The sequence below is a fragment of the Podarcis gaigeae genome, assembly GCF_964106915.1.
Source record: "Podarcis gaigeae genome assembly, chromosome: Z".
NCBI lineage: Eukaryota > Metazoa > Chordata > Lepidosauria > Squamata > Lacertidae > Podarcis > Podarcis gaigeae.
This window is the reverse complement of record NC_139691.1, coordinates 19,411,201-19,694,726: the sequence shown is the minus strand read 5'-3', so window position 1 is coordinate 19,694,726 and position 283,526 is coordinate 19,411,201. Positions and strand designations below refer to the sequence as shown.

Below are 283,526 nucleotides of genomic sequence, written 5' to 3'. Positions count from 1 at the left end.
AACTGGGATGGTTTTAAAAGACGAATGCACAAATTCATGGAGAAGACTATCAACGGCTACTAGCCAGAATGGCTATGCTCTGCCTCCAGTTGGAGGCACCTTCTGGGTATCAGCTGGTGGAAACTGCAGGAGGAAAGAGGACTCTTGTTGCCCAGGTCCTGCTTGCTGGTTTTCTGCAAGAGACATCTGATTGGCCATTGTGTGGACAGGATGCTGGAATGGAAGGATGAAACCTTATCCAGCAGGTTCTTCCGACGTCCTTATGACTTCTCCACAAAATTTCACCCCTTGGCTCCGAGATGTTACCCCGTTACCCCGAATCGAGCAACCCCGGACGTCTGGCATTGCAGAAAAAAGGATGACTGAAATCACCCAAGCAAGGCCATTGTTCTCCTTTCCCCGGAAAGATATTTGCTACGCAGACTTCCCCCTTCAGGCACGAGGGGATAAAATTAAAACCAGACCAGCGTCTGTCTGTCTGTCTGTCTGACACACTCACAGACACGCGCATATATACAGGGACTTTTCCTGGAAGGAAAATTCCAACAGACGATCAAGAATCAATAGCAAATTTGAAACGCAGAACGAATCGTAAGCATTTCACGAATTATTCGAGACATCTTCGCCCTGCAACTACAAAGAAATAAATGTTTAAATATTATGAAAAGGTAGAGAACTCCGATTCCATTATCTCTACCAAAATACAAAACAAATGATTGCCTCCTTACCTAGAAGCAATGCTAGATGTCCCCTTCCAACTCTACAATTCTATAAAATTGAAGATTTAAAACAGGTAGTAAAATCTGGTAAAGCGGTGTTTGTTCCTTCCTTCAGATATTTAACTCAAGAATGTTAACCAAAGGGATGTTTTAAGAAAAGCTAAAAGTTTCCCCACAATCCTGGCTTGGGTGGCATTCAGATAGTTATAAACTACTGTTTTAGAGTAGCAGAAGTTATGTCGGAGCGAGGAAAAGAAAACCGGAGGCAGGAGTAGAGCACAGAAATTTGAAACGATTTCATTTTTTAAAATGATTTTTATTACAGTTTTCACAATACAATAAAATACTATTTGGAACACACAGAATCAAAAAGACAAGAAAGAGGATAGAGAAAGGGAACAAGACAGGAACAAGAACGGAAAAGAAGAAAAGAACAGAGAGATAAGAAACATTAAAGATAAAGGAAGAAAACCTCTGGTTTTCCGTCTGCTGGTTACAATAGAAATAGATTATTTAAGGTGTTAGTATCCATCTTTTCTACATTCTGTTAAATCATATGAAATTTTGAACCATTTCAAGTCATTTTCTCAACACCGCAAAGTGCAACACCATTTCTACCAGGTTGAAAAACTCCACAGTTCTTGTTTTTCTTTTTAAAGGATATAGGCAATTTGTTCTGAAAACAAATATTAAATCACAGCACTTGTGGAGGCTAGTTAGGTGGGGGCAGAGAAGGCAGAACCACCATTATGTGCTCCAGAGAATCTCCTGAAATGAAGCACAGAATCAAAGGGTTGGAAGGGACACCCCCCCCCCCCCGAGGATAATATAGTGCAACCCTGGCAATGCACAAATTGCACAGCTAAAGAATCTCCTACAGGCGACCATCCAAACTCTGCTTAAAAACCGCCAATGAAAGCAAGTTAGTACAAGGTTTTTTGGAATTTGATTTTGACAGAAGTGATCAATATTACTAAAGAAGCTGCTATTTCTTGTCCAGAATGAATGCTACTGATTATTTCCGATGATACTAGTATCAACAGAACAGCTTTTATATATGATCTTGGCAACTCAAACGGTCATTACAATTCTATGGAAAGCAGCCCAAAATCTTAACACTGGACGCTTAGTAGCTAGCACTTGCTCTGTAATAGAGCTATAGTGGAGAAAAATGCACATAATTTGATATTTCAACAAGGGCTAGAACCTCCAGGCTTTTTTTGTATGATTTGGCATTTCTATATGACATATACAACAGAAGCATCATTTCCTGAACAACCCTTGTCACAAGCCTGGCAAAACTGGAATAATCAAATAAAGGGGATATTCTTTAACTGGACATTGTTATTTTCACCCAAGCGCATCCAGTCTCGTTCTATGTGCCTATTTTATAGCTTCACTTTCTGTCTGTCAATCTTTACCTGTTGTTATAACTGTTCTCTGTTTTATAGAATAAAACGGAAAGCTTTACAATAAACAAACCTCCATAGAATTGTAGAATTGCAGAGTTCGAAGGGACCCCCAAGGGTCATCTAGCCCAACCCCCCATGTTTTCATGACGGTCTTCTCAAGTCATCTGGGAAGGGGGGTGGAATCCAAACTCCAGGCATATCCACACTTCCTTTCCCCCATGCTTTCCACGCATAGTCCACACTTTAATGCTTTTTGTTTTCTCCAGAGCTCTCGCTGTGAAAACCCGCTCTTTGAAAGCTCAATCAGAGCAAACAGCAATCCACAGAAAACCCAAATTGCTGTTTGCTCCAATTCAGCTTCAAACAGTGGGTTTTCACAGAGGAAGCTCCAGAACAAACAAACAAAAAGAGTGGGGGGAAAGAGAGAGACTGAGCTTTACAGCGCAGTAAGTGTGGAAAAGCTGGTCTTTAAAACGTAAGCAGTTTGCTTGCACACTTCCTCAGTTGAAGTCTCTGACCGTATTATTTTGCTGGGAACTTAACAAGATCTCCAGCTACACGGAAGGGTAGGATGTTCCCCTGTGCAAGGTATTCTCTGCCTTGCCGACCTGCCCTGCAAGACAACCCCGGACTGCTCCTGCCACATCCTTCAGCCACCCCAAATCCAAAAGTGGGAAAGCATGGTGAATGCAACGTGCCACTGATTACAGTTCCAGCACCTCACCTCTAAAAGTATACTGCAGAGTTGGGAAAGGTTCAGAGAAGGGGAAACCGAAATGACCGTAGGGATGCAGCTGCTCCCCTACGAAGAGAAGTTGCAGAATTCTGGATTTTTTAAGCGTAGAGGGAAAAAGGCGACATGACTGTAATTTAAAGAATTATGCCTGGCTAGAGGAAAGTTTTCCTTCCTCGGTCCTAACACTGTAGCTCATGGGCATCCAACAAAACTGAATGCTGAAAAATTCAGCAGACGAAAAAGAAAGTGCTTCTTTTAAGTACATAGTTAAACTATGGGACAGGAGGCAGTGATGGCCACCAACCTAAATGATCATGGCAAAAAGTTCTCCATCTGTTGGGAGACCCTAAATGCAGGCTTGCTTTGAGAACCAGATCTCGCAACTCTGGGACTTCATATTAACTGGACAAACTGACAACCCAACGTCCCGAGAGAGTTGAACAGCCTCGAAAACCCCGACTTTTCAATCAACCTGGTCTTGTTTTATTACATATGCAATATCGACAGAACACAGAATACTAGAATTGCATCGGAAGGGGTTCAAGGGCAATCTAGTCCAATAGCATTCAAAAGTCACAGGCTTCTAAATACATTTACCAAATTATACCTTTGTTTTTAAAAAGGACTTAAAATCAAATGCAATTAAATAGGCATTTGGTGCTCCAGGTTGGGGGGGGGCACATTGTTGAATACTGATGGAAGTTTATAAAATTATGCATGATCTGAAGAAAGTGCAAATAACACCTGGAACTCATGGATGCCCAGTGAAGCTGAATGCAGGAAGATTCAGGATAGATAAAAGAAAGAACTTCTTAGTTAAATTGTGGGACTCGCTTGGCAGGAGGCAGTGATGGTCACGAACCTAGATGGTTTTGAAAAAAGGGTGAGACAAATTCATACAGGAGGACACAGCTATCAATGGCTACTAGCCACGATGGCTAAGCTGTGCCTCCATGGTCGGGGGGGGGGGGGCAGCGACAATTCTGAATCCCAGTTGCTGGAAACCACAGGAGGGGAGAGTTGCTCCTGTGTTCGAATTCTGCTTGCAAGCTTCTCATAATGGAAATCTGGCGAGCGACACGGATAACAGCAAGCTCTTCTTATGCTCTTATGTTGTATGAATAAGTAAAGAAAAGAAAATATTTGGCAGAGAAGGTCTCCTATCACAGAGACACTTTCTAGCTGTTATTTGGCATGCTATCCCTTTTTTATTTGGAAGCGATGACCAATCATCCCATAAAGGGTCTCGAAACTTCAAGACCCACAGCGGTCCAGTTGTACAGTGGTACCTCGGGTTACAGACGCTTCAGGTTACAGACTCCGCTAACCCAGAAATAGTACCTCGGGTTAAGAACTTTGCTTCAGGATGAGAACAGAAATCGTTTGGCGGTGGCGCAGCCGCAGGTCCTATTAGCTAAAGTGGTACCTCACATTAAGAACAGTTTCAGGTTAAGAATGGACCTCCAGAACGAATTAAGTTCTTAACCCGAGGTACCACTGAATATACAGATGCACACCTACCCCAAAGAAAAGAAACCCCCCACTCCCCAAAAGAGACACACACCCCCCACGAGAAAGCGTGAAGATTTCAGGCTCTTCCAGAATCCTGCTCCCGAACTCCTTAAAAACTGATCTGCTGGATCACTTGAGGGGGGTCTTCAATTTCATCAAAAAGTTTCCTCTTTTCAGGGATATCTAAATATGTCTTCCAACAAACTGATGCAGAATAATTCTTTTTGTCGCGCTCAGAGAAAAGTAGCAGTTAATAAATTTAATACATGCTCATGATGATTTTGAAGGCTGGAGAAAAGGGGTCCTTTCCCAACTATGTGACTTGAAAAGAATATGACACCCACCCACCCACCTCTCCTTCCCTCCACCTTCCGGGCTTTATTCCCTGATGGACAAAGTGGGGGTGCCCTCCAGAGGGTTAGTTCACCCTTGATTTTTTCCCCCACCCTAAAAGAGATAAACAGACTTATAAGATAAAGGATAGCCGCTCCCAAAACATCCTGATGAAATCAGTCTCCAAACGTCTCTGGATAATTAGCACTCCAACCGGGAATCTAAACATCTCTCAGAGGACTTTTTTTTTTACTCTCGCAGTTGAGAGGACTGTTTGGAAAGAAACATCTGCCATTGTTAACATTTCTTTTGCACAAACCAAGTACAGAGGCAGGCCTGGAATTGCACTGCAATTATTTTAATAAAAAGGAAAAATGTGAGGTCCCAACAGTGGACTTACAGGAACCCAGAAACAATGTTATTTATTTATTTAATACGGCTACATTATCAAAGCTATTGACAACAATATAAAGATAAGCAACAGCACAGCTTTTTTAAGCGCTCCCAAGTTGCTGGGCCAACCCCCCCTCCCCACTTAACTTTGATTAGCGTGGGTGCAAAAAGATGCACTTCCTATCATTATCACTTAGTTTTTAATTTTTTGTACGTCTTGCATTGTTGTTGGTAATTTTTCTTAGTGATCATTTTAGGAAACCACTTTGCTTTTTGGAAATCAAGCCGCCTGACCACATATATTATTATTTACATTATTAGATTTAATGTGGCAGCACCTACACTTCGGAACTCCCTGCCTATCCTCCGCTGTCCTGTTTTCGGTGCCTGTCGAAAGCATTACTGTATAGACAAGCCTCTCGAGATGTTTAGAAAGTTGATGGGAATTTTAATCTGTTTTATTGTTATTTCAACTTTTCATCAGTCTTAAACTATCGTCCTCCTTTTTACTCAGAGATCATTTTGTTATCTTTTTCGTAAGCCATTTTGAGGATTTTTATTTCTTTTACAATCGAGCAGTGTGTAATTTTTATGAAATAAATAAAAAATAAATATCACATGGAGGGAGGACCCACACACTTTTCTCTACATCCAAGGATGCTTCTTGCCACTATTAAAGTATTTTTTTCATTATGCTGCCATGTGCAGGGCACTCCATGGAACATTGTATTATGGGGACAGACAAGTCTCTGCCTCAGGGAGGTTCCAATTTGCATTTTGATGAGGGAGAAGTGGAAGGGCTGAATCCAAAACCTGTCCTCCTTGCCCAGCACAAGCTAGTACAATAGGTATCTCAGGTTAAAATTAATGGGGAAAAGGAGAACCGGGAAGACTGGAAACCAGGCACTTAGTGAGACTTTCTGCAAAGTCAAACTCAGGAAACCCCACAGCCCAGTAAAGAGAAGTGGGTGATGCTTTGTGTCTGCAAACGCCTGGCAAACATTTCTGCAGCTGGGTCTGACAGATAGAGGCCTGCCAAGGCGGCATGCAGAAGGCCTGCTGGACAAATCAACACTATGCTGGCACCAATGTTTACCATCTATTCCTGGGTGTCTCAGTGGTTTTTCCAGGGCGCAGCTTCGACTCACTAAAAACTCAAAGTCTGGGTTTTGGGGTTCAGCTACTCTTGACAAGCCAGGTTTAGGGGTAGCCCCACAAACCACAGATGGGCAGGGGATAAACCTGACCCCAGGGGTCGCTTGGTGCCAGACGAGGAGAGGAAGAAATATTCCATTTGCAGTGGGTCAATTTCCATTATAAGAGTGGGTCAATTTTGGGCGCCCTATTCAACAGCATTCACCAGGAACAACTACCTTCCCAGCCACACCCAAGAGTGGGCGCCAGCATCCAGTTTGGGTGCAACCTGAGATGACACTCCCCCCAGGTGAAGTGCTCAGGGCCCAAACAGAAGACAAGGAAGGAAGCAGGTCCCTTACGAAAACCTTCAAACACCTTAATAGTGTGGCACTTAGGCCCCCCACCTTTAACTCAGCTCTCTGCCCGATTCCAACTCAGCTCCCTGCATGCACACATACGCCAAGCCAAAATCCACTTTCCTGCAACAAAAGAACCCGTCACCCAATTTGACCCCTGCATCACAGGGGGTTGGACTGGGTGACCCTTGGGGGTACCATTCAACTCAAGAAGCCTAGTTTTAAAGCGGAGAGGAATGGGTGAAGAAGGGGTTCCCTGAGTGTAGCATTTAACAGGGGTGAAAGTTAGACAAGTCCTTGGAGGGGAAAGAATTAATCCGTTGCCTATTAAGAGAAAGAAACTCCCGACTGGCAGAGAAAAAATAGATGGAAAAGAGGAGGCGCCCCCCCCCTTCCAACACACACCAGGAGACTCCTTTGTCTTCCACAATCTGGACAGTGCTGCCTTGATATTTCCTGTTTGCTCATTACGCGATTGAAAATCAATTAAAAATACATTTTTAAAGAACACACAGGCAATTCGGACTCACTTGGTTTTCTATTTCAGCAACAAAGAAGTGCCATTCTCCCCCAAAGACAATAAATGGGTTAAAAAATTAAGAGAGAAATGCAACCGCCCACTCAGGTGCCCTTTCTCCTCCCCGGGGAAAAAACCCGAAACCGGACTCGGGACACGCCGGCGCCTTTCAGACGAGCGGGAGCGCCCGCTTCGCCCTCCGAGGCCGGTCAAGGGCGAAGGAACAACGCGGGGAGGGGAGAAGGGGACTCCAGCGCCCGCCCTGTCTATCCCAGCCCCGGCAGAAGGGATTCCTGGACAGAAGAGCCCGGCGGAGCCGCTCCCGAGTTGGGACTGAAGATGCAGCCGGTGCTCCCCGCTGCGGCCTCGGCCGGCAGCCTCCCCAGCCCGCCCTCCGTCCCCGTCGAGGCTGCACGTACTTTGGGTTGGCGGCGCTCCAGGCGACGGGCTCGAGGCTCTTGGCCAGCAGTGGCGGCGCCAGGCGGCACAGGGCGAGCAGCAGTCCCAGCAGCAGCCGACGGCAGAGGAGGCGGCGGCCGTCGTGGGTCCCCTCCGGGCGGCCCATCCTCCTCCTCCGCCGCCTCCGCCGCCGGCTTTCCGGCGCCTGCGCTTCCGACTCCCCCTGTTAAATCCACACCACGAGCGAAAAGTAAATCCCCGATCCTCCACGGCGCCTCCTGCGGCGGCTTCAGGCAGCTCCTATAGCCGGCTGCGATCCCTCTTCCTCCGGCCAGGCTAAGCAATCCCTCCCGGGCTGCTCCTCCTGCTCGCTGCGCTCCAACGCCGCTCACTCTCCGGCCGCCAAACCCCGACTGGCGCGCCGCGCACCCCTTGCCGCGCTCTACACCCGCGAGCAGGCGGTCATCGAGGACAGCCCCCGTGCGTCGGCCAATGGCGACGCGGCGGAGAACGGGTCCTGCCGTGAGTGACGGCTGCTGGAGAAGGCGGGAGGAGCTGGAGGCCACGCCCAGCTCGGGGAGGCGCGGCCGCGGCAGACGCTCCCGGGGACCGATCCCGCGCCTGCTGTTGATGCTACCGCTTCTGCCGCGACGGCGCTGACTCGCGCGCTGCACGGGCCGGCTCACGAGGAGACCTATTCCTACTCCGAGTCCTGACAGCTGCTGCTGCTGCTCTCACAGGAGCTTGACTAGCGAGGGATAACGGGAAGGGAGGCAGCCGAGCTTTAACATCATTATTACTGTTAATAATTTATTAGTGGTATTGTGTCATTGGGATTAATATAATAATACTAATTAATTTTTATATCTATTGTTTTATTATAGATTATATTATTGGTGTTAATATATTGCTATTTATTAAGCAATAATAGTGTCTATACTAAGCATTTGTGAATATATTAATATTGATAAAATGTTTAAAAGATTTCGTATAGTATTGATGTATTGTTAATTTATTTACTGCCCACCCTTCACTGTCATGGTCCCAGTTGTAAAGTTACCCCTGCCCGTACGGGCCAGTTGTGTCTGACTCTAGGGTTGCACGCCCATCTCACTTAAGAGGCCGGGGGCCAGCGCTGTCCGGAGACACTTCCGGGTCACGTGCCCAGCGTGACGAAGCTGCTCTGGCGAGCCGGCACCAGCGCAGCACATGGAAACGCAGTTTACCTTCCCGCTAGAAAGCGGTACCTATTTATCTACTTGCACTTAGGGGTGCTTTCAAACTGCTAGGTTGGCAGGAGCTGGGACCGAGCAACGGGAGCTCACCCCGCCGCGGGGATTCGGACCACCGACCATGAGACTGGCAAGTCCTAGGCACTGAGGTTTTACCCACAACGCCACCTGCATCCCTTGGTCCCAGAGGAGACTGCAGCATTAAAACACAATATTTTTTTAAAAAAAATAAAACAACTTCCAACCATAAAGGAGGAAACATTTCCTCGGCTTCCCTCACACTTGCCCTGCAAGGTAGGCATGGAGCACCAAGATGCTTCGACAGATGTAGCAGCCTGCCAGGCCAGAGTGGAGACTTTTCTGCTTTAGGGAAGGGGGGGCTCATACTCCCTGCTTCTTTCTTTTCCCCTCCCTTGAGTAGCCTTTGCTACCTGGGGGCTCTCCAAGGCATCAGAGGTAGGGGGCGCAGGCCCAGGCCCACCTGAAGATGGTGCTGTGGGGGGGGGAGAGATTGAGCTCAGGGCCTCCTGAAAAAGGTGGTCTGTCTGTCTGCCTCTTCCAAATGGGCCTAGAGTCATAGAATGGTACGCTTGAGAGGGACCCCCACAGGTGTCACGTAACCCATCCCTCTGTAATGCAGGAATCACAGCTCACCTGGTTCCTTTCAGGAAGCTTTCCTGAAGAGACAAGAAGCCTGCTCTGCTCCCACCTGGCTAGAACGCACTGCCTCCACTTTATTCATAATCACGTTTTTAGGGGTGAGCTGGGGTTTTCTCAATGGGTGCAGGGGCTAAGTCCCAGTTCAGATGCAGCCCTCTGCCCACCTGGCCAGGTCTCTTGGTACAACATGTCCCTCCCTCCTCTACATTCCCACCACCACCACCCCTTGGATGTCCCAAGTTTGCCAGTCCAGATCACACAGCATAGAATCATAAACTTGTCAGCTTGGGAGGGACCCACAAGGGTCATCTGATACAACCCCTTCAATGCAGGAATCACAACTAAAGACTCCCTGACAGGTGTCCACCCAACCAGATGACGTGACCTGTAGTCCACAGAGGCCTCTGCTTGGACAAAACCTGAGCTGCCTTTTTTCTCTTTGCAAGGAGACTCCCAATGAGGGGAAAAGCCTGGAAAAAAAATATTTTCCATGCCTGGAACAACCTGGATTATACATACACAGTACTGATCAAATTCAGTGGTGAATTTTTTTTGGGGGGGGGCTGTTCCAGACCCACATTCCCTTAAATTTTGGATTTTGCCTCTTTCCAAGCAAGCTTGCTTGTTTATTGCATTTCCATCCTGCCTTCATTTAGCACCTTTATAATAGCACCTCTTTACTCTGGTTTTTTACATTTGAGGTTTGTATTCTTATTTATTTTATTTCATTGCATTTATTTTGCGCTATTTCTGTGAAAGGGTATATGTGGTCTTTTCCCTCCTCATTCAATCCCCACAACAATCCTGTGAGGTAGGAGAGGCTGAGAGTGAGTACCTGGCCCAAGGTCGCCCAGTGAGCTTCATTGCCAAGTGACAATTTGAACCCCGGTCTCTCCCAGGTCCTAGTCCGACACTCTAACCACTGCACCACACTGTCGTCCTACAGAATGGCTTCTCCCCTGCAGAACTACACTACTCTGAAGCCCTGAATTGTGTTTTTCTTCAGTGAATAACTTTTTTGAGGGCAATTTTAACATGTAAAAGTGAAAATTTTCAGTGCCTTGTTGCTTACATTTGTATCAGGGATGTCCCATTTAAAGGGGGTCTAGAAATTCATCCCCCTCCCCCAAAAAATTATTGTTAGTGGGATTATCAAAAGGGAAGCCAATGGCACTCCTCAAAAATGAACCAATACCTCCCTCTCGTGGCCAGGAACAGCCACTACTGGCTTCACTCCTGCTCCCCCTTCAGGTGAGTCATTCATAAAAACCGTGGAAAGAATCAAAATATAAAACAAAAATACTTGTCAAATTACCTTCTTGATGTCTATTGATTGCTCCAAAGAATATAGGGGAAATCATGACATGAAAAGCTTGCTTGGTACACTCATTTTTTGAAAGAAAAAACAAAGGCAGCCACTTTTTTCTCCCTTTGTTTGTTTGTATCTATTTCTTGTAATGGTAAAAAGATACAAGTTTGTAACATCTTATAAAAACTACAGTTTAAAAGCGCCAGGGTAATACACACCCTGCCCCAATTCCCTCCCATATAGCAAAATAAGTGAATTATTGAATACATTAGAAAAAGAATATTGGCATATGTCTCTTCCGCAAACTTCTTGAAAAATTAGTGATAAGCAACATCTAAAAATTGGTTGACAATGTTTCTTGATGTAGAATCATAGAATTGTTGAAAGGCACCCCAAGAACCATCTAGCCCATGCAGGAATCTATGTAATACAGTCTTTTTTATTCTTGGTGCTGTTTGTGTCTATGATGATTTCAGGTATAGGTTTCTGTTTCTGTATATCTTTTAAGTTGTGTGCATCACACCTCTTGCTCTCTCATTTCTGTCTGCATCTCATCACAAATATCCAGATAACCTGCTTTACCATTTATTCTGGTGAATGCAACGTCCCATGCTAGCCTTGTACTTAGTAAATCAATAGTAAGTAAGTAAATAAGTAATCGTAAGTAAATAGCAAGTAAATAAATAGCAATGCTTCCTTAATATTTACTTCCTTACTATTTATTTACTTCCTTACTATTTATTTATTTACTTGCTTACTTACCGGTACTTACTATTGACTTACGATTACTTATTTACTTACTTATTTACTAGTAAGTTAATAGTATGTAAACAATAAATAAGAAAAATAACTAAATAATACATAACCAAATAATTAAATAACAGTCAAAGGGGATGTGTCCAATGCTAATCCTACTCAGAGTAGAAACATTGAAGTCAATGGATGGGACTGAGCTGCCAGGAGTTGAGATGGAGGTGATAAAATGGATGAAAAGCTGACTGGGTAATTCTATATATATATATATATCCCTCATTTGGATAAGAGTAAAATCGCCAGATTCTGTGACCTCAGAAGAGCCTCCTGGAACAGGGCAATGGCCCATCTCGTCCAGCATCTTGATCTCACAGGGGTCAACCAGATGCTCCAGTGGGAAACACACAAGCAGGATCTGAGCATAAGAGCCTTCTCCCATCCAGTGGCTTCCAGCAACTGGTGTTGAGATGCATGGCTGTCTGGCTCCCAGAGGAGGCCATGTCTACTCCTCAATATCAAGCAGGTGCCTTACCTGTACTCTTTTTGGTGCAGGCTAAAAACATTCCCAGATGCTTAGGAAGTTGAAGCAATTTTAACCTGTTTTAGTATTTTAACTTTTGTATGTTTTAAAGTAGGGTTGTGGATCTTTCTGGATTTTATTTGTCTTATCTTTTGTAACCTGCTCTGAGGGTTGTTCTTGTTGCTGTTGCAATCAAGGAGCATATAACAAATAAACAAACAAGGATGGAGCAAGTTTATTTTCTCCTGCTCCGGGGGCTAGGATTCAAGTTACAAGAAGGGAGATTCCAACTAAATATCGGGAAGAATTGGCAGTAAAATCTATCTGAGAGTAAGACATACATCTTTGGAAAGTGGTGGGCTTTCCTTCCTTGGAGGTTTTGAAACAGAGGCCAGATAGACACCTGTCAGGTGTTCTTCAGCTGTGATGCCTGGATTTCAGGGGTTGTGCTGGATTTCAGGGGTTGTGCTAGGGGGATCCTTCCAACTCCACAATACTTTGATTCTATCTCTTTGTGCACACAGCCTAGGAGGACTCAAAGGCACCTCACTGGCCCCCCATCCATCCATTAGCCAATCTGTCCGCCCGCCCCCCGCCCCACTCTGGGATCCTGGCTCAGAGCGACCCAGACAGGCCCAGCCTTGCCAACGTCAAACATTTCGGGAAGCAAGTCATAAAACCCAGCCAGGCTTCGCAACAAGTTCAAACAGACCAGGCAAGGTCTGGCCACCTCATAAAAATCCAAGATAAAAAAAAGGGGGAGGGGGAAACACCTAAGTTCCTTCAATGCTGGTCTGATCTTCTCCCTCCCCAATAAACATCTGTGGGGGCTGCATTTGCAGAAACCTCATATGCGCTAGGATTCCCACAACCCTGTCACGGGGCCGATATGTAGCAGCTGAGTCTGGAGGACCAGAGAAGGCAGCAGGATTATGTAATGCCCCCCCCCCCCATAGTAGTCATAGAATCCTAAAATTGTAGGGTTGAGAGGTAGCCCCAAGGGCTAACAGGCCAACACCCTGCAATGAAGAAATCACAGCGAATGAATCTCTGGTGAATGGCCATCCAACCTTAGCTTAAAAACCTACAATGAATCATAGAATCACAGAATTGTAGGGTTGGAAGGAACCTCAAGGGTCCTCCAGTCCAGCCTTTTCCAATGCAGGAATCACCACCCACCTCTGTAGTGCAGCAGCATTTTGGCCAAGCAGGGTCAGGGCTATACAGGGTTTAGGAAAGGAAGGTTCTCAGTGAGGGGAGGCCTGGCCTGAAAGCTCCACCATGGCCCCTTTGGGATCTACGGCATCTCTGTGTAACAATATGAAAACATAAGAAGAGCCCTGCTGGATCAGGGCCAATGGCCCATCGAGACCAGTACAGTGTACCTCAGGTTACATATGCTTCAGGTTACCAACCCAGAAATAGTACCTCGGGTTAAGAACTTTGCTTCAGAATGAGAACAGAAATCGCGTGGTGGCAGCGGGAGGCTCCATTAGCTAAAGTGGTACCTCAGGTTAAGAACAGTTTCAGGTTAAGAACGGACCTCCAGAACGAATTAAGTTCTTAACCAGAAGTACCACTGTATCCAGTTCTCACAGTGGCCAGCCAAAGAGAAACCCACTATCAGGAACTGAGCAAAAAAGCACTCTTCCCTCCTGTGGTACTCTAACCGCTATGTCCTGCCAGTTGCCCCTGTGGGAAATTGAGGGTTCTAGTACAAGAGCAACACACACACCCCTTTGCAGTTTCTGATATTCTTGCTGTCACAAGAATGTAATAATAACATGAGGATCAGGTGGATCAGGCCAAGGGCCCATCTACCCCAACATCCTGATTATAGATTCATGGGATTCATAGATTCATAGAATTGTAGAGCGGGAAGGGACTAGGAGGGACGTCTAGTCCAATATTCTGTAAGGCAGGAAGGTGGGACTCAAACCCCAAAACCCTGAGATTAAGAGTCATGCTCTATTGATGGAGCTATCCCAGTCTTTCTCACAGGGGCCAACCAGATACCCCAGTGGGAAACCGGCAAGCAGGATCCGGCAAGCACAATAAAAGCTCTCCCTACCTGTGGCTTCCAGCAGCTGGTACTCCAAAGCATTGCTGCCTCCAACCATGGAGGCCGAGCATAGCCATGTGCTGTGTTACTTTACATGCTCAATTGTTTTTTCTTTCTTTCTTTCACACTGTGAATTGCTGGGATATTTGGCTAGTCTTGTTTGTTCTTCATTAAATTATATATGTATATATATATATATACACACACACTTTCTGGTTGCGAAGAGAGACCACAGGCTGCCTTGCCCGGCCAGTCACTCCCATGCAAGACAGAGTTCTCTTTTGTTCTTTTTTCCTGGGCAGGTCCCAACACCCGTAATGATAAGGTTGGGGCAGGCGAAGGAACAACAGAGGCAGAACTGGCAGCAGACCCAGATCCAGGCAGGAAGCTGGAAGGGGAAAGACTCCCCTCCTAAAGGATACGGAAGAGTTGGGGATAAAAGAACCAGTTCAGAAAAGGGCAACCAGAAAGTTCAGGAGGCTGGAGCAATTTTCCATACAAGGAAGCATGTGAAGAAAGGCTGCAGCGTTTGAGACGTTTGAGTTTAGAGAAAAGGTGGGTGGGAGGGGCCATGATAGAAGCTTATGAAATGAGAAAGGGGTCAGTTTTCCTCCCTCTTTCCCAACAGAAAATACTTCTTCCCACATCGTATAAGTTACCGTATTTTTCACTCTATAAGATGTACCTGACCATAAGACGCACCTATTTTTTAGAGGGGGAATGCAAGAAAAAAAAATTCTTTAAAGAGAGCACTGAGCAGAGTCTGTATGCATCCCAGGCTCTGCTCAGCGCTCCCTTTCGCAAGCCACGTGGAGCATGTGTGCGGTGCTTGTGGGCTTTTCCCCAAGGAGGGAGGAGGGCAGCCCCTTCTCCCTCCTCAGGGAAAAGCCCCCAAGAGCCACAAACACACTCCGTGCAGCTCTTTAAAGGGAGTGCGGCTCTTGGGGGCTTTTCCGGGAGGTGGGGGAAGGGCGAAGCCAGAAGCCAGAACAGCAAGAGGAAGCGCTGTGCAGCGATCTCTCTCGCTGTTCTGGCTTCTGGGATAGCAGCACAACCTGCATTCGTTCCATAAGATGCACACACATTTCCCCTTACTTTTTAGGAGGGGAAAAGTGCATCTTATAGAGCAAAAAATACAATAGTCTATGGAATTCCCTTCCATAGGAAGCAGTGGTGGCCACCAACTTAGATGGCTTTAAAAGAGGATTGGACCAATTCATGGACCCAGACCTCATGGAGGAGGAGAGGGCTATTGCTTGCTACTAGCCAGGATGGATCTTGTCTGCCTCCATGGTCTGAATATCAGTTGCTGGAAACATACTCTCCAGCATTCCTCAGGTGAAAATAAGGACATTTCTCACTCTCCCAACAACTGTCCCTCCTCGACCCCCATTTTTTTTGCCTCCCCTCACCCTGATAGAGCATTTTGCATCAGAAGAAGGGCGACAACACCAATGGGAAACAACACACACGAGAGAGAATTCCACAAGCACAGAGCCACCTCTAGACCGTTCCAGAGGTATTGTGGTCCTGAGCCATTTAAGGCTTTATAGGTCAAAACCAACACTTGAAACTAATTGGCACCCAGTACAGTCATGCCAGAATCAGTATAATATGTTCAAACCATCTTGCCCCGGTGAGCAACCTGGCACCAGCTAATTTAGAAAAAGAAAAAGAAAAGAAAACACTCTAATTGAAAATGACACACAAGTTCCCCCCTCCCACCCACATGTCTTTGGGTCCTGAGCCAAACGGGAGCACATCAGAAGAAGATTTAACCTGATATGAACCCTCTAGGCTGACAGTCAAAGGGACGCCCAGGCAGTTTCCCCTCCAACCTCTTCTGACAGAGCATAATTGGCAACGCAGGAGTCACAGCTAAAGAATTCCTGACAGGTTTTCCTTTCATGTGGCAGCCCTTCAGATATCTGAAGATCGCTATCATGTCACCTCTCAGTCTCCTCTTCTCCAGGCTAAACATCCCCGACTACCTCAACTGTTCATTTGGTGAGTTTGGGCGCGGTCCTCCATTCTAGTAAGGTCAAATTGAATCCCAATTCTGTCTTCAGGCTCATTAGCTCCCCCTCCCAGTTTGGTGCCATCTGCAGATTTGTTGAGCATCCCCCTCAGTTCCTTCAATCACGTCATTTATAGAGATGTTGAACAACATTGTGCCAGGATAGAACCCTGCAGCTTAGGAAACAACATAAGAAGAACATTGCTGGATCAGACCAGTGCCCCATGTAATCCAACATCTTGTTCTCACAGTGGCCAAGCAGATGCCCCAAAGGGAAACCCATGATCAGGATTGGTGCACAAAAGCATTTTCCAGCTGCTGGTGTTCAGAAGCATTCACTGCTTCCAACCGTGAAGGCAGAGCTTAGCTGTCCAGCCATCAACAGCCCTCTCCTCCATCAATTTTCCTTTCTGGATGATCCCATACTCAGTCATGGGCATAGCCAGGATTTTGTTTTTGGGGGGAGGCTTTATGATGGGGGGGCAGAACCAAGTTATCTGTGATGCAATTGGTCAGTTAGTTAAGTGTTTTTATTTATTTACTTGATTTACACCCCCTGGCTACACCCATGTGCTCAGTCCTAACAGATTGTGTGAGTGGAGGGAGTCAGGTGCGTGCATGCAACTGCTGCATACAGAAACTCATGGGGGGGGGGTCTGTCCCAGCAAGCAACCTGCCATGCCAAGCCCTCCCCTCCGGGCCCAGGGACTGCCACTCCAGGTGCCTGGGAACAGGATCCAAGCCTGGGAGCTGGAAACGCTTCAAAGCTGCCTGTAGGGTGGAGCAAGGAGGGGGGGCCCTCCTGGCGACCGCAGGCAGGAAGACAGGAATGTTGTGGGGTGTTGCTGTGAGAAAGGGTGTTGGCATCAGGACGGGCCTGTCACTCAGGGAACAAAGAGCGGAGGCTTCCTTTCCAACTCCCAGGCCTGTGGTAAAAAGGGCAGCGGCAGCCCTGGGAGAGGTGGGGCTCTCAGAACATAGGAGCCCTACTGGATCAGGCCAAGGGCCCATCCAATCCAGCACCCTGTTCTCACATGGCTTTGAGAACCTAGGAATTGAGATAGACTTCCTCTGGGCCTGGAGGTTCCACAAGAACATCAAAAGAGCTTGCTCCCCACCCTCTGTGCTTTTAAGATTCCCCAACAAAAGTCCTTCCACCTTAAGGATTGTTTGTGGAGCTGGCCACCCTTCTGGGGACTTTTCCTGTGAACAATTCCCAGTCGTGTCCCATCCACTGCTCAGCGGGGCTTGGGATGTCACTTGACAATTGCTTGCAAAAGAGAGAGAGAGGAGGAGCTGCATGTCGCAGCAGCAGACTTTCTGAAGCGGTGCCTCAGCCAGAAGAAACTTTCTTCATGGTCTGGGCCAGGAATGAGCAGGTGGTGTCTAGGCAGACATGTGAGGAAGAACCGAAGGTCTTCATCTCGTCTCCCTGCAATTGCACTGAGGAGCTGGATGTGCACAGCAAACCAACTCTCTTCTCACTCATCTTTGTTGATGCATGAGCACCAGGATGGGCATGTCTCTGGAGGTTGGATATTGTCCCCATTTACATCTGAGGAATGTTGGAGAGTATGCAAATGGCACTGGTTAAATGGCACTGGTTAATTTTTTAAAAAAGAAATAAATCCTGCTGTCAAAACTCAGCCAAGTAGTCTATAAACAAGGCTGGTTTACTGGGTCAAACAGGACATGGCTGGCTGCTTTGGCTATTGGATCTTTTCTTTCTCCTCCCAGCCTCTCACCCTGGGAGACCAACTTTTCCCTACTCCCCACCAAGATCCCTCCATCAATCATATCATCATCATCAGTTTATTGTTTGAATAACGCCCATCTGACTGAGTTGCCCCAGCCACTCTGGGTGGCTCCCAACAGAATATTAAAAACACAATAAAACATCAAACATTAAAGGCTTCCCTAAACAGAGCTGCCTTCAGATGTCTTCTAAAAGTCAGACAGATGTTTATTTCCTCGACATCTGACAGGATGGGCACCACTTCCAAGAAGGCCTACTGCCTGGTTTCCTGTAACTTTACCTCTTACAATGAGGGAACCGCCAGAAGGCCCTTGGAGCTAGATCTCAGTGTCCAGGCTGAATGATGGAGGTATACAGGGCCGAGGCTGTTTGGGGCTTTAAAGGTCAGTACCAACACTTTGAATTGCACTCAGAAACGTACAAACAGCTAGTGTACATCCTTTAGAACCAGTGTTACATGGTCCTGGTGGCTGCTCTCAGTCACCAGCCCAATAGTGTACAATCTCTGGAACCTAATAAAGAAAAAGAATAAAATGAAGAGGAGAGAAAAAGAAAAAAGAAGAGAAAGAGAAAGAAACAGGCAGAAGAAAGGAAAGAAAGATGTGTCCATAAGACCACCCAGCAAGCAATGCTGAGCAGGAGTTTAATTTGGCAGGTCTGTCCCCAAAATGCTTGCCTCACCCCAGACCTCCTTGTCCACCTGGGAGGCTTCTTGGCGCAGCCACCTCCTCAGCTGTGCAAACAGAAGACTGTGTCTTCAGGCTTCCAGCCTGCAAGATGGGACACTTGTTTTACCAATTCTCTGTCACCAACGGCCTACCTGCTAAGAGCAGCAGAATGTAAAAAGAGCCCAGCTGGATCAGGGCAAGGACATCCCGTTGGCTAACCAGGTGCCTTATAGAGAATCCAGCAAACAGGACCCAAGCACAAGAGCCTTTTGCCTTCTGACGGTTCCCAGCAATTGGTATTCAGCAATGTTGCTGCCTGCAAGCAGGGAGGCAGAGCATAATCATCATTTATTGATGGTCCTCTTGTCCTCCCATCACTGCCTCCTGCGGCAGTGAGTTCTACAGTTTAACTGTGTGCTGTGTGAAGAAGTACTTCATTTTATCTGTCCTGATTCTTCCAACATTCAGTTTAATTGGATGCCCACCAGGTCTAGTGTTAGAAGGGACCCATTTCAGCGTCCTGCCTGCAGAGTTGGTGTTTTCCATGGAATCCCAAGAGTGGCCTTGCACAGTGCTGGTGCCCTAGAGGTGGGATGCTCTCCCTCCGTATGTTTGACTAGAGCTACACAGGTGGCCTTTGACATCAGCATAAAACATGATGCTATAGAATGAAGGGGGACTCTCCCCTAAACCCTAGAAATTAATAAATGGTAAGTTTTAGATTATTTGGATTATTTGAAGGGAAAACGACAGGCCAAGCCAGGGCCTCACCTGGAACAGAGGTGTTAAAAGGCGTTGATGGTCTATCATAGCAGATTCTTGGGCCTGGGCAGACTGAGGTTGCCATGGTGATGGGGTATGTTTTTGAGGCGACAGAAAAAGAGAGTCTTTGGGGCAAGGTGTGCTGGGAAGAAGAAGGGACAGAAGAAAGACTGGGATCCATCTTGGGCAGGCTGGCTGAAGGCTGGCTGGGAAGGATGCTTTGGACTTCAGGGCTGCACTGCTGTGGGGAACAAGCTCTGCTTGAGATGACCATGCCGTAAGATCTGGACGCCCTCCATTCAGACTGAAGGTGTGACTAGGTGAATAAATCATATTTCTCAGAGTTATGACAGTCTCTGTTGTGTCTCAATTCTCCAAAGGAAACAGAGACCCTGGGTGAGTGCCTGGAACCTCCTGGAATCTTGCTACCACTCTGCAGAGACTGGGGGTGGCACCCAACTTCTGTAGTACTATTTATTTTTCCAAGCTCTTAAGCACTTTATTGGGTATTGAGATTATCTCTAACTTCTGGCATTAGTATACTGATATGCATTGTCATTCTTGACCTGGGGTCAAGAATGACAGAGGGCAGGATCAACATTTCCTTAACAAATAAGGCAGGGGATTGGAGGAAATTGGACACAGAGCTGGGGAGTGCTAACCCCTTCCCCGACCTCCTTATCCTCCCTGAACCCCCCAGGCTGAACAATGATTGCATAGATGATTTGGGGGGGGGGGGATAGCCAAGTAGGGTTCTCCACAATAAAAGAAAATGTGGGTGTGAGTGAAGTTTGCACTCAGGTCCTGCTTATTGGATTCTGATTGAGGCATCTAGTGGACAACTGAGAGAACAGGATGCTGAGCAAGATTCTGACCCAGCAAGAATCTTATTAGTTTATTGTTTCTTCATGTACCTGTCTGGAAAGGGGAATGACCGAGTCAAGGAGCACTAGGTGCTGTTCTGCTTGGGGTCAAGGCCCTGGGGAATCCTAACAGAGAGGCTGGATTTAAAATAATCAAGAGATAAGGTGACCTCTGACCTCATATGCAAACTCACCAAGGTCCTACCAACCCAGGTACTGATAACCTAGAGAAGATGCCATCATTGCAGTCTGGGCAAGAATGCAGAGAATCAGAATCTAAACTAAAGCTGCAGCATTGCCTCTTCCCTTAGAAACCTACTGGGGAGCAGTTTTGGGTGGAGTCATTTTTTAAAATAAAAAAATACAACTAATAAAAAATGACTCCACCCAAAACTGCTCCCCAGTAGGTTTCTAAGGGAAGAGACAACCCTGCAGCTTTAGTTTAGATTCTGATTCTCTGCATTCTTGCCCAGAATTTATTAATTTGAGACATAGTTTAGAAAAAAAATAAAAGAAACAATAGGGAAGAAATGGTGAATCACATTTTGGTGGACAGATGATATAAAGAATAATAGAATCATAGACTGGTAGAGCTGGGAGGAACCCCAAGTCCTAACTTATACAGTGCAGGAAAATATAAAAAGTAAAAATGACTGGTGTACCTTCACAAAAGGAATGCAACGACAGCAAATGAGCTGAAAGAAAGGAAAAACTGGGGTGCATGAAAAATGTCACCATAACTCTGCAAAAATTGTACTGTTTTCACACATTGCATATATCTGCCAAGACTCGCATCCAGAAGTGTTAATTTTGATTTGGTTTGATTTGATTTTGATTTGTGTTCTGCATTTCCAACAGCAAATGTTGAGCTCGATACAGCTCACAGCAATCCTGATAACACTGAAGGAGGGAACACATACGTTGTGTCTCTGCCACAATATAAAACACAATGATAGATAAATGCAGCAAAGAATGTTAGAATAATTAATGCAACTCAGTCCACTCATGACTCAGTTCAATGCTGAACCAATGATTCAAGTTGCAAGGAAGGAGGTTCTGACTAAACATTAGGAACAACTTCCTGAGCCATTCAGCTGGAAGGTGGCAGACTCAGTTTTCTTTTCTTCGAAACAGAAATCTGATGACCATCATCTGTCGGGGATTATTTTGCTGTGATTCCTGCATTGCAGGGGGTTGAGCTAGATGATCCTTGGGGGGCCCTTCCGACTGTATGATTCTATAAAATACCTAGAGGGCTGCTACAGGGAAGTTGAGTGAGCTTGTTTTCTGTTGCTCCAGAGGGGAGGGCATGAACCAATAGACTGAAAAGACAAGAAAGGAGATTCCCACTAAGCATTAGGAAGAGCTTTCTGACAGTGGAAGGGACTCCCTTGGAAGGTGGTCATTTTGGTTGCCCTTTTGTGAACCCTTTCCAACTCTGCAACCTCTTTTTTTCAGGTGAGGTGAGCAGAACTGTACGTAGTATATTCCAAATGCAGCCATGCCATAGATTTCTATAACTGTGTGATGATATTGGAAGATTTATTCTAAATCCCTTTCCTAACAACACCTTCTGCATCCAACCAGCGTTCTTGCAAGGTAGTGATGCCGGTGTGAAGGAGACAAGCTAGTTGTGATTCCTGAATCTAGTTGTGATTCGTGTATTGCAAGGGGTTGGGCTAGATGACCCCTGATGTCCCTCCCAGCTCTGCAATTCTTTAAGGCCCAGTTTGGTGCCTTCCTGGCTATGACTGCAGGATTTTTGTGTGTGCGTCTCATTGTTGTTTCTCTGAGAGTGGGGAGGGCCTTCCTGTAAATCTTCTCCCGTGGCCCATCCTGCCTAATTTATGCTCTCCATGGGGCCCTTTGCACTCTTTCATCCTTCCTCCTTAATACAAACCAGAAATTTTCTTTGGCTCAGAAAATCCTGCTGCATTTCCTCCCACTGGTTCTCCCTTCCCCACCCTCGTTCCCATTTTTTTTTCTTTGCAGGGTGCGATAAGGACAAGATTTATATGGCAGAGGAAGGAGGCAGCGGGCAGGGGGTTAAAGACCCACATTTTTTTGAGATGCAGGTCAGGGAGGGGGATCTTTGAAGATAAATTTAACTGCCTCTTATCTTTTTGCTGGGGAGGCATCAGGAAAAGGTTCACAGTGAGGGAAGGGAAAGGAGATGTGAGACAGGCTGCAAAAGTGGGGACTGTTTTTGATAGAATCAGAGAACTGTAGGTAAGGAAGGGACCCGGAAGGATCATGTAGCCCTATCCCCTAGTCTGTGCCAGTTTGGGGTTCATTATAACAGCTTAATAGCCCATGCACAGGTTAATAACTCTTCCAATGGATTCAGATGGCAAGAAAGGAGATTCTGACTAAACATCTGGAAGAGTTTTCTGTTGGTAAGAGCTGTTCAACAGTGGAACAGACAGTCACAGACTCTCCTGCATTGGACGTTTTTGAACAGAGGTTGGATGGTCATCTGTCAGGGATTCTTTAGCTGTGATTCCTGCATTGAAGGTGGTTGGGCTAGATGACCCTTGAGGATCCCTTCCAAGTCTTCAATTCTCTGATTCCATGATTCCACTCTGCTGTGGCCTCAGGCTAAATAAACACAACTCTCATGGCTTGTAAGGAGCTGGGGAATTTGAAACCTAATACCAGATAAAATGTGGGAGAGGGGCACATGGAAGCATTTCTGACAATTCTCCAGTGTTTAATTGTCGGGGGGGCGGGTAGGATTGTGTTACCACAGGTGCTAGAGGCAGATGCCCATGACCTTACTCTTTTCCAAATACAGTGGTACCTCGGGTTACAGACGCTTCAGGTTACAGACTCTGCTAACCCAGAAATAGTGCCTCGAGTTAAGAACTTTGCTTCAGCGTGAGAACAGAAATCGTGCTCTGGCGGTGCGGCAGCAGCGGGAGGCCCCATTAGCTAAATTGGTGCTTCAGGTTAAGAACAGTTTCAGGTTAAGAACGGACCTCGAGAACGAATTAAGTTCTTAACCCAATGTACCATTGTAATTCTACAGCTGGAAGGAACCCTGAGGGTCATCTAGTCCAACCCCCTGCAATGCAGGAACCACAGCTAAAGAATCCCTGACAGGTAGCCACCCGACCTCTGTTTAATTATCTTCAGTGGCAGCCAGGTTCTGACTTGATGGACAAACATCCCCCAAACTTTTGGAAGCTCAGAGGTTGCATCCTGCATCACTGCAAAGGTCATTTCCCTCAGAGGTTTGAGGTTCAATCCCCTGACCTCTGTTTCAGCAGATATTAGTGATCTGCTCATGTGTTTCCTTTGTGCTGACAAAGACAGCGACCTTTTTTTCTTTTTTGGAAGTCTGCATCCCCCCTCGACAAACTCCTAACAATATTCAATTAACATTCATTTTGGACAGCAAATAATAGTTTATATAGCAATTGTCTTCACCCAAAAGGAAAGCATTGTCCAACCTGGTCATCACAGAATAAACAATGCCAGGATGGAGCTGCAGCCTCAGATAGGAAAAGAGGTGGTAAAGGAACAGCTAGCTACTTTAAATGGATTAAAATCTGATGAGGGCCTGAGGAGCTGCACCCAAGGGTATTAAAGGAGCTTGCGGATGTAATCTCAGAGCCTCTGTATATAATCTTCGAGAATTCTTGGAGAACAGATGAGGTCCCTGCAGACTGGAGGCAGGCAAATGTTGTCCCCATCTTCAAAAAGGGGTGGGACAAGAAGACTCAAGTAACAACCAGTTGGTGAGCTTGACATTTATACAGTCAATCTTTGAGTATTTAGAAAAGGATGCTGTGATTACTAAGACCCAACATGGGTTTCTCAAAAACAAGTCATTCCTGGTGAATCTCATTTCTTTTTCTGATAGAGTTACTAACTTGCTATGGACATAGTGTAACTTGATTTCAGTAAGGCTTTTGACAAAGTCTCCCATGATATTTTTTCCAGAGAAGCTGAATATGGTAATTGTTGGGTGAATTTGTAGCAAGTTGACAGACCAAACCTAAAGAAGGCTCACTAATGGTTCCTCGTTATCTTGGGGGAAAGGGGACAAGTGTGGTGCTGCAGGGTGTAGTTCTGGCCTGTAGTTGTTCAACATCTTTATGAACAACTTGGATGAATGAATTGAGGGGATAATAATAAAATTTGCAGATGACACCAAACTGGAAGGGCTACCTAATGCCGCAGAAGACAGAATTGTGATTTAAAATGACTTTAACAAATTGGAAAACTGGGCCCAAACTAAGAAAATTAACTTCAAGTGGGACAAATGTAAAGTTCTGCACTTAGGCAGGAAGAACCAGCTGCAGAAATATAACATGGGGGATACCTAGCTTGCTTATAGTACATGTGAAAAGGATCTAGGGGTCTTGGTGGAACACAAGCTGAACATGAGTCAGCAGTGTGATGCAGCAGAAAAAAGGGAAAAAAGCAAAGCTAATGCTATTTTAGGCTGCACCAACAGAAGTCTAGTGTCCCAGTCAAAGGAAGTCATAGTACTACTCTATTTTGCCTTGGTCAGACCACACCTGGAATACTGGGTCCAGTTCTTATATATGTGTGTGTGTGTATGTGTAGATATAGATATAGATATACTGTAGATATCGATATAGATATAATTATTGGTTTTACATATAATCACATTACGGAACACCATACCCTCTTGTTTTATCTCTTTGGCTCGACTGAGCCTAACGATTTCCCGCCCTCCCATCTGATAGTTTACAAAATTAAACTTTACATCTTTACATTTCTCTTCGTTTCCTATCCTTGTTATATCATTACCTAGAATATTATATTACTCAACCTGAATACGTAGCAATTTCACCTTACAGATCTTCAGATAACCCTGCTAATGATGTTAATTGCTTACAGTTGTCTTTCAAATATAATATAAATTTGTTCCAGTCCTTTTGGAATGTTTAATCTCGTTGGTTCCGGAATCTTCCCGTAGGTGTCGCCAGTTCTGCAAAGTCCACCATTTTCATCTGCCACTCCTGTTGTTTCCATCTTTGGGCTAACAAAATTTTTGGTGCAGTTGTTGCATATAAGAACAATTTTTTATCTTGCCTCGGTATCTCTCTACCCAGTATACCTAATAAAAACGCTTCTGGTTTTTTAACAAAGTTGTTTTCAAACATTTTCTTTAACTCATTATATATCATTTCCCAGAAAGCTTTTACCTCTTTACATGTCTACCACATATGGTAAAGAGTACCTTCCTTTTCCTTACATTTCCAACACCCATTTTTTGTTCTATACATTTTGGCCAGTTTAACTGGTGTTAAATACCACCTATACATCATTTTCATAACATTTTCTTTAAGTGTACTGCATGCTGTGAAGTTAAAACCTTCATTCCATAACCTCTCCTAATCTTCTAACTGTATATTACTTTGGTCCAGTTCTGGGCAGCACAATTTAAGAAGGATATTGACAAGCTGAAGCATGTGCAGAGGAGGGTGACCAAGATGATTAAGGGTGTGGAAATGGAGTCTGACTGAGGGAGTTGTGTATGTTTAGGCTGCCGAAGAAGAGACTGAGAGATGCAATGGCCACCTTCAAATATCCGAAGGAAGGGCTGTCTCATGGAAAACAGAGCAAGCTTATTTTCACCTGCTCTGGAGGATAGGACCTTAACCAAGGGATTCAAGTTGCAAGTAGATTCTGACTAAACACCAGGAAGACCTTTCTAATGGCAAGAGCTGATTGACAGTAGAATTGGCTCCCTTTTAAGGTAGCGGAATTTCCTTCCTTTGAGGTTTTTAAGCAGAGGTTGGATGGCCATCTGTCCTGGATGTGTTAGTTTTGATTCCTGCATCGCAGGGGGTTGGACTAGATGACCCTCAGGGTCCTTCCAACTCTACAATTTTATGCTTCTATAATATTTATAATTTCTATCAAATCTTGCAGCAACTTAAATTCCCTCCATCCATGATAAGACATTCCAAGTTTATCGCAGCCCCTCCAACAATTAGCTGATATGGGGGGGGATTACATTGACAAAAGAATGTAATGATATCTGCGTAGTAATTCCAAGGAGTTTTTCCGAAGAATACTGGAAAGAGATTTTAAGATTTCAAAATTTTATTCCAATTCTAGGGAATATTTCGTTTGCCAGTATGAAGATCCCATGTCTTTTTAAGGGGTTCCGCGGTCAAAGCAGCTGATGTTTTTTCAACTAAATTTACGTTAGCAAACTCTTTCTCCCCCCCCTCCCCACCCACCCCCACCCCCGCATCCTGTGACATTCAACTCTGTGGGGATTCGGTCGAACTGTGCTCCGGTCAAAAGTACACTCCCTTCAACCCCAACCTACCCCATGATCAAAACAGATGTCCTCCCAGGCACTCCAAACTGTGTACTCTCACCATGTTATAGAAGCTTTTGGTTTGGTTTAGTTTTCATGTGTATGTCTCATGAAGTTCTATGTTGTTGTTTGCCTTATATGGCTAAAATTCAATAAAAATACTTTTTAAAAAATACAGTGGTACCTCGGGTTAAGTACTTAATTCGTTCCAGAGGCCCATAATTAAACCGAAACTGTTCTTAACCTGAAGCACCAGTTTAGCTAATGGGGCCTCATGCTTCTCTCATGCCACCAGAGCATGTTTTCTGTTCTCATCCTGAAGCAAAGTTCTTAACCTGAAGCACTATTTCTGGGTTAGCAGAGTCTATAACCTGAAGCGTATGTAACCTGAAGCGTATATAACCTGAGGTACCACTGTACTATGGAAAAGAAAAAAAGGAGATTATTCGTAAAACCGAATGAAAGATCTGCTATTTATTTTTATTATTATTAAATTTATGTATCACCTTTCATTCCCTGTTTAGAGAAGTTTTTAATATTTAATGCTGTATTGTTTTTAACACTCGACTGGAAGCCGCCCAGAGTGGCTGGGGAAACTCAGCCAGATGGGCGGGGTATAAATAATATATTATTATTATTATTATTATTATTATTATTATCATTATTCAAGCAAAGGCAAAAGGACATAACAACATACAAAACAATAGCCCAGGTCCCAGACTGACACCCTTAATCCCTACACCACACTAGCGTATCCCACCTCACAGGGTTGTTGTGGGGATTAAATGAGGAGGGGGGCATCACATACATCACCTCAAAATCCTTGGAAGGAAAAAAACAAAGGTGGGATACAAATGCAACAAACGGACAAAATAAAGAAAAACTGAGCCATGGGGTTAGGAGAGACTTTTGAGTCTGACTTGTGAATTTACACCCAGCTGGCTTTTCTCTGTCTCAATTGGCTCTAGGACAGGAGGCTATATATCTGCCAGAGAGTTATCTAGGGATTTGAGCCCTGCCTCCCTTATCTCCATGATATAATCCCCTGGTCCTTTCTAGGTATCTTGCCCTCTGTTGAACCAGGCCCCAGTCTTATCAGTGGGGCCAAATCCAGGATCTGCCGTCCACCACCCTCCTTGGTCTCCGCAAGACTGATGGGCCATACCTTTGATGAGGCAGGGGTGTTTCTGCCATAGGCTTGCAGAGTTGGAAAGGATCCCAAAGGGTCAGCTAGTCCAACCCCGTGCAATTCAGGAACCCAGCCTAAGAATCCCCAACAGGTGGCTGTGCAACCTCTGTATAAAAACTTATAATGAATCATAGTGTTGGCAGGGACACCAAGGGTCATGTAGTCCTTACAATGCAGGAACTGGAGCTAAAGAATTAAGGTAGGCAGAAAGGATCACTGGAATACCTAGGAGACATAAAGTTCCAGCACCCAGCCATGCTTTCGCTGGACTCATATTTTGATCATATCCTGTACTGATTAATTCCACAGGCCTGATAACTTTTCTCATTGTTAAGAACATATGAAGAGGCTGCTGGATTAGGCCAGTGGCCCGTCTAGTACAGCATCCTGTTCTCACTCGCCTAATTACCCTAACAGCCTAGGAATCAAGATAGATTGCCCCTAAGCCTGGAAGTTCCACAGGAGCACCACAAGTGGCCTGCTGGAACAGGCCAATGGCCCACTTAATCCATAGTCTCTATCTGCCCCCAAAATGCCAGGACCATCACAAAAACCCTATCACTAGGGCTGGGCAATACCTGTTCTTCAACATTGTGATATATTACCAGCTAACCATTGTGATATAGTGAAATATCACTACATCTGAAATAAGGAGGGGCGACTGGGCTGGAGAGGGAGGGAGCAGGAGGAGCAACCAGGAGGAACAAGGCAACACACCTTCTTGGGCTGCTGAGGCTGTGGGAGGGAGGGAGGGAGTGGGAGAGCATCAAGTGGCCTTACAGGGCACAAGCGTCACTCAGGAGTGAAATCTACTGTGCTGGCAGTGGCTGGGGAGCCAACCGGGATTCACGATATATTGCCAGCTCAAAATTCTGAAGCCGTTACCACAATCTGAACTTCAAACCAGTTTCAGACAATGGATTGATATAACGCCCGGCTCTAGCCTTGATAGATCATAGAATTAAAGATTTGGAAGGGACCCTGAGGATCATCCAGTCCCACCCCCTGCAGTGCAGGAATATGCAGCTGTCCCATATGGGGATCAAACCTGCAACCTTGGTGTTATCAGCACCATGCTCTAACCTACTGACACAGCTTCTCTCTTTGTTACACAGTCCTGAATTCCCAAGTCGGAGTGGTCCAACACCCAGCCTGCAAGGCCTTTTTGCTGGTCCTCAAAGAAGTGTCATTAGCACCAGCAGTCATTGTCATTCTCTTTCCTTTTTACCTCTATATTCGTTCTGGTGTGAAGAGGGGACAAGCTGCAATTGGCTAAGACCTGAAGTGTGGGGCAAACTCTCAGCAAAAGGGATCTCCAATCCGAGGGCTTTGCAGCTGAAGGAGGGAGTTGTTGGCATCCTGCTCCATGGCACTCCTAACTGAACTCTTGGAACCAGAGCAAAAAAGCACATGGAAGGCCACAGGGAGCCCTTCTTGGCTTCCTGCCAGCTGAAACGGGATCCTTGCTTGTTTCCCTGTCCTTGTGCACCCTCTAGTGGCCACTGGTTCAATTGCAGTGGCTGAACTCTGCACCAGAGAACCAGGGAATTCCCCGATTGGAAAGAACATAATAAAGCAGAGTCAATATGCCCATGAGGTGGACTGAACAGTGCCAGATTCATGTATAGGCAAAGTAGGCTGAGGGACGCGGGTGGCACTCTGGGTTCCTGTTTACCTAAGTAGGCTGAAGCCTAGTGCCTCTAAAACTAGGGGGCCTCCCCAGCCTGCCCGCCCGCCCCCCAGCAGGCAGTTTCCCCTCTCCCAAAATTGCAAACCCAAGACTTCATGTGAGGGTAGGGCAACTTGGGCCCAGCAACTATGAGACTCAGGGCCAGGCAGTGGGGCCTTATTTGAAACTCTAGGGCCCAACTTGAATTCTTTTGTGGGGCTCCAGTTCACAGCCAAAGTCTGCAGAATCTTAGGTAAAGGTAAAGGGACCCCCCTGACCATTAGGTCCAGTCGCGGACAATTTTGGGGTTGCGGCGCTCCTCTCGCTTTGGTGGCCGAGGGAGCTGGCATACAGCTTCTGGGACATGTGACCAGCATGACTAAGCCACTTCTGGTGAACCAGAGCAGCACATGGAAACGCCGTTAACCTTCCCGCCGGAGCGGTACCTATTTATCTACTTGCACTTTGATGTGCTTTCAAACAGCTAGGTTGGCTCCCCCGTCACAGGGATTCAAACCGCCGACCTTCTGATCAGCAAGTCCTAGGCTCTGTGGTTTAGACCACAGCGCCACCCGCGTCTTAGTGATATAAATAAAATTCATCTAGATTGCCCTAGTGCACAGGGGCCAATTTGGCCCAATTGCTCCAATTGCCTAAGGGCAGCCCTGATGAGACTGTGCAGGGGCTGGACTGACAATACCTGCCCCTTCTAGGTCCCTGGGGCCACTATTCAGAGTACAGACTCCAGAGCCAGCAGGCTCAGAGTCAATAACCAGCTGCACAGCCTTTCCCAGCTCAAGGGTCAGTGGTATGTGCTGCACTTTAATCAGTGGGAGAGTGTGAGTAGGGGGCCGGCTGGGGGAGATAGACCAGGCAAGCAAGCCTTCCCAAGTCCCTTCCATTCCTTCCCTCCTCCTTGGCTTGAACACAGCAGGGCAAGCACATGTGACTGGCACTGGCCTCACCCCTCCCAGGCAGCGAAGTCTATCTTTCACACTTCACAGAGACCTGTTGGTGCCTGCAGCATGCGCTGCAGATTGCCCACAGGCAGTGCCGGATTTATGTATAAGCTAAACAAGCTGTAGCTTAGGGGCCCACTCTCTTGGGGGCCCCCAAAAAATTAAAGGGGAAAAAATCTGATGTACTTTTCCAAAATATAAGATAAAAAACAAATAAAACCACCTCCATACAGCAACAGTGTTTTGTGTTGTGTAGGCTCCTATGATGTAAGTAATGGGCCCCGCCTGCTGGCTTGCTCCCTAAAATATCACTGGCTTTAGATACTATTAGGTCCATAAATTACCATATAGCATATATTCAACACAAAAAGTAGTGACATATTTTTGTTGACAAAGGACAACTGGACATATAAAGCACCCCATTACCTTCAGGACTCGGATGCGGGTGGTGCTGTGGGTTAAACCACTGAGCCTAGGGCTTGCCGATCAGAAGGTCAGCGGTTCGAATCACCGCGACAGGGTGAGCTCCCATTGCTCAGTCCCTGCTCCTGCCCACCTAGCAGTTCAAAAGCACGTCAAGTGCAAGTAGATAAATAGGTACCACTCCAGCGGGAAGGTAAACGGCATTTCTGTGTGCTGCTCTGGTTTGGCAGAAGCGGCTTAGTCATGCTGGCCACATGACCCAGAAGCTGTACACCGGCTCCCTCGGCCAATAAAGTGAGATGAGCACTGCAACCCCAGAGTTGGTCACGAGTGGACCTAATGTTCAGGGGGCCCTTTACCTTTACCTACCTTCAGTAGCTTCAGGCAGAGAGAGGCCTTGGGGATCAGGGAAGACAGCAGTGGGAATGGATCCTCAGAGGGATCCAGAGCTACCTGTGGAAGGTAGGCCAGGCTGCAGGTTGGTAACTGGACCTCATCCCAAGGGAAAATAAATATAGGGATCTGTTCAGGGACAGAGGAACTGCGTTGTGTCTTATTTAATTTGTGCCCGGTGGCGTTTTCCTTTCTGTGTTTGATTTAAAGTGCCTTTTTGTGTTTAAAACCCTGTTACTTGTAAATAGTCAATAAAATCTTTGTTCTTTGTTTAAAAGCCCAATCCGGTGTTCTGACCATGAAGTCTCCCCCGCTCTGCCCACTATTGTTCAGCTGTGGATTGCTGCCTTGATGCAATGAACTGTTTTGGCATTATCAATGAAATTTATACCTTCTTTTCACCTGATTCAAAAGTGCCTAAATATTTGTCAGACACTAGGTGGGATGCACAGGCAAAAGCTACAGAAGCTGTTTCGGAAAGTTACAGTGCTATCACTGGTGCCCTCAGTCATTTCTACTTTGACATTAATGGGAAGGGGGAGACCAGACTTCAAGCTAACAATCTTTTGCAGAAAATGGAAGAACTGGAATTTGTGTTTATGGTGCATTTTTGGACCTATGTGCTAGGCCATTTTCACAGGTCAGCAAAGCCCTTCAGAAATCAGACCTGTTATTGAGTTCTTGTGCAAGTTTGTACAGTTCACTTCCAGATTATTTAAGGAAAATTAGAGAAGATTTTGATGAGCTTGAGAAACAAGAAAAAGCCACCTTGGCAAATGTTAACTACAAAACAAGGAGACAAAGAGTGAGGGAACAGCAGATAAATGACAGAAGTGCACCTGATGCCTCAGATGTACTTTCTTCAAGAGATACTGGTAAGTTTAGGATAAAATCCTTTATTCCTTTATACTTTTTTCTCTTTGGTGATCACTCGTAGCTGAGTAAGATTTTCTTCCATAAACATGGTTTTAACAATGAGTCCATAAGTGACTGTGGAGGCCAATTCTGGACCCACACATCCTTCCACAGTGGGGACACTGGTTCCACTGGTGGATAAAAAAGGCTTAAGAGATCCAGGACATATCCGACACTCATGATGCACAGAGTTTCTTTAAAGCCACAAAGACCATCTATGGGCCAATAAATCATGGCATATGCTCCCTACACTCAGCAGACAGTACCACACTTCTAAAAGATAAAGAAGCTATTGCACTGTGCTGGAAAGAACACTACCAACATCTCCTTAACCACAACTCCCCCGGAGCTGCTGAGGTCCTCTCACAAATTGTGCAAAAACAAGTTCGAGATGAGCTTGCAGTATCTCCAAATCTAGAGAGTTGTGTACAACTATTAACCAAACGAAAAACAACAAAACCAGTGGACCTGATGGGATACCTGCTGAAATCTTCAAAGTGGGTGGAATTGAAGTTACACAACTTCACATGCTCATCGAAAAAATCTGGGAAAGAGAAGTGATCCCAGACTTTAGGGATGCCAAAATTATCAATCTCTTTTTTTTAAAAAAAGGTGACAGAACTGATTGCGGAAACTATCAAGGCATCTCTCTATTAGCTGTGGCCGGCAAAATTCTTGGAAAGATCTTAGCAAACCATCTCTTAACAATATCCGAGGTGACCCTTCCTGAATCCCAAAATGGTTTTTGGCCTTCTAGGGGGACAGTGCACATGATTTTCACTGCTCGACAGCTTCAGAAAAATGCAGAGAGCAAATCCAACTCCTGTATATGACGTTTATTGACCTGACTAAGGCTTTCGACACTGTAAATTGTAACGCCCTGTGGACTGTCCTTCTGAAAACTGGCTGCCCAGATAAATTTGTAAACATCATTCAGCTCCTCCATGATAATATAACAGCAACAATCGCAGATAACAATGGCTCTCAAAGTGAACCATTCACAGTAGGATCAGGTGTTAAACAGGGTTGTGCTATTGCCCCAGCTCTATTCATTATTTTCATTGCCATGATCCACCAGAGGTCAGCAAACGTTTTCAGCAGGGGGCCGGTCCACTGTCCCTCAGACCTTGTGGGCGGCCAGACTATATTTTTTTTGGGGGGGGGGGGGAATGAATGAATTCCTATGCCCCACAATAACCCAGAGATGCATTTTCAATAAAAGGACACATTCTACTCACGTAAAAACACCAGGCAGGCCCCACAAATAACTCAGAGATGCATTTTCAATAAAAGGACACATTCTACTCGCGTAAAAACACCAGACAGGCCCCACAAATAACCCAGAGATGCATTTTAAATAAAAGGACACATTCTACTCACGTAAAAACACCAGGCAGGCCCCACAAATAACTCAGAGATGCATTTTCAATAAAAGGACACATTCTACTCATGTAAAAACACACTGATTCCCGGACCGTCCACAAGCCAGATTAAGAAGGCGATTGGGCTGGATCCAGCCTCCGGGCCTTAGTTTGCCTACTCATGTCCCCACTGGGGTATAAATCATATATCAAACAGAAGGAAAGTTCTTAAATCTGATTCCTTTATTAGATGCACTTGAAGCCAATTTAAAAAGAAGTACTGTGTACAGTGATGTTTCACAATTGTTTTCCATTTTTGCTAATCTGACAGTATCTAAGCAAGAAATTCAGCAAGGTGTTGAACTGTTGATGGAAACATACCCAGAAGATATTGACCTGAAACTTCTTGATGAACTTTTGCACTTTCACCTGTACGTGAGACAAAGCCATAGGCTTACAGCAGAGCACTCTCTGTCTCATACAGAACTTTATCAAATTGTATACAGTCATACCTCGGGTTAAAGACGCTTCGGGTTAAATCTTTTCAGATTGCGTCCCGCGGTGACCCGGAAGTAACAGAATGGGTTACTTCCAGGTTTCGCTGCTCACACATGCACAGATGCTCAGAATGATGTCATGCACATGCGCAGACGCAGTGAATCGCGACGCACAGACACGGATTGCGCTCTGCTCATGATGTGAATGAGGCTCTGGAACGGATCCCGTTCGCATCCAGAAGTACCACTGTACAAGGAAAAAATTCAGCTGGCCTTTCCTTGCAGCTATTTCTTAGCTTTATGGTCACCAACTGCTTAGGAGAGAGGAGTTTTTCAAGACTCAAAAGAATTAGAAATGAATTAAGGGCCATGATGTCTCAAGAGAGGTTGTCTGCACTGAGCATTTTGTGCACTGAAAGTGACAAACTTAGACAAACGTATTTTAATGAAGTTTTGGATTATTTTGTTATGAGAAAGGCTAGGGGGGGAAAACATTTTTAGTCTTACTGTATTTGATGGTTGTAATTTACTTCTTAATATGTATTTTAAAACTGACTGTTTAATGACACCATAAAGTAGATTCTAAAAGTGTCACACTGTTAGGTAATCATGATCATATTATTTACACTTCCCAGGCAATATAATTTGTAAATTCAATGTGTTTTTGAAGAAGAAGAAGAAGAAGAAGAAGAAGAAGAAGAAGAATTTATTTATTTTTACCCCACTCATCTGGCTGGGTTTCCCCAGTCACTCTGGGCAGCTTCCAACAAAAATGAAAAATACATTAAAACATCAGTCATTTAAAACTTCCCTAAAAAGGGCTGCCTTCAGATGTCTTCTAAACGTCAGGTAGTTGTTTATCTCTTTGACATCTGATAGGAGGGTGTTCCACAGGGCAGGCGCCATTACTGAGAAGGCCTTCTGCCTGGTTCTCAGTGTCTGGGCAGAACGATGGAGGTGGAGACGCTCCTTCAGGTATACTGTGCTGAGGCCATTTACGGTTTTAAAGGTTAAACACCAACACTTTGAATTGTGCTCAGAAATGTAGTGGGAGCCAATGTAGGTCTTTCAAGAATCTGAGCGACTTTATCTGTAAAAAACTTTGCAAAGTCATTGCAAGAGATCTTGGGGTCTTTACCAGGCCCTGATGGCAAAGGTGGTTCCATTAAATTGTGAACCACCTAAAAGAGTCTCCTGCTACTATTTTCTGCAGATGCAATAGAGGCAGTGAAGAAAGTCCTCTTTGCCATCGCTATTGCCACTTGGTAGGCTTGACGTTGAGCTCTAGCCCGTGTCCAGTCAGATTCAAAATGAGAGTTTTTTCTCTAGCTGTCTCAGCGATTTTTTCTTCGCCCTCAGATCCGTAGAAAACCACAGGGCTGTCTGGGCTCCATGCAATTGGAGAGGGCGCTTTGGAGCCACACAGTTGATAGCCCTGGTTAACTCCACATTCCAGCAGGCCACCAGGGAATCAGCTGAAAGGCCATCAACATGGGATAAAGCATACCCTACCACTCTCTGGAAACCATTTGGATCCATTAAGTGGCGGGGGCAAACCATCCAAATCGGTCCCACCTCCTTGCAGAGGGGAAGGGTCACGGAGAAGTCCAGTTGCACCAGGAAGTGATCTGACCATGGCACTTCTTTTGTTTCACTTTTACTTAATGTCAGATCACCCACGCCAATAAGGTGATCTCCGTTTTCCTAAAAAATAATGCTTATTCCACAATAGGTTTACAAAGTTCAGTTATTGCAAAAGTTTTTCAGTGTTAATTTTAACATTTAAGCATTTTTTTAAATCACCATGGTATTTACGGTAACAATAATATCTTATGTCCTTTAGAGGAGAAATTGTGAATTGCAGAATTTTAAATACCCGTCATCATCCTTGGCTTCACTCAATTTTGTTTATAACACTCTTCCATTTTCTTCTAGTTGTGAGGGTGAGGGATTGGGAGGGGCCTCACAAGTGGAGTAGCCTAGGCAGTGACGGAGCTTCATGCTCTGGCATGGGGGGGACGGAGAGCAGGTGGGGGGCGGGGCTGGTGCACGTCCTGGGGACACCGCACACTGCCTGCAGGGGCGTGGCACCCAGCGTGGGTGGGGAGGCAGCCACGATGGCACCCCACTGGGATCGCGCTGCCAGGTGCGGTGCGCTCCCCCTGCATTCCTCTTCCTCCGCCAGTGAGCCTAGGGCCTCTCTTCATCTAAATCCAGCCCTGGGGCTGAAGAAGCTCTGTGTAGTTGTGGAACCCCAAGAGGTAGGACCCCATGGGCACCCCACCTGCTCAACCTCTGGTGAAGAGGTGGCAGCAGCAGCAACTTCCAGCGAGTTCTTGGAATGCCTCTACGAAATCTCATTAGTCAGTGCCAGAACCTGCATCCACCACTTCGCAGGAGCCTCTGTGCAAACTGGAGAAGGGAAGCTTCACAGGGCAGGGGACAACCCTAACAATGGGGCAGCAACTTCCCATTTTGGCTCAGGTGATGAAGCAGGATATTCTGCCCCTGCAATGCAGGAATCACTGACAAATGGCCCCTTTCTGCCCCCTGCCCTCTTCAATGATATAAAGGTAAAGGGACCCCTGACCATTAGGTCCAGTCACGGACAACTCTGGGGTTGTGGCGCTCATCTCACTTTACTGGCCAAGGGAGCCAGCATACAGCTTCTGGGTCATGTGGCCAGCATGACTAAGCCGCTTCTGGCGAACCAGTGCAGCGCATGGAGACCTTCCTACTAGAGCGGTACCTATTTATCTATTTGCACTTTGACGTACTTTCAAACTGCTAGCTTGGCAGGAGTTTTTATGATACAGTGGTACCTTGGGTTAAGTACTTAATTCGTTGGGGACCCTTCCAACTTTATAAGGCAATCCTCTGCCTCTGGGAAACGGATGAAGCTGTGGGGGACTGCTATGTGCTGCTGTCCTGACACCACAACATGGATACTTGGGATGAAATGGTTCAGGAAGAAGACATTCCCCCAAAACTAAGTCAGTGCCCCCTCCCTGACATCAGCGAGGTGTAGTGGTTAGAGTGTCGGACTAAGGACCAGGGAGGGACGGGGGTTCAAATTTTCTTCCAGCCATGAAGCCCACTGGGAGTGACCTTGGGAGCCAGCCACTGCCTTTTGGCATGACTTACCAAACAGGGTGAGGGACGCGGGTGGCACTGTGGGTTAAACCACAGAGCCTAGGACTTGCCGTTCAGAAGGTAGGCGGTTCGAATCCCTGCGACGGGGTGAGCTCCTGTTGCTCGGACCCTGCTCCTGCCAACCTAGCAGTTCGAAAGCACGTCAAAGTGCAAGTAGATAAATAGGTACCACTCCGGCAGGAAGGTAAACGGCGGTCCGTGCGCTGCTCTGGTTCGCCAGAAGCAGCTTAGTCATGCTGGCCACCTGACCCGGAAGCTGTACACTGGCTCACTCGACCAATAAAGCAAGATGAGCACCGCAACCCCAGAGTCGGTCACGACTGGACCTAATGGTCAGGGATACCTTTACCTTTACCTTACATAACAGGGTTGTTGTGGGGATTAAATGAGGCCTAGGACCTGGAGACCAGGGTTCAAATTCACACTTGGCCACAAAGTTTGCAACTCATCTCACTCACCTCCCACTTGGCTACAAAGTTTGCTGGGTGTGACCTTAGGGGCCTGTCGCCACCTTCCACCAGCCTAACTCACCTCACTCACTTCACTCACCTCACAGTCGTGTTGTTAAGGATTAAATGAGGAGGAGGAGAACAATTAAAGCACCACCCCCAGCTCTTTGGAGGAAAGCTGGGGTGTAAATGCCGTGAGTAAATAAGCTCAATCATGGTAAGATGTAATCTGCACTTCTGGAGGCTGGAAGCCTAGGAGAGTGGTGGGGCTCCTGTCCCTTCAAAAGGAAAATGAGGCTAGGGTTGCCACTCATAAGAACATAAGAAGAGCCAGTGTCCCATCTAGTCCAACATCCTTCTTACACAGGAGCCAACCAGATGGGAAACCCACAAGTAGGATCCCAGCACAAGAGCGATTCTTTCCACTTGTAGTTCCCAGCAGCTGGTATTCAGAAGCATTGGTACCTCCAGCTGTGGAAGCACAGCAGAGCCATTGTGGCTAGTAACCATTGAGAGCCCTCTCCACTATGGTGGGCATCAATGCCGTCTGTGGGAATTTCTTTCATCTTTCACAAATCTCCCGACTGCCATGACCGCGCAACCAACGGAATGACGAGCTAGAGAGGAGTGCTTTTTTCAATCCACTTTCTCCATGCCATGCATCATTTTATAAATTTCTACCATGTCATATCGTCCTCACCTTTTCTCCAAATTGTCCCAAATTGCTGCAACCTTTTCTCCTTGGGGAGCCACTCCAATTGCCTTGACTGCTTTGCTTGCCCTTTTCTGAACCTATCCCAACTCCACAATATCCTTCCTGAGGTGAGGCGGCCAGAACTCTACACAAATGTACTGTAGATTTGCATAACGGGGCATTATGATACCTGCAGTTTTCAATTTTCAGTTCCTTTCCTTATGACCCTTAGCATTGAGCTTGCCTTTTTCACAGCCACCAAATACTAGGCCACCTCATTTGGATGAAGAATTTGCAAGAACCCGTCCCACAAAGATCTTTCAGATACCACCACAAAAATGGGCTACCTTGTCCTTGGTACTTCAAAGGTACTTCAAAGGTTTTGGCCTAAAAAGCCTTATGTGTCTTAGGATCCCAATACATCCCAATTGGAACCGCCCCAGACCCTACGACCATCAATTGAAGCCCTTTTCTGTGCTCCCATTCCATGGGAGGTCTGCAGGTTGGCCATGCGTGAATAGGGCCTTTTCAGTAGTGGCTCCCACCTTGTGAAATGCTCTCCCCAATGAGAGCTCTCCTGGCACCATCATTACATAACTTTAAGTGCTAGGCAAAAACATTTCTTTTCTGCCAGGCCTTTTTGGCTTTTAATTAATAATAGAATTGTAGGGTCTGAAGTGTTCCAGGGCTCATCTAATCCAACCCTTGCAATGCAGGAATCTCAGCTAAAACACCCCTAACAAGTGGCCATCCAACCTCTGTTTGGAAACCTGCAATTGAGCCACCTTAGTTAACATCAATAGTAATTTTATGATACTATATCTTTAACTCCCAGGCAAAAATAAATAAATAAAATCCTCTTTTGCCAGGTCTTTAGCTTTTAACTATGACCCTTTTTTGCACACATAAGTTTTAATCTAGTTTGTGTGTATATAGATATACAGTGTTTGGGGGGGAGTATTTGATCCCCTGCTAAATTTGCCCATTTGCCCTCTGATGAAGAAATGACCAGTCCATAATTTTAATGGTAATTTTTTTTGTAGCTGTGAGAGACAGAATAACAACAGGAAAACCCCCAGAAACTCATAAGACAAAAGTCAGAGATTGATGTGTATTATAATGAGTGAAATAAGTATTTGATCCCCTATCAACCAGCCAGATGTCAGGCTACCTGGTATCTTCACTGTATGTAATGAGCTAAGATTAGAAGTGCCTGCTGTCGAGGTCTTACCTATAATCCCAGCTCGTTATAGTACAGTGGTACCTCTGGTTATGTACTTAATTTGTTCCGGAGGTCCGTTCTTAACCTGAAACTGTTCTTAACCTGCAGCACCACTTTAGCTAATGGGGCCTCCCGCTGCTGCTGTGCCGCCGGAGCACGATTTCTGTTCTCAACCTGAAGTGTATGTAACCTGAAGCGTATGTAACCCAAGGTACCACTGTACACCAGTATACTAATATCTTTACAAATAAAATAAATTACCCTCTAAGAGACCAAAGGAGCAAGCATACCAGCCATGTTCTTCTCTGGATTAGTTAATTATACTGGAATTGGAAACCTGTTCATAGAATTATTGGGTTGCAGAGTTGGAAGGAAGCCAAAGGGTTATCTAGTCCAACCCCGTGCAATGCAGCAACTTTCCCATCCAAGCTACTATGTGTTTCCTACAATAAATAACTTTATCATTTGCTTACCAACAGGCGTGTATTTGCAGCAAGCCAAGCCGACTTTCTAACAAAGATTCACTAGTTCATTCTGCATATCAAAAAGGCTTCCAATAGGTAATCAACCCTGTAATCCCATTGCAATGTATTTATGAATTGCATTTCTATCCCGTCTTTTTCTTGTAAGAGCTCAAGGTGGCATACATGGCTTTTCTGCTCATTTAACCTCCACAATAACCCTGCAAGAGAGGTTAGGCTGACAGGCAGTGACCAGCCCCCTAAGTCATGCCCAGAGGCTCTCTTGCCCGGGCAGAGGTCTCCAGAAAAACACCAAGCAGGGGGAGTAATAGTGGTAATAATTATTATGGTCAAAGACCAATTCAAGACCAAGCAGGGGGAGATATATCTGGGCTCTGAGGCTCCCTCCTATGTCTCACCTGCTGCTCCCCACCTTGAATGGCCTTCTGCAGGATGAAGCTGTTTTAATGCTGTGATGCAATTGCTGTTGATGGGCACTTGGATTAAGGAAAAAATCATACCATTTTGGTGTTTTACAACTGCTTAATGGATTTTAAAAATGTCAAAGTGATTATTTTGAGTTTGTTGCGCATTTTGAAGAAAGTATTGGTATGAAAAATGCCAAAGCTTTGGGGGAACTGATCATTATTGGGGAGGTTTTTTTTAAGGAAAAGAGGTTTTGAATAGTGCTGTTGTTACTATCTGTATTTCAACCACACTGTTTTAATCATAAGCAGCCTTGAGTCCCAGTCTGGGGGAAAAGTGGACTAGGAGAAGGAGAAGGAGGAGAAGTCTAGACAAACCAAAAAGCCAGTGGTGACATAGTGGTTAGAGTGGTTAGCTAGAACCTGAGAGAGCCCAGGATGTGAATCTGCACTCAGCCATGAAGGTCACTTGATGTGACCTTGGGCCAGTCACTCACTCTGACCCACCTCACAGGGTTATGGAATCATTGAATCTTCTCTGGATTAAACACCCCCAACTCCCTTAACCGTTCGTCATCTGGCTTGGTTTCCACACACACAGCTTTATTGTAGTTCATAGACCCAAAATGCACAGTAAAACAAATGGCATATATCAACAGTTATTAAGGCGTAAGAGTGGCTTTGCTAGCCAACAGAGGAGCTCTAGCCCATAGATACTGATTTCTGATTCTTCCTGCCTCTGAGAGAAATTGTGCTGCAGCCAGTGTAATAGAATCAGTCTTATCCTCAAAGAGAACTTTAACATAAAAGGAGTCAGCAAATCCAGGTTGTTCTGTTAATATTGGTTTGATTAGAAGCTGTCTAACATGGTTATACAGACTACAGTATAATAAAATGTGTTTCATACATTCAACATCCTGGGAACATGGGCACAGCCAGCCACTGCGTCTTAGCCTGTCCTACCTTACATGATTGATGTGAGGTTTAAAAGAGGGAAAGAACCATTATTCCAGCTTGAGATCCTTGGGGGGGGGGGGAAATGTGGGGTATGTCATTATTATTACATTTAAATTCTCTTCACTATTAATTACAATTCAAATTATTATTATTAAATAATTGTTACAAAAGGAGCAAGTGCATTGATTAAAATCTACATTAAAAATAAAAAATGAAAACTTTTAAAAATCATTCTTTTCTTTTTTAAAAAACTGCATTAAAACATCCGACCCATGAGCAAAAGGCCACAGAAAGCTAAGAATCAATGGCATAGAGAAAAAGGAACAGTTTTTGTTTTGCTTGGCACTTAAAGATGGTGCCAGGTGAGCCTCCCAGGGAAGAACCTTCCACAGGTGGGGAGCCACTACTGAAAAGGCCTTGTTCTACTGTCACAAATGAAAAATAATAACTTTTATTATCCCCCATCAGAGTGCAAAGTTCAAACAAGCAGGAGTGACTGTCTCAGCTACTTCAGACTCTCAGATGGGGGAGGCACAGGATGTGATAGAGACCAAACAGAGGGGGACCCACAATTGTCATGACCCCCCCCCCTCAACCACCTGGCAGGGGAAATGGGCCTCTACAGGTTCTGGGAGGCAGACGAACTGAAGGCGCCCTCCTTTGTAAGGAGGATGCCTTTGAGGGGTGTGGAGGTGCTTCATAGAATACTAGAGTTGGAAGGCACCCCAAGGTTCCTCTCATCCAACCCCATGCAATGCAGGAATCACAGTTAAAGGATCCCTGACGGGTAACCGTCCAAACTCTGCTTTAAAACCTCCAACAAAGGAGAGCTCGCCACCTTCCCAGGGAGTCCCTTCCACAGTCGAGAGAGTGGGCGTCCAGGAAATGTAGGAGCGGCGGCGGCGGCGGCGGCGGCGGCGCGTGCTTCTTGGCCGAAGGCTGGCCGGAGCTGTCCTTTCAGAACCACAGCGCCGGCGGAGAGAGGCTGTCGCGACAATGGAGATGCTCGGGAACCGTCGACGGAAGCCCGAGGCCCTTTCTCCGTCCCTCCCGGGGAAAAAGTTGCCCGGAGAGGGTGCCTGGAAGGGGTAACGGAGGGGGGGTTAATTGAGGGGAGCCAGATTGGAGGGGGACCCCAGAAGGAGTCTCTGCCCGCTGCCCCACTAGCTGTCCGGCCAAGGGAAGGAGGAAGCGCGCGGCCGGCTCGAGGGGTGTTGGGGCCGGTAGCAAGCAGCGCGCACGCGCCCTCGCGCAGCAGCAGCAGCAGCCCACTCCCCACCCCATTCCTCAAGGTGTTCACGGAAGATGGCGACGGCTTGAAGGCGAGCGATGGGCAGGCGGAGTTCCCCCCGGCGCCAGGCTCCTGCTCCGCGACGCGGCTGTCCGGAGGAGAAGCGGGCGAAGGCGGAGCGGGCGCGCGGCGAGCGATCGGGAGCGAGCCGGCCGGCCAGGCCCCGTCGGAGCTGAGCGGGGATGGGGGGGAGGGGGAGAAGGAGGAGGGCCGAGCGGTGACGGACGGACGGAGCCGGAGCCGGGGGATGCCGACGCGCCGGGGCCGGCCATGGTGAGGGGCCTCCCGTCGGCGGCGACGCAGCACCATGCCCTGCCCGGCGGGAGCCCTTAGCAGCAGCAGCAGCCCCGCGGCGGCAGCGGCAGGAAGAGGCTGGGGGCGCCCTCGGGGCGGGGATCGGCGGCGGAGGGCGCGGCGGCGGACGGGGGGCGCCGCTGCCGCGCGTCGCCTCGTGGCCGGGGATGCTTCTGCCGCCGCCGCCCGTCGTCGCCGAGCCACCATGCCGCGGAGGAGGAGGAGGAGGAGGCCGGTGACATTACCGGGGAGGGGGTGCGGAGAGGAGCCCCGAGAAGGAAGAGGAGCCGGAGCCCCCCCGCCGCCGCCCCCTCCAAAAATATGACCGGCGGCGCCGCCTCCCAGAACCGCCGCCGTTGCATCCGAACCCCGCCGAACCCCCCCGAGAAACCGTGCGCCGACTCGGAGCGGGCCCAGAAATGGCGCCTGTCGCTGGCCTCTCTCCTCTTCTTCACCGTCCTTCTCTCCGACCGGCTCTGGCTTTGCGCCGCCGCCGGGGCCCAGCTCAGAGCCCAGGATAGGAGCGTCGCCCAACCGGAGGCCGCGGTGAGGAGCGGTGGAGGCGCAGCCCCGACAGCGGAGGTGCGGCTCTGCCCCAACCAGGACTTGAGCTCAGCTTGTGGCCAACCGGCCGCGCCTCCCAGACCAGAAGCCGCGGCGGCGAGCAGCCCCGACGGCGCGGCCCCGACGGCGCAGCCCTGCCTGGACTTAAGCTCTGCCTGCAGCCACCGCCGCCTCTTGCAAGGGCCGCCCGGGTCCGCCTTCCCGGCCGCCGCGCCTGCTGAGGCGTCCCCGCCGCAGCTAGCCTTCCTGGAGCGGCACTTCCGCGGCTTGCGGCTCCCTTTCTGCCAAGCCTACACCGTCTGGGACCTGCTGCTGGGCATGGCCGCCGCGGAGAGCCTGGACTGCAGCCTCCGGAGCCTGTTGGCCGACGTGGCAGCGGCGGCAGGCGGGGCGCAGCGCGGGGAGGCCTGCAGCAGCTGTCTCGAGGCCTACCAGAGGCTGGACCAACACGCTCAGGAAAAGTACGAGGAGTTCGAGGAGCTGCTGGAGAAGTACCTGCAGGCCGAGGACTATTCCGTGCGCTCCTGCCTGAGAGACTGCAAGGTAGGGTTGTCGTCGTCATCGTTGCTTCTGTTGTTGTTGTTAATTACATTTATAGACTGCCCTGTTTTCTCTAAGGAGCTCAGTGTGGCGCACATACCATATTTCTCCCTGTTTTATCCCCACAAGAACCCTGCAAGGTAGGCTGAGAGGCAAAGACTGGCTCCCAAGGTCACACCCAATGAGATTCATGGCCACGTGGGGATTTGAACCCTGGTATCACCCAGCTCATAATTCAGCCCTTTAACCTCTACACTATTATCCAACCCCGAGCGAAAGCTTTTAATGTTTAACAGACTATTGTATTTTAATATTTTGTTCGAAACTGCTCAGAGTGGCTGGGAAAACCCAGCCAGATGGGTGGGGTATAAATAATAAATTATTATTATAGTATCATTATACACCACACTTGCTCTCACTTGTGAGAATTTGTAGAATGGGGGGTCACCCCAGGAGCTGAGACTGCCTTCTAGGCTCCTTCCTCTCCCATGGAAGGAATCTGGGCTTTCTCTTATTTCATTACATTTATTCATTGCACTTATTTCCACTTTAGGGGCCAGCCCCTCCTCATTTAATCCCTGCAACAACCCCGCAAGATAGGTTAGCTTCAGAATAGACAGTGTCTGGACCCCAAGGTTGCACCCAGTGAGCTGTAGGGCTGAGCAGTGATTTGAACCCTGGTTCCTCAGGTCCTCATCCTCATTGATCCCCACAACAACCCTGAGAGGTAGGTTAGACTGACAAGTAGATACTGTGTTCCCCGCCTCCCGTGAGTTTCCTGGAGTCTGAGAGGGGGTTTGAACCCTGAGCTCTCACAGGTCCATAGTCCAACCTTCTAACCATTATACCACACTGGCTCTCTGGGAGTAAGTTACTTGTTTTGCTTCAGGGATGGCTAGCAGACCCTGTTTTGAGCTCAAGGGTGACTAATATAACCCCATTTGCCTGCCTACCTTACTCATTTGAAGTACCATGTGAGGCCCCTGTGTGGGAAGAAATGGAGGGGCTGCTGGTCTTGTATCCCTGCTTGAGGGATGAGTCCAGGTTGTGCGGGAGGTAGCATGGCTCGGATCTAGGTGCAGAATCATGGAATTGTAGTAAAAGCACAGGAAAACAGTAAAAGCAGGGGAAACAGAGGGTCAGTGAATTGGGAGAGGTTTGGCATCAGTGGCTGCTAGCCATGATGGCTATGCTCTGCCTCCACCGTGAGAGACAGGAATGCTTCTGAATACCAGTTGCTGGAAACCAACTCTCAGAAGTTCATGTGTCTTCCATAGCACCCAGTTACATTATGGGACTCAGGCAGGAGGCAGTGGTGAGTGGCTGTAAAAGAGGACTGAACAGATTTTTGAAAAGGAGAAAGCTATTGATGGCTGCTGGCCAGAATGGCTGTGCTCTGCCTCTAGCATCTGAGGCATCAATGCTTCTGAGTACCAGTTGCTGGAAGCCACTGAAGGGGAGAGTTGCTCTTGTGCTTAGGTCCTCCTTGCAGATCTCCCTTTGGGGTATCCAGTTGGTCACTATGAGAATTCTGGACTAGATGGGCCTTTGGCCTGACCTAGCAGGCTTTTGTTCTGCTCTTCTGCTCATGTTCCGCATGCTGGTTTCCCGCAGGCATATGTGCCCCTGTTGCAAGATACTGCTGGACTCCAACTCCCATCAGCCCCAGTTGTCATCATGTCTAGAGGTCAGGAAGGAGGGTGGGAGTTGTAGTCCAGCAGCAAGTGAACAGCTCTGTTCTGTGGCAACGTTATTAATGCTATCATTATTAATTAAATATACCGTACTAGTCTCAAAGTGACATATAATATTTTAAAGGAATGAACAAACATAAATACATGAAACCATTTTTTTAATTAAAAAAAAATCAGCTCTGTATGAACCTCGGCTTATTGCTGATATATACAGTGGTACCTCGGGTTACATACGCTTCAGGTTACAGACTCCGCTAACCCAGAAATAGTACCTCGGGTTAAGAACTTTGCTTCAGGATGAGAACAGAAATTGTGCTCCGGCGGCGCGGCGGCAGCAGCAGGCCCCATTAGCTAAAGTGGTGCTTCAGGTTAAGAACTGTTTCAGGTTAAGAATGGACCTCCAGAATGAATTAAGTACTTAACCCGAGGTCCCACTGTACTGCAAATAAAAGCAATCATATACAGTGAGGGGGGAAAGTATTTGATCCCCTGCTAAATTTGCCCATTTGCCCTCTGACGAAGAAATGACCAGTCCATAATTTTAATGGTAGGTTTATTGGAGCTGTGAGAGACAGAATAACAACAGGAAAACCCCCAGAAACCCAGAAGACAAAAGTCAGAGACTGATGTGCATTATAATGAGTGATATAAGTATTTGATCCCTTTGCAAAAGATGACTTAGTACTTGGTGGCAAAACCCTTGCTGGCAATTACAGAGGTCAGACGTTTCTTGTAGGTGGCCGCCAGGTTTGCACACATCCTGGGAGTTATTTTGTCCCACTGCTCTTTGCAGATACTCTCCAAGTCAGTAAGATTTCGAGGCTGATGAGTAGCTACTCAAACCTTCAGCTCCCTCCACAGATTTTTGATGGGATTAAGGTCTGGAGACTGGCTAGGCCACTCCAGGACCTTAATGTGCTTCTTCTTGAGCCACTCCTTTGTTGCCTTGGCCATGTGTTTTGGGTCATTGTCATGCCAGAATACCCATCCTCGACCCATTTTCAATGCCCTGGCTAAGGGAAGGAGGTGCTCACCCAAGATATGACGAAACATGGTCCCGTCTATCGTTCCTTCAATGCAGTGAAGGTGTCCTGTCCCCCTAGCAGAAAAACACCCCCAAAGCATAATATGTCCCCCTCCATGTTTGACGGTGGGGATGGTGTTCTTGGGGTCGTAGGCAGCATTTCTTCTCTTCCAAACACAGCGAGTTGCATTGATGCCAAAGAGCTCAATTTTGGTCTCATCTGACCACAACACTTTTACCCAGTTCTTCTCTGGGTCATTCAGATGTGCATTGACAAACTGCACACAGGCCTGTACATGTGTTGTCTTGAGCAAGGGGACCTTGCGCGCTCTGTAAGATCTCAGTCCTTCACGGCGTAGTGTGTTACCAACTGTTTTCATGGTCCCAGCAGCCGTGAGATCATTGACAAGTTCTCCCTGTGTAGTTCTGGGCTGCTTCATCACTGTTCTCATGATCACTGCAACTCCACAAGATGAGATCTTGCATGGAGCCCCAGACTGAGGGAGGTTGACAGTTATTTTGTGTGTCTTCCATTTGCAAATTATTGCACCAACTGTTGTCACCTTCTCACCAAACTACTTGGCAATAGTCTTGTAGCCCAGTCCAGTCCTGTGCAGGTCTACAATCTTGTCCCTTACATCCTTGAGCAGCTCTTTGGTCTTGGTCATGGTGGCTACTTTGGAATCTGCTGGGTTGATTGCTTCTGTCGACAGGTGTCTTTTGTACAGGTACAGTGGTACCTCGGGTTACATACGCTTCAGGTTACATACACTTCAGGTTACAGACTCCGCTAACCCAGAAATAGTGCCTCGGGTTAAGAACTTTGCTTCAGGATGAGAACAGAAATCACGTGGCAGCGGCGCAGCAGCAGCGGGAGGCCCCATTAGCTAAAGTGGTGCTGCAGGTTAAGAACAGTTTCAGGTTAAGAACGGACCTCCGGAACAAATTACCGTAAGTACGTAACCAGAGGTACCACTGTACTATAACGAGCTGGGATTATAGGTAAGACCTTGACAGCAGGCACTTCTAATCTCAGCTCGTTACATACAGTGAAGATACCAGGTAGTATCTCAGCCTAACCTCTCTTGCAGGGTTATTGTGGAGGTTAAATGAGCAGAAAAGCCATGTATGCCACCTTGAGCTCTTACAAGAAAAAGACGGGATAGAAATGCAATTCATAAATACATTGCAATGGGATTACAGGGTTGATTACCTATTGGAAGCCTTTTTGGTATGCAGAATGAACTAGTGAATCTTTGTTAGAAAGTCGGCTATGGCTTGCTGCAAATACACGCCTGTTGGTAAGCAAATGATAAAGTTATTTATTGTAGGAAACACATAGTAGCTTGGATGGGAAAGTTGCTGCATTGCACGGGGTTGGACTAGATAACCCTTTGGCTTCCTTCCAACTCGGCAATCCAATAATTCTATGAACAGGTTTCCAATTCCAGTATAATTAACTAATCCAGAGAAGAACATGGCTGGTATGCTTGCTGCTTTGGTCTCTTAGAGGGTAATTTATTTTATTTGTAAAGATATTAGTATACTGGTGTACAGTGGTACCTTGGGTTACATACGCTTCAGGTTACATACGCTTCAGGTTGAGAACAGAAATCGTGCTCCGGCGGCACAGCAGCAGCGGGAGGCCCCATTAGCTAAAGTGGTGCTGCAGGTTAAGAACAGTTTCAGGTTAAGAACGGACCTCCGGAACAAATTAAGTACGTAACCAGAGGTACCACTGTACTGTAACGAGCTGGGATTATAGGTAAGACCTCGACAGCAGGCACTTCTAATCTTAGCTCATTACATACAGTGAAGATACCAGGTAGCCTGACATCTGGCTGGTTAATAGGGGATCAAATACTTATTTCACTCATTATAATACACATCAATCTCTGACCTTTGTCTTCTGGGGGTTTTCCTGTTGTTATTCTGTCTCTCACAGCTACAAAAAAACCTACCATTAAAATTATGGACTGGTCATTTCTTCATCAGAGGGCAAATGGGCAAATTTAGCAGGGGATCAAATACTCCCCCCCAAACACTGTATATCTATATACACACAAACTAGATTAAAACTTATCATATGTGCAAAAAAAGGTCGTAGTTAAAAGCCAAAGACCTGGCAAAATAGGATTTTATTTATTTATATTTGCCTGGGAGTTAAAGATATAGTATCATAAAATTACTATTGATGTTAACTAAGGTGGCTCAATTGCAGGTTTCCAAACAGAGGTTGGATGGCCACTTGTTAGGGGTGTTTTAGCTGAGATTCCTGCATTGCAAGGGTTGGATTAGATGAGCCCTAGAACGCTTCAGACCCTACAATTCTATTATTAATTAAAAGCCAAAAAGGCTTGGCAGAAAAGAAATGTTTTTGCCTAGCACTTAAAGTTATGTAATGATGGTGCCAGGAGAGCTCTCATTGGGGAGAGCATTCAACTAGGTGGGAGCCACTACTGAAAAGGCCCTATTCACACATGGCCAACCTGCAGGCCTCCCATGGAATGGGAGCACAGAAAAGGGCTTCAAATGATGGTCGTAGGGTCTGGGGCGGTTCCAATTGGGTTGTATTGGGATCCTAAGGCACATAAGGCTTTTTAGGCCAAAACCTTTGAAGTACCTTTGAAGTACCAATAACTAGGTAGCCCATTTTTGTGGTGGTATCTGAAAGATCTTTGTGGGTCGGGTTCTTGCAAATTCTTCATCCAAATGAGGTGGCCTAGTATTTGGTGGCTGTGAAAAAGGCAAGCTCAATGCTAAGGGTCATAAGGAAAGGAACTGAAAATTCAAAACTGCAGGTATCATAATGCCCCGTTATGCAAATCTACAGTACATTTGTGTAGAGTTCTGGCCGCCTCACCTCAGGAAGGATATTGTGGAGTTGGGATAGGTTCAGAAAAGGGCAAGCAAAGCAGTCAAGGCAATTGGAGTGGCTCCCCAAGGAGAAAAGGTTGCAGCAATTTGGGACAATTTGGAGAAAAGGTGAGGACGATATGACATGGTAGAAATTTATAAAATGATGCATGGCATGGAGAAAGTGGATTGAAAAAAGCTCTCCTCTCTCACTCGTCATTCCGTTGGTTGCACGGTCATGGCAGTCAGGAGATTTGTGAAAGATGAAAGAAATTCCCACAGACGGCATTGATGCCCACCATAGTGGAGAGGGCTCTCAATGGTTACTAGCCACAATGGCTCTGCTGTGCTTCCACAGCTGGAGGTACCAATGCTTCTGAATACCAGCTGCTGGGAACCACAAGTGGAAAGAATCGCTCTTGTGCTGGGATCCTACTTGTGGGTTTCCCATCTGGTTGGCTCCTGTGTAAGAAGGATGTTGGACTAGATGGGACACTGGCTCTTCTTATGTTCTTATGAGTGGCAACCCTAGCCTCATTTTCCTTTTGAAGGGACAGGAGCCCCACCACTCTCCTTGGCTTCCAGCCTCCAGAAGTGCAGATTACATCTTACCATGATTGAGCTTATTTACTCACGGCATTTACACCCCAGCTTTCCTCCAAAGAGCTGGGGGTGGTGCTTTAATTGTTCTCCCCCTCCTCATTTAATCCTTAACAACACGACTGTGAGGTGAGTGAAGTGAGTGAGGTGAGTTAGGCTGGTGGAAGGTGGCGACAGGCCCCTAAGGTCACACCCGGCAAACTTCATCGCCAAGTGGAAGGTGAGTGAGATGAGTTGCATACTTCATGGCCAAGTGGGAATTTGAACCCTGGTTTCCAGGTCCTAGGCTTCATTTAATCCCCACAACAACCCCCTCCTCATTTAATCCTTAACAACACCACTGTGAGGTGAGTGAGATGAGTTGCAAACTTTGTGGCCAAGTGGGAATTTGAACCCTGGTCTCCAGGTCCTAGGCCACATTTAATCCCCACAACAACCCTGTTATGTAAGGTAAAGGTAAAGGTATCCCTGACCATTAGGTCCAGTCGTGACCGACTCTGGGGTTGCGGCGCTCATCTCGCTTTATTGGTCGAGTGAGCCAGCTTACAGCATCCGGGTCATGTGGCCAGCATGACTAAGACTCTTCCGACGAACCAGAGCAGCGCACGGAAATGCCGTTTAACCCACAGCGCCACCCGCATCCCTCACCCTGTTAGGTAGGTCATGCCAAAAGGCAGTGGCTGGCTCCCAAGGTCACTCCCAGTGGGCTTCATGGCTGGAAGAAAATTTGAACCCCCGTCTCTCCCTGGTCCTTAGTCCGACACTCTAACCACTACACCTCACTGATGCCAGGGAGGGGGCACTGACTTAGTTTTGGGGGAATGTCTTCTTCCTGAACCAGTTCATCCCAAGTATCCATGTTGTGGTATCAGGACAGCAGCACATAGCAGTCCCCCACAGCTTCATCCGTTTCCCAGAGGCAGAGGTTTGCCTTATAAAGTTGGAAGGGACCCCAACAGCCATCTAGCCCTGCAGTGCAGGAATCACAGCTTTCTTGTATGTTAAAAATGGGTGGGGACCACATATCTCTCTATCCCCATTGTCTGATCCTTTGCAAGGATGTGATTCAGAGAGAAGGAAGTCCTTCATGCAGCACAGAGTTAAGCTGTGGAACTCCCTCCTACAGGATGGTTTTAAAAGAGGATTAGGGAAATCCTCTTATGATTCCTCAGTGCTGCTCTCGCTGCCTGCTCCTCCCTTGAAAAGCAGAGCGGCCTCCTTCATTTCTTCCGCACATATTTGCATTGCAGCATTTCAGTTTATTCGATGCTTGCTCTTCAAATACTCCTGAGTATAGAAACGTAACTATAAAATATACATGGATTAAAATGGAACAATAAAAACAATATAATTCTGAGAAGCAAAGCAAACCCCCCCACCACCACCACCTGCAAAAAAGAAAAAGAAAATTATCCTTTAAAGACAGCAGTTATTGGGAATTGCAATTTTATTGCGGTCAGAGCATCTGGATTGGGTCTGTCTCATAAATCATGAATGCAGGGAAATGAGCACTGCTAATGAGATGTTTGAGCATCTGTGCAAGCTCGGCACACACAGTAGCCCTTCAAGGCAGGCTAGAGAAGAGTTCGCTCTCTTAGGTAGCACAACCTGTGGGTGGGGCAGGTCCACACCTCACATTTCCATGAGTTTTATAGCATCTTCCAGGGATGCTTTAGTTGTGATTCCTGCATTACGGGGGGGGGGGGGGGTTGGACTGGATGACTGTTGGGGCACCTTCCTTACAACTCTACATTGATTGTTCTCAAGCAGAGTTTGAATGGCCACCTGTCAGGGATTCTTTAGTGGTGATTCCTGCATTTCAAGGGGTTGGTCCCAATTACCCTTCTGGGGGTCCCTTCCAGCTCTACAATTCTATGAATTGCATAGGAAGCAGGATTGTCCGTCATTTCCCTTCGAAAGCCGCCAGTTTCCTTCTCCTGCTGGGAAATCCTGGTCCAGCCGCAACACTCAGCTCATGGCTGCCATGGCAACCACATCTGCTTCCCAGAGAAATGTGCAGGATGCATGTGGGAGTGGGCACGTCAGGGCAGCGCAACCAAGTTTGGGGGAGTGAGCGAGCGAGTGGTAGCCACAAGCAAAGGACGGGAAGGGAGGAAACAGCCCCTCTCAAAACTTCTCCTTCTCTAGCGTCATCGAAAAAGAGGCAAGAAGGATATCCCCACCACCACAAACATTTGGAGCCTGACGCTCCTTATTGATGGTGTCGTTGCTAAATGAAGCCCTTTATTGATGGTGGTGTTAGCATTAATTTTTAGTGCATTTATTCACTGGTTTACATAATGTAGAATCATAGAATCATAATGTAGAATTATGCCTGGTTGGAAGGAGACCCTGAGGGCCATCTAGTCCAACCCCCTTCAGTGCACAAATTGCAGCGAAGGAATCCCTGACAGATGGCCATCCAGCCCCTAGTTAGAAATCTCCAGTGAGGAGATTTCTCCAAGGAGAGTTGGTGTTCTTAGATCATAGAACTGGAAAAGGACAGTGAGGGTCATCTAGTCTAAACTTGCAACGCAGGAATTTCCCTTACAACGCAGGAATCATAGCTGTGCTGTATTACTGTGCTACTCCGTTATAACATGACTCCATTTCTTGATGAAGACGTTATCTTGCTGTCCACCAACTCTGGTTCTCACAATATATGGAAGCTTAACCATGCATGACTACATCCCAGATTTTAGTTATCCATTCTCTCCTGAATGGAGTTATCACACACCCACACCCATTTTGACAGATAATGAAATCAAACATGAAACGAAGCAGGATGATGGTGCAGAAAGGAGTGTAGACAAAGCTAGACAAAGGAGAAGGGGGGGGGAGAGAGAAAGGCTGCCGGCAGTGGGGAGGGTAGCATTTGGAAGCAAATAACTGTAGTAGAACATCATTATTTGTAAAGCCAGGGGCAATATTTTGAGAGAGAAAGGAAATGCTCTGGTGCCAACTTGAACTGTGTCATGCAGAGGAAAGTTTATAAGATAGATTTTATTTACCCTCTGTGGGACCTGTGCACATTGACTAACTACTAAGAGGAGATACCGCGGAGCTTTATTTCTTATTCCTAACCTCTGTGCTTATACTTTGAATTGGTGGCAAAAATGAGTGCGTTCCGGTTAGGTTTCAACTGCTCAGCCTAGTGTTCAAACGTAGGAGCAAGAGGCAGCAGCGTCACCCGCTAGACCCTGGACCCCCACAATCAGCGAAGGCTGAAATATTACAGGAAAAAGTCCAGCAGGAGAAGCTCTCATGACCATAACTTGTAAACAGGGCATTTAGCAGAAGAGTTTGAGGGGGATGCCTGGAATGCTGTCTCACAGGGTCCGTGGGACCAAGAGACATGGATGGTGAGGGAGCTGCTGCAGTGATCTGCAGCACCTGTTCTGTTTGTCTGCCTGACTGAGAACGTGCAAAAGTCCAGGTCCAGAGGCATTCCTTTATTCCTCAATGGTTAGGGGCATTTGAACACTGTGAGAACAAGATGCTAGACCAGCCGGGCCATTAGCCTGATGCACCAGAGATTCTCTTACGCTTATTCCAAATCCAGTTGCAAGGGTGCTGGGTTTACATTCTTTCTGTACAGTGTTTCTCTTTATTCCTACCTTCAGAGCATGCAAGGCTGCTCCCTGTTGCGTCCACACCTGTGTCAACCTTGTGGATTCCATTTTTCTAAAGCCCCTTTCTCCTTCCGCCCTTCCTGCAGGCTGTCTACAAGGCATGGCTGTGCTCTGAGTACTTCAATGTGACCCAACTGCAGTGCCAACACCGGATCCCATGCAAGCAATACTGCCTGGAGGTGCAAACAAGATGTCCCTTCGTCTTGCCCGACAATGACGAGCTGATCTATGGAGGGTTGCCTGGCTTCATCTGCACAGGTGAGGCTTAGAATCTATGTTATAGAATCAGAGAACTGTAGAGTGAGGCAGTGCCCCCAGGTGTCATCTAGTCTAACCTCCTTCAATGCAGAAATCTCAGCTCAGAAATCCCTGACAGATAGGCATCCAACTTCTGCTTATGAACCTCTACTGATGGAGAGCCCACCATCTTCATCATAGAATTGTAGAATTGGAACCTGAGAGTCATCTATTCCAACCCCTTGTAATGCAGGAGTTGCAGCTGGATAATCCTTGGCAGACACCATCCAACCTCTGCTTAAGAACTTCCAATGAAGGACAGCACACCACCTTCCGAGGGAGTCTGTCCTACTGTCAAACAGCTTGTATTCCCTGATCATTGGGATTGTTGGATTTGTATATTTGGACAAATAATATATTCTGCTTGTCCAAGATACTATCCACAGGGAGTTAGCCTTGGACTTGTCCAAAGCCTGCCTAGTGTTGTTTTTTTTTAAAATAAAGATATTAACACAATTACCAACACAAAAGTGAAGTAGCAGGGTATTGCATCAATCCATATCCAAAGCAAGCAAGCAAACAAACAATAAATAAAAAGAGAAAGAAATGGTGAGACACACTGATAAAAATTGATACATTCCTACTTCCCAAGTTGGCATGGATGGTAAATGTTGAGCATCTGTGTCCAAAGCACTGGAAATGAAAGTCCCACCAGGTGGCATAGAAGCCTCCTGGATCCCCCAGCCTGGAAACACATAGCTTATGTGTCATTTTTTCCACAAAAGCCAAAGTCCTTAAGTTCTTATACCACCCAGCCAAATGCATATTTTTCAAGCTTTTCCACTGCTGGCCCATTGAAACCCTAGTACTACAGGGGGTTGCAGCAGATGACCATTGGGGTCATAGCTTTCAAGGGACAGCTTATTTAGAGGAACAGTCCCTTATTCCAGCACCATGCCCCGCTGCTGTCCCTTATTGATGGATGTCCCTTAAATTTCCCGGGTTTCAAAGGAAGCAGCTCCTCTCCCTCCCTCCCTGCCAGACAGGGAGGAGGGAGGCTCCAACTGTGTTGCTTGGCTGTCCGGCCCACCCCCCTCCGGCCTCCTCTCACCAGCCTCAGCCCCTGGGAGCCCCTCCCCGCCGGGACTGATGGGAGCCTCGGGCCCTTCTGCCGCCATCCTCCTTGCAGCCGCCAAACAGAGCGTCTCTGCCTGGGGCCTCCCCTCTGCCCGTCGCTCCCGCTCCCGCTCAGCCGTACTGCGGCTGTGCCACCGAAGGACCCGGATGAGATGGGCAGCCTGGCATGGCCTATGAATTGCTGAAGAGCCTTGAAAGGAGAGCGAGGGCAACCATAGAGAAAGCAGTTCAGAGAGAGGAGGAAGTGGAGGCGGAGGCGCAGGCAGGTGTTCCAAGGGCTACAAGGGAAGGACCACAAGCACTTCTCCCATAGATTTGTAGTGGTAGACTAGCATAGAGGGTCTGATCTGCGGGTTTACTTCGGGTATCCCCCCCCCTCTTCCCACCCCACCTGATGGAATTGAGAGCTGCAGATGGAGCACGAGAGAAAAGATACAGAACTGCAGCAGCATCTTCGTAGCTTAGATTTCGTTTTGCGCGAGAAGTGGTTGCTGCTTGTAGTTACAGTGGTGCCCCGCAAGACGAATGCCTCGCAAGACGAAAAACTCGCTAGACGAAAGAGTTTTCGTTTTTGAGGTGCTTCACAAGACGAATTTCCCTATGGGCTTGCTTCGCACAACGAAAACGTCTTGCGAGTTCTTGCGAGTTTTTTCCCTTCCCCCCTTTTTCTAAGCCGCTAATAGCGCTAATCTGCTAAGCCACTAATGGCCGTGCTTCACAAGACGAAAAAACCGCTAGACGAAGAGACTCGCGGAACGAATTATTTTCGTCTAGCGAGGCACCACTGTATTTAATTGCAGTGTTTCATCTGCTGGTGTCTTGAGCAGCAACCTCTGGAAACGAAGGGCAAAAAACTGGCGCTGCTCTCCAAAATTATCTGGTCCCTTTTAACTTCGTATTTCAGTTGGTTTACTAAAATCCCTTATTTTGGCTGCTGGTCCCTTATTTTCAAATCTGTAAGTTGACAGCTATGATTGGGATCCCTTCCAACTCTTCAGTTCTATGATTAAGGGCTTAAATTCACCTTGTTGATTTCCCATGCCTTGTGCATTAGTATAGAAAGGAAGCCACATTCCCTCCAAATGCTTGTTTCTTGCTTTTTTTACTGCCTATTTGAGGGTTCCTATAGTGCAACCCTGGTTTCCTGTACACCAGTGAGATCTCCTGAAGGTAGCGTTTGCCAGACCTGTGCCATTTCTGATGCCACCTCTTCCTTCTCCTCCTTTGTTTCTGTTCTCATTCTGCCAGGGTTGCTAGAGAGGGAGCTGCCTGACCAGGAAGCCAAGTGCTGTGATGTGCGGTGGGACTCCTGCGACCGGCACCTGGAAGGCTATCGCAATGCATCTGCCAAATCAGAGCCATTCCACGACCAACACCACAACACCCCCCATCACCACCAGCAACGGCAGCAGCAGCACTACAACCTCTACTATCACCACACCCAGTACCACCACCACCACCCGTCCCTGCTGCCAGTGTCTGCAGGGTCCCGCCTCAGCAACAGCAAGATCCGGTTCTGCGTCCTGGTCCTGATGCTCCTCCACACCATGGTGTCCTTCTCGAGCGTGCACAGCAGCGGGGGACTAAGCTTGGGGGCCTACCCCACCATGGATGAGACCCTCGCAAGGGACGAGTGAACCTCCTTTGCAAGGCAGGGAAAAAGGAAACCTCCAGCTCTTTTCTCACCTGGAGGAAAGAAGGGGTTTGGGTGGGCACAATGAAGCTCTCCCTACAGTGGCGGGGGCGGTGGCACAGGACTGGGGGTGACACAGACAAAGCCACCCCAATGCAGAGCCCCCTCCCACCCCCCAGAGCAGGTCATCGCAGGCCCCGCCCTGCAGTGGGTGAGTCTCTGAAGCGTTTGGGGGGCTGTGGGAACAAGCGATTGTTCAACAGCAGGCTTCAGACTGGGCCTCTTGGGGGGAAATGGCTCAGTGAGCAGCAGGCCTTAGGCTGGGCCTCTGGAGAACAGAGTTATGTCAGCAGGAGGCCTCAGGCACGGCCTCTGGAGAAAAGGGTTTGATCGGCTGCAGACCTCAGGCTGGGTCTCTGCAGGGAAAAATGGTTCTGTCGGCAGCAGGCCTCAAGCTGTCGGCCTTCAGCCTCATAGAGGCTCAGAGGCCGAGGAAAGGCCCACAGTGGGGCTTGGAAAGAACTGCCTTCTTAGGAAAGGCAACCCCCCCCCCCCGGCCCACCAAGGGCCACTTCTCTGGCCGCCACCACACATAACATGTCTCGTTTATGGGGCCACAGTGATCTCTTCCCCATACTGGGTAACTTGCCCTAGGGGCAAAAGAAACGGCTTGGCAGAGATCCGTTTTTTTTTTTTTTTCCTCCTCCATCATCCTCTAAGCCCAATCCAAACTATAATTGTGATGGTGCACTGCCCTGCTGCCCCCTGCCCCCACCTGTAGGACCCTCCATCAGTCACTAATAATTCCCAAGCAACCTTTTCAGTGCTCTTGGTCAAGCCATGTTATGTGATGGGTTGGCTCTTCAGCATTGCAATGGGTTGGACTAGATGGCGCTTGGGTTCCTTCCAGCTCTACTATGATACGGTTTTTCAAGTGTGATTCTCTTGCTCCTTAAAGAGCTTAAATTGAGTCCATGCGTGCATCACCCTTGTCCTCCAGGAGATGTCCTAGGACATGCCACCAACAGCAGGTCCACTCCTGCTCCTCCTCCCACCCCCACTGGTGTGGTCCAATTTTTCCATTTTTGGAACTGGTTTGGCAATCACTGGGAGTTCCCTCATATTTGAAGTAAGAGTTTATTGGCAGAACTGCAGCTTGGAAGGGAAAGGGTTAAATTTATAGAATGGTATAATTGGAAAGGGTCCCAAGGGTCTTCTAGTAAAATCCCTGCAATGCAGGAATCCAATACAGTAAATCACTCCTGCCTTCCCACTTTCTGTGATCCTGATATTGATTTAAAAAAAAAAAAACCCACACCCTTTCCATTGCTGCTAGCCAGGCTTTTTAAAGAAACCATTTTTTAAATGAAGTCTTTAAAGTTAGGTCTCGTTTGGCCCAGAACGGTCAAGAGACAGATTCCCCTTTTGAATGTTGAGTTTCTCCTTGTTATTTGAACTGTCCCTGCTCTGCTAAAGAGAATTTTCCCCAAAGTTCATCCAGTAATCATAGTATCATCATCATCATCATCATCATCATTATAAAGAATCCCCAACAGATAGCCATCTATCTCATGTTTAGAAAGGAGAGTCCATCTACCACCTTCTAACAGTTCTTACCCATTGAAAGTTCTTCCTAATGTTTAGTTGGAACCTTCTTTCTTGAAATTTAAATCCTTTGGTTTGGATCCTCACCTCTGGAGCAGCAGAAAACAAGCTGGCTCCATCTTCCCTGTGACAGCCCTTCAGATATTTGAAGGGCTCTTATGTGGCCTCTCAGTCTCCCCTTCTCCAACTCCCTCAGCTGTTCCTCACAAGGTTTGGTTTCAAGACCCTTAATCATCTTGGTCACTCTCCTCTGCAAACCTTACAGCTTGCCAAATTCCTTAAACCTGGGTGCCCAGAACCAGACACAGGATTCCAGGTGGGGTCTGATCAAGGCAGAATAGAATGGTGCTATTCTTTCCCTTGTTCTGGACTCCATAGATTTCTGTTGATGCAGCCTAGAATTGCATTAGCTGTTTTTGCTGCTGCATCACACTGTTGATTCATGTTAAGTTTGTGGCCTGTTAAGACCCCATTTTTTTACATGTACAGTGGTACTTCAGTTTAAGAACAGTCTAAGAACGATTCGGTTTACAAACTCCGCAAAACTGGAAGTAGTGTCCTGGTTTGCGAACTTTACCTCGCTCTAAGAACGGAATCCAAACGGTGGAAGGGCACCGGTGGCGGGAGGCCTTATCAGGGAAAGCGCACCTCAGTTTAAGAATGGTTTTGGTTTAAGAACAGATTTCCAGAACAGATTAAGTTCATAAACTGAGGTACCACTGTATATGCACAGTTTTGTGTTTCTTTTAAAGTTATTTTGGGTATTTTTTGTCTTTCACATCAAGGCGAGAGGTTGGGGGGCAATGGGTCATCTGTCAGGGCTTTAGCTAAGATTCCTGCATTGCAATGGGTTGGATGAGATGGCCCTTGGAGGATACCTTCCAACTCTATGATTCTATGAAATCCGACTTTCTCCCATCATTTGTGATGCAGAGAAAATGCTTCTGCCTCTATTTTCCAGTTCTTTGGAACTGTTTACTACAGCCCGAATGAGACAAGGCAGGATGCACAGGGCCCTGACTCCAAGGTCTTGATTCTGCTGTTACTGCCACCTCACCTCCTGGCTGGTGGTGTTTGCATTTTTGTTTAAAACCTGCCTTTTCAGTGCAAAAATGTGTTTAGAGCCCTATCATTTTCTGCCCCGAGTTGTGTCTGTTCATTTGATGGTTGGCAATACAAATAATGTCACCTTCTGAGAAGGACATGGCTTTACCGTGATACTCTCCAGTCCAAGAATGCAGCAGTACCCACCCACCCATCCCCAATTTTTAGTCACCCTAAAAAGGCACTTCTAACTTTTCCTCCATGTCCAAGAGGACATTTCTGGAGAAGCATCCCCCAGGAAGCATTGCAGTGGGTTGGACTGGATGACCCTTGGGGCACCTTCCAGCTCTACAATTCTATGATTTAAAGTTCTAGTCCTTAAACCAAACAAGCTGGAGGTGGGAGGTGGCCAGGCAGCCAATGGAACTGGCAAGGGCAATTGGGTGGGGGGGTGCTCTGATCTAGTATTCAAAATGTGTTGTGTGGGTTCATTTTAAATGTTGCTTTACAATGCTTGTTTTATATATTTTTATTTTAATGATCTCATTTGAAAATACTTCAAGGGCCTTTGTGGTGGACTAAAGCCCCAGCACATTGAAACAATGCTTGCCTCTTCTTGTCACTCCACTGAGTGAGATCTGGTGAGCTAAGAGAGGTTGGGGGGATGTCATTCAGAGACCCGGGGCCTGGTTGCTGCTGAACCCTTCTCAAGTGCTTGTAGGCACCAAGGCCAGGCCTGCCATGGGGGAAAACAAGTCATTTTTTACAGTACATAGTGGTGAGGTTTAAAAGATTAAAGTCATGTTGCTGAAGTCAACATTTTAAAACCTCCTTTCTACTCTCTCCCTGCCTTGTTTCTGTCCTACTTTCTCCTTTCTGGGCTCATCCACACTTTTGCTTACCCCATGTTTTGATTGTGTCATGTGCCAATTAATTTCCTCCAGGTCCGAGAGCTTTTCTCATTCTTTCCACTGCCGTGCCTTGCAAAAAGTCTGATCTTAACTGCTGAATTGGATCTCACCAGATGTGTGGAAGTGTTGCTTAACAGAGGGCTTGTCTACCCTTTTGCTTGCCCCATATTTCAGTCATATCATGCTGCTATTCGTTCCCATGATTCTGAGACTTCTTGTTGTTGATCCACCGCTGTGCCTTGTGAAAATCTGATCTTATCCACTGAATTAAAGATCATAGAACAAAATTATAGAATTGTATGGTTGGAAGGGATTCCAGGGGTCATCTAGTCCTATCCCTTGCAATGCAGGAATCACAACTAAAGCATCCCTGACAGATGGCCATTCAACCTCTGATTAAAAACCTCCAATGAAGGAGAGTCCACCACCTTCCGGGGGAGTCTGTTCTATTGTCAAACAGCTCTTACCCTCAAAGTTATTTGCTCAGTTAAGCAAAATCTCTGGATTTTCTACATGTCTGATAAAGATCTGATTCAGAGGTAAGATTGGATTTATGCAAGGTGTGGCCACAGAACAAGAAACTAGGAATTAATTGATACACAATACAATCCAAATATGGGTCGAGTGGAAGTGTGGAGGAGCCCTTAAGCAAAATCTCTCTTTGGACTTTCTGCATAGCTGGCAAAATGTCATTTGGTAAGTGGTACTGGATTTTCGCAAGGAACAACCGTGGAAGAATGAGAAAAGCTCTAGGACCCAGAGGAATTAATTGGGGCACAATATAATCCAAATAAGGGTCTAGTGAAAGTGCAGACGAGCCAACTGTCATAATAAAGCGACTGTGTCTTTGGAAGGGGGTGGGACAGTTTTCTTACGCCACTTGACACACTGTGCTTCATCTTTAGAACTTTTTTGCACTAGTTCCTATTACATTTATTTTCCAAAAACAGTTTGGGAGTTGAGGGAGGGGGGAAGGGGGATAAACCAACCCAAACAACAAAACCATGCTATAATTCAGTTGTATTAAAACTATTATCCTACTCTGTGTTTTCAGTAGTCTCTGTACCTGTAACGCTTTCAGTTCCATTGTATTTTGGATCAGGGGTTTTCTCTGCTCCTTGTTTAACCCAGTAAAGAAATAAAATGTTAAGAATTGATGATAACTTTCCCTCCTGGTGCATTATTTCAGCTTTGCAAGTTGAGTTTCCACTTCCACATAGTAAAATATCAACCATTAAAACCTTCCCTAGACAAAGCTGCCTTCAGAGTCTTCTAAAAGTTGTGTAGTTCTTTATCTCCTTGACATCTGTTGGGAGGGCGTTCCACAGGGAAGGTGCCACCACCAAGAAGACCCTCTGCCTGGTTCCTGTAACCTCCCTTCTCACAATGAGGGATTTGCCAGAAGGCCCTTGGAGCTGGACCTTAGTGTCTAGGCTGAACAATGGGGTAGAGATGCTCCTTCAGGTATACAGGGCTGAAGCCATTTAGGGCTTTAGGTCAGCACCAACACTTTGAATTGCACTTGGAAACATACAATAAAAACAAAGGCATACAATAAAAACCATATAAAAATGTTAAAACAGGTATCAATTAATCATTGTGGAAGGATATCTTCTTCCTCGCGTGGCAGAATAGAAAATATTTCAGCAGCAGTTTAGAAGTTGTCATAAAAGGCAACTGCTGAATCTCCAGTGGCAGGGAGTTCTATGTGCAGAGGCTTTGTTTCTTGTTATCAGATGAACCTTACCAATTGGGGAAATGTCCAATAATGCTCCTGCAGATGATCTCATTGATCATGCTTCCTTGGAGGTTTTGAAATACGGGTTGGATGGCCATCTGTCGGGGATTATTTAACTGTGAATCCTGAATTAAATGGCCCTTGGGGTTCCCTTGCAATGCTACAAAACTATCATAAAGGCAACCCAGGCTGGCAGGCTGAGCCAGGTGTATGATGCTTCATTTCCCCCGAAAGCTGGGCGCCTGCCAATCAGCTGCTTTACCGGAGAGGGGTGGGGCCAGGGTTTGCGGAGGAAGGCCCCAGCATGCCTCCTGGCGGGCTCCTGGCCAACTCCATACACAGACATGCACCCGCCCTCACCTGATCCATATCATCTGTCACCTGCTCGATGTTTTGTCCCCTGGGGGGACGTCCTCCGCTGCTTTGCCGCTGATGCATGCTCACACACACACACACACCACCTTCTTTCAAAAGAAGCCAATTTGTCTTAATATCAGCTGTCTGGGTGCACCTCCTTTGCAGAAGCATGAAGAGTCGAGGGGGGGCACATGGAGAGGCAGGCTGTGTTATGCTTTAATTGCCACCTGTTGAGGTTTACACAAGGCCAAGTTGTCTCGGAGAAATGGGGGCTGTAAGGGCTGATCATAAAAAGGTAGAGTTGGAGGGCACCCCAGGGGTCATCTAGCCCATCCCACTCTGCAATGCAGGAATATCAGCTAAAGAGCCCTTGGCACATGGCCATCTGACCTTTGTTAAGACTTCTCCAGGAGAGTCCGCCACCTTCCAACCACCATTCAGCTTTGGTTCATTTATTTATTGTATTTATAGTCTGCCTTTTTATCCAAAGACCTCAAGGTAGCATGTGATTCTCTCCTTCCTCACGTGATAATCTCCACAACAACCCTCTTGAGTGACGCTAGATGTCAGTTCTGATTGGAGATGAGCCACCAGATCAGCAGTTTACTGCACCTCCGAAATCACATCAGAAGCACGTAAAAAATACTTCGGTTTTGGGGAGCAAGATACCCAAGTGACACTTAAAACGACCAGTCCCAAATTGAGAGCCAGTGTGGTTTAGAGGTCAGACCACGGTTCAAATCCCCACTGAGCCATAAAGCTCACAGTTAGTGACCTTGGGAGCCGGTTACTGCCTCTCAACCTGACCTACCTCACAGGGTTGTTGTGGGGATTAAATGTGGAGGTAGAGAACCATGCAAGCCACCTTGAGATTCTTGGAGGAAAAGATTTATTGCTGCAAATGCAATGAATAAATCAATAAAATAAGTTTCCATTGAAAAAGGCTATGCTGTGGGATTAAAATTTCCCCCCCAAAGAGAGGAGAAAATAAGTTTCTAGACAAGGGCTAGGTAGAATCTGGCCATAATAATAAGTTCTAGTTCCAATTTAGGAATCTTGTTGTGGACTAAGTAGAAAAGTCTATGACCAGTGCAGAGTATCCTAGAATTACAGGGTTGGAAGGGTCCTCTACTTCAATCCCCTGCAATGCAAGATTTGTGGCTCAAGAATCCCTGGCAACAATGCCCCTTTATAGGAAAGAACAATAAATTAGCAATGTTTTGTTTTGTTTGAGGCTTCTGTTTATGTTTTCCCTCTGAATGAGCCCGGAGGAACATTGTAAAATCCTAATTACTTAATTAATTAGGGAGGATGATGGAAGGAGCTGCGCCCAGTCTGACTGGAGCCTTAATTGTGTAGCCTTTCATGGAGCTTGTTAAGAAAGGAAGAGCACCTGAGCAAGACCAGGCAGGACCTTTTTGGAATTTCACTGGGAACAGGTACATCCTGGTGAGGAGCAGCAGCAGGAGGAGATGGGCGGAAAGAGCTCAGCAAAAGGATGCTGATGAAATCTGGCCTGCCTCTGTCTCTCTCTTTCTCTCTTAGCAAAGAAACTGGTCTGGTAGTGGTGCTAAGCACCTCCATTTTGTTTCACATTTGATTTGTACCGGCAACTCCCAATTTACGCACTTTCAAGGCACATGCGAATGTGTACTGCTGCAAACCCGGATGTGGCACAAAAGGGGCAAAAACAGCCCTAAAAGAGTGCGAAAATACCAGCTGGCAATACCATCACAAGCCTTTGCTAGTGTAATCCCAGGAGCCTTTGCACAGACCTTTCAGTTCTTTGGAGAGTTGAAATTTGAGCAAGGAAGTTTGGAGGAAACAATTGTGGTGGAGTTTGGTGGATTTTTGGTTTTTTAAAGGGTTTTTCCATGGTTTCCAAAAGTTTAGAGGGTGTTTGCAAGCTTTTTCAGTGGTGTTCCCAATATACGCAATTTACTTAAATGTGTGATGCCTTGGAACACAACCCCCACGTTGCCTGTATAACAGAAGGCCTCTAGAACAGAAGACAGAATTCATGACTCTGCTGGATCAGACCAAAGGGGGCTCACCTAGCCCAGCATTCTGTTCTCACAGTAGCCAAATGCTCCCAAGAGCCTAGGAAACTAGATAGACTGCATTTGGGCCTAGAGGTTCCATAAGAGCATCAGAAGGTGCTTGATCTAGTCCGGCATCCTCTTTTCACAGTGGCCACCCTGATGCCTCAATGTGAAACTGGCATGCAGGATTTGAGCAGAAGAGCCCTCTGCCCTCCTGTGGTCTCCAGTGACTGCTCTTCAGAAGCTTTCTTGTAGAGGCAGAGCATAGCCATAATAGCTAGTAGCCCCCAGGCATGCATATTTGTGGTATGACAAGGTTAAAGTGCACAAATTGTTTAAAAACCACATTGTCAGGAGAGGAATTTTAATGGTCTGGACAAAATATAAAGACTTATTGGAGAGTAAGACTCCGAGGTGGCTCTCACCGGTGGAGGCCAAGGCATGTAAGAGACCTAATATGGAAGCCAATTGGCCTAAATATGGGGAAATTATTGAAAAGATTGGAGACAATTGGAGGCTGCAGAGCTTGGAAAAACTAAAAAACAAGGTGCGAGATTGGTTGCATTATGCACAAATTCAAGAGGTTTTTAAAGTAGACAAGAAGGTTGGATTCCAGGTGGAAAAATCGAAACTAGAGACAGAATTGTTAGAACCAAAAAGTAAATTACTTTCGAGAATGTATAACCTGCTGCTTAAATGGAATACTCAGGACGAGACAGTCAAATCCGCCATGATAAAGTGGGCGCAGGATTTGGGGCATAACATCATGTTCGAAGACTGGGAAAGGTTATGGAACACCGGAATGAAATTTACGGCATGTAGTGCCTTGAAGGAAAACATTATGAAAATGATATACCGGTGGTACATGACCCCAGTCAAGCTTGCTAAGATATATCACCTGTCTGATAATAAATGCTGGAAATGTAAAGAGGCGGAAGGGACATTCTTTCACCTCTGGTGGACCTGCCCGAAAGTGAAGGCCTTCTGGGAAATGATTCATAATGAATTAAAAAAGGTACTGAGATTTACCTTACCTAAGAAACCAGAGGCCTTCCTTCTGGGCATGGTGGACTGGAGAGTGTTTAAGAAGGACAGAACTTTTTTTATGTATGCCACCACAGCAGCAAGGATTCTGATTGCAAAATACTGAAAGACACAAGATTTACCCACACTGGAGGAATGGCACACGCAGTTGATGGATTATATGGAACTGGCCGAAATGACTGGCAGAATCCGAGACTTGGGAGAAGAAACATTTGAGGACGATTGGAGAAAATTTAAAGACTATTTGGAAAAACATTATAAGTTGTATGAATGTTAAAAAATGCACCTTTTAGGAAATTCTAGCTTCAGTAATGTTAAATTCAAGAAATGGAAATTAAGGCACAAGGAGCCAGAGATAGAATAATGAAACAACTTTATTGTGTTAAAATGAAAATGTACATGATTTGGGTTATAATGCATTTGAAATTGGGTAACATGATAAAAAGGAAGATACAATAAGTATTGAAATAAGTTAACAAATTGCAGACGTTATGTATCACAGAGAATGCAGGGTTGGGAGGATGTGGGGAAGTCCAACAGATTTGGAAAAAAGGGTAAGAAAAATTTGTAACTTTTCTTTTTGGCTTTTATAACACGTTCTTTATTCTTTTTTCTGTACTATATAAAACTAATAAAAAATATTATTAAAAAAAAATAGCTAGTAGCCCCCAATAGTCCTCTCCACCTCCTCTAAAAATATCTCAGTCCATTTCTAGGCTTCTTTTGGTCTCCAGGCAAATCTTATGGATTTGATACATATCCAAAGAGGGCTGATTTAGAGCTCTCCAACTTTCCGTGGAAAAACTCAATTTGCCACTGAGTTAAGACTTTTCTTGTAAGGCTCACAAATGAAGTAGGCTTCTGCCAAAGAGAAAACAGTGTGATCTGAGAGCTGCCTCAAAGAGGAAAAAAGAAATTGAAATATGTCCTAGGCTTCCCTTGCTGTCCTTCCAGCTATGAGTCCCAAGTCCCCCCTACACACACCCTCAGAGGGACAGGAATGGGACCCCTTCTGATTCTCTTTGCGCCTGCCATTTCTTCTCACAGTAAAGGTGAAATGTTTTGTAGGATTTAATAGAATCACAGAATGGTAGGATTGGAAGGGACCCAAAGGGCCATGTAACCCAACCCCCTGCAATGAAGGATTCACAGGTAAAAGCTATTGTCATCTCATCGGCTTCTGAGACCGCCACAGGTAGGCAATGGACAGGGGCCTGTGACCTTGATCATGCTAAGGCCCACTTCCTTCATTTGCAGAAAAGGGGCTTGTGCTCACTTCAGGGCAAAGTAAGAAGTCATTGAATCATATATTTAAAGAGTCTGAAGGGATCCCAAGAGTCATCTAGCCCAACTCCTTGCAATGCAATCCAAAGAGCATCAGAAAAGCCTGCTAGATCAGGCCAATGGCCTATCTAGTTCAACATCCATAGTGACTGCCGATCAGTTGCCTGTGGGAAACCAGCAAGCAGGATTTGGGCACAAGAGCCTTCTCCCCTCCTGCAGTTTCCAACAACTGCTATTCAAAAGCATTGCTACCTCCAACTGTGGTGACAGAACACAGCCATCCTGGCTAGTAGCCATTGGTAGCCCCCTCTTCCATGGAGAGGAGGAGTTCCTGGCTGTCAGGGATCATTGGGACTTGACCTGGATATTCTGCCAAGGTGAAACACAGGCTGGGCCAATTACTTGACATTCAAACTTCTTCCATCTGGAAGCCTCCCTAGTTGTTGGTCTCACCACAATCCACTGGGTGGCACTGATGTCTCTCCCATTCTTTTGAGAAACACATTTAACCAAGCAAACATTTCACTCTACAACTGTTAAGAACAACCCTAGTCATGCTGAATATGTGAAACTGTTCTGATCTCCTGCAGTTAAGAAAATGACTGGGAATCTTATTCTTAGATGGGGAAAATTTTCATTTTAAAATTAAACTATGACAAGTCATCTAATGCACCATAAATCATGTAAATCATAAATTATCAGTGTTTAGTAACACATATTCTTATCAATTAAGTTGGGGGTGTTTAGACTTAAGAAAAGAATATGGAGAGGGAGTATCAGACCCATTGCCAAATATCTGCTCATATGGAAGATGGAGCAAGCTCGTTTTCTGCCGCTCCAGAGTGGAGGGCTTGAACCATCAGATTCCAGGAAATCTGATTCCAACTAAACATTAGGAAGAACTTTCTGAGGATAAGAGCTGTTTTACAGTGGAACAGAAGACTTCAGAAGGTGGTGGACTCTCCTTCCTTGGAGGTTTTAAAACAGGTGGGATAACCATATGTCAGGGATTCTTCAGCTGTGACTCTTGCAGGGGGCTGAACTAGACAACCCTGTGCTGGAATCACAGCTCAAGAATACCTGCCAGGTGGGCCATTGGTTTAGGTACTCCCTTTGGAGCGGCAGAAAACAACCTTCCTCCTTCCTCCATGTGACAACCCTTTATATGAGGCTGCTCCTGCCACCACCATCACTGCAGTCATATGCATCGAGTGGTACTGGCTGGTGAAGGAGCACAGTGGCAGCTGCTCATCACTTTCCCCTCCCCGTGGGTCTCACTGTGCCACCATGAGAGGCCGGGCCTCCTCCTCCCCCACCGACCACGCTCTTCCCCACTCCCTTTCCCTGCTTGCAGAATTCAGGTCTCTGCATGACACAGTGAGAAGCCATGACACCTTAAGGGTTTCCATGACAGCCCTGACATTTTCAGGGCCGCTGGAGACTATGCCATTGGGGTGTCCAGAACTGGACACATCACTCCAGGTAGAGCCTGACCAAGACAGACTTGACTTCCCTTGAGCTCAACACTTGACGTCCTTTGATGCAATCTGGAATTGCATTAGCCTTTTTTGCAGACACATCACACTTTTAACTCACATTAAGTTTGTGGCCTACAAAGACTCACAGTTCTTTTTCACATGTACTACTGGCAAGCCAGGTGTCCCAGATCCTATACTTGTGCATCTAGTTATTCCTGTCTAAGTGCAGAAACTGAATTTTGTCTCTACTGTAATTCATGTTTTTAATTTGGGCCCAATTCTCCAATTCATTAAGGCCATATTGAATCCTGGTTCTAGCCTAGAACTTACTCTGAGCTGTTAATGGCTCAAGCCAGCCAGTTGCACTCCCTTAGCCTGCCCCTCCCGAAACAGTATAATAAACTGTTTGGTAACTGAGAAAGGGCCAGGCTGGAATCACAGCCTCCTTTCCAGTAAAGCTTTTTTTCAACCCCCCCCCCCCCAATCAAGGAAAAGTGATGACATTATATTGCACTGACTCACCCTGGCAAGGAAGAGCTTGGGAAGGGAATCTTGTTTGCTTTCACAATACGTTAGCGCCACAGAACTGATTTGATTAAAGCAGAAATGTCAAGTTTGTGTCCATGAATAAAAGCAATGAGATCCAAGAGGGTTGTTTTCTTTTGCAAAATGTTCCCAGAGCATTCCTGCCTGGGGCCTGCTTCAGAAGAGTGGTGTGCTGGATGAGGCCAGACTTGAGCCATTTGTGCTTGAAACTGTCATATGGCTTGGAGGCACACACTGCAAAAAACACTGATGAGCCCTGATCATATCAGAAAGGGCAAATGGTTATCTACAATGAGACTTCCTTGATGGCACTTTAAAATTTTCTTTCAGTTTCACTGAAACCTCCTTTTGAATAGCGGTTGGATGGCCAGCTGTCAGGGATTCTTTACCTGTGTCCCTGCATTGCAGAGGGTTGGACTAGATGATCCTTGGGGTCATTTCTAACCCAACAGTTCTATGATTCGTTCCCCAAGCTTTCACCAGGAGGATGGATATGTCTGATGCTTTTGAGAACGGCTGCTATGGGGTTTTGTAATGTTTTAGCGGTTTATAAATATTCCAAATAACCGATTTCGAAACCGGAACTTGCTTCCAAGGAATGTGCCTTGGATCCTGCAATCAGCTTGCAAGCCTAGACACAGTTCCTTGGAAGGTAGTTCCAGATAAATAAACAGGAACTGCCTGGTAAATAAGGGTTTGTGGTGTCAGCCAGATTCAGCTTTAAGTAAATGATCTTGTATTCTCATTCATTCATCCGTCTTCCTTCGGGCTGTTTTTCCTTCTCACTCTTTCACATTTGACCACTGCCCAGGTCTATCTTAGGAGTCCCTGCTAATTTCCAGCTATGCTGGTCCACTTACAGAGGCTGGCAAGACTGATTATTTGCCAGTGTTCCAGATCAATCAAAGGGGCCCTGCTCTGTAGCCCTCACAGTACTAGCATCTCCACATCACATAGATCAGGGGTCAGCAAACTTTTCCAGCAGGGGGCCGGTCCACTGTCCCTCAAACCTTGTGGCAGGCCGGACTATATTTTATTTTTTTTGGGGGGGGGAGAATGAATTCCTATGCCCCACAAATAACCCAGAGATGCATTTTAAATAAAAGCACACATTCTTCTCATGTAAAAACACCAGGCAGGCCCCACAAACAACCCAGAGATGCATTTTAAATAAAAGAACACATTCTACTCATGTAAAAACACGCAGATTCCTGGACTGTCCGCGGGGCGGATTGAGAAGGCAATTGGGCCGGATTTGGCCCCCGGGCCTTAGTTTGCCTACCCATTACATAGATCCTGTGAAATGCAAAATCTTCACTTTGCACCCAGAGAGCCAGTGTGGTGTAGTGGTTAGGAGCGGTAGTCTCGTAATCTGGGGAACCGGGTTCGCGTCTCCGCTTCTCCACATGCAGCTGCTGGGTGACCTTGGGCCAGTCACACTTCTCTGAAGTCTCTCAGCCCCACTCACCTCACAGAGTGTTTGTTGTGGGGGAGGAAGGGAAAGGAGAATGTTAGCTGCTTTCAGACTCCTTAAAGGGAGTGAAAGGCGGGATATCAAATCCAAACTCTTCTTCTTCTTCTTCTTCACCCAGGTGCCTCATACTGTGTTGGTCTGCCTTGGTCAGGCTGCACCTGGAGCTCTGCATCCAGGATTTAATAGGACCTTAATAGATTGGGCCAAAACTAGCCAGAGGAATTTCAATAGGGTCAAATGTCAGTTCTGCACAGGCAGGAATAAATCAGATGCACAACTCTGGGATGGGGGATAACTGGCTTGACAGCAGGACATGTGAAAACAGATCTAGGAGGTCTTAGTAGACCACAAGTTTATCATGAGTCAACAGTGTGATGCAGCAGCAAAAATAGCTAATGCAATTCTAGGCTGCATCAAGAGAAGTGGAATGTCCAGATAAGGGGAAGTCATAGTATCACTCTTATTTTGCATTGGTCAGACCACACCAAGACAGGGAATCTAGCCTCCAGTTCTGGGCACATCAATTGAAGGAGTATATTGACAAGCTGGAAAGTGGGCAGAGGAGAAAAACCAGGATGGCGAAGGATCTGGAAACCAAGCATTGTGTGAAACAGTTGAGGGAGTTGGTGATGCTCAGCCTGAATATGAGGAGACTGAGAAGCGACATGAGAGTAATCTTCAAATATCTAAAGGACTGCCACATGTCACATGGAAGATAGAACAAACTTGTATTTTGCTGCTCCAGCGGGGACGATCCAAACCAATGGATTCAAATGACAAGGAATGAGATTCCAACTGAACATTAGGAAGAATTTTCTGATAATAAGACCTGTTCAACTGTGGAATGGGCTCTGTCAGTAGTGGTGGACTCTCCTTCGTTTTTAGGTGGTCACCTGTCGGGAATTCTTTAGCTGTGATTCCTGCACTGCAGGGATTTGGACTAGATGACCCTTGGGGATCCCTTCCAACTCTAGAGTTCTATGATCACAAGCTTGGAAGGGATCCAGGGGTATCAACCAAACTGAGGCCCTCAAACTCATCACAATATTCTTAAGCTGAGCCGGAATGAGACATAACTCAACCAGACCATTGCCCAGGTAATAAACCTCATGCTTGAAAGGCCAGTGGAAGAAAGATGGGTTTTGGGGGCCTTCCAAAAGCCTTTATCACTGGAAGACTGGCATAGGTCCAGTGGAGAAGAATGTGATATTTATTCATTATCCACAGTGAGATATGAAAATGAAATTATGAGATGATATGTTTGCTGCCTGTAGGGTATTGCTTTTTCAAGCCACACTGGTGCTCTTTAAAGGTGAAGGAAGCCCTCTGCCACATGGTAGTGACAAAGTCCTGAGTGGCTCATGGCCCTCAACTTGAATTAGCTCCCAAATTGGAAGATTGCTCTATTTGCAGGGGGTTGAATTAGATAACTCTTGTGGTCCCTTCCAGCCCTACAATTCTGTGATTCTATTGTTATTTCACAGCACAAATACATTATGTGAGGGGCCCTGTTTAATGCTCCCTCAGCCGTATAGGTAAAATGCACAAGGGCACATATCATTTGTTGTGGCAATGTAAATTGATTTAAGGTTTTGGGGTTTAAATTTTGTCAGAAATGACAAACATTACTAAAGAACCCTTTTTGCTGTTCAAGATTAACGTTACTGAATATTTTTGATGATACCAGTAAATATATACGATAAAAAGAATTGGTCTTATATAATCCTGGCGACTCAAATAGTTATTGCAACAGTATGGAAAACAGCCCAAAATCTTACACTGGATGGTACCACTCACTCTGGAACAGAGCTATAAAGGAGAAAATTTGCACATATTTTGAGATTTCAAAAAGGACTAGAACCTCTAGATGTTTTTTATATGATTTGGCTTTCCCTTATTACAACAGAACCATCATTTTCAAGACAAGCCTAATCACAATCCTCGCAAATCTAGAACTACATTTGATAGATAATGCTGATGTTCTTTACTCAGACTTTGTTATTTTAACCCCTGTGCAAGTGAACTCATTCTATGTGTCTCTTTATAGGTTTTTCATCTTTTGATTTTCATCTGTTGTTAGAACTGTTTCCTCTGTTTTACATACATTGTAAAATGAATTTAAAACAACAACCAAAACTTTACAAAAATAAATCTACAAGGGCATAACAAAGGACATGTTCCCAGAAACTGTGGGATCCCCAGAAAATGCCTTTGATGATGTCCCTTTATAGCTTTACGGAGGGCAGTAAATTCCAAGCAATTCCACAAGACATTTGGCAACATTTCATTGGTCCTCGGACAGGTGCTACTTTCTTTTCAATTGCTGTTTTATTGTAAAGGTTTTTTTCTGTTTTTTTCTGTTTTAAAAGCATACTTAAAGGCTGGGTTCCCAGACTTGTGGATAATTCTGGTGGCCATAAGATCAGAGGAAGAGGCCTGCAGCAACATGATCAGACCAAAGGGCTTTCTAAGAACATAAGACCAGGCCAATGGCCCATCTAGTCCGGCATCCTTGAGATCAGTAGCAGGAGACTAACAGAACACCTGCATGTACTCAGCCCAAGATTGCAGGATACCTCTCCCAGCAGTTTCATGCACATGTTGAAAAGAATGGGAGATGAATAAAACCGTGAGGTAACAGCCAAATGAACTGGCTGTCCATAGAGACATCACCTTGCCAAGAAAGGTCCGTATAGTTAAAGCTATGGTATAGTTAAAGCTATGACGTATGGAAGTGAGAGCTGGACCATAAAGAAGGCTGATCGCCAAAGAATTGATGCTTTTGAATTATGGTGCTGGAGGAGACTCTTGAGAGTCCCATGGACTGCAAGAAGATCAAGCCTATCCATTCTGAAGGAAATCAGCCCTGAGTGCTCACTGGAAGGACAGATCCTGAAGCTGAGGCTCCAATACTTTGGCCACCTCAGAAGAAGAAAAGACTCCCTGGAAAAGACCCTGATGTTGGGAAAGATGGAGGGCACAAGGAGAAGGGGACGACAGAGGATGAGATGGTTGGACAGTGTTCTCGAAGCTACCAGCATGAGTTTGACTAAACTGCGGGAGGCAGTGGAAGACAGGAGTGCCTGGCATGCTCTGGTCCACCGGGTCACAAAGGGTAGGACACGACTAAACGACTAAACAAGAACAACAACAACAACACAACAAATTCCTGCACTGCAGAGATTTGGACCAGTCCCTACCAACTCCACAGGTCTATGAGTCTACTTTTCACAGCCTGGACACTGTAGTGCTGTTGATGCAACCTAGAACCACATTTGTCTTTTTAGCGTTGCTGATTCATGTTTTGCGCGCAATCTAGTAAACCCCCTAGAATCTTCTTTTTTTAAAAAAAAACAACAACACATACCACTGGCTCAATTACTAGTTTTCTGTGAGGTGCTCTCAAATGCATACTTCATTCCCCACAGCATTTTGCATGCTTTCTTGGGGGGGGGGGGAATTGGCAGGCCTTGTTAGGAAGGGTTTGCAGAGTTTGACTTTTCGTAGAGGAGTGATTTAATTCTGAACTAACTGATTTTTTTGTTTTTTGTTTTTTTATTTGCCCAAAAGCAAGGGTTAGAAAGCCTGTGGGTTTCCATTGCAACATCTGGGCTATTTATGTAACTGGGGGCTTGGGGCGCAGAAGCAGCTACCAGACAGGATGCCTCCAGGCTGCCTAACCCCAGGAACATGTGTCAATACAAGTCACAGGTGGGGCAAGTCAAAACAGGTGTACGAGACTGAGTAAGGGCAGGGTGTGAGCAAAGGAGGGGCAAGCAGAATGGGATCTATTGGAAGCATTTTATTCTACTCCTGTGCTCTAAAAAAAAAAAAGGAGGCAATGACACTAGATCTAGAAAGTTCTGAGCTGATTCAAAAATTAAAAGGGAAGGTGGATGCATGGAATAGCTGAATGCTAAATAGACTGCAATCCTATACATATTTACCCACAGACTCAATGAGACTTACCAAGCGGCTAGTAGCCACTGAAGTCTTCCCTCCTCCATTAATTTGTTGAATCTTCATTCAAGTTAGTGGCCATCACTGCCTTCTGCAGCAGCGAGTTCCATAGGTGCACTATGCACTATGGGGGAACAAGTGAATCATGAGAACTGGTATTTCTAAAAAGAGACATACAGTGGTACCTCGGGTTACATACGCTTCAGGTTACAGACTCCGCTAACCCAGAAATAGTACCTTGGGTTAAGAACTTTGCTTCAGGATGAGAACAGAAATCGTGCTCCAGCGGTGCAGCAGCAGCAGGAAGCCCTATTAGCTAAAGTGGTATTTCAGGTTAAGAACAGTTTCAGCTTAAGAACGGACCTCCGGAACAAATTAAGTACTTAACCCGAGGTACCACTGTATCATCTATCATCAGGCCCAGACAGAGGGGGGGCCATATGGGCCACTTGGCCCAGGCCTCCGATTCCAAAGGGGGCCTCGGTCAGCATATTGTATATCTATATTTTCCATTTTGTCTTTATATGCAGATATGGTTCAAGCCTTGAAATAAAATTATTTGTCATAACTTTTGTGAAAATTATTTATATACTTACTGATTTATAAGACTTCAGTTATCCCCAGGGTAAAAAAAAAGTGGGGGCACATTATCTACCTGGCCCGGGCCTCTGCCTGGCTCTGCAAGACCCAGTCTATCATATAAATGTTTTTTTTAAAAAAATCCTGAAGAAGCAAGAAAAAAACCACAATTGTTTCCCACCTTGTTTTGCTATTTATTAACTTTTTCATTTACACTTCCTACTTTTAAAACAAAATAAGAGCACTTTCCCTTCCTGCAGTTTCCAGCAATTGGTATTAAGCAGCATTGCTGCCTTGTAAAACCACATGCGACATAAATGTTAGAACAGCTGAACAAACATGCTAATAAGCAACCAAAGATTTAAAACAGGGCCACAAAAAGATGAATAAAAAGTGAAGAAGGAATAAAGAAGGCTAGAAATAAAGAAGGCTAGAGGAATAAATAAGTCCCCATGTAAAAGCCAGAAGAGAAGCGTGAAGGGCGGTTCTCAGGGAACAGAATTCCACAACTGTGGAGCCATTCCTTAAAAGGCCCTGTCCCCCCGCCTGATTGGCCTCAGCGGTGGGCCAGAGAACAGATTTCCCAGGGGCCTATACAGGTTTGCATCGTTGTAGGTAGTCCCAATCCATGCGGCACTTTAAGTGTCAGTACCAACACATTAAGTTGAGCCCAGACAAGAATGGGTAACCAGTTCAACTGACACAAAGCCAGTGTGGTATGTATCAAAGCACCTACCCCACCCCACTGCATTCAGGAAGCTGAATGTTGCAACAGCTGAAATTTCTGGTCTGCCTTTAAAGGCAACCTGATATAGACAGACACCAGTGCTGTCTAGTATTGACAGAATCATGGATGTGTAGCATTGGAAGGATCATCTAGTCCAACCCCCTTGCAATGTAAGAATTGCAACTCAAGAATCCTTGACAGATGACTATCTGACCTGTATTTAAAAACTTCCAGTGAAGAAGAGCCCACCACCTTCCAAGGGGGTCTGTTCCACAGTCAAACAGCTCTTACCAATAGAAAGTTCTTCCTAATGCTTCATTGGAAGCGCCTTGTCATTTGAATCCATTGGTTTGCATTCTCCCCTTCAGAGCAGGAGACAACAAGCTTGCTCCATCTTCCATGTGACAGCCCTTTAGATATTTGAAGATGGCTATCCTATCACCTCTCCGTCTCCTCCTTTCCAAGATAAACATACCCTAAAGGTAAAGGTACCCCCTGACTGTTAGGTCCAGTTGCGGACAACTCTGGGGTTGCGTGCTCATCTCTCTCTATAGGCCGAGGGAGCCAGTGTACAGCTTCCGGGTCATGTGGCCAGCATGACTAAGCCACTTCTGGTGAACCAGAGCAGCCGCTGGAAATGCTGTTTACCTTCCCGCTGGAGCGGTACCTATTTATCTACTTGCAATTTGACGTGCTTTCGAACTGCTAGGTTGGCAGGAGCAGGAATCGAACAACAGGAGCTTACGCCGTCATGGGGATTCGAGCTGCCTACCTTCTGATAGGTTCAGTGGTTTAGACCACAGCGCTACCCGCGTCCCACATACCCTAAACATGATAGTAAATCAGTGCAGATCTGCTTTCTCCTTTTTGGGTTGCAGTTGGGGAAGCTGTCACAGCTGCTAAATTCATCCCTACCTCTGAATGATGTTAATCACAGGTGGACTCCCCAAATGGTGGACCTGATGCGTTAGGCTGCAAATCTCTAAGTAGGTTAGAGCTCTGGCCAAACAACAGGTCTTCACCCTGATCCATTTTAGAACTCCTTCGGGTTGCCTCTTTAAGACTTCCACTGCCTCCCTGAGTAGCAGAAGACGAGAGGAAGACCTGTGTGTACTGGTGACAACTCAGCCCAAGGACCCAGGTGACCTCTCTCAGCAGTTTCATGCAGACATTGAAAATAATGGGAGGCCAATGGAACTCCGAGGCAACTGCTAAACAAATTGGTTGTCTATACATCAAAATTCCTGCATTTCAGGTGTTTGAACTAGATGGCCCTTGGTGTTCTCTTCCAATCCTAAAGTTCTATGAAACCTTTGCCTGCAGGTGCCTGGTGTAATTCCAATGAAGACCTTGTTTCGGTTGGTGTTGGGACCAGTCCAATTCAGGGGTCTCTGCAGAACAGATCTCAATTTCCAGGATATATAACATTCCCTGCATTTTTAAAGGTAGGGGGACGTTTAGGTGTGTGGGTTATTTGTTAAATGATCCCAATTTTCTTCAAGTGGTTGGGAAGGTGGTGGACTTTCCTTTATTGGAGCTTTTAAGCAGAGGTTGGTTCTCCACCCACCAGGGATTCTTTAGCCACAATTCCTGCATTGCAGGGGATAGAACTAGATGACTATTTGGGTCCCTTCCAACACCACAATTATAAGATTCTATTCTTCTGCAGTATTCTTCCTTTCCACCTACAGCTATCTGCCTCAGTGCAGCACTATGTTGTCAAAGCCTTTCCACTTTGATTATGCGACATCCTTAGCCTGGAACCAGGCAGAAAGGCCTCCCCAAAAGGCCTTAGCCTGAGCTCCTCCAGATTAGAAACCTAAGCACTGGTGGCCAGCAAGAAACAGAACTAGCCAAGCTGTCGGGGCAAGCCAGCAATTGGCAGTGGATGAATGATGACAATCTCCATCAGAGATGCCTTCAAAGAGCGTAGAGAGACCATCTTAAATTGATTTTCTCGTTGAAGAAGCCAGCAGTGTCCCGCTCAAAGATGCAAGAGAATGCAAGAAGAGGAATCATGTGGCAAGCAGGCGGCTGGAATTTCAGGCGTATGACTCAACAGGTGTTGACGTGGAGTTTCTTGGCTTCGGAGAAGGACAGAGCTGCAATCCCTCAAATGTGGGAGTTGGCAAGCCCAGCTGTGGCAGGTGCCAAATTGCATTTTAATTAGGTGCTGAAAGTCGGCTGAGTAATTGTAATATTTATGAAACCTTCTTCCCTCGAGTTTAATTTTTTTTGCTTGAAAACCCTGTACCGAATTTGACTCTGGGATTATGTTGGAGGTGAATCCTCTCATTCTCCTACCACGTGCATGGATGTGCATTTGAATGAGTGATCAGATTTTTTGATATCTGGATCACGACAGTCTGAGTGCTCTTCTGAGGCTACATTACTATCAAAGAAAAAAGAGAGGGGGGAAAGGAAAATTCCATACTAGGGATTAGGAAAGGGATTGAAAATAAAGTATCATAATGCCGTTATACAAACATATGGTGTGGTTGTGTTTGGAATTCTGTGGACAGTTCTGGTCATCTCAAAAAGCACATTACAGCAGCACCTCGGCTTACGTTACCCTTGGTTTGCGAAAGCGGCAAACCTGGAAGTGTTTCGCCGTGCACATGCGCAGAAGCCGTCACTCCTGTTGCAGAAACCTCGGGATCCGACCGGAACTCCAGAACAGATCCTGTCAGCAACCAGAGGTACCACTGTACAGGGTTGGAAATAATTAAAAAAAGGGCAGCTACAATGATCCAGAGGGTGGAATGGCTCCCCTATGAAGAAAGGCTGCAGCATTTGGGACTTTTTAGTTCGGAGAAAATAAGGGACGCAGGTGGCGCTGTGAGTTAAACCACAGAGCCTAGGACTTGCTGATCAGAAGGTCGGCGGTTCGAATCCCAGCAACGGGGTGAGCTCCCATTGCTCAGTCCCTGCTCCTGCCAACCTAGCAGTTCGAAAGCACATCAAAGTGCAAGTAGATAAATAGGTACCACTCCAGCGGGAAGGTAAACAGCATTTCCGTGTGCTGCTCTGGTTCACCAGAAGCGGCTTAGTCATGCTGACCACATGACCCGGAAGCTGTCTGCGGACAAACGCTGGCTCCCTTGGCGAATAAAGCAAGATGAGTGCCCCCAGAGTCGGTGACGACTGGACCTAATGGTCAGGGGTCTTTACCCTTTACCTAGTTCAGAGAAAAAGCAAGTACAGTAATAGATGATATGAAAGAAGTGTGGAAAATTATGCATGGCACAGAGAAGGTAGAGACAGAAAAGCTCCCCCCCTCCAATCTCATAACAGAAGAACCTATGGGCATCCCGTGAAGTTGTATGTTGGGAGATTCAGGGCACAAAAATGGAAATCCTTCCTGACGCAGTGGAAAGTTAACCTATGGAACTCCCTACCACAGGAGGCAATGATGGCCACCAACTTAGATGACTTTAACAGAGGATGAGACAAGTTTGTGGAAGAGGAGACGGCCATCAATGGCTGCTCCCCACAATTGCTATTGTTACAAAAGTTGGGTGCCTCCCCTCGCCTCTCTGCCAAGTGGTGGCAAAAACCTGTGATGTTCCAGGCACCCACCCAGGGTCTTTGGTCCTTTGGATAATTGAGGAAACAGTGGAGACTGTCGTCAGTGTAAGAAATATGTTTTATTCACCTATTTACACCTTCAGTCTGCAGGGAGGGAGTCCAGATCTCCCACGGCACGGTCATTGTAGAAGGGGCTTGTCCCCCACAGCAGTGAAGCTATGGAGGCCAAGGCATCTATCCCAGTCAGTTCTGCAGCCAGGCTGCCCAAAGATGGATCTCAGTCTCTCTTCCTTCTTCTTTTTCCCAGAACCCCTTGCTTCCAGACTCCCTTTTCAAAGACACAGTTACCCTGGCAACCTTCCAAATCCCTGTCTCTGTTCACACCTCAGGGCAGGGGGTAAGGACAATACTCTAGCATTGCCAATGGCCCTCAAAGGCCCTCTATTGTTTCTTAATGGCCCTAGCTTGGCCAGGTCATTTTGCGTAGGTTAGCCCAGGAATTCCTTTGCAGTTTGCATTTCTTCCTCCACATCCCAAATCATCAAAATCCTACCATTTATTATTTTAAACCCAAATCTATAACGCTATGCTTTGCCTACATGGTCAGATGCAACAATGCTCTGAATCCCAATTGCTGGAAACTGCACGAGGAGGTTAAAGTGCTCACGTGCTGGAATTGTGCTTGCTGGTTTCCCATAAAGGGCACTGGGAGGACAAGGATGCTGGGCTAGCCGGTCCCCTTTGGCCTGATGCAGCAGGCTCTACTTATGTTCCTAAGCCGGAAAAACGGGAGAGGCTGCACCTCCGCTCTTATTCTGCCCGAGGAGATGATTCTATTCTGCTCTCCCATTGTTGGAAGAGTTCGTCTCTGTCTCACTCCTGAAGAGGGCATCGGATCAGAGGAGTCGACTTTCCCCTTAACGTAAGGGAGGAGGGGATGAGCCCCAAGGAGGCGCTGCCGTCCCTCAAAAGGCGCCTGGGTTCACCCCAGCATCGCAACTTCCCCGCACGCCTAGCAGCAAGAGGTGCGGGAGCGAAGGGGGTTCGGGGGCGGTCTGGCGGCAGCCCTCCAACCGCTGAGGGGGCGGCCCTTGCGGCTGAGCAGCCGCCTCGTAAGGAGGTTTCACTAGGGCTTAGTACGCGAAAGCAGCTGCAGGCAAGAGCTGGAGGAGTCCTCTCGCCTGGAAAGCCGGAGCGCCGCTGCTGCCAGCCAGTGTAGGCAGCAGTAGGCAGGGCCATCTGGCTGCAGCGCCCCCAGCAGACTGCCCGCTCAGAAGGCTCCGGCGAAGGGGAGCCCAGCGGGAGCTGCGACCCCTGGGCCCCTCACAAAGCGGCCCCTCGGGCCCCCCTCCGGCGCAGAGGAGGCTCCACCCCGGCTCCGCCCCCGCTCCCGCCTCCGGAGCCCGGACGCCCCGAGCGGCCGTCGAGGGAGGCGGAGACAGCCGCGCTCAGCCCCGGCCGGCCGCTCAGCCAGGCACCCAGCCACGGAGGAGCAGGAGGGCCGCAGCCGGGATGGGCAGGCCGCAGTAGCGCCCCCAGGGGCCGGCGCCATGGGCTCAGAGCCGCAAGCCGGAGGAGGAGGAGGCCGAGGTGGCGGCGGGAGCGGCTGCGGCTCCTGCGGCGGGGCCCGGAGGGGCGTGGGGCGGGCGCTGTCGGGCTTCTTCGCGCTCTCGCTGGCGCTGCACCTCCTCACGCTCGGCTGCTATCTTGAGCTGCGCTCCGAGCTGCGCCGCCGGGAGGCGGAGGCCGCCTGGCCGCCAAGGCAGAGCAGCGCCGCGCGGACCGCAGACGACGAGGACGGGGGGGCGGCGGGCGAGGTCTCCGGTCCCGGCCGGCCCAAGCACCGCTTCGCTCAGGAGTCCGGCAGGCAGCGGCAGCAGCAGCAGCAGGTGGGTCCGGCGGTTGGTCGGTGGGGCGCAGGTGGCGCTGGAGGGGCTGCACGGGGGCCCTGCGGCGCGCTCTCGCCCGCTGCAAATGGGCTGCCAGACTCCAGCTCCCAGCGTCCCTGGGCCCTGGCCGCTACGGCGGGGACTGACGGGAGTTGGAGTCCGAGGGCGGGAGGGTCGCAGGTCCAGAGCTGAAGAGGGATGGGGAAGCGGGAGGCCGCTGTTGGCCCCAACAACCCTCAGGGAGATCGTGGTTTGGCAGCCCGCCTTGTGGCGGCGGCGATGGCGGGGCGGCGGCTTCGTAGAGCAGGCAGTAACTTTTGTGGAGTTGCAGGGAGCCCCGCAGGATCATCTAGTCCAGCACCCTTGCAATCCAGGACTCACAACTAAAAGATCCCGGACAGACGCTGTCCGATCTCTGTTTAAAAGCCTCCAGTGAAGGAGAAGACGATGCCACCTTCTCCCGAGGAGAGCGCTCGTTTACTGAGTTTGGCACATAAGCAAGTGAGTGTCTGTGATTCATTGCATTGAGATTACAAGAAAGGAAATTCCGACTAAACACTACTTTCTGACAAAGGAGCCAACTCCTAGGGGCCAGGGTCAATTTGCTCCCCCCATAAAATATTTGAGAGGGTCTAGCCCTTTGCCCCCAAGTTGTAGGGCACTGCCATTCAAATGATGTGATCAATTATTTGGGAAGGGGCTTATCTGTCCCCCAGATTTTATTCAAATTGACACCCCTGCCATCTGATAGTAAGAACCATCAATAGTGGAACAGAGACTCCCTCTGAAGAAGTTGGCAGACTCTTTTGCTGGAGGTTTTTAAGCAGAAGTCAGATGGACATAGGTCATAGGTCATGGATGCTTCACTTGAGATTCCTGCACTGTAGTGGATTGTACTAGATGACCCTTTTGGTCACTTCCAACTCTACAATTCTGAGGTTCCACAAGTAATTGTGTCACCCATGCGAATGTGAACATTGTGGTGGTGGTGGTGGTGAGGCGTTCTCTCCACACCACCCCCAATAATTATACCAATATGAGACATTGCAATTTATGGTTTCCAGTTGCAAAACACCACCAACTTCCAGGCTGTGCTAATTAATTGTGTGCTTGACAAAGACTGGCCATAAAATAGATGCCTATTTTCTGCTTTTAAGGAGGATCCTGCTCTGTATGCCCAAATGAACTGACTGGGTCAGTTTCTTTCTTCTGTATTCCATGAACTTTTCGTTGTTGTTCTTTAAAAATGCCTTAAATCTGCCCAAATGTGAGCAGTAATTTTGGGTTCCTGGTAAAGACCAAATGAATAGTTATGGGCAGCTGCTGTTATTTCAGGCTGTTGCTCTGATTTCTTCTGATCTGATCGGGAGAAGTTGTTGCATTTCAAGACAAGAAGCCCCATCTAACACTTATTTTTAAAAGGATCATTGTTCCTGTTCTGGAATCCTGCTTGTGGATTTCCCATTGAGGTGTCTGTTTGGACACTGTGAGAACAGGATGCTGGACCGGAAGGGTCCCCTTCGGTCTCATCCAGGAGGGCTCTGCTAATGCTTTTATGGAAACTTCAGGTTCAGAGACAGTCTATTTAGATCCCTAGGTTCTTCTGGGCATTTTGCCACTGTGAGAACAGGATGCTGGACTAGATGGGCCACTGGCCTAATCAAACAGCCAGGTTCTTCTAATGCTCTTATACAGTGGTACCTCGGGTTACGTGCTTAATTTGTTCCGGAGGTCCATTCTTAACCTGAAACTGTTCTTAACTTGAAGCACCACTTTAGTTAATGGGGCCTGCCGCTGCACCGCCGGAGCACGATTTCTGTTCTCATCCTGAAGCAAAGTTCTTAACCCAAGGTAGTATTTCTGGGTTAGCAGAGTCTGTAACCTGAAGCGTATGTAACCTGAGGTACCACTGTATTATCTATCTAATCTCTCGTTGCCCCCCATTTAAAGTAACATGTTTTAGCCTACATTTGAAGGGGGCTTCTTTGTTTGTTGTAATAAACTGTAACTGTAGGTATGATTTGATACTTAAAAAGAGCTATCCGTCTTTTAAAAATGGGTGAACAAATTTACCACTATGGTCAGCAGAGTTGTATGCAGTCATTTGGCAGTATCTTCAACCTTTTCAAAACCAGGACCCACTTTTAATCCAAACATGCATTTCTGGACCTTCTTTTTACTCTATGTCTGCAAGGTGGTAGGCCTCCTGTTGCGAATTATCAGGCCACAAACTGCAAGTGTCTCCTAACCTCTCAGCTGAAGACCGATGCTTTAGAACAAAAGTTTTCAACCTTTTTGAGTTCATGGCTCCCTTAACCAACTGCATTCTTTCTGCAGCTCCCATGTGGGGCTCAGAAGCCCAGTTATGTCACCCTTTGCCTGCAGAGTTGGCAACCTCTCACCCTTTTTTGAACACCCTCCCTTGTGGAGTGTTCTCTTAGCCTCCTCTCCTCTCTCCTCTCCTTGGGAGTCCTCAGGGCAGCCACTGCTGCTGCCCCTGATCTCTGAGCTGCCCCCCTGCCCCAAAGAGAGCTCACACTGTGTCCCCCAGGGGCCTGGGAAGAGGATGCCTCCAGACTTAGCTGCCCAGCAGAGACTGGCCAAAGGTGAACATGAGGCCTGCACCTCACCTTGGGTGCCACCGGGCCTGCATGGCAGAAGGTCTCCCCTTGGGTGCTGGGTGCCCCTTGCCTGTAGAGTGGGCAGCCCCATACCCTTTAAAATATCCTCCCTTGCGGAGCATTCCCTCAGCCTCCACTCCTCTCTCATTGGGCAGCAGCACCCCCCCAAAAGATGTGCATCCTCATGTCGCCCCATAGGGGCCTGGAAAGAGGATGCCCCCAGACTTAGTGGCCTGACAGAGACTGGCCAAAGGTGAACATGAGACTTGCACCTTATTCACCTTGGGAGGCAACAGGGATCGCTGCTGGGCCTGCATGCTGGAAGGACTTCCTTTGAGCACTGGGCACTCAGCTCTGAGGCAGGCATTGCATACAGCCAGCACAAGGAAAGCCAGTGCGCTGCTTGCTTGCCTGCCTGCCCAGCCTCCCACTTGTCCGCCCATTCCCAACAGCCAGGGCTGACAGACTGGTTGGTTGGGCTCCTTCACCCACTTGCTTCTTAGAGGGAAAGAGGGACAGAGGGGCCAGTGTTGCCCACGACACCCCTGACCATCATTCAAGGAACTCCAGGGTGCTACAACACACTGGTTGAAAACCACTGCTCTGGAATAACAAGAAGCTGTGTTTTTTTAATGGCAAGATTTATTTGTTGCATTTATATCACGACTTTTTCTCCAAGGGGCTCAAGGTGGCAAACATGGTTCTCCCCATCTCATTTAATCTCCACAACAACTTTGTGAGGTAGGTTATGCTGAGAGAGTCAATGACTGGCCCCCAAAGTTACTCCCAGTGAGCTTCATGGTTGCGTGCAGATCTGAACTCTGGTCTTTCCTAGGTTCTTGTCTGACACTCTAACCATCATGCCACACTAGCTCTAACCCAGTGGTTCCCAACTTTTTTTGACCATGCCCCATGTAAGCATCACTAAAATCCTGGTGTCTCCCCTCTGTGACATATAATACTTATTATTCAAAAAATGAACTCCTATTCATGTAGAGGAAGCCTAAAAGGTCATTCACTGTTAATAACTCATTCTCAAATTGCCCCCCCTTAAAAATCAAATTGCCCGCCTTAAAAATTAAATTGTCCCCCCGTGGGGTGTGTTGGGGACTACAGCTCTTTCCCCTTGTTCATAATTTGACGTAAGCACAGCAATTCATATAGAAGCTGAAATGACAAGGAGTCTCATGGTAAGGCTGACCGGCCCTTGACAAATTGTCCTGGTCCTGCCCTGATCCATGAAATAAGTTTGCATTCTGCATATCACTCTGCAGGTAGACAATGGATATATAAGCACTGCTTTATTTTGGAAACTGAAGCTCCCTGTGTCTGTGTTCCCTTGGCTTCCACTCATAATCTATTATCTTATTTTATTTATTTGCATTTACGTACCTTTTTTCTCTAAGGAGCTCAAGGTAGTGAGCATTATTCTCTCCTCCCCATCCAATCCTCAAAACAAACCTGTGAGGTAGGTTAGGCTCAACTATGAAGCCTACTAGTTGAGCTTGGGGGTAGTCACTGCCTCTCAGCCTAACCTACCTCACAGCCAGTGTTTGAAATTTGCCAGGCAAATTATGCACCTGGTTTTCAACCATTTGCAACCATGTGAAGTTGCCTGGGTGCCAGGATGGTGCCTGACATCTTCACCCTCTGGGAATCATTGGATCTTGTGTTTTCACACACTAATACCCCATCCTGTAGAACGCTTATCAGTTATATTGCATCTGCACAATCAGAATGAATTCCAAAGTATATGTGGACTATCCCTGGTTCAAATGACTTTTCTTGTTTAAGTTCTCAAAGCTCTTCACCTAGCTCTTCTGAACTAGCCAGATATTTAACTGAGAATCAATCACAGTCATTATTCGAAAAATAAGACCTTAGAGCTGTCATTCCTACAAATGGCAACTAGACATTCCATTTTGGCGACTGCAACCTTGGTTTAACGAGACATTTGGCGCCTTGCTTCTCTATCTGAGTTTCTAACACCTGTCACAGCATGGTTGTTGTGGGGATCAAATGAGGAGGAAGAGAGAACCCTGGATGCCACCTTGGGCTCTTTGGAGATGAAAGGATGGAATAGAAATGCAAATAAATAAACAAATAAACGCCAAGCAAATTTCAAGCTAATAAGAGCTTGTGGGTTTATCATGCAGGGATATAATGTTCTTAAGCACCTTCATAAGCAAAAGGATAAAACCCATCCAATTTGCCACTTAAGAGCTTCTCCTGGTGTTTTCCTCTGTTTGCTTATAGTATATGGATCATTGCCAAGTTTTGTAAGAAATACCCACAGGCTAAGTTGCATATATCATGTCTATTAAAACTGACAGTAAATCTGTAAACAGTTCTTCCAGAGCACCTCTTGCATCTTTTCAGAGAGCAGAGCACCCCGTGCATCTTTCAGAATTGTACACTACCTAATTGTAAAAAGCTCTAAGCATAAAATAATCAATAAAAAAGAAGTAAAAGCAAGTATTCCTAAAAAATCAAAATGTGAATAAAAGCAGCAGTTTAAAATATATATTATTTTAAAAATTATATTAGCATGTCTGCTTTACATAACTTGGTGCGTCAGGAGTGGTTCAGGACTCCTGCTATGGCAACCATGGGTCTGTCCCAAATAATTTCTGGCCCGGTCCATGCTGCAGGGCACAGTCTGGATTTGGTTTTCTGTCCTGAATTGGTTGATGGTAACCTTAAGAGTAGAGGAACTTTCTATAGTGCCACTGTCTTGGTCAGATCACTACCTGGTGGAGTGTAGACTCACTGGAACTCAGAACCTCTGCAGTGGTGGGGGACCAACTACGATAGTGGCTCTTGGGGAGTTTCCTATTTCCTTGGCAGGCATTTTTTTTTTGAAGTAGGGTTGCCATATTTTGACAAGCAAAAAAAGAGGACACATTTGCCTTATGACCATGCACTCTGGCACACATCACGATGCCCTGTTGTGCCAGAAGCAGTTTAGTCATACTGGCCACATTACTGTACCTGGAAAGCTGTCTGTGGACACACACTAGCTCCCTTGGCCTAAAGTGAGATGAGCACCACACCCCTTGGTCAGCTTACCAGTGGTGTCCAAACTTTTATCAAAGAGAGCCAGATTTGGTGAAGTGAAGGGCCGAAAGGGCCGACCCAAGTTTTTTAGGATTGAAGCTGTTGAGCTTTTTTATTATTTTTACCCAAAAGTTGTTAAGTTCCTTTTTAGGATTTTACCCCAGGAAATAAACTGCCACAGGGGCCGGATTAAACTAGATTAGGTCTCCAAAACAGACTTTGGACACGTCTGCCTTAGACCATCTAGGGGTTGTTTACCTTTACTGGGGAATAAGCTCTCAACATATTAATAACCCCTGCGAGGCCAACCAGCCCGCAAAACAAGCACTGCAGTGATTAAGAATCACTAATGTAGCCCACTCAGTTCAGTGGCAGCCATTAATATGTTAAGTCTGCCTATAAAAAATAATGTTCAGGCAGGTTTTAATCAGTTCTCAGAAACAGAAAAAAGCATTACAAACAAATTACATGACAAATATTTTTAAAGCCGAAAGCTCATTAAGGGGGATGTGCACATTAAATGTGCCAACTCAGCTCAACCATTCTTCCGATGGGATCGAGACCTCTTCCTCCTCCAGCTAGCAGGTAGCAAAAGAAATATATGAGCTTGTGGGGTAAGGGGTAGGGGGCTGGCGAACAGAAGAGAAGGGCAGGCAGGGCAGAGGGGGCAGCAGCCACAAGCTGACATTGGTGGGACACAGTTTCCGATCCCCATGTTTACAGGCGGTTGTCAGGTTTGCAGATGCAGGTGGGGGGAAGCAGGGAGTGCCTGCCATTAAGCCACTGCGCAAGGAGAGAGGCACTTGAGGAGAACAGAGCCAAGGAGACCTGGAGCCGCTGCAGGAGAGGGCGAGTGGCGGACTTGTCTCACATGCCACATTTGGCTGGGTTAGGCAGGGTGGGGGGAGAGAAGACGTGATGATTATTTTTTTTTTTTAAGAAAGGAAAGCAAAATTTGGCAAGAGCCTGATTAAAACAAAGGCACATTTGCACTGGGGCCTAGAGCGGGGCAAGGACTCTTCTGAAACGCACCACCTTCCTCCCCCATCACTGCACGGCTGCATGATGCACCACCTGGCCAAGGCAGGCATTTGGGGCCTTACCTTTCCGCCTATTTGCATACACCATGCTCTCCTCAGCCCCCCCGCTGTCGCCCAGCCACCTTCCATTCTCTCCCTGCCTCTCTCTCCCCCCCCCCCGACAAATAAACATTAGACAGTTTTACCCAACAGCAGCCAACCTACATTTTAAATCCTCTTTGGCCAATTTGAAAGGTATAGCTTTGTTTTGGTACACACACCCTGCCACGCACTCCAAATATGCCGGGCTTTCCTGCCAACTTTCGACTGGGGTTACATCTAAACCTCCCCACCTTAGTTTTCCAGCCAACCACCACACCATTTCAAAAGTGAGACTATTTGGGGAAAGGAAGTAGCGTGGGGAAACCACTGATTAACATTCACGATCCAATCAGTGTTGTAACGGCAGGGGTGCTTTTCGTGCCTGTGTGTGGCATTGGGTGCAGCGAGGTTAGCAAGACTTACTCACTTCAGCTCTGCTGGAAAAACCCAATTTCCTGAGCACACCCACGGGAAAGTGGGGGCATGCGGTGGTGGCACCCTCCCCTCCCTTCTTCTTTTCTTTTCCCTCAATAAAGGTAGTTCCACCCATGCCCAGCGCGGGCGTCTTTCCCAGCAAGCAAGGCCTTGGATGTCTCACGCTCGATTTTGAAAACCCCATCCCACCATGCTTGCTTGCTCTCTACTGCTGCTGCTTGCAAGCCGCTCCCTCGGCTGCCAGAGTTTCTTCTGCGACTTCGGCACCTGCCTATGATAAAGCTGCAGAGCTCTCCAAAGCAGCAGTAGCACCGCCACCACTGGACACTGCACACCCATTCTTCGTCCTAGAGCAGCCGCCATCAGCGGCCTCCTGGACAGCATAGACCAGATGTACGCAGGCAGCAGGAAAAAAATCTGGGCATTTTGCATTATTTTAAAAATCCACCTGGGCAGAAATTTTAAAGTTTAAAAAGAGGACGTATCTGGAAAAATCCAGACATATGCTCACCCTATTTCAAGCTCTGGTAGACCTTTGGGATGGAGAAATTACCTGGGTGGCAACCAGGCCCATGGTTCTCTAGGGAGCTGGTGATCATGCATTATGTGAGATAGGGACTAGAGTGATTTTGGTGGGAACTCTGAATGAGTCCGAAGAAACACAGGTGATTTGAAGGCCTATTTTGTATGGCATTGTGGCAGCAAATAAATCTTTTTCTCTGCCACCATTGCATCAGCGAGGAGCCATCCAGTAAAACTGTTTTGGATGGTCAGGGGTATTTTACACTCTGGCCCACATGAGGAGAATTTAGACCACTCGATGGCTCGCTGTGAACAATTTGCTCAGCAGTTCACTGAGAAGATTGCTTGGCTCTGTCCTGACATGGATGATAGAGTAGATATGCATGTAACCTTGGCCCCTGCTTGTCCAGTGTTAATAGATACTTTTCGATTTGTGGATGTGGGCAGGATCCTGGAAGCGTGAGAGCAAACACATCTGTGTCAGCCTTGCCTTTCCTGGCCCATCAAAAGTGGGTGAGCGGAGTGGTCACAGCCTCCTTACAACTAGGCAAGGTTGCAGTGTTCCTAAAGGAGGCAGCTATAAGACCTCTATTGAAAAAGCCCTCCCTGAATCCCACTGCATTGGAAAAATATTGGCCAGTCTCCAATATCCCACTTCTGGGCAACTTACTGGATCATATAATCTCAACTCCAGGGGTTTCTGGAGGAGACGGATTATCTAGATCCATTTCAATTTGGTTTCAGACCTGGTTATGGGACAGATGGCTTTGGTCATCTTGAGAACTGGACATGGGAAGTGTGTCCCTGTTGGTTCTGCTGGACCTCTTGGTAGCTTTCAATACCAACAACCATGGTATCCTGCTGGGCCACCTTTCTGGGATAGGACTTGGAAGCACTATAAATTGTATGAAATCTGGCTTGGTGGCAAATCACAGCCAGTTAGGCCTCTAAGCAGAGGGTATGCTCTATTGATAGTATCAGTCTTCAGCATTCCAGGCAAAGCGGAAGGGAATAATTCCTGGCTTCATAGTCTCCAGTAGCTGGACCACTGCAGCCAAGCTCTCCTGATCCAGGTGTGGCTGCCACTGTCTTGCCAGCCATCACAGGTGAAAGGCACTCATCCAATGATGTGACAGAAGTATATAACATAAGATGTGCCCGCTGGATCAGGCCAATGGACCATCTACATCATCCTGTTCTCACAGTGGCCAACCAGATGCCTCAGTTAGAAACCCACAGGTAGGATTTGAGCACAAGAGCAGCACTTTCCCCTCCTGTGGTTATCTGCAGCTGGTATTCAGAAGCACAGCTACCTCCAACTGTGAAAGCTGGTAGCCATGGGTAGCCCTCCATGAATTTGCCTATTTCTCTTTTAAAGCCATCTTGGTTGGCTGCCCTCACTGCCTCCTTTGATCGTGAGTTCCATAGTTCTTAGAATCATAGAGGAGTTGAAGTGGCCCTAAGGGTTGTCTAGTCCAACCCTCTGCAATGCAGAAATCTCTACTAGATCATATGCGGCCGGTGGCTATCCAGCCTATGCTTAAAATTCAAGGAGGGAGAATCTACCATCTTCCGAGTTTGTCCCACAGTTCTTATCATCAGAAAGCTCTTCCTGACGTTTACTCAGAATCTCCTTTCTTGTAACTGGAAGCCATTGTTTCAGGTCCTACCTTTTGGAGCAGGAGAAAACAAGCTTGCTCTGCCTTCGGTTTGAAAGCCCTTTAGGTATAATATCTCCTCTCAGAGTCCTCTTACCCAGGCTAAGCATACCCAAATCCCCCCACTGTTCCTCCTAAGGCTTGAAAAAGAAGAATCTGTATCATGGTCATAGGCCGGCATAAGGTAAAAGCACCTACATACATAAGTAAGGTAAAGGGAGCCCTGACCATTAGGTTCAGTCATGCCTGAATCTGGGGTTGCGGCACTCATCTCACTTTATTGGCCAAGGGAGCTGGCGTACAGCTTCCGGGTCATGTGGCCAGCATGACTAAGCCGCTTCTAGTGAACCAGAGCAGCGCACGGAAACGCCATTTACCTTCCCGCTGGAGCAGTACCTATTTATCTACTTGCACTTTGATGTGAGCATGCTAAATAGGCAATAGGGCAACTATAGAAGTAAGGGGTACACATACTCATTCTCTCAGTTACGACAAACCAGCAAAAGATAAAAACAGGCTTTGTTTCCTTTATCATCTTGGTTACTCTAGTCCGCACACATTATAAAGACGATGTTGAACAACATTGGGCCCAGGACAGAACCCTGCAACACCCTACATGGGACTTTTTTTCCAGAATGAGGAACCATTAGTAAGCACTCTTTGGGTTTGGTCAATTAACCAGTTACAAATCCACCTAACAGTTACCAGCTTCTCTGCAAGAATGTCATGGGGAACTTGGTCAAAAGCGGTACTGAAATCAAGATACACTATGTCCAGAGCCTTCCCCTAAATGTCTGGAGGTTCTAGTCCTTGTCAAAATAACAAATTATATGTAATTTTCTCCACTAGAGTTTATTTCAGAGTGAGTGGTACCATGCATCCAGTGTAAGGTTTTGTGATGTTTTCCATTGTGTTGCAATGACTACTTGTGCTCTCAAGAGCAAATATACAATCAATTCTTTTGACATAAAACATATTTAGTAGCATTAATTTTGGACAAGAAACAAGGGTTTCTTTAGTATTATTTATCATTTCTGTCAAAATTAAATCCCCTCCAAATCTTGCACCTACTTACATTCCCACCATAAATGATAATCACAGGGAATATTGGTAGTTTATTAATTATGGCAAATGTGCTTGAGATACCTGAAAACTGTTTCTAAGAATTGGATGATCCAGACCTGGGCTACGGTCCCTCTGCATCAATTCTCCCTGGACCTTTGCTTTGACAGCCCCTCGAGACATAACCCAAAAGGCACAATAGTGACCCGCATTGCAAGATCGATGCAGTCCTAGTTTGTGTGCAAAATGCAACACAATTCTTCCAACAGAAAGTGCTGTAGAGGCGTCACATACTGAGTTACTAAACGTATAAAAGTTATTCTGATTTTTGGCAAACTCTCCTGCCTTTGGGCTTCATGGATCTAATCCAGGAGATGAATTCTGGAATCAACAGTGTCTCCAACTCAAGGGGCTCTGCTGAGAGCTTGCCAGCTATTACTATTTCCAAGGAGAGTCTAAACTATTCTTTCAGAAAAAAATATCTGAGCTAAACCTGTCAAACACCAGTGCATGTTTTTCCATAACAAGTGACTCAAGGAGCCTTGTCTCAGCCCCATTACAAAAGAGTATTTATCTGGCGCCGATGGCAACTTGCTCGAAACAGACATAATGCTCATACAGGCATAGGATTGTAGGGTTGGTTGGAAAGGACCCACAGGGTTCATTTAGTCCAACCCCCTGCAATGCAGGAATCACAGCCTAAGATTCCCTGACAGGTAGTCATCCAACCTATGTTTAAAAACTTCCAATGAATCATAGAATTGTAGGGCTAGAAGGGACCTCAGGGGCCACCCTGTCCAATCCCGTGTCATGCAGGAATTGCAAACTAAACTTTTAGCAAGGAACATTTGTGCAAGACTTGACAGAATAGGATTTTTTTCTCCACTCAGTAGATTTTGGTCACATCTCAATTCCAGGGTTTTGCTGCCTCTGTCCTGTGGTCCATTCAGGTTATGGGAAGGAGATGGGCTTGGCAACCCCAATGGATGACCTAACACCACAAACTAGGTGGAGGGGAAAGTGTGTTTCTGATGGTTATGGTGAACCTCCTTCTGTATTCCTTCTTTATATTACTAATTGGCTGTCATGAGCCAGAGTCAAGAGTAGGTCAGTAATAAAATACCTGGTGTCAGTGAAGTTAACTCTTAATTCAAATAAATAGTGCAGGCCTAGTGATCGCAGCAACTCCTCCCAGTAGGTCTTGCCTCAATGAGGCAGTTGCAAAGGCTGCCCCACATTCCCACGATGTCTAAGGCTCCTCCCCCAGCAACCCAAGGCTTTGTCTTCTTGCTCCACCCTCTTCATTTCTTTGCATGTTCTGGGAGAACAGGAGGAAGGGGGACCACGTTGCAGCAGGAGGGGGAGACGCCCTGGCTTCTTCAGCAGCCTGCCTCATCTTTATCTCCTGGCTCCCCTTCTCTCCTTTCTATGCCTCTGGACTGCTCTCTGCCACAGCCTCTTCCTGCTCACGAAACCCTGTTACCCCTTCAGCTTCCAACACCTTCTCCTCCCAGTCTACCCCCTCTTTTCCCTCCCAGCTGCCCACCAGGTCAGAGTGCACCATACACCACTGATTATAGGAGCGCATGCTAATTCTTATCCAGGAGCCCATCCTTACAGTTGCCTGCTGTCGCCCCATCTTCTTACTCCAGCAACTGTCTACTGTACAATTTAATGCCCACCTCCTTCCCTTGCAGCAAGACTGCTCCTTGCTCCTCCCAGGTCCACCTTGTGCTTTTAAAGGGACCAGTGTACCTGCCTGATCACCTTATACCATATAGGCCCACTCAGCCGCTTCAACCAGCAGCAGTGACATTGTTATAGGTGCCACGTAATACCCGTCATTTAGTGTGGCAGCACCTGCACTTTGGAGCTCCCTGCGTTTGACATCAATCAGGGAGCCTTCACTCTATTCTTTTTGGTGCCTGCTAAAAACATGATTCTATGAAAAATCATTACCTGTAAGTCCTGCATTACAATGGGGTTGGGCTAGATGGACCTCTGGGGGTCCCTTCCAGCCCTAAAATTCTATGCATGTTCTGGAGAACTGAATGCTACTTGCCAGCTGCACCTATCAGCCTTTGCAATCTGACTGCTTGCATCAATCGAGAGGCGAAACCTCAGCCGTAATTTGAAGCAGCGTTCCAGTGGGGCTCATTATGAGTGGCAGGCACGGTGCAAAGTTTGCTGAGCTCAGGCCCCTTTGAGGTTTAGGCTGCAAAAAACTCCAGTGAAACCACAAGAAAGGCCGAGGGTGCATAATTGAGCAGGTGGAACAAATTTGTTAAATCTGTTATTAAGGGAGGGGGGTACAGCAACTTGCTTTCAAGCAGTAAATCAATCCATGGCTCGTTGTTCCTTCAGTTGCAGGAGGACTGCGAGGAGTCTAAAAATATCAACAAATGGCAAGCAAAAATCCCTAAAGAACTGCTTCGAATTAGCGCCCCAAGGTTGCCAGGGCTGGTGACGCGGCACAGTTCAAAGCGTATTGAGACATCTCTCACGACACAGATGTTGATGGTGAGAGTCGATGTGCAGAATTAGCTTGGGCTTTAGATAAATGAAATGTAACTGCAGCTTGTGGACCCAGCCAGGAGTCATAGGTCTCATTTATGCTGTATCTGCACCAGAAACTGATAACGTGTTCAGTAACTGTTTCATTACCATTAGCGCTTAGTTAAACTATGGAACTATCTCCTGCAGGAGGCAGTGATGGCCACAAACCTAGAGGGCTTTAAAAGAGGACTGGACAAATTCATGGAGGGCTCGGCTATTGATGGCTATTAGCCATGGTGGCTATGCTCCTCCTCCATGGTCAGACGCAGCAATGCTTCTGAATACCACTTGCTGGATACAGCAGGAGGAGAGAGTTCCCCTTGTCCTTGAATCCTGCTTGTGGGTTTTCCCTAATAGGCATCTGGTCAGTCACTCTGAGAAGAGGATACTGGATTGGATGGTTCCCCATACCTGAACCTGCAGGCTGTTCTTATGATCTTATGAAATACTTGCTATCCTGCTGGAAGAATGCCCTGCGTTACGTTAGTGACTTCTGCAGGATGAGCATCTCCTCAGTTCATTCATCCAAGTCGTTCCCTCACTGCAAGAAGTGAAGTTACAGGGAACCAGGCAGAAGGCCTTCTCAGTAGTCATGCCTTCTCCGTGGAATGCCCTCTCATCAGATGTCAAACAATAATATGACTTTTAGAAGACATCTGAAGGTAGCCCTGTACAGGGAAGGTTTTAATATTTGAGATTTTATTGTGTTTAATTTTCTGTTGGGAGCCTGCCCAGAGTGACTGAGGCAACCCAGTCAGATGAATGGCATATAAATAATAAAGTAATAATTATCATTATCATCATTATCATCATCTTCATCATCATCAAGATCAAGACGTTTAGCAACAACAGGCCCAGGACAGAACCTTAAAGCACCCCTCTTGTCACTTTTTTGCAGGATGATAAGTAATCACAGCATCCTTTTCTAAGAGCTCACAGACCAACTGCTTAATTACCTGTTTGAGGACCTTTTCTGAAATCAGTGTCAACCTCACCTGGGTCTTCTTTCCCCCTCTTTCTGAAGATGGAGACAACATTTGCCTGCAGGGACCTCACCTATTCTCCATGAATTATCAAAGATTGTAGACAGAGGCTCTGATATGATATCCGCAAACTCCTTTAGTACCCTTGGGTGCAACTCATCAGGGCCTGGAGATCTGAATTCATTTAAAGTAGCTCACCTCTTTTCCTATCTTGGGCTACAGCTCCCTCCTTAGATAATTTATTCTGTTATCACTAGGTTGGGTACCGCTTTCTTTTTGGGTGAAGACAGACACAAAGTAGGGATTGAGCAGTTCCACCTTTTCTGTGTCATCCAATAGCATTTCTCTTCTCCATGCACAGGACCTGTTACTTGCTTGTTCTTCTTCTTGCCTTGAATGATGCCAAATAACCTCTCTTTCAAGAAGCATGAGCTCATTCTGAGCTTTAGCCCGCCTAATATTCACCCTACAACTTTTGGCTCCTTGTGTATACTCCTTCTTTGTAATTTCCACTTTATTACATTTTTTATACATGCCCTCTTAAATCTCAGCTCATCTTTAAGCTCCTTATGCAGCTATACTGGTTTCTTTAGATGCCTCCCACTTTTCTTGTTGAAATGGCCTGCATTTGGGCATTCAGTATTTCAGCTTCAAGAAACTACCATCCATCTTGGACTGTCCTTCATTGGTGCTTTTTAAACAGGTGTAGGAATGTATGTATGTCATGCATTCTTAAGCTGTGATACCTGCATTGCAAGGGGTTGGACTAGATGATCCCTGGTGTCCCTTCCAACACTACAATCCTAGGATTCTATTCTATGAGGTGTTTACAACTGCTATAGAGTGTGAAACATTGGGCTTCTTGTCTGGAAGGGGGAATAGAATGTATTTTGTACATTTATCTTAGCTGGGTTGCTTGAACATCTGAGAGGCAAAATTTTAGAAGCTGTTGCTTAAATGAATTCCATTCACATCAACTTGTTCTTTGGCTGTGAAGTTGCTTTTCTTTTTGGTTTGCTGTTTTTCATCTCTGAATCGTTTTCTTCTTCATTCCTCTAATCCCTTAAATTGTTTATCTAAGATTTTTCTCAGATTTGCAAATACCATCCTCTTTAGTAAGCGGTACAAGGAATGGCTAATGTAGATAATATCATGTTTCTGGCTTCGCCGTCTTCCTATGATGGAAAGCCTAGAAACTAAAAAATAAAAGTTGTGGAGCCTGCTCTGGTCTCATGTTTGCTGGAATCCTGGGGAGGAGCGGAATGAGGTTGATGTGGACTGCAGATTCTGTCTGCTCTGCCCAACAGCCCACTTCAATCCTCATTAGGAAAGGAATTGAAAATAAAGCTGCCAGTATCATAATGCCCCATTATACAAGTCGATGACACAACTGCACTTGAAATATACTGTGGGCAGTTCTGGTCGCCTCAGCTCCAAAAGCATATTGGAAAAGGTTCAGAAAAAGGCACCTACCTTTGTTACCTTTTCTCAAAACTAAAAAGTCCTATAGGGTGCAACCTTTCTTCCAGCAACACCCCTATGAAGAAAGGTTGCACCCTATAGGACTTTTTAGTTTTGAGAAAAGGTGAGAAAGAGGCAATGTGAGATAAAATTAGGCATGGCATGGAGAAAGTGGATAGAGGGAAGTTTCTCTTCCTCTCTTGAAAGATAATCAGGGGTGCTGCAGGCAACAGTGGCCTCTGTCCCTCTTTCTTTCCTTCCCTCCCTCCTTTGATACCCTCTCATGTCTCTGCCTCCCAAAGACGTTTGCGGCTGTTTGCCTCAGGTTCACCTTTGGCCATCTCCATCAGGCTCCTAGGTTTGGGGGCATCCTTTTTTCCCGGACCGTATGAGGCACCTCTCTTTGGAGTGGGGTGGGTTGCTGCCCAGAAGACTCCCACTGAGAGAGGAGGCAAGGCTGGGGGGACACTCCGCACGGGAGGGTATTCGAAAAGGAGTGAGAGGCTTCCCCTCTCTACAGACAAGGGGTGACATAACTGGGCTTCTGAGCCCCACAGGGGAGCCACAGAAAGAATGTAGTTGGTCAAGGGAGCTGTGGACTCAAAAAGGTTGGATTAGACAATTCCATTGAGAAAGAGTGTTATTAGTGGCTTCTAGCCACAATGGTTATACTCTACCCAGAAAATGCTCATCAATGGTTCCTCAACATCTTGGAAAAAAGAAACAAGTGGGGTACTGTCCTGCCCCTGTCGTTGTTCAACATCATTATAAACAACTTGGATATAGAAATTGAAGAGATGCTCATCAAATTTGCAGATAACACCAAAATAAGAGGGGTAGCTAATGCCTCAGAAAACAGAACTGGGATTCAATATGACTTTAACAAATTGGAGAACTGGGTTCCAACTAACAAAATGAATTTCAATAGGGACAAATGTCAGGTTCTACACTTAGTCAGGAAAAGCCATCTGCACAAAGATAAGCTGGGGGACACCTTGCTTTCCAGTAGTACATGAGAAAACGATCTGGGTTATTAGTAGACCACACGCTTAACATGAGCCAACAGTGTGATGCAGCAGAAAAAGTGAATGCTATTCTAGGCTGCATCAACAGAAGTAATAGGCTGCATCAAGGGAAGTAAAAGTCCCATTCTGTTCTGCCCTGGTCAGATAACTCCTGGAGTCCTGTGTCTATTTCTGAGCGCTAAAGTTTAAGAATGGCATTGACAAGCTGAAGTGTATACAGAAGAGGGCAACCAAGATGATCGAGGGTCTGGAAATCAGTCCTTATGAGGAACAGTTGAGGGTTAGCCTGGGAAAGAGGAATCTGGGAGGAGATATGATAGCCATTTTCAAATGTGTAAAGGGCTTTCACATGCAAGTTGGAGCAAGCCTGCTTTCTCCTGCTCCGGATTTTAGGACCCAAACCAATAGGCTTCAAGTTACAAGAAAGAAGATTCTGACCTAAACATCAGGAAGAACATTCTGATGGTTATGAGCTACTCGACAGAGGAACAGACTCTCCACCATTGGAGGTTTTAAAGCCAAGGTTGGAAAGCCCCCTGCATTGCAGGGGATTGACTAGATGGCCCTGTGTCTCCTTTCCAGTTCTACAATTCTATGATTATACCTCCACAGTCTGAGGCAGCATTGCTTCTGCATGCCTGTTGCTGGAAGGCACTGGAGGGTAGAGTTCTGCTTGCAAGCTTCCCATTGGGGCATCTGGTTGGCCACTGTGAGGACAGGACACTGGCACTAGATGGGCCATTGGCCTGATCTAGCAGGGCTCTTCTGATATGCTTATGGAATCTCCAAGTCCAGCAGCAGCCTATTTCATTTCCTAGTCTCTTAGGGTTATTTGGCCACTGAGTGAACAGGATGCTGAACTGGATGAAACATTGGCCTCATCCAGCAGGGTTCTTCTTACTTTCTTATGTTCTCTGTGTCTTGGTTTGTTAAGAGTAAAAGCTCCTGCAAGCATCCAGAGGAATCACTCCTCCTCAGATAAGCTGCTCCACATCTTTATTTTGGGTTTTCTTGGGCCATGGGATTTCAAAAGGGAATCGTTTTATAGCCCCGCAACTGAACTCAATTGCGGAGTCAGAGACCTTTAATGGGATTTTCCTTTTATCACTAGCAAAGTTTTTACGGGAAATTAATTTTTCTCTAGCGACTTATTATGCAGAGTTGCTCTTTAATGCAGACAGCTGTCACCCAGCTGTGAGCCATCTGGAGTGCAGAGTGAGGAAACATCTGGATGCTTTAAGTCTGTTCAATGCTGTAGTGCTTAACTGGCTCATACTCCGTGTCTTATGGCACAAAAGCTTGTCCAACACTCTGCTTGCTTGTCTGACATGAAGGAAGTAGAGCTTTTAACATAGAATCATGGAATTGTAGAGTTGGAACAATCTCCCAAGGGCCATCTAATCTAATCACCTGCTAGGCAGGAATCACAGTCAAAGAATCACAGATTCATCATTCAGTTATAGACCTGGAAGGTCTATAATGGGTCATCCAGTCCAGCCCCCTGCAATGCCAGAGCTCAGTGGACTAGCTTTAGGGAAGGAACGTCAATGACAGCTTGCAAAGTGAGGAGTGGGGACCTTCCCCTTGCATCAGTTGAAGAGAACTGCAGCTTAATTGAGTTCTCCATATGTAGTTGATTGAAACTGGGGTTTCTGTTGGGTTTCAGTTACAGAGTCTTCCAGGTCCAACTTGGATGGTGTTAGGAAAGGAGGTTAGATACATTCGTGGTCAATAAGGCTATCCATGACTTCTTCTCATGCTTATCACAGTATCATAGAATTTTAGAGTTGGAAAGGGACATCAAGGGTCGTCTAGACCAACTACCTGCAATGCAGGGCTCACAGCCAAGGAATCGCTGAGGAGTGGCCATTCAACCTCTGCTTTAACCTCTAATGGCCATTCAACCTCTAATGAAGGAGAGTCCATTATATTCTACTGGAGACAACAATACTCTGAATATCAGATGCTGGCAATTACAGACAGGGCAAGTCACTGTGGCTCTCAGCTCTTGCTTGGGCGCTTCCCTCTGTGGCACCCAGCTGGCCACTGTAAGAACAGGATGCTGAACTCAGGCAGGCCTCTGGTCTGCTGCAGCTTGCTTGTTTATTACATTTTTAAAAACATTTTTTTTCATTTGAGGAACTCAGAAGTGGTGGACATGGTTCTCCAACTCCCCCTGTTATCCTCACAACAACACAGAGATGGATTGGGGTGGAGGGCATTGATTGACCCTTGGTCACACAGAAACACTAATCACTACACATTGGCTTGTTTCCTTCCTTCTCATCTCATTTAAACACTGCTTTCAGATTTCCTACAATAGTCTGGTTCGTCTCTGTGACAAAAGAATGCTGGACTATATTGACCATTGTTGGCCTAAACCAACAGACAGGTTCTTCTTATGGAACCTCCAAGGTCCAGAAGCAGTTTTAGATCTGGAAGCTGCTGGGGGACCCCGAGGGCAACTAGACCTTTCCAAATGGGACGTTGTGTCAATCATTGGGCCCCACTCATAAGCCTTGTTTTTGCTGTTCCAGACACTAGCAGGCTGAGACTCCGTGCCACAACAGGGTGAATTCGATGAGAGATCTGAAGCAAGCTCAGACTTGGCATGCGGGACTGGATCTGGATTGCAGCCCTTAGATTTGCCAGAAAGAGTCTTAGACATAGCCGCGGGCAAATGGGCTTAACAAACAACACTCCTGTATCCCTAGCAAAGAGCTCAACTAAACATTGAGGTTCATGCATCTAAGAACATAAGAAGAGTTCTCTTGGATCAGGTCAGTGGTCCACCTAGGCCAGCATCATCATCTCTCAGTGGCCTGAGAATTGAGACAGACTGCCCCTGCACTTGGAGGTTCCATACAAAAACAGGAAGACCCTGGTTGTTGGATCAGGCTAATGGTTCATCCAGCTCAGCATCCTGCTCTCTCAGTGGACAACCAGAGGCCTGCCTTGGGGAACCCACAAGCAGGACCTGAGCACAAGAGCAGCACTCTCCTCTCCAGCAATGGCGATTCAGAAGCATTGCTGCCTCTGACCATGGAAGCAAAGCAGACCTATCATGGCTAGAAGTTATTTATAGCTCTGTCTTCTTCCATGAATTTGTCTAATCCTTATCTAAAGCCGTCTTGGTTTGTGGCCATTACTGCCTCTTGTGGGAATGAGTTCCATACATTTACTTAGAAGGACTTCCTTTCATCTGCTCTGAAAATATCAACATTCAGCTTCATTGAATGTCCACAAGTTCTGGTGTTATGACAGAGGGAGGAAAGCTTTTATCTCTTCCCTTTTTCCATCTACTTTAAAGAGTGGGCTAAGTCTAACAAGTTTATAAAATTATGCATCGTATGGAGAAAGTTGATGGAGAAAAGTTCAGTTGGCCACTGTGAGAACAGGGTGCTGGACTAGGTGGGACACTGGCCTGATCCAGGAGGACTCTTTTGATGCTCTCATGGCCCAGAGGCAGTCTATGTAGATTCCTAAGTTCTTAGGGGTATTTGACCAATGTGAGAACAGGATGCTGGACTAGATGGGACATTGGTCTGATGCAGCAGGCTCTTTGTATATTCTTACATTCCATGTTAGCAAGTTATTATGTTCAGGTCTCAAAAACCTTTGCTTGTTAGGTTAACAGAAAAGAATGGTGATATTTTTAAAAAAGTAACAGGACTATTGAGTCAAGAATGTCATTGGCCACCAGCCTGCCTTTGGGGTAGGCTGGCTGGCTGGAGAAGCAAGTGGAGAATGAGAAGGACTCTCCAGTTAGAGCTTGGATCAAATGCTTGAAATGCTGATCCTAAGTAGGCATGCCAGTTTCTGTAAAATGAATGATTAAACTATAGAGTTGGAAGGAATCCCCAAGTTTCATGTAGCCCAACATCCTGCAATTCAGGAATCACAGCCTAAGAATCCCTGACAGGTGGCCATCCAATCTCTGTTTAAAAACCTCCAATGAATAATATAATCATAGAGTTGGAAGGGACCCAAAGGGTTATCTACTCTCAACTCGCAGCAGACAGTTTGGACTGGAGTCCCAGTCTAGTGGTGGGGGTAATGTTCTACTGAGCTGACATCAGGGCTGGCTTGGGATCGGTGTGCAAGCCTTTTGCTTCCTTGGTTAGTGTGGCTCTTCCTCCTTAATGCTCATATTGTTTGCATTGTTCCTGGAAACCAGGCTGGAAGAGGAACGTTTGAGGAAGTTGGGGATGATTGAGAGGGGATATGAGAGCCATCTTCAAATATATGAAGGGCTAGTTACAGATATCTGGTATCTGAAGAAGTGTGCATGCACACGAAAGCTCATACCAAGAACTAACTTAGTTGGTCTTTAAGGTGCTACTGGAAGGAAAAAAAAATTGTTTTGTATATGAAGGGCTGTGATTCTATGAATTAGTAAAGTTGAAGTAGCTTTGTGGTTGAGTCCATTGTTCCTGAGTTGTTGGCATTTGTCTGTCTCCAGAGACAATGGAGTGCACCACTGGGGGTAAAGCCAAACTGCTGCAGAGTGTGCATGTGAATTAAGGCCTCTCTGTGAAAACCTTCCTTCTGGCAATGCAACAAAGGGGGGTTTGGCGGCCGCCATATATTTCATCTGCATCTGAAAGCAGTCACTGATATAGATCAGCAGAGCCCTGTTTTCTGCCAAGGCACAGGAAGCGTTATCTGTGTCAAGGAAGTTTACCCACTGAGATCGGTAAAGGAAAAAAGAGTGGGATAGATAAACGTTTTTTAAAAGAGATTAATTGAATGAATCACTGGGTTTGTTGAGCACCCTGCCTAAGAGAAAAGGTGAGCAAGAGGCAACATGATAGACATTTACAAAATGATCCATGGCCTGGAGAAGGATAATAGAGAACAATTTCCTCCCCTCTCAATAACACTAGAACTCATGGACATCCCATGAAGCTGAATGTTGGAAGATTCAGGACAGACAAAAGGAAGGACTTATTGGCACAGTGCATATTTAAAATGTGGAACTCCTTCCCTCAGGAGGCAGTGATGGCTACCAACTTCGATGGCTTTAAAAGAGGATTTGACAAATTCATGGAGGGCTGTTGATGGCTACTGCCACTGTTAGAGGCAGTAATGCTTTTGAATAGAATTTGCTGGAAACCATAGGGGAGAGTGCTCTTGTGTTTGAGTCCTACTTACTGGTTTCCCTTTGGGGCATTTGGGTGGCCACTTTGAGAATAGGATACTACAGCAGATAGGCCATTGCTTTGTGTTCTTAAGAGATCTTAAAGAACTGACATGTGACTGGACATCTCCAGAAGGTTCTGTCTGAGGTCTGGGCAGACAAGAGTCCCATATCTGTAAGTGTACAGAGGACCACTTGGACAATAAAAGTAAGCATGTCCAAAACAACAACAACAACAACAACAACAACACACCCTGTTACTCTCCTATCAGGTTTATCCTGGTGACCAGAATGTGAACTTCTAAGAATGTCAGAAGAGCCATTCCAGATCCAGCAAAGAGCCAACCTAGTCCCGTCTCCTCTTCTCATAGTGGCCAACCAGATGCCCCAACAGGAACCCCTGCTAGCAGGATCTGAATACAAGATCCGTCTCCCCTCCTCTGGTTTCCAGCAACTGGCATTCAGAAGCATTGCTTCTTCTGCCTGTTGAGGCAGAACATAGCCATTATGGCTAGTAGCTATCAGTAGCTCTCTCCTTCACAAATCTGAGCCTGTTTTAAAGCCATCCAAGTTGGTGGCCGTCACAGCCTCCCTTTGGGTCCCTCCGAACACTTCAATTCTACGATTCTATTATTCATTAGAGTTTTTTAAACAGCTTAGGTGGCCACCTATCAGGGATGCTTTAGCTGCGATTCCTGCATTGCAAGGGGTTAGACTAGATGACCCTTGGGGTCACTTCCAACTCTACTGTTCTATGATTCTATGTCTTAATCTCTGTGTTTGGCACAGCTGTGCCCTGCACTGAAGGCAACAGCCTGAACAAACAAGCTACTCCTAGTTGAGCCCCGTTCATGTTCGGGCAAACGCCATTCTTTCCTCCTCTGTTTTTACAACACATATTATAATATATATTTGGAGCAGTGATGTGATCTGGCAGCATAAATTCAGTTGATGCCTTAATTACCACCTCTGAAGGATGTAATCTGCGTTTTTTAATGCGCTACAAGGAACGGCCGTGTTTGGGAAGAAAAGGTGTTGTTAAGTCAGTTGTTGTCAACAGCCTCAGGAGTGATTTGGCTACCCGGCGCACCACGGGCAGAAGCTTAATGGACACAATCCACTGCCCTTGGGCATGTTTATGTTGCCTCCTGTTGGTGCTGGCAAAGCACCACCCCACCCTATGGCCCAATGTAGTGGGAAATGAATTGATATATACATGGATAGATAGCTTCAAAAGGCAGTAAAAAGAAAGCATTAAAACAATGTTCGAGGGCGGACATTATTGTAAAAAAGAGAAAGCCTAGAACAGCTTTAGCAATCCGTCCTGCCAGGCAAAGAGCTCATGAATGAACTCTGATTCCCACTGCTGTTAAGGGCGGAGCTCCCTGCCTGGTGATATGGATACCTGGCATCATGCCTGTGCAAAGTTTGTCTGAGTCCTGGAGCAGGCCGCCCCTCCCACCCCCCGCACAGGCCTGCCTGGCATTTAAAGAAAGATGTATGTGTACATGTGTGCATGATTTTTTAAAAAAATTGTCCACATGAAAAGGATCTTGGGGTTAACAGTGTGATGCAGCAACAGAAAAGGCCAATGTGATTCTAGGCTGCAACAATAGAAGTCGAGTGTCCCATCAAGGGAAGTCATAATATTGCTTTATTGGTTAGGCTCCACTTGGAGTCCTGGGCCCAGTTCTGGGGACTCCAGTTTAAGAAGGATATTGACAAGCTGGAAGGTGAGCAGAGGAGGACAAGAGGATGGATCTGGAAACCAAGCCTTGTGAACAATGGTGGAGGGAGTTGTTGTTGCTAACATTTGTAGCAACAACAACTCTGTAGATCTATCTGTAGATCTCAGGGTGGTTCACAACATACAGTTACAATATAAACCCCCCCACTAAAAATAGGAACAGCAAAACCAATAATCCCCGTTCCCATGACACATTTAAAAGGGCATTGTATGTCAATCAGCCAAAGGCCTGGTTGAAGAGGAACCTGGCGCTTAAAGGTGTATAATGAAGGCACCAGCCGAACCTCCCCAGGGAGAGCATTTCACAAACAGGGACCCACTGCAGAAAAGGCCCACTTTGATGTTACCAACGTTCAGACCTCTTGTGGAGGATGCGCACAAAGGAGGGCCTCAGAGGCTGATCTCTGTGTGCAGCTCAGCTAAGAAAACAAAGTCCAGAGTTTGGCCTGTCACATGCGTTGGGCCAGTGACATGTTGGGACAGTCCCATGGGCATCATGCCAGCCATGAAGTCCTGAGCCATCCCAGAGCCAGTCACCTTGGCATGGATGTTGAAGTGCCCCAGAACCAGAAGTCTGGAAGTCCTCAACACTGCCTTTGAGACCAGCTCTGTCAGTTCAGGCAGGGAGACTGGGCAGCAAGTTGGGCAGTAAAGCATCCCTAATCTGTTCCAATTGCCCAATGCCAGGAACACATATTCTAGATCCAGCCCCCCCCCAAAAAAAAAATGGGACAGAGAGCCTGGAGAGAGAGGGAATTTCTATAGCAATTCTGCCCCCCCCCCCATCGTCTGCCCTGGTGCTGCACTGAGTACCCAGGTGGGCACAACTGGGTGAGACTGACTTCATCCTGCTCACCCACCCAGGCCTCAGTGATACAGACCAGATCAGCCTCCTCCACAATGAGATCAACGATGAGGGTGGTCTTACTCCAAGCTGACCAGACATTCAGCAACAGCAGAGGAGATTGAGAGGTGCTGTGAGAGGGCCCCAAGAGGACTAGAATTTTATGTGTAGGAGAAGGACCAGCATCTGCACAGCATGCAGAAGGTCCCAGGTTCAATCCCTGCTGGCAGCATCTCCTGGTAGGGCTGGGATAGAAAACCTTGCCTGAAACCCTGGAGAGGAGCTGCTGCCAGTCATTGTAAACATCACTGAGTTAGATGGGTCTACGGTCTTGACTTGGGAGCAGGTAGCTTTCTGTGTTCCTAATAGCTTTATACTTTGTGCTGCAGGGGTTTTTTTTATGGGGGCGGGTTAAAAAAATCTGCCAGGTGTTTTATTCCATAAGAGTTCTCCATGAAGCTGGTCTGTGTTTGGGTGACCTCAGGCTATGGTTTCCAAAGAGTTCCTGTTTTGTTTGTCCACCATCTCATAATATTAACAGATCAGGTGCTCCATAGAGGACTCTTGCTTGTCATTGCAGGGCTGTTCCTTTTGTTCTTTTCTGGTAACAAAGACTTGACCCACTTGGTAGTAGGTGTGAGTCAGCCTTTATGTTACTCCCCTCCACACCCTGAACTGAAAAAGTCCCTAAACTTTGCTAGTTGCAGGACATCTGGGACTCTGGTTGGCCACTGTGAGAAGAGGTTATGGGACTGGCTGGGCCAATGGCCTGATCCAGGAGGCTCTTCTAATGTTATTCTGCTCTTGTACTCAGATACTGCTTGAGTGTTTCCCACTGGGGCATCTGACTGGCCACTTTGAGAACAGGAGGCTGGGCTAGATGGGTCACCAGCCTGATGCAGCAGGTGTTTCTTATCTTCTGATATTCATAACATGCGACTGGTTAATTTGATTTGATTTATTATATTTCTGTGCCATTTTTCATTCAAATGAATTCCAAAGCGGCTTACAAACAATAAATAACAATGACATAATAGCCTAAATACAGCCTAAACCATAAAGAATAATTAAACAATCAATGGAAACAATTACAGTCTGTAAAACACTGTTAGCAAAGTAACAATTTTTAAAAAATAAGTTAAACATCACAATTGAAGCAAAAGTCATATGACTTAACAAATCAATACAGCATTTATAATCTATAAAACAATATTAACAACACCAGCAAAGTAGCCACCAAAAAATGTACTTGTTAAGTTCACACACACACATACTCCACACCCCCTTGACTCATAATCCGTCACTCTGTTCAGCTTCTTAAAACACACACACACACACTGCTCGGGGCAGCAACTTCCTTCTGAAGGTTCCTTCCTTGGGCTGGAGGTAGGGCAGCACAGGTGGCAAACAGAGTCTTTCTCCCCTCACAGTTCTTCCTCTGAAATCAGCTCCATTACTCCTGGGTAATGCAGGTGGAAAGAGCCATTACCTGCTCTCCCCTCACCACTGTGCTTGGCCAGTTGTGATAATAGGATGCTGAATTATATGGGTCACTGGCCTGATCAATAAGGTTCTTCTTATGTTCTAAGGCTAGCTTATTTTTATTGTTATATCCAATGTTCTGTTGACAGGAGGGGAAGAGGGCTCTTGTGCTCAGATCCTCCTTGCTGACTTCCCACAGACACCTGGTTGGCCACTGTGACAACAGGATGCTGGACTAGATGGGCCACTGGCCGATCCAGCAGGTTCTTCTTATCTTCATGCTGATCTTCCAAAGCAGCATTGTCTGGTCCTGATGTTGACGCTGGTGGGACCCATCTCGCTGCAGAGCAGAAGCCACAATTTCAGGGGCAGGGAGGTTTGCTACTCAGGGGCTCCCCTGGGGTGCATCGACTGTGTCTCTCGGGAAGAGATCTGGGTTCTTTTCTTGCAAATCTTCCGAGAGTCCAGTGAAAGTGTTTCCCCTGGCAACTTCTTCATTCCACTGGGATGGTGGAGTTGTGATTGCTGCACATTGCAAACAGTTATCACACCACTTACTCGTCAAAGTTTTCTGGGTGTAATTGCTTCCTTGTGTATGATTGCTACCCTGTCCTCTCCACAATAATAATGCTGCAACAACCATCCAATCTGTTCTCTGTTATGTAAAGTGAAAGACAAATTCTGGATCATGGTGACCTTGAAAGCTGCTATTCTTTTGTTACTTATTACAGCATAAGGTTGCACATTACCATTGAACTTATGATTCAAAACGTTTTTGAAAAATACATTCTTCCCTGTAAACCTGGCTTATATGTATTTTTGTAGGAAGTTAGCTTAATTATAGTTACTATTGACCAACTTTTCTCAATCCATTCAGATACAGTAGGAGATACACTTCTTTTTCAATTTTTTAGCTATTATAATCTCATCAGCAGTTATGAGGATAAACACTGTTTCTTGGTCATTCTCTGGAATAACATATTTTAGATAACAAAGCAGAAATATTTTAGGTTACATGTGTATACGATATCCTAACATATTAGAGGTGTTAGCCTGAACAGATTTCTAGAATATTGACTTTCTTTTAGAGAAAAGCTGTTTCTCCACCTGTAAAGTCCCTTCGGTATTGCAACTCAAGGCAGGTGTAGGATGAGAAGTAAAATCTGGGGTGTAGTGACCTCCCTTAGGGGATCCCACATTCCTCGGCATTGAGGTATCCTCGCCTTTTTGAAACTTTATACCGGCCTCAGCACCTGGGTAATGAGTTTACAGCCTCCAATGCACTAAATTGTAATCTGTGCTGTTGCAAAGAACGTGTCTGCCAAAGAATCCAGAGTGCTCTGATATATATATATGATTATGAGATACTCGTCAGATTTGCAGGTGTCATCAAATTCATGGAGGAGAGGGGTATCAAGGGCTAGTAGCCACAATGGCTATGCTCTGCCTCTACAGTCTGAGACAGCAATGCTTCTCAGTGCCAGGTACTGGAAAATGCACAAGGGGAGAGGGTTCTTGTGCTCAAGTCTCCTGCTTGCTGGCTTCCCATAGGCATCTGGTTGGCCCCTGTGAGACCAGGGACTAGACTACATGGGGCAACTTTGGCCTGATTCAGCAGGGTCATGTTCTTATAAGAACATAAGCAACATCCAGAGGCCCACAGGTTCCCCACATTGTCAGACAGTGCAGAATACCTCCAGGCCTATCTTTGGATGGACAGATCCGTCTTTTGTATTTTGATTAGCAAACCGGTTAAAGATGTATTAATTTCAATATGGGTAAATATCAGGTTCTCCACTTAGGCAGGGATAACCAGACACACACATATAGGACTGAGGACGCCTGGCTTGACAATATAAAAAGGATCTGGGGGTGTCTTAGGAAACACCAAGCTTCATGTGAGCCAACGGTGTGATGTAGCAGCAAAAAAGGCTATTATGCAATTCTAGACTGAATCAGCAGAAGTTGAGTGTCCAGATAAAGGGAAGTGGTAGTACTGTTCTATTTAGCCTTGGACAGAGTCTGCCCGGCACCCCAGTTTATGGTGGAAATGCTTTTGTGCTTGAATCCTGCTTATGGATTTTCCATTGGAGCATCAGAACTACCGCTGTGAGGACAGGATACAGGACCTGTTGGCCTATTGGCCTCATCCAGCATGGCTCTTCTTACATTCATATAAAGATGGCCATAGGCAGTGTTTACTGTGTGGCATTGTCCCTTTTGCCAGCTGCTTTTTTATGTGTGTTTCAGCCCCAAAGGTGGAACTTATGACCCCTTGTCTTCCAGGTGGCATTGCTGAAGTTCTTCTCGCCTGAAGAAAGGCCTTTTTTCGGGGAAGGAAGCCGCCGTGTCCGGAGGAATAAGCGGAGCAAGAACAGCGAAGGATCAGAGGGTGAGAGAGAATCTTTACCTTTTCTGTTTTGATGTTGCATTTCAACACACTTCATATCCAGCAGTCAGGCATCGCAGGGGGTTGGGTTCCCTTACAACTCTATGATTCTTCTGAGCCACTATACGAAGAAAAAGGAGGCAGCTCTTCTCTCTTTCCCTAAACAGGGAGATGTCCTAAGATCATGTGCTCCATCCCACCTGCCTTTGACCCAGCCATCTGAGGCCAGGCACCTCTCTGAAAGCTGCTCCTCAAGGAAGGAATGCAAGAGCCCTTAGGGTACAGCCTCTGTTGCCTTTCAGAATTCACAGCATTCATCTTTTTGTGGGCTTCAGCTTAAGCTCTTAAGAGTGCATCAGAACACATAAAAGAAGATCCTTCTTCACACAGTACATCGTTAAACTATGGAACTCACTCCCACAGGAAGCTATGATGGCCACTAATCTAGATGGCTTTCAGGTGGCGGTCTCTTCTTTGTTGGAGGTTCTGGCAAGAAACTCAAGACAGCTCTGTGAGATCCTCCCAGAGTCCACCAAGCAAGGTGGAGAGCTTCTAAGCTCTTTCCACACCTGGAAAACCCTGCGCAAAAAGAGCTCCTAAGCTTTCTGCACACTTAATTTGTGCTATTTCAACTGGCTGTCCATCAAACACGTAAAGTTGAAATCATGCAAACTAAAAGGCGCTCAAGTTGCAAGCAACCTGCAGCTCATAGTTCATAGGCGGGGTGAAGCATGCTTAACGGGATCCTTCTTTTCGGCTTGCGTTAAAGGCTGCACCACAACTATCTATCGCGCACGGTTCTGCCTTCCCCTGCAGGCGTTGAGGTGGGAATCCAAACAGAGCTCTGTCTGTTACGCAGCTGACAGATATTGCCACAGTTCTAACATATGCAGACTCATGTGTTTCAACAAAATACCCAGAGGGCTCTTGGCTAGAATTAAGAGTTTATTTTTATATACCACAGCACTCTTTTTTTAAAAAAAAAAAAAAAAACAACAACCCTCAATGCCACACTATTAAAATTCAACAATCCAAGCTGCAGTTCAACAGCTGTGTTTCTGTTCCATTTTCTAACACTTAATGCAGAACACTTAAGAACATAAGAATAGTCTGCTGGATCAGGTCAGTGGCTCATCTAGTCCAGCAACCTGTTCTCACAGTAGCCAGCCAGATTCCCGTTGTAGGAAACCAGCAAGCGGAAGAGCCTTGTGGATCAGGCCAATGCCCCTCATAGCTAGTAGCACTCTCCTCCATGAATTTGTCTAATCCTCTTTTCAGCCATCCAATTTAGTGCCATCACTTCCTCCTGCAGGAGGATGTTCCATAGTTTAACTAAAGAAGTCCTTCATTTTATCTGTCCTGAATCTCCAAACATTCAAGCTCTAGTGTTACGAGAGAGAGGGAAGCTGGACAGATATGGGAAGATCCTTCCCTGCAGATATATTCTAAGAACGGAAAGCAATCTGTATCAAAAAGGTCAGTTTTAGCCTCTTCCCCAGACCACCCTATGTCTGTGTCTGGTCAAGCCTTCTGATGAAGCGATGTCCCAGACGTTATCAGAACGTACTTCACATGGTAAAGCACCATGAAATTTCCAATAAAGGGCAATAAATAACCTGGTGTCCACTAGTAACTAGACTGGATTTCTGTTTGTGATGGAGGGGTTGGCATCATTCTCTAAAGAGAGAAGAGCCAAAAAAAGGGCAGAATTAGTGCTGTTACAGGCACCACATAGCCCATCCCACATTTGTTTAGTCTGCCAGCGCCTAGACTTTGGAACTCCCTGCCTATTGACACCAGGCAGGTACATTCACTGTATTGTTTTTGGTGCCTGCTAAAAACATTCTTGTTTAGACAAACCTGTCCAGATGTTTATGAAGTTGAGGTGTATTATAATATTGTATTATAATACAAGTATTATAATCTAGCAGGGAAAGAGAAATGCTATTGGGTGACAGAGGAGGCGGAAATGTTCTGGCCCCCTACTTTGCCTTTGTCTTCACTCAAACAAAAGCAGTGCCCAACCAGCTGATAACAGAGTAAATGATGTAAGGAGAAACAACAGTGACCTTACTGTGAGTGTCTGCTATAGAGGGAGTGGAAGGGCCATTGACCTGATCCATCGGGCTCTACTTAGGTTTTCATGTTCTTTGTCCAGAGGCTATCCCAGAGTGTTTCATAGGTGCGGTTTTGAAATTTGTTAAAACCAGTGCTGTTTCAAAAGGCTAAGCCCAGCATCTTGATTCAAAAAGGGGTGCCCAGCCATCTCCAGACATAGATGCTAATCTGCGCCAAGGGACTGCGCCAAGCAGAGCAGCAATTCTCTGCAAGATACCGTGGAAGAATGAACATGTAATTAAAGAAGAAAATATGTGACATTAATTCGACATTGCAGAGAAAACAGATTTATAGGAAGGGAAGATTTTTCTTCATGTCTCAGACTTTTTAAAAAAGACTTCTGGCTACTTCTAGCATAGTTGAACACTGGCTGGGATGACTAATCCTTCTGTCAGCAGGTTTTTTGCTTCATATTTTGTTTGTGGCTCACAGGTGAAGAGAGAGCTGGAGAAATAAACCTATATCCTTGCAAGCTGCAACCTGCTGCAAAAGGGCAGGAGATTTTCAGGGTTTGCAGTCGTGCTGAGAGTCAGTAGAGCAATGACTGGTGCTGGAACGGAGGTTCAGGAATGGTTCCCTGGGACAATCCTAGTAGGGTTGGCAGCATGGCCAGTGGACAGTATCATAATGCTATTATACAAATCTATGGTGTGACTGCATTTGGAATATACCATCATCCATACTGGTCACTGAACCTCAAAAGGGATACTGTAGAGTTGGAAAAGAAAAGGGCAGATCAGATGAGCAGGGGGGTGGAATGATTCCCCCACGAAGAAAGTTTGCAGCATTTGGGATTTTTTAGTTAAGAAAAGGCAATCAGGAGTTGTCATGATGGAAGTTTATAAAATTATGCATGGCATGGAGAAAGTGGAGAGAGAGAAATCTTTCCTCCCTCCTAACAGTAGAACTCAGGGATATCCCATGAAGGTTGTAAGATTCAGGGCAGATAAAAGAAAGGACTTCTATTTGATAAATAGTTGTTCAGCTGTGGAACTTGATCCCATAAGAGGCTGTGATTTCTGAATACCAGTCGATGGAAATCACAGGAGCGGTTAGGACTGTTGTGCTAAATTGTGCTTGCTGTCTTCCCACAGGCATCTGACTAGCTACTGTGAGAATACGATGCTATATTAGATAGGCCATTAACCTGATCCAGCAGATTCTTCTTATGTTCTTATAGGAGTTGTCACTCAGCAATGTCCAGAGGCCCAGAGTTTCCCCACACTGACCTCAGAAACTTCAATCTTTTGTGTTTTGATTAGCAAACTGGTTTCAATATAGGTAAATATCAGGTTCTCCACTTGGGTAGAAATAAAAAGATGCACACATATAGGACGGGAGACACCTGGCTTGACAACATCTGAAAGCCCTGATCCACTAGGCGCTGAGGTGGATTGCACCCTGTGCCTTGCAGAGTCAGGCCAAGGCTGCCACTGGGCCCAGCACTGGTGGCAGCAACAAGCAGTTCTAGCTCTCCCATTGCCACCCTACCACTGCACTCACCTGACCTGGGGGTTCTGGATCATGAGCTCTACCTCTCAAAACGGGTGCCTCAGAAATCACCCTCTCCTGCTGGAAACAAACCAGGACTGCTCCAAGAAAATGCACATGGTAAAAAGGAGTGCTAGGCCCTGGTGGGCTGCCCCCTTACCCATTTGTGATTGGCCAAGCGGATAGCCAGTCAGTCGGGATTTTAAAAAAATGATTCCCACCCCCCACCCCCACTTCTCACTTCCCTCTGTGGTGCCTTAGCCTCATGCTGTGGCCTTCCATTTGTGCAATTTTCACCTGTCTCTCCCCCCCCCCCGAATATCCTAGGTTCCTCCAGGGGGCCGTATGGCCCTTGGTTGGGAAACACTGGGCTAGACAACCCTATAATTCCTTCCAACTCAACAATTCTATGAATCTATAGTCCTCATTCACATCACTCCTTATTCACTGCAGGGTTTTGTGCACTCATGTTATTTCCTGAGCAAATCCAAAAAGTGCTTAATCTGCAGAATATGAAAACGTAAGGACAAGAACATGAGCTGGACCAGGCCAATAGCCTATGTAGTCCAGCATCCTGTCCTCACAACCAAATGCCCCAAAAGGAAATCCGAAAGCAGGATCCAAGCACAACAACAACTCTCTTCTCTTGTTTCCAGCAACTGCAATTCAGAAGCATTGCATGCAATGGGTTTTTCATCTTCTAAGAACACTGACATATATTTCCTGGTCTGTCTTCCTCTGTGCCACTCCTTTGTGATCCTCAAGACCGTCAAGTTTCTTCTTATTTTACTGGTGGATGAATGAAGATCAGCTTCGTGCTCAGCCTTCTGATTTTGCAGCTCCTTTTTCCGTTATGAGCCTGATCTTGATGTCTTAACTCCTCAGCCCTGAGCTCAAGCAGTTGCAATTGCACAATTGCCTTACTCCTGCCAAGACACTTTTGCTGACAAGTTTGGGCTGAATTGGACAAGTATTTGAGTAATTTTGTAATTAGTTGCATGTCTGAGGTTTTCCTAACCTTTTTTATTTTTTAAGTTGACATTTCTTCATGTTTTGGAGAGCTGACGAGGTTCTCTCAGTCTATATGCATTAAAGGATGAGGCTGACTCTTTCCAACAAATCTCAGCTGCTTGTCCAGAATTCGGGCTTCGTACAGGCTTATTTTTTAAAAATTTGTTTCCTAAAAACTTTATACCTCTTAATTGTAAAACAACCTCATGGTAGTTCACAAAAAAAAAAAAAAAAAATCCAGGAAAGGAGTTACAAGACTTTAAAACCTACAAAAGTTAAAATATTAAAACAGATCAAAACTCACATCAACTTTTGAAGCATCTGGACAGGCTTAATGAAACAAGAATGTTTTTTGTAGGCACCAAAAAGGGAACAGCGAAGGCACCTACTTGATACAGTAGGTAGGGAGTGCCAAAGCGTAAGTTCTGCAACACTAAATGATTTGAGTTCTTGCAAATTTGGAACAGGAATTTTGTGGCACCTTTAACAGTGCTTCTTCCGCTAATTGAAGTGGTTGTGTGGGTATTTATAGGGTAAGACAAAATCTCACAGGTAAACTGGTCCCAGGCTGGAAAGCACCTCCTGTTCGGTGCCACAGCTTGGCTTTTTCCTAAAACTGTTTGTGCAAATCTTGGGAGAGAGTTTATCCTCTAAAATTCATTGTCATTATTGTTATTCATAGAATTGTAGAGTTGGAGGGGACCCCAGGGGTCATGTAGTCCAGCTGCATACAATGCAGGGATAGCAGCAAAAGAATCCCTGTTAACACTGAGCTAGATGAACCCCGAATAAAGAGTGGGCTGAATTCTACATAAAGCAACTTCCCATCTTCCTTGCGGCTCTTCCCACTGAATTCTATAGCCCCTCCTTATTGTGAGTGGCACAGTAAGACAAAATATGCTCAGAGTTGGACCCTGAGTTTGCTTCTTTAGTTCATTTATGTGCCCCCACCCTGCCCCATATATATAGTTACATGCTTCCTTGACCTCCAAACCGTGAGAGGCTCCAGGGGTTCCAGCAATTACCCACGTTGAGTTTCGTTGGGGCGAAGGTCAGCAGAGAAAGTGGTGTCTTTAAGATATGTGGTTTTATCTGCACATATAGACAACCTGACCATAGATTGAAAGGGCTTACACTTCCTCCTCCAGTGAACATGACCCCACACCCAACACCAGTGTTGCAGCTACCACAGTTTCCCAAGTGATAGGAGACTCTGGGCCGGAGTTCCCAGGCTTACCCAGGCTTGGTTTATTTGTAAGGATGGTCAGTGGAGACTTCCGGACACTGTATATGTTTTTATTTACACATATATCCAAGGTGATCATAGGATGGCAGGGCCAAAAGCCTACAAATGTATTATTCTCTCCATCTTGCATTATCAGCTGTTTCCCCCCCTCTCCTCTCCGCCCTGGGAATGTTTCCAAGAGAGACGAGGCCTTCATGAGCTGGAGGCTACAGCTAATTCTCTGAAGTATGAGAAGAGGTTTGACTTATGTCTTCTGTGCCACAGGTTCTCTTATTACACAACACACACCCAAAAAACGTATCTGTGGGACACACATTATCAGCTGTCTCGTTCTGCTGCTCCTGAATTAGAATTGTAGAGAGTTGGAAGGGACTCCAGGGGTCATCTACACCCTACATTGGAGGTTTTTGAGCAGCGGTTGGATGGCCATCTGTAGGAGATTCTTTATTTCTGATTCCTGCATGGGGGGGCCTAGATGACCCTTGGGGTACCTCCACACCTTACAGTTCTATGATCCTATGACTTCCTGAAACCAGAAGAGAGTCTCTTCTCAGTTTTTTTGTCCGTTAGGGAGTTGAGGAGAGAGAGCTGGTCTTACTCCACTCTAAAAAGAATGTGATCATAATGCTTGGCCACCTTCCTAAGGAAACCCAGGCAAATGATTTTAACATTGCAATGAATTTGTTCCCAGCTAAGAAGGGTGCCAATTCTTGCAATAAAGTCATAGAATGAAGGGGAAAGGGGGAGAATCTGAGTTTAATTAGGAACTTAAATTCTTCTTCTTTTTAATTGCTCTGATTATATAACGAACTTGGTTCTTTGTGAGGGTGTGGCCCATTGAAGAACCTAAGAGAACCTCATCCTACTGGATGAGGCCAGTAGCCCATCTAGTCCAGCATCCTGTTCTCATAGTGACTGACCAGATGCTCTCATGGGAAAACCTCAGGCAGGATTTGAACACAAAAGCAGCCTTCTCCCTTCCTGGGGATTCCAACAACTGGTATTCATACTCATTGGCATTGTAGCTAATAATCATTCGTAGCCCTCTGGTCCTCCAAGAATATGTGCACGCCCCGTTTAAAGCCATCCCAAGTGGATGACCATCACTGACTCCTAGGGGAATGAGTTCTACAGTTCAACGCTGCACTGTGTGAAGGACTTACTTTTCTCTGTCCTGAATCTGCCTCTCCTTCCATTTGTTCCCCTTTTATGTTAAGGGCTTTAAAATAATATGCCAGGACATTAATGTAGCCCGTGAAATATGATTTCAATATTTGGGATGCTATGAAATTGGCTTCCAGTGGGGTAGTGGACAGGTGTAACAAGGGCCTTGGAAAGTGTTCAGTTTCGTCAAAGTCTGGCAGGATCTTTCTGCTCTCTCTCTCTCTCATCAGGGTCACCTAGAATCTATTCACCTCTTCAAAATCCCCCCTCAAAGGCTCACTCTGTAATTCTTAGTTTCTAGTTCTACCAAGCATTGTGGGGAGTTGGACTGGGTGACACTTGCGGTCCCCCAATTCTATGATTCTGTGTAGGATTGGTGCAGCACATGTTTTTAAGGCTCCCTTTGCATTGATCTTGAAACACTTCATCAAGGAACTGGTGGGATGCCCACATGTGGTCAGCAGCACCCTTTGAAATGGGCCCTGCTAGGGCTAAGTCAGTTGCTCCTCTGTTACAGGTTGAAGCACCCCAGTCTGAGAGGAGATTTAAGTGGGATTCTTGCATTTCAGGGGGTTGGACTGGATGGCCCTCTGGCATCTCTTCTAACCCTACAATTCTGTGATTCTTTAGCCATGGTTCCTACATTGCAGAGGGTTGGACTAGATGACTTGTGTTCCACAATTCTGTGGATTTCCACAAACTCTCGCGGGCATCTGAGGTTGTCACAGGCATGCTCCCTGCATCTTCTGGGGTTTAAAAAATGTGTTTGTGGGAAGAATCTCCTGCCCCGTCCAAGAGTTTCCCTCAACCGCACTTGGCACAGATGCACATCTTGTAATAGACGTCCCCCCCATATGGTTCTCATTCCCCCTCAGCTTGCCTTTGAAGCGAATTGGCTCCGTCCGTTTCAGATGCATTTGCCTCACAGTTATTTCTACTTTCCTTCTGTTTATAATTCTTGCGGTGTGATGTGATCTATGCACATAAACACACACATATATAATTTCATAACACTGACAGGCTGAATGGACAGGTTTGCAGCACTCTGTTTCCATGTCGGGTTATTGGGTTGGGGAAACCCCTGCCGCCTTCAAGTTCATAAGAACATCCTACAGGATCAGGCCCAAAGGGGACCTGTCCGGACCAATTCATGGTGATGGGCTTCCAATGAAGTTGAATGTTGGAGGAGTCAGCGATGGCCACCAACTTCGATGGCTTTAAAAGAGGACTGGACAAATTCATGTAGGAGGAGAGGACTGTTGGTGGCCATTAGCCATGACAGCTGTGCTCTGTCTCCAGTGCTTCTGAATCACATTTGCTGGAAATTGCAGGAGGGAAGAGTTGTTCTTGTGCTTGAATCCTGCTTGCAGGTTTCCTGTAATGGGCATCTGGTTGGCCACTGTGAGAACAGGATTCTGGACTAGATAGGTGCCCATTTGGCTGGACATTGACTGTGAAAGCAGAAACTTTTATGCCAGGGGCAGTCTAGCTCAGTGCCAGGACTAGTTCAGCTGCATGTCAGCACAGAGACTCAAGAGACAAGTGGTAAAGTTGATTCTTCATTCAAGGAAACAGAATACAAACAGAGAAACATACCACGAGACTGGCCCAAGTAAAGCAGTTGCAAAACTGACAATTTGGTCCTCCCTCTTTCCTCTTAAGTCTCCTCCATGTCCAGCTGTTTTCCCTGCAGTCTTAAATTCCACCAGGGAGCGCCCCCTCCCGCCCCAGCAACCTCATTGTTCTGCTATATGTAAAGGTCCTTAGCTACAAGGGCAGTGTTTGAAATTCGCCAGGTACATTTTGCACCTGGCTATCAGCTACTTGAGACCAAGTGAAGATGCCTGGGTGCTTGGATGGCACCTGACCGTCTCCACCATCTGGAGATGCATGCCTGGGGATCCTTGGATCTTGACTGTTTTCACATACTAGCAACACATCCTGTAGAAGTATATCCATTATATTTTATCTGCGCAATCAGAATGAATTTCAGGAACCAAAAAGTTGTATTGAAAAATATGACTTTTGAACCATCTGGCCCTAGAATGGCAACTAGGCATTCTGTTTTGGCGACGGTAACCCTGGTTAAAGGAGCCATTTAACGCCTAGCGGACTCAGCCCTACCATCAATTTCCTATGAGTCTGAGCATCCTTGGCCATGCCACAGCAAAGCATGTGAGAGGAAATAGCCTATAGGTCATTGAAGAGGGATGCCCTTCCTTCACTGGAAGTTAGGAAAACAAAGCTTGTGGGCCGAAAAAGGGGGTTGTGTTTTTTGTGGTTTTTTGTTTTCGTCCCCCAGAATCTCCGTCTGAAGGGTTTTTGCTGAGTGCTAGACCAAAAAAAAACAGTGAAAGATAAAGGACTGATAGCTGTGTCTTAATGTAGCCTTTGAAATATGAGGAAGTGCCTAAATGCAGAATATTGTACAGCTGGCTGAATTGCATACACACATAGATTCATTTGTATGCCATCTTTCCACAGAGGAATATGTCTGCCACCAACTCAGCTGCAGGAGTTGCCTGAAGGAGGCTAAAAAGGCAACACCCAACTGTCTTAGGGACTCCACACTGGATTTGTGTAGGGTTTACTCCTTAACATTTTATTCCTCCAAAGATGTCCTGCAAGACAGCGAAGGTTTAGGATTGGAGTTTTCCCTCTCCTAGATGGGCTCCCTTCCCAGGTTGATGAGCCCTATCTGGCCTTCGCTTCCCTTTACAGCACATGCAGAAACTGCCTTCTTGACCCTTGGACTGATTATTGGTCTCATCCACTCAATCCTCCAGAGCCTATCTTCGCACACAGGGGAAATCCCTAACTTACTGAGGGTTTGAGACCCATTGGCTACCCTCACCTGGTTTAGCTAGACAGTTTGAGCTGTTTCCCAGTGTGTGACCACTGTCCTATGCTGACAGCTTCTAGGAGCCACAGGTGAGAGCTGAGTGCAGGGTGGGGCCCCAAGATGGACAAACTACCCCAGAAGGAGCATGAAGTGTCCTCCACCAGTGGTATTTCCCCTCCCTAACACACCATACATAAATACAACATAGCAAAAGTAGTCTTAAACAATAAATAGAACATTTAAAAATACACAACAAACTGTACAATGTCCACATGAATCACAACAGGATCTAAGATAAAGATACAGAAGGAGAGAGAGAGAGAGAGAGAGAGAGAGAGAGAGAGAAACAAACAAACAAATAAACAAACCAGCAACAAGCCCCCCTGCTGCCACCCAAAACAGAACCCTCTAAACAACACCCCAGCCCAAGGTTTTGTTCAGCAGCCTCAGCTTTTGTAGCTGGAATGAGTCAAAGCTCCATCCTCCCTGGCCAGGTGGGAAAGGCCTGCAAAAACGGGAGTGGGTCTCCCAGGACTCATAGCCAATATGGTCTTGGGGAACTGCCAGTTCTGTGGAATCATATGATTGTAAAGGGACACCAAGGGTCATCTACTCTGACCCTTTGTAATGCAGGAATCACAACTAAAAAAAGCCCTGGCAGATAGCCATCCAACCTCTGCTGAAAACCTTCAAGGAAGGAGAGTCCACCACCTTCCGAGGGAGAACATGCCACTGTCAAAACAGTTCTTGCCACCAGAAAGTCCTTCCTAACATTTAGCAGGAATCTGCTTTCATAGAATCATAGAGTTAGAATGAACCCCAGTGGTCATCTAGTCCAATCTAAACAAGAACCAACATGCCAGGTTTTCACCCAGCGACTTACTTACAATAGGAAGAGCTTCTCCCCTGACGCCAGGTGTCTGGAAAATTGGAAAACTATCCTCGTTTTGTGAAGGAGGTCAGAGGGGCTCCTTTAATGCCAGGTAATTAAAGCCACCTTTCCCTGGAAGGCGATGTCAAGCCGTTTCACAAGACGCTTCACTAAAAGCTTCATTTACTAGAATGACTTTTGCCAAAGGGGAAACCAGAGCCGGCTCTTAACTGATGGGGGGCGGGGAGAGATGGGGACGGTGCCCCCTTTCTCTTTCACACAACAGAAGGCATCAGTCACCCTCAGAGGTCTTTATTTGGCTTGAAAACCAGGAACCTTCCAGAGTATGATCCTTAATAGATGATACACAAAGTATGTCCACAGGATAGATAGATGTCTGCATGCATGCACCAAAATCTCATCATTCATTCCTACTTGGGCTGGAGAAGAGACTGAGAGGTGACGTGACAGCCATCTTCAAATACCTGAAGGGCTGTCACAGGGACAATGTTACAGTAGTTGAAAATTAAGAGATGAAAAGCAAAACTATAAAACTGAGTCCAGTTGCACATGGGTGAAAATAAGAAAGTGCAAGTAAAGAATATCAATGTTGCCTGATTATTCCAGATTTGCCAGGCTGAGAAGACTTATCTTCAAAACTATGCTTCCACTGGGTGCATAATAAAGTAATGCCAAATCCTATAAAAAGCACCTGGAGGTTCTCTAGCCTTTGTCAAAATCTCAAGTTATGTGTCATTTTCTCAATTCTAGCTCTGTTCCAGAGTGAGTGGTACCAAGTACCCAGTATAAGATTTGGGGCTGTCTTCCATTGAGATCCAATGAGCTGCTAAGATGATTTATAAGACCAGCTCTTTTGACAGTACATCTACACTGGTATCATCAAAAGGACTTGGTCATATTAATAGCATTCTAGGATTCATTGGCAGTTTTTAAGGCCTTCTGTCAGGGACTCTTCAGCTGTGATTCCCTCATTGTAGGGATTGGACTTGATGACCTTTGGGGATCTCTTCCAACTCCAGCATTCTGTCTCCCCATGGTTCCTTTAGGTGGGCATTGATGTCAGTAGATGCAATACGTAATTTCATGTGACTAAAATATCTCTTCTTGTTCTTTTGCAGGTGCAAGCCCACCAAAAAAGAAAAAAGGTAAGCAGAAATTCAGACCTCTTCTGTCCTATGCCAAATATTTGGGCCAGTCACTGCCTCTCAGGCTAACCTACCTTACAGGGTTGTTGAGGGATTAAATGAGGACTAGGAGCTGGGAGACCAGGCTTTGAATCCCCAACTCAGCTTTGAAGCTCCATGGGTGACCTTGGGCTGGTTGTTGCCTCTCAGCCTGGCCTACCTCACAGTCTTGTGGGGATTAAATGGGAAGGGGGAGACAAGCCACTGTGTTGCCGTTATAGAGTGTTGGACAAGGACCTAGGAGAGACCACTGTTCAAATCCTCTCACTCAGTCATGAAGCTCACAGGGTGACGCTGGGGGCCAGTCACTGCCTCTCATTCTAACCCACCTCACAGGGTTGTTGTGGGGAATTAAATAAGGAAGGGGAGAGAACTCCCTGAGCTCACTGGAGGAAAAGAAAGGTGAATTACAAATGCAATAAATAAATGCAGTAAGACAGCGGTCATAGCAGGAAGAAATAGCTGCTAAAATCCTAGAATTGGAGGCTTGGAACTCCCAAGGGTCACGTAGTGCCCCCCCCCCAAATGCATGAACCAGAGCTGTTGATTCCTGGTGGTTGTGCTTAGCTCCTTTGCAGACTGAAACCCCTCTGCCTTGACCTTAACCCTAACCACAGCTGCCTCTGAGCTTTACGCTCCATGCTCGCCTTACCCCAGGGGACCTGGAGAGAAATAAGCAGGGCAAAACCAGGGCCCATCTCCCTTGAGATCAAACCCAGAGGCATACAGGCCACTGCTTCCACATTCTCTGCCCCTCTCCCTCTCCCTTTCCCTCAAGAGGGAGGCTAGTGAGCAGAACATCCTGACAGATGTGGCTTGAGGTAAAAATGTCTTCACAGGCAAAGTTGTATCTCCTGGTGGAGCCAGATTGGCCCTCAGACTGGATTTTTCCATGCCAAATGAAGAATTGTAGGAAGCACAAATGTTGAAAGCTTTCAAACTCATGCTAGGCCCAACCAAGAGCTCTCTTGCTATTTCCGCCTCTTTTCAAAGGTTTTTGGTTTGTTTTTTTACAAAGGCCTCCATGGAATTGTAGGAAGCACAAATGTTGAAAGCTTTCAAACTCATGCTAGGCCCAATCAAGAGCTCTATTGCTATTACCGCTTCTCTTCAAAGGTTTTTAGTTTGTTTTTTTTACAAAGGCCTCCTTGGTATTATTGTGGAGAAGCTGGTAAACTGTAGGCTGGACAAAGTACGGTAACTGTTAGGTGGATTTGGAGCTGGCTGGCTGACGGAACCCAAAGAAGGTTTACTAATGATTCCCTGTCATCCTGGGGGAAAAGGGCAAGTGGGGTACCGCAGGATTCTGTCCTGGGCCAGTTGTTGTTATTCAACATCTTTATAAATAACTTTGATGAAGGTATTGAGGGGATGCTCACCCAATTTGCAGATGACACCAAACTGGAAGAGCTAGCCAATGCCACAGTAGACCTTAACAGATGGGAAAACTGGGCCCAAACCAACAAAATGAATTTCAATAGGGACAAATGTCAGGTTGTGCACTTAGGCAGGAATAACCAGCTGCTCAAATATAAGATAAGGGACATCTGGTTTGCCAGTTGTATATGTGAAAAGGATCTAGGGGTCTTTGTGGACCACAAGCTTAACATAAGTCAACAGTGTGATGCAGCAGCAAAAAAACCCCTAATGTTATTCTCGGCTGCATCAACATAAGTATAGTGTCCAGATCAAGGACACAAAGCAATGGATTCCAGTTACAGGAAATAAGATTATGACTATAAATGTCAGGAAGAACTTCCTGAAAGTAAGAGCTGTTCAGCAGTAAAATAAACTCCCACAAGAGGTAGTGGACTCTCCTTCATTAGAGGTTTTGAAGCAGAGGTTGGAGGGCCATCTGTCATGTATGATCTAGATGCGACTCCTGCACTGCAAGGGGTTGGACTAGATGACCCTCAGGGTCCTTCCAACGCCACAATTCTATGATTCTAAGATTCAAAGATTTTAGAGGGGGCTGATCGTCGTCCTTAGTGCGCTAAACTGATGGATATTGCCCTGCTGGAAAAATTAACTAATAAGCTGAGAGTCCTCAGAGGCTAAAGAAAACAGACGATTTTGTACCTGTTTTGTCAGTCTTCATCTTATTTGTAAGCAAGGAGGAACATAGCAAAAGACCCTGCTTGGCCCACAAATGAATATGGCTGAAACAGTGGCTCAGGGCATTGAATACTTGAATTCCTTTTCCATAGCATGATAGGGCCCATGTTTTGTAACGGTGCCTTGTTTAACCATTATGTCCAAGCTGTAAATAGTTCCAATCGCTACATTCCACGCATTCATGTACTTGTGGTTTATTTATTTTGGTTTTATTTTATGTCTATTTTTATTCGGCAGTGCTCTATAATTGTATATGGACTATGTATATTGTCATTAGATGCTACTTGATTACATAGCATTTTGCAGAATCTCATATAACCTTTTAAAAAAAAAGAAAACAAAGAAAAAAACCTATGTTGGCCAGAGTCTGTGGCAGGGGAGAGTAGTGGCCAATCAGTTCCAGTTTGTGTGTTGGAAGTAAAGTGGGTGCCCTATTCAGAGGCGAAAATTAACACGCACTGTTTCCACAGGCAAAAAACATGGCCCCCCAGGACCGCCTGGCCCACATGGACCTCCTGGCCCCCCCGGAATCCCAGGGATCCCTGGGATTCCTGGCACCGCCGTGATGGGACCTCCCGGCCCTCCAGGACCTCCTGGCCCCCAAGGCCCCCCTGGCCTGCAAGGCCCCACTGGTAAGTGCTGCTTCAGCAAAGGGCTATCATAAGAGCAAAACAGGCCTGTGTAGCCAGGGCAGGATTAACTCCTTCCATCCATCAGCTGATACCACAAATGGGGGGAGATGGCCTCGCAGGCAAAACTGGAGCTTCTGGTGGGTCAATATTGAACATTTGGGCAAAGGGGAAATGCCAGTCATGGTGGTTCAAATGCTGAACCACCTGGCTATACCTGGCTATATTATTATATGTAAATATAATATAATATAATATATAATATAATATAATATAATATAATATAATATAATATAATATAATATAATATAATATAATATAATATAATATAATGGTAAAGGAACCCCTGACCATTAGGTCCAGTCATGGCTGACTCTGGGGTTGCGGTGCTCATCTTGATTTATTAGCCGAGGGAGCTGGCGTACAGCTTCTGGGTCATGTGGCCAGCATGACTAAGCCGCTTCTGGTGAACCAAAGCAGCGCACGGAAACGCTGTTTACCTTCCCGCCGGAACGGTACCTATTTATCTACTTGCACGTTGACATGCTTTCAAACTGCTAGGTTGGCAGGAGCAGGGACCGAGCAATGGGAGCTCACCCTGTTGCGGGGATTCGAACCGCCAACCTTCTGATTGACAAGTCCTAGGACCTGTGGTTTAATCCACAGCACCACCTGATATTAAAACACATTCTGTTTTGCAGGTGCCATGGATAAAGCAGGACCTAGAGATGTACAGGTGAGATATCTATCCTGAGGGAAGAATGACAATGAATCCTCAGCTAGAAAAACTCTCCCTTCTTAATATGGAAAGCTAGCCTTTATTGAACAACAAAAAAAAAAGCCCTTCTTAGTTAAGCACAGGAGGCAATGATGGCTACCAACCTGGATAGCTGTAAAATTAGCGGAGGAGGAGAGAGTTACTGATGGACACTAGCCATGATGGCTGTGTTCTCTCTCCACAGTTGGAGGCAGCAGTACTTCTGAATGCTAGTTGTTGAAAACCACAGGAGGGGAGGGGGCTTTTATGCTTGAATTCTGTTTGCTGATTTCCCTCTAGGGCATCTTGTCGGCCACTGTGATGCTGGACTAGGTGGGCTGGGAGCCTGATCCAGCTAGGCTCTTCCAGTGCTCTTATGGAACTTCCAAGTCCAGAGGCAGTCTATCTCGGTTCCTATGCTCTTCAGGCTTTGGCTGCTGCAAGAACAGCATACTAGACTAGGTAGGGCCCCACTGATCTGAAACAGCAGCCTCTCCTGAAGGTTACAAGCACACAGACTCTTCCTGTAGCTAAAAATTGTTGAAGAGCAACCATGGTGGTACTCTTTGCCTATCTGAATCCCAAATAACATTTTCCTTGGTCACCCAGAACCTCTAATATAATCCTAGAGTTGCCGAGATGGAAGGGACCCAAAGAGTCGTCTAGTTCTCAAGTGCAGGAATCACAAGCAACACAGGAATTTTTGGCACAGCAGCTTTATGTGTGCCTAGCAAAAGTAATTTCAAGCGGTCCTCTTTTAATTTGCAGCCGGCTGTTGTTCATCTTCAAGGGCAGGGATCAGCGATTCAAGTCAAGAATGGTAAGAATCCTGAGGAACTGGACTTTGGAAACTGCACCCCTTTTTCCTTCTTTGGTTCCATATCTTCTAACAAGGTGGGTGTGGGGAGAAAAGGCCCATCCCACGTGGCCATAGCATCCTAGTATTGTAGAGTTGGAAGGGATCCCAGGGGTCATCTAGTTTCACCCCCTGCAAGGCAGGCCTCACAGCTGAAAAATCCCTTAAAAACATCATGTGAATGATGGAATCATAGAGTTGGAAGGAACCATCAAGGGTCATCCAGTCCAACCCACTGCAAACGTAGGTATCCCAGCTAGAGAATCTCCAGACAGGTCATTAATCACCTTCTGCTTAAAAGCCTCCAATGAATCAGAATTGTAGAGTTGGAAGGGACCCACAGGGTCATCTAGTCCAACTCTCTGCAAGTTCAGGAGTCACAGCTCAAGAAAACCTGACAGATGGCCACCCAACCTATTTAAAAACCTCCAACGAAGCATAGAATTGTGATGTTGAAAGGAGCCCAAAGGGTCTTCCAGTCCAACCCCCTGCAATGCATCTAAAGTATTCCTAACAGGTGCCCCCCCAACCCCGGTTAAAAACCTCTTTCTTCCAAGCCCCCATCCGCTTGCCTGCCAAGCGGCTGTTGCCTGTGTTCACGTTGCTCTGGTATTTTGTCTCTCCTCATCCCAACGGGTACTGAGTGACTGCCATTTTCTCATACTGAGATCTTTCAGGGGGAGTCCTCAACGACTGGTCCCGCCTCGCCCTGAACCCCCGTGTCTTCAAGCTGCATGCCCGTAGCGGGGAGCTGGAGGTGCTGGTGGACGGCACCTACTTCGTCTATAGTCAGGTAGAAGTGAGTACGGTCTGAGTATGGTACCTCTGAAATGCAAACCGCCTGGGTCGTCCGGGGCGGGGGCGGCTTTGGAGCAAGCAGAATGTGTCTTTATTACTTTTTAAATCTATTTCTATTCTACCTTTCCTCCAGGGTCTCAAGGTGGCATGCATATATTTCCCCATTTTATCCTCACAACAACCCTGCAAAGGCAGGTTGGGCTGAGAGTGACTGGCACCCAAAGTCGTACCCAGTGAACTTAATAGGCAAGTGGGGGATATGAACCCTTGTCTCTCCTGGGTCCTAGTGCACTTTACCCATGCAGCCGAAGGTGCTCACTCAGTGGTGACCTTGCGGGGCCAGTCTCAGCCTCACCTACCTCTCAGGGTTGTTGTGGGGGATTTAATGAAGAATACACTGTGTTTGCCACTTCGATCTCCTTGGAGAAAAAGATGGGATATAAATTTGATAGATAAAGAAATGTTAACATCCTTTTTTAAAAAATTTAAAATAATACTTTGTTGGCTTGTTAACAAAAAAGGTGCAAACATAACAAAAAGAATTAAAACAAGAATGGAACATTTTTGTTTTCTTAAAACAAGAATGGAACATTTTAAAGCATCACAGCCTGGAAGGACAGAAGTATCCAACACAGCTCTGAAGGGATAGTAAAGTATCACTCATGCAAAGATCCAATTTACAAGTAATAAAGCTTTCTAAAACGTAAAAAGTATTCTCCATCTCTGAGTTCCATCACTAGCAAGAATAAAGACTCTGTGTAGTCTTGGATGAGCCAGACATTTGCATAGACACTATGCAGTATGTTAGCTGTTGTTTCCTCATTACAGGGGGTGAATTAGATGACCCTGGGGAGTACAGTTCTTTTAATGGTCATTCAAGCTCTGCCCTTTAGATGCTTTTAGATTATGAGATACTTTTCAAAAAGGCCAATTAACCAAATCCTTTTCCTCCCAGTCTGGGACATTAGCTTCCATGCTGCTATCCCGCTGGAAAAGACCTTCTGTTCCTATTCCCAAAATAGGGTGGCAGAGAGAGAACACCGTGACAGAAGGAGGTGCTTTGTTTTCAATCCAGTTGCTTGCGTACAAAGACAGGTCTCAAAGCATTGTAGGGTTGGAAGGAACCCCCAGAGGACATCTAGTCCAACCCCCTGAAGTGCAGGAATCACCAATGGCAATCCAACCTTTGTTTAAAAAGCCTCCCATGAGGGAGAGTCCAGCACCTTCCAAGGTCATTTATTCCACTCTCGAACAGCTCTTACCTTCAGAAAGTTCTTCATAAGGTTTTGTCATTTGACTCCATTGGTTTGGGTCTTCTCCTCTGGAGCAGCAGGAAAACAGCTGGCTCCACCTTCCAGGGGACAGCACATCGGATGTTGGAAGACTGCTATCAGGCATTACTCTCCAACATCTGCTAGGTTCTGCCTGTCATGTTCTTGCATCCGTCCTAGAGTTTTAAAACAGTTGCTTCCCTTCTGCGTTTTTTTTTAATGGCAGGCTTTCTAAACGTTTTCGTGCTTTATCACAACGGTGCAAGACTCCCAGCCATTCTTGCTCCTCTTGCCACAATGTAGGGCAATACAAAGGAAATGATCAAGAGGGTGGGGCAACTCCCTTGTGAGGAAAAGTTGCAGTGTTTGTGGCTTATTAGTTTGGAGAAACAGTGAGTAAGAGGCAACCATTATAGGAGTTTATAAATGATGCCTGGCATGGAGAAAGTGCAGGGAGAAAAGCTTTTCTCCCTCTCTTGTAACACTGGAAACTCATGGACATCCAATGAATCTGAATGTCGGAAGGTTTAGAACAGGTTTTTAAAAGTACCTTTTTGGCACAGTTTATAGTTAAACTAGAGGGACGTGGGTGGCGCTGTGGGTAAAAGCCTCAGCGCCTAGGGCTTGCCGATCGAAAGGTCGGCGGTTTGAATCCCCGCGGCGGGGTGCGCTCCCATTGCTCGGTCCCAGCACCTGCCAACCTAGCAGTTCAAAAGCACCCCCGGGTGCAAGTAGATAAATAGGGACCGCTTACTAGCGGGAAGGTAAACGGCGTTTCCGTGTGCAGCTCTGGCTTGCCAGAGCAGCGATGTCACGCTGGCCACGTGACCCGGAAGTGTCTCCGGACAGCGCTGGCCCCTGGCCTCTTAAGTGAGATGGGCGCACAACCCCAGAGTCTGTCAAGACTGGCCCGTACGGGCAGGGGTACCTTTACCTTTTACTTTATAGTTAAACTGTGACATTCACACCCCACAGGAGGCAGTTTAAAAAGAGGCTTTAAAAGAGGATTAGGCAGATTCATGGAAGCGTGGAGGACTTTTGATGCCTACAACCCATAATTGCTGGGCTATGCTGTTGCAGTGCTTCTGAGCACCAGTTGCTGGAAACCACAGAAGGGGCAGTATTGCTCTTGTGTTCTTGTCCTGCTTCCCGCAAGGAACTGTTCAACCTCTTTGAAAACAGGCTAGATGAGCCATGGGCCTGATTCAGCAGGCTAATCTTATGTTCTTATGAAATACTCTAGGACTCTTCATTTATTTGAACAAGAAACGTGCTGATTGAAGGTCACTTGGGCATTTCAGTTGCCCTTAGAAACAGAGGTAGAGTTGGAAGGCACACCAGGGGTCATATAGCCTGGCCCCCTTGCCTTCTTAAAATAATGCCCTTTCCCCGCTGTCTAGGTATATTACATCAACTTCACGGACTTTGCCAGCTACGAGGTGGTGGTGGACGAGAGGCCCTTCCTGCAGTGCACACGGAGCCTCGAGACGGGCAAGACCAACTTCAACACCTGCTACACAGCCGGGGTTTGCCTCCTGAAAGCCCGGCAGAAAATCGCCGTGAAGATGGTCCACGCAGACATCTCCATCAACATGAGCAAGCACACCACCTTCTTTGGGGCCATACGGCTGGGAGATGCTCCAGCGTCCTAGAGGGGACTTGGACAGGGAGAACGGACAAGGGATATTTATTCATTGGTGCGGCAGCAGGAAGGAAGGGCATAAAAAGGGGGTCCCCTCTGGGTTTTGCATTAGGGAAAAGGAGGTCCCCTAGCATACACCAGGGAAAACTGAGGCTGGGGTGGGATCATATCACTCGGTTCTCTTCGACAAGCAAACGTTGGATCTTAAAATGAGACTCCTGGATATAGAGCCATGTGATCCATGGCCCGTCTGTGCCAATTGTCGTGGAATATTCAGGTGACCTGTGCCCAGTAACTTGTCCCTAAGTCAGTTCACTGCCCTCTAAGTCCATTCACTGCTCCCCTGAGTTCAGTTTAAGAGGGAATGCAGATCTTTGCAGGCAAAGCAGGCAGACTTGTGTCAGCATCACCAACCCTAAGCTGGGGGAACAAACAGAGAAGCCAGTACTTCAATAGGAAGTTGCTGAACACCTTTTTCATGTTCAGATGTAGTCAGATATTGAACAGACTGCAATTGGTAAGGATCCCAGGAAAAAAAATGGTGTTCAAGGACACTGCACATGGATTTGATGCTTACCTTTTACCCAATTTGTGGGGAAATATTTTTAATTCTAACTCTGGGTACTCAAAAGTTGTCACCTACTCAGAAGGACCTCCACCATCCCAGCAAGTGACATTAAGAAACACTGCTGCCTCCAGATGTGGAGGTGGAACATAACCACAGTTGTTAGTAGCCATTGATAGCCCCCTCCTGCTCTACAAATTTGTCCAGTCCTCTTGTAAATGCCATCCAAGTTGTTGGCCATCACTGCCTCCTGTGGGAGGGAATTCCATAGATTAACGAAGAATTGTTCCTCCCCTGCAAATTCCTCGGGTTTTGACCATGCTGGTAGAGTGGTGGTTCAGCTCCCCACTGCAGCTTAGGGTGGCCAAAAGGGTCCACGGGCACAGGGGAAACGGCCAGGCGGGCATGTTCTCCACTGTATGGTCTGTATATAGAATATACATAATGTACATAGACAGGGATGTAAGTTTACGTGAATTGTCGATATTTTCCATTGCAAATAAAACTTTTTCCAACCTGATTTTGGATGCTGTGTTTGGAATGGTCAGGCCTTCAGTCAGAGTGTGATGAAATCATAGAAACGTAGAGTTGGAAGGTATCTCATCCAGCCCACTACAATGCGGAAACCACTAGATTGTAGCAGTGGAAGCAACAGGTGACCATCCAATCTCAGTTTAAAAACCTCCAATGAAGGAGAGTTCACCTCCTTTCGATGGAGTCCGTTCCATGGTCGAGCAGCTCTTACCATCAGAAAGTTCATCCTAAGGTTTTGTCTCCTTTGTTGTCACTTGAAGCCATTGGTTTATCTTCCCTGTGACAGCCCTTTAGATGTTCGAACTCCCGGCAAGGCAAGAACCACAGTTCAATAATCTTTGACGGGTGGCCATCCATCATCTGTTAACAAACCTCCAGTGAGTCAAAGATCAGAATTGTAGGGTTGGATGTAACCCCCAAAATTCATTTAGTCTAACCCCACTGTGATGCAGGAATCCCAGCTAGAGAATCTGCCCATCACTTGTATGGAGTTAACGCTTCTATAATCCTAAAACCTTGAAACAGATGGCAGACCAGTGGGATCCATACTGACTTGCCTTCACTGATCCCATAGAGAAATAAGAGTTGAAAGGGCCCAGCCCCAAGATTCATATAGTCCCAACACCCTTCAATGCAGGAACCACAGCTGAAGAAGCCCTGACAGATGGCTATCTGACCTATCTTTAAAAGCAGTTTTGGTTTGGAGCCCACCACCCCTGAGCTGCAGTGTAGATATCCTCCTTTCCAAGCATGACATAAACCTGTGTCCCTTCTATGCACCACCTTGGTGTAAGACTCTTGATCTATGGTACAATTTGCAAATTTGTTGTCTGAGTCTCTTCAGTCCATCCTCACACCATTTTATTCTTTCCTCTTCATGAAATGAATTTCAGGAAGCACCAGACCCTTCATGACAACTCCTACAAATAATTTTATCCTTAAATGCCTGACTGAAGAAGCATTTTTCAAGGTAAAACTTTCCAGTCAGCTCATCAGGTTTGTAGAGCCATTGGATTCATTAGAATCCTAGAACTGTGGATTTGGAAGCCCCAAGGAACACTTAGTCTGCAATGAAGAAATCGCAACAAAAACCATCCCTACATTATTATTTTTTATTTCTTGTACTGCTTTATGATTTTAAGCAAAATAATCTCATAGTGGTTTGCAAGCTATATTCAAACATCCAATAAAATATTCCAAAATAAAACATCACAGAAAAAGATAAAATATACATTCAAAACTAAGAGGAAAATGTAATCTTAGGTTAAAGGTTTCAAAATACAGTGGTACCTCGGGTTACAGACTCCGCTAACCCAGAAATAGTACCTCGGGTTAAGAATTTTGCTTCAGGATGAGAACAAATCGTGCTCCAGCGGCGCGGCAGTAGCAGGAGGCCCCATTAGCTATAGTGGTGCTTCAGGTTAAGAACGGACCTCCGGAATGAATTATGTACTTAACCCGAGATACCACTGTAGGACATTACACACAAAGGTCACGTATAGAATGCACATTTAACACAGCAAATTTAACAAAAAAAGCAAGCATTTCAAAAAGGAGCCGTTCTAAAGGGGGTCCAATGTAGAATATGTTTTTAGAAGCATAATTAACAGGGGAATATTGTCTTAGACATTGGAACATACCTGCTGTTGTTGCTTCAGCTGCCAATTACGATTATTACTACATTTATTTATATCTTGCCTTTTCCCAGACTGGGACTCAAGGTGGCATAGAGAAAATGGCACAGTTAAAATACAGAAAACAAAAAACACCTAAAAGATAATAAAAAGTAATTCAATTCAGAGGGGTGCAGCTTCCCCCACCACCACCACCACAACCTTCAGCTCTAGAAGAACATCTTTGGACTTCTGTCAGCAGACAGATCTTCCACCAGTGGCTACCTTTGCTCTAGGATGGCACATCTGTTGATTGCATTTGTATCCCAGTATTTTCCTCCCAAGAATCCTTTCTTCTCTCCCTCCTCACTGAGAGCCAGGGTGGTGTGATGGTTAAAGAGTGAAGAGACCAGGATTTGAATCCCCACTCAGCCATAAAGCTCACCAGGTGACCTTTGGGATCAGTCACTGACTCTGCCTAATCTACTAGACAGGGTGGTTGTGTGGATTAAATTAGGGCCTTGGGATGCCGGGGTTCAAGTCCTTGCTCAGCCATGAAACTCACTGGGAGACTGGGGGTGGTCTGTCAATGCATCTCAACCTAACCTTCCTCAAGGCATGTAAGCCAGCTTGAGTTTGAAAAAAAAGGTGGGATATGCATGTGATAAATAAATCCCCACAATAGCAACAACCCTGTGAGATAAGATTATGCTGAGAGGCAGTGACTGGCCAAGGACCTCAGGGAGCTTGGATCGTTTAGATGAGATCCTGGGAGCCCATTGTATGTTCCTGAGGTCGGGAGTGGGTCAGGACTGGCCCAGACCATCCCACTGGGCCACCCACAGTTTTGTTGCCCAAGGGCTACCAGTGTGAGAAGAAGGGCTACCCTTTGTTGCCCAAGGACTACCAGTGTGACTTCAGAGAGGAAACAATAGTCTGCTCAATCTGGGTGGGCTGGGGGATGCCAAAGGCCTAAAGAGCATGAGAAGAGTTTTGCTTGATCATGCCAATGGCCCATCCGAGTCCAGCATCCTGTTCTCACAGGGACCAAATGTCCCTACGAGACTAGGAAGCTAGACAGACTGCCCCTGGACATGGATGTTCCTTAGGAGTGTAAGAAGAGCCTGCTGGATCAAGCCACTGGCCTACTGAGTCCAGCATCCTGTCCTCACAGTGGCCAACTAGATGCCGAAATGGGAAACCCGCAAACAGGCCCAGAGCGCAAGAGCACACACACCCCACCCGCAGTTTCCAGAAACTGGTATTCAGAAGCATGAATACCTTCAACTGTGGAGGCAGAACACAGCCATCATGGCTAGTAGCCATCAATAACTGTCTCCTCCATGAATGTGTCCAATCCTATTTTGGTGGCTTTCACTACCTCCTGCGGGAGGGATTTCCATAGATTTGCTAAGAAGTGCTTTATTTTACCTGCCTTGGATCTTCCTACAGTTAGCTCCTCCCAGGGAGTAAGTGTACATTTCTTTACTTGCCTCAAAACAGAATAAAACGGGGTGGTGGCATGACTTGGGCCAAGGTCTGACTGGATGGCCACCTGGCCTCCTTCCTCTGTGCTGCTGCTGCTACGTTGGGTCCAGTGGTGGGCAAAGATGGGATGCCAAGTCCAGGAAGGACCGCCCCCTCCCTCCGCCTTGAAGTCCTTTCTAAACAGGGCTCCATTGGACTTCCCTGAGCATTGTTCCCTTTCCCCCTTCTTTATTGGAGCACCCAGGATTCTGCTTCTCTTTGCTATGCAGGAAACACCCTCTGAGAACCTGCACTACAACTTCCTATCTAGCTCCTATCTAGAAGCTACATAAACAGTGCTATAAATAGAGGCAGCCAGCAGCCTTTCTCTGGAGTTGCGGGAGTAGAGGAAAGGTTTGGGATCCCCCACTCTCACCATGCCAACAACAGAACTGCAAACTCAGGGATGTTTGCAGAAGGCTATTGCTGATGGATAATGCATAAAGAGATGTAAGGAACCCACAAGAGTCATTTTTAGTCCAATCCCCTGTAATGCAGGAGTTGCAAATAAGGAGAGGGAGGAGATTGTCCCAGTGTGCATCACTTCACACTTACCTGCCTCAATTCAGATTTGCCTTTCCCCTCCTTTTCTTTTATCCCCTCTTACCAGAAACCTTCTCTACCTCACAGCTCATTACATCTTAACCAGGTATTTTATGGCTGAAATGTACCATCCTTGGCTACTTTGAAATTATGACCATGAGCATATTTGATATTCTGTAAATGTTTTCAGAAGCATGAAGTATTTTTAATTTAATTTAATTTTTAATTTAATTTTAAAAAAATATTTTTGCTGCTTGCAAAGATGTAAAGTTGGTTGTGTAATAAACAGCAACTGCTCACTCCAGAGGGGAAAGCAGAGGCAGAAATCCTACAGGCCATTTACAAGGGCAGGATGAATATTTAAAGATTATAAAATTGTAGAGTCGGCTTCCTTGCTTGGAGATGGAGCAGGCTCCACTTTGTTTCTTAGGGAGCCCAGACAGAGTAGCATGCAGGTCTTAGCCCTTTTCAGGAACCAGCGCACACTGGCGCAAAGGAGGCCCACAGTGCACACCAAAAATGCTGTTACAGCCAGATAGACCTTGTACGCATTGCGAGGGCACAGCTGCCCAGCCTGTTCACCACTGATTTGAGTTGTGAAGCTTTCCTCCCCATTGCGGTAATAACACAGGGTCTCACCCAAGTCCAGCACAGAAGTGCCCAGGATTTGCAGCCACTTTCGCTCGCAGCAGCTGAAGGGGTTTCCAGCCACAGACAAAGCCCGGAGGCTCCTTCTTAGCTGCTTTGCTGCGGCTTCTTCTATGCTCTCCAGCTGGTTTCCTTGGATGTCCAGCTTCTCCAGCGGGGAGCAAAGCAAGCTGGGAGGGATGGCACTCAGGTCATTCCCTGACATGTCCAGGATGCTCAGGGACACCAGGCAAGGGAAATTCAGGCTGGCGGTCTTCATTCGGTTCCCTCTCAAAGAGAGCTCCTGCAAAGATGCTTCCAGACCCTCGAAAGCATAACTGGGCAGGACCAGGCCCTGGTTCTCTGACAGATCCAGGGAGGCCAAGGGCGTTCGGTGGAACAGGCATCCATGCACCAGCCCGAGGTTGTTCCCGTGTAAGCTGAGGTGCCTGAGCTGTGGAAGGCAGTGGAAGGCAGTACAGTCCTCTGTTTTGGCATGGAGGCACTCTCCCTCGGAGGAGTTCCTTGCTCGACAGAGCTGGATGCGGTTGAGGCCAAGGTCCATCACCTCCAGGTCAGGAAGCAGGTCAAAAAAATGTGGCGGCAAGTGGCTGATGGAGTTCCCTTGGAGGTCCATCATCCGTACAGACAGTGAGGTTTGTTTTTGCCATGCCCTATCGGCAATGGGACCTGGTGAACTGTGATTCATGGGCAGCTCCACGGCAATGTCACTGAGGCAATTCCTCGCCAGGCTTAGAGTCCGAAGGGAAGCCAAACCACGAAGAAGTGAAACTGGGAATGATCCCAGGCGGTTGCTGCTGAGATTCAGGTCCATCAGTTTTGCAAAGCTCTGAGAGACATTCTGAGGGCTCTTGTTAGCCCCTGTGGTGATGGCGTTGTGGGAGAGGTTGAGGTACCGAAGCCGGTTCCTCCTGGGGAGCAGCGGGAGGGCATTCAGCCGGTTGTGGCTCAGGTCCAAGACATGGAGGTGGCAGGAGGCCTCTTCTCCTGCCCCGTCAAAGGACTCCAGTGCATTGTAGCTAAGGTTCAGGACTCGCAGCTGGGCTAGGCCGAAGCCTGTGATGCAGTGGAGGGAATTCATGGACAAGTCGAGGACTTCCAGGGCCCTGAGCTGGGACAAGGCCCCTTCCTCGATCTCAACAAGGGAGTTGCGCCTCAAGTGCAGTTCCCTCAGCCTGGGCACCCCCTGGAAGATGCCATTTGCCAGACAGGTCAAGTGGTTCTCCGACAGGTCTAGCAACTCCAGAGCTGGGAGGTGGTGGAGGTATGAGGCCACCAGCTGGTTGTCTAAGCCGTTGTCTGAGACATCAAGGGCTGCCAGGCTCACCAGTGACAGGAAGGCGTTTCCATTGGAGAAATGGTCTTGGTGGAGTTGGTTCCCGGCCAGAATCAGGGAGCGAAGATGGGCAAGGTGCCCCAGGGCTCCCCCGGACAGTGAGCGCAGGTGGTTGTATGACAGGTCCAGCTGCTCCAGCTGTTCCAAAGCAGATGTGTCATGGTCTGTCAGGTTTGAGATGGCATTGTGGGAGAGGTCAATCCGCTTGATTTCATAGCTGAGTCCTTGTGGAAACGTGGTCAAGCCTCTGCCTCTGCAAGAGACAGAAATCCAGGTCTGGAGAGAGGAGGAGTAAGAAGAAGAAGGAAGTCAGACAAACATGAGAACATAAGAATAGCCCTGCTGGATCAGGCCAGTGATCCATCTAGTCCAGCATCCTGTTTTCACAGTGGTCAAATACCTCTGGACCTGGAAGTTCCAGAAGAGCATCAGAAGAGTCTGCTGAATCAGGACAACGGTCCAACTAGTGCACCATCCTATAGTTACAAGGACCAATCAGATGTCCCAAAGGCAAACCAGTAAGCAGAACCCAAGCACAAGAGCTCTCTCATTCATTCATTTCATTTTTATGCCCCTTTTCCACCCTCAAAAAATCAAACTCAAAGTGACTTATAACAAAGCTAATAGGAAAGTGCTTCAAAATCAAACAGTGCAAACAGCATTTTCATAATAACATAGAAAAACCACACAATACCAAATATAAAAAGGTAAAGGTACCCCTGCCCGTACAGGCCAGTCTTGACAGACTCTAGGGTTGTGCGCTCATCTCACTCTAGAGGCCGGGAGCCAGCGCTGTCCGCAGACACTTCCGGGTCACGTGGCCAGCGTGACAAGCTGCATCTGGCGAGCCAGCGCAGCACACAGAACGCCGTTTACCTTCCCGCTATAAAGCGGTACCTATTTATCTAGGTAAAGGTAAAGGTAAAGGTACCCCTGCCCGTACGGGCCAGTCTTGACAGACTCGGGGGTTGTGCGCCCATCTCACTCAAGAGGCCAGGGGCCAGCGCTATCCGGAGACACTTCCGGGTCACGTGGCCAGCATGACATCGCTGCTCTGGCGAGCCAGAGCCGCACACGGAAACGCCGTTTACCTTCCCGCACCTATTTATCTACTTGCACTTAATTGTGCTTTCGAACTGCTAGGTGGGCAGAATAACAAATATAATGACACATAAAAAGCAACATTTCAGTCTTCTCCCTTCCTCTGGTTTCTAGCAACTGATGTTCAGAAGCACTGATGCCTCTGATTGTAGAAGCAGAGCATAGCCATCAGGGCTAGTAGCCAATGTTATAAGAATTCTAAGGTCTCGAATATAGAATAAATGTTCATAAATGCACAAGGTAAACACACATACATAAGTATATAAACCACATGTCTGAAATAGTACAGGAGAGCAATCCTTGAAGCCATTTGGACTCTCCCAAAGGGACCTCAAATATTTCTCTGTAGTAGGAGGATGGGGAAAGCCTTCCAATTGTCTTTTCACTTGCAAATCCCATTAACAAAACTGTCTGGAATCTATGGGGCTTACCCCCTTCCTGCAAATCCAGTCTGGCAAGTTTCTGTTAAGCTGAGCAAACTGTCAATAGGTGTAAACTAGTAAATAAGAGATTTAGGAACTAATCTATTTACCATTTCAAAGGAATGGCCCTGCTACTAGGACAATGTAATTCCCACTGCAGATAAATATTTGAGGTCCCTTTGGGAGAGTCAAAATGGATTCTTTTAATCAAATTGATAGTTTTATTACAAAAGAACATAAAAACGCAAACTCTGAGACCCTTAACACAATTTATAAATTTATTAAACACAATGGGTGGAGGAAGATTAGTTTCTGAATTGTATTCCATATTGCTTAATTTAACTTACAGATCTATGGAACCCCATAAAAAGATACGGGAGCTGGATATCGGCACAAAAATTATTCCCTGAGCATTGGAATAAAATTTGGGAACTGCCAAAAATCTGTTTCCAGCTTTCTTAGGGAAAGCTCAATGAAATTGATTCACAGATGGCATCATGCCCCTTTGTAAATGTAAAAAATAATAATGGTGTTTTTTGTTTTAAATTATTCTTTATTGAGATTCATTATTTATACAGTTAATCCACACATTTTTCAAAATATGTTTTCTTCCATATCAGCTAATTGTCAGACGGGCTGCAATAAACTCAGTACATATTGATGGCAAAATCTAATTTGGTACAATATTTTTGGGATTTAATTTTGACAGAGGTGAAAGCTCACCCTTGAGAAGGCTGTGTGTCCAATAGGTTAGAGCAAGCCTAGGGAACCCGTGACTACAAATCCCATCAGTCTTGACCATTGGCCATGCTGGCTAGAGTCCAAGGACATCTGGAGGGCCATAGATGTCCCCAGCCCTCTTGAAAGATTCTAATATATACAGACCCAACCTCTGTATAAAAAAACTCCAATGAGTGGTTGGACTGGATGACTGTCCCCTTCCAACTCTACAATTCTGTGATTCTAGGTGCCTTACCTTCCAGCAGGGCAGAAGTTTGGGGGTCTCCTTTTGGCGAGGCCATGCTCTCAGAAAAACAGGCAGCAGCACCCAAAACAGGAGGTGTACCTGGACCTGGAGGAAGCCCATTGCAGCTTCTAAAAGCCACCCTGCAGTGCCTCTTCCACTGTCCCAAAGGAAGGAGGTTTGGTGTATAAATAGACCTGGGTGTCTGCAGGGAGATGATAAGGGCTGTGCATTTCTCAGGACCACAGAAGCCACAGACTAGGCACTGGGAGGCTTAATGGGGAGTGGGGGAAGAGTCCAGAAGGGAAAGCAAAACCAAGGAGGAACCTCAGAGGACCTGGGAGAGCCTCTTAGCCCCAAAGGGAAATTGGCTTTTTGAGGGAAGGGAGCCCAAGGGATTTCTCAGGTAATCCCCCAGCTGGAAAACCCACTGGCTTCCAGGGGGGGATTTTGCATCACTGGTAGAGCACCTAGAAGCACACAGAGGGATGGGAGTTCCTACGGATCCCAAAATCCAGCTTTTCTTTACATGTTGAGGCTCAGATGATTCCCTCAGGGCTGAATGTCCATCTGTGAAAATCATAGGATTTTAGGGTTGGAAGGAAGCTCTGAGGGCACCTAGCACAACCCCCTGCAATGCTGGAACCACAGCTAAACCATCTCTGACTGATGTCCAACCAACCTCTGTATACTTCATCCTTCCTTTAACTTAATGGACCAGATCCCGACTGTTTTCAGGCCGGGGAGCAAACCAGAGCCCATTTTGATGCATTTCAATGGCTATTTGTTTTAAAAGGTCCCTGGAATGCGTAAATATTCAGTGTAGTCTTACAACTTTCCAATCGTTGCATACTGAGGGCACAGCGGAAGAACCAGGGAAGGTGATAAACGTCCTATGCGAGTGTCTAGAGTGGTGGTGGTGGCAGTCAACAGACTGAATCCAGAAGTACTTTGTCTGGGGACAGGGGGCAGGTGGGGGGCATATTCCTTGTTTCTGAATGGGGTAACTGTGCCCCTGAAGGACCAGGTGTGATACCTGGGGGCCATTTTGGACTCACAGCTGCCCATGGAGGCGCTGGCCAATTCTGTGTTCAGGGCAGCAGTTTACCAGCTCCATCTGGTATGCAGGCTGAGACCCTACCTGCCCACGGACTGTCTCGCCAGAGTGGTGCATGCTCTAGTTATCTCTCTCTTGGACTACTGCAATGCGCTCTACATGGGGCTACCTTTGAAGGTGACCCGTAAACTACAACTGATCCAAAATGCAGCTGAGAGACTGGGAGTGGCTGCTGGGACCATGTAACATTGGTCCAAAGGATCTTCACTGGCTCCCAGTACGTTTCCGAGCACAATTCAAAGTGTTGGTGCTGACCTTTAAAGCCTTAAACGGCCTCGGCCCAGTATACCTGAAGCAGCGTCTCCACCCCCATTGCTCAGCCTGGACACTGAGATCTTCCTCCGAGGGTCTGCTGGTGGTTCCCTCACTGCAAGAAGTGAAGTTACAGGGAACCAGGCAGAGAGCCTTCTCGGTAGTCGCAATCCATACACACTGCCCACGCTTGCTCCCTGGAGAGCAGTTTGACTTCACCCCTGGAGGTGCACTCCATTGTCTCTCCAGAAAGATGGACATCAACAACCTTAGGCTCCTTGAAAGAAAAAAAAAAAGGATGGAGTATAAATGCAAATACAAATACATAACCTCTACATTTCTAGGATCTTCACTTTCCAAGAGGGTGCCCCCACCCCGTTTCACTCCCCTCCCAGGTCACTTCAATCCACACCCCGCCTGGGCTGCGTTCCAATCCTTCGTACACTTTTCCCGGGAGCGCCACGCTCGCAGGAGGAAGCGGAGACGCACCCCATCTAGTGGGCCAAGGAAGAACTGCAGTAGCGTCGCCAAAGTAGCCCGACGGCAAAAGTTGCCTACGGCAAGGCTGGCGACCCTCCCAGTCGCCACCTGGGCCTGGTGACCGCCCATTGCGTCGGGGAGCAGCCCTTTTAAGAGGCCTCTGCGCCCTTCCCCGGCCTTTCTTTCCGCCAGCCATGCGCTGCTCCTGGATGTGGCTTGCCCTGCTGCTTCCCAGCCTTGGCCTCTGCGCCGCCATCCAGTGGTTGTGAGTCCCGTTGGGGTGGGTGGGTAGGTGGGTTGGGGTGAGGGGGGTCCTGGCAGGGGTGCGTCTTCTCTGTCTCCAAGCCCAGCGGGGGACGAAGGACTGCCTCACCAGTCCGCTCTGCAGGGTTCAGGGAAGCCCGACGACGACGCCAGCTCTCGGGGATTTCCCTCCACACCAGCCCGCCTTTCAAACACAGGCCAGGACCAAATGGGTCATCCAGTCCAAGCCCTCTACCCCCCCCCCCCATCGCATGCCCGCAATGCGAGAATCACAGCTGAAATCGCCCTGGCAGATTGCCGTCCAACCTCTGCTTCAAAACCTCCAAGGAAGGGGAGAGGCCGCTGCACTCCGAGGCCATAGAAGCGCAGAATTGCAGAGATGGAAGGGAGTAGCACAAGGCAGCAACCAGAGCTAAAAAAACCCTGGCAGATGGCACAGCCCCTCCAATGCCAGCCAGCCTTGCAGGATCAACACAAAGCCTCTCTGATGCCTCCTTTATGCCCCCCACCTAGGTTTCTAAAGGCGGCAGCGCCATCTGCAGGGAGCTTCCTTTGCCATCCTACCCCCAGGGACTGGGGAGGTTCCCTGACACCACCCACAAACTTGTGGGTCCGTTGCGGGCAGAAGGTGTCTTCTACAGGTGTCATGACAGCTCTCATTCTTTTTCTCTCCCACCCCCGCTTCAGGAGCCTGGCAGCCAATGGGACACAAGTGGCCTGGGATAACCCCCAGGACTGCCGCCTTCTAGCATCGGACGCCCTCGCCCGGCTATGCCGGAGGCACCTGGAGGCGATGCCCAGCCTGGTGGAAGCAGCACGCCAGACCAAGGCTGTCTGCCAACAGACCTTTGCCAGCTCCCGGTGGAACTGCTCGTCCGTCGAGGGGGCGCCTCACTTGGCCCCAGACCTACAGAGGGGTAATGATCAACCTTTGTTCCATCTTCATCCCTTCGTCCCTTTCTCTGAGGAAAGCCCCCATGGCTGGATCCAGCCTCCTTTGCCCAGGTGGGAACGTGGGCCACTTAGACAGTTCCCCCTCCCCAGTTAGAATCATAGAATTGGTTGGAATGGACCCCAGGGGTCATCTAATTCAACCCCCTTCAAGGTTCCATAAGAGCCCTACTGAATCGGGTCAAGGGCCCCCTAGTCCCACATTCTGTTCTCATACTGACTGACCTGATGCCCATTATAGGAAGCCTACAACCTGAGCACAAGCGAAACTCTTCCCCTCCAGAAACAGGGGTTCAGAACCATTTTGGTGGTATCAGAACATAGCCATTGTGGCGCGCTGCCTTGATAGCCCTCTTCTCCCTGAATTTGACCAATCCTCTTTTAGAGCCATCCAGTTTAGTGGTCATTACTGCTTCCTGCTGCGGGTGGCGCTGTGGGTTAAACCACAGAGCCTAGGACTTGCCGATCAGAAGGTCGGCGGTTCAAATCCCCGCGACGGGGTGAGCTCCCGTTGCTCGGTCCCAGCTCCTGCCAACCTAGCAGTTTGAAAGCACGTCAAAGTGCAAGTAGATAAATAGGTACCGCTCTGGCGGGAAGGTAAACGGCGTTTCCGTGCGCTGCTCTGGTTTGCCAGAAGCGGCTTGGTCATGCTGGCCACACGAACCGGAACCTCTACGCCGGTTCCCTTGGCCAATAAAGCGAGATGAGGGCCGCAACCCCAGAGTTGGTCACGACTGGACCTAATGGTCAGGGGTCTCCTTTACCTTTACCTTACTGCTTCCTGCAGGAGTGAGTTCCATAGTTTTAACTAATATGTCCTTCCTTTTATCTGTCCTCAATCATGCACCACTTCAGCTTCATTGGAGGTCCACAAGTTTGAGAGAGGGAGGAAAATATTCCTTTGTCCACTTCCTCCATGTCATGCCTAATTTTTAAAACTTCTACTACATCTCCTCTTTGGTAGCCTTTGCTGCCTCCTAGCAATTTAATTAAGATAATAAATAATACTTGCCTCTTTCCACTTTCTCCATGCTGTGCATTGCTTTATAAAACAAATTTCATTGACTCTTTTTCTTGCAGGCACCAGGGAGTCCGCCTTTGTTTACGCCCTGGCATCTTCCGCCGCCAGCCACTCCATTGCCCGGGCCTGCGCTTCTGGGCAGGTCCCTTTCTGCTTCTGTGGCTCCACTCCTTCTGAGGCACCCGACCCCAGCTTTCAGTGGGGTGGCTGTGGGGACAATCTCCCCTTCGGACTCCAGCTGGGCTCTGCCTTTGTTGACGGCCCCATGAAGTTCAGCAAGGCGGGGACGCAGATCTCCAGGGTCCTAAACCTCCATAACAATGCAGTGGGCCGGCAGGTGAGTAGGGTCATTCCTGCACTGCAGGGGATTGGGCTAGATGACCCCCGGGTCCCTGATTTTATTATCTGGTACTGGAGAATCCAGGTGAGAGAATTGTGGGTGCAGGAGGTTCAATTCTCCCCACTCGGGTGCCTGACAGTCCTTCTCTTTATCTTTCCTCCTCCTCCCCTCCCAGGTCCTGTCAGACTCCCTAGAGACTACGTGCAAGTGCCATGGGGTGTCTGGATCTTGCACTGTCAAGACCTGCTGGAAAGGCTTGCGGGATTTAGCCACTATTGGCTCAGAGCTCAAATCCAAGTACCTGGAGGCCACGCAGGTGATGCCTTGGCTTGTGGGCAGCAGAAGGCAGCTGGCACCCAGAGGAGGCAGACTCCGGCCCCTGAAGGCAGATGAACTGGCCTACCTTGTACATTCCCCCACTTATTGTCTGAAGAACCCCAAGCTGGGCTCCTTGGGGACTCAGGATAGGTGAGTAAATCCTTGCATGATATATACAGAAGCCTTGATTCCCGAACCCAGAACCTCTGTCATCCCACTGCCAGCGCAGGGGGTTGGATTAGTTGGAGATCCCTTTCATCTCTACGATTCTTTGATTTTGCTTTGTTTTTGTTTGCCAAATCTGACAGGGCTTTTCTCATGTTCTTATGGAACCAATGGGCCCAGAGGCAGTCTGCCTAGATTCCTAGGCTCTTAGGGGTGTTTGGCTACTGTGAAAAGAGAATGTTGGGCGGGATTAGTCCCTTTTGGCCTGATCCGGCAGCCAGGCTCTCTTCTCAGATTCTTATGTTCTCTCACCCCCCAACAGGCCTTGCAACAAGACTTCAGCGGGCAGTGGCGGGTGCCGCCTCCTCTGCTGCGGCCGGGGCTACAACACATATGCAGAGAGGGTGGAGGAGAAGTGCCGCTGCAGGTACCATTGGTGCTGCTACGTGACCTGCAAGAAGTGCCAGCAGGTGGTTGAAAAACACGTCTGCAAGTGACCAGAGGCTGGGGCCCCGAGTTAAGCTATACCCCTTTCCACCGAGAGGGTTCATATACAGAGAGAGAAACAGATATATTTATATATATAATTATATATATTTTTAAAATAGTAATTTAATTTTAATTTTTTTCAAATTTCTTTTAGATTTAAAATCACAGTTACCGTAACTTTTTTATAAACGGCAGTATTTCATTTACTTTTTTCAGCAATAGCATCTAATTTTATTTCTTTTCATATTTTTTTTAAATTCATTTTCATTTTTCAACTGTTTAACATGGTGGCATTGAGATATACCTTATTACAGCATATGACACGTGACAATTACATAAAAATAAAAGTAGAACTACAACCAACACTCAGATAAATGTTTCTGATTACATTATCAAAGTTGTGTCAAAGTATATATACCAAAATTATTACAGTTGTTACAGAAATAATATCTAATTTTAAGAATGCTGTGGCTCATCACTCTTTTAACTAATGAAGTATCAGCATTTATCAAACAATGAGATTCTGATAAGGTTGAAAACAAAACAATTGACTTTAGGTCAAGCTTGTGACCCCCAATATAACAGCTTTGATGCTCCAAAAATATTTTAACTTATGTGTTCATCTTGTCTTGTGAGCTCATAATATTAACAATACCAGCTTGACCAATCTTCTGTCCATTTAAGCCCGTTTCAAAATCTTTCTTTGCTCTTCTGGAGTAATGCAGAGAACTCCAGATGAACAAATATCTAGCCATTTATTACAATTTTAAACAATCCAAAAGTGCAGGAGCAAGCAAAGCAAACAATAAATAATAATTTATCTTTTTTAAAAATGGCCTTTATTACCACTGTTAACAGCCCTCTGCGTTGCAGGGGGTTGGACTAGATGGTCCTTGGAGTCCCTTCCCACCCTACAATGCGATGAATTTTCAAAGGCTTTTCAACAGAGATCGGCTGTCAGTCAGTCAGGGATTCCTTTTGCTGCCATTTCCGCATTTCAGGGGGAGAGTTGGACTAGGTGACCATTGGGGTCCCTTCCAACTCTACAATTCTCTGAATTTGGGCAGTCAAGAGGAGGTTCTTGATCAGATCTGACTCATTTATCATCTGCAAGCTTCTTACAAACAATTAGCCAAAGCAGACTGGGTTTGCCAAGGCTAAAATCTCACCAGACTGACCTTCTCTCTTGTCAATCAGCTTACTGGTTTAGGAGATTTCGCTGGTGCGATTTGTCAAATGTATCTTTCAATCAGAAAACTGATTTTTTAAAAACGGCTTACGAGTTTTTCCACATCTTTCAGAATTCCAGAACTGTAGAGTTGGAAGGGACCCCCAAGGGTCATCAAGTCCAACTCCCTTGGCTTAGATGAAGGTGCATCCTCATCAACTGGCAGAGGGCACAGCTGGCACCTGGAAAAAATGCATCATTTTCAAGAAAGAATGCATTTTAACTTCTGCTGTTTTCTCCAAGTTTGATATGTTAAGTTTGGGGCAGTTTTAATACATTTTTCTTAAAAACAACAACAACAACTTTTTAAGGGATATAAAATTGGCTCGATTTGTTTTAGATTTGGGGGTATATTAAAGCCTAAATACCATGTGGGCAAATAGACATCAAATTCCCACTTGGCCATGGAGCCTACTGGGTGTCCTTTGGCCAATTGCTGCCTCTCAATATGTCCTACATCACAGGGTTGCTGTGAGGGTTAATTGAGATTATGGTGGGGATGCAGATGCAGCCAAGAACACCAGCAACTTAATATTTTCATTTCTATCTTTCTAAACTCCTAAAATCCAATAAAATATAAAAATAATAAAAAATGATTAATACCAATAACAGCAGCAACAATGAATAATAAAAATGAACAACAGCACTGTGAACAAGCACAGTGATTAATACCATAATAATGTCCATCATTATTGTTATAGAAAAATTAATGAGATATCAGTTTTAACAGTAAAACCTGAGCTGAAAAAGAACGGAGGGCAATACAGGAGCCATGCTTAACCCCAACCCAACCTCAAGACTCCTCCAGTCACATAGCAGGAAATTCTTCCTGAGCCTCCCCTCTGTGAAATTGGTTTAACAAGTATTGATAACTGTCCAAGCAGACTTGTCAAAGGAGCAGATATCTATCTGCATGAATGAAACAGGTCATTGATAACAGATTCTGGAGTCAAGGTATTCCCCATTTCAAAAGGATCTCTCAGACAGACCAGGAAGGGCAATTATCAGGTATTGTTGGTCATCTTGATTGGCAGACTTGCAAATATGTTGGAGAAACATGAACCCTGAGCATGATCGGATTTACATGGACAACCTGTTTTGCGATGCATCTGTGGCGTTTTTGGAGTGGTCTTTCTGTGACAGAGGAAGGTACCACCCAAGGGTTAAAAAATTGTAGCATGCTTTTGTTCTGGATTCCCTCACCTTCTTGCAAGGGCTGAGGGGTGTGTGTGTGTGTGTGTGTGTGTGTGTGTGTGTTGCAACAGGTCAGTAAAGATCAAACGCTGGCCTTGCTTTCTTTTGTTGTCTCATTGTGTTATCATTTCCTTGATGGGGGGCAGTAAAAGCGTAACCCCAATTTCCCCCATAACATCGTCATCAATAATGATAAGTAATGTAATGATGATGAACCGGGAGCGGAACAAGTGCCAGGACCCCGCCCCCCAGCCCCCCTTTCTCTGGAACCCTCCTATCAGCTGACACAACAGCCCTGCAGGGTAGTCCCTACCCTCTCCCACCCCGCCATTGGCTCCTCCGTTTGCTGAGGGGAAGGCGGGGCCTGCAAAGCGAGGAGGCGGCGCCGCTCCGGGGGGCGGGGAAATAGCCCCAAACCAAGATGGCGCCAGCTGTCACTTCTGCTGCCCTCTTTCAGCATGGCGCCGCCGTCTTCAGCGGTACGGTGTCGCCGCTTCCGCCCGAACCCTCTCTTCCTCCTTCCGCCGGTGGAACCCGTGGGCGTCACGGCGCCCACTCTGCAGGCCCTCGTTAAAGATGGCGGCACCTCCTTCAGCCGCAAGACGGTACCACTTCCGTCCGCTCCTTTCCCTCCACATCCGCCTCTCCCATGATGGCGGCGAGCACAACTACGGAGGAGCCGCTTCGGCTGTCGGAGCTGCTGGAGTCCGGCTGGCGACTGCTGGAGGAGGTGGAGGATGGCAGCGCCGCGGAACCTTCGTCGGGGGCGCCCGCTGTGCAGCGGAAGGTGCAGCGCGGGATCGGCCTCCTGGAACGCGCCGCCAGCGCCGTCGCCGAGCTCCAGCTCTTCAGGTGCCGTAGAGCATGTGCAGAGGGCGCCACATATACACCCCATGGGGGGGGGGGGCTGTCCATGGCTCACAGTCTACCTCGGGATGGCAGCGCCTGCCCGATGACCTTTAGAAACCGGCAGGGCTGCAGTCCGATCTTCAGCTTGTGGCTCCAGAGGCACTCTGCATCTGCCCAGAGGCACCTTCAGCTCCTCGCCGCCACAAGCTTCTGCTTGGGCTGGATCTCACCCCTTCACAATAGAAGAGGGAGGTGCCCACCCCCACCATGCATTCTCTGCTCAGATCCTGACATTTCATAGGCAGTTTTTCCCAATTTATGGAATAAAAGCTGTTTGATTTGGTTCTTCTATTGCTTTTCCCTGCTTTTAAAATAGTTCAGCAAATAGTGCATGAGATTCTTAGCATTGGGCAAAAGACTCCTATGTTGCCCTGGGTTGGACAAGTTGACCCTCATGGTCCCTTCCAACTCTACAGTTATATAATTCTAAGAGCCTGGTTGCTGGATCAGGCCAATCACCCATCTAGTTCTGCATCTTGTTCTCACAGTGGCCCACAGGGGCAAAACTAGGATTTATTTTGCCCAAGTCAAAGACCCAGTTTGGCACCCCCACACGCATTTGTGTACACACACACAGAGGCTGGGAGCCTCAATGGCCGCCCTGTGTAGGCTTCACTGAGGGCTACCTAAGCCATTGTGACTAGTAGCCATTCATAGCCCTCTCCTCTTCCATGAACCTGTCCTCTTGTAAAGCCATCTGTGTTCCGCTGTGGTAGCGAACTCCACGAATTAGCTATGTGCTGTGTGAAGAAGGACTTTGAAAAAATTGTCCATGCATTCTAGTGTTATGAGAGAAGTGAGGTTACAGGGAACCAGACAGAGGGCCTTCTCGGTAGTGGCACCCACCCTGTGGAACACCCTCCTTTCAGATGTGAAGGAAATAAGCAGCTATCCTATCTTTAAAATACATCCGAAGGCAGCCCTGTTTAGGGAAGTTTTTAATATTTAATGCTGTACTGTTTTTAACACTTGATTGGGAACCGACCAGAGTCACTGGGGAAACTCAGCCAGATGGGTGGGGTATAAATAAATTATTATTATTATTATTATGAGAGAGGGAGGGAAACTGGTGGTGGACTCCCCTCCATTGGAGGTTTTTTCTGCAGAGCTTGGCCAGATTCTCTAGCTCTAATTCCAGCATTGCAGCGGGGCTGAACTAGATGGCCCTTGGGGCATCTCTTCCAACTCCATGATTTTTACTCTGCTCTCTCCTTTCAGCCACAACGAAGAGCTGGAGGAGATCTCCTCAGCTGATCTGAAGTTCATGCTGGTCCCTGCTCTGTTGGCAGCCCTCGTCTTGAAGCAGGTCAACCCCAGCAAGCGCCTGGAGCATGTACAGAGGGCCCGTGCTGGCTTCTTGGACTTCCTGAAGGTCTGCAAAGACTATGGGATTGGGCGCTTCCAACTCCCACGGGAGGTGGAGGTGGAGAGCGGGGATGAAAGTGAGTCCTCCGGTAGCAACATCAACTCCGTTCTGGGGACTGATCAACAGACAGCTATCCTTGCCATGGCATCCAACAGGCAGGCGAAGATCGAAAGGTGAGTGGGGAGGCCTTCCTGGATAATGGGTGGCAAATGTCAGTTTCAAGTCATTTTGATTTTAAATATTTTCAGTTACTATGATACCTTTTTGGTAATATTTAAATTCTGGCATGTTTCAGAATAAACAATAATTAAATTAAGCCAGAAATAAAACAATAATTTCATTGGAAAAACCATAATTATAGGTATGCAGTGGGCTGAATACCTAAACTTAAGACAGCAGTTTAGAAAACAGGCTCAAAGAAGCTGTTTTGTAAAACAGGGAAAGCAAAGTGCTCAAATTTAAAATAGACAGGAACATAAATATTTTTCAAAGCCTTATCCCTCGAATCCTGGAAGACACCTCAGGGATCATCTGGTCCAGCCCACAGCAAAGCAGGAATCCTTGACAAATGCCTATCCAACCTATCTTTAGAGTTAGAAGGGACCCCTGAGAGTCATCTAGGCCAACCCCTCCATGTCCTTTCCCCAAACAGATATAAGCAGAAGAAGGAGCTCGAGAACCAGCTGGCCACCCTGAAGCCCTTCATCGATGGTGGCCAGGCAGAGGAGGAGCAGATCCGGGAGTTCTACTTGCTCCAGATCAAGAAGTGGATTAGCACAAGCCTGGAGGAAATCGAGAGCATTGATCAGGAAGTCGCTATCCTCATTCGGCGGGATGCCTTGAAGCAGGTAGGGTGGTGGGACATGGGGAGGGGACCGCCCTCTCTGCCTTTGTGGGGCCTGAAAGCACTTCAGGCATTGCAGTGGGTTGGACTAGATGCCCCTTGGGATCTGTTCCTGCTCTTCAATTATATGGTTCTACAATGGGGAGATAGCATCTGAGTGGTCCCCTGTGGTTGTGGTGGTAGTGATGTGACCCCTTACATGTGAAAAACAGGGGAGCCCTCTATCAGAATGCCACTCCCCACCCCACAGAGGTGCTACAGAGGCCCTGGAGCAGCCTGGGCTCCCCAGATGTCCTTTGACCACACCCATGAAGACATAAGAAGAGCCCTGCTGGATCAGGCCAGGGGCCCATCTTGCCCGGCACCCCATCACAGCGGCCACCCAGATGTCTGCTATGGGAAGCCTGCAAGCAGGACCCACACACAAGAGAAGATAAGAAGAACCTTCTGGATCAGGCCAATGGCCCATCTAGTCCAGCCTCCTCTTCTCACAGGGGCCAACTAGGTGCCCCAAAGGGAACCCATGCAAACAGACTCAGAGCACAAGAGTAGCATTGCAGCCTCTGAATGTGCAGGCAGGGCAGAGCCATTGTGGCTCTTAGCCATCGACAGCCCTCTCCTCCGTGAATTTCCCTAATCCTGTTCTAAAGATTGGTGGCCATCGCTGCCTCCTATGGAAGCGAGTTCCACAGTTTAACTTTGTGCTGAATACCAGTTGCTGGAAGCTGCAGGAGGGGAGAGTTCTGTAATGCTTGTGTTCTGCTTGCCGGCTTCCCTTTGGCACCTGGTTGGCTGGGTGAGATGGCCAGCTCCTCTTACAGGGCCCTGTGTACAGAACAGCCCCCTCTTCCAGATCCGGCCAGAGGCAAGGGCAGGGCAGATAGTTGAATGTTGCAGCTTTGGTAAATTGTATGTAGGAACATAGGAAGCTGCCTTATACTGAGTCAGACCCTTGCTCCGTTCAACTCAGTACCACCAACACTGACTGGCAGCAGTGGCTTCCAGCCCTACCTGCTGATGGCGATGGGACTGAACCCAGGACCTTTTGCTTGCAAGGCAAATTCTCCACCACTGACCTATGGTCCTGCCCCACTTGGGAGAATCTGAGGTGACCTGTGGGCAGCAGAATCCGTCACCTGTCACTGGGTGGGTGTCATGGGGTGGGGCCCTTCAGTTGGCTGTGGAGGGTAGAATGTGTCTTTTGGATTGTGTGCTGAAATGTGTTTTTTATCTTCTCTAGGGTACAGGGATGCAGCCTCCACGCCCGCTTGGGCCTCCGTTGAAGCCCTTCATCCTGACCCGGGATACTGCCCAGGCAAAGTATGGGTGCTCTGCTCTTTTCGGGGGAGGGGCATTCGGGGGGGGGCTGGCTCCTTCCAGGTGTGTGATGCTGGTTACGATTCCTGCATCACAGGGAGTTGGACTGGATGACACTTGGGGCCTCCTCCAGCTCTACGATTCTGCAGAGGTGGGGAACCTATGAGGATAGTCCGTTCTCAGAGGCAGATGGACCCAATGGGTTTCCAGATGGCTCTGGGGGATTTTTCCAGCTAACCTCTCGGTTAGATTGATGCAATGTGTTCTACATAGGGCTGCCTCTGAAGACAGTTCAGAAACTTCAGCTGGTGCAGAACTTGGCGGCCCGGTTGCTCACCAGGGCAAGATGATTTGAGCATAATGGACCGATCCTGGCCTGATTGCACTGGCTGCCCATTAGCGTCCGGGCCCAATTCAAAGTGCTGGTTTTGACTTATAAAGCCTTAAATGCTTTGGGACCACAGTACTTCAAGGACCATCTCTCTCCATAGGAACCTACTTGCACCCTCCAGTCACTATCTGAGGCCCTTCTTTGTGTGCCTCATGTGGCAACATGAAAACAGGCCTTTTCTACAGTGGCTCCCCGTTTGTGGAGGTTCGCCTGGTGTCTTCATTATACACCTTTAAGTGCTAGGTGACATCCAATGCCCTTTTAAATGTGTTGTTGTGGTGGGGGGATTGGTTTGCTTTTGTTATTGTTTTAATTATGTATTTTGTGTTTGTTTCTATTTTATGTATGTTTGTTTTGTGAACCACTCTGCACTCTACAGATGAAGGGCGGTATACAAATTTTAATAATAATAAACATAATAATAAACAACTGATTCTATGAATAATGGTGATGATGTTGGCAATAACAAAAACAACCACAATCTTCCTTCACTGAATATTTTTAAGTGAAACTTGAATGACTGCCTTTCATGTATTCTTGAACTGTGATTCATGCATTGACTCTCAGGGACACCTTCCAACTCTACAGTTCTGTGATTCTGTAAGTGACAAATATGTATCCAGGAGTACCCTGTAGCTCTACACTTGCAAGCTCCTTCAGAGTACCATCCTAGACCTGTCTCCCGAACATGGGAACCCCGCAGCCAAAGAGACTCCCATCTTGCTAGGACTAGAGCACAGCTCTGCTCCACCACTGTGCTGAATGGTTAAATGATAAAAATGTTCATTCCTTTCTTATAGGGTGTTTGGCGCTGGCTACCCAAGCCTGGCGACAATGACAGTGGATGACTGGTATGAGCAGCATCGAAAACAAGGAGCCCTTCCTGATCAGGGCATATCACAAGCGACCTCAGGTATTTATCTGGGTCAGGGGTGTTGGGGATGGATGCCTCTTGTAATGGTGAGAGACTAGGGCCCGGGAGAGACAGGGTTCAAATCCCCACTTGGCTGTGAAGCTCCCTGGGTGTGACCGTGGGGACCAGTCACTGCCTCTCAGTATCACCTACCTCGCAGGGTTGTTGTGGGGATGAAATGCAGATGGAGAGAGAACTGTGTATGCCACCTTGAGATCCTGGAAGAACAGAGGTGGGACAGAATTGCCATAAATAAGTTGTGTCTATGAGCAGCATAGACTGGGAATCCCCCACTCTGAATAGCTTTGTTTTATTTGTTTATTGATTGATTGATTGATTGATTGATTTGATTTGATAAAAATATAAGATAAAAGCACATATAAATAGTTACAACAGAAACAGCAAAATAATGCCCCACCTGCCACAAACACATTTAAAAGGCTGAAGAACATTAATTAGCCAAAGCCCTGATTAATGTCTCCCCTACAATGTCTCCCCGCTTCCTTCCAGCAGCAGCAGATAACAGTAGGCTGAGGATTTAGAATAGTAGAATTGGAAGGAACTCCATGGGGTCCTCTAGTCCAACCCCCTGCGATGCAGGAAAGAATCCCTGCACACCCACTCTCTGTTTAAAATCCTACAGTGTAAGAGAACTGTTGTGGTTGTTCATGGAATCACAGAACTGTTGGGTTGAAAAGAACCCAGAAGGGTAATATAGCCGAACACCCTGCAATACAGGAATCATAGTGCATTCAGAGTTTTCCTCCCTACTGTGCTCTCAGTCTGGCTTTTCCCTTTTTCGGTCCTGCAACAGCTGCAGAAAAGCAGCAGGAAGAAGAGAAGAAAGAGGAGGAGAAGGATGATGATGAAGCTTTGCGCAAAGCCCGGGAGTGGGATGAGTGGAAGGAACTTCACCCCAGGGGCTACGGCAACCGCAAGAACATGGGCTGACCAAGTGCATCCTCGAGAGGAGGAGCCTGTGACCCGAGCGCCCTCCACAAGAACCAGAGGATTGAGCCCCCCACCCTGCGGACCCCTCTCTCTCCAGAGGAGAAGGCTTTCAAAAAGAGAAGGGTTTTTTTGTTGGGTGGGGGGGCTTGTGTCAGGTTCCCCTGGCCAGGAATATGGAAGTAGTGAAAGCATCTTCCCCCAGATGGACGATCCCTATTGAGAAGTTGGTTATCCCTGTTTCCTAAAGGAGTCCTCAGCAAGCTGAGTGGATAAGCCTTATGGAGTTAACTCGTAGTTGCTGTAACTTATTCTTTCTGTATTTAAATAAAGTAACATGAAATGCCTTCCTCAGTTTATCACTTAAGCGGGGGGGGGGGGGGTTCTTGAAGTGAATCAAACAAACAAACAAACAAACAAACAAACAAACAGATACAATAAAAATAAGAGAAAGGCAAAAGAGCAGAATGGAATATATAGGAGAGACTTAATTGCAGGAGGTTGGACTAGCTGGCTTTGGGGGATACCTACCAATTGACTCTGTAACCAGTTAAAGAGTGTTGAAGTTCACACAGTTCTCTTGCCTGGTTGCTGGAAGGAGGATTCAGATTAATTGTTCCCGATCTCCATGAGACCTCATTGAGCTTTGGGTATACAGCTGTTGTTTAGTCAGAAAGCTCCAGCCCTCTGGTGTTTGATAAGAATATGGCAATATTAGAAGAACCTGCAGGATCAGGTGAGTTTAAGCTTAAGGAGCTACTGGGTGAGATCCCATGGTCAGAAATATTCAAAGAGAAGTGAGTCCAAGATGGAGAGAAGTTTCCTAAAGGTGAAATATTGGAGGCCCAAAGGCAGACAATTCCAACAAGAAAGAAAAGTGGGAGGCATCTAAGGAGACTGGTGTGGCTGCATAAGGAGATTACAGATGCACTGAGATTTAGGAAGGGCATATATAAGAAATGGAAGAATGGGGAACTCATGAAGAGTAGTTTCAGGGAGAGAGTCAGGCAGGGCAAAGCTCAGGATGAACTCAGGCTTACAAGAGAGGTTAAAAATAATAAAAGTTTCTTTGGTTATGTTTGAAACGAGGAAGAACAAGCAAGTAGTAGGTCATCTGTGTGGAGAAGGTTGAGAAATGCTACCGGATGACAGAGAAGGTGGAATTGCTCAACCCCTACGTTGCCTCTGCCTTTCTCCAAAAGGCAAGCAATGCCCAACCTGGTGATAACAGAATAAATGATGTAAGGAGGGAGCTATAGCCCAAGATGGGGATAGAGGTGATAAGGAAACACCTAACCACATTAAATGTATTCAAATCTCCAGGGCCTGATGAGTTAGGGGGTACTAAAGGAGCTTGCAGGTGTAATTGCAGAGCCTCTGTCTGAGTGAGGTCCCTGCAGACTGGAGGCGGGCAAATGACCCCTTCTTCAAAAAGGGGGGTGGGGAGAAGGACCAAGTAACTACTGACTGGTGAGCTTGACATGGATACCAGGAAAGGTTCTAGAACAGATAATTAAAACAATCAGTTTGTGAAAAGGATGCTGTGATTCCTAAGACCCAGCATGGGTTTTTCAGAAACAAGTCATGGCAGACAAATCTCATTTCTTGTTTCGATAAGAGTTACAAGCTTGGTGTGGGCATGGGTGGCGTTGTGGTCTAAACCACAGAGCCTAGGGGTTGCCGATCAGAAGGTCGGTTTGAATCCCTGCGATGGGTGTGAGCTCCTGCCCACCTACCAGTTTGAAAGCACATCAAGTGCAAGTAGATAAATAGGTACTGCTCTGGTGGGACAGTAAATGGCATTTCCGTGCGCTGCTCTGGTTCGCCAGAAGCGGCTTAGTCATGCTGGCCACATGACCCGGAAGCTGTGTGGACAAACGCCGGCTCTCTCAGCCAGTAAAGCAAGATGAGAGCCGCAACCTCAGAGTCATCCACGTCAGGACACAACGGTCAGGGGTACCTTTACGTTTACAAGCTTGGTGTATCGGGAATGCTGTGGATGTAGTGCATTTTTATTTCAGTAAGACTTTTGACAAAGTCACCCAAGATATTCTTGCAGAGACGCTGGCAAAACGTGGGCTAGATGAGGTAGCTTTTAGGTGGATTTGTAGCTGGTTGACTGACTGAGGCCAAAGAGTGCTCACTAATTGTTCCTCATCACCTGGAAGAAAGGGACAAGTGGGGTGCCACCACAGGGATCTGTCCTGGGCCCGTAGTAGTTCAATGTCTTTATAAACAACTTGGATGAAGGAATTGAAGGATGCTCATCCACCCTCAAGAACCCTCTCCCCTGCTGCAGTTTCCAGCAACTGGTATTCAGAGGCATTGCTGTTTCTGACTGGGGGGGGGGGGCAGAGCATAACCCTCGCCTGGATTTGTCCAATCCTCTTTAAAAACCATCCAAGTTGGTGGTCATCCCTGCCTCCTTTTCGGTAGGTTGGTTGGCATCTGTCTGTCTTGAGAGACAATGGAAAAGTGCACCTTTGAGGGTGAAGTCAAACTGTTGGAAGCTTTCTTGTCATCTGGGTAGCCCAGAACCTCCATTCACACTGTCCAGGCTTGTGCCCCAGGCTTTGATGCTGCTAATGCAGTGGTTTAACTTCACCCCTGGGAGGCACACTCCATTGTCTCTCGAGACAGGTGGATGCAAATAGCTTTTCCCCTCCCTGCCACTTATTGACAGCATCTTCAAGGGAGGAAGCTCTTCCAAATGATGTATGTCCAAATTTCAGTGATTTGCTTTGATTGATTTTTTTTTTTATGAATCCCAAAGCAGCTTTGCAACCAACCAATAATGGGAACAGAACAGGCTTCCTCAAACTCGGCACTCCAGATGTTTTTGGCCTACAACTCCCACGATCCCTAGCTAGCAGGACCAGTGGTCAGGGATGATGGGAATTGTAGTCTCAAAACATCTAGAGGGCCGAGTTTGAGGAAGCCTACAACAGAACATGACAAGTAAGCATCAATCATATAATCAACAAATCATGAATAAAATAATTCCTGTCTATAAAACACTATTAACAGTCCTAGGCTGCTGAAATAACAAGACCTCCCCTCTTGGCTGCGCTGATGTAGTCATATAGCAGAACTATATGTTTGCCACCAGCTTGGCTGCACGAGTTGCTGGAAGGAGGCATACAAGGGGTCATCCAGCCAGTTTAGGGACTCCACTCTGGACTTGTGTAGGGTTTACTCCTTAGCCTTTTCTTCACCTGAAGATATCCCGCAAGGCAGCGAAGGTTTAGGATTAGCGCTTTCCTTCTCCTAGATGGGCTCCCTTCCCAGGTTGACGAGTGGTACACAAAGATCAGCTGTGGAACTAAGCTGGTGTTGGGAAATCCTTATGTAAGGGCTGGATGGGGCGAGGCCTTTGCAGCCGGCCTGCCCAGGAGATAATTCAAGCTGCATTAGGAAGACTGCAGTCAAGAGAGTTCAATTAATTACAGATGAGCAGTGACCACCATCTGTCACCACAGGAGATTGGAAGGGCAGCCAGGTTGGGACCTGCCTGAACGGACTCCACATTAAAACCAAAGTAAATAAACAAAAATCACCCCCTACCTGTCGAAACGAAAAGAATATGATTCATATCTGGAAAGTCTTTAAAAAAAAATCCAAATGTTTTAAACTAACAATAGGCTTTGAATCATAGAATTGTAGAGCTGGAAGGGATTGTTGCCAGTCGGTGTTGGCAGTACTGAGCTAGAACAGAGTGAGGGTTTGACTTGGTATAAGGCAGCTTCCTATGTAAAAAGTAAAGGGACCCCTGACCATTAGGTCCAGTTGTGACCAACTCTGGGGTTGCGGCGCTCATCTCTCTTTATTGGCCGAGGGAGCTGGCGTACAGCTTCCGGGTCATGTGGCCAGCATGACTAAGCCGCTTCTGGCGAACCAGAGCAGCGCACAGAAACGCCGTTTACCTTCCCGCTGGAGTGGTACCTATTTATCTACTTGCACTTTGACGTGCTTTCGAACTGCGAGGTTGGCCCACCCCATCGCAGGGATTTGAACCACCGACCTTCTGATTGGCAAGCCCTAGGCTCTGTGGTTTAACCCACAGCGCCACCCGCGTCCTGTGTACAATTTACCAAAGCTGCAACATCCCACTATCTACCCCACCTTGGCTTCTCCCACCCAGTGGAAGGGGGCGTTCTGTACACAGGGCCCTGTAAGAAGAACCTGCCTGTGGCCCATCTATCCCAGCATCCTCTTCTCACAGTGGCCAACCAGATGCCCCAAAGAGAAGCCCTGCAAACAGCAGGAGATATGAAAAGGATCCAGGGCTCTAAGAAGACCCCAAGCTCACACTGAGGCAACAGTGTGATGCAAATAAAGCAAATGCTATTCTAGGCTACATCCAAATCAAGTGCCCAGATCGAGGGACAGAATAGTGCCACTATTATTCTGCCTTGGTCAAGCTCCACCTGGAGTGCAACTGAGAAACCAAGAGACATTGTTTAGGGAGTCTGTGATGTTCAGCTTTGAGAAGAGGAGACCAAGAGTTGACATGAGAGCCATCTTCAAATTCTTGAAGGCCTGTTATAGAGAAGACAGAGCCAGCTTGTTTTCTGCTGCTCCAGGGGGGAGGACCCAAACCAATGGATTGAAATGATAAGAAATGGGATTCCAACTAAACATTAGGAAGAACTTTCTGACAGAAGAACAGCCATTAGACAGTGAAGAGGATGCCCTCAAAAAGTGGTGGACTCTCCTTTGTTGGGGGGTTTAAAGCAGAAGTTGGATATCCGTTTGCAAGGGATTCTTTAGTTGTGGTTTCTGCGTTTCTGCATTGCTGGAATTGGACTAGATGACTCAAGGGTCATCTTGAATTGGAGTCCCTTCCAATTCTGCAATTCTATGATTTCTTAGAGAGGAAGACTTCATAGTTGCTGGTGGCTCATTTTTGCAACCACCACTCATTTTTCTTCCGAGAAATCTTAGTACCTATGGCTCTCCTTACCTTTCATTTCATCCATAGCTTCTGTTTAATTGCTTTAATCAAAGCTCTTTCTTTAGCCAGCTGCAGTTGTCATTAATACAACTGTATTCCTTTAGTGAGAAAAGGCTTTCAGAGCAGTTTGCAGAAAACTGAACAGCAAACTTTCTGTTTAAGTGAAGGCTGGTTGGAGTGAGCGTGTTTCTTGAAACAAGCAAGTTCGTTGCATCCCTTAACCTTGACAGAAATAGCTGCGGCTAATCTGCCAACCTTAAGCTGCTCTGGAGTGAACAATTATGGGATCAGGAGTCCTACCTCTGGGCAACGTGCTCAAGGGCCCAGCGGTTCAGCTTACGAAGTTCTTCACATCAATGATGGGCTCACACTGGGAGGGCTGGCCAAGGAAACTCTCTGAATAATGGTGGCTTAGGCAGAGGCAAGTGTCCCAGACCAACTGAGTCCGTCCTCCAGAGATCTCCATGTTTCTCCAAAACAGCATTGTAATTCACATTGCAGGAGGTTGGACTTGATGACCCTTGGATGTGCCTTCCAACTCTGCAGTTCTATGATTCTATATGTTCTTCATATTTCTGCTGGACTGCTAGTAATTGGAAAGCAAGGAAAACAGTTGTGTTAACTCCCTGTTCATTCATTCATTCATTCATTTGGCTGATGAACTGCAGGGCAACAGAAAAGGTGCTGAATGTGACAGATACACAAAGCAATGTCTGTTTACATTTCTACCTTCTGCATTTGTAAGAACACGATCATTAATGTGGCAGCACCTACACCTCAGAATTCCTTGCCTACTGATATGGACACATGCTGAAAACACTTTTGTTTAGATGAGCCTACCCAGATCCTACTTATATTTACTTCTAAATCAACCCTGCTGAATTCATTGATGCTTCCTCCCAAGTAAGTGTCATAGGACTGCAGCCTAATAGCCTGATCCTCTTTATGTCTACTCAGAAGTAAATCCAATTGAGCTTAATGGGACATACCCAGTGCCGGATTTGTGTATAAGTTAAACAAGCTATAGCTTAGGGCCCCACTCACTTGCTTGCCCCCCAACAAAAAATATTTCACTATGAATATACTTCTTCTTAATTGTATTTCAGTTCAACAATTATTTTGATAAGACACATATTTTGTTATGTGCAAATGGCTTTAGATACCTATTAGGTTCATAAATTACCATATAGAATATATTCAGCAACATAAAAACAACAGGGGCAATTTGTTGTTGACAAAGGACAGCTGGACATATAAAGGGCCCCATTACCTTCAGTAGCTTAGGGCCTCATCAAATCTAAATCCGGCCTCGGACATACCACTAAGTACGTTGGCACAAGGCTTCAGGCAAAGTCTTATTATTGTGTGTAAGAGCATTGTGTGATTCTGCATGATTATTTTAAGGAAATGCATCTTTGCATGGAAAACATTGCAGTCATTTTGTCTTCTCCCACCAGATGCTACATTCCATATGATTTTAGTGCATTTTTGTTGTTTTGTTGTTGCTTTCTTGCTTGTATGCAAAAATTCATCCCTTGTTAAAATTTATACATTTGAAATAAAAATAAAATAAACAGAATGAAGAAATAGATACCACTCCTGCATTTGTTTATTCCATTTCTACGCTGCCTTTTTTCTTCAAGGAGCTTGAAATGGTGTAAATAGTTCTCTCCACATTTCATCAAGTATGCAACGTAGGTTGGGCTGAGAGACGGTGACTAGCCTCCAAGGTCACCCAAGTGAGCTTCACAGTTGTGTGGGGATTCAAACCATGATATCTTGCATGTCCTCGTCTGACACTCTGACTGCAGAATGACGCTTGCAGATAGATCCTACTTGCCATCTTGGTCCACCTAACTCAAAGTACCAAATGCAGAAGGTAAGGGCAGAAATTCTTCAAGAAGACAAGCCAGGGTGAAGGACAGGACCCCCTCCCACACACACACAGAAGATGGAGATGCCTGGGATCAGTCTCATTATGGATGGAAGCAGGCTGACCCCATTGACACACTGCACATTGATGCTCAGCTGCGCCATGGCCTGAGAGATAATCCTGCAGAGGCATGAGGGACACAAAACACAGAGATAAGAGACTTGGCAGGATATATCCTCAGCAGAGTGGGTATTATTACTAGGAGCTAGAGCAGATACTTTTCAAGGAACCCATTTTCACTCTCCCCTCATTTCAAAAACATTGGCAAAACGTGAAGGCATCTGAGCAGTTTTCCATATGTGTTTTTATGGTTTATTGCTTGTTGTTTGATGCCCTTTGGGAGGAAGAGCAGGATAGAATAACAGAGTGGTGGAATCATTGGATTGGCAGGGATCCCAAGGGTCATCTTGTCCAATCCCTGCAATGCAGGAATCACAGCTTAGGAGTCCCTGACAGGTGGTCATCCAACCTCTGCTTAAAACAGAGATTGTCAGCCTGGTCCCTACCACCCACTAATGGGAGTTTCAGGATTCTAGGTGGGCGGTAGGGGGTTCTATGGCACAAGCTGAATCCTCCTCCCATCAAGCACTGGTGGGCGGTACGGAAATTTTACCATCAAGAAAGATGCATTAGTGGGCAGTAGGTATAAAAAGGTTGACTACCCCTGACTTAAAATCTCCAATGAAGGAGAGTCCACCACCTTCTGGGGGAATCTGTTCTACTCTTTAAATACTCTTGCCATCAGAAAGTTCTTCCTAATGTTTTGTCAGAATCTCCTTGTAATTCGAATCCTCCTCTCTGGAGTAGAAGAAAACAAGCTTCTGTGTCACAGGAAAAATAATAATCCTTGAAGGGAATTCCTGTGGTTGAACACATTGCCCAACGCACCTAGACATTTGGGGACATTCCTGCTGGAGTGGGCTCAACATGGGTCATAGTTTTTAGGATGCCCCTAATCTGCCACCTCAAATCTCTCCAAACACATGCTCCTGGTGCTGGCAGGTACTGCACCTGCTCTCCCTCCCTTTACAATGACTGGGGAGATCTGGGGCAGCCCCAGTTGGAGGCAGCAATGTTTCTGAATGCCAGTTGCTGGAAACCATAGGAAGGGAGGGTGCTTTTGCCCTTGAATCCTGTTTCCCACAAGGGGCATCTGGTTGGCCACTTTGAGAACAAGATGATAGACTGGATGGCCCATGGCCTGATCCTGCAAGGCTCTTCTTATATTCTTAATGACAAAGACCATTTAACCCACTAGAAAAAGTTTCTGCACTGAGTTTCTCAAAACCACAGCAATTTGGAAATCCACATAGAACTCTCTTGAAAAAATGTACTGTATACAGAAAAGAAAGAAACATTATAACTTACTGTTGTTGGCATCCATCTGTCTCAGGAGACAAAGGAGGAATGCATCTTTGGGAGTGAAGTCAAACTGTTGGAAGGTTATGGCCTTATGTGGCTGTAGAGGCCGATACGGGAGAGACATGTTTTGTTGCACCTGGGGCCATATCTTTTCCATTTTCTTTTCCCTATTTGGAATAAGGGAATTTTCCTTAAAAAAGGGGAAACGACAGCTATGTCTGGGGCAGATGAAGGTGTCTGGTTTCACTGTTAGAGATGCACCATGATGTTTCTTCTCTCTGCACTCCTCCCAGTGGTATTTCCTTCTTTGGTCAATGCTGTGGATACAGGACCCAACTGTCTGTCTCCAGGACTTGTGGTTGTCTACAAGGAATTCCCACATGGCAGAGTTGATGTTTCCAGCCTTTGTGTCACATTTGCAGATGTTGCCAGCCTTTGTGTCACATTTGCAGGAGCCCTTGGGGATCCTCAGCGGCGTAGCGTGGGGGGTACAGGGGGGGCCGGCCGCACCGGGCGCAACATCTGGGGGTTAGGGTTAGGGGGCGCAAATCCACGGGTTAGGGGGCGCAAATTACTTGCCTTGCCCCAGGTGCTGACAACCCACGCTATGCCACTGGGGATCCTGCCATCTTCCATTCTGTGGACGTAGACCAAGCCAGTGTAGATGTCACTGAGGCAGGAGTGCGAAAATGCTAGGAATGTGGGCTTGGAAGGGCAAATAATTTTTTCAAACTCTGTCCAGTGTGGTGAAGTGGTTAAGAGTGGTAGACTCGTAATCTGGTGAACAGGGTTCGCGTCTCCACTCCTCCACATGCAGCTGCTGGGTGACCTTGGGCCAGTCACACTTCTTTGAAGTCTCTCAGCCCCACTCACCTCACAGAGTGTTTGTTGTGGGGGAGGAAGGGAAAGGAGAATGTTAGCCTCTTTGAGACGCCTTTGGGTAGTGATAAAGCAGGATATCAAATCCAAACTCTTCTTCTTCCTGCCATGTGATGCCCCAAATGTTCCTGACGTAGCATATGTGGAAGGAGTTGAGGCATTGCTCCTGGCAGTTGTAAGCTGCCCATGACTCACTTCCATAAACCAGGGGGCTCAACATGCAAGTCTGGTAGACCTTATACAACAGGTGAAAGCGAAAAGATGAAATACAAAATTATAAAATAGGCACATAGAATGAATACAGTTTATGAATATTAATTATTATTAATTGTGATGCTTTTATATTCCACCTTTCCCTCCAAGGAGCTCAAAGTGACAAGTCCATTGTTCTCCCCCTTCACATTTAATCTCCACAATAACCCTAGGCTGAAAGGCAATGACTGGCCCCCATTGTCACACCCAATGAACTTTGTGTCCAAATGGGGATCCAAACCCTGTTTTGACATTCTAACCACTATGCTGCACTGTACAGTTACATATGAGAGGAGGCAACAAAATCCAAGCAAATATGATCAGCATTATCTGATTATTCCAGATTTGCCAGGCTTGTGACAAGGGTTGTCTTGAAAATGATGTTCGGCTGCATTATATGCCAAAAAGGAATGCCAAATCATATGAAAAGTGTCTGGAGGTTTTAGTCCTCACTGAAATCTCAAATTATGTGTCATTTTCCCCCACTACAGCTCTGTTCTAGAGCAATTGGTACCAAGTGTCCAGTGTAATATTTCCCATTGTTGCAATGGCTCTTTGAGGTACCCAGACGTCAGATAAGACCTGTTCTTTTGACACAGGCACCATAACTAATATTCGGTTACATTAATTTTGCACAACTATAGTTCAGGAATATTTATCATTCCCATCAATATTAAATCCCCCAAATCTTGCACATGTGTACGTCCCCACCATAAATTAGAATACCCACCAAGTTTATTGCATCCCCTCTGGCAATTAAGTGATATAGAAGAGAACATTTTGGACATTTTCAAAGAAGGGTGATGCCATCTGTATAGTAAGAACACCCACATCGATGGCTTGATCTCAGGCATCGTTGTGCCTGGCTAATCTTGGTGCTTGAGCCTGCTTCCTCAATCCCTGTAATCGTCTTCCCAAAGAAAACGTATTTATAGCCCACTCTGTTACTCAATCAGAGTCCCCTTAACTAATAGTCTAATAGGATTCTGGCCTCAAAAATAAGCACACACTTTACACCCCCAATGAATGGAGGAGGGACCACAATGGGGTTATAAAAAGCCCCGGTGCAATAGTCAGAAGCCTTCCAGGATTGGTGCAAAGAGGTGTGTGGACCTCGAGAGACTCTCCTGATTTCAGGTAAGGCATCTTGGATGGACCTTCTTCTTCTTTTACTCCAGTGACCAGCAGCGCTCAGAGGAATTTAGGGGGTGCCTCTCTCTGAGTTCTAGAAGCTAAACTAGATGAATATATCTGGCACCAGAAAATTATTTTTTAAAAAAATTTGATTGTTTCATTTTAAAATGTCTATAAACAGAGAGAATAATTGTAACGATAGATGACAAATAAAAGATTAAATGGTAAAAGTTGAGAAAAGTAAAGGACCCCTGGACAGTTAAGTCCAGTCAAAGGCGACCATGGAGTGCGGTGCTCATCTCGCTTTTCAGCTGGCATATAGGCACCAGAAGGTGATTGATTGATTCCTTGACTGATAGATAGATAAATAGATAAATAGATGATAGATAGAGGAAGATGATAGATGATAGATAGATAGATAGATGATAGATAGATAGATGATAGATAGATGATAGATAGATAGATGATAGATAGATGATAGATAGATATAGACTGACAGAGGATTGATTGGCAGACCGACAGACCGACAGCCAGCCAGACAGCCAGACAAAGGCTTATGAAAGTTTCTTTGTGAAAAGAAAATAAAAGTTCATTTGCACCTCCAAGTCGCTGACATACTTTGGTCTATATTAAAGTTAGAAATATTTTTTTTAATCATTATTACTTTAGAGTTTTAAGGTTGATAGTATCCAAGCCCCTTGTGAGAGGGTAGGACTGCCTTCTATAAAATAATGCTCACTATACCATCAATAACCGCACTGTAAGCTATTCGTTTTTTCAGAGTTCGGAATTTCAGCACAGACTACATTGAAATGGTCAATGGCAATGCACAGCTGCTTTGCCAGTGTTGAGGGATGACTTTGTTGTAGCTGCATAAATGGGCCCCTCGTTGTGACACCTGCTAGTAGGCTCCCAGCTTGTTAGGATTGACCTGCTTAAAGAGCTGGGCTCATCCCTGTTAATCTTGCAGAAACTCTACTGATTAAAGATATATACTTACTCTTTAATTCCCAGGTTAAAGTTGGGCACCTCAAATACAGACACAACAGTCCATGTGAAAAGGATCTCAGGGTCTTAGCAGACTACAAACTTAGCATGAGCCAACCATGTGATGTAACCGTGCTAATGCAGTTCAAGGCTACATCAGCAGAACATTCTACACTTTGGCAGGAATAACCAAATGCGCAGCCAAATGTTAAGGGGCAGCCTGTAGGAAGAGATGAGTAAAGGATCTAGGGGTCTGAGTAGGCAGCAAGCTTAGCTTGAGGCAACAGTGCAGTGCAGCAGCAAAAAAAGCTAGGCAGCATCAAGAAAAGTTGAGTGTCCAAATCAAGGGAAGTAATAGACCTGCTTTGCCTTGGTCAGACCTCAAATGAAGACCTGTGTCCAGTTTTGGGCACCACAATTTAAGAAGGATATTGGCCAGCTAGAGGGTGTGCAAAGGAGGGTGACCAAGATGATCAAGGGTCTGGAAACCAAACCTTGTGAGGAACGGTGGAGGGAATTGAGTATGTTTGGCCTGGAGAAGAGAAGACCGAGAGGAGATATGATACTCACCTTCAAATATCTGAAGGGCTTTCACATGGAAGATGGAGCAAGCTTGTTTCCTTTTGGTCCAGAGGGAAGGACCCAAACCAATGGCTTCGAAGGACAAGAAAAGTGATTCCGGCTAAAACTTAGGAAGAACTTTCTGGTGGTAAGAACTTTTCAACAGTGGAATGAACAACCTCTGAAGGTGGCAGACTCTTCTTCACTGGAGATTTTAAAGCAGAGGTTGGATGGCCATCTCTAAGGGATTATTGAGCTGTGATTCCTGCATTGCAGTGGGTTGAACTAGATGACCCTTGGGGTCCCTTCCAACTCTACATTTCTATGATTCTATAACATAGGACTTTGCGGACAGGGAAGCAGGATGCAAGTGGAGGAGGCAAATCCCATTTTTTGTCCTGTGGCACTAAAAAGGCTAAGGGCAATCCTTCCTTTGCCATACAGCTAACTTAGCCTTTCAATTTCTTCCACAGTTCTGCTTCTGCTGCTTCTGCTACACTAATTGGATATGGCTGATGGGTCAAAGTAAGTCAACTTTTGCCTGCTAGATGTGAAAAGACCAAGCTCATTTGGGCTCATTTTCACCCCATCAGACTCACCTTGGACCCAGTAGGATGGTGGAGGGGGTGCCCCAACTTGGATCTCACCTATGTTTAGCTTTTCACTCAGTAGAAGATCCCAGGCTCAGTCCCTACCGGCATTTCCAGGTGGGACTACCCCCCCTGAAGCCCTGAATTGCTCCTGCCAGTCAATGTAGACAACACTAAGGTACATGTAGAGATGGGTGTTACTCACAGAAAGAAAGCAGCTTCTGATGTTGCTCTTTCAGTCAGGCCTTTTACACAGAGCCACAAGGCCTGGAATCCTATGACACTTTGAAGGAGAGGACTGTCACTCAGTGGGAAAGAGAAACCCCAGGCAGGTCTAGGAAAATCCTTGGCCTGAAACTTTGGAGAGCCACTGCTGCCAGTCAGTGCAGACAATACTGAACCAGGTGGAGCAATAGTCTGAATCACTATAAGTCAGCTTCCCAGGGGCCCTTGCATGCAGAAGGCCTGAGGTTCAATCCCTGAAGGCATCTCCAGGGAGGGTTGGGATAGAGCCCTGCCTGAAACCCTGGAGAGGAGCTGCCGGTCAGTGTAGACAATAGTGAGCTAGATGGACCAATGGTGTAAGGCAGCGCCCTATGTTCTTTTTCCAAACAAAAAAAACAAAACAACAACCATTAATTAATTTATGCTATTCATCTTGAGCAGACATTTCTCAAGAAATCCCATGCAAACATACACACGCATACACACTCAGAGTATGTATTTCGGCAGCCTCCAAACAAAAGCACCCTATTGCACTTGCTCACATTCTTCTGGCCACAGAACCTTAGGGTTGCAAGGACTCCAGAGGGCCATCTAGTCCAACCTCTGTTTGCTAGGTTTCATTTAAAATCAGGCAGACAAAAATGGTGTTGCAGGGGGGGGGGGTTGAGCTAGATGACCCCTTTGAACTCTATACTTCTAGGACTTCTAGAACTGTTGTTCTACCAAGGAAGTTGGTCTTCTGCTGTCTCCATTCTGTTCATTAGCCTTACCCCGAATATCTTGATTAGAGAAATATATGCAGCACAGTACTTAATGGAATACTTTATTTTTAAAAAATGGTTTGAGTTCATTCCCTTCCCTATACTTTTGTTGGCAGAGTGTACAAGAAGACCTGCCCCAATGGAAAGGTAAGACCACCGTTCAAATATGTATTATTTTATTCTTGCATTGCAGGGGGTAGGTCTTTTCCAACCAGGGGTGCCAACTTGAATAAAATATTGTGCGGGCCCAGGTGAGCCCCACCCCACCCTGCATAATTGATCACATGACACAGTGCCCACACACCATTTGAATGGGAATGCCCATCAACTTTGCGGGAGCCTGGCCCTCTCAAATATTTTATAGTGGGGGCTGACACCCCCATGGCCCCTAGGAGTTGGCTCCTATGCTTCCAACTCTCTGATTCACTGATTCTGAAATTGATGTGCCATAAACAAATATTTGAGCTTTGGAAGTCTTGGTAGGGGCCCTCTTGGTAGCATCTCCACCCTCAGAGGCTGGGGGGGGGGCTTCTCTGTGTAGCCCCTGAGTCCCCCTCCCCCCAAGGCTACATCAGGCATCTTCATTGCACAGCTTCTGGAGGATGCTAAAGACACACTTCTTTGCCGTTGGGGTGTATGTTTTTAGGACCTGCCTTATTTTGATGGCTGTAAGATGCCATAAGACTAAATTTGCTAGCAGATCAAACACTTTCCCCCCTCCTCCTGCCCATCTAGCTATCCATCTACCTGGGGAAAAGAGATTTTGTGGACCATGTGGATTCTGTGGAACCTGTCGGTGAGTGGTTTTCTTTCTATCCCCTTGAGTCATCTGGATTTCAGCTGGAAAGATGGTGGGGGTTGATGACATTGCCTGTCTACCTGATGACTGGCGGGGGGGCATTAAGCTCCAACTTGAGTACCCATCTGTCAGGGCTTTTTTAGCTGTGATTCCTGCATTGCAGGCATGTACATGGCCCTTGGTTTCCTTCCCAATCTACAATTCTATTGCCTGTAGATCATAGAATTCTTGCCTTGTACAAGGTTGGGCTAAAGGTGGCGCTGTGGGTTAAACCACAGAGCCCAGGACTTGTCGATTAGAAGGTCGGAGGTTCAAATCCCCATGACGGGGTAAGCTCCCATTGCTTGGTCTCTGCTCCTGCCAATCTAGCAGTTTGAAAGCATGTCAAAGTGCAAGTAGATAAATAGGTACCGCTCCGGCGGGAAGGTAAACGGTGTTTCCGTGCGCTGCTCTGGTTCTCCAGAAGCGGCTCCCTCGGCCAATAAAGCAAGATGAGTGCTGCAACCCCAGAGTTGGCCACGACTGGACCTAATGGTCAAGGGTCCCTTTACCTTTACCTTTACAAGGTTGGGCTAGACAACCCCTGGGGTCCCTTCCAACTCTACAATTCTATGATTCTATGAGTCTACAATCTACCTCTCCCTCTTTGTTGATCCGATTCTCTTTTACATGTATTTGCAGATGGAATTGTCTTGGTTGACCCAGAGTACCTGAAAGACCGGAAAGGTAATTTTCTCATTGTCTTGTTTTTCCAGTTTTATTTTTTTGGGATGGAGACAAAAATTTTGTAACAATTTTCATTGCAAACAAATGAATATTTGGGAAAGACTTAGTTCAAGGCAACTCTGCTCAGCCATGAAACCACCTCTTCCTCCCTCCCACGCTTATTGCCTCTGCTGCTATTTAGAAGCTTAAAGCGGGCAAAATGATACAAATATCAGGCTTGTCTGCTGCTCCAAATCAATAGCTTCAAGTGCCAGGAAAGGAGATTCCAACTAAACATCAGGAAAAGCTTTCTGACAGTAAGAGCCATTTGACAGTGGAACAGACTCCCCTGTATGGTGGTGGACTCTCCCTTCATTGGAGGTTTTAAACTGAGGTTGGATGCCCATTGGATGCCAGGGATTCTTGTAGCTCTGATTCCTGCATTGCATTAGGTTGGACTAGATGACTCTCGGAGTTCCTTCCAACTCTACAATTCTGTGGTTCTTCCTCTCTTAGATTGGATGGTTAATCTTCAAACGAAAACACGCGCACACACATAGCACATTAGACCTGCTCCTGTACGAATACTGTTCTAGATTTAATTTACAATCTGAATTCAGAAACGTTCTCCAAACTGACCATCATCTCTCTTCCTCCTGTCCCTGCTGTCCTTTCTCAACTCCCATCTCCCCATGTCTTCCTTCTCTTTTCCTCTCCCCATCCTGCTGCCCCTCCCCCACAGTGTACGTGACACTGACCTGTGCATTCCGCTATGGCCGCGACGACCTGGATGTTATTGGGCTCACCTTCCGGAAGGACATCTATGTCCTCACTGCCCAGATGTACCCACCTGTGCCTGACCAGGCCCCCAAGACACTTACTCCTTTGCAGGAAAAGCTGATGAAAAAGCTGGGGGAACATGCTTACCCCTTCACCTTTGAGGTATACACCTTTGACGCATCTTCCTCTTCCCTGTGCAAGACCCCCATCTTTCCCCCCCTCAATGGAGTCATTGTTTTTATATCCTAAAAACATGATTATATGTATACATAAGAAGAGCACTGCTGGATCAGGCCAAAAGGGGCCCACCTGGTCTATCAACCTGTTGTCACATTGGCCTCTTTTGGGAAACCAGCACTGCCTCTTAGGCTAACAAACTTCACCTCACAGGGTTGTTGTGAGGAAGGCGGAGAACCATATATGCCAACATGGGTTCCTTGGGAGGAAAGGTGAATGTGGGAAAAGCCCTGCTGGGTCAGGCCAGGGGCCCACCTAGACTCCAGCCTCCTCTTCTCACAGTGGCCAACCAGGTGCCCCAAAGGGAATACCTCAAGCAGGATTTGAGCACAAGAGCCCTCTCCCCTCCGAGGGTTTCCAGCAACTGGCATTCAGAAGCATTGCTGCCTCCAACTGTGGTGGCAGAGCATAGCCATCGTGGCTAATTGCCATCAATAGCGCTCCATGAATTTGTCCAATCCAGGTTGGTGGCCATTGCTGTCACCTGCAGGAGGAAATTCCTTCCTTTAATCTGTCCTGAAACTTCCAACATTCAGCTTCATTGGATGCTCACGACTTCTAGCGTTATGAGAGAGGGAGAATAACTTTTCTCTATCCACTTTCTCCATGTCATGTACCAGTTTATAAACTTCAATTATGTCCCCTCTTACTTGCCTTTTCTCCAAACTGAGAGGTCCCAAACACTGCAACTTTCCCTCATAGGGGAGTCACTCCACCCCCCTTGATCAGCTGAGGTACCCTCTTTTGCACCTTTTTCAACTCTACGACCTCCTTTTTGAGGAGAGGCAACCAGGGTTGTACACAGTATATTCCAAATGTGGACTGTAATCCTCGTACTGCCTCCTACCCCAGCCAGCCCAACACGTCATTTGGGACAAGCAGCTCCAGAAGAAAAACTGCTTTTTAGAAAAGCGTAGACATTAAAAGGGAATAAAATATTATTTATTTTTTCTCTAGATGGCAACCAACCTCCCCTGTTCTGTCACCCTCCAGCCAGGACCAGATGATGCTGGAAAGGTGAGCTGTGTGTGAAAGCATCCAAGAAACCTGGAAAGCAAATGGAAATTAAAGCATATCTCAATTTAGCTGTGATACCTGCACTTCAGGGGGTTGGACTAGATGACCCTCAGGGATCCCTTCCAACTGTACGATCCTATGGTTCTACAAACCCTTTTCTATGAGCTCCGATGGGATGGCTTTCTGTCCTCAAAACCATGAGCCTTTCAGGACTTGGTTGTGTTTGTATCAAGAATTGCAATTAGTAGTCCAGAGGAATGACCCACCCTTAATCTCTAACCAACTTTCTTCTGCATTTTCCTCAGTCTTGTGGGGTCGACTTTGAGGTCAAAGGATTCTGTGCTGAAAACCTGGAGGAGAAAATTCACAAGAGGTAACCCCAGCATAAGTTTCAACCGTTACTCATTTATTCAAAGCATTTTTAGTTTGCTCTTCAGCTGAAAATAAATGATGCAAAGAACAGAATGACTGGCTGGAGGGCCATTTAGCTGGGGGTTCCTGCATTGCAGGGGGCTGGATCAGAGGACCCTTGGTGTCCCTTCCAACATTGCAGTTCTATGATTCTAGGAATAGGCTCTGAGATCCACTTATGTAAAACCAACAAGGAAAATAAGACAGTTTGCAATCTATTATTGTAATCTATTATTATTATTCACTGCATTTATATCCCAACTTTTTATCCAGGGAGCTCAAGGTTGTGTCCATAGTTCTCCTCCCCATCCCTCCCCTCCCCATTTTTTTGCTCACAACAGCCCTATGAGGTGGATGAAGCTGAAAGACAGTGGCTGACTCCCAAGGTCACCCAGTGAGCTTCCTGGCCAAGTGGTGGGGAATTTGAACCTGGCTCTCCCAGGTCCTTATCCAACACACTAACCACTCCACCACACTGATTCTCTAGCAATATAGATTATATATATTTATATGTTTTATGGGCAGGGACGCAGGTGAAGCTGTGGGTTAAACCGCAGAGCCTAGGACTTGCTGATCAGAAGGTCGGCGGTTCGAATCCCCGCAACGGGGTGAGCTCCCGTTGTTCAGTCCCTGCTCCTGCCAGCCTAGCAGTTCAAAAGCAAGTCAAAGTGCAAGTAGATAAATAGGTACCACTCCGGCGGGAAGGTAAAAGGCGTTTCCGTGCGCTGCTCTGGTTCACCAGAAGCGGCTTAGTCATGCTTGCCACATGACCTGGAAGCTGTAAGCTGGCTCTCTTGGCCAATAAAGCGAGATGAGCGCCGCAACCCCAGAGTCGGTCACGACTGGACCTAATGGTCAGGGGTCCCTTTACCTTTTACATATGTTAGGAACCCTTGCTGGAAGCCACAGGAAGGGAGAATTGCTCTTGTGCTTGGATCCTGTTTGGAGGTTTCCCACTGGGGCATCTGGTCAATCCCTGTGATGACAGGATACTGGGCCCCTTTTGGCCTGATCTTTGGCCTCTTCTTAATTTCTACTGAACTTGGAGGGAGGATTTCTGGAATTGATGAAAGCACCTGCCTCCCACTAGCTGCTTCTTGGAAGAGCTGGGTGCAATTTCTGCATTGCAGAGAGTTGGCTTAGATGACCCTTGGAGTCTCTTACAGCTCTGCAGTTCTATGGAAGAGGTAAATGCCTCTCTCAAATAACACACGTCTTCTCTGTGCAGAAATTCGGTGAGGCTGGTGATTCGGAAGGTCCAGTTTGCACCTGCCCAGACAGGCCCAGCCCCAAAGTCGGAGACGACCAGGCAGTTCATGATGTCGGATAAGCCTTTGCACCTGGAGGCCTCTCTGGATAAGGAGGTGCGTGTTGTTGCGTGTTGGTCTTTTGAGGCATTCTCTCCCCTTCACCAAGTCTCTCTGCTCCGGGGGGCCCCACGCTTAGTGAGACATTATTGACCCTTTAAGTGAGCCAAAAATGTGAAGCAGCTGCAAAAACAAAACAAAACCAAAACCTAATGCAGTTCTAAGCTGCATCAACAGAAGTCTAAACCAAGGGAAGTCATAGTACCTTCCACTTCTGCAAGTCCATTGCTTAACCACACCTTGATTTGCAGTCAGTTAATTTGGCCAAATGTGTGGCCTTTCTGCTCAATTTTGTCATTTATTTATTTATTTCAAAAAAAATTATACACCTCTGGGATGTTTTTTTAAAAAACAACAACAGCACACCCTTCAGAGCAGTTCATGAAAAACATAAAACAATAATTTTTAATCAGTAAAAGCAACTCTATAAAACATTCAGAAGATAAAACCAGCAATTAAGTAAAAAATAGATTAAAGCCGACATCAACATTCTAAACATGTGGACAGGCTTGCCTAAGCAAAACGGTTTTTAGCAGGTGCTGAAAAGGGTACAGCGAAGGTGCTTTCATGGTGTCAATAGGCAGGAAGTTCCAGAGTTAAAGTGCTGCCACACTAAAAGACCAATGTCTTACAAATGAAGAACAGGGATTAGGTGGCAACTCTAACAGTGCCAATTATGCAGACAGAAGCAGTTGAGTGGGCATATACATGAGGTAAAGTAGGCATCCCCAACCTTTGGCCCTCCAAATGTTTTGGACTACAGTTCCCATCATCCCGGACCACTGGTCCTGTTAGCTACGGATCATGGGAGTTGTAGGCCAAAACATCTGGAGGTTGGGGATGCCTGAGGTAAAGTGATATTGCAGGTAAACTGGTTCCATGCTGTTAAGGGTTTTGCAGATTAATAGCAACACCTTGAACTTGGCCCCATAGCAAATGAGCAGCCAGTGCAGATCTCTGAGCACAGGGGTTATATTTTGACAAGGCCTTGTTCTCATAAGCAATTGTATTGCATCATTCCGCAATCACTTTAGCAATAATCCAGTCATCGCAAGATGTAATACACAAAATGGCGCAGGAGATAGTTGTGGAAATAGTTGTGGGTCCAGGAGAAGATTGGGATTTCCTTCCCTTTCCCCCCCTCTATCTTCAGCAACAACCCCCTGTCGTTTCAGATTTATTACCATGGAGATCCAATTGGCGTTAATGTCAACATCAACAACACCACCAACAAGATTGTGAAGAAGATCAAAATAACAGGTAAGGGCACCAATAGAACCCTGCTTTGCAGGGGGTTGGAAGGGTCATATTCCAACTCTACAATTCTATGATTCTGTTATCACCTCAATAATTTCTTTCTCTCTCTCTCCGTTTAGTTGAGCAAGTCACAGATGTGGTTCTATATTCGCTGGACAAATACACCAAGGCTGTCTGTTCAGAGGAGTTCGTGTAAGCACACAGATCTCTAACCAGACCAGTGTGTCTTTGCACAGATGTCTTCAACTTGTGCAAGGTCTTGGGTCTTCGTGAGAAAAATCTGGATCAGTGCCCCCCCCCAAAAAAGAATTGATGATGAGGCACAGAGGAAGTCAGTCTCTTCTTTTGTTTTAATTCTGCCCCAGGACCATTTTCACACCCATTGTGAAAATGCTAACTTCTCTCAGAAATCTCTGAGGAGTACAACTTTTCCTGTGTTTAATTTGTGTACTTACACATGGATATGAGTCTAACACTTCACTCCACATAAGGACATTCCTTTTTGCTGGAGAGAGGGGGGGTTGGAAAGACAGATGAGCCTACCTTGCAAGAGGGTTGTGCTAGAGCAGTGTGCAAAATGAGCTCTTGAAATTCTCCACCCTAATTCTTATTATTTTTGTGGGGTGGGTGGGGGGAGAGAAAAATTCTTCTACAACTTCTTGGGGATGGGTCTCATTGTTCAGAATGTGGGATGGAAGGACACACCAATTTCAAATTTCCCCAACTCTCATCTTTTTCAATCTGAAATCTGACTTTCTGTATTTAAATACAGTGGTACCTTGGTTTAAGAACAGTCCTGTTTACGAACTATTCAGTTTACGAACTCCGCAAAACCGAAAGTAGTGTCGCGGTTTGCGAACTTTACCTCAGTCTAAGAATGGAATATGAATGGTGGAAGGGCACTGGCGGCAGGAGGCCTCATTAGGGTAAGCGCGCCTCTGTTTAAGAACGGATTCAGATTAAGAACTGACTTCCGGAACGGATTAAGTTCATAAACCGAGGTACCACTGTAACAACAAAAAAATCTTTAGATGTGATTCCTCCATTCCTGCATCTTCAGGGGTTGGACTAGATGAGCCTTAGGGATCCTTTCCAACTCTACAGTTCTATGATTCCATGATTCTAAGATTCTTGAGGTGTGTAGTTTTAAATTGAGGCAAGGTGGGCTCCTTTAACCTCCTCCATTGCTGTCCTTCTGCAGGGAGAACGTGGCTGCCAACTCCACCTTCTCCAAAAAATACAGCATCACCCCCAGCTTGAACAACAACCGGGAGAAGCGGGGTCTGGCCCTGGATGGGAAGCTCAAGCACGAGGACACCAACCTGGCCTCCACCACCGTGTAAGTCTGGACCCTGAGGAGCATACTGGAAGCCAGAGAGGGGCAGGGAATTGAGAGAGAAACTGATTCCTTTTCTGTGTTGCCCATTGTCTGCAGTGTGAGGCTGTCACCAACCTTTTGAGGCCCAGAGAAACACTTGTGTGGTGGTTAGAGACAAGGTGGTTAGACAAGGGCCTGGGAGACCAGAGTTCAAATCCTCCCTTGGCCATGCAGCTCACTGTGCGTCCTTAGGGAGGGGCAGTCACTGCCTCTAAGCCCAGCTTCCCTCACAGGGTTGTTGGAGGGGGAATTAAATGAAAACGGGGAGAACTATGGTTGCCACCTTGAGTTCCTTAGAGAAAAAGGCAGAATAGAAATGCAACAGATAAATAAATAAATACAAAATATTGGTCAAAAAAGGCTTCTTCCAAGCCACATTTTAGCAGAGTGGCAGGGCCCTGAGAGCACCTTGAAAGGCCTCTGCAGATGCACCCGTGGGTGCCACATTGACAAACCATGCTCTTGACGACCACTAACCTGGGCGGCTTCAAAAGAGGAGTGTACAAATTCATGGGAAAAGGGCTACTGATGTTAGTAGCCACAATGGCTATGTTCTACCTCTATAGTTGGAGGAAGAAATTTTTCTGGATTTGAGTTGCGGGAAGCCACAGGAGGGGAGAATTGCTCTTGTGCCCGGATCCTGCTTGTGGGTTTCCCATAGTGGAAATCTGTTCCCCACTGTGAGAAGACAATGCTGGATTAGATGGGCCACTGGCCTGATCCTCCAGGCTCTTCTTATGTTCTGATATTCTTGTCTATGGTGACTCTTGTTTGAATGTCTCCTGTTTTTTCTCCCTTAGTCTGAGACCCGGGATGGACAAGGAGGTTCTCGGGATCCTGGTTTCCTACACAGTGAAAGTCAACCTGATGGTATCCAGAGGAGGGTGAGGATGTTTTCTATGGGAGGAACTATCATTTCTGGGTTATGTTGGCTTGTTATTCTGTCCTGCAGTCTTGGCCTAGCCTGGTCAGGGTGATTTTTTTTAAAAAAATTATTTGATTTCCTCTCTCCCTTTGGGAATGTTGCATTTCTGAAGAGATATGAGGATGCACCCTATAAAGGACACATTTTATTGGCTCAACCCTGTAAGGAAAGGCTGTGGCATTGGGGGCTTACTAATTTATAGATAATGTGAGTAAGAGGCAATATGATGTAAGTTTACAGAAATATGTCTGGCATGGAGAAAGGAGAGAGAGAAAGGTTTTTATCCTGCTCTCAAAGCACCAGAACTTGTGGACATCCAGTGAAGCCAAATGCTGCAAGATTCAGGACAGACAAAATAAAGTTCTTCTTAGCTAAACTCCCATAGGAGGCAGTTCTGGCCACCAACTTGGATGGCTTTAAAAGAGGATTAGACAAATTCATAGTGGAAGAAAAGGGCTATTCATGGCTACTGGTCATAATAGCTATACTCTTGCTTCACAGCTGGAAACAGCAATGCAGTGGCAGATCTTGGGGTCTCAAATTTCAGCAGCACCCTGTACAACGCCAAAATTCAGTACCCCTCCCCTTTTCACACTCCATTATAAATAATAGGTGCAGGACCCCTGAGGATCTGCGCCCAGTGCAACCTAACCAGTCACACTCCCTTAAATCTGCCTCTGCAGCAATGCTTCTGAATGAGAGTTGCTGGAAACCACAGGAGGAAAGAAGGCCCTTGTGTTCAGATCCTGTTTGCAGGTTGCTCATTTGGGCATCTGGTTGACCACTGTGAGAAGAGGATGCTCTTCTGTGTCTCTTGAAGTCTATATAGGTCCAAACGATAGGGCCAGGCTCTGCCTTTGGCCTGTGAGTTCACATGAAGCCCTAAGCGGTGGAAAACTGGAAGCCCAAGGGGCTCCCAACAGACCCTCTGAATTGGCCTGGGTGCCCTCACACTGGGACGGGAGGGATAGCCTTCCCAATGAATGTTTCCACCTTTGTGCAGTCCTCCACCTTGAATCTCCTCTTCTCTTTGCAGCATCCTGGGAGATCTCACATCAAGGTAAGCCCCAATTTATTGACCATCGGCATCACCTCATCTGTGTGCCACTTTCCCACACTGCGCTCAAAGCGTCTCACAGCATACAAAACGAACAACAATAATTATAACAATTTAAGGGAGGGAAACGTATTATGAACAATTTGAAATAATCACAGTGTGAACAAATAGCTGTGATTCCTGCACTGCCGGGCATTGCACTGAATGTCCTTGGATGCCCCTAGAATTCTCTGCTTCTAAGCTTCTCTTTGCTCTCTGAGGCGTCTCCCATTCAGTCCTCTCTCCTCCTCTCTTTTTCAGCGATGTTGGTGTGGAGATGCCTGTGGTCCTGATGCATCCCAAACCTGATGATTGTGAGTAAAAGGCTTTGTCACCATTCAGAAATACTTCTCTAAGAGTCTTTCTGAATGGAAGTACTAAGGACCTATTCCCTGACCTTCCTCCTTCTCCCTAGAATTCTCTTAGGCAGGCTGTGTACACATGACCATCTTGAAACACAGCTGCGTTGTCCTTTTTCTTAATCCAGATTGAAGGTGGCTTTGGAGGCAACTGCATTAAAATGCATTATTTTTTATGAAACCACTGGATGGCTACTGGTGCGTGTGAACATTTGGGGTTCCTTCCAACTCTACAGTTCTATGATTCTATGATTCCCAGCCCAGCACCCTGGTTGCTGAGTAAATGCAAGTGTATGCACAGCCACACATTTTGCACCCATTTCTATTTCAGGTTCTTTAGGAACAATAATAATAATTATCAATGTGACTAATCAGTGTACCCCTCTCTTTTATTCTTCCCTCCCTCTGATGTGTGAATCGTCAACAGCTACACCAAGGTAAGGAAAAAAAACATTCCAGGGAGTGCCTGTTCAAGAGATATGAAATATCCACGAGTTCTCATATATGTGTGCCTGCAGTTCTTGACTACCGCTCAGTGTATTTTGGCTGTGATTTCTGCATTGCAGTGGGCTGGAATAGATGATCCTTGGGGGGGCCTTCCAATGCCATGATTCTATGATTCTACCACTGGCGTGAATAGTTGCTGTCCTTCTGCATGCATTGAACCTCAACTGACTGCACAAACTGCATTTCACTGCCACTGGACTGTTCACTGTAAATTTGATGTCTCTGAAGATGCCCCAAGACACTTTCTTAGGCTTTGCATGTGGAGGATCTGAAAACTGACGGTTTGCCTTTTCCTTCTTTCCCCTCCCTCTTCTACCCTGCAAATGGCTCATCCTGGATATCTGCACTTACGTGTTCTGCTCTTCCAAGGAGGTAACTAGCTGTTCTTCTTTACTCCTTTGTGGGGTCACTTAAAGACAGATCCACCTGAAATGTCACCTTCTTCCCTAAAGACCCTCTTGGGTGCTGAAATCGGCAGAGGGGGCCTTCTTGATAGTCCCCTCCTCCATCAGAGATGGGGGAGTGGCCTGTCAGGTGGAGGGCCTTCTCTGTGGCAGCCCCTAAGTGAGGAACTCCCTCCCTGCAGAGGTGCATCTGGCATCTTCATTGCACAGTTTCCAGAGGATGCTAGAGATGCACCTCTTTGCCTTAGCTCTTGACACTCAAGCTGCATATTTTTAGGACACTCCTTATATTGTTATTGGAAGTTGCTTTAAACACTTTTCAACGATGTGTTTTGATTTTAGGATCTTAGGGTAAAGGATGGGCAATAAAAGAAAAATATTAATATTTATCATTATTAATTATCAATATTAATATTCTTAACAATACTATTTTATTTATATTACTAAATACAATAATAAATTAATAATAATATATAATAAAAGTAATATAAACTAATAACAACAACAATAGCATCCGGGGAAGCTGACTGAGAGAGCCTCTGGGGAACATTAGATGGGGGCTGAGGACCATAGGTGGAATAACAGATCACCACAAATGCAGGGGGTGGGGTGGACTAGATGGCCCTTGGAGGTACCTTCCAAACTACAATTCTATGTCCTCAAAGGCAATGGGGGGGGGGCGGAGAGAGACAAGGGCACCAACCTCTGCTCCCATTGGAAGCTTCACCTTTTTCTGGAGGCAGCAATGCTTCTGCATCTCAGTTGCTGGAAGCCACGGGGTGTGTGTGTGTGTGTGCTGAGATCCTGCTTGGTGGATTCCACCAAAGAGTTATCTGGTTGGCTACTTTGAGAACAGGTTGACTGGACTAAGATAGGTCATTGGCCTGATTATTCAGGAAGGCTCTTCCTACATTGTTTCATCCTCTCATTTCTTCCAGTGAGGAAGATATTGTGATCGAGGAATTTGCTCGCCAAAAGCTCAAAGGGGAGAAGGACGACGAGGAAGAGAAGGAAGAAGAAGACAAAGAGAGCTAAGGGCACGATCCACCAGACCAGTGCAAGAAACCTTAGACAGCCTTCCCATGTGTCTTCCCCACCATCCCCGCAGAAACATGTTTTCTCTCTAGAGTACGTATTTGCATTTGTGATGTGGTAGTTTTTGCTGAGCTTGCTGTTCTCACCTTTCAAAACAAAAACCCCAAACTGCTGTGGCACTGAGTCCTCAGTCTTGCTGCTCATCCACACTTTCGCTTGACCTGCATTTTGATCATGTTGTGTACTTGAAGTCCTTCTTTATGCAGGGCATAGTTAACCTGTGGAACTCTCTTCCACAGAAGGCAGCGATAGCCACTAACTTGGATGGCTTCAAAAGAGGATTGAACAAATTCATTGGGGGAGAATATGGCTGTTGATAGCTACTAGCCATGACGACTATGCTCTGCCTCCACAGCCGGAGGCAGATATGGTTCTGAATACCAGTTGCCGGAAACCACAGGGCTCTTGTGTTTAGATCCTGCTTGCTGCTTTCCCATTGGGGAATCTGGTTGGCCACTGTGAGGACAGGATAGTGGACTAGGTCGGCCATTGGCCTGATCTAGCAGGCTCTTCTGATATTCTTCTGATGATATCATGTACCAGTTTATTCTCTCAGATCCAAGAGCTTTTTACATCATTCTGGGCTGTACAAAACCCCAAGCTGACCTGCTGAACCAGATCTTCTGTAGACAAGCTGAAGAGAGGCTTTGCTTAATTCAGTGACAATTGGGTTTTTGCAAGGGCAACTAACTAGAAAATCTCTCAGACCCATAATTAACTTTTACACAATTAAAGGATTCCTACATTGCAAGGCTTTGGAGTAGATGACTCCTGGAGGTCCCTTTTAGCTCCACAATTCTCCGATCCTATGATTCTACAATCAGAATGCAGGTCAAGTGAAAGTGTGGCCAAGCCCTCAGACTGCCCTTGAAGGATGGAGGTTCCCGGTTTACCCATTGCAACTATTTGTTCTCTTTGTTTGTTTTTTTAAAACAATCAAGCAGTGTATAAATTTTGTGAAATTAAAATAAAGACATAAATAAATAAATAAATAAATAAACAAACAAATAAACAAACTATGTGTGTGGACATGTTTCTTTGTTGTCTAGAGAGTAGGACTGAGACACATGGGTTGAGATTGCAGTGGTGTCTGATTTTTGACTAAGTCAATCCTTCACAAATCACAACCACGAAAACATTTAACACTTTATCCTGGTACCCACATGATTTTTAAGGAAACAAATTCTAAATCACATGTAAAGTATCAAGACATTTGGCCCTCCCCCTAGAATTCATAGAAACTGTAGAGTTGGAAGGGTCCCCAAGGGTCATCCAATCCAACCCCCTGCACTGGAGGAATCACAGTGAAAAAATATGACCTAGGGCCATCCAACCTCTGCTTAAAAACCTGCAACGAAAGGGAGTCCACAACCTCCCAAGGACATAGAGTCAAAGGACTGTAGGGTTGGAAGTGAGCTCTAAGAATAATCTAGTCCAATGTCCTGCAATTCATGGCTTTAACCAGCCTCTTTTGTTTCAGTCCACAATGGAGTTTTTTCTCTACTATACCAACAGTTCAGGAACTTTTACCATTTTGTAACTAAGCAACATTTTAACTGCCTGTGCAGCTTTTTCTGACTACTGTATGGAGAAGCATCTGCATCTGACTCTTGGCAAAGTAAACCATTTTTTGACTTGCCAAATGTGTGGCCTCTTGTCTGCTAGAGTAGTAGAAAAGGCTGGAAAGAGCTTTTAAAAGGGGACATCCTGTATTTCAATGTTTTTCCTTGCTGCATGTTTTATGTTAGATCTCTGCAGGTGTTCGCTCACCATCTGAGATCTTTTAAACTGGAGATGCCATGGGAGTTTGAAACCAGGACCTTTTGCATGCCAAGAAGGGACTCTGCCACTGAGCTGCAGAGGCCCTTCTTAAAAGGATTCATCCAGCAAATGCGGCCCCATAATTCTGTATCCCCCTCAGCCAACAACAACAACAACAACAACAAGCAGAAGAATTTTATTATTTATACCCCGCCCATCTGGCTAGGTTTCTTCAACCATTCTGGGCAGCTTACAGCATATCTAAACACATAATAAAAAATAATAATAATAAAAGCATCAAGCATTAAAAACCTCCCAATACAGGACTGCCTTCAGATGTAATTCTTTATCTCCTTGACATCTGAAAGGAGCGCGTTGCACAGGGAAGAAGGCCACTACTGAGAAGGCCCTACGTCTGGTTTCCTGTAATTTTGCTTCTCATGCTGAGTGAACCAGCAGGAGGCCCTCAGAGGAGGACCTCAGTGTCTGGGCTGAATGAGGCCATTTAGGGCTTTAAAGGTCAGCACCAACACCCAGGCCCTGGGGGGCAGGGTTGCAAACGCGTCCTTGCTCTCCACAACAACTGCTGGACTCCCTGGGTAAGGTTTGCAAAAGCTCTCAAATGTCCACTAGATGGCGCCAGTCATCAGTTCTTAAGAGGAGCTGGGTAACTTGCAGAAGCATATTTCCCTAGACTACAACAGAGATGGTGATCCAGGCAGGCTTGCTGGCTTTTTTTGCCCCTGGAAAGTAACATGAGACATTGGTGATGAGTCTTATTCTGCTTTTCAGCAGGAAGGAGGCATTCTCAAAAGCAGAAGGGAATAAAGTGCTACAAGCCTAGCTTGTGTGCACCAGACCTTCTTTAATCCCTGGGTCCATCAAGTGCTAAAATTTAATCATACCAGATCAGCTTCCTGGCAAGGGTGATGACCTATGCCAGTGGTTTTCAGCCAGTGTGCCGTGGCACCATGGGGTACCTTGAATGATGGTCAGGGGTGCCGCAGGCAACACTGGTCTCTGTCCCTATTTCCTTTCCTCCCTCTTCTGATGACCTCTCATGTCTCTACCTCCCAAAGGCTTGCACAGCTGTTTTGTTGCAGCAGCCCTGGCTACACGCTCCCCAGGAGAATGGTGCCTCTGGGGCTGGCCAGGGGTGGGTGCTTCCCAGGTCCCTGTGAGGAGGCACCTCTCTTTGGGGCAGGGGGCACAGCTCAGAGACCAGGGGCAGCAGCTGTGGCTGCCCAGAGGACTCCCAAGGAGAGGAGGCCGAGGGAACACTCCACAAGGGAGGGTGAGGGGCCGCCGGCTCTGCAGGCAAGGGGTGACATAATGGCTGCTGAGCTTCACAGCTGTGCTGCGGAAAGAATATAGTTGTCCAAGGGAGCCGTCGACTCAAAAAGGTTGAAAATCTCTGGTAAGGAGAACTAAAAAAGAGCTCTGTGAGAGATGGCAAATCTCCACCCCTGGCTGCTGACATTGGGAAAGGAAAGCATTGGAACAGCCCCGGCAATTGACTGTCAGCAATCTTTTCAGCTGTGGGCCGGTCCACTGTCCCCCAGACCATATGGTGGGCTGGACTATATTTTGAAGGGGGGGAAATGAACAAATTCCTATGCCCCACAAATAACCCAGAGATGCTTTTTAAATAAAAGCACACATTCTACTCATGTAAAAACAAGCTGATTCCCGGACCGTCCGCGGGCCAGATTTAGAAGGTGATTGGGCCGCATCCAGCCTCTGGGTCTTAGGTTGCCTACCCCTGGCCTAGCCTGTACTTGGATACTTGTAGTCAAGGAGAGACCAGCCTGCTTCCAAATAATTGGCTCTGTTGCTAAATTGTCCCAGGCCTCAAAACATTGCAGTGTTTGACCGGAGATGTGTAAGAGCATGGCTATTGAGGCTGAAGGGGGCTGCAGTTTCACAGCAGCTAGAAGGTAGCAAGATCCCCAGTCAATAGTCTCTCTGCAATCCCACCAGGCTATGCAGGTGATCAGGGACATGCTGCCCTGGGTGGGCAGGTGAAGCCAGGCCCCATCACTTGCAGGGAGAAGCAGGACAGGCCACAGGCTCTTGTTGATGGAGCTGCACAGTAGCCCAGAAGGCAGACAGGCAAAATAGCAGGAAGTGTCTTGTGCTGAGAGGCTCAGGTCCAAGCAGTCTGGCCAGAAGAGAAGGGAAGATGAGAGCTCCCCAAAATCTATTTTCCAGGACCTGGTCCCATTCAACTGAAGGAACACTCTGCATGCATCCGTCACCCCAAATATGGGACCACCCATTGGTCTCTGCTGAGAAAAGGGGTGCCACAAGCCCAAGAAGGCTACTAACAAGGTGCACTTGAATACACTTTATTAACTTCTGTCTTTTCCTACAAAACCCGATCTTTAGCAAAAGTGATATGTTTTATTTTCCCCCACTACCCACCATACATTTTTTAAATATATTTTTTTAAATTGCAATTTATGTTACAAAAAGAGGAGGGGTTCTCTAGGGCTAATAGTACATGTCTATTTACAGGTCATCTACAGTGAAACAGCATTGCAGCACCTCAGCACAAGAACGTCCAAGGCACCTCCTTGGGTCCTGCCAAGGAAGAGCTAGCTCTGCAAGGCTTCCTCCAGCTTCCGCATGTTGATGGGGGGTATCTTGGCCACCTCAAAGAAGACCCTGTAAGGGAGAGAGGGGGGGAACTGTTAGGAGGCCCCACCTCACAGCAGCAGTTTCAACACTCAAAACTTGAAGTTTCAGTTTTAGAATTGAGAAGGAACTTCACCTTCCAAGTCTTTTTTTACAGCCACATTTTTGAGTATGTTACTGAGCCAGCTCCAGTATTTCACAGCTTAGCTCACAGGCTATTTGAAAGACTGTATTCCCTCATATGAACCTGCCTGGGCTTTGAGATATTCAGGGGAGGCCCTTCTCTCCATCCTACCACCCTCCCAGGCACGCTGCTCCCAGACACCTCAGGGAGCTGTCTCCTGTCATGAGTATGTAGTATGAACGTTAGGCCCAAAAGAAAATGGAGAATTTGCAGAGCATGATATGCCGGCAAGCGAAGCGAAAAACTAGTTTTATCAAAGAAGAATGTATGACAGTGGTGTTGTTTACTGAAAGCAAAAAGCCTCAAACAAAAACAGGGAGGAACTGGCAGTGGGCCACGGACATGAGATAAAGGTCCGGAACATACTGTCTGCCTGCTCTGAAGTATGACTGAGAAGGGTTTTTTTGATGATAGTCCAGGAGGAGAACAGGAGAAGAACGGTGGAGACAGCCCTTCTGCAGACAACCCATGGACGGCAATGGGAAAGGAGACTATAAAAAAGACCCATTTGCATGCCCTCAGTGTTGCTGGGACAATTGCTACAACCCAAAACCTACAACCTACATGAAGGTACCCCCCTTTTGGTACCAAGATATTCACGTATGCTTGATTATATGAAATAAATGTTACATGAAAGGTGTGTAAACCCAGACCTGGTCTCCAACGTCTTACTGAAAGTCCTATAGAACACGGAATATCACTTGTCTCTCCAGATTTTAAAAGAACAAAGTCACCACAGTTTTGTGACACTCCCTCCCTAGAGAAGCCAGACTGGTTCCCTCCTTGCTCTCCTTCCACTGGCAGGTGAAGACTTCTTTGTTCCAACAGGCTTTGGGGAACTCACTGCTTTTAAGGAAAGGGCGTGCATATTTTATACATCTATATAGTTTTAATCCTATTATTGTTTAGTTGTTTTCTAACAATTGCCCCCAAACACACCTCCACGTTTTTAGCTTTTATAAAAAATCTGTAAGCTGCCTTGAGGCCATATCAGAAAAGGTGACGTGTACAATAACAATATTTCTACAGCCTGCCTTTTCCAAGCCCATCCTCCTTCCTCCAACAGTTCTCCTTCCTTGGAGACAAGGCAAAAGTGGGATAATGGCCCTGGTTGCCAGCACTGAGAGTAGCCAAGTAAGGATTCTGCTTAAGCACAGATTTTTTTTTGCAGCTCAGGGGGCAGAAAGAAAAAGCCCTACCGGTGGGAGTACTTGCTGTGCACAGTATTGAGTCGTTCATCGTGCTTGTAGGTCAGCATGAAGTTGAGTTTCTTCACCAGAGGATAAAGCTCTTTATCTTTGTAGCCACTGTAACGTTCTAGTGTGGGACCCTGTTGGGAGAGAGTGAGTGAGTAAGGGGCCTCTTTGCCCTACCCTGATATGCCTGAGGATTCACACAACTGGAGGCTCCTCTGGCAGCTTTCTGACTTGGCTCTGGCTGCCCCACCCAAAGGGAGCCCTGCTTCGAGGGCCTCAGCCTCTTTGCCAGGTTCAGGAGCCACCAGCTGCAAGGCCCTGCCCTCCCTGCCACTGCTCCAAGGCCACCCACTCACCCAGCCCCCGAGCTCTTTCATCCTGAGTGCCAAAAAGAGGCAGGCGGAAGCCAGCTGAGAGGCGCTTTCCTGTACGAAGTCGTAATCCTGTAGGGTGAGCTCGCAGATGAAGCGAGCCAGTGTCAGAGTCTCCATATTGACCTGTGCGCACTGCAGAGATGGAGAGTGAGAAAGGAGGAAGCCATTGTGAGAAGAGGTCACAGCAGCCCATAGCTGTCAAGCGTCCCTTATTTGGCAGGATAGTCCCTTATCCCAGCGCCATGTTCCGCTGCTGTCCCTTACAGATGAGGCTTCGTTTGGCTGCTGGCTGGGCTTTCTGCCTCTCGCTTGGAGGGGCTCAGAAGCTGAACATACCTGTGCCCGGAAAATACCTTATTTTGGCTGCTGATCCCTTATTTTTGAGGCTGCTGGTCGCTTATTTTCAAATCTGTAAGTTGACAGCTATGCAGCAGTCAGAAGGGACTATCAAATGTGCCTTTGGTAGCTGTCACTGTTATGAGCCATGAAACAGGAAACTGCCTTATGCTGACCCTCAATCTAACACAGTACTGCTTACAGTGTACTGCTTACACTTACCCTACCAGATGCTAGTGGGGATTGAACCTGGGAACCTCTGCATGCAAAGCAGACACTCCACCACTGAGCTATGGCCTGTATAGCCTAGATTCACAGCAACCTGTGGGGCTTAGCCAACTCTTCATGTGCCCCATGAGGTAGATCTCTCCAGCCTGTGCGCCGGAGGAACAAGACCTGCCAGCTCTAGCAGCCAAAGAAGCCCAATTCCTTTCCCTCACAGATTCTAGCACCCTGATCAAAGACAGAAAGAAAACATCCAAGACAAACCAAGGCCATTATTATCATTATTATCATTATTTAAACCTGTCACTTATTTTTACTTTTTAAAGAAAAGTAACTCAAAGTGACTTACCTTAAAACCAGCGTGAAGCCAACAAAACCTAAAACCCACTAATATTTTTCAAATGGAGGGACTAAAACACCCCACCCATGGAAGGAGGGGCGATTCACCAAAGGAGGGCTCAGAAGGCAGCATGGCAGATGCCATGGAAGCAGGCAGCTCCTGAAGCCAGCCAGAACCTACAACGCTACCTGGCTGGCTCCTGGGCTGCTGCTGCCAGTGCCGACACCGGAGAGGAACCGGGGGTGCCCCGAGCAAACCGCAGCCCCCCCCCAAGCAACCTTGACCGAGCTGGGACCAAGAGCACCTGGCCATCTGGAGCTCTGAGGTCAGGAGGACCTTGGAGCCAGCACGGAAACAGGAGGGGAAGGAGAGAAAGGAGCCCAGGCTCCACCACTTCTGCCTCCACCAACACCAGTGTGGGAACCGGGGGCACCCGGTGCACCTACTGAGGGAGCCACAGCCTTCCCCCCTCCGCAACAACCCAGCAGAGCTCCAACGCCGGAGGGACCTCAGAGGCAAAGAGACAAAGGGGGAGGAGAAGAGGAGGAAGGGAGAGAGGAGCCCCGACCTTGCTACCACCACCACCACCGAAGAAGAGGAGCAGAGGGAGGAGAAAGCCGGGAAGGCCAGGGAAGCTGGGAAGGAACACGCGGCTGAACCCAGGCCCAACTGAAACCTACTTCCCAGGCGGCTGGCGCACTAAGAACAAGCAGGGAGCCAGAAGGAAACCACACAAAGAGAGCGCTGTGTGGTCACCACCCTCCCACTAAGAAAGGGAAAAAATACCCTTTCTTAAAAAACACTATCATCACTATTTTTAATTTTCAAATATTTTTGATTTCCCCTCTTACTATTCTCTCTCTCTCCTTTTAAAGACAACCCCCTTTTTCTCCCCCGCTTTTTCCACCCCCTCAGTTTTTATTTTTACATTTATTTTTTAAAAAACAACTTTATCTTTATTTTTATTTCTACCTCAAACCCTTCCTTTAAAAATAAAAATGGTGGTGCCCAGAAGAGAGCCCTGGGATCGCCACGCCAACTCAGATAATCTGCCCCTCTCTAAATTATTTTTCTCTATTTTCTACATTTCGTTTTTATTTTTATCTCATTTTCTATTCCACCCTCATTTCTATTTTTTGAAAAGAAAGGGGTACAGAATTTTTTTAGTCCCTTTTAGTTCTTAAACCTGGACGTACTCCAAAATAGTCTCCATCCCAAAAGCTCTGAAAGACAGCCTCAAAGTAGAATTATATCGCCCAATCTCATTAATAAACTAAGACTACAAGATATTCACATCAATCTTGGCCAACCGCCTAAAAATCTTCCTACACAAGTTAATAGCCCCAGATCAGACTGGCTTTGTCCCTGGTTGCAATATAACAGACCCCATCAGGAAATTACTGAACCTGATTGAACACAGCAAGGCAACTAAACTCCTACTGACAGTTATGTCCCTAGACATCCTCAAAGCTTTGATTGCTTAGGCTTAACTAACATGACGTTTGGCCCCAACTCCCTACAAATCCTCAAACAGATATACTCCCAAGCCTCAGCAAAATGCAGGACTACAATATGGACTCTAATACTACAGTGGTATCTCGGGTTAAGTACTTAATTTGTTCCGGAGGTCTGTTCTTAACCTGAAACTGTTCTTAACCTGAAGCACCACTTTAGTTAATGGGGCCTCCCGCTGTCACCGCGCCGCCAGAGCACAATTTCTGTTCTCACCCCGAAGCAAAGTTCTTAACCCGAGGTACTATTTCTGGGTTAGCGGAGTCTGTAACCTGAAGCATATGTAACCTGAAGTGTATGTAACCCGAGGTACCACTGTATAGCAATCCAAAGAGGCACAAAACAAGGATGCCCATTGTCTCCCTTCTTATTTATCCTGGCTCTGGAACCTTTAGTAATCCAAATCTGAGCAGCCACAGACATCAAGGGAGTGGAAATAAAAGGCAGAACCTATAAATTAGGGCTCTTCGCAGACGACCTAATGGTCACAATACCAGACGCCATAAGCACAGCAACATCCCTAATCAGGAACTCAACACATTTGCAACAGTATCGGGCCTACAGGTAAATTTTGTCAGAAGTCAGAAGCTATGTGCTTCAATACCCCTCCTCACACCCAAAAAGAACTCACCAACGCCACCAAGATAAAACCACACCAAGTTCAGAGGCCTTGGGGTACAAATAACCAGAAACCTCAATAAATTATACCTCCACAATTACAAGCCCTTGTGGCGACAATTAACAAAGAGCTAAAGAGATGGAACAATATGAACTTCACTCTCTCAGACAAAATAGCCATGATCAAAATGATCACCCTCCCAAAACTAACCTACCTATTCCAAACCCTCCCAATCTGGATCCCCCCAACCCAACTCTGCAAATGGCAGACAAAAACTACACTCATTTATATTCTCACATAAAAAAACAAGAATAAGCCCCAAATACCTGCACCTCCCCTCCTCAGAAGGATGGAGAATCCCCAACATAGAAGCATATTACACTCCGAACCAAGTATGCTATATAATCCCATATATACCAGAAGATGAGAAAAAACAATGGATACACCTAGAGAGGGACACAATTGAAAATACCTGCACCACAGCATACCCACTCCTCCCAAATAAACTAAGGGAAATCCCCACAACATTCAACAGGTGCACACTTACATAACACACACAGATCATGCTCAAAGCATGGAAAGAAGAAATAGGCAAACTGTCCCCAACCCCATCCTAACTAATTCCCCTGGCACACCAACCATTATTCGACCACGCAGGACAAAACCTCCAGATAAAAACCTGGCAAATCAAAGGCTTATATCACTTAATAAACTTCTATAAAAATAACAAACCTTTGTCAACACAAGAAATACAAGACAAACTTGAAGACACCCAGAGGCACTGGCTAACACACCACCAATTACCGTACATGCCCTCTTAAACAATCCAGTAGTAAAATCAGCAGCAACTAGGCCCCTGACAACTTCGGAAACCTCCTCCCCGAACAACAAAGGGACACGGCAAAAGGATGGTATCTGCAATATACAAAATACCACTCCAAAATCCCATGAATCCTCAGACACAATTAAAAAACAATGGGAGGACAACATAGGCTATGAGATTAACCCCACCCAGTGGAGTAGAATATGGTCTAACCACCACCCCCCTTTAAATTCATATCAACAAAAAGGAAAGAACTCACTCTGAAACTCACCTACAGATGGTACCTAACACCAAGAAAACTAGTGCTAATATGCCCAAGAACCTCACCTAAGTGCTGGAGAGGGTGCACCTCCACAGGCACATACCTCTACATGTGGTGGGAACGCCCCCAAATTCAACTATGCTGGACAACAGCCATATGAGACATATGTAAGATAGCTAAGCAAGTATTAGAAATTACCCCAGAACTGGCCCTACTAAACATCTTCCAAGACAATAATGCCCATTTACACCACAAAGAACTCATAACCCACCTACTTTCAGCAGCCAAAAACACCATAACCAGACACTGGAGAGACCTGTCAGGAGTAAGCATGGACCAATGGTACCAAATAGTATGGGAAACAGCCCTACTAGAAAAATTAACCAATAAACTGAAACTGACACGGGGACAAATAGAAGATGAGGCCATCACCCCGGTATGACTCCGCTTTATCACATACACAGCCCAAGAAGACAACAACAAAAATCCACCAACAGCATACAAATCAATATGGCTAACCTGATCCAAAAGACCCACCCACTCCCATATGAAAACGAAGATCACCACAGCCAATCACAAATGAACAACCGCTCCCTAGGCCAACCCCAACTTCTCTCACAACCAAAGGAACACAAGCGAATAGCAGAGAACCTGCACAAGCGAAGCTGACACAAACCCACACACATACATTAAGTAAAATAGAAACATCGCCACCCGACCCCACCCCAACTCTCCTTTCCCCCCTCCACCTCTTTCTCTTTTCTTCCTAATGTAATACTAATGTCTCAACAAATGAAAGACACTGCTCATACTTTTGTAACCAAGAATTCTTTAAATAAAAATACATTGAGAAAACTAACTATCTATCTATCTATCTATCTATCTATCTATCTATCTATCTATCTATCTATCATCTATCTCAAAGGAGGACTCAGATCATTCAAATCCAAATGGGACCCTAACAGCAAATACACCTTTTGTGTCAGTCGCTGTTATGAGCCTCATATAGGAAGCTGCCTTACGAGCCAGACCATCGGTCTATCTAGCTCAGTACTACCTGCACTGAATGGCAGCAGCTCTCCTGGGCTTCAGGCAGGGGACATTCATACTCCTACCAGGGGTATGATGCCACTGGGGATTGAACCTAGGATCTTCTGATGATGGCCTAGCCGACAAGAAAAGGCCCAGGTAATGTTTCACAAACACAGGGGCCAAACCCGAGGGTTGCTACTGACCTTGGCATATTGCCGGAGGAAGCGGTAAGCGATGGGGATGTTGATGTCATACTTGAGCGCTATCAGGATACTCTTTTCAGTGCAGAGGAGCACCTTTCTATCGTATGCATCATCACAGATGTACAGAAAGTCATCCACGCAGGGTGGGCAGCGCTCCTGCAGGGAGAGAGGGGAAGGATTGGGTGGGGAATACAAAACTATTAAAACTCTACAAAAAACCAACACAGTGCCAGTCCTTTCCTTAAAAGCAGTCAGTTCCCCAGTCTTCACCTGCCTGTGGAAGGACAGCAAGGAAGGAGCCAGTCTAGCTTCTCCAGGGAGAGAGTTTCTAAGTTGTCTGAGAGGAGCCACCACCAAGAAGGCCCCATCCCGCATCCCCAACATGGGCTAGCTGATGTTTCCAAGCACTTTTCAAAGGCAGCCCTACAGTGGGTATGCTACAGTAGTTCAGAAGGGAGGTGACTAAGGCATGCATCACGGTGGCTTGCTGCTTGGGCTAACCTCAAACTTGGAGGCAATGAGGATGGCTGTGGAGCCAATGAGCTGCAGTCTGTCTCGCATGGTGGTCTCTTTCGCCAAAAAGTGGTCCATCAGCTTGACCGCCAAGTAAAGTGTCTCATGATTGAGCTCGAAGTTCTCCTGAAGAGGGAGGCAAAATAAGCCAGGTTACACATTGCTCAAAGACTTCCTAACCCTAACTGAAGTCCTAAAGGATAGAAACTTGAGGGCTGTGTTATTTTTAAAGGCAAGCTGGTCCTGCCAGGATGTTAAGAGGCAAAAAACAAAAGCAGGCAGCTGGTCTATACCCAGCATGGCTCTTGGGCAGAAAAGGGTTTCTTTCAGTTTGGGCCCCCTGTATGCTGTAGCAGCAGCAGCAGCAGCAGCAGCAGCAGCAGCTCTGCCCCTGAGCTGCCACCCCCTGTATAGTATTTCCCACCAGGAACAGATTTGAACTTGCTCCCACCTTCTGTTCCACATTGCAGTGCTCCAATCCAATGACCAAGAACTTCAGGGTCAACGGACAATGTTGCAGGAAGAGTGCGAAAGGATGCACTAGCTCCCATCCTACACTGCAACTGCAGACAACTCCCTCCATGGAAAATGAATCACTGAGTCCCAAACAGACCTTTTGCTATTTCCTTTCTTCCTTACCCAACTAGGCTCAGTCACTTGCAGGAGGACATGAACTGTGTCGTTTGGATGGATGCCACCTACATAGGCAGCATTGCAGGGGGTTGGACTAATAATAATTTATTATTTACACCCCGCCCTTCTGGCTCAGTTTCCCCAGCCACTCTGGGCGGCTCCCAATCGAGTGTTAAAAACAATACGGCATTAAATATTAAAAACTTCCCTAAACTATGACTAGAGGGCTCTTGGAGAACCCTTCCAACTCTACCATTCTGACACCCACCTGCACTTCCACCATCCAGTCCACCAAGATGGCCCGCATTTCTGTGGTGATGTCAGGCTGATCCTTCATGTAGTCTGGCAGCAAGTACCTCTCCTGCAAAGGAGGGAATAGGTGAGAAGGAGCTGTGCCAGCCAGGTGCCCCTGCCCACCCCCAGAAGCCACCCCAAACTTCCACAGGGAAGAGGACTACCGAAGAACAGCCCTTGTTCTAGGACCAAGCAAAAGGTCAAAGCAACTATCACATGGGTGGTGCCAGAATTTGCACCGACTATGGCTTCTCTTTGGATTCGCGGAAACTGGAATTACACAGAGGCACACTGCCTTTGACAGTATAACCCCCCAATATTGGCAGTTTCAACTCACGCACCCCTTGGTCAGCTTCCTTTGTTCCAGGGGCTGAGCTGTGGAATAAGGAAAGCACAACCACCACCCTAGCGCTCATCCCCACACTACCTCACGTTCCCGCATGTACATAAAGATGTCCAAGGCATATTCACAGTTGGCATAAGGGTCGCCCGGCTGGCCATTGTTGTCGACTGGCACGACCTGCACATTAAAGTATGAGTGTATAAATATAGATACAGAGAAAGGGGGAGAGAAACACATTCCAGGCTTCTAACTGCTTTATTTTCTACTTAGAGGAAATAAAACCAGCTTCAGAGAACTTAGTTCAGCTCTACCCTTTGGATGTACACAGGAGCTCTACTCCTGAGCTACAGCCCTTCATCAGTCGTCCCCCCTAAGTGTGGGACTGGTGGGCTTCTAATTGCAGTAACTTGCAGCTGGGTCTGTAGACATGGGCTTAAATGCAGGGGAAGTCCACGGGCTCTGGATGCAGGCAGAACTGCACAGAGGTGTGGAGTGCACAGAGCCACAAGGCCCATTGCATGACCTTTGTTATGTGACAAGCTTCTGAGCAGATGCCTAAAGCCATCCAGCGGACAGGAAAGGATAGCAGCTCAGGGCAAGAGCATCTGCCTGGAATGCATAAGGTCCCAGGTTCAATCCCTAATGGCATCTCAGAATAGGGCTGTGGATGTCCCCTGCCTGAAACCTACGAAAGCTGCTGCCAGTCAGTGTAGAAAATACTGAGCTGAATGGACCAATGGTTGGTTTGACTCATTATAAGGCAACTTCCTGTGTTCTGATGTACATCCATCAATGTCTGCAAGCCATGAAAGCTGCAGAGAAGTGGACTTCCTGGTTTCCGCAAAATGGCAACTGAACTGAGAATCTGATGGCCCCGTCAGATTTGGCTTCACAGAGCGAGGGGAAGAGCGCGAGGGTGACACACCTCCCTCCAAAACCCCAAGAGAGCACTGGGGTGCCTCAGGGTCCTGCAGCCTCACGGAGGCCCCGCAGATTGTCTGTTCTCTGCCTCTGTCCCAAAAGGAACAGAGAGTTTGGGGGGGGGGGGAGCCAAAGGAGCCGACAGGCTAAGTACTAGCACAGCTCTATGGAATGCAAAACCACTGAATCCAGCCACAAGCTGCCAACATTCCAGACACTGAACTGCTTGGAAGGTGAAGAAAAATTGATTAATTTGGACAATCTGGCAAAAAACTGGGAGTGAAAAAAAGAAGTCCGCTCCCATTACTGGTGCTATAGGCATGAAATATATGCAAGTGAAGTGTGAATGAAACTCATTTTGGAAGATAACTAATGAATTATTAGAACTAAAAGAATGCATGTTGCTTTTGCTTACATCAATCTCAAAGATTGGACTTATCCTCTAAACCTACGCTATCTTTGGTAACCCCTTCATGGATCACTGCCTTGCCGTGGCGAAGGGGCTTGAAGAACTCAGAGAAGCTATGAACTATGCCGAGCAGGGCACCCAAGATGAACAGGTCATAGTGGAGAGTTTTGACCAAACGTGATCCACCTGGAGGAGGAACCGGCAAGCCACTCCAGGAACCCTGCCAAGAAAACTCCATGGACACAGACAACAGGCATATAAAAGATATGACGCTGGAAGATGAGCCCCTCAGGTCGGAAGGCGTCCAACATGCTACTGGGGAAGAGCGGAGGGCAAGTACAAGTAGATCCAGAGCTGATGAAGCAGCTGGGCCAAAGCCGAAAGGACGCTCAGTTGCGGATATGCCTGGAAGCGAAAGGAAAGTCCAATGCTGTAAAGAAAAATATTGCATAGGAACCTGGAATGTAAAAACCATGAACCTGGGTAAGTTGGAGGTGGTCAAAAATGAGATGGCAAGAATAAATATTGACATCCTAGGCATCAGTGAACTAAAATGGACGGGAATGGGCGAATTCAGTTCGGATGACCATCATATCTACTACTGTGGGCAAGAAACCGGTAAAAGAAATGGAGTGGCCCTCATAGTCAACAAAAGAGTGGCGAAAGCTGTACTGGGATGCAATCTCAAAAATGATAGAATGATCTCGATACGAATCCAAGGCAGACCTTTTAACATCACAGTAATCCAAGTTTATGCACCAACTACTTGTGCTGAAGAAACTGAAATTGACCAATTCTATGAAGACTTACAAGACCTTATAGAAGTGACACCAAAGAAGTGGCACCAAAGAATGCTAAAGTAGGGAGTCAAGAGATAAAAGGAACAACTGGCAAGTTTGGCCTTGGAGATCAAAACGAAGCAGGGCAAAGGCTAATAGAGTTCTGTCAAGAGAACAAGCTGGTCATCACAAACACGCTTTTCCAACAACACAAGAGACGACTCTACACATGGACATCACCAGATGGGCAGCATCGAAATCAGATTGATTATATTCTCTGCAGCCAAAGATGGAGAAGCTCTATACAGTCAGCAAAAACAAGACCTGGAGCTGACTGTGGCTCAGATCATCAGCTTCTTATAGCAAAATTCAAGCTTAAACTGAAGAAAGTAGGAAAAACCACTGGGCCGGTAAGATACAATCTAAGTCAAATCCCTTATGAATACACAGTGGAAGTGAGGAACAGGTTTAAGGATTTAGATTTGGTGGACAGAATGCCTGAAGAACTATGGATGGAGGCTCGTAACATTATACAGGAGGCAGCAACGAAAACCATCCCAATGAAAAGGAAATGCAAGAAAGCAAAGTGGCTGTCCAATGAGGCCTTACAAATAGCGGGGGAGAGAAGGCAAGCAAAATGCGAGGGAGATGGTGAAAGATACAGGAAATTGAATGCAGATTTCCAAAGAATAGCAAGAGAGACAAGAAGACCTTCTTAAACGAGCAATGCAAAGAAATAGAGGAAAGCAATAGAATGGGAAGAACCAGAGATCTGTTCAAGAAAATTGGAGATATGAAAGGAACATTTCGTACAAAGATTTCCATAATAAAGGACAAAAGTGGAAAGGACCTAACAGAAGCAGAAGACATCAAGAAGAGGTGGCAAGAATACACAGAGGAATTATACCAGAAAGAAATGGATGTCTCGTATACCCCAGGTAGTGTGGTTGCTGACCTTGAGCCAGACATCCTGGAAAGTGAAGTCAAATGGGCCTTAGAAAGCACTGCAAATAACAAGGCCAGTGGAAGTGATGGTATTCCAGCTGAACTATTTAAAATGTTAAAAGATGATGCTGTTAAGGTGCTACACTCAATATGCCAGCAAGTTTGGAAAACTCAGCAGTGGCCAGAAGATTGGAGAAGATCAGTCTACATCCCAATCCCAAAGAAGGGCAGTGCCAAAGAATGCTCCAACTACCGCACAATTGCACTCATTTCACACGCTAGCAAGGTTATGCTTAAAATTCTACAAGGAAGGCTCAAGCAGTATGTGGACCGAGAACTCCCAGAAGTGCAAGCTGGATTTAGAAGAGGCAGAGGAACCAGAGACCAAATTGCAAACATGCGCTGGATTATGGAGAAAGCAAGAGAGTTCCAGAAAGACATCTACTTCTGCTTCATTGACTATGCAAAAGCCTTTGACTGTGTCGACCACGGCAAACTATGGCAAGTTCTTAAAGAAATGGGAGTGCCAGATCACCTCATCTGTCTCCTGAGAAATCTCTATGTGGGACAAGAAGCTACAGTTAGAACTGGATATGGAACAACTGATTGGTTCAAAATTGGGAAAGAAGTACGACAAGGCTGTATTTTGTCTCCCTGCTTATTTAACTTATATGCAGAATTCATCATGCGAAAGGCTGGGCTGGATGAATCCCTAGCCGGAATTAAGATTGCCGGAAGAAATATCAACAACCTCAGATATGCAGATGACACAACCTTGATGGCAGAAAGTGAGGAGGAATTAAAGAACCTTTTAATGAGGGTGAAAGAGGAGAGCGCAAAATATGGTCTGAAGCTCAACATCAAAAAAACGAAGATCATGGCCACCGGTCCCATCACCTCCTGGCAAATAGAAGGGGAAGAAATGGAGGTAGTGAGAGATTTTACTTTCTTGGGCTCAATGATCACTGCAGATGGTGACAGCAGCCACGAAATTAAAAGACGCCTGCTTCTTGGGAGAAGGGCAATGACAGGCCTAGACAGCATCTTGAGAAGTAGAGACATCACCTTGCCAACAAAGGTTCGTATAGTTAAAGCTATGGTTTTCCCAGTAGTGATGTATGGAAGTGAGAGCTGGACCATAAAGAAGGCTGATCGCCGAAGAATTGATGCTTTTGAATTATGGTGCTGGAGGAGACTCTTGAGAGTCCCATGGACTGCAAGAAGATCAAACCTCTCCATACTGAAGGAAATCAACCCTGAGTGCTCACTGGAAGGACAGATTGTGAAGCTGAGGCTCCAGTACTTTGGCCACCTCATGAGAAGAGAAGACTCCCTGGAGAAGACCCTGATGTTGGGAAAGATGGAGGGCACAAGGAGAAGGGGACGGCAGAGGACGAGATGGTTGGATAGTGTTTTCGAGGTTACCAGCATGAGTTTGACCAAACTGGGAGGCAGTGGAGGACAGAGGTGCCTGGCGTTCTCTGGTCCATGGGGTCACGAAGAGTCGGACACGACTAAACGACTAAACAACAACAACAATCTTTGGTAAAGAAGTCTTTGAGCCCTCAGAGTGTTGAAGACATCTAACCTAACAGAATAATTGCGGATTCAAGAAAATAAAAAAGGACTGTAATATTCATTGCAAATACTGGCCTGAATTAATTTTTAGAATGAATCAGTTTTATGTATATTGGTAATTCAAAACTATTTTGATATGAATGGATATTAAGGAGATATATAATTGTTAGATCTGCTAAAATTCATTTTTGTGACTAAAGTGGAAGGCGGGGGGAGGAGGCTGAATGTACTGGGCTATTTTACTGAGTCTAGTTAAATGGCCTTGACAAAGTACTGACAAATAAAAGCACACTGTCCTTGGTGGGAAAGAACTTTTTGTTTTGGAATTTAATCTCGGAAAGGAAGCTGGGATAAGGGGAAAGAACTCACCCCGCCCCCATCTTGAACCAGAAATGCCAGAAGCAAAAATTTCAATGCTGAAACTAAACAGCGTAGTTGACTTGCTTTTAGAATTTAAGAATTTAGGCAGCTTTTCAAGTTTGGGAGAATACTAAATTACTGTCAGAGGCTGTGGGACAACTTAGAGAGGTGAATGCACAAACTATTAAGGTTGGAAAGGCTGGGGTGCGAGGTTTGAAGAAAATACAAGGGAAAGTAAGGTTGGTCTATAATAAAAATGATACCTTGTGTGAATTGATTTGGGAAGTTTTGACGGTGATGGAGATGAAGCAGGAAAGGCCGGTAAAGCGTATGAGAGGCTACCATATGTGGTGGCAATGTAAAATTATTTAAAAAGCCTGGGATGTGATACATAAGGATTTGAAGAAAATGTTGAAAATGATTTTTGTTAAAATTGAAGCTGTGATTCTGGAAGCTACAGGACGTAATGGATTTACCATGCAAAAGACTTTGTTCCTGCATCTGAGAACATTAATTGAATTAAAACAGCCAGTTGGAGTTCCTGAACCCTTTTCAAAGGCAGCCCCATAGGGAGTGTTACAGTAGACCAGAAGGGATATAGCTAAGGCATGTGTCACTGTGGCCAAATCAGACTTCTCCAGGAATGGGCGCAGCTGGTGCACTAGTGCAAATGCACTCCTGTCCACCCCGGAGACCCGAGCAGACATGCTCATGGCTGAGTCTTGGAGCACACCCAAAGTGCAAGCCTGCATCTTCAGGGGGAGTGTGACCCCAATCCAGGACAAGCTGAACCCCTATTCCCTGTTCTGCTTTCTGACTGACCAAGAGCACCTCTGTCCTGAGTTTTAAGTTCCTGTTCTCAGTGGTCAACCAGTTGCCCTAAAGGCAGGACCAACCAGTTGCCCTCAGGCAGAACCAAAGCACAAGAGCAACACTCTCTCCTCCTGCAATTTCCAGAAGCTGGTATTTGGAAGTCTTGCTGCCTCCAGCCATGGACGCAGAGCACAGCCATTGTGGCTAGTTGCCATTGATCAAGACACACCTCCATTGTCTCAGAGCAAGTGGGGTTCAGTGCCGACGCCATTTGATCCACCGATGTCAGGGAATGGTCCATCTCCGCTTCTTCGTCCTGAATCACACCCTTCTTAGCAAATTGGTCAGAGTTTGGTGGTGCTTCCTCAGAGGCAGCTTTGCTTAGAGACCTGAAAGGGGACAGAGGGATAGTTCAGAGTTGTAATGGGACATTAGGACTGCTTGGCTGGGGTGGAATGCCTCACCCCAAGCACCTCAGTTAGCCACAAGGGACAGGCATGACTCCAGTGTTAAAAGAGCCTTCTGCATGGGCAGTGAGTGCTCTAACCACTTATCCCTCTCTTACCTAATGATTCAACTGAGAAAATAGAGAGATTGTGGGGGATGGGAAATGAAACCACAACATTTGTAGACATCTGTGATGGAACAGGGAGGAAAGCTGCTATATTTTCTTCAGTAAACATAGACCAGCCTAGCAGAGGCAGAGAGAAGCCTCTCCTAAGCAGGTGGTACATGCAGCCATCAATGCGATCCATTCTCCTTGTTAGAGACAGGCAAAAAGCCACTGACATGTGAGAGGCTGGTGCCACAGTTTGGTTCGACGCCTGGCTAGGTGCCACCAGCTCCAGACCACTTAGTAGGGTTTTTTGTGCTTTCATGACACAGGGGTAGATCCCAGAAGTGGTGGGAGGGGAGATGGGGGCACCCCAACCCAACATGTGCTCAACCTCTCACTTTTTCACGACGTGTCCGTTGCTCTCTGTGACTTGTGGCAGAGTTGTTATCTCTGAGGCTTTCTTGGCCACCTCCTTCTTCCCTTGCTTCTGTAATGACGTGTGGGCCTGCAGGGGAGAGGCAGAGAGGCCGTTACCTGCACACATCCACTTTGATGGAGGCTGCAACCTCCTGGTTTTAGAAAGGCTGCCCCACAGCTAATTCATTTTTAGCCCTGGACAACAGTGGGAAAGGATCCATTCTTCCCAGACAAGTTAAGAGGGGTGGAGAGGCAGGCAGGTTGCTAATGGCACCGTCACAACACAGGCAGTGGGTCACCCCAACCCTACCCCCAGGAAGAAGAGCACATACTTACATTGGTCATATCCCCAAATGCAGGACGCTTTCGGCAAGCCCCGGGGGGTTGGGGTCGCTTTGCCAGAGAGCTCAGCTCCTAAGATAAAGAGAGGTTAGCCAAAACAGGCCTGTGTTCAACAAGGGCCCTCACCTGAACTGCCTCAAACCACCCCTTCCCCTAAACCCAAAGCCTTGTCCTTGCAAACACAGACCAGGCAGGCAGGGCTGTGCAGTTCTCTGGAACAGAGCTAAGGGTATCAGTAGAAGGGCACATTCCTGTGTTCCTAAGCAGATGCCCCTATAAAGTCCACAAGTCAGGCTTTGAGCCAAGAGCCTTCCCCTGCTGCCCACCAGTGGTACACTGCCTCTGAACATGGAGGTTCTACCTATCCCTTCATAACTCACAACCACTCCATGAACCTGCTTGATATCTTTTTAGACCTCTGAGGTTTCCCCTCTCAACACATGCATAGCCAGCAATATGAGAATGGTTAGTGTCAGATTGGGACCAGGGTCCAGATCCTGCCTCTCCGGCTATCCTACCCTACAGGGTTGTTGTGGGGATTAAATGAGGAAGGAGAGAACCATGGACGCCACCTAGCACTCCTTGGAGAAAAATGTGAGATAAAGATGCAATTAAAACACACACACACACACACACACACACACACACAAAACAACACTGCAGAAATGGCCCAGAAGGGTGCTGCCCAGGAGCAGTCCTAGACAGACATCGCTTGATACACAACCTGCCCTCAAGCAAGAGATTGGGGTGGTAGGATGTTCATCACAGACAGAGCACCTCAGCATGGGGTGTGGGGAGAGTGGATGACGAGGCCTCCCTCCCCCTAAACTCACCTGCTCCGCTTCGGCATTATCCGCACCCGCAGTTGCTCCGTCCACTTGGGACGGCACGAAGTTGCGCGGACGTGGCATCTTCCCAACTAGAGAAGCCAATCTCTCCAAAGAAACCTGGGGATGCGGAAGAATGGAGGTTGAAATGCTAACCTCTTGGAGGGCAACACCCCAGAGGGGACTTCCTGCCGCCGCCCCCCCCCCCCGGAGCGCAGAGCCCCCCAGCAAGCCTAGTTTTGCCCCACGGGCGCAAGGACGAGGAACAGCGGCTGAGCGACTGCTCGGCTTACAGGGCAGGGGAGTCCCGATAGGAAAGACCTGGCAACAGCTGGGCACCCTGAAACAATGCGTAGTCAAGAAGGACGCTGAAGAGTTCAAGGGGGTTTGCCCGCAGAGCCGCAAGGGCAAGGCGTGCCTTGGGCATCCAGAGATAGCGGCGGTGGGGGCGGACTCATATCCAACTCCCAGGGTGAAAATTGGACGGGGATCCTTGCCCCCGCAGGAATCCAGCGGGGAAAGGCTTACCTCCCGGGGGACCCAGACCAGATCACCTGGTTACGTACCTGCTTTTGCTTTTTTTGCTGCTGCTCCGCTTCTTCCACTGCACAAAAATGCGTTTTTAAACATGCGACGTGGGTGGAATGGCGGCCTCTGATTGGCCCCCACAGCAGCCAATCTGAGAGCCGAAAATGCCCGCGGACGTTATCCAGAGTGGGCGGGGCGTGCAGGATTATTTTAGAATTTTTTAAAAATCCGGCTCTGGCAACCAATAGGAACGAGCGGAGCTTCGTCTTCGTGGGGCGGGGATGAATGGAAACGGGGCGGGCATGAGCTCCGCTTTCTTCCTCACTTCCTGATTGGCTAGAGGGAAGTCAGGAGCAATTTCGCCTTAAAGGGATAGCGGCGCGGAATTTGACGGAGAGCGAGTTTGCTCAGAGTAAGCGGGATCGGGGGCAGGGAGGGACAGGGCAGGATCGAAACTATGCTTTCTGTCACCCAGGTCAAAGACCCAGTTTGGCCCCCCACCCCTCCCCGGATGCGTCTTTGCGTCCATACACAAACAAACAAATGAAAGAACACCCCCCCAACACATTTATTCATAAATGGCATAAAAAGCAGGCAATATATAATTTGAATACAAAGGAATCCTAAGAAGTATTATGACTGTATGACCAAAGGGAAAATGAGCATCCCTTCCGGTAAAAGCAAATTGTTTGTCAAAAGTAGAACTTCCATGTGCAGCAATTGTCTATCTGTGGTCAGGTTTTTAATTGGATTTATTTGGTCACAGGATCGTTAAAAGATTATATTTCCATAAGGTCATACAAGACCCTCTGGTTTGCTTTTAAAATGTCTTCCCACCCCTCTTTGAGGCTTTTTTCCATCCACCCCTTGTGCAAACCCTTTCAATGAGTTTTGACGTGTAAATTTACTCCCGCGTAAGCTTCAAAAAGATTCATTTCAATTTTATTTTTGTTTTATTACTCATTTTAGGAAATGATAATTTTGTAGTCATTTTAGGTTCCATGTAAGGTGAAAGAGGGACGTGGGTGGTGCTGTGGCTTAAACCACAGAGCCTAGGACTTGCTGATCAGAAGGTTGGCAGTTCGAATCCTGCCAACCTAGCAGTTCGAAAGCACATCAAAGTGCAAGTAGATAAATAGGTACCGCTCCGGCGGGAAGGTAAACGGCGTTTCCGTGCGCTGCTCTGGTTCACCAGAAGCGGCTTAGTCATGCTGGCCACATGACCCAGAAGCTGTACGCCAGCTCCCTTGGCCAATAAAGCGAGATGAGCACCGCAACCCCAGAGTTGGCCACGACTGGACCTACTGATCAGGGGTCCCTTTACCTTTACTCAAAGTAAAAGAGGGACGTGGGTGGCGCTGTGGGTTAAACCGCAGAGCCTAGGACTTGCCAATCAGAATGCTGGCCACATGACCCAGAAGCTGTACGCCAGCTCCCATGTCCAATAAAGCGAGATGAGCGCCACAACCCCAGAGTTGGCCACGACTGGACATAATGGTCAGGGGTCCTTTACCTTTAATGTGAAAGAAATGGTTTTTGCGAGTCTAAAGTAGAAAATGCCCTTCGATTACAATCCTAATTCAGCCAGGCTGAACAGAGCTTGCGAGGGAACTGCCTCTGGCAGGAAAAATACTCACATACCCCTTACTTTTCTGTGTGTAGATCATGTATTACAGTGGTACCTCGGATTAAGAACTTAATTCGTTCCCTTGGTCCGTTCTTAACCTGAAACTGTTCTTAACATGAGGTACCACTTTAGCTAATGGGGCCTCCCGCTGCCACCACGCCGCCACCACACAATTTCTGTTCTCATCCTGAAGCAAAGTTCTTAAGCTGAGGTACTATTTCTGGGTTAGCGGAGTCTGTAACCTGAAGCGTCTGTAACCTAAAGCGTCTGTAACCTGAGGTACCACTTTATCTGTAAAATGACTCAGCCACAGCTATTTAAAATACATTCAAAGTTCTGAAGGGATCATAGAATTGTGGAAGGGATCTCAAGGATCATCTAGTTCAACTGATTCTCTTCCTCAGCTTCCCGCCCCTCCATCGTCCCTCCAGAATTTCTTTCTCACATAGTAGGTTGTGTGGCTTGTGGCAGGCCAGGCCCTGTGGTAAGTGCCCACCCCTGCGGTGTGGCGCCCCCTCTTCCCCCCCTAGCTATGCCTCTGAGGCTGAGAGCCTCCATGGTGCTCTTCTGGAGGCTTCACCCAGGGCAGAAACCCTGGCTAGACACCCCACCCCATCCCAGCTATGGCTGCAGAATGAGCCATGGTGTTTTCCCATTTGGGTGTTTTTCCAGGAGAAAGTTGACAGAAAAAGCATTTCTCCCTATTTCTTAACACTGGAATTTCGGGACATCCAATGAAATGGAATGTTGGAAGATTCAGGACAGATCAAAGGAAGGACTTTCTTTGTGCAGTGCAGTGTTAAACTGTGAAACTTGCTTCCACAGGAGGCAATGATGGCCGCTAACTTGGATGGCTTGAAAAGTGAATTGGGAAAATACATGGAGGAGAGGAACTCTTTTTAATAGCTCCTAGACATCATGGTAAGTATGTGTGTGTGTGTGTGTGTGTGTGTGTGCCCCCTCTGACCAGCAACCACTGCCGAATAAAGCTGACTAGTGTGCCTGTTACTTTAAGTTTTAAATAGCAAATACAGTCATACCTCATGTTACGTCCGCTTCATGTTACTTTCTTTCAGCGACCTGGAAGTACCAGAAAGGGTTACTTCCAGGTTTTGCCACTTGCGCATGCGCAGAAGCGCAAAATGACGTCACATGCATGTGCAGAAGTGGCAAATCGCAACCCGTGTGTGTGCAGACGCGCCGCTGTGGGTTGCACTCTTTTCATGTTGCGAACAGGCCTCCGGAATGGATTCCGTTCGCAACCAAACGTACCACTGTATAATGGGGAGAGGGTAAATCAGGATCACAACCCAGGAGGGGCTAAATCATTTCTCCTCCTGCTGCTGCCCCAAAGAAAATTGATCTCCTGAGGCTATTCCTGGACACAGCACCTACTTCACCACTCCTTCTACCACACCTAGTCCTAAAGCCCCTTCCCAAGCACCTCTTATTTACGTTTTTAATCTGAGACACCTTAGTTGCAAGTACTGTATGCAGTTAACTTCATGAACAGATTTGCCCTTTGCAAGGAGCTATAAGCCCAGTGATGAGGTTCAACCAACCAACCAATCAGTTTATTACAGCCAGCAATGATGAGATTCCTGACACTGCAGTCCTGAGGTTGCATGTTTTCTTTCCTGGCTGATTTATGTAGCAGTGGCCTGGTCCACACTTCTGTCACTGGAGAAGCATGTCTAAGGAAATACTGTATTGTAAACACAGTGAGAGGGATGACAAGGGCATTTAAACTCACTGTGGATGGCAATGTGACCTAGAATCATAAAACTGGAAGGTACCACCAAAGGTCATCCAGGCCAACCCCCTGCAGGAATCACAGGGAAAATCCACCACAGATGGCCAGCCTGTAAAAGATATACATTTAATGTGCATGAAGTGCTCTGTTTGTGTGCATTGTGTATGAAACTTAGTGCAGCTTTGTACTTGCAGAATGTCTGTTTTGCAGGGAGCTGTATCAAGTGCAAAGGAAGTGGAGAAAGATGCTTGTGTAGCTTAAAGCTGTAACAAGAGAGTGGAATATTTGTTTCTGTGCTACTGATGTTAAATTGATGGCGCATCCCTGGGAGTCGAAAGCAGAAACATTTATCCCAACAATTACATCTGTGGGTGGCTAAAAACTTGATGACTTAAAGAAAAAACATGAATCCCTTTGAATATGCTTGATAGTGAAAGATTCTGCATGTTTCTTTTCTTTTCTTTTCTTTTTATATTTCATTCTCATCCCGTACTTCTACCTGTTAACTTACTCTGATAAAGACTCTGGGCATATTGCCAGTACAAGAGGTTTGGGCACTCTTCCAGCATGTATATCAATCTACCACAATTCTGTTTTAATTAATTATTTTCATGGTTTTAATAGATTTTTATGTGTATACATTCAGTTTTAATTATATAGATGTCTAATTGTTTTTTTAATTATTCCCCTCCCCCATGTTTTTAGCTTTCTTATTTTTATCTGTAAGCCCTGTCAGGGAAAAAGGTGAGGTATGTATGAATAAATAAGAAAATAAATAAATGTTCCATTTCCAGTCTGAAAGCTTGTTTCATGCTTCCTTGCAATGTGACATTTTCCAAAAGTCCCTTTTATTTATACACCCTGATTGTGGCATCACTTCCTGGGAGTGCAATGCTGGTACAGTGCCCATGTTTAAAGAGGAACACATCAGAACTGTAAAAATAAACCTGGCTGCCCTTGTTCACTAGGCATGATCCCAAAGAGGGAGGGAGGGAGAAAATCAAGAGTGGAAGCTGTTCTGGCATGGTCCTTCCTGAGGGTTAAAAAGTAAACTCAGAAGTGCAGGATACATAGGACTCGTTGTTTGTAGCTCAGCTTCTGGAAGGGATTCCATGCAAATGAGTAAACACCTCTTTCTGTAGCCTGTTTTAAGCAACCAAACATAGAATGGAATAGCTTGTTGATGCTGGAACTTGGAACATAGCAGGGAGCTTTGCTGTAACCTTGCCATTGGTCTATCTTGCTTCATAGGTCTCCTCTCCTGATTACGGCAATAGCCCATGAGGATTTCAGGCAGGTGGTATTCTCAGCCCTGCCTGCCGGGGCGGAACCTGGGACCTTCTGCATGCAAAGCAGGTGTTCTGCCCCTGAGCTACATAGGCCCTTTCCCAGACCCACTGAGATTGCTCTCAAGGGAAGGGTGGCAGCATACAACACACAGACCTCCTCCGAGCCTTTGGAGTTGAGGAAGGTGCAGGAGATCGCCAGGGCAACCCCATCTCTGCTGCACCTAGGTTGGCAGGAGGGCTGGGTGCCAGAGGGCAATGGTGTCACTTGGACTGTCGCGAGTGCAGATGCAGAAGGCTGGTGATGACAATGATTTGCCCCTGCTGGATCAGGCCCTCTTACTCCAGTGTGTCATTCATTGGCAGAGCCAGGGGGCAGGCAGCGAAGCCATAGGGGTGTCTTTGCTAGTGGAGCCATAGAAGGGGTTGATTGCCAATCACGCACAATGCCCTGGGCCAAGTGTCCTCATGCCCTTCAGCTCAGCCTCCTCCCTTTCCACAAGACTGCAGCAAGCACATCGTTGTGAAGATCCCTGCTCTTGCCAGGCCTCCTCTGCTGAGCCTATGATCTTGATTTGCCCAGGAGCCCAGTGGGCAGATGACACTGGCAAAGGCAGTCCTGATGGCTTTGTGGGCTTGGCACCTCCCCCCCCCCTGCTTCTGAGAAGGAGGAGTGTAGGCATCTACTCTGCCCTTGGCATTGGACAGAAGTCCCCCCCTCCGGGGACAGGGGGCGGCAGTGAGAAGAGCTTAGCTGAAAATCTGATTAAAGCAGGAGTTTGAGGGCACTTCCTCTACTTTCCTTTTTTAACTCCAGCCCTTAAACTTTCTTCTTCGCCTCGGAGAGGGGAATGGCAAGCATTTGGATTAAGGGATTGCAGGGCTGTCTGCTTTAATTACAGCTGCCACCCGTGACTCTGGCGTCCTCTGCTGAACTCTTGCACAGAGTAGAAGGAAAAGGCCAGGTTTCCAAGGGTAAGTTAATGCGTGAGCCTGTTTCCTTGGTGCACCCATGTCTCCAGGCCCAGGGCTTACACATGACCAGGGGCACGGGAGTGGCTTTTCAACCGTGTATCGAGCATAACTGTCAAGTCCTTTCCCTGGGGGAGCACAAAGCCGCCTTCTCTCTTGTTCAGGTGAGCTGAGCAAAGAGGATCGAGGAGGCTGTATGGTCAGAAATTGTACCAGGGTGTGCAGGAGATCACAGCCTTCCAGGGTCAAGCCTGGAAGTGCCCCAGAAACTCTGATGTGAGAGCAGGGAAGTTCAGAGGGAAGAGAAGAAGGAAGGCGGCTTCTCTGCTCCGATGCTACTCACTCTTTGTCCTCCTGTCAACTCATACCCAGTCACCAAATTCTAAGCACAACAAACACCCACCCACTATCAAAGATGGTGAAGTTTCCTCCTTTGCTGCTGCCCAGGCCCCCTGAAGCTTGGGAGTCTGTGCGGAAGCTGTGTCTGCCCAGCTCCCGTTAAAGCTGCCCACCTGGACCACCTTGTGCTGTTCTGTGCACTTTTGTCTCTACTGTTGCTCTTTGTGGGCCTTACCTCTTCTGTCTCTTCTGCCCCACTTCTGCCTGCAGGTAAGCAGTGCCCACCAGCGAAAATAGGCAAATTGGTACCAAATGCATCTCTCATTGCCCTCACCTGGACCAGCCCTTTTAACAAATTCTTGGTGGAGAGAAATAAGGGCAAACGGAGGTGTGAAATATGCTTTATGAACAGCCTCCAGTAGCTGAAAACGGGGTGGGGTGGGTGAGCGTTTTGCTAGGAGCTCCCTGATAAAAACAGCATCTTTGTGTTCCAGCTTTTGGGGAGCTGCAGTACTTGGGTCTCTCCACTGGGTGACACCCTATGCCCACATTGGCTGCAAGAGCTTTTCAGGTGAAAATGTGTGCGTGGTTTTCAATTGTGCCTTACACGAGGTTCTCTCTCTCCCCGCTCCCCACATCTCCACCCCACTGCTACCCAAACTCTCACACTACCCACCATTACTACTTCTTCCACATCATGACAGGGTCTGGTTCTTGCCTTTCTCTGGAGGAACAGCAGCCAGCTTGACCAAGGGAGTGAGGATGCTTGCTTCTTCTTCTGCTGCAACATCTGGAGGGTTATTGTGTTGCAGTAAGAAGAAACAAAGCAATTTGAAGCTGGTGTTCAGCAGGGTTTGTAGGCAGAGGATGGGCTGGTGTTGCCTTCCCGGAGTGAGATGCAATTACAGGGTGCTCAGGTAGCAGGCCACAGAGACGCCCCCCTAGCCCTGACACATGCGGCTTCCAGGGAACCCCAAACTTTGTGCTGTTCGGCCCAGCTCTGCCCTGAGAGCTAAGGGCAGAGCTGCACACAGTCTGAACTCCTGGAATTAAACTGAAAGCTTTGTGGACACTCTGTAGGTCAAGCCGACAACTCCCACCTTCCTTGACCATGCTGGCTAAAGGGCCTTGTCTTCCAGAGAGGCACAGCCCCTGCTCCCCACAACTAGCGGGGCTGATGTAGCCCAGCCCGAGTGGGTGTTCAGCATGGCCCATGTGTGTTCCTCTTCCTCCTCCTCCAGAGAGAGAAGGGGTTGTCTCAACTAAAGATAAGGGCCTGCTACTCTTTTCTGATCGGAGGCATCACTGCATTAATGACACTTAATGACGTCTGATTTCCCAGATAAAAATGTATTTGTTTATAACGGGGCTCAGGAATCAAAGCTCAGGGATCAAAGCAGAGCTGTGTTGCCTTTTGCCCTTCCTGTTGCTGGGGCGGGGAAGAGAAGGTGCCCCCTCACACTCAGGGATCCTTTGGTTGTCTTCCCTTGGAACAGTGGCAACGTGGTTGGAGCCACCCTAGGCAGCAGCTGCTTGGACTCTGCTCCTTGCTTGGAGCGGAGCGTGTAGAAGACCCAGAAGAGAGATGTTTAACTTGTCTTGTGTGCCACCTTGGGATTCTCCTGGTTCCTCAAATGTTCCTGCAATCCCAGACAATGACCCCCATTCCAGACACTCCAGGCCAGCCTAGTGCAAAGTTCCTTGATGGAAGGGAGAGCAGGGAAGGAGAGCAGAGCAGAGCAGAGAGAGATCAAGAGAGAGAGAGATCTAAAAGGTTATTCTTAGCAGCCCAGGTGGGTGAATGTCGCCAGGTAGCTTTTGCTGCTGATGATCTGCCCCATTCATTCCACCCACCCCACCTCTTACGAGATGTTTCTGCCCTTCCAGCTCATTGATCACAGCCCCTCTCTCAGCACCATCCTGTTCCCTTCTGGCATGGCTAATATTTGGCTCCAGGGACTCCAGCCAAAACACTCTTATGGGCTGATGCTGCCTATTGCCCAAAGTGAAGGGGGGGGGTGATGGTGGGCCAGAGAACAGCCCTTTCCCTCCCAGAGAGACACTCTCAGGAAGTGACCGGGGCCTTCTTGAACTCTGTTGTCAGCCTGGTTCCAAGGAGTCCACCCAGTCTTTCCCTGTGCTTGTTTTTTGCCTTCTGCTCAGGCTTGGAGTAATCCTGACTGGTGCCCAGGACTTGTCACACAAGAGCCCGTTCCCATCATTGCAGAGGAATGGTGAAACCTCCAGAGCACCAGTGATGCTACGGCATGTGGGGGACCTTCCCACTGGCTGCAATATTTACATAGAATCATAGTTGTAAGGGACCCTGAGGATAATCTAGAGGATCATCTTTTCTGCTTTCTCAGAAAGTCAGAAAGGGCTGTAGCTTCGTGGCAAGCATGAACCCCTGCTGCCTGTTATTTCAGGCCACTGTGAGTTAGGTGGCCTGTTGGTCTGACTCAGGAGAAGGCAGCTCCCTTCCCACTTCTGCCTGCAAAGGAATCTGACCTCAGCACAAGCCACGGGGCAGCCTTCTCCATACAGCACCTGAAGGCAGCAGGCCAGTGCTCAGGGTGAAGGTCAGGCAGGGTGGCACCTGCAGCTGCACCTGCTCAATTCCCATCAGCACCTGCCACTTCAGACTGCCTGCCTTTGTTGTAAGGGAGACAGAGGAGGGATGTCTTCCATGCCCTACACTCCCTAAGGGAGCATCTTGGCCACTGCTGTCTCTGCTTCAGGCAACATGGGCTACAAAGTCCCCTGGAGCCAGCTTTCAAGTCCCTGCTTGGCTACGGTGGCACTTTAGTCCCATCACACTCTTTCGTGTGAGACTGAAACACAAGCAATGAACATAAGAACGTAAGAAGAGCCTGCTGGATCAGGCCAATGGCCCATTGGAGCACAGGAGCCCTCTCCCCTCCTGTGGTTTCCAGCAACTGGAATTCAGAAGCATTACTTGTCCCATCCTCTTAAAGTAAGGTTACCAGATTTTTTCAATGAATCTGGGAACACTTTTCAACTTCAATGGATTTTGTATGGGGACTGATTTGTAAATCCGGGGACTGTCCCCAGGAAACGGGGATGTCTGGTAACCTTATTTTAAAGCCATCCATACTGATGACCCTCACTGCCTCCTGTGGGAGGCAGTTCCATAGGTTAACGAAGAAGGACTTTCTTTTCTCTGTCCTGCATCTTCCAGCACTCAGCTTCCCTGGAGGCCAACCAGTCCTAGTGTTAGGAGATAGGAAGAGGTCAAGGGCAGCAAGTGACCCACCAACAACCACTTTCAAGCTGTCTCCCCTCTTGCCTCTTCCGGGAGCAGCAGAGGGTCTATGCATTGTCTTGCATAGGTCTATGTATTGGGGCAGGGCCTCGCCCTCTGCCCCAGTGGGATTCAAGCACCTTGGTCTCTGTTTACTCTGTTATGCCCCTATTATCTGGGGCATTCCAGAGGCAGCTTTGACTGTTATCAAGGTTGGTGTGGGAGTCATGGCAGTGAACTTCATGCCCCCTCACCTTCTTATGTTATTTTATGGTTGGGAATCTTTGAAATCAGCCGACTCCTGTGTGTCATTAGGAAGCCTGGAAGGGAGAGGCTTTGGGAAGTGGCTGGCTGCCTGGCATAGAGGGGTCACACAGTTCGTGGCAGTGCCAGGCAATTGCTGCAAACCACCCGCCCCCCGCCTGCTTCCCTTTGCAGCCAGTGTGCACAATGGTTCATAGAAAGCAACAAATTTAAGTAGAATACTAGTAGCCCCAACAGATAATACCAGTGCAATGCAACATTTGACAGTTTGCCAATTAGCAGTTCATTGTAAAGCATATCATACATTCAAAGCACATGACTTTCCCCCAAGGAATTAAGGGAACTGTGATGTACTGCTGCAATTCCCAGCACCCTGAACAAACCACGGTTCCTAGAATTCTCTGGGGGGAAGCTGTGCACGTTGAGTGTATGGTGCATGCACCATCCGCTGCACTTCTTGTCAAGTCTGACCACCGTTAAGTTTACTGATGATTTTCTCTGCTGCTCTAGACCTTGGCAAGGCTTTTTACTAAATGCCAGAGGCATAAGCTAGAGGCTGGCGAAACTGGCAACTGGTGGTGGTGGGGGAAATGCAGACCCAAAAATCACCGTTGGAGATTGACTGGGAGAGATCCTGCAACAATTGGCAGGAGAGGAGAGAAAGTGCTTTCAGGATATGAGTCTATCCTGCTGGGAGATCTGAGAGTAAACCCTATTGAACTCCATGGGGCTTCTTTCTGAGTAGGCTTGCAGAGGATTGCGTTGTTGGCATTGCTGATGCAACGCTTTGCGAGCCTTGCCCAATATATAGGTCGAGGTGCACAGGGGCGGGTTGTTACTTTGCAAGTATTTTGGACTGATGCACACTGGAAAACTTGCTTTCAGAAAATAAACTGCACCCCAAAATAGTTCAGTTAGCAAAGGACTCTGCTTGTGTGCCAGTCTACAAGGCTTGCCAGATTTTCAAGTACTTGGGCCACCTAAACTGTAGTAATTTCTAATGTGGCTACTGTGGTAAAAAGAGGGGTATCAGTGCACTGATACCCCTCTTTGTCAAGGAAGCAAAGGACTCCAGGAACACCTCTGCCAGTCAGTGTAGGCAGTACTAAGTTTGATGTACTAAGAGTTCGACATTCCCTGTCCCAGGCGGCAGGGGTAGGGGTGCAATGCAATGAGCTCTGGCATAGGTGCCAACGCCATGGGGCCCTGGTCCATTTGGCTCCCCAATAAAATATTTAGGGACACTGCCCCTCAGTATTTTCTGCAAATTGATGCCTCCCTCCCTTCTTTGGCAGCCACCTCCCCCCCCCACCGACAACAACTGCCCTCTTTTCCTGGCTTGCCCTCCTCCAATATTTTGTTCAAATTTGCACCTATGAGCTCTGAGCAGCTGGCTAGCCTTGCACCCGTGCTCTTCCTTGGGAGATTCCAGGAGGTCCCAGGAGGCCTGGCTTTCATGCACCTCCCTATCAAATTGGGCCCTGAATGTGTGTGTGTGTTCAGTTCTGAACTCTACCCCTCCCTGCCACCACCCAAAGCCTCAAGTCCCCCCTGGGTCCCTCTTCGTGTCCTGGTTTTTGCTCCCTCCTCTTGCCCCATTGATTCAGTGCTGCCTGTCTTGACACTGATGCTTCTTTGAAGCCCACAGACCAGGGCTCTCTGGCCCAACCACAAGGACTGGCACTTTTGCTGCCCCAAATCAGAAGCACCCAATCAGCCAGTCTCTCTCCTGTCAGGTTCTTTATTGTGAAGCCAGCCCCTCTGCCAAAGCCACGCTGCACCCACCCACCCACCCACCCGCGGATGAGAGGCACAGCTCTTCAAAGGCAGAAGCCCAAATGGACATCATGAGATCTTGCTATGAGCACGCTGTGGTCCTCTTCAAAATACTCCAACAAGGGAGACATTCTTCCCACTTCATGGGCAGCCTGGTCTCACCACGATGGGCTGTGATATGTGTCGGAGAACAGCTGCTAAGCAGTGCAAGGGCCCATCTGAGGCAGCCTCAGCCCCATACACTGTGTGACCTGGTATTTGGTTTTCTGTTGCGCCATCATTAGTCACTGGTGAACTTCCCCTGGTTCCTGAAGCCAGCAGCCATGCAGGTCCCAAGAGGCACAACATTTTCCTCCCCCACAACTTTCCAAGTTCCCTAGGTATCCCTCAGGGGGGGCATCCAAGACCCCACAGATCCGCATACATTTGGGAGACAGCCACTGAGTTTTTGGCAGGTGCCGTAGCCATGTCCTCATCTGCTCCATGTTCAGCACCAGCAACTTGATGCTTCAGAGATGTGGACTATGGACACCTTGCTTGATTCTTCAGGGTGCAGAGAGGCTTTTACCAAAGAAGATTCAGCTCTGAGTTCCTCAAAGAGGCTGCAGCTACCAGGCTGTTTGCAAGCTGCACCCATGAGAAGTGCCTCTGGTGAGTTAGGGAGGAAATAGGCCCTTAAGGAAGAAGCTGTGTCCAGGGAAGAACAGCAAGGGTGGGAAAGATGAGCCCAACTGCCTGCCTCCTTACCTCCATCCAAGCAGGCAACAGGATCCTTGCCCAGGGGCCCCCAGGAAGGTGTGCAGCACCCCAGCACCCTTAGACGTAGCCTGTCAGGTTATAAGCATTGAACTCGCTCTTAGCCTTTGGAGAGGTAGCTGGCACTGGTTGGCTCCTGCCCACCATGGTTCGAGAACGGTAAGGGCTGTAATAGGTGGCATGTGGGTCTCGGGGTGGGCAGGAAGCGCAGAGGATAAAGCCCCCAATGAGAGACACCAGGGAGGAGAGGACGCCCAGGTACAGGGACTCCCCAAGCTCAAACTTCATGCTGTCAGGAACGATGGGGTTGTAGAAGTCACGGAGCACCACGTGGATGTTCCACACCACAGGGATGAAGCAGAGGAGCCCCCCGAGGACAAAGGCTACCCCACCTGCCACCGCCACCTTGTCCTTGGCTGGGGAGCCTTGCGAGAAGATGGTGCACCTCATCCCCACCACGCAGATGATGGAGGCCAGCAAGGAGACAGCGATGGAGGAGGACATCATTGCCTGGGCTGCCTGGATGTCAGTGGGCAGGTTGAGCAGTGAGCTGTAGACGTCACACTGGGTGATGCCTGTGCTGTAAGTGGCGCACTCCATCCAGAGGCCTTTGGAGAAGCCAACCGCCGTGACGATGCTGGAGCCGATGTAGGAGCTGGTCCTCCAGCTAGGCAGCAGGGTGGCCACAAAGGCACACAGCAAGCCCAAGAGCCCCAGGGCATAGCCCACCAGCTGGAGGCCCACAGAGACCATTTCCTCTCCCTCTCTTGCTGAGAGCTGCCTTTTCTGTGCCTGCCTAGCCTTTGGTGAGAGGCTGGCGTTGGCTGCCGTCTCCTTAGTCTCTCTTCTGCTGCTGGGGCTGCCAGGAGGTCCGTGTCTGCTGGTCTTCTTGTGGGGGAGAAAAGGTTATCTAGGAGGGAGGGAGGGAGGGAGGGAGGGAGGGAGGAAACTACATTTGGTTAATGATTGACTGGTAGCTTCTGGGAAATGCCAAACGCCCTTTTGATCCCTGTTATTAGTAGAAATCACATTTGAAAAACCCCAATAATGCTAATAATAAGCAGGGTGAAGGGAGAGAGAACAGCAGCCAGCTATGATGGTTCCTAAAAGTAAGAGATGCAGATAATGGGAGAGGGGTGGGGTCTCACAGAACCCTCCCCACCCTGCCATTTCTGCTTTATCCCAGGCTGCTGGGTCAGCATCTGACAACCGAAGGGGGTGGGATGGGGGACAAGTGGTGGGGGAGCAGGGAATGCAACCAGCCTGTGAGGAGGAATTGCTCCCTTCTGCGCCTCTTCAAGAAGCCCCATTTTGACACTGCTGCCTTCTTTCCCAAGAAGAGCCCTGCTGTAGCTGGATCAAGCAAAAGAGAGCCCATATAGTCCAGCATCATGTTCTGACAGTTGCCAACCAGATGCCCCTGCACAGGGCCTGAGCACAGCAGCTACACTCTGCCCATATGTGCTCCGCAGCAACTGGTCTCTGACACTGGAGGGAGAAGGTAGCCATTGTGGCTCGTAGCCACTAATAGTCATGTTGCCTGCTTCTCCTCATGGGAGATAAAGTTTTGTGCTCAGGTTCCAGACCTTCCTCACTTTATTTTCAGCCATTGTTGCATCAATGGAGTTTTATTAGGCAAAGGCAGTTGATTTTTGGGGTGGGGCGGGGCTGAGGGGCTTTGCTGACTGCAGGGTAGGAGGGGGAGTTTTGCTGCTCCACTGCTGACATGTTTCCCTCCCCAAATCTGCTGTTTGCATTTCAGTGGGGTCTTTCACTTGGCACCAGTAGAGGCTTCCTAACAGCTCCAGTGGGTATGTTTTGTCCAGACCATCAGGTGAACTCAGGGAGCTCCCTAAAAACGTGACGCAGACCATCAGTCCATCCAGATTCTAGGATAGTCTTGTCTATACCAGCAGTGACCAACACCCTGCCAATCTGATGTTTTGAACTAGGACTCCGATCAAGTCAGGATAGCCCAAAGGGGAGGGGGGGCTGAGAATTGTAGCATCATGCTGGCAGACGGGTCTTTCCCAGCCCCACCTGGGGACTGAACCTGGGACCTTCTGCATACAGAGTAGCACTGGCCCCAAGGTGGCTCAGCTATTTACAGAGCAAAAAGAAATGTGCACAGCAGGTCATTGCCTTCACACAGTAAACATCATGCTTAGTTTGCTCCTGAGAACTGCAGTATTGGTGGGGTTGGCATTGTATGGAGCACTGTGGCAAATGCACTGTTTTCTAGGGTACCAAAACAACAGAAACATGAATTTTCATGGTGGTACGTAAGAATCTAAGAGGAGCCCTGTGAAGTCAGATGCACTAATGGGAAGTCCACAAGCAGGGCATGAGGTGCTTCTGATCATGAAAGCATACCCTCCAAGTGTCCCGATTCTCCAGGGACAGTCCTGGAATTGCAGACGCCACCCTAGTTTTTTATTTGATCCCAGAATGTTCCAGTCGTCCCCCCCCTGTTCCACGTCTCAGAGAACGAAAGTGGTGGAGTGATCTGGAACACACACACCATTTTTGGAAACAGGAGCCGTCCCCCCCCCCCCTCTGTGTATGTAGGTGCAAAGCGGACTTTTGCTTATACTGAAAATAAAATACCTGCACAAAATGAAGGAAATGGTGAAGCTGGCAAAAAAAACCCTTCCTATAATTTTGAAGGAAAATGTAACCAATCCACTTTTAATGCTTCTGATGCATTAAAAAATATACATGCTACTCTTAATGTAGTTTCATTAACTTTTTCTGGGCATCAGTGTCTCCCAGCACCAACCATTCTCTGAAGTCATGTTCTGGTTTGGGGCCTCACAGGGCTCCAGCTTTTGTCCCAGAAATCCTCTTAGACTCCTAGCCTCCCCCCCCCCACGCACTCTCTCTCTCTCATGCTCTCTCTCTCTCTCTTTCATGCCTCCCCCACCCCCCAGCTTTCCTTGCCTGCCTCAACAGGTCTGGGGGTTGGTCCTTGAGCAACGGGGAAATGTCTGCAGGGTTCAGCCCCCTTGGAGCTTTGCCCTTCCTAAGGGACAGATTTATCCCCTTTTCTCCACACTTTCTCCAGGCTGCTCTGGCCTGCTACAGGTGACTCACATGATAGCTGCCTCCAGGTACCTGAAGGGTTGTCAGTCATGCAGGTGACAGGTCAGCATCCTCTTTCTTCTGTTGCCCCAGAGGGCAAGGGCAAAACCAGTAGGAAGGAAATGGCAGGGGAGCAGATTTCAGCAGAATGTTTGGAGAAAGTTTTTAGCACCAAGTGCTGGGACGGAGGCTGCCTGTCTCAGAGACGCTAAGCTCTTCTTTCTGCTGCAAGCATTTTAGCAGCGCTTGTGTAGCTGCCTGTCAGGGATGCTGTAGCTGCACTGAGCAGGTGGAGCATGGAAATACATTAGATGGCTTCTAAAGGACCTTCCAACTTATAAATAAAGGTTCAAACTGCCTGGCTGGATCAGACCAGTTTCTGCCTTGTCCAGCATCCAACCATGGTGTTTTTAGGAAGCCCACAATTGGTGGGCGTGAAGACAAGCCAGTGGCTAGCCACCATGCCTAATAACCTCATCCTCCCCCTTCCCTCACCAAGTCATTGTTCTAACTCCCTTTAGGAGGCATCTAAGCCCATCATCATGTCTCAGGGCAGCAGCCACTCTCATTGCTGGCCACCTGAGGAAGTGAGATTCTCCTCGTTGGCACAGACAGGATCCCTGTAGGCCAGAGGGTGGCCCAGGAGGGAAGAGGAGAAATTAGAGCTATTTCTGGAGGGTCCCTCATAGCCCCTGCCTCCAACTCACTTGAGAACTTCAGTGGAGTGAGGAATGAGGAATGAGGAAGTGGGGGGGTGTCGGGTCTCAGGGGAGACAGACAAGGAGGTGGGCGACACATGGCTCTGGGAGACTTACCAAGGGAGCACCAGAGCTGCAGCCCCCAAGACGCCTGGGTGCCCACGGTCGGACATCGGCTGTGGCAGCTGAGGGAGGGTGCCTCAGTGGATGAGGGAGGAGAGGGCTGGGCCCAGAGGGTTAAGGGCTGCCTGATTGTTCACTGCTGCTTTGCCAAATCCATCTGCAAATCGTTGCCTGGGTCAGAGGCTTAGTCCAGATCAGAATTAAACCCTTTAAGGGCTATAAAAATCGAGGAGCCACCAGACCTCCCCTCCCCTCCCCATTACTTGTGTTTAGCTGCAGTGAATTTTCCTAGACTTCCTGGGGGACAGGAAAGAGGAGGCACCATCTAACTTTCTTGTGAAAAGACAGGCATGAACAGCCCATGATCAGGGGAAGGGGCCCCTCCATTGTTGGGTTGAGTTGTTGGGTTTGAGTACAGTGCCCATAGCTGTTAAATCTCCAGGAACAGGGAGTAATGTTTGTTATTTACAGAGGGGGTTCTTGCTCTGTGCCAGTAGAGTGGGCCCAGCAGTCTGGGAGGAGAATTCACAGAGGGGGAGCAATTTTCCCTGGTATCATTCTTCTTAGGCTAGTGAAGAAGCCAAGAGGCGTGCATCTTTGTTCCCAAAAGACAGAGTCCATTTTCTCCCAGATGTGAAGGGAGGAGGGAAGCCAGAGAGAAAGAGATGGAAAGACAGTGTTCTGTGTATCACAAGTTGCCACATTTGCCTCGCCAGAAATTGGCAGCATGGCAGGGAATCTAGCAATTCTAAAGTAACAGTCAGGAATAGCTGTGGAAAGGTTGCACAAGTGTTTTCATGGTTCTTTGACCATGGGCTGTGAACAGTTGTCTCTGGGGGTGTCTTTGAGGTTCTTTGGAGCCAGGTAGTGTTTCCACATTGTCAGTGTCAGGAAGTTTGACCTGCAACTGTGGGTGCAGCCAGTGATGTCAAGACTTGAGGGGGATAGCTCAGAGCCAGTGGATTCTGATCCATATCCCTCTGGTACTGGATGTTTGCTATATATTTCTCAATAGAGTAGACCAGATTAAGTTACTCTGTTAGAATCTTGAGTAGGGTTTGTAAGTAGTAGCCTGGAGTGGGGCTGACACACGTTTTTGTTATTTGTAAGGTAAAGGGACCCCTGACTATTAGGTCCAGTCGTGACTGACTCTGGGGTTGCGGTGCTCATCTTGCTTTATTGGCTGAGGGAGCCGGTGTACAGCTTCTGGGTCATGTGGCCAGCATGACTAAGCCACTTCTGGCGAACCAGAGCAGCGCACGGAAACATCGTTTAGCTTCCTGCCGGAGCGGTACTTATTTATCTACTTGCACTTTGAGGTGCTTTCGCACTGCTAGGTTGGCAGGAGCAGGGACCGAGCAACGAGAGCTCACCCCGTCGTGGGGATTCGAACCGCCAACCTTCTGATCGGCAAGTCCTAGGCTCTGTGGTTTAACCCACAGTGCCACCCGTGTCCCTTTTTTGTTATTTGTAACAGAATCTGAAGAAGTGTGCATGCACACGAAAGCTCATACCAAGAACTAACTTATTTGGTCTTTAAGGTGCTACTGGAAGGAATTTTTGTTTTGTTTTGACTATGGCAGACCAACACGGCTACCTATCTGTAACTGGAACTATTGTCATTTGTAGTTATTGTTTTAAGAGGTCATCCTCAAGACCAGAGAAGCTGAAGTGCTTTGTACTGTATATAGTGACTGGTCCAACTTGCCTGACTGGGAGCCAGTGTCTAGTATGGCGTTTCAGTTTGGCAATTCCTTGGTGTGGTAGAAGTTCAGGGAGGAAACTGATTATTGCTGGTGTGTAACCAAATCTCTTAGTTTTTCCAGAGACATGCTCAACTGATTAAAATGTTGGGGTTTGCAGTGCATGATGTGTACATGGTCATGGTTCCTACTGTTTTGGTAAAAATGAGAGGGGATGTTGGATATTATCTCTGTGCGTGAGAGAATCATTTGTTCCAGAAATGGAGAAGAAGTTTCAAGAAGCAGCAGAAGGCTGATATTGTTTTGTCTATGCAAGGATGTTTTCTGTGGGAACTGTTCTCTGGACATGCGCAGTGTGACAGGAAGTACTGATGACGGTTCTGTGTAACTTGTGACTTGCTGTGAATCTCTTGCTTGTACCTTGCAGGAAGCAGACAGGGACTCTTGGACTCTTGTTGGATTCTAAACATGCCTTGACCACAGCATTGGTGAATGTCTGTATATACTGTATTTGCTACCAATATGCTTTTATGCCTGTCAAGTAAACTTCTACAGTTGACTGAATCTTATGGCATCCACGAGTGTTTATTGCCTACTGCGTATACCTTCAGCCCCGAAGATGCTTTCATGGAAGGAGCTGCGTTGAGATGTAATTGTGTTCAGTATGAATACTGGCACACACATGCAACAAAAGTGATACTGGACCCAGTCCTTCTAAATCATCCATCAGAGGTTGATGGATTGATCCAACACATTGTACGTCCTAGTTCATAATTTTGCTTATTTCTGTAAATGCCCTTTTCCAAAGTGGTTGCACTGATTCACATGTCCACCACATGTGGAAAGTTGTGCCAATCGCCTTGCACCCTCTCCAGCATGCCGAGGATGCTTTGTCTATATACCGTAGCTGAATCCAGAAACTCCAAGTGCCCCTATTTTCCGCTTTGATCCCAGAATGTCCTGCTTTTCCTTAAAGGTAAAGGTAAAGGTAAAGGGACCCCTGACCATTAGGTCCAGTCATGACTGACTCTGGGGTTGCAGTGCTCATCTCGCTTTACTGGCCGAGGGAGCCGGCATACAGCTTCCGGGTCATGTGGCCAGCATGACTAAGCCGCTTCTGGTGAACCAGAGCAGCGCACGGAAACGCTGTTTACCTTCCTGCCGGAGCGGTACCAATTTATCGACTTGCACTTTGACGTGCTTTCGAACTGCTAGGTTGGCAGGAGCAGGGACCAAGCAACGGGAGCTCACCCAGTCACAGGGATTCGAACCACGACCTTCTGATTGACAAGTCCTAGGCTCTGTGGTTTAACCCACAGCGCCACCTGCTTTTCCTTAGGATATCCCTATTTTCATCGGGGAAATGTTGGAGGGTATGGAGTTATCCAATTCCCAAGCCATCTGAAGGCAGCCCTGTATCATAAAGTTTTTAAATGTTTAATGTTTTATTATGTGTTATATATGTTGGAAGTGGGTGACTATAAATAGTAACGTTGTTGTTGTTATTGATGAATAGGACGTCCTTATTATCATCGGAGAAATCTTGGAGGGTATGTGATTCTTAGAGGTGTTAGATGCCACCTACATATTAAATTGAAATAGTTTTCTCTAATGCGGGTTGATGTTGAAGAGGGTGGGGTTGTCGCTATGATATTCCAGTTTGTTTCTTCAATTTCTATACCTAGGCAGAGCCGTAGCTAGGTGATCTTGCACTCCTGGCAGAACCATTCAGATTGCGCCAGAGTTAGCTCTTCTTTCCATCTCTCCTCCAACCCCCTTCCTCTACTCATTCAATTCACCCTCTATTTAAAACCTTTTCTTATGAGGCAATAATCAATATTTTTATTTATAGACATATTTATGGACATATTTTAGCTGATTTTGCGTGCCCCCTCCCTTGCTTGTGCCCCTGGCGGGGCCCCACTTCACCACTCCCTAACTATGGCCCTGTACCTAGTCCTTTGTTTAATAGCCAAGCATTGTCCAATAGCTAGGCCAGTATTTTGTACAAAATGGACGATTTTAGTACAGTCATTTTCAGAATCAGTTTTTCAAATGGTGTCAATGGTCTAACTGCTTGAGATTTAACTGTTGAATCTGAGATAAAATATATCACCTGATAGATTAATAGCCAATTCATACTACATCCTTCCTTTCTTCCGAAAATTTCCCCTGCGGTAAGAGAAATATCATTTTCATAGAAGTGTACCAATCTATATGGGTCTTTTTCTTTCAATTTCATATAAATCAGTTTTTTATCAGGTGCATAGAGAGGGGTGCAGTGCAAAGGGAATCAATTGTGATGTAGGTGGTGTTAATTTTGATATCTAAAATCACCAGAAGACATTTAATTCTGCTTTTGAAAATGGAGTTGTTAATATTTCTAAGCTAGTTTTGTTACGAATCAAGACTGGGATACCAGGTATTCTGTGTTGCACAGGTTTATCAAATTCCAATTGTATGATACAATTTTTATCCAAATCTTCTCTTTTACAATATTTATCATACTAATAACATGTTGTATATGGGCAGCATCATGATCTTTGCAAATGTGGTAGACCCATGCCCCATCTCTAGCGGTGTTGATATAATACAATCAGTGCTATTTTTCTAGAAAAAGAGGTGCCAGAACTCACTACGACTCCTCCCTTGGTCTCCTATAATGGCAACAGAGCCTACCTGAGAGGTGCCAGAACTGACTTCTAGTGAGTTCCAGCTGAAAAAAAAGAGCCCTGAATACTGTTAATCTCAGCCTAGGTTTCTTGCCTTGATGAATAAAACTTAAAATCATTTTTTTGCCATTTCTTTAGAGTCATTGTTGAAATACATATATGCAGAGTTTGAAACAAGAACAATTTATGTTGGTAATATCATCATTTAAACTGACGCTACTCTTCCCATACAGGAGACAGATGTCTTTGATCATATTTCAATTTTTTTTTATGGTTTTCACCATTGGTAAAAAATTAACTTTAAATAATTGCATCTGTGCCTTTGTGATGTTGATTCCAAAATGTGAAATATATTGTAGGCCAAGTTTAAAACTTGTTTTAAATTGGTATAATTTTCAAAGTTCATTTTAGATAATAATTGAAAGAAACATTTCCAATGAACTTTGTTGAAAGCTTAGTGGGCATCTAGAGAGGTTATTACCTCGAGGCTTTTCCATAACACACTGCATTTTGCATTTTGCATATACAGTCTGTAATATGTCTATTTTTAACAAATCCTGCTTCATCAGTGTCATGCACTGGTTGGATGCAGAGGAATGGTGGGAGAAACCAGTTGGGGAACCCCCAAGGGAAGAAGGCTCAGAGGCGGGAGAATGGTTGTGGGGCAACAGAGAGGGAAAACCCTGGGAAGAGGAGGTGTCAGAAGCTGAAGAGATAACAGGGCTTAGTGAGGTGGGCGAGTTTGCTGCAGAGAGAAGTCCAGAATCAGAGGCAGGAGCTGGAACAGAAGAATAGGATAAGGGAGGCCAAGAGGCAGAGAGGAGTCAGGCTAGTGAAGAGTCATGGGTGTCTCCCCCTCCTGCAGTGACAATCTCGCCTCCTCCCTAGTCTCCCAGAACCAGTAGAGACATGAAGAGGGCAGAGAAGAGACTGGTGACACACAGTCTCTGATTGCTTGTGGGGGAGGGAGAGAAAGCCTGGAGATGTGGGGACTTAGGCAGTTGTGGCGATGGGGGGAACATCAGTCTCAGCTACTGCTTTGTGGGGGCAAGAGTTACCGGGGATGAACTGCTGTGTCATTAGGCATGACACTCCGACATGTCTGAGCAGAATTTATTTATTACTACTTCAAGGAATTCTTTTTGAAATGAGCTCTTGGTCTTTTCAAGTTCTGTCTTCTTCAAATGAAATATTTACGAGCTCAGTTGGTAGAGCACAAGACTCTTAATTTCAGGGTCGTGGGTTTGAGGTGCATGTTGGGCGGAAGGTTCCTGCATTGCAGGGGTTGGACTAGATGACTCTCATGGTCCCTCCCAACTCTACAATTCTGTTATTCTATGTGGAGAAATCCAAATGCTGTACTGACACCTCTTTTTGTTTTGGAATTTCCAGAAGCTTGTAGCAGGGTTGTATATTTTGGGGGTTTCTTCATTTTTGTAGTGTCCCTACACATAAATCATTATACATTTGAATTTTCTGCCCTTCCATGTTCAATTCTATTGTTTCTGTTGCTGCTTTCATAATTGCTTCTTTTCAGAAATAATGTGCAATTTTTGCTAATATATAGCACGGTTGATGCTGTTATATTGCACGGTTGGGAGGTGGTGCTAAAACCTTATGTACTCTCTTCACATTGTTTAAATTCACATTTAAGATTGGAAACTGCTGATTTAGCCAATTAACAAAAAAGACTTTTACTGTATATCTGCTTTCTCAATGCCTTCCAGAGTGCCTTTAAGTTGTAAATTATTTCATCTACTTGTATCTTCTAAGAACTGCATACAAAGTTGTTGGTCTGATGTTGTTTTAGTGAATCTCTTAATGGCAGATTTGTTGCTTATTCCTAGTACCGAAACCTCATTAGCTGAAGCAGACAATTAAGTAAATTTTGTAGATAAGTATTTCAGTTCCATTTTGATTTCGTCTCTGAAGTCTTTGAAGGCTGCATTCCATTCCGGTGCTAAATCTTTTTGAAATTGTTTTAAGAGGTCCTGGAAAGGTTCAAAGTCTTCTTTATTGAGACATGTTTTCGGAGCCATTGATCTTGCTTCTTCCTCACTTATGTCTGATCTTCCACTGTTATTTCTAGAGCTAAAATAGCTTCTGAATGCCCTTTTTCTTTAGCTATTTGGTGTGAGATGGGCATACCTGTTTAGGGTCCAGTCCTTTCCCAGGTATCCTTTAGCTTTTAGAAGCTTATAATAGCTTATAATAGCTGGAGGGTTGGAGCTAACAGATTTTTCCACCATTTTAGACAATGATGTCACCATCCTCTTAATTCTACTGTTATTGCTCCTTTTGTTTCTTACTAATTGAAATTTATTGTGTCACAATTTGAATTCCATAGAATAAAATGCAAATATGGGAATTAAAATAAGGAATAAAATAGTTACAAATCAATATGAATATTGAATGTGCCACAAATAAAGGTGTAAATGAACATAAGACATTTCTATCACATAAATTTATGTACATACTTGGTACATACGGTAATTTTTTAAATCTTTATGGAAAACAGGCCTATAGCTGACAGCCAACAGAATGTACCAAGTGTTGGCTGCGCAATACAGTCGACTCTCACCTTAAGCTGGGGTGATGTTCTGGGGATAGAATGCAAAGCCAAAATTGTGCATAGTCAAAACACATTGGATTCAGTGGCAGGTAGGATTCCCAGTCTTTTACCCCCCCCCCTCACTTTCCATGTATTTATTTATTTGCCAAGCATGTAAAGCTGAATGTGTGCAAGTTGTGAGCTACCTGTATTGCAACACAAGCCTGGGTGTGTGCATCATTAGCTAAGTGGGGTTTTCTAAAATAAGAATAAAAAAAAATTGGCCACTTTGCCTGCATTTCACATGTTAAGATACAGGGCAGATTTCTTGAAATGCACCTTTTGCAGCCCTCTTTCATCTTTTGGATTTCAAGGTTTCAGCCTATTGTTCCTTTGGACTCTTTTGTTGTTGGGTACTTAAAATGTGTGAGCCTTTGGTGCATTCTGTTGGCTATGAGCCACAGACCATTTTGGGGGTAAAGCTTTTACTTTCCTGTATATCTAAGGGATAGAAATATATTGTGTTCACTTAGACCTGATTAGTATCAGCGATGACACTCTGTAGGTTTGGTATCTCCCGCCTTTAGCCACAAATCCAGATGTGTTGCTGAATAAAAAAATCCTCTCGCGGCCCCACCGCCACCCTTGCCGGAACATGGGCGTACCCAGGATTTTTGTTGCGGGCGGGAGCAGAACCTCAGATTTGTATTTATTTGATTTAGGCTACGCCCGTATGCAGGAACAGTTCGTTATACCCTCAACACTGATGGTGGATGTAGAAGAAGAGGCGCCAGGGTGGCTCCCAACACTCCTCACATTCGCAGGCAAACGGAGAAGAGCCGAATTGTAAGGGGCCTCGGCTCAGTGGTAGAGCAGGCGCTTTGCTGAGGCAGCTAAAGCCCCCACCCCGTGCCCTGGGATCGGGGCAACTTCCCAGGAACACACACAAACCGGTATCCTGCCCAGGGCTTGATTTGCGTTCCATGCCAGTGAATATTCGAGAGACAATATTGCGCCTGAGTACAGTATAGCTAGAATGCCTCTCTACTCCCGCCCGAAGCAACGGCGGATCTTAGCAGGAGGAGTTCTCCCGTGGCTCCTTTTAGAGTAATAAGGGCTATTAGGGAACAGATGCACGTGAATGCCAATTCTCTGCCAGGTTTCAATATCCCACGGCGGCTCGGCTCAGCCCTGCCTCGTGGAGGGCGGAGCCTATTGTGGCTCGGCAGGCAGAAATCAACAGGTGAAGCAGCTCCCCCAGCAGCGGGGAGAGAAGCCTCGCCTGTGGACTGACTGCCTGCTTGCCTGCAGACGTCCTCCCTGTTGTGTTGCTTGGCTCTGAGCGCGCGGCTCGCTTGGCCTGCAGTGACCCGGCCCGGGCATGGCTATTTCGGGCTCGGCCGGCCCAGGCCAGCCTGCTGGAGCAGGGGGCGCGGGTTAGCGCCCAGCCAATCGCGGCGCGGGGCGACGTCACGGGCGACGGATGCTTGGCCGCGGTGGCAGCAGCAGCAGCAGCAGCAGGTGCGTCAAAAAAAGTCCCGTTAAGAAAAGGGGGAAAAGATAAAGAAAAAAGAGAAGGGAGGGAAGCAGCAAGCAGGCCAAGCCCCTCCGGCATCTGCTCTCGCCCTCTGGCGGAAGGCCGAGGCAAATATCGAGGTGGGAGGCGCCTCTGAGCATGTGCTGAGTGATGCCGCTCGCTGCCGAGGCGTTGCTCGCGAGGAGCCTTTCGCTTTGCGAGCTCCCCTGGAGCGGCCGAGCGTTGTCGAACAAAACTTATGAAGGTCTCCTCTGGTTCAAACCCGGGGTGGGGGTGGGGCTAGTGGGCTAGTGGGCCTTCCCTACTGCTTCCGGTAGACTGCTCCTATCTACGGAAGTTTCTTTGAGTTACATCGAGCGCGAAGAACGCTGGCGCACCTGGATGGTCTTCCTGCGTGTTCCTCATCAAGTCTCAGGTTCATTCTGGTTGGAGGTGGTGGTGGTGGATTTCTCCCCATCTCTCTCCCCCTCTTTTTGTAAAAGCTTTCCTGGCTTTTTGTGCTGCGAAGTTGTTTCAGCACATTGGCAAAGCCTCTTTCCCCTGCTGGCAAGGAAACAGCCAAGTCCAGAAGTCTTTCTCAGGACACAACAGAAGAACATTAGGAGAGCATCTGTGGGGTAAGGCAAAAAGGGACCCATCTCTAGTCCAGGATCCTATTCTCACAGTAGTCAAAGGCCCCTATGAACTTAAAGGTAAAGGGACCCCTGACCATTAGGTCCAGTCGTGACCAACTCTGGGGTTGCAGCGCTCATCTTGCTTTACTGGCCGAGGGAGCCGGTGTACAGCTTCCAGGTCATGTGGCCAGCATGACTAAGCCGCTTCTGGCAAACCAGAACAGCGCACGGAAACGCCGTTTACCTTCCCACCAGAGCGGTACCAATTTATCTACTTGCACTTTGACGTGCTTTTGAACTGCTAGGTTGGCAGGAGCTGGGACCGAGCAATGGGAGCTCACCCTGTTGCGGGGATTCGAACCACCAACCTTCTGATCAGCAAGTCCTAGGCTCTGTGGTCTAACCCACAGCGCCACTTGTGTCCCTCCTATAACTTAGCAATCCATATAGACTCCTTCCGGACCTGGAGGTTCCATAAGAGCATCAGAAGAACCCTGTTGGATCAGTTTGACATTATCCTGTTCTCATAGGGGCCAACCAGATGCCCATTATGGGAAGTTCACAAGCAGAACAAAAAAAATTCCTTGCACACGAAAGCTCATACCAAGAACTAACTTAGTTGGTCTTTAAGGTGCTACTGGAAGGAATTTTGTTTTGTTTTGACTATGGCAGACCAACACGGCTACCTATCTGTAACTGTTCACAAGCAGAATTTGAGCACAAGAGCACTCTTCTCTCTCTTGTGGCTTCCAGCAACTGAGATTCAGAAGCAGTTTTTGGAGACTGAAACAAATGTTCTGTTATAGCTCGTTGTGATCCCATCTTTCTAAAGCAAAACATACAGGCTCTGCGTCCCAACCAGTGGGGCCCACTTAGATTTGTGCCAGCAGCAATCCCTCCCTGCTCTCCCCTCCCCTGGCGGCTCCAGTCTTTGCTGCTTTTCTCCACCAGCCTGTAGTTGGGTGTGGCTCAGGGGGGCTAGTCTGTAGAGATTACACAACTCCTGGAGAAGCCACATGGGCCATCAGCCATAGGAGTTTCAGGATGCTCAAAAGGACATCCTCTTCTTGAACCATGGTCAGAGGTAGGGATGTTTCTGAAAGCCAGTTGCTAGAAGCCACAGGTAGGGAGAGTGTTGCTGTTGCACTCAGGGTCCTGCTTGTAGAAGACTTCCCATTGGAGCATCAGGTTGGCCACTGTATGAACAGGAGGCTGGACTAGCTGGGCTCCCTTTGGCCTCATCCACTTATATCCAGGCTCTTCTTATGTCCTCTTGTTTTTGGCAGACATTGGAGAAACTGCTTTTCTAGCCTGCCTTACCTAGAAAGGTACCTAGGCTTCCTTGTGCCTTGGCAAAGAGCTGTATTGTGAACGCCTGAGGGCAGAGAGAGATGGTCTGTTCCTCCATGCCAGCCCTTTGCCACAGGTTCACCAGCTTTTCTCTGCCAGTAAGGTGACCCAAGGGAGGAGGCTTGGAAGAGGCTGTGTCCTTGATGCAGGAAGGAACAAGCCCACATGCATTCATTCACTGAAATGAATAGAGGTATAACAGAGGCCTGTGGGTTGGTAGCCCTCGCCAGAAGAGCCAGGTGATCTTCATACTCTCTTTATTGCTCTCAAACCTTATTGCTGTTGTTAAAGAGCACAAGAACCTGGTGGTTGGATTCTTATTTATTTATAAAGAATATTTACATGCCACTGTCTCAAAAATGTATCGCACTGGTTTGTAGTAAAAATGTACGGTAAGTTGAAAGCAAACTAAAAGCAAAATAATTAAACAAACATCAATAGACCGTTGTTGGGGGATGTAGTATTATTAATGTTTATCCACACTTCTGCTTGTCTAGTGCCTAGAAAGCATGGGTCCAAGCAGTTTTCTGTTTGCCCCATTGCTTTTCCTGGGAAAACAACTGGATTGTGGCAAAACTCAGTCTGTGAAAAGCCTGATTGACATTTGCAGCCCTCTCCTGCTGCAGTCCCCCAGCATCCTGCCTCTGATGCTGAAGAGAGTTGTTTGTTTGTTTAATACATTGTCCTATTCCCGCAGGTCTCAGGGTGGTTCATAGGCAGCTTTATCCACTATTAACTTGACTAGCCTACCCCCCCGCCCAAAATGGCGGACCTTGGGGTTTCCATTGTACATCATTGTTGCAGCGCCCCCCCCAGGGCTCCACACCCAGTGGGACTGCACCAGTTGGAATCCCCTAAATCTGCCTCTGCCCCCCACCCTGCTTATACACAGTATCTCCCACCTGTTGCAATCTCCCATCAGCCCACCAGAGGGGCCAGAAGAGCTCTTTCCTTATGTACTTGCTTGCTTCGTTTTGCAACTGTACAAAAGCCTTGGGCTGTATTATTCATCTTATTTCTTGCTCCCTTTTGTAGGGGAGTTTCTCTTTCTGAGCTCCCTACATATGACAAGGGTAGACAATTCAGGGGGAGTTTGCTCAAGCGTTGAGCGTAGGGCCCAGAAGGGCAGCCCAGCCTGAGCTGCTAATATCCTCAGCAGAAGCCTTGAAGGGGTTTTTAGGCTGAATGAACGAGCATCATTCACGCTGAGGCTGGGTTAGGAGAAGTGGGTGCTGCAGGAGCCCTTGGGTGGAGGGCTTATTGGTGGTGGTGCTGAGGCCCCACAGGGGCTCCAGAGGAGATGCTAGCTTTTAGGAGGCTGGTGGAGGCTTCTGACCTAAATTTTTGTCTCTCGTTTCATCCTCACTGATGGAAAAAGCCTCAGAGCTCCTTCCTTCTCAGTGCACCCATAAAAAGAACAAAGCTGTGGGTTTAAAATTTCTTTATTTTTATTTACCAAGCAAATGTATTTTGGACGAATATTTCTGCCAGTCTGCGCAACTGACCCTGAAGCTTACTCTGTTTAACATGTCAAGCCTTGTGGTTGTTTGCATTATTAAAAGCAGTGCATAAACAAAGCTTCTAGTGAAGTTCCTGGAAGGAAATAAAACCCTCCCTAAAACCTCAGGCCTGACCATCCAAAGCACCCTGAGCAAAAGGTCCAAGAGAGCAAGGTGAGCAAGGGGGGGGGGAAAGGTGGATGCACTGGTCACCTGCTCCAGCCTTTGAGAGAAGGGGCCATAATGAAATAAGCAGCATCTGACTGGCCACTGTAAGAACAGGATGCTGAGCTAAATGGGGGGTCCCTTCAGCCTGATGCAGCCACAGGGCATTTTCTGATTTTCTTAAAGACCAGGGACAGCCTAGTGTCCAGCAACTGCTGTTGTCCTCTCCGACCACTGGCCATGCTGGCTGATGGAAGTTGGAGCCCAAGACGTCTGAGCAAAGGCTGGGCCCAAACCATGTGAAGCTTGATAGATAAAGGCCAATGGTGATGTAACGGTTAGAGTGTTGGGTCTAGGATGTGGAATAGACCAGAGTTCAAATCCTCACTTGGCTATATGAACTTCATTGGGTGACATTGGGACCAGTGACCCACCTTACAAGGTTGTTGTGAGCATAAAATAGAAGGGGCAGAGGAGTGGAACTACATATGTCACCTTGAGCTTTTTGGAGGAAAGGTGGGTTCTAAATGCAATAAATTCAGAGCTGCAGCTCCAATGTCATGGGTGTGCATTGCTTGTGGAAGATTGCAGTCAAATCCAACAAGGCATGCTGCTAGTTAGTTAGTTTAGAGGTATGCAGCCACAGAGCTGTATTGCGGAGAGGCAGAGACTCAGACCACAGAAGGAGCATATGCAACTTCCTTCCCCCTCCATTTTCTCTCTCTCTTCTCTGCAAGAGCCACAATAGCCATGGGCAGAATATGCCATCTGTGGATTCACGTCCATGTCGAACATCCATTTTAGGGAGAGAAGCAGCCCCCCAAGGCATATGTGAAGCCTGGAGAGCATCTCTGTGAGAGCACTTAAAGGTAGTCGCTGAATAGGCTTTTTTTTGCCTGCAGGAGCAGGAGGTATTTGGTCAGTGAGATTCCCTGCCCAATGCATAGGAACACCCAGTCCTTCCGAAGGGATTAATCTTGGTTTCCCCTTTTAATTTTTTAGCAGGAAGGAGGTGTCGTGCTCCATAAGTGTAACTGCCCCCCACTGCCTTGACCCCTGGGGCTAAGGAAGAGAGAACAGATGTGGCCCAGTTGGAGCATGCAGCTGGAGAAGTCTTCCTGCGACCTGGGCTTCACTGAAGCCATCAACAAAAGGATGCAGGTCCCCAGCCGGCTGAAGGTGGCAGAGGACCCCAGTGCAGGAGACCTGCAGGGGGCAACCATGAAGGAATGCCCCCCATCCTACCAGATGCACATCCCTGACAGAATCCTTGTGGCAGGTAGGAAGAAGTGGCTGCTGTACACTAGGGAGTGAGATGGTGGATGAGATAGAGCCCTTCTGTGCAGCATCTGTGCACTGGGGTATTGTATAGAGCAGGGATGGGGAACCCCAGACTCTGGGAACTGAATGCACCAAAGCTTAGGCTGAATGCCCTTAGGGGACAGTCTCTGCAGGCCACACCCCTCCCCAGGCCACAACTCCTGCCTGCCCCTCTCTGCATCCCTCCTGGTTGGAAGGTGCCTTTGAACTAAGATGACAAGTCTTCTTGCTTGCCTGGATGGAGAGTGGTGTGTGTGTGTGTGTTTGGTCACACACCCTTTGGCCAACCCACTCCTGGAAGGGAACATGCCCCCTGGGCTGAAAACACCACCCCTCTGGTGTAGGGTAAGGTCTGAAGGCAAAAGCACTTAGTGCTGAAGCTCGAAGGTGAAGATGTCCCTGGGTCCAAGCAGACAAGGGGGTGATTGTGGGAATCGTGCTGTCTATAGAGGCAAGCTTTTCACAGCACAACCCACAAAATCCCATCAGTATCAAAATGCCTGCCTGTATTCCTGCATCTGCCAAGAAAACCTCAGGTGTATGCAGCAAGGTGGTGGAGACCAGCACCAGACTCTGGATAAAAGCCCTTTTTGGTCCCTGCGGGGAGATTGTACAGAGTGGTATTCCATCTGTGGGGCTATGTGAACAGCCTGCCATCAGCTGCCTTGCAGGGCAGATGGAGGTCCTTCCCCATCCCTCTCTCATCTCTTCCTTCCTCTGTAGAAATGACAACGAATGCTGCTGTCCAGCCTCACTTCCTTAGCCAGCTGTCGCACCAGCCCCCGATTCTTGAGGAGCCTGTGCTGGAGCCAGCCAGCCAGCCGGCCATTTACGGAGAGCACCCCTTCCTCACCTTCATCTCTGGACCTGGATCCCCAAGGCGCAAACGGCTGGTACTGTGCTCGGGACAGGTTGAGGGAATAGCCACAGTTTTGGGAGGGACGGAGATTGGATCTTGTGGCTTTGCAGAAAGGTCCCCAAGGAGCCATGGGGTGGAGTTGTCAGGATCTAGTCTCATGGGCCACCTGTCAACCACCCAAATCATAATAGCACCAGGTGCTTCCAAGTCCCATAGTTGGGACTTCAAAGAACCATGTGCTGCCAGCCAGCAGACTTTGGCTCCTCAGCCCATCAGCTCTCCCACTTTGAGGCTCTCAGTTGTTGCTTGACGGCCACATCTCTCTCTGCGCCTCACCTCACCTTATATATGATGTCAGGTGCAAGGCAGGTGGGCATGACTCATGGGGAATGTCCACTTGGGCCATATTTGAAACCCTGTAAGGCCAAGATTGACCCATGGGGTGGGGGTTCCCAACCCCTGCATAGGTGGGTCTTTGAGGAGAGAATCTCCCTTCATGCAACTGCAGTGTGAGGAACAACAGGCAGGGCCAGGTAAGCCTTTTAACCGGGGGGGGGGGGCACCTGCAACAGGTTTTAATGGGGGGAGGGAGGCACTTCATGCAGAGATTTAGCAAGGTGCTCTGTGGAGCCGCTTCCCCCTCCTTTAAAAGGAAGTGGAGCTAAGGGAAAGCTGTGGGGAGACAGGAGGGGTGATTGGTTAGGAGGGGAGGGCAAAGGGGTAGGTGGGGTTGCAAAGTGGTTTAAGCAGGGGTGGTAGAACCTAGTGTGTGGATTTATATTGTGTGTCTGCCGCACAGACCCTTTGGCAGTGCCGGCTGGCGTGACATGGTGCCCCACCCAAAGAGGCACTCCTTAGGGATGGTGACCAGCGGTGTTGCCTTTTGTGGCAGCACTAGGGAATAGTGTGCCCTGCCAGGCTGCTCTGTCCTACTGGGCTCCAAGTGCACCGGGAGTGACTGCCTGTGGTCCGCCTTGCCTAAGGGCAACCATTTTTGGAGAAAAGGGGTCCTGCTTTTAGCCCCCCCAGCTGGAGCTTTGCCTCTTGCTCCCTCACCCAGGCACATCAAAGCAGGGCCAGAAAGGAGAGGGCGCTGGCGAAGAATCCTCACCGGGGCTTGGGAACTCTCAACCAGAGGCAAGACTGGTAAGGGAAAGCTGTGGAGTGGCTTTGGCCAGGTCCTTCTTGAGTGTCCTGCTGCCCTTGTGGGGCAGGCAGGGGTGGGGTGTTGGGCTTTAGGGGCATTTGCAGCCACCCTCCTTTGCTCATCCATCCTCCCAGGCTGCCAGGTGGGAGTCTGCCTCTCTCCCCAGACACATGCCAAGGGCTCCTGGCATGTTCAGTGGAGGTGGTGGCATCTTCTGGGGTAGCTGTGCCAAGGCAAAGCAGGTGCTGGCAGAGCCTTTTCTGACCGAGGTGCAGGTTGTGGCTGCTCTGGAGGCCAGGAAGTTCCCTTCTGGTGCCAGAGGAAGTGACCACTCTGGTTGTCTCCCTGTGCCCCTGCAGGCAGAAGCCAAGTGCACCGCCCCCTGCCTCCTCCACCCCCCAGCTTCCTCCGTTCCCTTTGGAGGGCAGGATCTACTCCCTGCAGAATGTCCTTCAGGTGCTGTGGTTCCTGGGGCACCAGATGTTCCAGCTGTTTTGCAAGCCTGACCAAGCCCAATGCAGGTGATTCTCTCTGGCTTTGCTCAGGGCAGCATGCAGCTGGCTGGGATGTGTGCGAAGCAGGAGGGTTGTATGGTGCCTCTGGTTGGGAATGGGTGCTTCCAGCTGGCTGGGCCTCTCTTTCTTGCCCTGGTGGTATGTTCTATGCTCTGCTTTCCTGGGTTCCACATCTGCATGGCCAGCTCCAGCTCCATTACTGGAGGTGGTGAGGAAGAGACCATTGTCCTGGGAATTGTAAGAGTTTTGTGGGTAGAACTTTGCCTTCAGACCCAAGGTAGGACCCCAAAACTCCACCAACTTCTACACCTCACGAGTGAACCCCAGTTGAAATCATGAAGATGAATCACTTGGGCAGTTCAGAAAAGCTTTGGTGATAAATTCGGGAGCTTCTTGCGCACTATTTGTACAATAGCTGGATCTTGTCCCTTGTTTCTTAAAGAGGTCCCCCTACCTGACGGGCTACCTGTGGGTTATCTCTGGGCCCACACAATCGGTGTTATAATTTTATTATTTATATGCCACCCATCTGACAGGGTTGCCCTAGCCACTCTGGGCAGCTTCCAGCAAAATACCAAAACACTAAAAAACACCGAACGTTAAAAACTTAGGCCCTCGGGGAGAAGGTGGGGGCTTAGGCAAGATAAATAAATAGTAATAAATAATTTTATTATTTATATGCATAGGACCTCCTTAGTAGTGGCACCCACCCTGTGGAGCACCCTCCCATCAGATGTCAAGGAGATAAGTAACGATATAACCAACTGGTTCAGTCATACTGGGTGCAGAGCCTGGGGGTGGGGGCCACAGGGAAACCACAACTATAACATAGAATGGAAGGCGAGAGGCGGTAGGGAGCGCCAAATTCTGGCGTTGCACAGGTCATCTGAGATTTGAGACCCCAAGGTCTGCCACTGGCACACTTGTGCAGGTACAGGAGGGGAAGGAAGGAAGCCTGAGGAAACCAGAGAGTGGTTGTTCTGCCTTCTGGCCTTGACAGCCTTTGTGCCCTAGGCAGAATGAAGCAGTGAGCTCAGAAGGCAGGTTGTAGGCAGCAGCCATGGCAATCTGGATGCCAGCAGTGATGCTCCTTCTAGTTGGCCTGGACTGACTTGCATCATCACCCTTTCCAAATGCATACTGGGAGAGCTGTATCCATCCATCCATCCATCCATCCATCCATCCATCCATCCATCCATCCAGAGAACCATCCTATGCTACAGGGGAGGCTTCCTCTACATTAGAACCAGCAAAGCTTCAAAACTCATGGAGACATTTAACCAGAGGAGATCTCTATCTGATGTCTCGGCCTTCACGGTCAGAGGCAGTGGTGCTTCCAGATGCCAGCTGCTGCAAACCACAGGAGGGCTTTTGTGCTCGGCTCCTACTTGCTGGTTTCCCATTGTGGCATCTGGTTGGCCACTGAGAGGAGGCTGGACTAGGTGGGTCCCCTTTGACTTGACCCAGCAGGGCTCTTCTCATGAGTAGGCAGAGAAGTGGCCAGCAGGTGTCACGTGGCCACACTACTGCATTGGTCAGAGAACTGGCACCGACTGGCAGTGGTCAGCAAGGAAACAGGGAGGTGTCAGAGGGGAGAGCTAAGTGTGCTGTCTGTGTGACCTGCTTTGCACCTCCTTGGCTTCTCCTGCTGCTCTCAGGTGTGGTGGTGGAGCCTGTCACTCCAGCAATGTTTAAGCCGAATTCAGCTTGTGCATCTTCTGTGGCACGGGGTGGTGTCATCTCACCTGAACAAAATGTCTTGGGCTGGCCTAGCTTTGGGGACTCACCATGTCTCTCTCACCCCTTCAAAACCTCTTATGCAGCTGCACCTCATCAGCTGTCCCCATATTTTCTCTCAAGCTCTTGTTTTCTCCTCCCACCTTTTAGTTCCCTGCAGAAAAGTGTGGCCTCAGAGAGCTCTCCGGAGGACTTCGGCACCACAGAGGCTCTGGCAATGAAGAAGCAGGTGATGGTTTATTTATTTGTGAAAATATTTATATGCTATTTGTTTTTGTTTTTTATTAAAAAAATAATACCAGGGCCATTTACAGCAATTATACATGACACTCTATTAGACTTAGAATCGGAAATCAGATGCTGTGGGAAGATGCCTTCTTAACTGCCTGCATAAGCTTGACAGAATAGAGACATTTTCAGCAGGCGTTTAAAAGTGGCAGGGTGTTCCACAGGACTGGGCCAAAGACAGTAACAGCTCAGTTTTTCTCTGTTGCCAAAAGAGCCTCACCAACTCTCAGAGAATGACCAATGACGCTCCTGCCAATGATGGGCTAGAATGGAAGGGTTCAGGCACACAGGACCTTGAGCCTGGTTCAGTTGTAGGTGGGCAGCCTGTGCAGGCATTTTAACAAGGCTATTGCATGTTCTCGGCCTGGTGCCCCCATCAGCAATCTGGTACATCAGCAGGTAGTGGACGGGTGGGGAGGGAGGGAGAGTAAGCACAGAAAGTGGCATATTTGTCATATCCCCCTGCATGGGATTGTGCTTGCCCTCTTGTTCCGGTGGATGGGCTTTGAGCATTGCTGCCCTTCCCTCTGGTGAGGCTTTTCCCTCTTGGCCTCTGTTTCGCATAGCAACCCGAGGCTGACCTCCTCTCTGTTGCTCTTTTTTTCTCTGGGCTGCAGCTGATGAAGATCGCAGGGCGGCTTCAGCGCCTGGAGAAGCAGCGTATGGGCTGGCACCAGAAGGAGCTGCTGTTCTACTCTGTGCTGGCCTCTTCCTGCCTTATCAACATGTGGCTTTGGCACAAAAGATGAGGAAGCCACCCTGCTCCAAGCAGCAAGACTTGCTGCCAGCAGTCAACCTTGTGCTTGTTAGTTTTCACTGAGCACTTGCCTAGGTGTCCTGGGGCTTCCTTGTTTGGGCTTGCAGCCAAAAGGGAAATGGGCTGGAGGGGATGTGCCTTGTGTGTGCAGGAGGAGGAAGGCCAGTAACTGGGCAGGGCTGGGGGTCCTCCAGTACTCCTTAGTCGGGACTCACCTTTCTTTTGAATATGGCTTCATAGGTGTGATTCATCCAGGCATGATGTGATATACTTTCTTTATGGAGGGGTCCAAGGCAGCTCTAGCTGCAGTTATGATGATGGGATTTCACCGATACAAGGGATGTTGAGTTGCCTTAAGATGATGGCTTCGGGGTAAGTGTGGGTTGGTGTGCTTCTTAATGCTAGTTACCATTAAGGCAGGGTTGGGGAGTGAAGGAGAAGGATCAGGTTCTCACCTGCAGGAGGGTTGATGGGAACAAGAAGGGTAGGAAGAGATCACTGGAAAGTCTCAGGACCTCAGATCCTATAGTAAAATAGACTTAAAGCAGTGGGGAGTATTTGTAGCCAGCTTCTGATAGAAGTACAGGAGTAGGACTGAGCCAAACAGTCCCTGGGAAGGTCACAACCTCAGGGTTTCTCCAAGGCTTCTCAGGGTCCTTCAGCGCATGCCAAGTTCTCCTTAGTGCTCTGATGGTTTCCTGGCCAGTGGGCCTGTATGTAACAGTTTGGGTGTCCTAAAATTCAAATAAAATTTATGGTAAAGAGCTTCTGCCTCTGTCTCTCTCTCTGTGTGTGAGTGATGAAAAGGAGGGGTGGTGTCAGAAGAAGGTCTGTTTCTTCTCTGGGCTCCTATTGTACCCACAGTCATTGGCATCAGAGGGAGAGACAAATGCCTCAGCCTCCCAGCTCTCCACAAAGTACAGCAGGGCATGCTTGGCAAGGGAATTGGGCAGCTCTGCAACCTTGCAAAATGATTCAAAGTTTGGAGTGAGACAGTGGCCAAAATAATTAACAGAGCATGAAATAACATGAGAGAAAAGCAAGCTGCAAAAGTCCACTGGCTCCTCAAGATGGTCTGATGAAGTTGATTCCCCCATAAATGCAACATCCTTTATATCTTGGGGGTAGAATCCCATCCATAGGGAGAGAGAGGCTGTGACAGTGTGAGGCAGGTCATACACATGGGGGAAACTTTTAGGAATCAGTGCTGGGGTGTGTGTGATTATCATTGCTTTGCCTTGGAAAGGGAACAGGTGTGAATTGGAAGGGCTTTCTCTTGAGTTCCAGTCAGGCAGATTTAGAAGAAGAAGAAGAGTTTGGATTTGATACCCCGCCTTTCACTCCCTTTAAGGAGTCTCAAAGCGGCTAACATTCTCCTTTCCCTTCCTCCCCCACTACAAACACTCTGTGAGGTGAGTGGGGCTGAGAGACTTCAAAGAAGTGTGACTGGCCCAAGGTCACCCAGCAGCTGCATGTGGAGGAGCAGAGACGCGAACCCGGTTCCCCAGATTACGAGACTACCGCTCTTAACCACTACACCACTGGCTGTTGGTGGTAGTGCTTCAGGCATGGTCTGTCCATATGTGGAACAATGGTATCTTGGCACGAGGAAGTGGGAGTGAAGAGATACAGGCAGGATTTGGGCCAGGCATGGTGACTCTGGTCTCTTTACACTGAACCCCAGTTGCTGGAAACCACAGGAGGGGAGAAAGCTCTTGTGCTCACGTTCTTCTCCCTGGTTTTCCACAGACATCTGTTAGGCCACTGTGAGAACAGGATGCTGGCCTAGACATCTCTCCTTATCTCCCTGTTCACCTAGCCTGGAGAGATGTTTTTGCAACTTCTCCCACCCTGAGCAAACTGGCATCATCAGTGAATGTGGCCACCTCAATGCTCATCCCTAACTCCTGGTCACTGATGCACAAGGCAAAAAAGCACAAGGACTTTCTCCTTACCTATACATGGTGGACCCCACTTCTTGCATCCCCGGGTTGGGAGAGGATTGTCCATTTTTTGTTTCTGCCTCTCTGGCCCCTCCAACCATGAAGAGCCTTGGCCATTTGCTCTGCCCCCTGGACTGACAGAGCCCACCTCACTAACCATTGGGGCGGTGTGTTTATTTGTTGCCAAAGGATGCACATTTCAGAGAAGACATGAGTAGCGCAAGGTGGTTGCTTGAGGGGACACGGTGGACTCTCCAGTAAGTCTCTGACTGTCGCTTACATCAGGCAAAATGAGAACAGCACTGGGGGTGTTGTGCCCCCACTTCCTGTGATTCTGCTGGGAACAATCCAGCGAAAGGGAAGCTGGATCTCTATGGGAAAAAGAAGCACAGAAGCTGGGAGAGAGAGGGGGGAGAAGAGACCATGCTCCTTTTAGGTAGGTAGGTTGGCAGCCACCTGAACAGAAGTGGGAGTGCAAGGGAGGCCTAAAGATGAGCTGCTCGTCATGCCTTGAAACAACATACTTGTCCTCCCTGAGTGAGCTGCCTGGTGCGTGCCTCAGTTTCCCCTCTGTAATCCCCTCTGTTTATTCAGCCAATCTGGGAAGCAACAAGCATGTTTAACATTCTCATGCTGCCCTTCCTTCAGCTGGCATTTTGCCTGAGCTGCCACTGCCGCTCACTTTCATCTTTCCCCAGGAGAGGAGGGTTGTTGTGTGTTCGGGAGTGTGTTTTGCAACAGAAGAGCACCAGGAGGCCAGAGGCATGCTTCAAAGGAGTGGCAACCAGAGGGCAGCTACTGCTGCTCCAGCTTAGGATTCCTCTGTCATCTGCCGCACATACAAAGTGCCCCCCCCCCCAGAAGCAGATTGAGGATCTCCTTTGCAGCAAACAGCAAGCCCTGGGGAGAGAAAGAAGATGGAGGTGGGGTAGGGGTCTTCCTCCAGCAGACTTGGCACTGGGCTCTGAGTCTACCACATAAATGCAGGTTCAGTTCCAGACCACCAGAGTAAAGCGAATACAGTCATACCTCGGGTTGAATATGCTTCAAGTTGAGCGCATTCAAGTTGCACTCCGTGGCATCCCGAAAGTAACGGAGTGTGTTACTTCCGGGTTTCGCCACTTGCGCATGCGCAGACGCTCAAAATGATGTCACGCGGATGCGCAGAAGCGGCAAAAAGCGATGCGCGCATACGCAGACGTGCTGTCGCTAGTTACATTTACCTCTAGATGTGAACGGGGCTCCGGAACGGATCCCATCCGTATCTAGAGGTACCACTGTATCACAGTGGGCTGTGGTCTTCCTTCCCCTGGAAGCAACTGGGCTGCCTTCAGGGGCACCTGTGTCCAAGAAAGGAGCAATATCTGTGAAACACAATCCCTTAGCCTAACCTACCTCACAGGGTTGTCATGAAGATAAAATAGGGAGTGGGAAGCCGCATGCTCCACCTTGAGCTCCTTTGAGGAAAAGGGAGAAACAAATATGGTATGCATGTGTGTATTTATACACACACATATATATGGACAAACACATGCCTATTTGCAACAATTACAGATGGTTTGCAGTGATAATTTTATGCAAGGGATAGCTTGGTAGAGCATGAGAATATTAATCCCTGGTTCATGGGTTCGAGCCCAAAATGGGACAAACGATTCCTTCATTGCAGGGGGTTGGACTAGATGCTCCTCATGATCTCTTCCAACTCTATGATTCTTAAGAGTGGCATGTGTCCCCCAGAGAGGATGTTTCTTACCAGGTGATGCCTTCTGCCACACACAGAGACCCATCATCTAGAAAGAAAAAGAAAAACAACAAAAAGTGAATGCTTTTGGCTTCAGGGTTGACTAACTGATCAATTAATCAAACAGAAACTCAGACAAGGGAATCCCTCCTAAGATTTATTTAGTCAAATGACAGTCCTAAAGGTAACCTGACGACATTAGCTGTCAAAGGATTTTGGAAACTGCCACTGCAAAACAGATGATTTGCGGGACCCCCAGTGCCTGCCTTCAATCCTTCAGCACGTTCCTGCATTCCTGGCTCACGCTCCCATTCTGAAAGAAGAGGGGCTGCACTTCTTGCTAGCTAAATAATAGGTCCATATTTTGGGGCACAGGTCCAGTTCAGTAAACTACCCAGCCCTTTATCAAATAAGCTCCGTAGGGAGGCAGCAGTGTGAAAGGGATCCTTTGGGACTGGCTGCCTTGCTAAACTGAAGTCAAAGGAAGGGTTAACCAGCTGAGGCAATAGGCGAGGAAGAGCCTCTTTCATCCCTTAGGCATAAAGGCTTGTGGAGCACACCTTTGCTCAGAGTTGGAGGCATGTGCGCTGCAGCAAGAAGTGCAGGTAAACTCCTGGCTCCTAGATGTATGCTTTGGCTTGCAGTTTAGTTGGTTAGGCTCCTGTGCTGCTATCGCCAGCAAGTTCTATGTGTGTGTGTGTGTGTGTGTGTGTGTGTGTGTGTGTGTGTGTGTAGCTGCTCCTTCATGCCACAGACCATGTTGGGCATCAGCTTATTTTCTGCCATCCCAGCCTGCTGAAGAAGACCCTCCAAACCCCTTGGGATGACTCCTGGATGATCCCAGCAGCCTCCTGAAGGAACAGAGCGAGAGTGCCACTCACCACTTACGCCGAAGGGTTGCAAAAGAAAACTGAGGCCCAGAGAGCGGGGTTGCTCCGCGCTGCCACCAATACTCATTGAAACCAGCTGAAACCAGCTGCCAGTCCTGCTGCCTTGCCCTGTTCTCATGCTGGGTTTGACCCTGAGACAGAGCAGTGTGCAGGACCCCTGACTAGTGAGTAAAAGTGTGTTTGGGGAGAGGGGGTGGCCAAACCCTTCCTGCCCTAGACGGGGGTGCGGTGTTGGTCTTTCCCCCTGCCCTTTGCACTGGGGTGCTTTGCAGTACCTATGAGCTTTGTAATGCCTTTCTTGATGTTTCCTGTTTCCTCCCGCAGGGCAACCTGAGCCCTTGCTCTCTTTTAGAGCCACCTTGTGATGGGGTGGGCGAGAGGCATTAATTCTATTCCTAGCTGGCTGTTAGACAGGTTCTGTACAAACAAATGCAGTCAGTGTGCCTGTGTGTGTTTCCGTGGGGCCTTTCGTCTTTTGCCCATGCCAGGAAACAGTTGTACGTTACCCATGGCGAAGAGACATAGAGAGAGGGGATCCAAGAATCTGGAAATAAATAAGAACCAACCAGTGAATAATGTCTGCTCAATAATGCTGGCAAGGTTTTGTTAGTTACTAGTTAACCAGGGGACGGTCACCAGCTGACAAGCCTCTTTCCTTCTCTCTTTGGCTTCCAACTGACTTCTTCCTGCTTCCGCAACAGACTCTTCCAACTGCCCCGGAATGTCCTGAGTGGAAGTGTTGAGTGACATCCTAGTAGGGTGTAGAGGGCATCTCTCTCACACACACATTGCCTTGTTCTCCCTCCATCTGTTGTCGAGTGCTGGGCCTCCTTCCTGACTCCTTGCTGAGAATCCCTGCTTTACAGGACTACCTCTGTCTAGTAGGCACAAGGGAGAAGGTGCTGAAGACTTCTAGTATGTGACATAACCAGAGCTGATCTCGTGTACGTGTGTGTGTGTGTATGGGGCAGGGGACACTCTCTTCCTCCCCCGCTTCAGCTTCAATCCCTGCTCGTTGTCTGGAGCTACTCCCACCTCCCCAAAAGGCAGGACTAGCTCAATTGGGATTCATCCAGCACCACCAAACTTTGTCCTCCCACCAGTGTTTTGGTAAAGCATGCAGGAAGTGCAACCTGAGCAACAAATGAAGTGAGAGGCTCGGAGACCTGCCCTTTGAAAGCTGAGGGATGTTAACTGGGGTGCTTTGCATTTGTCCCCCTCTCCATCTCCAACTCAACCCTACTGTCTGTTACATCATGAACTGACTTGGGTAAGTGAAGAGATTGGAACACCCTTTTGCTCATGCTGGGAGCCCAAGTCTTGGGATCTATATAGGCGTAACAATTGGGATTTCCTAATGCACCCATTAAATTAATCTGATAAAAGGGCACCAAAAGGCCTGTGGGAAGGGAAGGTTTGGTGGTATCCCGGTTTGGGTGGTATCCAGACAGCTGTGATGTTGAGGTGGGCTAGGGAGCTGAATGGAGTTTAGTGACTATGGTTGCTGGGCTTCAACTGGCCCAGCTGCCCAGTTACTGCTGCTGTGAACCCTTATGTGCTTATAACTGGTGTTATCCCACCCCGATTCCAAGATCCATCATTCAAGTACCAATTTGAGTTTTTGGTGCAAAGTGAACCACATGTTATACACTGTGCATATATTGCCATTAGCCTCCCATGGGATTTGATTGTTTACATTTGCTGAAATAAGCACAGTAATTGACAACCAGAGTTAACAAGGGAGGATTAATCAGCTACAAAAAAAATAGTATGACACTTTAAGTATACTATAGCAACAGTTAATAGCTGCCATGCAAAAGTCTACCAGAAGCCATGCACCCCGCCCCCGCTAGTTATAGTGGTTTCCTTTGTCAACAGATATTTGCCATTTCCATCTCTCTCTTCATAACCATTGTAAAATCTAGAATGAACGGCACTCTTCCCCAGTGCCCCCCACCCATCTGCTGGGGCTCTCATTACTATTGTGGATCTATTGAGAATGGCTAGGAGAGCACCTCACACCTGTTGTTAGGGAAGGGCTTATGCTGATGTGGTTGCCTTGGCAACAGTGACAAAGATGAAAGCCTCTGGGAGAAGCCTTGAATAATAACATGGCGGGACCACATGGGAGAGAAAGCGTGTGTGGAAGGCAGGGGACCCTGAGAGTTTAAAGAGTGGAGAAATAGAGCATGAAGCAGAATTCCCCTGTACACTATAGAATTCAAATTTAAGTTTCAAGCATTTATGTATTTACTCAGTTAGCTCACATTTGCAGAGTCTGAAAACAGTGACAAAAACTGACATTTTAAAATGAAGCTTTCATTTCTCTTTATTGTAATTGAGAAGCAGATGAATCACATCTCTGTCATTCTGTTGAGAAACTGAAAATGGGGGCTGGCCACCACAAGCAATTGGCCGATTTGGGACAGCTAATCAGACCTTGAAGGCTGGTCTTCATCCCCTCAGTGATTGGAAAGAAGCTGAGGGGCCAGAGGTCACTAAAGATGGCAGGTGGGCATTTGCCAAATTTCCGGGTGCCAGAGGGAACCTGTGCCTGGCTTGGGAGAATTCACTCTTCCAAGATAAAGGAAAGGTCGCCCATCTGATGGCGTCCCCAGGAGCTCCTGAGCAGAGCCAGAAAGCAAATCATGGCAGGAAGACTAAGCAAAGGGGACCTTTTGTCTCTGTGAGTTGGAGGGAACAGTGCCTGGTGGTGCATATGTGGGTGATGACATTCCTCCAACCACGGGCATAGCCAAGGGGTGGGAAGGAAGGGGCAGCTGCCCTCCCCTAAATCAAGTAAAACAATAGAAATACTTAACTACCTGACCATTCACAACGGTTCTGTCCCTCCCAACAAAAGTCCTGCCTGCCCGCCCCCCAGTCCTGCCCCCAAAACAAAAATCCTGGCTACACAGTCACTGCAGCTATAAGCAATCTCTAAACCGAACATACCAAAGCAGGGAACATAAGCATTAAAATCCCATAAAATTCAAGCGAACTAATGGGTAAAATTACAAAAGCATGGGAAAACAGCAGCAAAACATAAAAAGGTGACTACAATGTGATCGAAAAACTTCCTCAGGAGTTGGGGAAAACTTGCCTTGGAATGTACAGTTCTCTCAACTGATACAGTGCTCATTAAATATGCTGGGCTCTCTAACTATGCTGGGCTCCTCTTGAGTCTAGTGGCATTTTTCCTGATCTGTAGTATACTTTCTAGCTGACATTCCCAGGCCTACCTGGAAATGCTGCCATGTGTGGGGTTGAACCTGTGACTTTCTGAAAAGCAAGCAGATGCTCTACCCTTGTGCCATGGTGCTTCCCTGTACAGATCAGCTGAAGAGGGGGTTAGTGCCCCTGTCCCTCACCAAATGAGGTTATAACCTCTCAGGCCCCTTCAATGCTGTGTCTACATTCTCACTTGCTTTAATTTGGCAGCTGGCACCAAAATCAGTGGGGCTTTTGTGGGCTAGGAGAATGTACTTGGATGGTGGGAGGGGATGAGTGAGCTCTCTGGGCCAGAAGCTGGCAAGCCCCACCTTAAACCAAGGAGGAGCTCCCTGGTGGTCTCTGTTTGCACTGGAGTAGCACCTACTCCCCACAACTCGTTGGAAGAAAGCAACATGAGGAGGTCTTGTTCCCGGGATTCTTTCCTGGGTATTCGTTCTTTTCTGTGTTTCCTGGCACAGGTTCCTCTCCCTCCTGCCGCTGCTGCCTTCTGTGCATGGAGAAAGATGGAGAAAACCAACGGTCTGAAGGCTTCCCCTGCCAACCATCAGTCACAGGAGCCCATGAAAACTGCTGCCAATGGGGATCCAGAGAGAAAGGAGCTCAGCAACCACAGCAGGTAACTCTCAGAGCAGGTTGCTTTGAGGTCTGCTGCAAGGGGTCCCTGGCCCAAGAGCCAGCTTGGCACTGGATACCCAGTGTTGAGGGAGGAAAGGCACCCAAAACATGATCTTCAATAATTGCTTGCTGCATACCCTTACAGAGCTTGTCTGAGGCCCAGGGCAGGGGTCTTGTTCTTGGCTTGACTGTGTAAGTCTGTCATGCCCTTAGCAGGGCCCCCAGCTGTTTTAGCCCTCTAAGGCCCAGGGCAAGTGTATCTGGTTGCCCACCCCCCTGCAAGGGCCTGGGCTGTTGCCTAGCATAACTGAATAGGGGTCAGTCTGTGCCTAAGGGAGGAGGGGAAGCCTTTGGGGCCACTTGGGAAGGAGTTCAGGGATGAGAGCAAATAGTCCTTCCTGGTGAGCGTGGAGGCCCGGGAAATGTTTCCTCCATGGGTGAATTCACAACTCTGAGTTCCAATAGGAAACACACTTTTAGAGTGTGGTGCTAATGATGCCAATGTTGTGGGTTTAATCCCCCTATGAGCCAAGAGGTCTGACTCCTGCACTGCAGGGGGTTGGACTAGATGACACTTAGTGTGACTTCCAACTTTGCATTTCTATGAATCTATGATTCTGAAAATGTATTGGGACCCTCCACAGCTGGGCTTTTGTGAAGCAGCCCTTTCAGATCCCACCCCCGCATTTCTCAAGCAAATGCTTGACTTCTCTGCATCTCAGCACTGCATGCTCTGGAATAAGGGTGGCTGGGACAGGTGAGAGGAGATCTGATTTTTGTCTCCTCTAGGTTCTCCTTGCAGCCAGCAGGGATAGGATCTCAGATTAGGTCTCCACCTTGTGGTCAAGGCAGGAGGTAGGCTGTAGCTCCCAAAATCCTCCAGTTTGCTTTCCTGCTTATGTTGAGTACAGTCACAAATCAACTCCCTTAATGTGTGTGTGTGTGGGGGGGGTTCTCTAGGGCTAGACAATATGGGAGTCATTACAACTCCCAAGTCAATCAACTTGGATTGATGTGGAGTTCTTGCTTTGATGTGGGAAGGGAGCTTGAGGAGGAGGCAGTGGCAGTGAGAGGGGCAGACCCCCTTATGAGGGGAGGGTGTTCCGCTCCATTCCCACCTCTGCTTGGCAGCCAAGGGTCATCCTTCCTACCTGGTCTCTCCACAGAGTGCCGTCAGCCAATGATGACACATCCTCAGAACTTCAGCGTGTTGCCGCCTTGGATAATGTGGACGAGAAATCCCACAAGACAGGAGGCCTCTCCAGGTACTTCTTATGGGGTTCCTTGTGGGGTTGATGAAGCACAGCCAAGATAAAGTGTCTCCTCCTCAGGCTTTGTGGTAGCCTTTGCAGTGGAGATGGAAAATGCAACAGGAGCCCACCACTCTGTGGAGCAGCAGTCTTTGGAAGTGGGGGGGGGGGGTCAGCCTGGGTGGGTGTGGAGGTTGTGCTGAAATTGTGCCCATCAGCAAAACCAAAGAGTAGTCTCCATGAGCTACTCCGCTCTAGATGGGGATGTTACAAGAAAGGAGATTCCGACTCAACTTTATGAAGAACTTTCTGAGAGTAAGAGCCATTCAACAGTGGGATGGACTCGCTTAGATGATGGTGGACTCTCCATTCATTGGAGGTTTTAAACAGAGGTCAGAAGGCCATCTGCCATGGATTCTTGTAGCTGTGACTCCTGCATTGCAGGGGATTGATCTAGGTGGCCCTTGCAGATCCCTTCCAACTCTACAATTCTATGATTCTATTATTTTGACTCATTACCCATAGCTGAGCTGGTGTTTCGAGACTTAGGAACATAAGATATTGTCATTAACTCAGGCAGAGCATTAGCCCATCTAACTCAGTATTATCTAATCCTGCCTATGCACAGTTTCAGGCAGGAGTCCTTTCCCAGCCCCACCTCGTGATGCTGCCAGGGGTTGAACCTGGGACCTTCTGCATGCAAAGCAGGTGCTCTGGCCACTGAGCTATGGCCCTTGCCCACAATTCCACCCTGCTGGGGGTGCTCTTGAAAACCCATAAGGGCCATTTGTGGAGATGGCCTAGAACGTGGTAGGAGTTTCAAGGGAGGCCCTGCTAGCTGTGGCTGCTGAAGAACCCTCTGCTGTTTCCCCTCCTAAGAAGCACTTGATTGAACAAGATGGGCAAGAGGAGGCTTCGTAACCCTCACAAGCCCCGAGGACTTTGTCTTCCTCTTTTGCTGACTCCCAGGAAAGCTGATGACAGTGAAGGTCAGAGACTTGGATGGCTCTAAAAGTGGATTGGACAGATTCATGGAGGAGAAGATGGCTATCAGTGGTGACTAGCCAGGATGGCTATACTCCACTTGCATTGTTAAAGGCAAAAATGCATCTGAATCCCAGTTGCTGGAGACCACAGGGGAGGGGAGTGCTCTTGTGTTCGAATCCTGCTTGCAGATTTCCCATAATGGGCATCTGGGTGGCCACTGTGAGAAGAAGATGGTGGACTAGATGGGCCATTGTCTTGATCCAGCTACAGGGATCTTCTTTTGATCCCTCCTGGCAGCTTAGAAGGAGTGAGATGCTTCAGCACCTAGATTAGGCATTTAGGGGGAAGCAATGGGCAGAGTGGGGCTGTGTAACTGCAGCTCAGAGGGAGAGAGAGGGAGAAAAACTGTACACTTCTCCTGCCCAGGGTGAATGTGAGGGGAGACTCTACTCCACTGCTCCACTGGAAATGTAAGGGTGTTCTCTCCCCCCTCCCCATTTGCAAAGCTTGACCCTTTCCCTTCTCTCTTCCTTTTCTAGGATAGCCCGCCTGGTGATGGTTATCCGGGGTTGGGCCAATAAAGGCTTGAAAGAAGAAGAGCGGCGGCCAGACTCCTTCCTGGAACGATTTCGAGGACCAGATGTCAAGACTTTGGCAGTAGCTGCAGCAAGGGGCGATGGGTTTGATACCAATGACAGAAAGACAAAGTGAGACTCCCTCCTGGCTGGCTGGAGCTGCTGTGGGAGGCTTTGCATGGGCCAGGAGAGGAAATCATAGGTCACCTTCCCTCTTCTTCTCACCCCCATCTCCTTCTTCATCTTCATCTTCCTCCTCCTCCTCTTTCTTCTTTCTCCCACTTCCTACCTCTTCCTCTTCTTCCTCCTCTTCTTCACTTTCTCCTCCTCCTCCTCCTCCTTTTTCCTCCTCCTCCTCCTCCTTTTCTTTCTTTTCCTCCTTTTCTTCCTTCTCCTCCTACTTCTTCCTCATCTTCTTCCCCTCCTGCTTCTTTCCCCTTTTTCTCTTCCTTTTCTTTTTTCCTCCTCCACCATAAATAAGGGGCAGGCCTCATTGGTAAGGTTGGACCTTGCCATTAGCCATGGTAATTTGAGCAAAGAAGAAAGGGCAGGCTGCTGGAGAGTGAAAAAGGCTCACAATCAGCCAGGGTCTTTGGCACTGAGCAAACAGGGTCTTCCCTGAGAGGTTAAGTGGAATGTGTTACCGTAAATTTCGCTCCATAACACGCAGATTTTTCCTCCTAGAAAGTAAGGGGAAATGTCTGTGCGTGTTATGGAGCGAATGCCTACAGATGGCGGGGGAATCTGCTGCAGTTGTGAGCAGTCCGTGGCTTGCTTTGAAACAGCAAAGCAGGTGTAAGCGGCTCCTGTCAGCGAGCCGAGCTGGGGAGGAGGGAGAGAAGCAGAGCGGGCTTGGCTGCTTTAAAAAAACCCCGTCCTCTATGTTCCTCTCTCCTCCCCACTGATCTGCTAAGTAGCAGCGAAGCTTTTCAGCCAGCCTAGCCGGGAGGAGGGAGAGAAGCAGAGCGGGGTTGGCTGCTTTAAAACAGCCCCGTACTCTCTGTCCCTGCCTGCAGTTTTTTGCTGTCCGATTTTGGATTAGCCACTGTAGGGGCTGTGTGTGTGTGTGCTTGAGCTATCGTTCTCCTCCTCCTGCTTCCCCTTCGCTCTCCCTGCGCCCCTGCGCTCTCCCTCCGACTTTAGAATTGACACTCTGTGTGTGTGTGTGTGAGAGAGAGGGCTCCTTCTCCTCCTCCTGCTTCCCGTTCACTCTCCCTGCACTGTCCCTCCGACTTTAGAATTGACACTCTGTGTGTGTGTGAGAGAGAGAGGGCTCCTTCTCCTCCTCCTGCTTCCCGTTCACTCTCCCTGCACTGTCCCTCCGACTTTAGAATTGACACTCTGTGTGTCTCTCTCTGTGTGAGGGCTCCTTCTCCTTCTCTTGCTTCCCGTTCACTCCCCCAGCGCCCTGCGACTTTAGGGCCAGTTCCCTCTCTGCGTGTGTGTGTGTTTTGACCTCACTGCGCTTGTTGGGGGAGAGTGTTGGTCGCAATTTTTCTTGATTTGTCTCAGAGTGGTTACTATCATGGTTTCCTTGCCGGGGAGGAGGGAGAGACGCAGAGCCTGCTTGTTCTAAAGGAGCAAAGCCGGAGAGGAGCCTCTCCTGCATTATCAGCAGCATCCTTCTCCATACCCCCCACGCGTGCTCCTTGTCCCTTGAGTTCTTTTCCTTCCCTCCCCACTTAAAACATGGTTACAAAGCACGGATCCACATGGATCCTCAGGATTTTTGCACTAGGTCACCCCAAATTCACCATCAGATCACATAGCATATCCATGGCTACAGCCTGCACCAAAAAACACACACACCCACTGTTTCATGGGGCCGCAATGGTGCAAAAATGTGGTTACAAAGCATGGATCCACATGGATCCTCAGGATTTTTGCATTGGGCTACCCCAAACTCACCGTCAGATCACATGTCTGTGGCCACAGCATGAACCACAAAAATCATATATCCACTGTTTCGTTTAGAATATTTTTTTCTTGTTTTCCTCCTCTAAAAACTATGTGCGTGTTATGGTCAGGTGCGTGTTATAGAGCGAAAAATACGGTAATTACCAGAGAGCAGCAATGGTTCTGGGCTGCTGTGGTCCAGTGAGGCTTTTGCAAAACAGGAGCAGGCAAGAGTGTTCAGGCCATTGTGTAAGGCTGTTGTGCAAGTGCTGAGGTTGTTGGTCATTGTGGACAAGGCTGAGGAGAGGAACGGGGCATTCCTTTTCTTCCCATTCTACACTTTAGAAATAAAAACTGCCATACTTTGACAGCCTTCAAGGTATGCCATCGAGGCCTTTCAGGGAATAGGAGGTTGGGCTTGCTCTAGTGATTCTAGCAGCCAGGACCTCCTGCCTTCTCCCATCTAATGCCCTGTGAGCCAGCCCACCCCTTTCCCTCTCCCATGAGGTCTAAGATGGGGTTGGACACTTCTGCAATAATCTGGCATACTGGATGGAGACCTCAGAACACACGAAGTGGAGAGCAGGCAGCTGGGGGGGGGGGCTTTCCTTTGGGGCATCTTGTTGGCCACTGTGAGAACAGTATGCTGAACTAGATGGGCTCTCTTTAGCTTGATCAGCTGCTGCAGGGTTCTTCTGATGTTCTCGCCGGGCAGCTTAGAAGGTATGAGATGCTTCAGGAACAGGAAGGCTGATTGGACATTTGGATGGAAGGAAGGGGTGGGCCTGGGGTTTTTACTTCTCAGTCACTGTGCTGTGGCCACCTCTGGTCATCTGTCAGGGTAAAGGAGGTCTCTGTGTGCTCACTTAACCCTTTCAGTTTCATGTACTCCAAGTCACACCCACCCCCCACAGTGTGAATTCATGCCTTAGCTGCAATTTAGACTAGGGATTTGAAGATTGCAGGCTCTCTCCACCACCATCTCCCCTCTAGGCCAGATCCATTGAAGACTCATTGCGGCCACTGAAATGTTTTGCTTCTATCTGCAGGAAGAAATGGAAAGTCTTTGTGATGAATCCCGCAGGGGACTGGTATTACCGATGGCTTATGGTCATTGCAGTCCCAGTCCTGTATAACTGGTGCACGTTGGTAGCACGGTGAGTCCTTGGAACCCATGTTTTTGGGGGGTGGGCACAAGAGAAGGGGGGGTGCAGATTCCGCCCAGAGCACCTATCTACACCAATCTGCAGAGCATGATGTGAGTCCTTGTGACTCCTCTCCCCACTGCTGTTTCTCTCCTGATCCTCTCCCCCAGAACTTCTCTTCCTAGGAAGCATGGATTTAACAATCCTTAATTTGCTGGAGTTTCAGTAGTCACAGGGTTAACTCACTGCTTAAACTCTGGGAGGTTGCTTATGACACTTCCAACACATGGAATTATTTATTATTTCTATTTTATTCATTTATTAAATTAGTGTACCATCCTTCATTGGAGTATCGCAGGATGGTTCCCAACATAAAAATACAAAATGAGAATATGAATACATAATAAAACAAGTGCAACCCCCCCCATAACGCCCCCAAACACATTTAAAATGTCATAGAATGTTTAATAAGTCAACGGCCTCATTATAAAGAAACATATTTGCCTGGTGCTTAAAGATAATGTCATGATGGCACCACATGAGCTTTCCTGGGGAGATCATTCCATAAGTGGGGTGCCACCACTGAAAAGGCCTGCTGTCATGTTACTGCCCTCTAGAAACCTTGTGGAAAAGGCACATGAAGAAGGGCTTCTTGCGGTCCTTGATGAGTGGTCCCTGCTCCAGGAAACCTGCCAGGGAAACACAGTGTGAGGCATTTTGAATTGGGCCCAGAAATGAATTGGCAGCCAGTGCAGTTGGGCCAGGAAAAGGGTAATATGCCCAAACCATCTTGCCTCAGTGAGCAACCTGGCTGCTGAATTCTGCACCAGCTGAAGTTTCTGAACTGTCGTCAGAGGCAGCCCCACAAATAACATGTTGCAGTAATCTAACCTAGAGGTTACCAGAGCATAGACAACAGAAGTTAGGCTACCCCTGTCCAGATAGTGGTGCAGCTTGGCCTCCTTGCTTCCCAATCAGCTGCCTGAACCACCAGAGGGCTGCTGCCTTCTAATTGCCTCTCTCACCCTCCTCACCACAGGGCCTGTTTCAATGACCTCCAAAGGAAGTACTGGATCTGGTGGCTAGTTCTAGACTACATCGCAGACAGCATCTACATTGCAGACATTGTCATCCGCTTTCACACAGGTGAGGGAGCTGTGTGGGGAGGAGCCTGGTTCAGCCTTCATCTCACTATGGTGGTTAAGGATTCCACCTCCAGCACTTGTGAGACAGAAAATGGCCCCAATAAAGCAAATCTTATTAATGGCAGTTCTGAAAAATAGAGTTCCACAATGAAAGATTTATCAGCCTTCACTGCTGAATAATTTTCTTAAAATTACCCACCTGGGCATCAATATTCAGGTCTGGCAAAAGCCTCTGCCTTGATATCATATTGAGCTGATGAATGATCTGAATGCTGTGGGGTGGGTGGGAGGAGTGCAGAATCTCATGCTCTCCCACTATCTGGGGCTGGGACATCTTTTCAACAATCACCACCCACCCTACAAGCTCACCACTCTAAGGATGGGAGGCCTGTTTTGCTTAGAATCCTGTGTGCTGTAAGTCCTGCCTGCTCTCCACAATGCTGCTGCTACCTGGCTCTAGTTGGATTACGAGACTGGAGATGGGTGAAATCCAAGGCATGTGGAATGAACAGATTGGATGGAAATAAACACATCACCATATCTGCAGTGACAGCACTAGGCAAAGATTTTGCTGCGTTTTAATGCCTCACACTGTGTTTCCCTGGCAGGTTTCCTGGAGCAGGGATTACTCGTCAAGGACCTCAAGAAGCTGCGTGATAAGTACATTGCCACCATGCAGTTCAAGCTGGATGTCCTCTCTGTTTTGCCCACTGACTTTGCTTACTTTGCCGTCGGCTTAAACCGCCCCGAGTTGCGCTTCAACCGGCTGCTGCATTTCTCCCGCATGTTTGAATTCTTTGACCGGACGGAGACACGGACCAGCTACCCAAACATCTTCCGAATCTGCAACCTGGTGATGTACATCTTGGTCATCATCCACTGGAATGCCTGCATTTACTATGCTATCTCTAAGGCCATTGGCTTTGGAGAGGACACCTGGGTGTATCCCAACATCTCAGACCCAGAGTTTGGTTATTTGACAAGGGAGTACATCTACTGCCTCTATTGGTCCACACTGACCTTGACTACCATCGGGGAGACCCCTCCACCTGTGCGTGATGAAGAGTATCTCTTTGTCATCTTTGACTTCCTGATTGGTGTCCTCATCTTTGCTACCATTGTGGGAAATGTGGGCTCCATGATCTCCAACATGAACGCCACCAGGGCGGAGTTTCAGGCCAAGATTGATGCAGTCAAGCATTACATGCAGTTCCGCAAAGTGAGCAAGGACATGGAGGCCAAGGTGATCAAGTGGTTTGACTACCTCTGGACCAATAAGAAAACTGTGGAGGAGTGGGAGGTCCTGAAGAACCTGCCTGACAAGCTGCGGGCAGAGATAGCCATCAACGTCCACCTGGAGACACTGAAGAAAGTGAGGATCTTCCAGGACTGTGAGGCTGGGCTTCTGGTGGAGCTGGTGCTCAAGCTCCGCCCCCAGGTATTCAGCCCTGGAGACTATATTTGCCGGAAGGGGGACATTGGCAAGGAGATGTATATCATCAAGGAAGGGAAGCTGGCTGTTGTGGCAGATGATGGCGTGACCCAGTATGCTATGCTCACAGCAGGCTGCTGCTTTGGGGAGATCAGCATCCTCAACATCAAAGGAAGCAAAATGGGGAACCGGAGGACGGCAAATATCCGGAGCATTGGCTATTCCGACCTCTTCTGCCTGTCTAAGGAGGACCTCATGGAAGCAGTGACAGAGTATCCAGATGCTAAGAAAGTCCTGGAGGAGCGTGGGCGAGAGATCCTCACCAAAGAAGGTCTGTTAGATGAAGCAACTGCAGCAGAGGGCATGGAAGGTATGGATGTGGGGCAAAAGCTGAGCAGGCTGGAGGCCAGCTTGGACATGCTGAATGCCCGGTTCTCCCGCCTCCTGGCTGAGTATGATGCTGCCCAGATGAAGCTCAAGCAGCGTGTCACCTCCCTGGAGACCAAAGTGAAGCAAGACCAGCAGGATGACTTCTTCTCTGATGGTTCCGTTAGCCCATCCACAGAAGAGGGGAAAGCCAAACCTTAACCTACTGCGCTGCCATTTGGATTTGAGGCAGCAGCATTTCCTTGCATCTGATGCCCATCCAAACTGCCTTGCAGTAACCCTGTCTCCACCAAACTGCTGCTCCCTAGCTGACTCTTTCTCTCCCCTTAGTCCATTCCCAGCTGTATGTTCCTGGTGACTTTCACCAGGGTCCTTTTAAGTCTCTCTTGAACTGCTTTGAGAAGGTCAGACACCCTCCATTTCTTTCCTCAAGTTGCATGTTCCTCCTCTCACCCTCGCCCCCAAATGGGCCAAATAGCATTGCCTCTGGCAGGTGCTTATTTGGAACATTCCCATCAAGTAACCCACTACAGTAGACCACATTACCTGCTTACAATCTTATTTTGACAACCACTTTTGTGAAAATCTCTAAGCCGGTCCAGGTCCTTCCTGTTCGTGGAGCACATTCAGAGAAAACCTCTCCCTGTGAACTGCCTATGCTCCCTAAGTCTGCATAGAGGGCAAAGGAAGGGGATGTGTGCACTTGGGTGTGTGGGATGTTGGTGTTTGCTAGGGCCTGAACCCACCTGCTTCAGTGAGGATTATAAGATTTTGGAAATGTGTTAGTTGAAGATTGCTTGTATGCCTGCAATCCTGCCATCCCACACAAGCTCTTTAGCCCTGGTTCTGCTGCCTGGCTGCTCAAGCAGGCAGTGCTGTCTCATTCAGTCTCATTCCCTTTCTGCTCTTTGAGGCTTTTAAGATCCCTCCTGACTGAGTTTCCCCCTCAGTTCTTGAAGACTTACAGCTCCTTCTGCATCGACTTTAGAGCTCCAATTGATGTCTCTCTTTAGCAAGCATTGCCTTGGGGGCTCGACACACCCCAGGCAGGTAGGGGGGGGGACCCCGTACTTGTCCAGGGAAAGTGATTGAGCCCAACACAAATTCTGAACCTGGAACCTATCCCAGAAATGCTGGAGAGGAAAATCTCCTCACATTTCACATGAAGGATTAAGCTGAAGTGGCTGCCCCATGTGTGCTGGGTAGAAATGGCCAGCTGAACATCAGGACAGGCTTGGCTGAGACCATACCCCTCTTTCTTGTTTAACTCACCAGTATCCCTTGGCTAATGCACAATAGCTCTGTCATTCTCAGGGAAACACCCCACCCCCTGCAGCCCTCTCCCTTGTCCATTCCTCTCTTGCCTCAGTTCATGACTGAGCCAGTTTACACAGAACAAGGAACTTTGGACCCAAAGGCTGTTTACTTGCCCGAAACTCAGATTTCAGTTTTGGAGCCCTCTTGTCAATTTCCATTTTTATGCACCAAATGAAAATGGGCCACTTTCCTCAGGGTTAGTTGTGGAGAAGGAGTATGCTTAGTCAAAGTGTTTCTATCAAGTTTTCACTGGGTCTGCTCAGATCCTGCCTGGAACCATGAATTCCTCCAGATCCATTTCTGGAATGAAACAGAAGCTCACAAGAATTTGGGGTGGAGCTGCTGGGTATGGGAGCAGGACCCATCACCCAAAAAGCCCACAATGCTTCCAGTGTGTGTCTGGCAAGCACATGACTTGATGTGGACTCTACACCTGAGCCAAGGAAGCCACAACTGACAGGCGTCCTGTGGGGCATGTTACACATCTTCAAAATAAAGAGCTCGGATGTGAGCAGCTAGTGGGTTTAGCAGATGGGTTGCATAGGTGCCTCCCTGCTCCCTCCCCCCAGTTTCCTGGCTGTTCTGGTTGGACTACGCAGACTGTGACTCTTTTACCCTGGGGCTTTGGGTCTGCTCAAGCTAATGTTCCATGAGCTTATTTACTTAACAAACAAATTGCCCTGCAGCTCTCCTTGCAGTGTGTGTGTGTGTGTGTGTCTAGCAATGTTACATAGTGGCGGTGACAGCAGCAGCTGCAGCAACAGCAATACATTCCTTTCCAAATCCCACAGACCTCTGGCTTCCCAGCTGCAAATGGTGAGCCACAAGGGGGTGCTGTGTACAGTGGAATGAATTGCAGTCCTGCCTGGCTCAGCCTGATTGGAATGGAGACACACTGAATGTGGGAGCGTCTCTCAAGCGGAAACCCAGAGCAGAGGGGCCCAGCTTTTCCCCTGGAGCCAGAAGCAAATCTTCTCTCTGGAAAGCAAACCTTGTTGTGCCGGAAGGCCCGGTGAGCTGGTCTGCTCATCCAATCCATGTGCTGTTGCATTCATTTTCCTTCGGGAGGGAGTCTGCATGCAAATGACTTGTGGGCCAGCATGAATTTCACAGACCCTCAGGCTTCTGAAGTGCCTATTGCATTGCCCTCCAACTGTTCCTGAACCTATCCCAGGGAAGGAGGGCTCATTTCAAGATGTCACACCCATTTATACTTTTTATAAAGAGTTTTCCTGCTGAGGTTACTCATTAGTTATAAATATGGTTGCTAAAACTCATCTTTTGTCATTTTGTATCTTATGTTTCAAGTGAGGGATGGTGTGACAGTGGCTCCTTTTTGCTCATGGCAGGGTCCTGTTCCACTGGGATCCTTTGTCTCCTTCCGCCTAACCCTGCCTGTCCCACAGTGGTGTAGCATGGGGTGTGTGTGCAAGGGCCACTGTGGCCCTGGGTGCAGAATTCTGATGGGGTCCAACTCAACACCTCCACAACAGGTTCCCTTACTGAGGCCACATGGCTGCACCACACTGTTGACTCAAGTTCAAATTGTGGTGATCGCATGGTTGGCGGTTCGAATCCCCGCGGCGGGCTGCACTCCTGTCGTTTGGTCCCAGCGCCTGCCAACCTAGCAGTTCGAAAGCACCCCGGGTGCAAGTAGATAAATAGGGACCGCTTACCAGCGGGAAGATAAACGGCGTTCCGTGTGCTGCGCTGGCTCGCCAGATGCAGCTTGTCACGCTGGCCATGTGACCCGGAAGTGTCTGCGGACAGTGCTGGCTCCCAGCCTATAGAGTGAGATGAGCGCACAACCCTAGAGTCTGGCAAGACTGGCCCGTACGGGCAGGGGTACCTTTATCTTTTCCTTTATGACCCCCTAGATCCTTTTCACATGCCCTACTGTCAAACCAGTTGTCCCCCTTCCTATATTTGTGCAGCTGGTTATTCCTGCCTACATTTGTCCCTATTGAAATTCATTGTGTTACTTTGGGCCCATTTCTCAAATCTATTAAGGTCATCTTGAATCTTGATTCTGTCTTCTGTGGCGTTAGCTACCCCTCCCATTTTTGTGTCATCTGCAAATGACCCTGAATTAATACCCTGTTAATACACATAGAGTTGATGGCAAGAAGGGTGAGGATAGTTTTGGAGGTCATGTGTGCCTGGAACCCCTTTGGGGGAAGGGCAGTGGGTGTAGACAGCTTTGGAGTGAAATAAGGGTTGCAAAGGGCCCCTGGCACACATGACCACATGGTTGCCTGCCACTTGCTTTGTCATTACTGCTTTCTGCTTGAGGCAAGCTGGGCATTTGACTCATTTTCTGTGTGAAAATCCAGGATCCATGATGCACTTTGCTGCTTCTGAGACCACAACAAGAGCGTTTGTGTGGGGTGGAATGCAAGACCACAGATTCTGCTTAAGGGCAATCTGTGCACACAGTGTTTTGAAGGATTTTTGTTTGTTTTTTATAACAGAGAACCCTCAAGAGTGAGAGCTGTTTCAGCACTCTGGACAGCGGCTGCAGGGCTCATCTGCAGAGATACAATCTCAGGGAAACACGGAAGAGCTGATGATGAGGGTGACAATGATGCATGCTTGCTCCTTGAAAAGCCTACCCAGCCCACCCTATTAACCTACTTGGGACAATCCTAAACCTTTAAACCATTACTTGACAGAATTCAAAGCAGTCTGCCTGGTTTCTTATGGTGCTAGGAATTCAGAGGTTCCCAAATGCCCTAATGAAATTAAGGCTAGCATTTCAGTGGCTAATAAACAGACATTTGTGCTAATGTAGAGGACCCCAGTAGGAAGACTCAGCATTGCTTGGGGGAAGCTCAGTCCCTGGGAGAAGCTGAAGGAGCATCTGGCATCCCTTGAGGGTCTTCCTGGTACTGGCTTCAGCCTCAAGAATCCTGTGACGAGGGCAAGATTGGGGGAAACCATGCAGCCAACTGCAGCAGCTTGAGAGCTCAGTGGCAAATTTCACCCAAGCCTTGAGGTCTGAAGCAGGAGAAAGAGGCCTCAAAGCATCCTTCGAGGTGCCTCCCAGGCAGTCTTCTTAGATGAAAAAACTGTTTCCTTCAGGGAGTAGCTTTCCCACTCCAGCGGTATTTTCACTGTTGGAAACTGGCTTCTTTAGATAATACTAGGTAAAATCCTTGGGGCAGGTTATTTCCAAAAGGACACCTGCTGCCCTAGCCCCACTCATATACTTCACTGCTGGGTCTCTGCATATATCTGCATGCCTTTCATTAGTGTGGGAAATTATTTGATAACCTCATAAATCTATCCTGCAAAAGTGAAGTGCCGGAGCTGAAATCCAGGTGCAAGGAAATACTCACGATTTGTCACATGGAGAAGCAAGCCAGGAACTTGAACACATGCTCAAATTATCCATTTTTTCCTGAACACACCAGCCCCAAGCACCACCCTCCCTCCTCCCCTGACACTAGCATTTACTCCAAAGTAATGCCATTCTGATTCCAATCCACCAAAGCCAAGGGAAATCAGACAGAAGGTTGTGGATAGCATCTGACACAACAACCTTTACTGCTGCCAATTTGGCTTCCCTGCTTCTGAACTCTAAGTGCTGTTTGGGGGGTTTAAATGAGGCCATTAGTGGTTGGTTTGGGGTTCCTTCTAATTAATCCATGTTTCAAGCTCTGCAGCCAAATCAAAGAGTTCTGGATGCTCAGATATGAGATGGAAGCCTCCCTCTGCAGGGAAGGAAGGAAGGAAGGAATATCAGCCTCACCATCATAGGAAAGGCTCTTCCCAGAGCCAAAGAGTACAGCAGTCAGCTAGGCTTCAGCAAGAACAGCACCCAAGCTTGAGACTCCCAAAAATGTGTGAGGGTGTACATGTAGGGTTCCAGGATTTCAGGCAGGGGCCCTTTCCCAGTGTCACCTGACAATGCAGCTGAGGGGTTGAGCCTGGAACCTTTGGCATGCAAAGCAGGTGCTTTGAACACTGATCTGTGGCCCTTGCCCACAATTCCACCCCACCAGCGGTGCTCTTGAAAGAAGCCTATAAAGGGCCATTTGTTGAGCTGACCTAGAAGTAGAAGAAGTTCCAAGGGGAGGCCCTGCTACCTGTGACAGCTGCACTGGGGGCGTGGGTGTCATAGCATACAATAAAAGAATTGTAGATTTGGGAGGGACCCCGAGTGTCATCTAGTCCAACTGCCTGTAATGCAGGAATCCCAGCTAAAGTATCCCTGAAAGATAGCCATCCAACCTCTGCTTGAAAACCTCCAAGGAAGGAGAATCCACCATCTCCCAAGGGAGACTGTTCTACCATTGAGCAGTTCTTACTGTCAGAAGATTCTTCCTGCTATTCAGTCAGAAATCTTTTTTTTTGGGGGGGGGTTGAATCCATTGGTTTGGGTCTTACCCTCCTGAGCAGGAGAAAACAATCTTGCTCCATCTTGCATATGGCCAGGGGCATACCTAAGGGTTGGTCAGGTTGGCCCCTACCAAGGATGCATCCCTCCTCTCTGGCTTAGAAGCCCACATGCCCACACATTTGCATACTACATGGGCTGCTGCTCCCCTGCTCTGGTAGGCTGGGCAAGGCATGCAGGCTCCTCTGAGGACCTCAGTGGAGGAATCAGGTCACTGGTGTGAGACATTGCAGCAACCCTGTGGGGTCCTCCTCCATTCAGCTGACTGCACTATTAGACGTGTGAGCAGAGCACCCAGCAGGGCATGGAAGGAAAAAAGATGAGAGAGCAGGCGAGAGTTGCAGGAGGAAGAAAAAAGGAAGGGAGGAAGGTTGGAGGCAGAAGGGAAAACAGCAAGCACAGGAAGGCAGGAAGACAAGCTGAGAGATGGACTGACAGAGGAGGAGGTGGGGAGGTGAAGCATAGCAGACCCTACCCCGATGGCACTGGCAGAGTGCAAAAAGTTATGAAAGACAAACGTTTTGAGTTTCTGGTCCTTGCCAAGGGGGCAAGGGAACCTGGATACCCCTCTGAATCTGACAGATATTTGGCTTTCCTGTCTCCTCTCAGTCTCCTCTTTTTCAGGCTAAAAATGCCCAACTCCCTCAACCATTCTGCATAAGGCTTGGTTTCCAGAGCCTTCATTATCTTGGTCACTTTCCTCTGCGTATGTTTCAGCTTGTCAATATCCATCTTAAATTATGGTGCCCAGAAGTGTGCACAGGACTCTAGGTGGGGTCTAACAAATCCAAAACAGATTGAGTGAGGGAAATTCTCCCTCCTTTCCTGATGATTCAGAGTTGCTAATGTTGTTGGATGCATGCAGTCTCCATTCTGGCACTTATCCAGGGGTGGTAGTGTTTGCAGGGATGAGATTGCACATGCGGATCAGCTCCTGAGCCAGAACTGCAGTTGGTGATGAAAGCTCCAGGTTCAAATCCCAGCTTAGCCCCTCAGAGAATCATGAGTTGCTCAGTCTCAGACCAAGAGAGAGATTTTGATTCATGTTTTCCTGGGTCAGGGGCTGTTGGGGAGCCTTCCCTGTCCTCTGCAGTCAGTTCATGCCACTGTGTTGAGTGGGCTGATCCTGCCTTTGAACAGGGATCATGGTCCTTTCATCACTCCTGTCGCTTTCGCTCCTTTAGCTGAATTCCCATCAGGATAAAGGAGACTTTAGTGAAAAGGTCGGATGAACAAGAGAAATGCTAGAAAGGCACTTTTGAAGTGTGAAGGAGGAGGGGCGCCTCCCCTCTCCACAACCCAAGCCAAGCTATACATAATTCAGACTTGTTAATTGCTCTTTTTACCACGCCCTGCGTACCCATTAATCATCATGGCTCTTTCTTTTCTTCTCTTTAATTCAAACCACCACTTTTGGGTCTTGCACTGCCCAGAGCCAATATTGATTAGTTTTAAATATATATATTACAAACAAGAATTTCTTCCAATGAGATTTATAAAGGATGGTGCCTTTTTATAATAACACATTTTCCAATGAAAGGAAAAACGGAGCATAGGAGACCTCAGGCTTATTTCCTTTAACAGCCTGTGATTGAGGGTGCAGGAAGGAGGGGGGTGCAGAGGAGTTGAAGGTGGGAGATGCCTGGGTTCCTGAAAAGGACATCCCACTCTCTGGTCTTCTCCGGGGGCAGTACTATCCCACTTTTGTATAAGGAGGACACTTCTTTGGCACAAAACTTTGCAAGGCTCTTCTTCTACATGGAGAGATCAGGGAGTTTCCTGCCCCCGCCCAAAAAGAAACAAATGATTTGCCAGGAATACAGCTGGTTTTTTCCTCACACTTTGCAGCACTGAGTCATTCTGCTGCTCTGCTGGGTTTTGGTGGGGAGAAAAGAAGAGAAATTCTGCTCCCAGTGTTCGTACCAGGGGTGACGTATCCCATTTCACCACCTAAGGTAAAATGCAAAGGTGTTGCTCTGCCAATGGCCTTCCCACCAGAGGTGGAGTGGGCCACTCCCACTTGTCTCACTTACCAGGGTTACAGGGTTGCGGGTTCTGGTGCAGTCTGTCTCACTGGGCTGGCCCTGGTTCCCATGCAAGGATGGATGGTATGTGGTGCCAGTGTGCTGTTGCACCTGTTTCAATGGCCAACCAGGTGCAACAGCCACACTTGCCACTCTGCTCCCCAGAGACTGGAGGTGACCCATAGCCTTTTACCTTGTAGCCACTGCTGACCTTGTCTTCCAATGGAGCATAAGGAGTGTTGGAATCCTAGAAGCCAAAATCCAAGTTTGGGGCAAGTACTATTTGGTGACAGAACCCCAGCAAAGTTTTAACATTGCAAAACATGCAGCAAAAAAAGCATAGAAATATAGGCTTTAAAGCCTTTAGAACGTGCCTTTCTGGTGAACTGCCAAGTATCCCACTTTCCTAACAAAGCAGGCCACATGTCTGGTAAGTTATAAAATGGTTTACTCCAAATGTCAGATTCACGTGCCTTTTCCATACAGCAGTCAGAAAAAAGTAGCATAGGCAGTAAAATATGCCTGGTCACAAAATGGTAAGGTCCTTAAAAATTCATATAGGAAAAATGCTGGTTTTAGATTCCTTTGCTGTCTGAAACAAAAGAGGCTGGTTAGAGCCATGTGGCTGGAGGGAGCAGCTCAGAACTCACACTGAGTTCACATGTAGACTGAATACAGCAAGATACTTGATGGCCAATTTCCTCCCAAGGTGAGGGGAAATGACATAGGCTAAGCCTGGAAGTACAGCTTACTCTATAGTACTAACTCCTTCATGCTTTAATTAGGCTCAAGCATGCTGGTTATATGAGACAGGTTACCCCACAAGGAAGACAGAGTTCTGACAGAGAAACACTTTTAGTGGTGGTGGTGCTCCTCAAGCTCTACTAATCCTTGGGACAGCCCAGCCCTTCCCTTGTTGCAGGAGTGAGGCAAGCCACTGCCTAGCTGTGCACAGAAAGAGACGCCGAACAGGTCTTCTCCTCAAAGCTGGTGAGTCTCACCACTGCATGCATGGCAGAAGTGTCCATGGGTGGGTGGCGGGGAGATTCTCTCAGTGATAAGAGAGACTCTTGGAGGTGGAGCAGGAGAAAGCAACACAGCTGCCCTAGCTAGGCTTTCTGTCCCAGGACTTTACATGCGTTCATTTTCTGTGTTTTCTTATGTAAACTGTAGACATTTGGTCTGGCGGTCTGTATCTTGGGCATTGCCTCTGGAATTACTGGGTCATCTGCCTGGCAGTTAAAGGTCTTAAGGATGCCAGCCCAGAATAAAATAAATAAAGGACTGTATGAGAGGAGTATTGCCAGGCAGGCAATAGAGGCAAATGGGGTTGGATCCCAGGGACATGTAGAAGATTTAGATGGTATTCTAATAGTAGGCAGAATGCAAAGAGCAGTGACTCACAGTGGGTCAAAATTGGCATGTGTGCATATCAAGGATTATCCACACCAGAAGATAAAAGGAATTCCTAGCCCCAAAGAATGTAATTTATCCCACTGGGGAGACATGGTGTGTGTGTGTGTGTGTGTGTGTGTGTGTGTGTGTTTTGATTATTCAAGAGAACATACAGACTCTGTTCAGTGACGTGGCCATCCTATACCATGGGTTTAAACCTTCTCTCCAGTGGCCTCCCGAGGGATCATTTGTACAAACAGTACAGACCTATACCCCATTCTCCTCTATGGAGCTGGTTAACTGGGCAGACAGCATGCCTAGATCAACATGCAACAGAACAGATATCCAAGTCCTATTAAGAACCCTTTTCAGTGGGTAGTGAGAGTTGCTTGTGCACGTGAAGGCAGTAATGAGCAAAATAGACCTGGCTGATAATACTCAAAGACCTACTTATGTCACTCAAATCTTAGGAACTGTGGCTTACGTACATCAGTAGTGGGACTCAAATTCCCCCACGAGCCAGTGGGGAATAAAAATGTCAAAAAAATAATTGAGCGCAGGAATAAGAAGAAAGGGGAAGTAGCTATGAATTGGACTAAAGTACAGGGAGTAAGTAGTACAGGATCCAGGAAAGCATCCATTGGAATACCATTATAGACTTTTGAATGCATTAAGAATATGGAGAGGAATAGACACCGAATATGCGGATCATTTGCCTCTCCTAAGAGGTTTCTTTAAGGATCAAAGCACTCCTGATGTAAAGAGAGTATTGGCAGAAAAGCCAGGCTACCCAGGGAAGCCCAGGGAAGAAATTTTACCATTGGCTGCCCACGTTTTTAACTCTCAAGAAGAGAGAGACAGCAAGAAGAATGAGGAGGACACAAAGGTGTTAGCCCTATCCCTGTGATTCTGCTGCACAAGTAATAAAGCAGCACCAGTGATAATTATGGCTTTCCCCCAAGCAAAGCCAAACAGATAGACCTGAAAAGGGGTCTCTCTCCCTGCATATGCACACATGTACACACTTTCTCTGCAGTGGCTGGGCATCGAGTCTCCTTTTCAAGGGGCCTAATCTCTCTTGATTCATTCTTATCTCTTTCCCCAAATCTAGTTTTATCGATTCCATCTAATCTCTCCTTTAAAAAAAAATCTAATCTGATCTGATCTCATTTATCTAAAACCACCTAATCTGTGCAGCTGGTTCAACTGCTTGTTCATAACATGCAACTGCAAAAGAGCATTAGACAGCATTAGAGAGGAAGCATGTTTGGGAAGGCAGGGAATTGTCAAGGAAATACCAGCCCAAAATATTGTGCAAGGCTCCACTTTGCATTTTAAGGGATCTTGCTCAGCAGCAGAGACACTGTTTATCACTCTATAAAGCAATAATTCTTCTTAAATATTGCAAGTCATTCCTGCTATTTCTAAGCTGGACCCAGACATCTTGAGGGATAGGGAAAAGACATTTGGCTATTTTATTCTACTTATATTTAATTAATTAAATGCTAGCTCATTATTTGTTTCTTTGTTTCTTTCTTTGTTTTATTTGTTTGTGCTCTAGCTGATGCAGTTGCTGAAATTATATGGTTATTTGGCTGTTTTAGGTGGGGCAAAAATTGGGGGAAGGAGATGGCTTCCCATTCCCACAGCCAGGCAGTCTTCTTTACTCCCAATGAGACCTTTTTCTTCCCCTCCCTGGGTTGCATTTAAATTTCTTTTAGTGTTTTATTAGGATAGTTTGTGCTCCTAAGCAGTGATGTAGAACTGAATTCACCATCTCTTTTTAAAAAACAAATTAAGATTTCAGATTTTATTAGTTCTAAGCCACATTTGGAAAGCAATAACCTTCCATGCAGTTTGCTGACTCTATTGGCTTGTTGACTGCATTGTATTGTTTAACCCTCCTAAACCAGCCAATATACAAGACACTTGTATATTGTTTGTCCAGGTTTGGCTCAGCCTCCAATGGGTTGATTCCCAAACACCCAATACATGCATTGATGCTGATAAGACAGCTCCCACGTTGTCACTTACTGGGCAGCCAATATATTTCAACAAACTTACCTATTAGGAAATTGTTCATGATAAACTTCTGGGGAGGAAGATGCCAGACTAGATATCACCTGTTGGCAGTTCATAAACAGAGAGAATTATGTGGTGATTAATGACACTCAATTCATAAATCTTGTTTATCAGATTCACTCTGGTAATACAGAGGGAACATAGGATCAACCTCTGATGCTTTGAAAAAGCAGCTTTTCATGCTGGGAGACTGAGAAGCTTCAGGGAACCTGATGGGGGTGAGTGACTTAGAGTGATGGAATCTTGCTCTTCCCCAAATACATAATAGCCCTTAGGGTCAGCTCTTAGGGCATAAGGTCAGCAAAGCCTCCCTTTCTTAATTACTTTTGAGATTGTTCTAAATCATAACTGAGATGATCTGTCTGCCAGATGAAATTTACATCTGGAGTGTGAGCTAACTGCTGATTTAAGAAGAGACAATCATTAAAAGACCGTAAGCAAAACAAAAAGCATGTTTTAATTGTTTGTGACCAAGAAAGTTTATAAACAGCTAAGAGGTTTCATTTTAAACTTTCATTTCCTCAATGAAAGTGGTGTCTTCAAAGTGAAATTAATTTCTCTTCATCACTATGGGGAAAGAATGCGGTGTGATAAGGACCACTGTGAAGACCTTAAGCTGGAGATGGGAGACTGAAGCTCTTAAGGTAAATATTGCTCAAAGGATTCTGGGGCCATGCACATGGTCAGGAGCCACACAAATGAGGTCAAATTGGACAACTAGTAGCCTCACCTCAGCTTGTTTTGGAGGAGACTGCTAAGCAAATAAGCCACCTTTTAAGTGTGTTGTAAATATTGTGAAGACCCAAAAGTGGAGATTGAGCTGTTAATAAAACAAAGAACATTCAGTATTGTGAAAATATTATTAGACATCCCATTGATTGTTGGCATCTTACAGCAATTATTGGATGAACAACTAAAAGAGATTAGAGCTGAGATGAATAAAATGGTGAATGAAAATGGACCAGACAAACAAGACACAGAACCTTTGGAGAACAATATTGATAACAGATTGTAAGAACAAGAGAGTAAAATAGTAAAGCTGGAGGCAGTAGATGATGAGATGGAGGTTGGTGAGTGGGTGGCAGCTGCCCATACTTCTCCTAGATGGATGGTGGCCCCCATGGGAAGAGGCAGGAGAAGGAGGGGCCCATCAGCATCTCACAACTCTCTCTGGAACAACATGCTGAGATATGAATCGGCAGCAATGCTCAGTCATCACAGCTATCCAAAATCTAGCACATGAACATCACTGGTGCTTTGGGGTAGGGGGGTGGAATAAAATTATGTTACACATTTTGTATACTTCTATTTTCATCATATTTTTCAAACAAAAATGAAGATTATAAAACAATAGCAATACAGCTCCCCTCCTTGGAGAGAGAGAGAGAGGCAGAGGCTGGTATAGCAAGATATGAACGTAGGAAGAGCCTGCTGGTTCAGGCCAGGGGCCCATCTAATCAACATCTCCTTCTCACACTGGCCAACCAGATGCCCATTATGGGAAACCAGCATTACATCCAGTAGCTGGTATTCAGCTACTTCTGACTGTGGAGTCAGAGCACAGCCACTGTTCCTTCACCCTTTCCCTAAGGGGGTGGGCAGCTTGTGCCTTGATAGTTGGACAACTTGATTCAGAGTCATACACGTGTGGCAAATTTGTGAAAGGCTCTCTAATTTGATCTTTGCTTCCAAGAATCCTTTAAGATGCCATCTCCTTTGCTACAGAAAGGAGCGTTATGTGGGCTGGAGAGAAAGATATGAAGGAAACACAATTCTTCTGCCCTCTGGGGAGAAGCTGCCACAGCTGATCTGAATATTGGACTGAGCTCCTGAATATCAATCCACATATCAGGCATTGTGCACAGCTCCAGAGAGTGGCTTTGCTTTTGTTAAAAAATCAGGGTGGATTATTTGCATCTGGGGAAGCCTGTCAATGAACATTCCTTGACATGGGGTGGGGGCGGCGGCTTTGATATGCCCCTAAAGTGGTGAGAAAGAACCATAAAGCTAAGACTGAGGCTCCAGCTTGGTATCAAAGAGGCTGAGCCAGTGCCATTTCTCTGATGCTTGCTTTGTGGGGAGGGGTGGGAAAGCAATATATCGCCTATTATTATTATTATTATTATTATTATTATTATTATTATTACTAAACCCTCTCATTGTAATAATCCCTCTGGTGCATTCAAGAGAAGTTGGCAGTGGCTCATGCATTTGTTCAGAAATGCATGGAAGAATGCATAAGTACCTTCTAAGTAGGTCCAATCAGAAAGGGAACCAGCCAAAGGAGGGAGGGAGGGAGGAAAAGGATCTAATTTGCTGCTACAGCAATGCAAGAGAGAGGGGCCCACATTTCTTGGCAGATGGGCAGAGAGATTGAATAAGTCAACTCTTCTTTGAAATCTCCATGCATATCCTGCCATGCATACACACCTCGATCCAGAGAGTGGAAGAACCCCTACCTATTTGCAAAAGCCTACAGGAGGGTCTGACAATTTTGGAGAAATGGAGAGGGGAAAGAGTATGCTCATCCTTAAGCATATATGTGCTCATTCCTTGTGAGCGCTGAATGGAGGTCCCCATTGGAGCTAGGAGAACCCCTGACTACAAATTTTAGGGTCCTTATATCCTTTTGGACAAGGCTCATCAATAGAGGTGGGGGTGGCATTGACATGAGCAGCTAGTTTTATTATGAATTTGAATTTATCCCAGTATTTCCTTCTGGCTTCTCACCTCACTTGCACATTAAGTGTTTGAATGAAAATCATTCTAGTGGGCTGTGAACTGAACAGGTTATATTTTGTCTGCTCTCTGCCTTATCATTATCTTAATGACCCCCATTCAGGAGTTAAGTAGACTGTACTTGGCAACTAGATTTACGTGTGTTGACTTTTATGCAAGGTGTGAGAAACGTAGGATGTTTCCCTGAATGCCTTCTGGACATGTTTTGAGATGGGGCTGGTATCAGGCTTGTACTAAGGTCAAGCAAGGTTTGTGATGGAAACTCCCATGTCATATTTACGGTAAGTTATGCCAATCTTTATACTTACCAGTATGCTATGATTCACAGGACTGGATGGGCCCCCATCTGTCTGATCCAGCTACAGAACTCTTCTGGTATTCTCAAGGCCATACAATGACCTCTGCTCTTCCCTCCAAGGTTGGTCTTCCAGTTGTATCTCTCAAGATCTTATTTGTGGGGGCCCAAATAAGCCCCGCCCCATGTAATTGATCACATGACACAGTGCACACACCATTTGAATGGGAATGCCCATCAACTTTGGGTGGCCTGCCCCCTCAAATATATTATTCTGAGGGCCAAAGCCCCCATGGCCCCTAGGAGTTGGCTCCTATGCTGATAACACACAGCTTCTTTGGCCTCAGAATTAAGCATCACAATAACTACATGACATGGAATCTGGAATCTTGACTTGGATTTTCCCAAATAATCTCCCCCCCCCCAGTTTGAATACCCACCCCACTGTGTGAAACACCCAGAGCCCATCTTTGTATCACTGGAATACAATTTCAGTTCCTTCTGACATGAAAAATATCAAAGGATTAAAAGAGAGGAGGGGGAGTGAGAGAGAGCTTAGCCTTCCGAAGAAGAGGCTGAGTCCTCTCCAAAAACCATTCCTCTAACAGCCAGCCCTGAAGCCTAATATGGATATATTCATGCTCTTCAGTAATTCATGAGCTGCCTGGGTGTGGATTCTACAACCCCATGAAAGGAATTAGATAAATTCATGAAGGAAAGGACCGTCAAAGGCTGCGCTCTGCCTCCATACAGTGGTTGAGGAACCCTCTCTGGCACCTGGGGTGGGATGGTGAGGGGCGGGGCAAACTGCCTGGTAGTGCATGCACGACGTCCATACGAACTGAGCACGTGTGGCATCCCATACAGAGTGCGAATGTGCGGCAGCCCATACGAAGTGTGCACATGCGGTAGCCCATACGGAGTGGGCACGCGTGGCAGCCCATATGGTCGCCCATATGGATGGCACATGAGAGGGGCAGCCTGTATGGACGCCGTGCAAGCGGTGCCCATACTGAGTGCGTGCGCCCTCGGCCACTCTACAGCTGGGGGGAGACAGGGGTCATCTTGTCACACACACCCCAGAGTGGCACCCAGGGTGGCCTGCCCCCTCCGCCCCCCATTTTATATGCCCCTACCTCCATGGTGATGTTTCTGAATACCAGTTGCTTGACGCCACAGGAGGGGAGAGTTGCTCTTGTGCTCAAATCCTACTTGCAGGTTTAACACAAGAATCATCTGGCTGGCAGCTGTGACAACAGAATGCCGGAGTAGGTGGACCATTGGACTGGTCCAGCAGGCTCTTCTTCTCTTCCTATTTTGACTCAATATGCACTGATTTGGATGGAGCGTGTCTTGCTTGCCTGAGCAACAGCCCTGGCTATGGTTATTAATCTGCATTCCAGGAGCTCCCACCAGTCTCAGCAGGGCTCAGGGCCCTCTAATAGAAAATGCCCCCCTTCCTGTAGCCCAGCTGCCCTCAGTATCAGGTTACATATAGATCTGAGTTGCTGCAGCAGAGAAGTCAATGTGGCTGTTTGTGTGTGCTTGGAGGGAGTTTTTGATAGGGAGGCAGAGGAAGCGGAGGGGGATAGCACGGGGGAATCCAGCATAGACATCAATAAGTCATGCTGAATTTTAGATGTATCCCTCTCATGTGCTCTATCTAAACTCATTTATTTTAAAAAGACCAGGCTCTGCAGCTCTAGCCTGTGCCTATTAATTCCTAATCGCCTTCTTCATGCCACGGGATTTGTGACGGTCTGAATTATTTAATGTAACAGGGATGAACATGGTTGAGAACAGCGGAGAGGAGGCCATTCTGACCCTGATAGCAGTTGTGGAATGGGATTCCCAATGAAACCCAAAGGAGGGGGGAACATCGAGAGGCTATGGCAAGGCTGGGGGAAGCAAGATGGGAGTGATTGGTTCCCCCATTGGCCTATAGGGAGCCCTGCAGGAAGCAGAAATTATTTCCTTACACATAAACACACATGGTTGTAGTGTGCTTTTGGGCTCAGATCCTGCTTGTGGACTTCCCAATAGACACACCTGATTGGTCACTGTGAGAACACGTTACCAGATTTTTTAAAAAAATGAATCTGAGGACATACTTTTTATTTTATTTTATTTTATTTTATTTTATTTTATTTTATTTTATTTTATTTTATTTTATTTTATTTTATTTTATTTTATTTTATTTGAAGCTGAGTAGCAACAGAGAGTCAGTAGTGGGGATGGTGAGGGAAAAGACCCTGGGACCAAGCACATATGCATATTGTACAAAGGTGCAAAGCACTTCTTTCGCACCCTGTGAAACATAAATGCGCAGAGTTTTTTCAAAAACTGGGCAACGGTGCACCGCCCACCAAGTGACTCCCGAGCCTTCCCCGATCTCCTCCCCCTTCCCCCTTTGTTTTGACAGATCAGGGGAGGCTTGGGAGTCATGGGTGGGCATCCGTTGCCCAGGAGTGGCCAGCCTGGTAGTGCAGTTGGCTCTGGATGGCTTCAGGAGCTGCTCACTGCTCACTGCCGTGGCACAGGAAAAATGGCAGGTGCCACGGCAGCAAGCAGCTCCTGAAGCCAGCCAGAGCCAACTGCACTACCAGGCTGGCTCTGGGCTGCTGAGGCTGCCACTCCCATGTTTCCCGGGGACAGATTTGCAATTCTGGGGACATTCTGGGGATGGAATTTGCAAATCCGGGGACTGACCCCGGGAACCAGGGAGATCTGGTGACCCTAGCTTAGACAAGATGGGTCACTGGTCTGATTTAGCAGGGCTATTATTGTGGTCTGGTGCTCTGGCAAGAGAAAACACAGTGGCTATGCTCTGGAAACCTTTTTGAACTCATGGAATGAAGTGTTGGGCTCAGAATAGCACATGTAGCTGTAAACAGGTTTATAGAAATTCACGAAGGATAGCTCTATTGCTGCCTACTATGGATAATAAACAGGACTAAACCCTCCATATTTAGTGGCAGTATACCATGGGTTTCTCAATGCTGGGGATAAGCAATTGGTGATCAAAGCTTCCCTGGGGTTTCTGGTTCGATGTCCCCAGATGCCAATTGCTTAGCTAGGTGGACACACTCTCTCTCTCTCTGTCTCTCTCTACTGATTCTTTCTCTGTGCTTATATGCAACTGAACACCTAGCAACACACTTAAATGGTAGCTTATTTGCTTAGCAGTCTCCTCCAGAACAGGCTGAGGTGAGGCTACTAGTTATCCAATTTGACTGCATTTGTGTGGCTCCTGACCATGCAAATGGCCCCAGAATCCTTTGAGCTGATGAGAGCTGTTAATTAACAGCAAATAAACAAGAGAGATTGACATATTTCAAAGCAATGGTCATGCATGTTAAATTAAACATATTATGACTTGGGAAGTTTGGAAGGATGCTTTTTCCAAATACATGAAAACTATTTTGTGGAGCAATTGGTGCTCTCATTTCCAGTTGCAGCCCCAGCTCTCCATGCTGGAAGGGAATGGACCTTATTGTCTGTATGGCAGGGAAGGGGTGGGTGGGAGGAGAATTCAAGGAAAACATCCCCTCTGTGCCATGCGTTGGTGGTGCTTTGTATCATTCCAAAGCAGTGCACATCTCAGAGCTGGCATCACAGGTTCTGCCTGATGTGCAAGTAGGGAGGGTAGCAGCAGCTTCAAGTGCCTTTGCCAAATTCTGCATTCAGGGACTCAGGATTCAGATGCCAAGTGATTCCTGATTCCATGAGAGAAGAGCAGCCCAGGCAGCTCCTCAGTAGTGCATGGAGCATGCATTTATCCAAATGCTCCTCAGGCTCAGTGGCTGGATAAACGTCACCATCCCTCCCACTCACTCATGATGAGATTTGCTCCCATTTTGACTGCTTAAAAAAAAAAATCAGATGTGTGTTTCTTTAATGCACTGCTTAAGGCCTTGCCAAAGGGATTAATTATAGCCTTGGAAAAAGCAGGAGTGGGAGCTGCAGCCCCTCATTAATCCCAAGACAGCATCCTGGAGGGAGGGTTCACTATTGGCAGGATATTATGCCAGTCACTGATGTGACTTGGTTTGTTATAGTGGTCAATGGGTCTCTGGGAAATACAGACTGTAGTACAGCCTCTTTTCAGAGGAAGGGGAGGAGAGAGGATGATACTGCCAGATGTGCTTGAGTCACCCTGTGCTAGAGGCCTCAGGTTAAGCCATGACTGGTGTGTGTGTGTGTGATGAAGCTGGTAAAAGGCTCTCCTAGCCACAGGGGATACTGGGGCCATTAGTGACAAAAATGTATACAAGAGAACCCTCAAACATTGCACGTGCTCCTCCAGAGGAGAGCAACCCCACCCAGAACAGGTTACTTGCTTATATCCCAAACAAGGGAACCACCCACCCAAGGAGCCTCCATCTTCCCAGGAATAAAGCACATTTTATTGGCCTTCCTCCAGTCCACCACTGCATCCAGACACTGATCCAAAACTTTCACAGCCTCTCCTGATTTGGATATTATGAAGAAGTAGAGCCAAGTGTCAGCAGCATACTGGCAACACCTTGCACCAAAACTCCTGCTGTCCACTATATAAATGGCTTCATATAGATATTAAATAAGGACTAAGGAGAGAATAATGTCCTGTGGAACCCCATAGCACATGCCAGATGGCCGAGGAACAACCATATGGCATAAGGACACCACAGTCTCTGCTGTGCCTCATTTCCAAATGGAAACACAAAGCCTGATGGAGTGTCTGGAACCTGTGGAATACTGCACTGCTCAGAGATTGGGCTGGGGTGTAACAATATGATCCCTAGTCTATCTCTTTGGCCTAACTGCAGATGCAGGCTCTCCAACCCCTCTCCAAGTCAGAACTTAAGAAGAGCCTACTGGATCACACTGTAGCACCCTGCTTGTGGTTAACGCTTAGCTGGAATGAAATATTCAACGCAGCAATAGAGAAATTAAAATAATCATTTATTTGTCAGACAAATAAATGAGAGGCTCAGTGGTATATGGTTACCAAGCTCTGGCCTGGCCTCTTGCCATCCTGGCCAGCACTTATATTCCCTTAATCCAGCCCCCTTTGCTCCTCCTGTGGCTGCCTCTGTCCAATCAGCCTGGTTGAAATTCCTATTGGCTGTTTGGTAGAACCAATCACAAAAGATACACCCACAAAAGATACACCCACTTCCTTGCCCTTATAAGGGAGACAAAGAGCTATATATAAATGACAAATAAGTAATAATATATCTTACATGGAATCTTAATTACTAGCTCACCTCTTGCCCTCCTTGCCCTATTGCCTTCTAAAACAAATGTTTAATCTTACATTTTTATGTTCAACAGATGTCAAGGATCTCGAGTTTCACATCAATATTGAAAGATTTCCTTCATTTGAAAGTTTCTAAACAAATGCCTGACAACCATATATATCAAGAGTGCTTGGATGGCGTCTTCTGTCTAGCAGGGGGGCTAGGCTGGTGGCTGACTTAATTTCAGGATAAATACAACTCTTACAACCATATGAAATAAGAATCTAGCATTCCTTAAATCCTTTGCATAATTACATTTAAGCCAATATATTTAAGCTAATATATTTCATTCACTTATCATAGGTAGCCTTTTAAAAGAATAAAGCCTTTGTAAAGTAAAAAGGAACTCAGTAAAAAACAGCTTTTAAAAAGAAGCCTCTTCAGTTTACACCTCCCCCCTTTCCCCCTCCTTTCCCAGCCAGCTAGATGCTTCTCCCATTAGCTCTTCCCAACAGCTTTAGAAAATTTCCCAAAAATGCTCTCTTTTCTTCTAGCCAAGCCAGTTGCCTTTTTCACTGCTCTTGGCCTTTCAACCTTGGAAAGAAGATCTGGCTCATTTTACTGAGAGGCACATTGGTATTATTTTACTATTTACCCTTGCCTTTAATTGTGTTTTCTCAGTCTGCAAGGGCAGCATATGTAATTCTCCCTTTTTTATGACTTTGAGAATTGTTTTTCTGCTATAAATCAATGGGGCCCCCTTGTCTTAGGAGAAAAACCTCTTGCCAAGGTTCTTTCTGCCTGGCATGAAACATTTGAAAATCCTTTTTTAAGCTCATTTTTAAATACAAGCCTTGATAAAATATAGAAGCTCTGATAAAAAATGCAGGCTTATGACTAGATGCCTCATTCCCCCCTTTCAAGCTCAAGGACCTTCATCCCAAGTGTCCTTGATAGCTTGACCTTCATCATATTCCTGAGGTAAAGCTCTGTATAGGGCCATGATATGAGGTAGAGTTTCATTTGAAACCATCTTGCTAATTGTACTTCTAAAACATGAAATGATACATGGCATCATACACAAAACCATTACCACTACTGTCAAGAAAAACAAGCAAGACAATAGTATCCCTTTGAGTCCTGCGACATTAGGTAACCAATTGGTGAGCCATCCCATATCCCATCCTTCCCATGTTTGTACTGGGACATGTGCTATATTCTCCATCTTTGTGGCCAACACACGGATTGCCTCACCATTATCTGAAATGTTAAAGCAACAGGCATTCCCTGTCAAGTTCAAGACTCCACATAGGCCTCCCTGCCTGGCAAGTACATAATCCATTCCCATTTTCAGCTGCAAAATGGCGGCTCTACTTTCATCCAACTGTTGTGCAATAAGTCTCAAACTCTGGGCCGTTGCATTGGTTACAAGTTCCACTACTGCTTGCAATCGAATTATTCTGTTTAGATTATAAATAGGATCCCGTGCCCCTTGTATGAGCTCACCTGGATTCCAGGAGGCAGGATCATAATAGGCTATAATGCGCTCTGGCGGCCAATCATCAGTACCGCTCCAACTTTGGGTACTTCCTCCTGCTATATGAGAAATATCAGCATTCCTTCGTGTTCGCCTGGCCGAACTAGTGGGCATAATCCACATTGGTGGTAATACCCAACCCAAGAAACAAGTCCCACTCCATTTGGAAGGGAGCTTTTTGTATGCCCATTCTCCACATATCCACCACAACCATCGGGTCTGAGGTTTTTGGTACGTGGAGTACAGAAGGCGAAATACCAAAAGAGGTAGAGAGTTCACAGTGCAGTATGTTAGATTGCCTTTTTCTGTCACAGTTATGTTCCACACCACTTTCCATGCGTGAATAAAAGGAGGTGCACAGGGCAAGGTATTCCGAGTTCGATAAGTAGTACCGTGTGCCCAGGTATGACTATTCTTAATATAATCCCAAGTATAGTGACAATGAGAAGAGCCTATCATGGGAGAATCAGCTGCATCTGATGATTTATGTACACAGAATTCCCCTTGTACAGGTATAACTCGTAATGGTTTAGTTGAGTTCCATCCGGGGAAATTCTGTATTTCTGTTTGGTGTGGCATTTCGCTTACCATACCAATGGCATCTAATGGTATCGGTAATAAGGGCATACCTCCCTCTGAATCATCTGGCCCAAGAGAGCAAACAAGGCAATTGGTCCTATTTGCAACATTGGCTACCATCTCAGCTAAGCCTACCCACATATTGTGGTCATGGCTGAATCCATATTTAGCCAATTTGGTCAGATTCAAGGACCCTTCCCCTTCCCAAGGGATCAGGATTAATAATAAAATCATGTTGATGTCTAGTATATGCATTCCTTCCACAAAAGATTACCTTATTGTGATAGCAAATAATTATTAGCCCCAATATAATTCCCCCAGTGACAGAAATGGGGTACCACCAAGACCAAAACATATATCCCGAGGATCCCCAATGAGTAATATCTCTGATAATTGTTCCACAAGGGGGCAGTCAATCAATTGTATTAGAGAATCTTTCCGTTCACAGTCGCTGGTTCAGACGCTCCTCAAGCTTCAGGCGTGCGCAGGTCAGCCAGCTTCCAGGTTGTGGCTGCAGCAGGCCGGTCGTCAAATGTTGCCCGTGACCTAGCCCGTTCCCGGTAGGGCTAGATACAGGGGTTTTTGGAGAGAGTTAGTTTTAAAGGATTAGAGGGGTCACCTTTGCACGTCCAACTGCCTTCGGACTTCTTCAAACGAGAGTGATGAATCCAGGGGGTCACCTCAGCTACCTTCACCGCTGTTGGAGTAGAGAGCAAGACGGTGTAAGGTCCACGCCACTTTGGTGCAAGTGGATCACGTTTCCACTCTTTCACCCATACGCTATCGCCAGCCTGGAACTGATGAATCGGCTCGGCAATGCTGCACGGCGTGCGTTCGAGGGCCCACCTGTTAAGAGAAACAAAAACACGGGAGAGAGATTGCACTTGTCCCTGTGTCACATGATCTCCTATTTGTTTAAGGTCAGCTGGAATATCCTGAACAAAGGAGGGCGGTCTCCCATACAGGAGCTCAAAAGGTGACAACTTAAGTCTTTTTGTGGGTGCACACCGAACACGAAACAGTGTTATGGGTAACACATCTACCCATCCCAATCCCGTTTCCTGGGTTAATTTTGCCAATTGGGTTTTCAGAGTCCGATTCATTCTTTCAGTTTTCCCTGAACTCTGAGGCCTATATGCTGCATGCAGTCTCCATTTTACTTGTAGGACTCGACATACATCTTGTACTACTTGATCAATGAACGCTGGCCCATTATCACTTCCAATGCATCATCTTTTCCTTCTGCCACTTCTTCTTCTCTTGCTTCTCAGCCTCATCCCTATTCCGATAAACTCGGCGTGCAATGGCCATAATTTGGCTCATCAGCATCCCTTCCCATCCTTCTGATTTCTGAATTTTCTTACGAATGTCAGAAGCGCACTGGGCCACAAATGTAGCAGTAATCATTCTGCTGTTTTCAGGGGCTTCAGGGTCAAAAGGAGTCCATATACGATAGGCTTCTTGCAGCCTCTCTAAAAAGTCTCCTGGACTCTCATTTGGTTTCTGTTCTACTTCTGAGACTTTAGACATATTAGTGGGCTTCTGGCATGCCCTGCGGATACCTTGCACAAGCGTCTGGCGGTAGGTGGTAAGTCTGGCCAGATGAATTCCATTGTTTGGATCCCAATTAGGATCTTCCAAGGGAAAGTTATCTTGGAGATGACGGTCAATATTAAAAATATTTCCCACTCTGGCCTGCTCACGCAAATATATCTGTGCCTTTTCAATTATGTCTCTCCTTTCCTCAGTGGTGAAAAGAGTATTTAGGAGCTGGCGACAATCTGTCCAAGTAGGGCTATGAGTATTTACTATTGAAGTCACCAAGTCCATCATAGCCTGAGGTTTTTCTGCAAAAGATGGGGTGTGTGTTTTCCAATTCATCAAATCTGTAGTTGTGAATGGAATATATTGCAGGGTCGAAGTTCGAGGTGGCCATGGTCCGGGTTGCCCATTAACCAGCGCAGGCTCCTCAAGTGCATCAAATACTCTTCTAAGAGGGGCTACTACGTGATCTTTCTCTTCGCTTTGCTCTAGGGGCCTCAAATCATAGGGGATGGTATTTGTCCCAAGGCGTTCTTTTAGCAGCTTTATACGCCTGGCTGTATTGCTTGCTGACCGATTAAGGTCTCCCTGTAACTTCTGTAATAATTCTCTAGGACTTGGATGTACAGGGGTTTGGGGTGGGCAATCAGTTGTTCCACTAAAGGAGACTGTAGATGCAGGTCTATTAGGAGTCACAGGTGGAATAACCACTTCTGCTTGGGCTTTATTATAGGACTCCAATGCCTCCTGAAGATATTTATCATAATCTATCAAGGAATCAAGCTCTGTGACTCCACTCCCATTATTCATTCCACTTTCTTGCCTTGGGGTTACAACTGGCGGAGTGTTTGAATTAAGCTCCCTTCGATGTGGAGCATAGGGTGGAGGTGGAAGCACCTCTTCCTCTGGTCCCTCAAAAATGGGTTTGAGTTTATTTGGCAAGATTCCTTTCCTAGCTTCAGCTTTTACAGCCAATAATTTGCATCGTTTGACTTTGCATTCCCTTATCCATGGAGGATTTTTATTTAATGTGCTCAGCCAGGAATCTATATATGGAAATTGTTCTGGGCACCCTCCAGTTTCTTTGGCGATGTTAGACCAAAGTTTGCTTACTAAATTTATATCAAAAGTTCCCTGAGATGGCCATTCAGTAATTTGTTTTGGCCATTCTAGTTCACATAACGTTCTCAAGCGCTCTGGCGTCATTTTGACTCCATATGCCCCTGAGAAGGCTTTCTTAAAATTATTTAACATACACTCAAGAGGTGTATTTTCCCCCTTTGAACCCCCAACTCCCATTGTATGGCCCTGTGAAGTATCCACTCAGTCACTCACACTCAGGTCAGCTACAGATTGCTCTGTACTTTCTCACACATACAATGCGCTAGATACTTCACCACACTCTACCTCCCAATTTTCCCTTTTCCTCCACCAGACCAACATCTGATGTACCCAACCACCTAGCGTACTCAGTTTCCCCTTACTGAGACGCAGAAGTTTGATCAAGACTTCTCTTCCTCCCAATTAATTGGAGGGCCAAAAATCCCTTTGTGCACTTACCCTTGGTTGGTTCCCTGTTTCCCCCGGTCCGTCGCCGCCAGTGAGCAGGGTATCAGACAGACGAGTCTTCTGCGTTCCCCCTGGAAAAATTTACCAGTGCGCGCTGGGTAAGCAGTGGTCCTCTCTCTTGTACCCTGCCCAGTAGGGCGAAGGGGCTGCGTTCCAGCAGACCACTTATCCGAGTCACGGCACCATAAAATGTAGCACCCTGCTTGTGGTTAACGCTTAGCTGGAATGAAATATTCAACGCAGCAATAGAGAAATTAAAATAATAATTTATTTGTCAGACAAATAAATGAGAGGCTCAGTGGTATATGGTTACCAAGCTCTGGCCTGGCCTCTTGCCATCCTGGCCAGCACTTATATTCCCTTAATCCAGCCCCCTTTGCTCCTCCTGTGGCTGCCTCTGTCCAATCAGCCTGGTTGAAATTCCTATTGGCTGTTTGGTAGAACCAATCACAAAAGATACACCCACAAAAGATACACCCACTTCCTTGCCCTTATAAGGGAGACAAAGAGCTATATATAAATGACAAATAAGTAATAATATATCTTACATGGAATCTTAATTACTAGCTCACCTCTTGCCCTCCTTGCCCTATTGCCTTCTAAAACAAATGTTTAATCTTACATTTTTATGTTCAACAGATGTCAAGGATCTCGAGTTTCACATCAATATTGAAAGATTTCCTTCATTTGAAAGTTTCTAAACAAATGCCTGACAACCATATATATCAAGAGTGCTTGGATGGCGTCTTCTGTCTAGCAGGGGGGCTAGGCTGGTGGCTGACTTAATTTCAGGATAAATACAACTCTTACAACCATATGAAATAAGAATCTAGCATTCCTTAAATCCTTTGCATAATTACATTTAAGCCAATATATTTAAGCTAATATATTTCATTCACTTATCATAGGTAGCCTTTTAAAAGAATAAAGCCTTTGTAAAGTAAAAAGGAACTCAGTAAAAAACAGCTTTTAAAAAGAAGCCTCTTCAGTTTACACCTCCCCCCTTTCCCCCTCCTTTCCCAGCCAGCTAGATGCTTCTCCCATTAGCTCTTCCCAACAGCTTTAGAAAATTTCCCAAAAATGCTCTCTTTTCTTCTAGCCAAGCCAGTTGCCTTTTTCACTGCTCTTGGCCTTTCAACCTTGGAAAGAAGATCTGGCTCATTTTACTGAGAGGCACATTGGTATTATTTTACTATTTACCCTTGCCTTTAATTGTGTTTTCTCAGTCTGCAAGGGCAGCATATGTAATTCTCCCTTTTTTATGACTTTGAGAATTGTTTTTCTGCTATAAATCAATGGGGCCCCCTTGTCTTAGGAGAAAAACCTCTTGCCAAGGTTCTTTCTGCCTGGCATGAAACATTTGAAAATCCTTTTTTAAGCTCATTTTTAAATACAAGCCTTGATAAAATATAGAAGCTCTGATAAAAAATGCAGGCTTATGACTAGATGCCTCAACACCAATGGCCCATTTAGCCCACCTTCCTGTTCTTACAGTGACCAGCCAGATGCCTCCATAGGAAATCCACAAGTAGGACTTGATCACAAGAGCAGCACTCTCCCCACCCCCCAAGGTTTCTAGCAGCTGGCATTTGGAAGCATTATTTACTGCTGCTGACTGTAGAGGCAGAACATTATCATTATGGCCAGTAGCCACTGATAGCCTCCTCACCACCATGAAATTTGTCCAATTCTTTTTTAAAGCCATCCAAGTTAGTTGCCAACACTACCTCCTGAGGGGGGGGGGGGTTTCACAGTTTGATTCTGCACTGCATGAAGAAGGACTTTCTTTTATCTGTCCTGAATCTTCCAATACTCAAGTTCATTGGATGTCCTTGAGTTCTAGTGTTATGAGAGAGGGAGAAGAACTTTCCCCTCTCCACTTTTTACAGGCCATACATGGAGGGGTTCACTGATGGTGGGATGGGAACTCCTATAGATTACAGCAGCACTTCTTTCTTGCAAACAGTTTAAAAACAACAACAACACACACCCTCTAATATAGAGGTTTTTAACCTTTTTGAGTCCATGGCTCCCTTGACCAACTACATTCTTTCTGCGGCTCCCCTGTGGGGCTCAGGAGCCCTGTTATGTCACCCCTTGCCTGCAGAACTGGCAGCCTCTCACCCTTTTCCCAACACCCTCCCTTGTGGAGTGTTCCCTCAGCCTCCTCTTCCCTCTACTTGGGAGTCCTCTGGGCAGCTGCTGCCATTGCCCTGGTCTCTGAACTGCCCCCTCCCCACCCCAGTGAGAGGTGCGTCCCGGAGGCCAGTGGCGGAAGAAGGGTGCAGGGGGTGTGGGCTACCCCAGGTGTCATCACTGAGGGGTGTGACAAAATGACAAAAATATGAGTTTTATAAAATAATAATAATAAAATTAGGCTCCTGAAACTTTTTAGTTCAGTCAACAAATGTAACGAAATGCGACTGGCACTGGGCACTACACCATGGGGGCCGGCACTTACTGCAGAGCCTGCAATGTGTCTGAGCCACGCATCTCTCCTGGGAGTGACATGGTAGCTTGGGCACCTGCCCACCGCCTCTCCCTCAGCCACCCTACAGCTGAGGGGGAGGTGGCGGAGAGGCTCCACGCAGCACACCCCACCCCCATGGGCGGCTCACCCTACCCCTGGCTGCAGGCGCATGTGCCGCACTGGGCATCCAAGCAGCTAGCTATGCCACTGCCGGAGGTACCATTTGCCTTCAGAGTTTGTAGCCAGGGCTACTGCAACAAACAGCTGTGCAAGTACGCAACAACGGCAGCAAGAGTCTTATTGGCTAAAAATTGGAAATCAGAGGGTCTACCGACAATTGAGGATTGGAGATCAAAACTACTAGAATATGCGGAGATGGATAGGATGACGGGGAAAATCAGATATTTAAAGGATCAGAGGTTTACTAAAGATTGGGAAAATTTCACGAACTATCTGGAAGATCTAAGCAATGGACAGATAACTCTAGTGGGTTTTAAAGGAGCTCTGTAAAAAGTAAAGGGTACTGTCTAAAGAGAAACGGGAGAACTAGGATGAATAATGGCATTACAAACTAAGAACTGCGAAAATACAAAAAAGATTAGTATGGATGATTTGTGGAAAGGTTGAAGGAAGTCACATTTAAAAATCTGTGAAAGTAATAATTGAATCTGTATATTTTAATTTTGTATTTTGAACTATGTAAACTAATAAAAATTATGCATTGGAAAAAAAAAACAGCTGTGCAAGCCTTTGAGAAGCAGAGACTTGAGAGGGGAACAGAGGAGGGTGGGAATGAAGGAAAGAAAGCAGAACAGAGGCCAGTGTTTCCTGTGGCACCCCAACTATCATTCAAGGCACCCCATGGTGCCACGGCACACTGGCTGAAAACCACTGCTCTATCCAACAGTGAGCAGCATCTTTTCCTGCTTCTCACTCTTCTGTATTATGTTATCTACATGACTCCACTACTAATGCTCAAAGAAAGCCCTGCCCATTTCCTGAGGGATGAAGGATCCAGAACGCTTTTATGTCACCTGCTGGAATTCTATTTTCTATGGTTTGGATGCTCAACATTCACCATCCATGCCAGATGGGAAATGTGGATGTCTGAATTTATATTGGTGTGTCACTATTCCTTTCTCTCATTGTTTATTGTTTGTTTGCTTTGTATTTTATGTAATACCCTGCTACTGCACAGGTTGTTAATAATGGCAATAAAGTTGTTGTTTTTTAAACCCTTCAGACACCCCCTTTTGTTGCACTGATTTGCACTATCAGGGTGGTTTCACCCTATCCCATGTTCAATATTGTTTGTGCCTGCAAAGTATTCCCTATCTTGTTGAAATTCTGTAATGGTTTTATACCTCAAATATTCTGGTTTGTTTTCCCCTTGCTTTTCTTTAACTATAGCCCATCTGGATGCAAGTTGGGATACTGGGGGTTCTGCTGCTACTTCCTCTCTGGGGGTTCTGGGCTTAGGTTCCAGCTGCAGAGATGGATGTCTTTCTAATGATCCTATGTCACAAGACGACCATCTTCACAGATGCCAAGGAGTCCAGTATGGTGGATGAGCTGAAAAGAATTGTTGAGGGGATTCTTAAGAGACCCCTCCCCCCAGAAGAACAAAGATTATACCAGGATGACCAGCTGTTGGATAACAGCAAAACCCTTGGAGACTGTGGCTTCACCACAGACCCCAGCAACAGTTGCCTTGGCCTTCAGAGCCATGAAGATGCCTTTTCAGTCCCTCCACATTGATCCCTTCTCCAGACCCCCGGAGCTCCCAGAAGTGATGAAGCCCCAGGACTCTGGCAGCAGCTTCAACAAGCAAGTGGTGCAGTGAGAGCTACAGGGCAATGGAGTGAGCTGCAAAATCCATGGTGCCCCTTCCCCACCACCCACTCCCTTCCTCAACCCTCCAGTGTGGAGAGAGACACGGCACTGCCCCACCCCTCTAATCCAGGTCTCCCTTCTACTCTGCCCCTCTCTAAACAAGACACACCTCCTTCCAAGCCTCTCCCCACTCATCAAACAGAGAAATGCTTTCATTTTTGGTTTTGGATAAAATAAAAGTTCAGCTGTTTAAAAAATAAAATAAAAATAAAAATAGCCCCTTTGGAGAGCAATAATGTGGCAGCATTAGGGAAGCATTGCAGAACAACTGATAAGGCAGAATAAATCCACAACTAATGCACTATTGTTGTATAAAGAGCATATGGCAGAGGCACACCCACTGCAACAAAACACCAGCTTGGAGGGTCCCTTGGACTAAACAAACTTTTGGATTCAAGGGAGGGCTCCAGGCTGAACAAACTTAGAATTCAGAGTCTGAACCCCAAAATCCCACAAGTATATATTTAAATAATGAGATTGTTCCTCCTTACAGTCACTGCAATTGTGATAAGAATTTAAAACAACAAGTCCAGCATTAGCAACCTCTACACTGATCCTGGAAGGTTCTGGCAGTCACACTGGCATGGGGCCATTTTAACAGGGAAGGCAAAACAGCAGAAGATTCAGCCATCACCATTGAGAGGGTATATGTGAGAACTGCTTCTGGCACACCACCGCCTTGCCAAGTCTTGCATCAAGTAGCAGATCAGCCATGGGATTGTCCTGAGGAGGCGTTTTGCTTTCCTTGTGCCATATACCAGAGCTGCCTTTGGTCTTCCATGTCTGCTTCCACTGGGATACAGTTTGCTCTCCCTCCTTTATTTTCTCCAGGTCCAGAACCACAGGAGGAAGGCCACAGAATGGTTAGCAAATGTCACCACCACACTGTGATTTGTCTGTTGAAACTCTTGTGGGCGCCTGTTGCAATTTCGGACCAAGCCCAGTGATGCTTTCCTGTTGGGCAAAGGATGCCCCTTCTACCATCCCAATCACCACCACCACCCAACTCATGCTGAGGTGGAATTATAGAATAGAATTGTAGAGCTGGAAGGAACATTGAGGGTCATCTAGTCCAACCCCCTACAATGCTGGAATCTCAGCTAAAGCAGCCATGGCAGATGGCTATACAACTTCTGCTTAACAACCTCCAAGGAAGGAGAGTTCACTACCTTCTGAGGGATTCAGTTCCAATTGTAACTTGATTCTGTTGGTTCAAGGGAGAAAAGCTTGCTCTGTCTTCCATGTGACAGTTCTTCCAATATTTGTAAACAGCTGTCATGTTTTCTCTCAGTCTCCTCTTTTGCAGGTGCTGCAAGGGGCTTAGTGATGGGCCATGGGATGGTGTGGATTGGAAGCAAGATGCACAGGCAGGATCTGAACAGCAGACATGACTTTGCTTCCAGCATCTGGACATCATAGAGGTGGTTTGCAAAACACGTCTCCTCCTCCCACATAAGGCATTGGCATGTTCAATGAGCCTAGGAAGAAGGGGGTGATAAGCAGTGAAAGGAGGCCTTACTCCCTTGGAGTGGTGGTGGTTGGGAAATAATCAGTTCCAGTGTAAGAGCAGGATGCAGTGCAGAGTCTCTGCTCCACACCCAGAAGCAAGCCAGGAAAAGCTCTGTCTGGACAATAAAACCATCACCACAGATGGCAATTAATTATTCATGTGTAGAACATATTGTTGATGTAAAAAATCACTACTTGGTAGCAATGAGATTTTGTCTATTCAGATGCAAATGAAACACACACACACACACCTCCTCTCTCATGTATTCTCCCCAACATCTTCTGTTTTCTCACTAGGACCTGGGGACTAGTGCTTCAGTTTTCTTACACAGCGGGCTTAGACCAGTTAAAGTTAATCTAACAGCTTTATTTCAGCAATTAAAATTAGATAGTGAAGGGCACAGAGAGGGTCCTTTCTCCTGAAATACTGCCCCCACTTAGACTGTAACCATAAGTGAAGGAGGTATAATAAAGGGCAGCTGAATGATCTAAAATCCAAAGCCCTCCTGTACTTTCACCAATGGGATGGAGATTGGGGCAAAGACTCAT

General features: G+C 47.0%; 12 protein-coding genes, 2 long non-coding RNA genes and 1 pseudogene across 32 annotated transcripts in view; 9 read left to right on the top strand and 6 right to left on the bottom strand.

Annotated features, from left to right (window-relative positions):
- Positions 1 to 7,944, bottom strand: part of EFNB1 (ephrin B1) — a 72,309-nt gene extending 64,365 nt beyond the window's left edge. Inside the window, exon 1 of the mRNA XM_083722449.1 lies at positions 7,535 to 7,944. Within this exon, the coding sequence (XP_083578575.1) occupies positions 7,535 to 7,680 (146 nt within the window). The 5' untranslated portion in view covers positions 7,681 to 7,944. The remainder of the gene's footprint in view (positions 1 to 7,534) is intronic.
- Positions 1 to 42,982, bottom strand: part of LOC310836721 (uncharacterized protein) — a gene marked incomplete at its 5' end in the record, with an annotated part of 135,592 nt that extends 92,610 nt beyond the window's left edge. Inside the window, one exon of the mRNA XM_083722451.1 lies at positions 39,522 to 42,982. Coding sequence (XP_083578577.1) covers positions 41,960 to 42,982 — 1,023 coding nt within the window. The 3' untranslated portion in view covers positions 39,522 to 41,959. The remainder of the gene's footprint in view (positions 1 to 39,521) is intronic.
- On the top strand, positions 42,937 to 61,415 carry NALF2 (NALCN channel auxiliary factor 2). Its single transcript, XM_083722362.1, has 3 exons — positions 42,937 to 43,882; positions 53,772 to 53,943; positions 56,308 to 61,415. The coding sequence occupies exons 1-3, from the start codon at positions 43,097 to 43,099 to the stop codon at positions 56,694 to 56,696; spliced, it is 1,347 nt and encodes a 448-aa protein (XP_083578488.1). The 5' UTR covers positions 42,937 to 43,096; the 3' UTR covers positions 56,697 to 61,415.
- An 18,645-nt stretch (positions 61,416 to 80,060) lies between these two features.
- Positions 80,061 to 130,102, top strand: EDA (ectodysplasin A). 5 transcript variants are annotated; one of them, XM_083722427.1, is made up of 8 exons: positions 80,061 to 80,898; positions 108,899 to 109,004; positions 120,884 to 120,910; positions 123,535 to 123,696; positions 124,395 to 124,429; positions 125,219 to 125,270; positions 125,984 to 126,099; positions 128,776 to 129,175. In XM_083722427.1, exons 1-8 carry the CDS (start codon positions 80,560 to 80,562, stop codon positions 129,025 to 129,027), a joined length of 1,089 nt encoding a protein of 362 aa, XP_083578553.1. In that variant the 5' UTR covers positions 80,061 to 80,559; the 3' UTR covers positions 129,028 to 129,175. The 5 variants fall into 5 exon arrangements, with proteins under 5 accessions (XP_083578553.1, XP_083578554.1, XP_083578551.1 ...); XM_083722425.1 differs by having other exon boundaries at positions 80,405 to 80,898; positions 125,975 to 126,099; XM_083722426.1 differs by having other exon boundaries at positions 80,413 to 80,898; positions 125,984 to 126,105; positions 128,776 to 130,102.
- On the bottom strand, positions 103,090 to 138,497 carry LOC310836643 (transforming growth factor beta activator LRRC33-like). 2 transcript variants are annotated; one of them, XM_083722263.1, is made up of 3 exons: positions 138,283 to 138,497; positions 133,111 to 136,059; positions 103,090 to 103,127 (listed from the first exon to the last, which is right to left on the bottom strand). In XM_083722263.1, the coding sequence occupies exons 1-2, from the start codon at positions 138,391 to 138,393 to the stop codon at positions 134,167 to 134,169; spliced, it is 2,004 nt and encodes a 667-aa protein (XP_083578389.1). In that variant the 5' UTR covers positions 138,394 to 138,497; the 3' UTR covers positions 103,090 to 103,127; positions 133,111 to 134,166. The 2 variants fall into 2 exon arrangements, with proteins under 2 accessions (XP_083578389.1, XP_083578388.1); XM_083722262.1 differs by lacking the exon at positions 103,090 to 103,127 and adding an exon at positions 131,211 to 132,590 and having other exon boundaries at positions 132,634 to 136,059.
- A 1,517-nt stretch (positions 138,498 to 140,014) lies between these two features.
- LOC310836204 (protein Wnt-11b-like) lies at positions 140,015 to 144,930 on the top strand. The gene is made up of 5 exons (XM_083721115.1): positions 140,015 to 140,384; positions 141,071 to 141,300; positions 142,415 to 142,692; positions 142,871 to 143,163; positions 143,501 to 144,930. Exons 1-5 carry the CDS (start codon positions 140,314 to 140,316, stop codon positions 143,673 to 143,675), a joined length of 1,047 nt encoding a protein of 348 aa, XP_083577241.1. The 5' UTR covers positions 140,015 to 140,313; the 3' UTR covers positions 143,676 to 144,930.
- Positions 144,931 to 146,715: 1,785 nt separating this feature from the next.
- Positions 146,716 to 153,124, top strand: IGBP1 (immunoglobulin binding protein 1). The gene is made up of 6 exons (XM_083721114.1): positions 146,716 to 146,941; positions 148,217 to 148,537; positions 149,017 to 149,212; positions 150,449 to 150,528; positions 151,717 to 151,829; positions 152,644 to 153,124. Exons 1-6 carry the CDS (start codon positions 146,739 to 146,741, stop codon positions 152,778 to 152,780), a joined length of 1,050 nt encoding a protein of 349 aa, XP_083577240.1. The 5' UTR covers positions 146,716 to 146,738; the 3' UTR covers positions 152,781 to 153,124.
- Positions 153,125 to 162,680: 9,556 nt separating this feature from the next.
- On the top strand, positions 162,681 to 179,718 carry ARR3 (arrestin 3). The gene is made up of 16 exons (XM_083722666.1): positions 162,681 to 163,294; positions 165,313 to 165,364; positions 166,532 to 166,562; positions 167,151 to 167,211; positions 167,896 to 167,940; positions 168,662 to 168,861; positions 169,894 to 169,953; positions 170,259 to 170,326; positions 171,593 to 171,728; positions 172,907 to 172,991; positions 173,108 to 173,180; positions 174,190 to 174,327; positions 175,167 to 175,250; positions 176,328 to 176,351; positions 176,649 to 176,705; positions 178,596 to 179,718. The coding sequence occupies exons 2-16, from the start codon at positions 165,348 to 165,350 to the stop codon at positions 178,690 to 178,692; spliced, it is 1,176 nt and encodes a 391-aa protein (XP_083578792.1). The 5' UTR covers positions 162,681 to 163,294; positions 165,313 to 165,347; the 3' UTR covers positions 178,693 to 179,718.
- Positions 179,719 to 182,845: 3,127 nt separating this feature from the next.
- CCNB3 (cyclin B3) lies at positions 182,846 to 200,428 on the bottom strand. The gene is given in 13 exon segments (XM_083722359.1): positions 182,846 to 183,180; positions 184,534 to 184,664; positions 184,887 to 185,036; positions 190,257 to 190,412; positions 190,758 to 190,895; positions 191,671 to 191,763; positions 192,124 to 192,216; positions 198,074 to 198,233; positions 198,799 to 198,905; positions 199,154 to 199,231; positions 199,993 to 200,082; positions 200,085 to 200,106; positions 200,280 to 200,428. Coding segments are annotated over 13 exon segments (1,422 nt in total). The 5' UTR covers positions 200,414 to 200,428; the 3' UTR covers positions 182,846 to 183,110.
- A 370-nt stretch (positions 200,429 to 200,798) lies between these two features.
- On the top strand, positions 200,799 to 204,623 carry LOC310836818. Its single transcript, XR_014560225.1, has 3 exons — positions 200,799 to 200,926; positions 202,967 to 203,062; positions 204,105 to 204,623. It is a non-coding gene; the product is annotated as an uncharacterized lncRNA (long non-coding RNA).
- Positions 204,624 to 211,738: 7,115 nt separating this feature from the next.
- Positions 211,739 to 213,459, bottom strand: CLDN2 (claudin 2). Its single transcript, XM_083722563.1, has one exon. It carries the CDS (start codon positions 213,300 to 213,302, stop codon positions 212,610 to 212,612), a length of 693 nt encoding a protein of 230 aa, XP_083578689.1. The 5' UTR covers positions 213,303 to 213,459; the 3' UTR covers positions 211,739 to 212,609.
- Positions 213,460 to 224,572: 11,113 nt separating this feature from the next.
- On the top strand, positions 224,573 to 235,930 carry LOC310836744 (mitochondrial fission factor-like). Of its 6 annotated transcripts, none has more exons than XM_083722532.1 (7): positions 224,573 to 224,898; positions 229,548 to 229,821; positions 230,586 to 230,755; positions 231,782 to 231,867; positions 232,228 to 232,389; positions 234,271 to 234,349; positions 235,026 to 235,930. In XM_083722532.1, exons 2-7 carry the CDS (start codon positions 229,623 to 229,625, stop codon positions 235,155 to 235,157), a joined length of 828 nt encoding a protein of 275 aa, XP_083578658.1. In that variant the 5' UTR covers positions 224,573 to 224,898; positions 229,548 to 229,622; the 3' UTR covers positions 235,158 to 235,930. The 6 variants fall into 6 exon arrangements, with proteins under 6 accessions (XP_083578658.1, XP_083578657.1, XP_083578660.1 ...); XM_083722531.1 differs by having other exon boundaries at positions 224,599 to 224,902; positions 229,555 to 229,821; XM_083722529.1 differs by lacking the exon at positions 224,573 to 224,898 and adding an exon at positions 224,945 to 225,329.
- A 2,716-nt stretch (positions 235,931 to 238,646) lies between these two features.
- Positions 238,647 to 240,454, bottom strand: LOC310836808. Its single transcript, XR_014560209.1, has 2 exons — positions 240,306 to 240,454; positions 238,647 to 238,898 (listed from the first exon to the last, which is right to left on the bottom strand). It is a non-coding gene; the product is annotated as an uncharacterized lncRNA (long non-coding RNA).
- Positions 240,455 to 240,472: 18 nt separating this feature from the next.
- Positions 240,473 to 256,396, top strand: CNGA2 (cyclic nucleotide gated channel subunit alpha 2). Of its 8 annotated transcripts, XM_083722191.1 has the most exons (8): positions 240,476 to 240,654; positions 243,432 to 243,589; positions 244,755 to 244,853; positions 246,365 to 246,532; positions 249,346 to 249,453; positions 250,481 to 250,587; positions 251,195 to 252,388; positions 256,194 to 256,396. In XM_083722191.1, the coding sequence occupies exons 2-8, from the start codon at positions 243,477 to 243,479 to the stop codon at positions 256,208 to 256,210; spliced, it is 1,806 nt and encodes a 601-aa protein (XP_083578317.1). In that variant the 5' UTR covers positions 240,476 to 240,654; positions 243,432 to 243,476; the 3' UTR covers positions 256,211 to 256,396. The 8 variants fall into 8 exon arrangements, with proteins under 8 accessions (XP_083578312.1, XP_083578317.1, XP_083578315.1 ...); XM_083722186.1 differs by lacking the exon at positions 256,194 to 256,396 and having other exon boundaries at positions 240,473 to 240,654; positions 251,195 to 254,999; XM_083722189.1 differs by lacking the exon at positions 256,194 to 256,396 and having other exon boundaries at positions 240,486 to 240,638; positions 251,195 to 254,999.
- Positions 256,397 to 281,007: 24,611 nt separating this feature from the next.
- Positions 281,008 to 281,558, top strand: LOC310836171 (elongin-B pseudogene; annotated as a pseudogene). The gene has a single exon. The product of its transcript is annotated as an elongin-B pseudogene (transcript).
- Positions 281,559 to 283,526: the final 1,968 nt, after the last annotated feature.

Excerpts from the sequence above, each read along its gene's own strand:
- LOC310836744 (XM_083722532.1), top strand. The coding sequence starts at position 229,623 with ATGTGGCCCAGTTGGAGCATGCAGCTGGAGAAGTCTTCCTGCGACCTG. Across the intron at positions 229,822-230,585 it reads TGACAGAATCCTTGTGGCAG|AAATGACAACGAATGCTGCT; the intron begins GTAGGAAGAAGT and ends CTTCCTCTGTAG. Across the intron at positions 230,756-231,781 it reads CCCCAAGGCGCAAACGGCTG|GCACATCAAAGCAGGGCCAG; the intron begins GTACTGTGCTCG and ends TCCCTCACCCAG.
- LOC310836643 (XM_083722263.1), bottom strand. The coding sequence starts at position 138,393 with ATGGGCTTCCTCCAGGTCCAGGTACACCTCCTGTTTTGGGTGCTGCTG. Across the intron at positions 136,060-138,282 it reads AACTTCTGCCCTGCTGGAAG|ACCTGGATTTCTGTCTCTTG; the intron begins GTAAGGCACCTA and ends TCCTCTCTCCAG.
- LOC310836204 (XM_083721115.1), top strand. The coding sequence starts at position 140,314 with ATGCGCTGCTCCTGGATGTGGCTTGCCCTGCTGCTTCCCAGCCTTGGC. Across the intron at positions 141,301-142,414 it reads GGCCCCAGACCTACAGAGGG|GCACCAGGGAGTCCGCCTTT; the intron begins GTAATGATCAAC and ends TTTTTCTTGCAG. Across the intron at positions 143,164-143,500 it reads TCCTTGGGGACTCAGGATAG|GCCTTGCAACAAGACTTCAG; the intron begins GTGAGTAAATCC and ends ACCCCCCAACAG.
- CLDN2 (XM_083722563.1), bottom strand. The coding sequence starts at position 213,302 with ATGGTCTCTGTGGGCCTCCAGCTGGTGGGCTATGCCCTGGGGCTCTTG.
- IGBP1 (XM_083721114.1), top strand. The coding sequence starts at position 146,739 with ATGATGGCGGCGAGCACAACTACGGAGGAGCCGCTTCGGCTGTCGGAG. Across the intron at positions 149,213-150,448 it reads GGCGGGATGCCTTGAAGCAG|GGTACAGGGATGCAGCCTCC; the intron begins GTAGGGTGGTGG and ends TATCTTCTCTAG. Across the intron at positions 151,830-152,643 it reads CATATCACAAGCGACCTCAG|CTGCAGAAAAGCAGCAGGAA; the intron begins GTATTTATCTGG and ends GTCCTGCAACAG.
- EDA (XM_083722428.1), top strand. The coding sequence starts at position 80,560 with ATGGGCTCAGAGCCGCAAGCCGGAGGAGGAGGAGGCCGAGGTGGCGGC. Across the intron at positions 124,430-125,218 it reads CAGGACCTAGAGATGTACAG|CCGGCTGTTGTTCATCTTCA; the intron begins GTGAGATATCTA and ends TTTAATTTGCAG. Across the intron at positions 125,271-128,775 it reads AGCGATTCAAGTCAAGAATG|GTATATTACATCAACTTCAC; the intron begins GTAAGAATCCTG and ends CCCGCTGTCTAG.
- CNGA2 (XM_083722184.1), top strand. The coding sequence starts at position 243,243 with ATGAGTGAGCTCTCTGGGCCAGAAGCTGGCAAGCCCCACCTTAAACCA. Across the intron at positions 246,533-249,345 it reads ACCAATGACAGAAAGACAAA|GAAGAAATGGAAAGTCTTTG; the intron begins GTGAGACTCCCT and ends TTCTATCTGCAG. Across the intron at positions 250,588-251,194 it reads TGTCATCCGCTTTCACACAG|GTTTCCTGGAGCAGGGATTA; the intron begins GTGAGGGAGCTG and ends TTTCCCTGGCAG.
- NALF2 (XM_083722362.1), top strand. The coding sequence starts at position 43,097 with ATGACCGGCGGCGCCGCCTCCCAGAACCGCCGCCGTTGCATCCGAACC. Across the intron at positions 43,883-53,771 it reads CCTGCCTGAGAGACTGCAAG|GCTGTCTACAAGGCATGGCT; the intron begins GTAGGGTTGTCG and ends CCCTTCCTGCAG. Across the intron at positions 53,944-56,307 it reads GCCTGGCTTCATCTGCACAG|GGTTGCTAGAGAGGGAGCTG; the intron begins GTGAGGCTTAGA and ends TCATTCTGCCAG.
- ARR3 (XM_083722666.1), top strand. Across the intron at positions 170,327-171,592 it reads GAGGAGAAAATTCACAAGAG|AAATTCGGTGAGGCTGGTGA; the intron begins GTAACCCCAGCA and ends TTCTCTGTGCAG. Across the intron at positions 172,992-173,107 it reads GAAGAAGATCAAAATAACAG|TTGAGCAAGTCACAGATGTG; the intron begins GTAAGGGCACCA and ends CTCTCCGTTTAG.